The sequence below is a fragment of the Eschrichtius robustus genome, chromosome 16 (assembly GCF_028021215.1).
Source record: "Eschrichtius robustus isolate mEscRob2 chromosome 16, mEscRob2.pri, whole genome shotgun sequence".
NCBI classification, from domain to species: Eukaryota; Metazoa; Chordata; class Mammalia; order Artiodactyla; family Eschrichtiidae; genus Eschrichtius; species Eschrichtius robustus.
In genome coordinates, this window is record NC_090839.1 from 3696115 (window position 1) to 3952500 (window position 256386).

Genomic DNA, 256386 nt, shown 5'->3' on the forward strand with positions numbered 1-256386 from the left:
CCCTTACCTACCTCCCCCCTCAGTCCAGCTTCTGTCCCTACAATTTCACTGAGACAGCTTTTATCAAAATCACCAGTTATTTTACCAAATCTTGTCTGTGTACTTCTCACGCAGCTTCTCAGTGCCATTCCACAGTTAAAACCCCCTTGGCTGGCACATATTTTCCACTCTTTCTTGGCTCATTCCTGGCTTCCCTGTTACCTCTTAATAGGGGGCTCATTCCTAATCTATCACTTCAATCTACACCTTTCTCCTTAGGTAATTTCATTTGTATTGATGACTTCCAAATGTAGAAACATGCTGACCTTTACTTTGGACATTAGAATGTCATATACACTGCTTTATTGATAGTTTTAATAAACATCTCAATTCTCCAAACAACTCGATTTGTCTCTCAGCAGCAGTCTCTCTCACCACCAGAGAAAAGAAAAAATAAACCTGTCCTTCCATCTCAGTAAATGTCACTTTTATCCACCCAACTATTCAAGCCAAAACCTAGAAGTAATTCCTGATTGCTCCGTTTCTTTTGGCCGGTTAATCGATCAACAAGTCCTGCAGATTGTACTGCCAAAATATGTTCTACATATATATACTTTGTCACTTCCACTGTCACTACCTTTGACAGTGTCAACATCATTTCTCACATAGACAATTTCAACAGCCTCCTAAATTGCTTTACAGCGTGCATACTTGCCTTTTTACAACCCGTTACGCACTTAGCAGCCAATATGTTCTTGCTAAATCATAAATCATACCATGCTTCTGACTCCGTATGTAAAACTCTCCAGTGAAAATACATTCTTAACCAATGGGTCAAAGAAGAAATCACAAAGGAAATTAGAAAATACTTGGGGACAAATGAAAATGCAACATACCCAAAGCAGTGCTCAGAGAAATTTATAGCTGTACATTTATATACATTAAAAATGAAGATCTCAAATCAATAACCTAACTTTATAACTTTAAAGAACTAGAAAAAGAGCAAACTACACCCGAAGCTGTCAGAAGGAAGGAAATAATAGATATTAGAGATTTTTTTTAAAAGAACAGAGAACAAAATAAAACCAAAAGTTGATTCTTTGAAAGTCCTTCATTAAGTCTTAGTGATGCAAACACAGACAGCTGAGTGGGTCTTTTATCTCCTGCCAGGACCCTGACTGACACCCCAGATGACACAGAGCCTGCCTGCCCTGCCCACTTTTCTCTCCTCACAGCCTCCTTAGGGAGACTGAGCTATTATGTCCATCCCACACATCATGAGTCTTCCTTTGCCAGGCTCAGGCCCCCTCCTCCCTCCCAGAACCATCTTTGCCGGTCTTACGGCTAATAAAGACCTGGGTTTTACCTGCTCCTCTCCTCCCTCTGCCCTCGCTCCAAGAGATGAGACAGATCACTTCTCAGTCAGCAAGTAGGCGACAACCCGTGGGCACACACATGGTGGGAGGCACAGGCATGGCTCCGAGCTGGCTGCCTTCCCTTCACTCACCCCCAGGGCTCCAACCAGGAGTCCTGTCTGGAAGCTGGAACTGGCCAAGGGCCACTTGAGTGGGACAGGGAGAATTAAAGGAAGGCCTGGGGTGAGGAGAGGGAGGCACTTGCTCTAGGACTAGGTCCTCTCTAGACCTTTGCCGTCTTCCCGCACCATCACCTCCCTTTGGCTGAACAGCCCTGAACCATGGGGTCAATATTGTCTGCAGCCCAAGGCCAAGTTTGCACAAAACCCATGTGGTCCTTTGGGAAACGTGATGTCAGTGTTCGCTCAGCGTATAACCCCCTCCTATCTAGGTCTGAGGTCCTTGGAAATGGAACCCTAAAAGGAGAAAATCTGAAAGACACCTCCTGGGGTACTGCAAATCTGAGCCATGGGGCTTCATAAGCAAACTCATGGAAGTTATCCCAACTTTGACTTGAGGAAGTCATCTAAGCAGAGAATCTAAGGAAGTCTTCTGGTGGCTCTGCCTCCCCCTTCCACCACTGTCTCCCACCCCCAATCCACCCCTCCCCCAGATCTAACCTACCTCCCTCCCTCTCTCCAACTATAGCTTCAGTCCCCAGGGCCAAGACTAAGGTGAGGAGAACTGAGGCACTTGCCTTGGGGGCAGAATTTTAAGGGGATGCCAAAAAAATTCACCAGTCAAGATAAATAATACCTTAATGCAATATTTTAAAAAATCAAAATCAATGCAAAAAAATCCAAGATGAACAAAATAGCAAATTTTAAAATAAACTAAATTTAGAAGGGGGAAAAAAAAAGTTGATTCTTTGAAAAGACCAAGAAAATTGATAAACCATTAGTTAGATTGCCTAAGGGCAACAGAAGACTAAACTTTCTAAAATCAGAAATGAAAATTGGGAATATTACTACGGACCTTACAAAAACAGGATTACAAGAGAATTATGAACGACTGTATGCCAACAAATTAGACAGCTTGTATGAAATGGATGAATTCTTAGAAACACTAACTACCAAAACTGATTCAAGAAGAAACAGAAAATCTGAACAGACTTACAACAAGTAAAGAGATTTCATCAGTAATCAAAAACCTCCCAACAAAGAATTCTACCAAACATTTAAAGAAGAATTAATACCAGTCCTTCTCAAATGCTTCCAGAAAACAGAAGAGGGAACATTCCTAACTCATTCTATGAGGCCAGCGATACCTTGCTACCAAAGTCAGATAAAGATGTCACAAAAGAAAATTACAGACCAATATCCCTTATGAATATAAATGTAAAATCTTCAACAAAATACTAGCAAACTGAATCCAGCAGCATGTTAAAAGGAGTATATTTAATGAAGGAGTTGAAAGATCGAACACTGAAAACTACAAAACGTTGAAAGAAAGAAGACCTAAGTAAGTGGAAAAGACATCCCATGGTCATCCCATGGTCATCCCATCCGATTGCAAGACTTGACACTGTTAAATGGCAATACTCTCTGAAGCAGTCTACACATTTAATGCAATCCCTATCAAAATTCCAAGCCCTTTCTGCAGAAATGAAAAAGCCAATCCTAAAAACCACACAGAAATGGAAGGGACCCAACATAGCAAAACAATGTTGATAAAAGAATAATAAAGTTGGAGGACTCACAGTTCCCAATTTCATACTTACTACAAAGCTAAATTAAAACAATATGGTGGGCTTCCCTGGTGGCGCAGTGGTTGAGAATCTGCCTGCCAATGCAGGGGACACGGGTTCGAACCCTGGTCTGGGAAGATCCCACATGCCGCGGAGCAACTGGGCCCGTGAGCCACAACTACTGAGCCTGCGCGTCTGGAGCCTGTGCTCCACAACAAGAGAGGCCGCGATAGTGAGAGGCCCGCGCACCGCGATGAAGAGTGGCTCCCGCTTGCCACAACTAGAGAAAGCCCTCGCACAGAAACGAAGACCCAACACAGCCATAAATAAATAAATAAATAAATCTTTAAAAAAAAAAAAAACAAACAAACAATATGGTACCTACAGAAGGACAGACATAACAGAGCAATGAAATAGAATTAAGAGTCTAGCAATAAACCTATTCATCTATGGTCAGTTGAGTTTCATCAAGGGTGCCAAGACCATTTGGTGGAGAAATAATAGTCTCTTCAACCAATGGTTATGGGACAACTGGATAGCCACATGCCAAACAATAAAATTGGACTCCCTCACCTTATATCATATATAAAAATTAACGTTAAATGGATCAAAAACCTAAAAGTAAGAGCTAAAACTATAAAACCCTTAGGAAAAAAACATAGTAAATCTTCATGACCTTGGATTTGGCAATGGATTCTTAGATATGACACCAAAAACACCAGCAACAGAAAAAAAATGTAATTTGGACTTCATCAAAATATTTTTTTAAAAAAGGACTTTTGTGCATCAAAGAATACTTTCATAAAAGGAAAAAAGAACAACCTACAGAATGGGAGAAAATATTTGCAAATCATATATCTCATTAGGGTCTAGTATCCAAAATATACAAAAAATACAGCTCAACAACAAAATGACAATCTGATTAAAATATATGGGCAAAGGACTGTGGATAAACAGTTCTCCAGAGAAGACATACCAATGTCCAACAAACACATGAACATATACTGAGCATCATTAGTCATTAGGAAAATGGAAATCAAAACCATAATGAGATCCCAACTTTATACCCGCTAGGATGGTTAGAATCAAAAAACAGAAAGTAAGTGTTGGCAAGGATGTGCAGGAATTGGAACCCTTGTGCATTTCTGGGGGAATGCAGAATAATGCAGCCACTCGAAAACAATTTGGTGGTTCCTCAAAAAGTTAAGCAAGGGGGCTTCCCTGATGGTGCAGCGGTTAAGAATCCGCCTGCCAATTCAGGGGACACGGGTTCGATCCCTGGTCTGGGAAGATCCCAGATGCCATGGAGCAACTAAGCCCGTGCGCCACAACTACTGAGCCTGCGCTCTAGAGCCTGCGAGCTGCGACTACTGAGCCCAGACACCACAACTACTGAAGCCCGCGTGCCTAGAGCCCGTGCTCTGCAACAAGAGAAGCTATCGCAATGAGAAGCCCGCGTATCGCAACAAAGAGTAGCCCCTGCTCGCCGCAACTAGAGAAAGCCCGTGCACAGCAATGAAGAAGCCAATGCAGCCAAAAATAAAATAAATTAAATAAATCTTTTTAAAAAAAGAAAAATTGTACAATTAAAAAAAAAATTAGACAAGGAATTATCATATGACTCAGCAATTCCACTCTTACTTATATACCCAAAAGGATTGAAAACAGATATTTAACAAATACTTTTGTACAAGAATGTCCACAATAGCACTATTCACAATAGCTAAAAGGTGGAAACAGCCCAAATGGCCATCAAATAAACAAACATGTAGTATATCTATGCAATGGAATATTTTTCAGCCGTAAGAGGAAGGAAGTATTGATTAATGTTACAGTGTGAATGAATCTCAAAAGCATTAGGCTAAGTGAAAGAAAATAGACACAAAAGGTCACATATGATTCAATTTACATGTAATATCCAGGAATTATAAATCCATAGAATCAGAAAGCAGATTAGTGTTTGGTAAGGGGAGAACGAGAAGTAGCTACCTAAAGGGTATGGGGTCTTCTTCGGGTGTGATGAAAATGTTCTGGAACTAGACAGAAGTGGTGGCTGTATGACTTTGTGAATGTATTAAATGCCATTGAACTGTATTCTTTAACACTGTTAGTTTCATGTTATCTCCTTTTCACCTGAATTAAAAAACAACAACAAAGAACCTCTCCAGAGGTTTTCTGTGCCCGTAAAACCCAACCTTTATATCATGGCCTAAAATGCTGTACATGAGCTAGCCTCTGCCTCTTTCTTCACTCTTATTTCCTGCTCCTTTCTTCTTGTACAGTATACTTCAAAAATTCTGTGGGGACAGGAAGCTTGTCTGCCTTGTTCATCACTATTTCCAGAACCTAAAAAGAGTGCCTGGAAAAGTAGTCTTGCACAGTGTGAATAAGTGAGTGAACAGATGTAGTGTTTCTAGGGAGGAATTTGCTAAGTACAGAGAGGGCCAATGTGCCTCCTAAGACTCTTCAGATCCTCAAATCCCGTATAATGTTGGTATTTCTATTAAAATTGATAATGTATTAGTCAACCAGCCATATGAGCATCTATTATGTGACATGTACTGTGCTCAGCTCTATATACAGAGGTAAGAAATGAACCCTCTCCTTGTACTTAAAAATGGTATCTATGTGTTTTTAAAGCAGTCATGTAGAATCATATGGATTTCTATTTTATTGCCACCTTTGAAGAATTGTGTAGGCAAATCAGAGGTACACAGGCTGCATTACCAAAGAAGATGTCATATTTGTAATGGTTAGTCTCTGTTTTTTAAAAACATATTAGGTCAAAAGAGCCAATGGAAATATTCTAAAACAACATCTAGAGGGAAATAACTCAATATTTTTTTCAGGAATACAAATGTGTTGAATGAGATCTATATGTTGTACTATCTTGAACTGTAGATAATATAATTTTGGTTTATGCTGTGATAGCAATAATTTTAAATAAACGGAAGTTGGAGCAGTGTTTCATTGTCACACTAATGAGACATTCGCCTTTAATATCAATAGGGCCTTTGTTATTTTTACCTAACTTGATGTGCATTCTATGCATGTCAAATAACTACTGTCAGTGTGACCTTATGAGTTTGAAATTTGTAACAGATTTGACATTAAAATTTCAAGCTTATTTAGAAACAAAATTAACTGTTCTGTGTAATTCAACATTTTCTATTATATATTTACTTAAACTTCAAAAAAAGTTTTTAGAGCAGGAGTAGGCAAACTTTTTTAAAGGGCTATACAGTAAATGTTTTAGGACAAAAAGGTAAATTTGAGGATATCATGTAGGTACTTGTTTAAACATGTCAAATGTAACCATTCAAAAATGTAACAATTCTTAGCTTGCAGACCATTAAAAAAAAAAAAAAAAAAAAAAGGCAGATTTGGTCTGTGGGCTGTAGTCTGCAAGACCCCTAGTTTAGAAGAAACATTTTGAAGATCAGATCTCTCTGTTCTTTACTACAAAATTTATTCCTCAATTTATCTTACTATAGTGATTTAAATCAATTTTGCATTAGTAGATGTTAATGATTATGTCAATTAACTAATATAGCTAACATTTCTTGATCTTCCTATTTCAAACATACTAAAAAATAAATAAGCATTGTTGCTAATGACTTATACGTCTTACCTGGATCACAATTTAACACGATGTTGGTGCAGGTTTACGACACTTCAATTAAATGGAGCTGTACAACGGTAACTGTTCCAGAAGAACACATGGGAAAGGTCACGGGAGAGAGAAGAAATTTTGCAGCATTAGTATAGCCAGGCAGAAACTTAAATACTAAACTCTACAGACATCACTACAGAGACTTAAACGCCACCCAATCCTGATACCATAGATGCCCAGCAGATCCTTGAGTGGGCAGTAGACTGTGGTTTTTGTCTAGCATTTAATTCCTCCTTAAACTGGCAGTCTAGGGTGACGAATTCTGCTGTCTCTGACCTCAGGGCCTAGGGTGAAGCTCTCCAAGTTGCTAGAGATATTTCTTCAGCCATTCCATCAGCACCACCTAATAACAGTTAACTCAGTCACAGTTATCATACGTGAGTTCATACTTATGTCTAGGTTCATTAACATACTGAATTAAAATGTAAGCATGGAAGAATCATAAGTGCTATGAATAAACACCTAAAATAGAAGTCTGAGCAATGTAAAAAATTGGAGCAAACTGTTAGGTCCTTCCTGACAGGAAGGACCTGAAGTCAGTCTGACTTTCAGTATGTTCAGCTGTTTATGGGCATCTTCTGAGATGTTTCTTTCACGTGAAAAACTCTGAAAAAAAATTCTGGAAAAAAAAACCGGGTAAATGGGTATTGGAATAATGTGGGACTAGTAATTTTAACAGTATAATTAGAATTTTGCATTTCTGGACTTTGCTATTGAAGAACTGTGGATATGTAGCTAAAAACTGACTTTCAAACTTCCAACATACAATAGAATAAATTTAGACTTGTAATTACCATATATTTCCACAAGGTGGACCTCTTGATGTTAGGTGTTTTTTTTTAATCCATTTCAATTGTCCAAAAATTACATAATTTCAAAGCCCCTTTAAAATTTTTAAAATGTACTTTTTTTACAAAGTCATACAATGTACTGTTCTCCCTATCATATTGGCTTAAAACTTGATGCTTCGAAATGTGATTCAATTTCCTGTCACAAAATTACCTGTTACGTTTTTAAAGTCTTTTAAACTCCTTAAAAGCAATTTCTTTAATGACTTAATTTTGTTTACTTTAATAGTCAATCATTTTATTTTGTTAAAATAAAAATGATTTATAAAGTCAATACACAAAAACCTCATTAATGACTACTACTAATAGCAGTCATGAAGAATTCTTATAATTCAGATACTATATCTGATTGTTATTGAATAAGAAAGCAGAATTGTTTTTTTCTAAGTCTTCAGGCTCTTAAGAATATAAACCTTCTCTTCAAATTTATACAACATACGTAAATTCATATACATATGCATGTATATCACCAGTACCATGTGATTTATTAATTGCTTTTTAATTTTGTTCCTCCAACTAACTAGGATGAGAGAGATTTGAGATGCCATGTCATATACTTATTTAGTGCAGGATTCCATACACTTAGTAGGTGCAGAGTAAATACACGTACTTGATTCACAGTTTTAGGTTATCTCAACCTCTGTAATACCTGCTAAGAACATGAAATATGGAAATACAATTTAGGGAAATAGTTTATGATTAATAAAAATACAGTGATAGACGTTAGATACCATTGCAAATATTTTGATTACAATGAAAATGTCTTCTGGTTTTATGATATCTTAGAACTCTTGAGTCTGGACCAAACCAAAAAACCCTCCTTTGGATATCTTGTACTTTATCGTAAATTTTTAATTTTATTTATCTATTAGTTATGGATCTTTACTTGGGCAAAAAAACCTGAACATGTGTCCCATCTATCAGACTATCTCTAACTATAGCTGCAGTTTAGTTACTTTCTAAGCACGGATCCTTTTTGCTTTGGGGGCCAGAATGATTTCTAGAATAAGGGAAACTTTTTTCTTTCTTTGCTTCACAGTAAGCAGTTATATGGATATTTCTACGTGATGGAGATTGAAATCTTATTTTTACACAGTTTGGCTCCAATTAATATTTTAAATTGAATAAAATATAAAATAGGGAGCTAATAGGTACTTAAAATAGAAAATAAGTATTTTGGGGGTTGACTGGCCACAAGTAACAGCTTATGCATAAAAGAGTACACACATATATATATTAAATATACAATATATACACATACACATAAATGCTTATAAAATTAAGGGATTGGCTTCTAGTTAGAAAGGATTTAGATATCATTTCATAGACACAGAAATTGAGGCTCAGAGAAGTCAAGCGATTCACAGAAGGTTACACAGCAAGTAAGAGGTAGAGCTGGAATTTTTCTACCATACAGTGATCTCTTATAAAAGACCCCAATTCCACAAACTAACAGTATGTTTGCTAGCATCTAGGATTGATCACAAGTCCCTTAGGACAAAGTGCTACCACAAGGGTTGAGCAGTTTCCATGGGCGCCTGACCTACTGCAGCCTTAAAGCAGCAGAACAGGAAAAGTCGAGGAGAGCAATGAGGTAGCTTGTGCGGTGAGAAGTCACAGGCGAGGTTCGGCAGCTCCAGGGCTACCTGGCAACCACACCCTCGGTGGACAGAACGTGCCGGGCACTGTGCTGGCACGTCAGCCACTTTCCCTCCTTTATCTCATTTAGAGATTACAGTAGTGTTGTGTGAGAGAGAGAGAAAGAGAGAGAGTCTGGGGTGGGGTGGGGCGGGGAGGGGAGGGGGTGGGAGAGCTTCCTGCAGAGGAAATAAATACCTTGCTGAATGGCACAGAGCTGGGATTTGGGCACAGGATCAGCAAGATCCCAAAGCCCTTATTCAAGCACTGTGTTCCCTGCCTCGATTGACCAGGAGGGAGGGCTCATTTTCACGAGGATGCTTACTTGAAAGCCAAGTAAAAATGTATTTCAGGGAACATTCATTTTTATTTAACTTACTTTTTGTGCCAAGATTACCTTTCACATTTGTGCCAGGGTAAGTTTCCTCTTTATGATCTCCACTCCATCTAAACCTTTGTCTCTTACAACAGAGTTTTTAATAATGTTTGCAAATATGAAATTAAAAATACTCTTAAAGAGGGCATAATTTTCCTTTTGGTAGAATTTTTCAACAAGTTATTACTTATCTCTAGGTTCATTACTGAATGATACATAAACTTAAATTAACTTGAAAAGGATAATTTGATTTTCTAAGGCACAAACCACGTATACTAACAGAATTTACAAAACAAAACACATGAAAAGTTTGAATTCTCCTTTATGTGTTTGGCTTCTGATGGCTCAAAAGTAATAAAATTGGACTCGTTTCACAGCCTGTTCTAAAAAATCTCTCACCCCAACCCCAAGAAACTGTAACACCCAGGTTAATTTCCTGCAATGAGTAGTCATTTAATTAAAGAACAAAATTAACAGGAATCAAAATGTTGCAGCTGCATTTTTTGTTAGACATTATATAAAAAAAGAATAATACAGTAAGTCATTTTGTATAACACGAACTTAAAGAGTTCTCAAATTAATTGTGATCAGAATAAAAACGTCTTTTCCACACGGTACTGAAGACACTGCGTACACGTCCCTCGGTCGGAGCCTCGGCGCGGTGACCCTGCACACGCACGTGGCCGTCCCTGGTCACACCGCAGAACTGCAAAACAAGGCGGGAAGGCAAACAACAGTTTTCTTCTGGTCGAGTTACTTGGGGTCTTTACTGACCCCAGCAGTTCACACTCCTCAGACACCAGAGAGTGAAGAGTGTCCTCTGCTGGTCCTCTTACAGGTGAGTGTGGCCAAGATTTCACCTGTGTGTGTGGTCCTGCTCCTCGCACAAACACAGCAGGGGGTCGTGAGCTGAACTTCAGGAAAGTTCCCTGATGAATGTTCAGTGTTGGTATCAAAAAATTAAACACAATTCTTCTCAGAAGAAAATCTCTATGGCCTGTGGAATCTAGAAATTACAAAAAGACAAATAACTTAAGGTTACACATTTCTAAGTTCAAATAACTTAAGGTTACACATTTCTAAGTTAAAATTGCCAAAACCTTCCACAAATAATTCCGTTGCTATAAAAGCTTTGCACAGGTCCAACGGGTAAAACATGAGGATGGACCTGCCTGGATTAAAGTAGTGTAGAGCCGCAGACAGCGCCCACCGCTCGGGCCCCAGCCATAACCCAAGAGGAATCAGATGCTGAATTCTTAAAGCCTACCTAAAACTTAGTTTGAAAAATGCTGGGTAAGCCCTTGAAGTACACAGAAAGAGCAGAGCTTTGCTAAATCAGTAGAAGTAATGAATTGATTAATACAACAAATTATTGGATATTATAGTAGTAGAGTTATAGTTTTGTTCTTGTAGAGTTGATAATGTGTTTGTGGCAATGTTTAACGCACTTAAGAAAATCTCATGTGACTAAAAATATTGTTCTCACTTTTAAAAGTTGACATTAAATTCTAAAATGTGGTGGTATAAAAATCATATTTCAGGGACTTCCCTAGCGGTCCAGTGGTTAAGACTCCACGCTTCCCATGCAGGGGTTACGGGTTCGATCCCAGGTCAGGGAACTAAGATCCCACATGCAGCACAGTGCCGCCCATAAAAAAAAAAAAATAAATAAATAAATCGTATTTCCTGTTGTCTAAGTTTTGGGCTCACTCTTAAAATTCTGTCCTGTAAGAAAGCTATCAAGGACTTATGAGAAAAAAAAACATATCTTTAGTAAACATCTCTTTTAATAATGTATAATGAGAAACTGTATTAAATATTTTGAAATTACCATACACAGAATATGTAGTAATTTTATCTTTTTTTCTTTAACACAGAATTGAACGTTAAAAATAACTCCGAACGTTTTACGGAGAATGTTTATTTCCTAAACATTTTTTAGTGTTTTGAACACTCAAAAGTAAGGTGATTTATTCCTGCCCAAAAGTATGCCAGTCATGGGGGGGAAACAAACATTTTTAAACAAACTATTTACTTGCTTCATTTTTTTCCTGCTCTTCCAACCTCCTTTTCCTCCCTTGATATATACAAAGTAAAACTATCGCGTAGGAGGGAATTCTGTGTGCCTGGTTTCTCTTCTGCAGCCACAGTGGCTCAGAGAGTAATCTTTTAAATAACAGTTGCAGTGGCCACTTTGGGAGGAACAGAAAAGGAAAGGAATCCATTGTTTTAGTTTAAGGCAGTATCTCCATTCAGGATTTCCTTTCTCTTTGTATTTGGGGCCTGAGCATCTCCAGACCAAGGGAGAAATGACAAAGCAGCTGGCGCAGTTGAAGGCTCGTGGCATCACAGGCAGCCTCTTTCGGATTAAAGGTATGTGAGAACTTCATCATGACTTGTCACGGCCACGGACAAGAAGGGGAAACGCTGGAAGGACATGCAGCCAACGAGCACGTCGGCATCAGCAAGACACCCTGTGCCACTTTTGTTTATGGTCACGTGGACAGAGAGTATATTCCCCTTGTGTGAAAAGTCCTGATTATGGAAGAATCGGTCAATATATCCCCACTGGAATATAAGCTCCATGAAGACGGGACCCTCCTTTACCTTATTTATAGTTGCATTCTCAGCACCAAGAATGGCACATAGTGATACTCAAGTATGTGCTGAGGAAACAAATACATAAATATTTGTATAAAGAAATCAGGGAGTTCTATAAACTAGGGAGTTCTGAATATTAGAGAAGGGGAATTAAACATATAGGCAAAGTACATTCAGTGCTTTGAGACTAATTTCCTTAAATATACATTAACTACTTAAATAAAACAACGACCTGTGTAATACTGTTCTCCTGCATACCACCTTTCACCAAGCCCTGTAAGAAACCACGGGAGCGAACAGCACTTTCAACTGAGTTGCATTCTGTCTGTTCAAGACAGTTCTCTGCAGAAATACTGAATTTTTTTACCTGAACACACAGTGCTTTCTGACATTATTTTCTTTTTAAATAAATACCATGTTATAAGTATCATGAAATTCATACAAACAGAAATCTGACCTTGTCAGATGCTTGCTTGATGCATGTACCTCCATTTCATTACTTTTGTATTCATTCAGTTCTTTACGAATTGCTGCCTGGAATTTAAAAACTGCACGTTATTTTTCAGGACATTAAAAAGTTAACATAGGAAATTAGTATCATGGTTATGGATTGACAGCCATTCCTAATACTTGCTGGCTTTTGTTATTTTGTGATAGATTAAAAAAACCTTTTGTTCAGCATTTAGACTTTTACATACTCATTTTTATAGTCCTACCAAGCTAGTGCATAGCTGGTATTCTGGAAGTGTTTAGTGAATTTATTTGCTGTGCTGGAGTAGGAAGATATCACCCCTCCCCGCCATCCCACCCCACCACGGTACATAATAGATGGATCAAGCACACGCTTAGGGCACTTATAAAGTAGGAACATCGAAATAATGAGTGAAGTTCAGCTTTTGGTGAACTTACTTGGAATTCAGCAATTAGATAATCTAGAAACAAGTTACTCTAACTTCAGAATACATTTTTGTTTTGTGTCATTTGAGAAATAACCTTGCCGTTACATGTGGGTGAGATGTGCATCTCAGTCTTTTCAGGGCCTCTCATCTGGCCCTCCTCCAGCTTCCCAACACCCACTTTCATTGTGTGCTTCTCTCAGATAAACCCTCCAGGACCAGGGCAGACAAAAACATCAGACACAGCCTCCGGGGCAAGGAAAGGCTTTGCGTCAAGTATGTAGGGACGTACTACTCCCAGCTCTGCTGCCAGAGATGCCTGAATCCTCCCTTCACGGCTGGGCTCCTCTGAGCACATCCACCACGGGTAACCGAGAGGGTCAGTCCAACTACAGCCTGTCTGCATTCCTCCAAGTGGATGCAATGCTCACGTGCATTCATTTAGAACCTGACGGACTCACACTCAGCATATGAAGAACGAGGAACAATTAGCAAAGCCAGCAAACTCACTGGCTGAATGTATCATGTTCCTCTTCCGAAAGGCTTTAAGAGTTCTGAAAATCACTAGAGGCGGGAAGGGAGGAGAGACTGTGTAGACAGACGCTCCTGGGTTTAAGTTCTGCCAGTCGATAGCACCTGACCCCAGACAAGCCTTACCTGTCCCAGCCTCTCCTGGTCACCTGTTCAATGGCACCTCTACGGGGATAATTACAACACCTCTCTCTTAGGGATCTTTTGGAGGATTAAATGAAATAATACCTGGCAGGCTGGGCTCAGTACAGGGCAGCGTGAGGGCTCGGTGGGTGTTAATTCCCTCTGCTTCACCCCTTAGCCTCTGCCCCACCGCCTCCTTGCTCTCCCCGCCTCTCTGACCAGGAGGTCCCCAGAGACACCTCAAACCGGACCGGCCCAGGACAGAGCCCAGAGCTGCCTCCCTCTACACCGGGGAGGGTCTCCTGAGGGCCTCTCGCCTCTCCTCCCTTCCTCGTCCCCACTGCGGCTCGCTGGGTTTCAAACTATGCCATCCAGCTCTTTTTTGCCAGCCCTGCCCATTCTGACTTGTGCCCCAGATCAGAGCTTATCAACTTCACATTCTTGACACCTGGGGCTGGATCAGTCTCTGTGCGGGCTGTCCTGCGCACTTCCGGGTGGTGAGCCGCGTCCCCGGGCTCCACTCAACAGACGCCAGTAGCACCGCCCCACTGGGGACCACCAACAATGTCCCCAGACATGGCCAAATGTCCCTAAGGGCAAAACCATCCCCTGGTTGAAAACAAGACCCTAAATCTGGGTTGTCTTTGTGAAAGCAACATCTGGTCAAGCTCAGCCTTAACTGCAACAGCTGATGGCGCCCACTGTCTGAGAATAAACTCCCTGGCATGACATGGTTTGCCCTCCTTACATACACGCACCCCCCACCAGCGCAGACAGGTCTGTTCTGTACCTTATCTGCTGCCGACAGTCTTGTCCAGGGTTTGTCTGCCCGTCTGTCATAGTCCTGTGCTTTCGCCACCTCCACATAGTCACTGAACCGTATCAGAATTTTTCTGTCTCTCAGTTCATCAACCGTGGGTCTCTGATTAAGCTAAAATAAAAGATAACCATAGTTAGGTCTCATCATGCCAAACTAGCTTTCCTAAAGTACTCTGAACAAACAGTACCCTTCTACAAATAAATATAAAAGTCCGAAATTGTGAAATAGAACCCTAATGCAAAAAAAATCTCTCATGGGAAGGGCTTAAATTATACACTCTTAAATTACAGCCACCTCCCCTTAACATATCTCATCAGGAACACTCACACCCCCAGGAGGCCAGCGGTGCCCTGTTCACAGCACAGCTCAAGGAAAGGCTGATGAATTAACTTAGGAGAAATTTCACAGCAGCAGCTGCTTCTTTTCAACTATCATTAGGCAGGACTTTACCAAAAAAGCTTCTGATAAAGTTGAAATGCTAAATACTACTACTAGTGCTCATAACTCAAGTTCAGGAAGGATATTCTATTAACTTCAAGCAAGACAAGATTCCATTATTATTATTATTATTATTATTATTATTATTATTATTATTATTATAGAACACAGTAGAGAAAGGATAACACCAGATCACTTGAATTTAGAGATGCTCAGGGCTTTAAAAGGAGATCAAAGTTTATAGACTTGCTACCTATATTGGCCATAGTACGTTTTGACTTAACTATTTGAGTCCCAGATACAAACACTTGAGGATAATAAAGTTTTCTGCAATCAGGAGCTTCTAGACAAGTGCAAGGTAACCAAAGAGTCTGAAAGGTAACCGACACACTGATATCCAGGCACACTTTGCTTAAGCACTGTGTACAGAGCTCGAATAAATGAAGAGCATGCCCACTCAACGTCTGATTTCCTGGAAACAAATGGAAACGTCATCCGGGCTGCACGGCCACACCACGCTCTCTGGTGTTAGGTAAGGACATCGTCCACAGGCATGTCGGTCACACCGCGGGACGTGGCAAAAGGCACTGCTTTTCGAGCATCTGGTGAGTGAATTCACTGTTACCCCAGAAACCATCACTCATTACCACAGAGCGAGGCCCTGTACCACCCATCCCAGCTGCTACAGAAGCAGCTTTCCTCTAGCCCACCTTTCCCCCCTTAATATTCAGGACACAGGTGCTTAAGTGACAGTACCTTTCTTGTCAATCTCTGCTTGATTTCTCTTCTTTCCTCCTGCTCTGTCTGGTCATTCCTTTCTGTGAAAGATGGAAACAAAAAAAAAAAAGGAAAAGAAAAGAAAGAAGCAGGTTGAGACTTTCTTCTTTTTAGCAGGGAAGTGTCCTCAAGATCTGCACATTTCTGGAAGCTAAAGATGTAACACAAAGGACACCTGGCAGGTGACACTTTTCTCCACATCACAGTTTGTTTTTTCTCTGCTTTGCCAATTGCTGCTCAGGAGATTATGGTCTCACTGTCAACAGAAACACTTGTAGAAGGGAAGCTTTGCCGTCGTCACAGCCTGGTTCTCCTGGGCCCTTCTCTGTGTCAGAAATAACCGCACAGATTGACGCTGGGCATTTATTTGCGGGAGAAACAGAAAGAAGCTCTCTCTCCTAATCAAATATCATACCTCTCTCTGTGTATTTACATTTAGGAACATAGATGGCAAACAAAAATAGTTTTAGTAGGATAAGTTACATATATAACATATTCATACATATATATATATATGAATGATTGCATATTAATAGAACTGTCACTGCTTTTTTTTCCCCCTTTTCCATTTAATAGGTATACATACTTTCAGTCAACCAGCATAAGGTAAGGAACATTCTCTTCAGATTCTGGGCAGCATGTGCCTGCTTGGAATTCATATTTTCAGGATGTATTTCAAATCCAAACATATCCAGGAACCCAGCTGACTCTCCACTGCAGAAGCAAGATGCATGACCTGCCGCTTAAAGGACCCTTAGTCTTTCACCAGAATTGGCTTTGCCTGCAGAGTGGGCCTATTAACATGCGAGCCGAGCTCACACCTACACTTGGGAGCTAAAAATGGAACAGAATGCTGAGATGTAGTGTAGAACGTACGCTCTGCCCTGGGATACCAGATAATGGATGTCCTATTTCTGGCTCTCTCTGTTGCTAAATAAAGCCTCAGATCCCTGGAGACGGCCCAGAATTCCTCTCCTAGGAAAGGGATCTCATCCGTCAGCTCTCCTAGAAACACCGCCAGGTCTGAGAAAGGGAAATCCTGCGACTTGCAGTTAACATAAGCTCATATTACCTGCCTTTATCTAAAACATTTCAAACATTTGTGCATTTTGGGGATTTGGTGTATGGGCGTTTAACATACTAGCCATTGTACTTTTCAGTAGTTTTCTTTAAAAAGGATTCATCTCGCATTTGGGTGTTTTAGAAAAGGAAACCAAACCCTGTCGTGTTTCCTGGTTCTTAATCTAAGTGAAAAACCGGAAGAAACCACAGTTATAAGCGCTAATCAGAAAGCTGATGATACAGTTAGAAAAAACTGTGAAAGTACCACATAGAAGGCCAACCATGAGGGATTTAAATGATGATATGAAACGAATTCTTCAGATTTCTTAAAAATAGGCCATGAAAAAATCCCAAGTACAGCCTCCAAGTGAAAACACTGAAGCAAGATCAGATCTTTCTGTTTTTTAACTCGTGAACAACAAATCAGCTTCATTACAAGTTCATATGAGCACAGCGGGGGCTTCGGAGAGCTGATCTTTGGGTGCCCAGCGGGGTCCCTCTCAGGACCAGGCGCTCGGTGGGGCACCAACTCCAAGACGTCCTTCCTCAGAGCCTAAGCCACAGATTCTCTGAGCTCCACTCAGCGATGGGTTTGTGGATCTCTTATTCTCAGACCCAGAAAGCCCGGTGCCTTATACAAAACAAGGGAGCCATGATCGGAGTTTCCATACCCAGATTTACTGGGAATAGTGCCGGTAGCTTGGACAGTCACACATGTGTCTTCTGTAAACAGTCAGAGATGCACCGCTGCTCTAAGGCGGTGGTTAGAGCGTGGACGATGAGCCAGGCCACCTGGGCGTGAACTTCAGCTCCATCCCTTTGCCAAGACTCAAGTTAAAAAGTCATAGTACCTCCTGGGGTCTAAGCTCCCTCGCTAGGGAAAGGGGGACAGCCGTGCGAACCTCACAGCTGTGTTGTAACAATTCAACGGGGGAACGTAAGCAAGCACTGCGTACAATGCCTAGCAGAGTGGGCCCAACGCGGAATGATCACTTTTAATATCATAGCATATACAGGAGGCACCGTGTCTTACGCTGTTGTATCCACAGATGCACAGGCCCAGTTCTGAGCGTTCCTCTGACACGATCGCAGTTAGTCATGAGCTCCCCGCTTGAAGGGGAGCAAATACAACATGATGATACTCTGCCCGTTGATTAGAAGCCAAAAATGCAGTAAGTGCGAGCCGGTGTCGAGGGCCGGCGAGGGTGATGTTCCAGGCTGGACCAGCTACAGTCGGTCAATTCTCACCTCCACGGAACCAGGCCAAACAGCCACCTCAAGCCAGCAGGGAAATTCTCAAGGACTGCTGCCCAGGGCATTCGAGAAGCTTCTGGCTAGGGATGGACCTGCCTGCTGGATGGCGAGGGAGGGACCACCAGGGCCACGGGGGTGAAGCCTGTTTTCCTACCCCTGTTGTGCCCTGAAGGTGAGCGCCGTCAGCTCCCGGGGTCCACCTGCCATCTCTGCTCACCAGGCACCAGCTGATATTCAGGCTTCCACGTCTACGTGCAGAGACTGACACAATTAGAAGCACTTGCCGGTGGGAGGGCCTGGCCGCCCGCAAGACCAGAGAGGAGGTCACCACTGATGGGAGAAACGGTTTCCGGGAGAAAAGCCTCCGCCCACTCTGGGCAACAGACCAGTCTGAGGACGGCACTGCCCGGGCCTTGAACTTGCCCCATTCAACTCTTGGATTACTACTTCAGGGGCACCTGTGACTTATGAGCTTTATAAGTAAGTGATTTAATTTTTAAAAATTCAAATATTTGGTAACAGAGAGCTTGACATTTCTAGCAGCCCACTTGATCAAGCATGTTATCAACGAAAAGCTTTTCTTGAAATCCTCAGAGGTGGCCTAGTTCACGTAATATAGTAGTTTCCGTATCTTAAGTTTAAAAAATAAAACACAGAATTCTTTTTGTTTGGCTGTGCCACGCGGCTTACAGGATCTTAGCTCCCCAACCAGGGATCGAACCCGAGCCCCCTGCAGTGGAAGCGCGGAGTCCTAACCACTGGACCGCCAGGGAAGTCCCTAAAACAAAGAATTCTTAATCTTAGGGTTTAAATATTTCCAACAGTCTATAAAGGAGGGAGTCTTCCAGGCAGTTAATAAAGGTGCTGAGGCAAAGAAAGGGGGAAGGAATCAGATAGGACGCGGCACCTGGACCAGAGTTTCTGCTGTCTACTTTGTGACAGAAGGTCAGCCTCGGGACCACCTTAACTTTGTAAAAAGACGTTCATGGAATGAAAAACCAAACTCAGAGAATGTCTGCAGAGTTCATCCGTAAAGAGGGGAGAAAATGAAAATATGTTAAAAATCCAGGCCCTTAGAAGATACTTTTTGTAGAAAATGTCTTGCAGACTAAAGTCTGTTGACCAGATACATAAGGAGTATCTGAGAAACACTTTTGAAAGGGTTTTACCACCCAAATCATCAATGGCTGTAATGAGATGGAACAGTGTTCGCTACATCGTGGCGGCTATCCCTGGACACCGGTGTGCAGCACGTGTTACAACCGCACACCTAACGGGGGAAACCCAAGGGGTGTGACGCCGGGAGGGAGAGTCCTGGAATCGCGGGGTTCTAAGCCACAGGCGACGTTTCCCAAGGCTTCTCCGTTCCTTTGAGCTGCTTTATGCCCCCAGCTGTAACCACCAAGGGGCGAGTCCTTCCCTGGTAGGATTTATACATTGTCCACACCTGCCTGTGATGTCCGTGGCCATCAGGAGCCCCAGGCCCAAACTGCCAGGGGCACCTGCTTGAGACCCAGCCTGCAAAAGGATATGGATTCGTTTCCCTTCCATCTGCAGGGCTGACCAATGAGATAACCCTGGAGTAGGGACATCTTTAACGGTGCTAGGAGAGCTTTTTTCCTTTTTAATTTTAAACAGGATGTGCCTGGGTGGTTCAACTTTCCCGGGGGGTTGCTTTCAGAGTCCCTCAGCAGCTCAGACCTAACGGGAACCCAGGAGGGCTCAGGCCGCAGAGCCGGGTTCCCGCAGCAGCCTCAGCACACGTGAGGGGGGGGCCTCAGGGCATCACCCGCTACTCACGTTTCAAGATGTTTCTTCTCTCCAGTTCTTCCACGGCGGGTCTTTGGCTCAGCCGTCTGCGGAAAAACACTAGAATTACATTTTGCACCATGGTGGCTGCCGGCGGATTGCACCCAGGGTCTGCGAGGGTCCCAGGCGGGTGGCGCACCCCCTGAAGATCGCCTCCCCAAAAGCGGGAGGAGGAGAGGGGGACCTTCTCCGGCGGCTGCCTCTTGCGGGCAAATCGAGTTAGACCCCCGCGCGGGAGGGAGGCGGTCCTCTGTCACCGGGCGGCTGGGGCAGTCCGCGCTCCCCCTCCGGACGGGCAGCTCTTCATGTCCAGATCTGCTGCCAGCCCGGCGGGCTGGACGGCTCCCCAGGCGGCGCGTCCGAGCTGCGCGGAGATCCACCTGGGAGATGGTCCCCTGCCCGCTGGCGGAGGGAGGGGCGGGCAGCCGCGTCTCCAGCTTCTGTGTCCCCAGCTCCCGGCGACCCGGACACTGGCACTCGCCCTGGTCCTGCTCCTACCGCGGTCCAGCCTCACCCGCCACCAGGGTGGTGATGGAGGGAGCTCCTGCCTCTACGGGCACGGAGCCGAGGCGCGTAAAGAGGAAGCGCATCCAATCCAGGCTGGGAATCTCCTGGGCTGAGCGCGCGGAGCCGGCCACGCCCACAGCTCCCCTCCCGCCACCAGCCCTACCCGCCCGGTGTGAGACATAGGAAGACAAATGATCATTTCCTTTCAAATGGCCTCTCATTGAGGGAGCTGGAGGACACAGCCAAAAGGAAAAAAAATACATACATAAATAAAAGGCTTGTCAGGAGAGGGAGGCATAATTAGCCAAAATTAATGCCAAGCTCCAATTATTTTTGTAACTCCAATAATGCTGTCCCACTTCCGGATCCTGTAGCCACTGCACAGAGACAACAGGCTGAGCATCTGAATGCCCACAACGTGGGACCACAATACTCTGCCCCAAAGGGGATGTCACTTCCATAAACACTTGCCTCCTGTTTATAAGCCCTGTCGCAGCACACAGCCCGGGACAGCCCAGGGGCTCAGTCTGCCGATGGGTTCCTCTGGGGGCTTGTGTGTCTGCTGGCTGCTGGGTGGTTGCCTAACATCTTGTCTGGATGTCTGCTGAGACTTGAACCTGCCCCCCACAACTCCTGGCTGGCACCCAGGGGCCAGGGCCAGGGCCTCCCAATCCCTCCCAAGCACCGGGCACAAAACCAAGCTCTTTGGGTGGGGCTCCCTCAGCCTGGTCAAAATCCCCCAAACGCCATTCATTCGCTCACTCACTAAGTGACTGGCAAGCACTGGCTCTGTGCCAGGCGCTGCTCCAAGCCCCAGGACACAGTGGTCCCTGCCCTTGGAAAGCTCACAGTCTAAAGGCAGCGGCAGACAACAGTAAACAAACAAAACAAGACCATCCCAGGGAGTGGTCAATGCCATGGAGAAAACAAAATGGGGGGCGGGGAGGATGTGATGGATGAGTGATGGGGTAGGGGAACTCAGGGGAGATCCATTTCTACGGAGATCGCAGGAAGAGAAGAAGCCAGCCGTGGGAAGATCACATTTCTAGACGATGTCTCCTAACTGCTCACTTGCTGGGCTTGGGGAGGGCAGGGAGGAGTGGTCAAGGCGGACTTCCTGCAAGAGGAAACTTTTGGCAGAGTTGTGGAGAATCCACAAGGGGTGCAGAACCTGGTGCTTAGTGGCTGCCAGCTGACCAGCCAGGATGCCCACAGGGACAGCTGAGGATGAGGCCACGCATCTCCTCAAACCTGAAAAGTACCCCCAAACCTCCACTCACTTTGCCCCGACAGAGGCTTTTTCTTCCTGGAGCCCTGTTCTCTTCCAAAATGAGGACTAATAACAGACCTTCACAGAGGTGAGAGAATTGAATGAGAAAATGCATAAATGCACCTGTTACCATGCTTGTTCAGGACAATGGTTTCTCAAGAACTGTCTGGAGAAAACCCAGCCTGTGGGTTGTCAGCTGATCATGGACTGAGTTCTCAGAAAGTGTGGACATCTCAGCACCAACACCTCCGCCACTGGCCCGAGGGGGGAAGGCAGGTCTCCAGCTGGCTGCTGTGCACCTCCTGGATGCTGCCAGGGCGAGGCCACAGCGGGCCCACAGGGCACCTCCGAATGTTCCAGAAGGGGTAGTCCGCTGGGTGGACGCAGCCCTGCAGGTACACAGCTGTGAGCAAAGTGCAGCCTACTGGGTTGTCACCAACTTGCCCCTCTACCCAGAGGGAGTCCAGGAGCCCACGGCTGGACGAGAGGGCCCAGGGCCCTGGGTAGCACCGCCAGCCCGATCCCCTCCCTGTGGGACCCCAATCACGGGGGGAAGGGTGGTGCTGCAGGTGGGGAGCCCCCATCTAGACTCGCCCGTACCTGTACCCGACACCCCACTTCATGAGACTGAGAACTTCTACCTTGATTAACCTGACCTTCCGTGTCAGATGTTTAGTGAGCCTATAGGACACGCCTGGCCCTGGGACGTGGTGGTGAGAAGTTAGACCCAGCCCTGCCCTCAGGAGCACAGGCTCCGGGGGCACAGACATTCAGCCCATTATCACACAAACAACCAGGCATTTCTGCGTGGTGACCAGCGCTAGGAGGAAGAACCGACAGTACTATGAAAGCCTAGAGTAGGTGGGCCCACCTGGACAGAGGCACTGCCTGAGAAGGTGATGCTTGACTTGAGATCTGAGATCAGAAGGATAAGCGGTGATCGCTGAGCCGGGAGGGGCGGGAAGAGCACAGCAGGTGCAAAGATCCTGAGGTCAGAAGGGCTCCTGCAGTGCCACCTGGACGGAGTGGGGGGTGTGTGCATCCACAGGGCAGGATCCACCCAACCTGCAGTCCTTGGTGAGGTCTGATTTATTCCCAGAGCCCGGAAGGCACTGAAGGGTGTGAAGCAGGCAGGGCAGGATGGGGCATGGGCGTGCCAGGATTGGATGTGCCTTCAGAAGCACTTCTGGACTGCTTTCCAAGGAAGGACAGAGAAGAACCTGCCCCCAGGAGACATGGAGCTGCTCAGGGGGAGCCCCATCAGACAGGAAGCACAGGTGCCACAGGCCCGTGAGTGGCTGAGGGCCCACAAACTGTTCAAGACAAGGGGAGGTACTGGCTCTAGACTAAGAACGCTGCAAATTCCAAATTAATACACGTTGGACTAAGTACATATTAAACACAGCATTCCGCGCATTTGCTGCCTGAGGCTCGGCACCACTCTCCACGTGGGCTGGGACTTCCCAAAGCAGGAGGGGCGACAACCCTAATATCAAGGGCAGACAACACGATTATGCTCACTTTACAGATGAGACCACTGGGGCGCAGAGAAACAACCATGACCAGGTCTTATTCCCCACGTAGACCCCAGAGTCTGGCACAGGCAAACACAAGTGGCCCGAACAAGGAGCAAATGAATGGATGCTGGCTCCTCCCCCTCTCCGAGGCGTGTGCTTGGTGTGGCCCAGGAGGGATGCTGCCAGAGCATCCTTGCTTTGGCACCTCAGCAGCAAGGGGCTCTCCAGGACGTGCGGAGACAGCCCCGGGGTGGCAGGGCTTTGGGGGTGAAGTGGCGGAGCCTCAGAAGGGGCGGGGCCTCAGGAGGGGTGAGGTAGGAGAGGTCAGCACCCTGAGGGATTCCCCGGCTCCACCCACGGCCGCTCCCTCCTTGTGCAGAAGCTGCCGCTGCGGGTGATGAGCAGGTGCCGCCTGGAACTGGGGAAGCCACAGTCTATTTCTGACTCGCCCGCTGAGAACGCAGGAATGTGGCAGCCAATTACAGCGCTGCGTGGGCGTGGGAGCGACACCAGGAAAATAAACCAGGAGAGAACCTGCCCCACCCTGCGCCGTTCCCCTCCCCACGCCTGTTCACACAGGAGAGGCGGGCGTGCTGGGGGACCAGGAGCGCACCGGACAGGCCCTGGGGACTTGAGTAGGAGGTAAACGTACAGGTCACCTGGGACAGGACAGGGTGGGGGGCATGGCAGCTGCGGGTCTGCATGCAGTGTGGGTGTGAGGGCCCCCACAGGGGCTCCCCAGCCCTCCGGCATCTCCTCTGAATAGGTCTGCGGTGAAGGCCGAACTCTGCACCTGACCCTGTGGCTGTGAACATGGGAAACAACCTGAGGACAGAGAGCCGGTCAGTGAGCAAGTGATGCACGAACAGGGAGCAATGGGGAAGAACGGGTGGAGGGAGGGGAGCCACGAGGCCATTGACAGCCACGTGACCAGGGTGCCCGGAGTGGGTTTCAGGAGAATAAGTGATGTGGTTATACCATCCACATCCCTCAGGCTGCAAACTTCCATCCCCCAGACCAGCACCGGGGGCAGGACACAGGCAGTCTCAATTCAAGTCCCAGCTCTGCCCCTCTGCCGGTGGGGTGACAGGGGCTAATGCCCCCCCTACCTGAGCCTCCAATCCCCTGGCCCTCACCTGCCCCAGGGAACCCAGGGGTGCCGAGGGGGTCAAGAATACTAAGACAAGGAGGAGGCCGGCACACGAGCAAGTGCGGGTATTATTACGATGATCAGCATCTATACCGCTCCCCGAGTGTGGTGGGCCCAGGTCTTCTCCAGCTTCAGCCAACAGAGCTGCCATCTCCACCCTGCTGGCAACCTCCCTGACCCCCGGGGCGGGGGGACAGCCTGGCCGCCTGACCCTTCAGAGCACCGCGGTCCACATTCAGCAAGCAGCTGCACTTTCAGCTCACCCAATATTTTTTAAAATGCGAATATGAAGCAAGTATTAATCGACTGGGAGTTTTCACTCTAGAAAATCAGTTTTCCAGCTTCCCTTGAAGATATCTGCGAGAGCTGGCTACTCCAGATCCATACCTCCCTGGCCCTCCCCACCCCTGGCAGCACAGCTGGAGCACAGCAGCTGTCTCCTCATCGTCCCCGCGGCTCCCCTTCCAGTGGCCTCGCTCCCCTGGCGGGCTCTCCATCGGGGTCACCTGTGGGACCAGGGTCCTGAGGGGGCCGGGCCCTGGGAACCCCCTCCTCGTCCTGAGGACCCCCTTCTGCCTCCTAGACACACTGGGGGCAAGTGGCCCATGTTCCCAGGAGCACCTGACGTGGCGGGAGGGTGGCCCAAGGACAGCAGGTCCAAACCTCAGGTCTGCGGCCCGCCGTGGACAAGTGGCCCCGGCTGAGCGCCCCACGGGAGCGTCCAGCTGCTGGTTTCTTCCTTGGGGAGGATGAACGCACAGTCAGACCTCTTTCCAGGCACACCTGTCTCCCATCAGCCAGCTCAGGCCCAGGGCCGCCACGCGGCCTCCGTGCACGGGCCCGTGACGCCCTCTGGTCTCCCGCCTCCTCTCCCACAGGGGGCTGATGACGATGTCGCCCGTGGGGGTGGCTATGGGGTAAGTGAAACGGCCCAGAAGCCCCAAGCCAGGTGCCTGACACGCAGCTGGCCCGCCCGTAGCCAGTGGCCGTGTCGGAATCGTCCCTCACACACCCTCGTGGGACCTCGCACCGGGCACGGCTCCAGGGGCTGCGGGCCATGCCCCCGGCGGCCAGGACTGCCCCCCGGCACTGCACGCGCCCCGAATCGCCACTGCCTCCCCGCGGGGCGCAAGGAAACGCCTGAAGTCACCTCGGCGTCGGGCGAGAACCGAGACGCAATCCCGCCAACCAAGGCAGAAGGCCTTCCTGGGGAGAGAAGCCACGGCTGCAGGAGAGCCAGCTCTCCGCCCACGGGGACGCGGCTATTTTGGGAGCTCCTTCCTGGGAACACCGATCCTGTTCCACTGCCAGCCTTGAGTCACCAAGGAACACCGGAGTCCCCGCCTGCGACGGGGTTCCCCAGAGGCACTGTCAGGGTGGGGGGGACCACCAGGGACACGTGGGCAGGCCGGGGAGAGAGGGTCAGGGAGGGGAGCCTCTCCAGGAGGTGACACGGAGACGAGGCCACACAGGGACCAGAGCCGGAGCTGTCCACGCTGGGGAACAGCGGCGCCCCCCAAACCTTAGTCCCCTCCGTTCTCGCAGTTACCCTGCGAGCACGAATTATCAGCCTGTTGGGGGCTTGCCTGGCGAGGCGCTGGCCGCAGGTCCCCATCACAGCATCTTGTGACCCAGGCACTCCAGCTGGCCTAGCGTCCGACCCCACCTCCTCATACTTGCTTACGGTCCGGTGTCCCTACTTCAGAGGCTGGCACCTGCTGCGGCCACGCGCTCACGCCAGACCCCGAGCCACCCTCCGCTCCTCTGGCTCCCCACTCCCAGCGCCCAGGAACCTCCGAGTCCACGGGGTTCCACCACCGACACCTCATATGTCCAGCCCCCTCACTCCACGCCTCCCACAGCCGCGGGCTGGCCTTTCTGAAACATGACCCCCACCTCTCACCATGACCTCAAACCCGGGGTCCCACCGCACTCAGGACCAAGTCCAAGCCCCACGAGGCCAGCGAGTCTGCGGCGACCCTCCCCAGACCCTGCGCCCAGGGACTCCCACACCGAGCTGCTCACGTCTCCCTCGGCACAGGCACCCTTCTCCTAACTCAGGGTCCCCAACCCCATTAGACCCTACACCCCCTTTATAACAAGTATTCTGTCGCGCCCCCTTTACCCCAACCCACCGACATGCGTAATTTTTAAAAGTCAGTGTGATGTCCGGCTATAACACACAGGAGGAAGAAGGGAAGGCAAGTTTTAATCAAACAACATATATTCAATACATAAGTGCTCAACGCGAGCACGTCACGTGATGTGGTGAAGGCACCTACGCAAAACAACCACCATGACAACAGCAGCAGCTACGGACGCAGAGAGACTGGGCTCTGTACTGGTCACTCACACACCCCCAGTGACGGCGCCACGGAGGAGCCATTCCCCGAAATGAGCAATTCTCGGTAAAGTTCTGAATGAAACCAGGTGTGTCAATTTCCATCAATTTCCAAGACACTTGTGTTCAGGGAAACTGTGACAAAACTGCCAGATCTCCCTGTGTGTGTCCACTGCACACCCAGGTTGCAGGCTCAAGTCATTCTAACAGCTTTGGACCCTCCGAGCATCCGAGGGACACTGAAGGTCAAGTGGGGTGGGGGTGAGTCTTCCTTGCTCAGCAAGTGCCCTCGCCTGCGGGACGCCCGACCCCCTGGCCTGGCCCGTCACAGTGACAGCCCACGAAACCTCCCCAGGTTTGCCAGGGACCACAGAACAGCTGACCTAAACCCTGTGCTCTCAGGCAGACATCTTACCTCCTCCAGGAAGACCGCCGGCTGGAACGGGGGAGCACATCCTTCACCTCCAACCCCGGGCCTCAGAGCGTGCTACGCAGGCGAGCTCTGATGATGACATTTTGGTATCTACCAAGATTACAAATGCAGGTATTTATCCTCTGACCCAACAGTTCAGGTCTAAGCGGATGTTTTCTGGAATGTTCATAAGGACACGGTGCCTGAGAGTAGAATTCAAGGCAGAGCTCTGGCGTCCATTTAGAGCCTGGCTGGAGACACTGTGGTCCGCTAGCAACAGAGCTTCAGGCAGATGTGGGAAAGCACGGGCGCTTCTCGATGGGTCCTCCCTGGAAGCCCACCTGGCTGGACTCTGGAGCATGAAAGTAAAACTGGGCTCCAAACCCAGCCTTGGTGTGAATTCTAACTTCTCCACAAATCAGCTCTGGGATCCCCATCTGCTCGTAAACTTCTTGCTGCCTTTGGCGCTGGGACCGTCATTTGGTGGAGTCTACCTGGTAAGGCCCCGTCCCCAGTTCTGCAGTCGATCACTCACCTAGGTGCCATGGTGGAGGTGTTTTGTAGATGTGATTTAACGTCCATAATCAGTTGACTTGAACTAAGGGAGGCTGTCCTAGATGGTCTGGTGGGCCTGGTCCAATCAGTGGAAGGGCCTTAAGAGCAGGGCTGGGGCTCCCTGGCTAAGAGGAGATTCTGTCTGTAGACAGCAGCCTCGGTCCACGCCCGGGAGTTCCGGCCCTTCCCGACGGCCTGCCCCACACATGCCGTCAGCAATGTCCTGCCATAAACCGCTTAATATACACCTCCCACTGGTGCTGGGCCTCTGAGTCTCAGACACAGCCTCCTTTCTCCATAAACGAGGATGACAGTACTATGGGAGGAGCTCTCTCGAGTTACCTCCACTTATCTGAACCCGGGTTAACCGACACTCCCCGTCCTTCTGGAAAAGCAGACCCCACTGAGCACACGTGGCAGGCAGCCCCGGCCCCAGGCAGTCCGTTCCCACAGAGAGCTGGGCACCTGTCACGAACTGGTCTCCTTGTTCCCTAACCTATGCGAACCAGGTGAACTCGTTTCTGTAATTAGGTGATTTAATCAGACTTTATGCACATTGATTAAATGATTCAATATGGATGGAAAAAGAAAATGTTATTTCTATGAGAACCGACTTGGCTGCTTTGAAGTCAGTAAAGGCAGGATGTTGAAACACGGCCGTCGCGGGCAAGTATGGGAAACACGGCCGTCGCGGGCAAGTATGGGAGACGAACGAGTGAACGATGGGGTTTCCATCTCTGGGAGGGCTCTCCTTCTAGGCGTCTTTAATTCTCACTCCTCTGCAGAGAAGTCGGCGCTAGAAATTGTAGAAGATGCATCCAACGTTTGTCTCACACGAGAAAGAACACTAACTGTAGATCCTTCTGCAGTGAGAAGTCTTTGATGCCACCTCAAAAGACGGCCGAATAAATGCACCTCTGAATGACTTACGTTAAAAGTGTTTCGAGCATGAACAAGTCGCGTTTATAATTTCTTCTTCTAACCGGCTTTGGGATTAATCACCCGTGTTGAGCGTGGAGTCGGGGGCTCTGCCCTCTCCCTCCCGGGCCTGTGATCTCCTCCCGAGGATGGCTCAGCCCCGTGCAGGGAGGGCTGTCCACTCAGTACAGAGGAGGCTAGTTACCATCATGGTTATTACTGCTCGTGTAAAACCCGCCTCCAAGTGGTTCCAAACAGCCCATGGACAGCGGCAGCCTCTGGGCAGAGATGGGGTGGGAGTGAGATGTGCTATTTAAGTTTTACAATGGATATTGGTCCCTTATTCAGATTTGGAAAATTAAAGTAATACATAATGCTCCCCACTGCCTGCCCATGGCACTAGGACCGCTTTGGTCCCTGGTCCACAAATGTTTATGGGGCACCTGTCGGTACCAGGCCCTGCCCCTCCCCTCCCTCCTCCCCTCCCCTCCCTCCTCCCCTCCCTCCTCCCCTTCCTGGGGAAGCTCTCCCAGGTCTTGGAGAGCTCCCAGCTCCTCCTTCACCAAGAGGCCCATTCATTCGCTGGGCCGCATCTCCTGGTTCCTAGCTCCCCTCCCCAGCAAGTCTGGGAGCCGAAGGCAGCTTAGTACGGCGCCTGAGGCCCAGGGCAGGGGCTCAGCAAGGCTGCAGTAAACAAGCAAATACTGGGTGAGGAAATACCAAGGCCAAGAGAAGCGCAACTCCACTTGATTTTAAAAAAGGAAAGCGCACCACCCCACACACCAGGGAGCTTCCACAGGACACGGAACTTCAGCAGCGCTACTAAGAAGCACCGGCCTCACCAGCCCGGAGAGGGGAGGTTAAGAACTGCCTGGTAGGGCGGGAGGTAGGACCCCGACAGCGCCCTGTGCGCCGCGCACGCTACTTCCTGTGTCCCACAGGCATCTCACCCTCTCTCCCTTGACCTCCCTCCCCGCCCTGTGTCCTGAAGGCAGCCCCTGCATCCCTTTTGTTCTCTCCTCCATCCCCAGGGCCCTGTGCTGAGGGGGGCACATAGAGGTTGCCCAGGAAGTGTCTGCCCTTGAACTGCAATGTCACGGGGGGGGTATCACTGAGGAAGGGACAGCGGTATCTGTCCACGTCACCCCAGGGGCCCCTCGGAGTCCCCCTCCCCCTCAGCTTCCCGCCACTTGCCGAAACCCCTGGGCCCAGCTCTAGACGGTCAGGAACACGAGGCATTTACAAATTGCCCAGAGCCTATAGGGGCTTCCACACAGACTCCTTGGACCAGACTGCTTTAGAAGTCGTTGTTATACCTCACAGACACAAGGTTTTCCATTCACTTGTCCATCTGTTTGCTCCTTCCCTCTGTCCTTCAGTCTATCTCAACAAAATTAATCTGAACACCCACTGTAGCAGAGACCGCTAGCTTCCTACCCAACCTCCATTCTCCCTTCTTACATAGCACCAGAAAGCTGATTCTATTCAGGGAAGCTTCTTTTCCAGCTAAGCATGGCCACGTGAAGAGGTCCTACCAAGGAGCTGTAGGGAAAGGTGTGCCGAAAAGCCTCTAGAAAGAGTCTTTTTGAAGAGCTGACTCAGCTGGGATCTATGCACCTTTGGGACTTGAATGTGATGTCTGGTGCTCCTGCAGCCATCTTGGACCATAGAGGGTAAGTGCCAGTGTGAGGATAACTGAGCAGGAAGATATTGATAGAAGGAAGCCTGGATCCTCAGTGACTGTGGAACAACCATGCTAGGCCTGACTGTCTGCAACCATTCCACGAAGCAGGGTGCCTCCAGGCCCAGTGTCCAGAACCAGCCTGACTGGGTCAAATCTCAGCTCCATGACATACTAGCTGTGTGACTCTGAACATCTTACCTAACCTCTCTGAACCACCATTTCCTTAGCTATGAAAGACAGCTAATAATAGCATTTACATCTTAGGCTTCGGTGAATGCAGGCAAGGCACAGTCCCTGGCACACGACACACATTTAATAAATGTTAGCAAGCTACCATTGCACTATTATTACTATGACTACAGCTCACACAGGATAAGCCCTGACTCTGGGTAAAGCAGGCAGGTGTCACTCGCCCATTTCACAGGCTCGGACAGGTGGAGAGTGATTAGCCTGGGCCCCCTCAGTCCGCACCTCCCAGCCACGTAAGCTCTAAACCGCCAGTCCCCCGGCCCCCTGGGTATGGGATTCGTGTTGTTATTGAGCCTGAAGGGGGGTTAAGGTTGTTTTGCATTTTCTTATAAAACATGCTGTACTTTCCTTGACAGACTCCCAAGCAACCAAGGAAAACAAGAGCAGCTGACCCCACGGGAGGACTCAGGGGCCACGAGCTGACAGGACCAAGGGGGGCTGAGCCCCACCTGCAAGGGCCACCCAGCCCCAGATGCTGGCTCTTCTTCCTTGAACATCATGTGTTCTAACAAAGACCGAGATTCATACATGTGTCCTCCGAGGCGTAGATTTTGTCAAATGTCTCCTGACTTGGAAGTGCCGTTTTTCTATTGCTTAGCTACTTCCATCTAAAAGCACAACACGTGCGACTTTACAGCCACCGCTCGGCCTGGACTGTGCCGGCCTTGGCCTCCCAGCACCATCGCACCCCTCCCTCCAGGGCGGGGGTCTTGTCTTGCCTTCCCCCCAACATCCCACAGGGCCTGCTCCCAGGCCTGCCCCGCGACTCCCTTTTGTATTTTGCAACAAATCCTTGAAAGTGCCTCGTTAATCCCAGGCTTCCTCTTCACCTTGGAGGCTAGTACTAGTCACGGCAGGCCCCTCCCCACAGCAGCGGAGCAGGGAGGCGGTACCAGGCTAAGGGCCTGGGAGCGTTTATCTGGATAGAACAGACTTGACCTCTGCATCCCCTGAGGTTTCTAAACAGAGGGAGACTGAAAGCCCTAGGAACATGCCCGAGATTCCCTGGAGGGCTGGGGAAGTGACTCAAGAAAATCTGCTTCGGGCTTCCCTGGTGGCGCAGTGGTTAAGAATCCGCCTGCCAATGCAGGGGACACGGGTTCAAGCCCTGGTCCGGGAAGATCCCACATGCCACGGAGCAACTAAGTCCGTGCGCCACAACTACTGAGCCTGCGCTCTAGAGCCCGCGAGCCACAACTACTGAAGCCCGTGTGCCACAACTACTGAAGCCCACGCGCCTAGAGCCTGTGCTCTGCAGCAAGAGAAGCCACCACGATGAGAAGCCTGCGCCCCACAACAAAGAGTAGCCCCCGCTCACTGCAACTAGAGAAAGCCCGCGTGCAGCAGCGATGACCCAATGCAGCCAAAAATTAAATAAATGAATAAATAAATTTATTAAAAAAAAAAGAAAATCTGCTTCACTAAAAAAGGAAGAAAAGCAGAGAAATTGCTAAACACAAAGAGTCGTTGCTCCTGGGATCTCAAAATCCTCTTAAGAGGGTTGTAGAGGCCCGGGCCCTGCACATCCCAGCCGAGGAGTGGCTGCTACCTCGAGATCACCATCCCAACCAGCCACTGCACTGGGTCGGTCCTGAGCTGGACCTGCAGGAACTGAGAGGTCCCGGCCCTGCCCACCCTTGACCTTCCACCACTTTCAAGGCTCCCTTTCTCTCCAGGCAGGAGTCAGCCTGAAGCTCCCGACCCGGCTTCAGATGTGGGCTTCATTCTCCTGGAAGCGGGGTCCCTGGACCTCAAGGAGGTCGAGGGCCACTGTTTCCTAAGTGCTTCCTATGTATCAAAGACAGACAATGAAGATGTCTAGGATGATGATAAAGATGTGGATGAAAATGTTGCTAAAGATGATGGTAAAGAAGATGAAGAAGATAAAGACAAAATGATGAAGATACCTGATGTAGATGAAGAAGAAAAAGATGGATAAGACACTGATGAAAATGACGGTGGTGATGACGAAGATAAACAAGGTGATGAAGATGGTGATAAGGATGAAGACGGTGACAGTGGTGAAGATGCTGAGGAAGAGGATAAAGTTGGTAAAGACACAGATGAAGAACAGGATGGTGACACTAATTGCGGTCATGGGTCTTCATACATACCTCCCCCAACCCTTGCGACAATAACTGAAAAAGTATTAAGTGCCCACACGGCCCAGGTGCTGTTCTAGGGATTGGAGATATGGCTAAGGGGTGAGGGCTCCTTTGGGGGGTGATGAAAATGTCCTGAAGTTGACTGTGGTGATGGACACACAACTCCACGGATATACTAGAAGCATGGACTGTGCACTTTGAAAGGCTGCATTGTAGGTATGCAAATTATGTCTCACACTATTAAAATTCCTTATCCCCATATTTATTTGTTTTATTCCCTGGTGCTTCCTCCCTGCCACACAGAAGTCTAGGCTTTTTATGTGTCCCGTCTCTTTGCATCCTGTCCGCAGCCCTAGGAGATGGGCCCTGTTTTAATTATCCCCATTTCACACAAGAGGAGAGTGAGGGACGTGCCAGGGAGGTCACCTGCCTATAGTCACGCAGCTGGAAAACAGCAGAGCCGGGACGGGAACCAAGACATCCTGCCCAGAGTCCAGGCTTTCACCACCACACAGAGGTGCTTCCTCCGATCAAGATTAGAGCCATGGGGGCGGTGTGTACACAAGCTCTTCCAGAGCAGCCCCCTCCCCTGCCAGTTGGAAAGAAAAGACCTGCCGGAGCTGCACAGGACACTGGTGGTCACAGTCTCTGGTCTCAATGCTTCTACTGCTGACCTTCAATCCAGATTCTGACCCACTGTTTTCCCTACATTAATTCAACAGTCAAAATCCCCCATTCTCAGTGCAAACAAGAACGAGCTTCTCGTAAAACAAGTGACATCATATCACAGATGGCAAACGGGTGACCCCCTCAGGCCAAATACAGCCCACAAATGTGTTTTATGGGGTCTGTACTTTCTTTTTTAAAAAATGTGAGTCGGCCCCCAACATTTAAATAAAGGAAATTTTACATCGGAATAAATATTTCCAGTTTCTCTTGGAAAATTCTGCCCACACTGATCTGGCATTCCCAGGCTGACACCCACAGTTGCTGAGGGGCAGGTGCCCCCTGCAGCAAGGACACACATTTCCCAACCTGCCACAGCACTGCCCCTGGCCCGTCACTCACAGAGGGCGCCTTTGGGCTTGTGACTCCCGTTCTGTGCAATGAGCTAAGAGGACAGTCTGACCTCCCCACTCCGGAGTCATCCCCATCCCAGAACAGTGTCTCTTCTCTCCTCCTGAAAGGGCTCAGGAAGCTTTGGGATCAACTTTGTCGTCCACCAACCTTCCAGGGATGGTGAAGGGGGAGTTTGGGGGCATCCCTCCCCAGGGGCCTGAGGACCTGCAGCCTAATCACCTGCTTTGCAGATTCGGGGTTCACTGTACAGTGGGGGGCACATTAGGCCTAAACCTCGTCCTTCCCACCACAGCTGTACTTCCTCCTGCTGGAGAGGCCCAGCTATTACTTTTCTGCTCAAGAATTCTCTTGGGCTTAATGAATTGCTAGTCTCCTCATTACGCATCTACCTTCTTTCCTCTACTGCCTGCAAATCCCTTTGGAAGTCGTCCCACCAGCCATTTCAGAGACCGAGCCGACGAATGGCCTTTCGTGTACCAGGACACCAAGTTCAACCCTCGGAGGTTTCCCGCCGTGCAGTCGAGCTGGGAGAACATCCTGTGCTCTCCTCGTGGACAGCGGCTCATTAACGAGCAGCCCCCTTCACCCGGAGGCCTCTCCTGACTCCATCCCGCTGGGCCCATCCCGCTGGGCCCCCAGGCTGCAGCCCCAGGTCGGCTGTGAGATTCCCCCTCCCAGAGTTGGGAGCCCTGGCCCGGCCCCTCCCCAGCAATGTGAGGAAGGACTCAGTCGCCCCTTGCCCTGTTTCATCCAAACAGAAGCACCTTGCCCCTGACGTGCCAACCGAAATCCCCGAATTACTCAGCAACGTCCCATGGCTCAAGTCCTGCAGGCTTACAGAATGAAGAAAGGTGGGTTTCAAGTCCCCCCACTGCCCTTGGATTGCATTTAATGCCACTCTGTTTCCACAGATGGACGGGGCTTATTCAACCTGACACACAGAAAGCCCTTCTGTCCCCAGGGGAAAATGGCTGGCCACCTGCTCTCCCTGTCACCCTGATGTGAGGTCGGAGGGAACACACGGTGGTAGGAAACGCACCCATGATCAAAGGAACCACACAACCCCGGAAAACTCCTTACTGGTTCTTCAGTGACTTCGATCTTCAGCTGGTGCTGCTGGTAACTTGCAACCTGGTTAGTTCAAAACTGCCAGTGGAGGCTCCCGCACACGGTCCACGCTCCTGCTCGTGGATCGAACCCCTGCTAACAGCGCCAGAGACACGGCCAGCCCTGTGCCCAAATGTGGGCACGAGCCTTCCTCAAGCGCCGCCTTCCTTCCTCCTGTATCCCCTGCCCCGGTGCACAGCACCAGCTCCCCCCCGTCCCGGCCACCTCCTCAAGCCCTTACCGGGGTCCTGCTCCCCGCCCTCCTCCAACCCCCCACCCACCCACCCACGCCCCGCGGCCCCGTCGTCACGTGATGACGCCCATCTCCTCGGCTCTTGCAAGACGAGCGTCACACGCCCCCGTCAGGCCCCCCAACCTGACACCCCCCCACACGTGTAGGCAGAGGGGACCTCAGACGTGCCCTCGCCCTGCCACGCCCCTGCTCGTGAGCCCTCAGGGGACCCTCACTGCTTCTCAGGAAAGGCCAGACGCCTCTGTTCACCGTTTGCACAATTCATGGAGTGGCTGCTCAGTGTGTCAGGGGCACCCCAGGCGAACAGCAGAGGCAGGATTCCGGTGTTCTAGCGGGGAGACAGACCCCAAAGCGGCGAAGAAAGGAATAAAGGGGAATTTCAGACAGCAGTAAGTGCGGTGAAGAAAACGGGATGATGGGATGGAGAATGGGGGACATCAAGGGAGGTCCCTCCGGGAGGGACCAGAGACAGCCGCGTGCGGACCAGGAGCTAGGAGGGTGCCCACCACCTGGCCCTGCAGCCCTGCAGCCTCGCCCCTGCCCCCGCTCGCCCCAGCCCTTCACAGCCACACCACGTTCTCCAGAGGGCGATGCGGGTTCAGGCCGCGGGACTTCCTCGCGGCTGCTCTCTGCCTGGGACATCCTTGCGCTCCAGCTGCCATCAAGCCATCAAGCCATCAAGCCATCAAGACCGCGCACCACATCACCCCCTCTCTGATGCCTGTACCCCAACTCTTCCTCCCTCCTGCCGGATTCATCGCTGCCTCCTAGACCCTCCGCTTCCATGGCTGATTCATACGTCTATTTTGCACATATTTTATTAGACATGATGCACCTCTGAGCCTGTCTTTCCATCTCTGCTCCCCAGCACCCAGCCCCTGCGCTCTGCAGGGACCCGAGGTTTGTGACGGGGCTTCTGCGCCCCAGGAGACATGCAAGGGCGTGAGACGCGATGCTGCAAGACAAAGCAGGCCTGCTCTCCCGCGGTCTCGACCTCCCCCATAAGTCATTTACAACACCCTCTTACGTCACGGCAACCGTGCATAAACCGAGGGGTAAGAGGCAAAATCTGCAAGAACTTCAGGTTCGGCAGTAACAGCTGTTATTATACAAGTCGGGGGTGGCCGCACCAGGCCCTGATCTAGGAGTGTCACGTCCTGCATCCGAGGTGAGGCTGCAGCGTGGGCATCGGAGGGTCTACTAGGGACCGAAGCCGAGGCACGTGTACAGGACCCTACACCACACGGAGCACAGAGAGAAGGTTCTAGGGCTGGCGACGCTGAAGCAGGCAAAGGACCAGCGGAGGACGCGGAGGTTACTCACGCGTTAGTGCCGATGTACCAGGAAGTGGGTTGAGCCGCAGTGCGTCACGTGCTCTCTGTGCTTTTGCGGAAGATGAGATGCTCCCGGGGCGGGGCGCGGGTAGAGCGAGGGCTCTGGAACCCCCAGTCTGGCTGCTCCACAACAGACACTGGGACCCAGCAGGGAGGACCGCTCCTGCCCAGCACTGCAGTCCGGCTAAGGACACAAGCAGCCCGGTGCCCAGCCTGCGGTCAGGGCCAATCTGTCCCATTCGCTGCTGTTCATGTTGTCATGAAACCTGGGTCAGAAGCTGGCCCTCCCCCCCTCCACTTGCCTGAAATTTACCAAAGGACACTTCCGTGGAAGTGAGAACTATCATCCGCACAGGTTTGGGTACAAGTTCACAGCAGAACGAAGGCCCCCTGAGACCAAGCCCACCCCCGCTGGCCCCTTCGAAGCCTGAACGACAGCTTCTGCAGGAACACTGTCCCCACGTCGCAGCGTGTAACGCCCTCAGGACCTGAAACAGACCTGCCCCACCTGCAGCACATCTGGAGGATGGAGATTCTCGGCTGTCACACTGTGTCCTGACCCTCTGTCCCCAGAGACACTAAAGGGGGCCCCCGCAGACACTAAGTCCTCTGGGACTAAAACTAACCATCACAGCATGCTTCTTCTCCTTCTAAACCCCTGAATATAAACTCCCAGAAGCAGAGTGTTCGGTTAAAATGTGCAAATTGTCATCCTGGCTCTTCACCTGTCCAGTTGTTTTCAAGTCGCATGGCTGCCAGCAGTGGGATGGCATGGAAACCACCACCTCACTAGGGTGGGATATTCTTAGATCATTATCAGTATTTATATTAGTAAAATATAGCTTAAAATGTTTAAAAATAATATTTTAAAGTTTTATTGTCATTTTAATTGGGGATGAAAGGTTCTTTGTTACTATGAATTTTTTAATGTCTGTAGTTACTAGTGAAGCTGAATTATTTTCATGTATTTGTTAAGAAATTTTGCTCCCTCCCTCCTGAACCACGAATTCCAGCCTGTTACCCACTGATCTGCTGGGTTCTGCTGACAACTGGTTTTCATTCTTGAATGATGACATCATCTAATTCAATGCATTTTCCTCCTCCTCTTTTATCATTTCTGGAAATGTTGCTCATGTAAATAATCCATAAAAAGAAAAAAAAAACACTGATGTGTGAAAATAAGCATTACATGTAGCTTTATTTTAAAAGTAAAGATTTTGAAGCAAACTAAAAGTCTGTTGATTGTGGGAGGGAACAGCAAAGCTGGTAGGTCTGTCCTCTCCTTAACACACTAGACCACTATTAAAAATGAACATTTGAATCCTATGTAGAAGAATGGAAAACCCTTCTGACATGATGTTAGATGGCAAAATCTCATGCATGCTAAGAGGGCCTCCATAAAAAAATATGTATTTTTACTTACATTTTTATAGTTAAAATTGAGAAATGGGTTTGAAATCATGTATAGAAAAATATACCCCCTAGAGATAAAATGAAGAGTTGAGCAAATTAAAGCAATCCTGAGGAAAAAAGGACAAAGCAGGAGGCACAACCCTCCCAGACTTCAGACTATACTACAAAGCTATGGTAATCAAACAGAGTGGTACTGGCATGAAAAACAGACATATGGATGAATGGAACAGAATAGAGAACCCAGAAATAAACCTACACACCTACAGTCAATTAATCTATGACAAAGGAGGCAAGGATATACAATGGAGAAAAGACAGTCTTTTCAGTAAGTGGTGCTGGAAAACTGGGCAGCCACATGTACATCAATGAGATTAGAACATTCCCTCATACCACATACAAAAATAAACTCAAAATGGTTTAAAGACCTAAATGTAAGACCTGAAACCATAAAACTCCTAGGAGAGAACATAGGCAGAACACTCTTTGACATAAATTGTAGCATTATTTTCTTGGATCAATCTCCTAAGGCAAAAGAAATAAATGCAAAAATAAACAGATGGGACCTAATTAAACTTAAAAGCGTTTGCACAGCAAAGGAAACCATCAATAAAACAAAAAGACAACCTACCGAATGGGAGAAAATATTTGCAAATGATGTGACTGACAAGAGGTTAATATCCAAAATCTATAAACAGCTCGTACAATTCAATAGCAAAAAACCAAACAATCCAATCGAAAAAATGGGCAGAAGACCTAACTAGATATTTCTCCAAAGAAGGCATACAGATGGCCAACAGGCACAAATCCGAAAGAAACGAAAACACTACTTTGAAAAGATACATGCACCCCAGTGTTCATAGCAGCACTACTTACAATAGCCAAGACATGGAAACAACCTGAGTGTCCATCAACAGACAACTGGCTTAAGGTAATGTACATACACACATGGAATATTCAGCAGCTATAAGAATGAAAAACTGCCATTTGCAGCAACATGGATGGACCTAGAGAATATTATGCTTAGTGAAATAAGTCAGACAGAGAAAGACAAGTACTATATGATATCATGTATATATGAATCTAAAAAATAATACAAATGAATATGTATACAAAACAGAAACAGACTCACAGACATAGAAAACAAACTTGTGGTTACCAGAGGGGAGAGGAAAAGGGGCAGGGACAAATTCAGGGTATGAGATTAACAGACACAAATTACTATACATAAAATAGATAAGCAGCAAAGATATACTGTATAGCACAGGGAATTATACCCATTATCTTGTAATAACCTATAAGGGAGTATAATCTCAAAAATGTAGAATCACTACATTGTACACCTGAAACTAAGGCAATATTGTAAATCATCTATACTTCAATTTAAAAAAAAGGAAACTACTGAAGCACTTCTGGAGAACTACAGCAGACATAAAGAGAGGTGACAAAAGCAAACTCAAACTGAAATAGAGATGCTCACCAATAATCCTGTCTCACTCACAATCACTCCCTCCACGACCTCGGCCTCCAAGTGGGCATCAGTTTCATGTGAATGCTTTAGAAAAATTTCAAGTCCTACATGTTTGGAGTTACTGGCAAATAGGCAAAACCTCCAACGTTGAATCATCAAATGGTAAGAGTCTGTTGTAATGCCTATATCTTAGGTTTCTTGTAACCATGAAAAAATGTAACATAGGTGAAAGAGTTAAAACACAGTATGATCAATAAATGTGAGACTCCTTCCTTCCAAAAAAAAAAAAAGTTTAGGAAATTAAGACAAAGGCCGTACAACAGAAGATCAAACACAGACACACAATCCAAATGATACAACACACTTGTGACAGGTATCTGCATACTTGGCTCCGAGCTTCCTGGTGGCCAAGGCAAAAAGGGAAACACAATTAACTACAAAATGTGCATTCTCCTTAAGACACTAACAGACAGCTGTTACACAGACGTACAGCTTATTTTGATCCTGAGGCCTCCAAGAATGGTCTTCCAAGGGTGACAAGGAAGGGGACACAGTGCAGCCTAAGGCAGCAGTGACACTTAGGAGAAGGCCTCTGTTAAAATACAGATTCCTGTTCAAGTGATTTGGGGTGGGGCCTGGGAATCTGTGCTTTCACAAAGCTCCCTGGTGATTTGGATGGACGCTCTGATGCTGGAACGGGCGTGGATCGGGTGACCAATTACCCCCGTACCCCATATTTGCCGCTGTGTGAGCACAGGCAAGTGACTGCACTGTTCTGAGCCAGCTATCCTCATCTGAAACATAGGACCGTTAATAGCACCTACCCCAGAGAGCTCTCGCAAGGCTCCAAGGAGGTGATACGCATGAAACGCTTAGCAGGAAGCTGGTACACAGAAGACACTTGAATACATGTTAGCAACGACCATCATTAATAACCACACTTTTCTGTCCCTACTTAGATGGTGCCTGTGGGGCAGGATTCAAGTCACCCAGGAGGAGCTGGGCTCCCACCCGGCACTGCAGGTCGGGAAGAGGAAAAGCAGCAAATATTTACCAACATCTGTTATCATGCAATCCCCCCCCCGCCCCGCTGCAATGACGCCTCAACACTTCCCAAAGGAGCGGCTTCCTTTGCAGCAATTAAAATTAAGCCATTTTTTTCCTGCTAAGCCCAGACAAAGTAAGGTTTCTGTATTTTCTAAACCCTGTGTCCACAGAACTGAGACCCTGCACTGTGCCCCAGCTTTCCTGACACCTTCAGCAGAAAGAAAGTACCACGGCTGATGCTCGGTTCATAGTGCTGATTCTAAGATGCCAATCTCCATCTCCAGCCTTAAAAGCGTCAAGCCTCCTCCTCAAAATTCCGCAGATTTCAAGGCAAGCACGGGGCATGGGAGCAGCAGCACAGAACACTTTTTCCTGGGAATTCGTGTTTCCCGGAGGCCTGAGTGGCGGCAGCCTGTTCTGGATGTGGGAGAACAAAACGTACAAAGGGACCGGCTGGAGGGTCACTTAATGCACGTGCATTTAACGCCTGTGTTAACGTGCTAACTACCAGCTCCTGGAGGAGCTACTGAGCGTTAATCAGCTTCTCACATGCGGTCCCACAGCAGAGGACGCCCCAAGGGAGACTTAACAGAAGGTTTGTGCATCGCGGAGGTGCCTGCTGGGCAAAAAACACCACAGTCACGGAGGAGAACAATGTACTGACATTAACAACCACGCTAACACGACCTTGGCCCTCCAGGCGCTGCTTCTACAGCAGCTCAGTACCCTGGCCTGGCCTGCTGCCTGCCCAGGTGACAACTAGCCTGAGTGCGTCCAGCCAGGACCAAACAGCAGCGGCTCCACCCCCCCCAAGCGCCTCCTGCAGGGATGCACTTTCACCCGTTTGTCCAGGGACTAACCTGGAACCTTCCAAAGGGGCCCCAGGAGGAAGGTGCTGCCACGGTGTTGAATTTACAAACCAGGGGGAGATTCAGAGAAGGCAGTGCTGGCCCAAACCCACACCGCTGTGACGGAAAGCCTGGGATTTGAACCTACTTGTCTACGTTGCCCCGAAGCCCGTGGTCGGCCGAGAGTCTCTGTTCGCTCACCGCACTGTTCCGGGGGTGGGGTGGGAGAATATCTGCATCCCCTCCGGCTCCCGCCAACACAGGCATGGAGTGTTTTGCACAGAAGCCCAGGGCATTGGCTGGAGGCCTGAATGTCCCCTGATGGAAGCCACACCAGTATGAGAAACCGCAAAGCAGAGACTTAGATAAGCCAGGCCCCCAGAGCTCTGCTTCCCCTGCCGCCCAGGCCCGGGGGTTCTGAGGGACCACCCATCACCTGACTCCTAGCCCGCCTCCTCTGAGCTGTGTGACCCTGGGCAAGTTCCTTAACCTCTCTCATCAAGCCTTAGTTTTCTCATCTGTAAAATGGAGATGATGATAACACGTACTCTATCGGTTCCTGTAAAGATTAAAAGAAATGAGGGAAAAGAAGCAAAACATACTGTACGGGGTCTGCACTTAAAAGGGAAAGTTGTCACTTGATCACTTTGTAGTGTATACAGATGTCGAATTACAATGCTGGACACCTGAAGCTTATATAATAATAATAATAAAAGAGAAAGCTGTCGGGCATCCTTAAATGGCGTGCACACAACCCAACTGAAGCAAGACAGTAATTTCTAGAACATGCCCACCGTGTGAGGCACGGGAGCTGTGGGTCTGTAATACTCCGCGATTCATTTACACACGCCGTAAAGGTGAGCTGGGCTCCCACGTAGAAAGGGGATGACCATGATCACAGAGCTTTACTCCTCCTTTAGTCCCAAGCTGACTCCGACTTCATGCAAATCCCCAGAGCCAGCACACAGAGTCAGGGGAGACAGTGACCACTTCATCCAGAAAAGCCCTAGGAGTGCCCGAAAGATAAAAGAGTAAGGGTCTGGAAATTTTTAAAAAATACGCAATACGAAAACACCAACTGCACTTCAGGATACAGTGAATGGCGCGTTGCCACAGCAACCAGAGGCTGAATTATTCAGCAAGTGATGGCAGAAGAATCTCTGAAAGGAGGCAAAACAAAGACAAAGGATCCAATTAAACCATTTCTGCAGGGGAAACAAACTGGGCCGGCCAGGAAGGCTACGTCTGCCCACCTGGGATGTGACTTCTCAACCACGCTCTCTTCGTGTCTAATTCTGGGGTTGATTTTCCGTTTTTAAACATGGTGACAAACGTCCAAGGAGCTACTATGTTCTAGTCCAAGGTTTAAAAAGAGTTATAGATTCCGTGAGTAACAGTCCAGGGCCTGTGTTTGGGGTACCACTTAATTAGGGGTCCTTTGAGGTTTCCCACTACCCCACCTTTTCCCACCTCCCGTCTGCACTGGGAGACAGGAGTGGGGTCCCCACAGTTCTCTTAAGCCAAGCACCATCACGACCACTTTGTTATCCTTGAATCACATATACTACAATGTTTACTATTTTTTTTCTTTAATTCACTTAATATTCTATCTTGAAAGAGAAGTTGGTTTGTTTAGCAAATAGAAAACCATTATCGCTTGGCATAATTAGATGACAACTGCAAAAATAATACGTGTAAACATCATTTTTTTGACTTGCGGGCAGGGAAGGATGTTTTAAAACATGGCACAAATAATATGGACCATAAAGTATATCAGGGCCCAGGAAACTGCCCCGTGGGCTGCTGTTTATGTTTGTACATAAAGTTGCATTGGCATGCAGCCGCACTCACTCACCACGCATTGGCCATGCGTTAGTGTGACGACAAAGTCGTGTGGTCACAGCAGATACAGTAGGATCCACAGAGCCAGAAATACTCAGTATCTGACTCTTCACAGAAAAAGACTGCTGACACCTGAAGTACATGATCGATAATCTGACAACTTTAAAAAAAAACTGGGGCTTTCCTGGTGGCGCAGTGGTTGAGAATCTGCCTGCCAATGCAGGGGGCACGGGTTCGAGCCCTGGTCTGGGAAGATCCCACATGCCGCGGAGCAACTGGGCCCGTGAGCCACAACTACTGAGCCTGCGTGTCTGGAGCCTGTGCTCCGCAACAAGAGAGGCCGCGACAGTGAGAGGCCCGCGCACCGCAATGAAGAGTGGCCCCCGCTCGCACAACTAGAGAAAGCCCTCGCACGGAAACGAAGACCCAACACAGCCAAAAATAAATAAATAAATAAATTTATTTTAAAAAATAAAATAAAATAAAAAACTTTTGCATATCAAAGGAAAGCATGAACAAAATGACAATACGTCCTAAAGAGGGAGAAGAGGTGTCATTCACAGACCTGGAAAAGATTGGAAGCTGCAATTTCCAGAGTAAAATCCTCAAATCATTAAGATAAAGAAAACTGCAGGTAATGTACATGAAAGGAACTGAAAAAAAAACAGAGCGCTAATAAACACTGAAAAAAAAGTTCAATCTCATTAGAAACGAGAGGAAACCACGCCTCCTGCGATGGTGCATCCCAGCCATGAGATAGGCAACAAGGACACCAAGCTTGATCTGCCAGCATATCCCCTTGGCCGTGAGATGGATGCACCTGTGTTTCCACCCCTCCTTCCTTCCCACCCACATGCATTTACTGAGCACCCATCTGGTCTGTACCAAGCCCCAGAGTGGGTACCAGCCACACAGGAAGAGGTCTGACGATGTTCTCCGGGAACACGGAGCTCAGGGGAGCTCCCTCCCTCATTACCCACAACTGTGTCTCTAGCAACGGCCACGGCGCCTGCCTGCCCCTCATTTGAGTAAAGTAAGCCTTTGCTGAATGACCAGACACAGAGTGATACGTGCGTGGTGGGTTGACAATCTCACTGCAATCAGGCTAAGAACGTCCAACCTGGAGAGGCCCCCTCAACCCGTTAATATCAGGGAATTCGTGAAAATCCCCCTCTCAGCCCAGAGACTGATCAGGTCGGGGTGGGGCTCATCAATCTGTATTTTAAAAAGCTTCTCCCTGGTCTGGGTTCAGAGCCGATGCAGGAGGAGGGGCTGAGGACCGGGCTCCCAGGCCCCACCAGCCGTGGCGAGCAACGACTTACTGAGCACCTATTTTGTGCCAGGGCTCGGCCATACGCCTTCCTTACGGGATCTCCCCCCAAATTCACAATGACCTTGAGAGCATCAGCACCCCACTTTATAGACGAGGAAACCAAGACCTGGGGAGGTGAGGCCGCTGGTCCAAGGTCCCCCAGCACGTCAGCACAGAGCAGGGATTCAAACCGGGGCTATGTGATTCCAAGCCCTCAGGACCCCAGCTGGGGACCCCCGCTGCCTGCAGAAATGGGCGCCACGCTGAGCCCGCCCCTCCTCCACCGTGATCCCGCAGCTGGTATCATCCCCATTTTATAGGTAAGAAAACTGAGGCCCACAGAATCACAGCATCTGGACACCGGGCTTCAACCACTCACACTCATTGCCCTCCACTCTGAAAAAACTCAAAGGATTTTGGAGGGTGGGAACACGGGGGCCCAAGCTCCCCGGCAGAGCACAGAAACAAGGGCCCGTCCACCCGAAACGAGGAGCCCTGAGCCTCGGGCAGAGGAAAGACCACCTGGAGAAGAAGTCCAGGGCGACCTTCAGATCAGGGGTCCTCGACTGGGGGATGGCTCCATCCCCCAGGGGACACTTGGCAGTAACTGGAGACACTTTTGGTTGTCACCGTGGGGGGCAGGGCGAGGGGCCGTGAGCATCTCCAGGGTAGAGGCCAGGAATGCTGCTAAACGTCCTACCGCGCACAGGACGGCCCCATCAGAGTCACCCAGACATCAGGAGCCCCGAGCTCGGGAGCCCCTGCTTCCGGCCCTCGCTCCTCCAGAGGGCGGGGGGGGCGCCACAGACCAGCAGCACCGGCAGCCCCCCGGAGCTTGTCCACACCACAGGCCTTGCTTGGCTTCTATAACCGGTGCGTCTCCACAGGGAAGAGTGGCCCCCAGGGGGCATCGGGCAATGTCTGGGGACAGTGTCGGCTGTCACAGGGGCGTGCAGCCTGCAGAGGCTGCCAAGCACCCGGCAGGGCCCCGATGGCCCCCGCGGTGAACAGCCATCCGGCCCTGAGCGTCGACAGTGGCGAGGCTGGGAAACCCCGCGCCGGGCACTGCGTTTGGAGCCGGGACAGCGCAGTGTGGGGAAGGTGGGACACCCGAGGGGTCGGGCTGCAGGGCCGGGACCAGCCCCCACTGTGTCCACGCACAACTTACTTGGAGAGTTTCATCTCAATCTGCTGCCGGATCTCCTGCCTCTCTTCAGCCGTCCTCCTGGGGAAGATATTGCGGTCTTCCAGTTCCTGCTTGCTGGGCCGGTTCCTCAGTTTCACTGCCAGGAGCTCCTTCTTGCATTTCCTCGGCAGCGTTCCTAAGAGAAAGGGCCATGGGAAAGCAGGTGTCAGGGAGGCGCTGGCTGCCAGTGTAGCCAGAACCTCCCACCGTCCTGCAGGAAAGAACCTGGACCAGAGCCATGGGGGCACATCTGGCAGCTGTGACGCCCTCCGGCGAACGGTGGGCAACGCACCTCCCTTCACGAAGGGCCCACACACAACCATGCCTTCCATGGATGGGGGATCGTTCATGCATCCGGGGTCTCCAGAGACAGTCCCGATCGACACCCTTTGCCCCAGAGCGATTACTAATAGCACCACTTTTTCTTTCAGAAGTGCCCGAGTGCAGATCATAAATTACAGTTACTTTACCCATGGTGGTCCGTCCCCCCATCCCCCTGTCACCCACCTCTGCCCGCTGCCTGTGACCCCGTGGCCATGTGGGTCCTCTTTCATTCCTGGAAGATCCCAACTCAGGGTCTCTGCACCATGTCTTTCCCATGCCGACCCCCCTGCTCCGCCTGGACCCTCCAGGGCCGGCCACCTCCTGAACCACGCCGCTGGCCTTTAGCCCTGCCCTCAAAGAGGCCCGATGGGTCCTCCCATCACCATCACCCACCCGATGAACTCCTCCCCTATGTGGTCTCTTTCTTGTTCACTAGTTTATCCTCCATCTCCTCCACTAGCTTTTAAGTTCGACAACAGTCTGTTCTCCTGGGTCCTGGAACAGTGTTGACGCAGCAGGTTATCAAGGAACACGGTTGAGTGAGCCTGGTTCACATTGACATTGACGTTTAGTTCTACGCACGTCCAGAAGCAGCAGAGTGACATCGGTGTGCACGTAAGGTCTTAAGGAACGACGTTTAAACGTACTGAAGAGCAGAAAAGGGGGCTGGCTGCATTCACAGGCAGAAAAGGAAACGACATGGAGCTGCATGAAGAACAGAGTCCTTACCTGCCCCCCGGCAAGCGCACGTGCTGATAACGGGCAGGGAACTCCGGAGCACAACGGAGACTGCAGTTTTGCGGCATGTGGTTTTGCGCTTTTACTAGGGCATGGGTTTACATGCCGGGGGCTCAGACCATCATCCGATGAGGTCAACCCCACAGGTAAACTTTATTCCTTAAGTATAATGGCTCCCCAAAGAAAGCCCATTCCTACTGTGGGGTACAGGAATACAAAGCAAGAAATAAGTCTAGTAAGGTGATAGTTTAACAGAAGTCTGGGATATAGTAAGATATAAAAAATTGGACTTGACTGAGGCTTGAGTTTCTAATATGAACTTGTTTGCTGTGTGTCTTATTAGAGACAAAGAGAAAAATAATGACCCCCAAAGCCATTTCAGCCAGGACTCCAGCCCGATTTTGTTTTAATAGCTTTATACATGGCTAGAGTCCTGTATTTATAGAATCATGAAAGCGTAAGGCAGTCACATGCATTTTTCTGTTGATCTTTACTGCATGGTCTAGGGGAAATTGAAAGCTAAACTGGCATTTATGAACTGAGGGAGTCTCAAAGGTCTCAGGACAAATACTTCGTGAATGTCAAAGGTCTGATAGGTGGCGAGAAGGATTGCCATTTTTAGACAACTGTAATATGCTAACCATGAAACTACACTGAATGTGGGTTCATCTTTTTAGCTTTTGATAAAGAATGTCTTTAAGCCTACTGCAAATGTCTCAGCATACTTGTCATTACAAACTTTAAGCATATTTGTTCTTAAATGAGAGAAAGATCCTTTCATCAGAGATTTCTAGTTGTAATGAGAATTCACTCCACAGGAAATCTCTGTGCTAAGAGCAAGTAATTCTCCTCTGCTTATTCATCCAGGCCCTAAGAGCACAACATGGCACCCAGTAGGGCCACGATGAAAACGTCTGGGCTGACGGTCTTCCCCAAGCTATCAGGAGGTTAACAGGTTTGGCTACTTAAAAGTCAAAAAGGGAAACCTCCAGACAAATAGCTTAAAGTGAGGGCTCTTCATGAAGTTGAGTGGCACTTCTACACAACTGATGGAATTAATCTAAACGAGCAGGGGATCCAGAGCAGGATGTGACACTGAGAAACAGAGGCCAGGAGACCTTCCTGTCCTGACGATGGGAACAAGCCACCCTCTCCCCCAAAGGCCCCCAAACACACTTGTGATCCTACCTTTGGGGCCAGAAATCCCACTTCCAAGAGTCTGCTCCCAAAACAAATGGGACAAGCACACAAAACACACATAAGAGGGTGTTCACGCAGCCTCGTTTACGAAAGAAAGAAATTAAACACAGCCGAAATACGACAAGACAGCATGTGTTAAATTATGCCACATCTGTATCATCTGAATATCGTGAACCTATCATGAGCCTAAAAACAGTGGTATATACATTACTGAGGGACAAAATGACAGACATGATATGTTGCTAAGAAAAGCAACTTGTAGGAAAGTATGTACGTTTTATATATAAATATTATCTGTGTATGTGTTGGCATCTAATTTTGTAAGTATTTATAATCTTATAAATCAGCATAGAGATGCCAGGAATGGATTTTACTTATTAATTTTGGTTTTCTGTATTTCATTTTTAATCATCAACATAGCTTTCTTATATCAAAATAATTGTTTAAAAAGAAAGACCTTTGTGGAGTGACAGCAGCGAAGATGGTGGAAAATTCTCTCTATAAAAGCAACAAGAAAACTGCAAAATCATCAGAGTCAACTTTTTCAGAACTCTGTAAATTAACCAAAGGGTTGCAGCAACACAGGGAATCTTTATTCAAGGAAAACTGGAGGAATCTCAGGAAGAATGTTTTACTCTGTCCCTTTCTCCCCTGGCCCTTTCTCCAGCTTGGCAGCAGCCTTGAAGCAGTCTGTTTTCTGCTGAAAACCAGGGACCCGGCAGCCACTGGAGGGAGGGGAACAGGCTTCATTCCCAAAGAGCTGTCATCATTTGACCTGTCGCTGGTTCCCTGAAGTCCCCACTGCAAGGCTGTCTGCATTGGATCTGACTCAGAGCTGGCCCAATACAAAACTACCTTCTCCCCAGGGGCGTGCTTGTCAAAAACAATACTGTCTTTCCAAGCGCAAGGCTTTCATTTATCTTTAGACCAGTCTTCCTCAATACTCTATGGAGTTCTTGATTGGCCAAAGCCAATAAAAATCAATGCATAGGCCAAAAATAGTAAGTCAATTAAAAGTAAAACCTTAGAAGAGAAAAAGAAAGGGACTGAGAAAATATTTGAAGAGATTATAGTTGAAAACTTCCCTAATATGGGAAAGGGAATAGTTAATCAAGTCCAGGAAGCACAGAGAGTCCCATACAGGATAAATCCAAGGAGAAACACGCCAAGACACATATTAATCAAACTATCAAAAATTAAATACAAAGAACAAATATTAAAAGCAGCAAGGGAAAAACAACAAATAACACATAAGGGAATCCCCATAAGGTTAACAGCTAATCTTTCAGCAGAAACTCTGCAAGCCAGAAGGGAGTGGCACGACATATTTAAGGTGATGAAGAAGAAAAACCTACAACCAAGATTACTCTACCCAGCAAGGATCTCATTCAGATTTGACAGAGAAATTAAAACATTTACAGACAAGCAAAAGCTAAGAGAATTCAGCACCACCAAACCAGCTTTACAACAAATGCTAAAGGAACTTCTCTAGGCAGGAAACACAAAAGAAGGAAAAGACCTACAATAATAAACCCAAAACAATTAAGAAAATGGTAATAGGAACATACATATCAATAATTACCTTAAATGTAAATGGATTAAATGCTCCAAACAAAAGACATAGACTGGCTGAATAGATACAAAAACAAGACCCGTATATATGCTGTCTACAAGACACCCACTTCAGACCTAGGGACACATACAGACTGAAAGTGAGGGGATGGAAAAAGCTATTCCATGCAGATGGAAATCAAAAGAAAGCTGGAGTAGCAATTCTCATATCAGACAAAACAGACTTTAAAACAAAGACTATTACAAGAGACAAAGAAGGACACTACATAATGATGAAGGCATCAATCCAAGAAGAAGATATAACAATTGTAAATATTTATGCACCCAACATAGGAGCACCTCAATACATAAGGCAAATGTTAACAGCCATAAAAGGGGAAATCGACAGTAACACAATCATAGTAGGGGACTTTAACACCCCACTTTCACCAATGGACAGATCATCCAAAATGAAAATAAATAAGGAAACACAAACTTTAAATGATACATTAAACAAGATGGACTTAATTGATATTTATAGGACATTCCATCCAAAAACAACAGAATACACATTCTTCTCAAGTGCTCATGGAACATTCTCCAGGATAGAGCATATCTCGGGTCACAAATCAAGCCTCGGTAAATTTAAGAAAATTGAAATCATATCAAGTATCTTTTCTGACCACAACGCTATGAGACTAGACATCGATTACAAGAAAAAATCTGTAAGAAATATAAACACATGGAGGCTAAACAACACACTACTTAATAACCAAGAGACCACTGAAGAAATAAAAGAGGAAATCAAAAAATACCTAGAAACAAATGACAATGAAAACACGATGACCCAAAACCTATGGGATGCAGCAAAAGCAGTTCTAAGAGGGAAGTTTATAGCAATACAGTCCTACCTTAAGAAACAAGAAACATCTCAAATAAACAACCTAACCTTACACCTAAATCAATTAGAGAAAGAAGAATAAAAAAACCCCAAAGTTAGCAGAAGGAAAGAAATCATAAAGGTCAGATCAGAAATAAATGAAAAAGAAATGAAGGAAACGATAGCAAAGATCAATAAAACTAAAAGCTGGTTCTTTGAGAAGATAAACAAAATTGATAAACTATTAGCCAGTCTTGTCAAGAAAAAAAGGGAGAAGACTCAAATCAATAGAACTAGAAATGAAAAAGGAGATGTAACAACTGACACTGCAGAAATACAAAGGATCATGAGAGATTACTGCAAGCAACTATATGCCAATAAAATGGACAACCTGGAAGAAATGGACAAATTCTTAGAAAAGCACAACCTTCTGAGACTGAACCAGGAAGAAATAGAAAATATGAACAGATCAATCACAAGCATTGAAATTGAAACTGTGATTAAAAATCTTCCAACAAACAAAAGCCCAGGACCAGATGGCTTCACAGGCAAATTCTATCAAACATTTAGAGAAGAGCTAACACCTATCCTTCTCAAACTCTTCCAAAATATAGCAGGAGGAACATTCCCAAACTCATTCTATGAGGCCACCATCACTCTGATACCAAAACCAGACAAAGATGTCACAAAGAAAGAAAACTACAGGCCAATATCACTGATGAACACAGATGCAAAAATCCTCAACAAAATACTAGCAAACAGAATCCAACAGCACATTAAAAGGATCATACACTATGATCAAGTGGGGTTTATCCCAGGAATGCAAGGACTCGTCAATATTTGCAAATCAAACAACGTGATACACCATATTAACAAACTGAAGGAGAAAAGCCGTATGATCATCTCGATAGATGCAGAGAAAGCTCTTGACAAAATTCAACACCCATTTATGATAAAAACCCTCCAGAAAGTAGGCATAGAGGGAACTTTCCTCAACATAATAAAGGCCATATATGACAAACCCACAGCCAACATCGCCCTCAATGGTGAAAAACTGAAACCATTCCCACTAAGATCAGGAACAAGACAAGGTTGCCCACTCTCACCACTATTATTCAACAGAGTTTTGGAAGTTTTAGGCACAGCAATCAGAGAAGAAAAAGAAATAAAAGGAATCCAAATCGGAAAAGAAGAAGTAAAGCTGTCACTGTTTGCAGATGACATGATACTATACGTAGAGAATTCTAAAGATGCTACCAGAAAACTACTAGAGCTAATCAATGAATTTGGTAAAGTAGCAGGATACAAAATTAATGCACAGAAATCTCTTGCATTCCTATACACTAATGATGAAAAATCTTAAGAAAACACTCCCATTTACCATTGCAACAAAAAGAATAAAATATCTAGGAATAAACCTACCTAAGGAGACAAAAGACCTGTATGCAGAAAATTATAGGACGCTGATGAAAGAAATTAAAGATGATACAAATAGATGGAGAGATATACCATGTTCTTGGATTGGAAGAATCAACATTGTGAAAATGACTCTACTACCCAAAGCAATCTACAGATTCAATGCAATCCCTATCAAACTACCACTGGCATTTTTCACAGAACTAGAACAAAAAATTTCACAATTTGTATGGAAACACAAAAGACCCCGAATAGCCAAAGCAATCTTGAGAAAGAAAAATGGAGCTGGAAGAATCAGGTTCCCTGACTTCATACTATACTACAAAGCTACAGTAATCAAGTCAGTATGGTACTGGCACAGAAACAGAAATATAGATCAATGGAACAGGATAGAAAGCCCAGAGATAAACCCACGAACAGGGCTTCCCTGGTGGCGCAGTGGTTGAGAATCTGCCTGACAATGCAGGGGACACAGGTTCGAGCCCTGGTCTGGGAAGATCCCACATGCCGCGGAGCAACTGGGCCCGTGAGCCACAACTACTGAGCCTGTGCGTCTGGAGCCTGTGCTCCGCAACAAGAGAAGCCGTGATAGTGAGAGGCCCGCGCACCGCGATGAAGAGTGGCCCCCGCTTGCCGCAACTAGAGAAAGCCCTCGCACAGAAACGAAGACCCAACACAGCCAAAAATAAATAAATTAAATTAATAAATAAATAATTAATTAAAAAAAAAAAACCCACGAACATATGGTCACCTTATCTTTGATAAAGGAGGCAAGAATATACAGTGGAGAAAAGACAGCCTCTTCAATAAGTGGTGCTGGGAAAACTGGACAGCTACATGTAAAAGAATGAAATTAGAACACTCCCTAACACCATACACAAAAATAAACTCAAAATGGATTAAAGACCTAAATGTAAGGCCAGACACCATCAAACTCTTAGAGGAAAACACAGGCAGAACACTCTATGACATACATCACAGCAAGATCCTTTTTGACCCACCTCCTAGAGAAATGGAAATAGAAACGAAAATAAACAAATGGGACCTAATGAAACTTAAAAGCTTTTGCACAGCAAAGGAAACCATAAACAAGACCAAAAGACAACCCTCAGAATGGGAGAAAATATTTGCAAATGAAGCAACTGACAAAGGATTAATCTCCAAAACATACAAGCAACTCATGCAGCTCAATATCAAAAAAACAAACAACCCAATCCAAAAATGGGCAGAAGACCTAAATAGACATTTCTCCAAAGAAGATATACAGATTGCCAACAAACACATGAAAGAATGCTCAACATCATTAATCATTAGAGAAATGCAAATCAAAAATACAATGAGATATCATCTCACACTGGTCAGAATGGCCATCATCAAAAAATCTACAAACAGTAAATGCTGGAGAGGGTGTGGAGAAAAGGGGACCCTCTTGCACTGTTGGTGGGAATGTAAATTGATACAGCCACTATGGAGAAAAGTATGGAGGCTCCTTAACAAACTAAAAATAGAACTACCATACGACCCAGCAATCCCACTACTGGGCATATACCCTGAGAAAACCATAATTCAAAAAGAGTCGTGTACCAAAATGTTCATTGCAGCTCTATTTACAATAACCAGGACATGGAAACAACCTAAGTGTCCATCAACAGATGAATGGATAAAGAAGATGTGGCACATATATACAATGGAATACTACTCAGCCATCAAAAGGAACGAAACTGAATTATTTGTAGTGAGGTGGATGGACCTAGAGACTGTCATACAGAGTGAAGTCAGAAAGAGGAAAACAAATACCGTATGCTAACACATATATATGGAATCTAAAAAAAAAAGAAAAAGAGAGAAAAACAAATGGTCAGAACCACCTAGGGGCAAGATGGGAATAAAGATGCAGACCTACTAGAGAATGGACTTGAGGATACGGGGAGGGGGAAGGGTAAGCTGGGACAAAGTGAGAGAGTGGCATGGACATATATACACTACCAAACGTAAAATAGATAGCTAGTGGGAAGCAGCTGCATAGCACAGGGAGATCAGCTCGGTGCTTTGTGACCACCTAGAGGGCTGGGATAGGGAGGGTGGGAGGGAGGGAGATGCAAGAGGGAGGAGATATGGGGATATATGTATATGTATAACTGATTCACTTTGTTATAAAGCAGAAACTAACACACCATTGTAAAGCAATTATACTCTAATAAAGATGTTAAAAAAAAAAAAGTAAAACCTTAATGTTACCAGATCCAGCTCAACTCCAGCCAATGTTCAGAGCTTTTCCCACACACAGCTGACAGACAGGGCTCAGGAAGCAGGGTGGGCAATGCTGGCTCTTCTCCCAGGACCCAGCATGGCCCAGAGAGCTGCTGACCCCAGAGCTCTGGGCTCCACCCCACCGGGCGGGGGGCAGCCTCCCGAGCTCCACGCAGGCCGACCCGCCAGCGTGTGTGGGACTCAAGACGTACCCTCAGCCCCGTCTCATCAGCGCCCGTGAGCCACCCAGTGGAGAAAGGATGCTCGTGGGGGGTCTCAGGCCTTGGACCACTCTCTTCCTTGTGAAGCCTCCCTTCTCCCTCCCTGCGCACCACTGGCCGGCATCCTCCCACTGCCATAGCCACGCCTCTGTCTCCTTTGCTGGTTCTGCATCATCTCCCCTCTAGACGTGGGTGAGCCCAGGACTCAACCCTCAAACCCCTCCTCCACGCTTGCTTCCTACACAACCTCCTGAGTCCCACGACACTAATGACCAGCTGCCAATGCTCAGAATCTCCCTCTCCAGCTACATCCTCTCTCCTGAATCCATGCTGCATCTTTGGCTTCCTTCATGATGTCTCTACCCAGGTCCCAATCAGGCATCTCAAACTTAGCACGTCCACAACTGAGCTCCTGTTTTCTTGCTGAAGTGCTGATAGGTTAAGCGACAGAACCGAGATTCATACCCAGGCCCGAGCTCAGCATCCACACTCTTAGCCGTGACCTTCACAGATCTGTTAGGTTCAGCAAGGCACCATCTCTAGTGCACCCGTCGTACGCCTGGCCCCCAAGAGCAGAAATGAGGACCACGTGGTGCACGCCCCACTGAGCTCACTCAGGTGAGGGAGGGAGACGTGAAAACAAGCACCTGTAATGACCTGAAACACATTATGTGTGTTCCTATTTGCACATCCTCACAACGTATTCTAATTATCTGTTTGTGTGGCTTCCCCTAACCACAGTCATTATCTGAGCTTGAAACGTTTTCACTCAATGGAGAAAAACAAATCTGGTGAGCTCATCCATGGAGAGGACTCTGCCTTGTTCATTTCTTTCCCTGCACAAACTCGGGAAATGTCTGCTGAATTACACAGCACAAGGAGAAGTAAACAGGCCACATGAGGAAGGGGGCTTGAGGTCAAGATCAAGGAAGGGTTTCTGAAGGAAGGAGCATCTGGGCTGGAACCTATAAGAAGGATTCCCTCCTGAGGACCTGTCGTATCAGAACCCAGCTTGTTCCACAGAAGGGATGTGCATGAAAACTTATCTCGGGCTCCAAAGTAAGAGTGGTGACTTTAACTTCTACTTCTGACCAGGATGGAGTAACACACACTGAATTTCCCACCCACAAATAAAACAAACAAAAATCAAAATATATGAAACAATGGTTTTGATGACACTGGAAAGGACAGTGAGTGACCCCTGAGATGGGAATCAAATAAAGTGAGCCCTATGATGACCCAGCTTACTGCCTCTGGAGACTTTCTAGGCCATGGACCGGGGAGAGGCACCCGGAAGAGCTTGGAAAACTCCCTGAGTTGAAAAGATGAAGCCTAGAGACCAAGGCAGCGAGAGTCTGCAGGGTGGAAATGGGAGGGAGAGCAACACAGACAGAAGCTGGAGATCTGCAGAACCAGACAGTGGAAGTAAACTCAATAAAATCAATGATCACGTGAAGTGTAAACAGTCTCAACACCTTAACTAGAGGCAAACATTCTTAGGATGGACAAAAAAGCAAGAGCAAACTACACACTGCCTACAAAACATGCACTTCAAATAAAAAGATGCAAATATTATAGATGAAACGTACAAAGGGAAAACGAGGTACCATTCTAAGATTAATCAAGAGAAAGTTGAAGTGGTCTATTAACATCAGACAAGGGAGATTCCAGAGCAAAGGAGTTACTCAGGGATAAAGAGGATCATTCCAAACGATAGAGGGACAACTTCATTAGGAAGATGGGACAGTCCTAGATATTGATGGCCCTATTAAGAGGGTCAAATATATGAAGCAAAAACTAATAGAACTGAGAGAAGTAGATAAATCTACAGTTATAGTTGGAGATTTCAGACCTCTATCTAAGTAACTGATAGAACAAGTAGACAGAAAATGTGTAAGGAGGGACACATCCCTGGTGGTCCAGTGGGTAAGACTCCGTGCTCCCAATGCAGGGAGCCCGGGTTCAATCCCTGGTCGGGGAACTAGATCCCACATGCATGCCACAACTAAGAGTCTGCAGGCTACAACTAAGAAGTCTGCATGCTGCAACTAAAGATCCCGTGTGCTGCAACAAAGATCCCACGTGCCACAACCAAGACCCAGCGCAGCCAAAGTAAATAAATAAATAATTAATAAATTTTTAAAAAATGTGGAAGGATACGGAGGATTTGACCAACACTATCAAGAAATCTGATCTGATTAACATTTATGAAAACACTCTAACCCACAACAGAAGAATACACATTCTTTCCAAGAGCACGTGCAATACTTACCAAGACAGACAATACTCTGGGCCATAGAGCAAGTCTCAGTAAACTAAAGAGTACTCAAGTCATACAAAGTATATTCTTTGGCCAGAGTGGCATTAAACTGGAAATCAATAACCAAAAGATCTCTAGAAATATACCCAAGTCTTTGGAAACTAAATTTTAAAATTCTGAATAACCTACAGTCCCAAGAAGAAATCAAAAGGGAAATTAGGAAGTATTTTGAAGTAAAAATAAACACAGCATGTGGGAAATTTACAGCATTAAATGCCTAAATTAGAAAAGAGGAAAGGCTCAAATCAATGACCTCAGATTCCATCTTAAGAAACTAGAAAAAGAGCAAATTAAAACCAAGGAAGTAGAAGAGAAGAAATAATAAAGATCAAAGTAGAAACTGATAAAATAGAAAATAGAAAAACAATAAAGCTAACACGTTGAGAAGAGCAATAAAACTGATAAAACTCTAGGCAGACTTATCAGGGGAAGTGGAGAGACGAGAGTGAGAAGAAGGACACACACACACAGACACACATAGACACACACACACACACATTACCAGTGTCAGGAATTAGAGGTGCAATAACCATCTGCTTCAACACAAACTACCAAGACTCACTTAGGAAGAAATATACCAGAATAGACCTATATCTATTAAAGAAATACACTTTCTACTTAAAAACCTTCCCCCATTAAAAAAAAAAAAAAAGCCCTGCAGGCCCTGATAGATGCATTAATGAATACTATGAAACAAGTAAGAAGTAAATAATTCCAATTCCATACAAATTATTTCAGAACATTGAAAAGAAGGGTAGACGTTAAAACTCATGCTATGAATCCAGAATTTATTGTGACATCAAAACCAGAAAAGATACCTGCAGAAAAGGATACTAAAGATTAATAGCCCTCATGAGCATGGATATAAAAATCCTAAAGAAACTGGTAGCAAATCAAATCCAACAATTTATAAAAACGGTAACACATCATGACCAACTGGGAGGCAAGGTGGTGTATCATTTGAGAAGCAACGAATATCATTTGCCAAATTAACAAACTTTGAAAAAGAAAAAATATATTAGGTCACCCTTCCATTTACGAGGTGCTTGCTGACTCTTATCAGAGCAGGCCGGCCCAGAGGGCTCCGCCCACTCACCTCAATGGTGAGTTAAGGACAGGTAAGGTTAAGTTCACGGAGGTGGGAGCTGTCCCAGGTCACAGCTGGGAGCAGAGCTCAGGCTGTCTGCCTTCTGGCTCAGAGAAGCGTGATCTCTCACTCAGCTACAAGAACAATGCGCACTCATTGCAAACAACCGAAGCACAACAGCAGTACTAAGAGGAAAGGATCCCCTTTCCCCGCCCGCATCTCGCCTCCAGAAGAAACCACTACGGATGTTTTCTGGCACTTGCTTCCAGAACTATTACTCTACCATTAACCACTGACACACCCACTTAACTCTTCCGTTTCACAGAAGTGGGATCACACCATGCACAGTACAGCAAAGAGCTGGCTTGCTCACACAGCTGCTTCTAAAGAAGGACGGACTGATCCAGCTCTTTCTCTTTTATGGCTGCAAATGGTCCCCGAGTGTGGATGCCACGTAATCCCATCACTTGTTGATCCAGCTCCCTGTGAATGGGCATCTAGGTTAGTGCTTATTCTTGCTCTTTTCGCCGAAGCTTCAGGGACTGCCCTCATTCCTGCATTTCCCTGCACATGGATGAATATTTCCATCAGCTCGATCCCGGGGAAGGGGAGCATCCCTGAAGCAAAGCTGCCACGTATTTTAGGTTTAGACAGACGCTCCTTTCCCCCTCCACCCTGGATCGTTGCCTTGCTACTGCTTCCAGAACCACAGTCTTGAGAGGAACTGTAAATGGGGTCGGGTATAAAGAAGAACAGAAGGCTGAGGAGTTAAAAATAAACTCAGCACGAGATCTTTTTTCTCAATTAGTCACACTTTGGAATCTATCCTAAAGGACATCGTTACAGAGATGCGCAAAGTCTTAGCTACAAGGATGCGTATACTCCCGCCGTTTTCCCCCTAAACTGTGTGCCCAGACTGGCAACCGTGGAATGCAGGGGGCTCGGCCGCGTGAGGCTTTGGCATTTGAGTGGGAGGAGGCGGAAGGCATGGGTGCCCCGAGAGAGGAGCAGGGCAGGGATGCCCCCCCCACTGCCCCACTGCAGGAGCCCCGTGTAAGGAGTCCTCGCGCCCGCCTCGGCACGAGCAGGGATGCCGTGGGGCCGTCTTTAACCTGCTGTGGATTTTTCATTTCAGACTTCATACTCTTCAATTCTAGAATCTGCATTTGGTTCTCTTTTATAGTTTCTGGTTCTCTGCAAAGATTCTCCATCTGTTCATTCATCCTGTTCTTTAAGACCCTGAACGTGTTCACCACGATGGCAGGTCTATTTTGGCTTTGAACACAGTCGTCTACCCCATGGCATGCTCCTTACTCCGGAGGCTTGGCCTTCCTGGGGTTTTGAAAGATGGTCCATGGTGCTCTCCGAGGTCTGTCCGCGGTCTGGGCTGCATCCCAGCATCCCTGGCCTCCAGCACCACGCTCCTCCCTTGCTCCTACAGGTGATCTCTGCTAAGTCCTGTGGAATTCTGTCTGCCCTCGGCCAGCTGAATCTCCACGTGAACATCTTGGGCCCCCTTCACAGACCCCCCCCCTTTCCAGGACCCTGTCCTATAAACTCCAGCTGCTTCAGCAACACAGGACCGCCATCTAGGTCTCCCCATCTTGGCGTGATCACCACTCTGCTTGGAGGCCACCTCCCTGCACCAACCCCCGCCCAGGAAGATGTTCCAGGCAGAAAGCTGGACCAGCAGGTGCCGGGCTCACTCCGTGCGTAACCCTGTCTTCCAAGGACAAGAGTGAATTGCAATGTGAATTTCAGATGTGAGCTAGTCCTGCAATTTCAGTGGCTAATTCTGCGCATCACTGTAATTCCACAGTCCCAGAGTTCTCTGGAGTTTGGAGCCCGGAAAAAGCATCGCTGCCTGTCCCAAGAGGAAAGAGAGGGTGCCCTGCTGTGTCCAAAGCTGTGTGCAAGGGACAGGGGGTGGAGTCTGGGCCCTGAGTTCCAGCCCAGACCCATCTCATAACAACCACCCACGGAGCCCAAACCAGCCGATTAATCTCCTGGGCCTCAGTCTTGTCATCTGTGAAATGGAGCAATGGAACCCAGCCCAGGTCACATCTCCTGCGTTTCTTCCAAGGTTCATCACCTCAGTCGTCACTGAGGACCTACTATGTGCCGGGCACTGTGTTGAGAATGACACAGAAATGGGCCACAGTGCCTGAGCCAAGGGAACTAAGAATCTGAGACAAGGACAAAGCAAGTCCCCCTGAAACCTGCCCCCTCGCACAGAACAGGAGATCTCTGTGGTCACCCAGCTGCCGCGGTCAAAAGAAAGGATGGCTTTCCGACCAGGGCTGCTACCCTTCCTCTGTGACTTGGAGCATCTAGGGTCCCATACAATGCAGACCCTGATTCAGAGGGTCAGGGTGGAGCCCAAGACTCTGCATATCTGAGCTCCCAGGGGACCACTGGTGAGGGACCCTTCTCTCTGCTCAGCTCCTCCTGTGCAGGGGTTTCTGTGCCACTGTGGTCAGCAGGATAATGGCCCCAAAGATGTCCACGTCCTGTCCCCTGCACAGAGGGACCTCCATCAACACCTGTCCACTGCTGGGTGGTGCTAAGCACACTGCCCACCTCATCCTGTGTCATCCTCATGGCGGCTCCCTCAGGCCCTGGAAGACTTCTGCCCCGAGGGTGGCCTCCTGGGCCAGAGCAGGTCGCCCTGCTCCCCATTAGGACAGAGAGGAGTGGGCAGCCAGGGGCAGCCCTTACTGCCCTCTCCAGAAGGGCCTGCGGGACAGTCTCACAGAATTAAGACTTCAGGTTCTTAAAGTAATTCTCCAAGGGAATTGAGATGCCCTGTTTGAGGGGAAACTGAGGCTCCAGGAGAACTGAGAGCCCCAAGGCCGTGCATGCTGGGCCCGAGTGGACAAACTTTTAGGGACAGTGAGGTGCCCTGGAGAGTTTGCTGATGGGTGATCCCTCACGGCTACAGAGCTAGAGAGACCTGCGTTCAAAACGGGCACGTGTCCCCCCGCCACCTTTGCCTTGGTTTCCTCAACTGTGAAAAAGGGAGAGTGATAGATAGTACACGTCCCGTCAGGGGATTAGGTGATAGAACGGGAGAGAAGCTCTCAGGAAAGTACCCAGGTTGAAGCAATAGCACAAAGAAACAGCAGCTCTGCTGTGTCGGATTATCACTGGGCCTACGAGTCCCTCGCACAGATCTGCTGCTTGATGCTCAGGGAGGACCACCAGACCCTCACAGGGTCCCCCGCAAACGGCCCACCAGCTTGTCCCAAAGAGGCCCCTCTTCCAAGCATCCTGCATCCCAGTGGCTCTCTACAGCGCCACCTAGTGTGCATGCGGGGAATGGCCGGTGTCCAGGTAATGTCAACCCCAGAGCCCCAGGCCAAGCCCAGGCAGTGACCGCTGGTGTTCTGTTCACTCATCCTGCAGTGAGGACAGGTGATCCCTCTCCTCACTTGACTCAAGTGACTCTTCACATCACAGGATTCACCGCAAGGGGCCTTTCAATAACCTTCCACCACATTTAAAATAGGATTCAAATAACATTACACATCTTAGCTTTTACTTTTCACATGTGGGTCCAGGCGAAAGGATGCCAGAGCCTGCAAAGAGGGCCACCCTTTCTTTCAGTTCAGGAAACACCACAAAGTGCCTGGCCTCACCTCTCCCCACAGCGGTGTTCCTCTGTCATCACATCATGCAGCCCGATGTGCCAGGATTTCTCATCCAGACACGGCCCTCTTCTGCCTCCTTGCCTTGATGCTGACCGGCAGCTTTTAATGTAGCCAGGAACTCCTCAGGCGGTCTAGTTTTTCCTTAGAATCCTTGGGGACCCAGAGCTGGGACATAAAGTACTTGTTGAATAAACAACAAAGCAGATTTTTGTATAAAGCTTTGTGGAAAATTCTAGCTTTTATACTATGGTGGACCTATCAAGGATGAACTTTGGACCAGGTGCACCAGAATCACTGCCTCCCCATCTATGCACTTGCCGAAATGCCAATCTCTGGGCCTCACTTTCAGGATTCAGTAGGTCAGGCTGTGGTAGAAAATGAAAATATTAACATAATGGCTATTTCATGTCATCTTTCCTTCATAACTACTTTTGTGTGCATTTTATAATGTTTGCAATACGTTAGTATGGTACCGCTCATATATACAGTTTATAAATAAATAAATGAAAATAAATGTAATACATAATGAAATAAATAATGCACAAATATCCAGCGTATACTTTTTTTTTGCTCCTGGGATGCACCAACAGAAAGCTTTGTGACCCTCTCTTTAGACTGTTGGCTCTAAATGCTCATCTGGTCACAGCCCCACTGAGAATGATTTGCTAGGTCCCTTGTTTTCAGCGTAAAGCCCTGCCCCTGAGTGTCACTAGCTGTGGAACCCCTCTTGGGGGTTCTGTTTAGGTTCAAGATGCCACCCTGTCTGCTCAGGACACAGAACAGCCCCCGGGGTCCCACTGGGCGAGTCCTCAAAGCAGGTCACACAGCTCCCCAGGACCTCCGTCGCCAACAGGTGATGCAGCTAGGACGGAAGGATCAGGCAGGTGTGGGAGCTGCCCTGAAGCTGTGCAGAGATCACTCCCTCCTATGACCATTGCCTGGGGTGAGCTGCTGGGGTCCCTTCAAGAATCACTGCACTCTTTCAAGCCCTGGTCTGGGAAGATCCCACACCCCGCGGAGCAACTGGGCCCGTGAGCCACAACTACTGAGCCTGCGCGTCTGGAGTCCGTGCTCCGCAACAAGAGAGGCCGCGATAGTGAGAGGCCCGCGCACCGCGATGAAGAGTGGCTCCCGTTTGCCACAACTAGAGAAAGCCCTCGCACAGAAACGAAGACCCAACACAGCCAAAAATAAATAATAAATAATAAATTAAAAAAAAAAAAAAGAATCACTGCACTCAGAATCCCAGGTGTTTATCGCTTATTTGCACTCGCCCCCAAACAGATGCAATTTGCCAACAGGAGTGATATTTTTTGCCATTAGCAATATTGACACTTGACACCATGGCTGGGATTCTTAGCCTTCTCAGGGTACCTGGGAAACTGAAAAAAGTGATGGAGAATGAGATTCTCACATCAACGCTATGCTCACACCAAGACCCTCAGAATTGGCCCCCTTCCTGCACACACATGCTCGGCCCCAGGTGGTCCAAGCCAGCTTTAGTTTCCTAAGTGCGCCCACCTCTGCCATGTCTCTGAGACTTTATCCACCTGGCAAACTCTTACTCATTCTTCAAAACCCTATTGAAAACTCCTCTGGTCCTCCTCCTGACATCTGCCCACCACCTAACCTGTTCTTAGCCCAGGCGTCGGCTCCTCTGTTGCAGGCATTGTTGAGTTGCGTTACTCTTGCCTGCCTGTGTGTTTGTAAGACTGAGAATTCCCCAAAGCAGGAATGGGGTCTCTTCCAAAAATGCCTATCCTTACTGATTTGCTAATGATAAAAGTAAGACATGCCCATTAAATCCAAAGTAAGCAGAAGACATGGCAAGAACTAGAGCAGAAATCAGGGAAATTAAAAATAGAACATCAACAGAGAAAAACCGACAAAACCAAAAGCTGGTTCTTTGAAAAGATCAATAAAATCAATAAGTATCTAGCCAGACCAAGAGAAAAAGATAAAGGATACTAATTGCTAATATCAGAAATAAAAGAGGGAACATTAGTGTAGGTAATATGGATGTTTAAAGGATATTAAAGGAATACTGTGAACAACTCTGTGCCCACAAATTGGATAACCTAGATGAGATGGACGAATTCCTTGAAAAGACACAATCTGCCAAAACTCACACAGGAAATAGATGATCTGAACAAGCCTCTACTAAATAACCTGAATCAATCATTAATAATCTTCTAAAACAGAAAGCACCAGGCCCTGATGGGTTGACTGGTGAATTCTACCAAACTTTTAAGGAAGAAATTATATCAGTTCTCTACAATCTCGTTCAAAGGACAGAAGCAGAGGGAGTCTTCCTCACTCATTCTATGAGGCCAGCATTACCCTAACACCAAAACCAGACAAAGACAGTACAAGAACAAAGATCAGTATCTCTCAGGAACACAGATGCAAAAATCCTTAGAAGAGTAGCAAATCGAATCCAAAAATGTATGAAGAATCATACACTACAACCAAGTGGGATTTATACCAGGTATGCAAGGCTGGTACAGCATTTGAAAGCCAATTAACATAATCCGTCACATCAACAGGCTAAAAAGGAACAATCACATGATCATATCAACTGATGCAGAAAAAGCATTTGACAAGTCCAACAACCATTTATGACTTAAAAAACTCAGTCAAGAGTGATGTCAGCAGGGAATTCCCTGGCTGTCCAGTGGCTAGGACTCTGCACTTTCACTGCCAAGGGCCTGGGTTCAATCCCTGGCTGGGGAATGACGCCAGCAGCATGGTGGATGAGACGCCCCTTTGTCTCTCCTCTTCAATCTACAACCACAGCTAAACAAAGCTGCCTCTGCCCACCATGTCAGGACACCAGAGAATTCCGTACACCTGTGCATCTGAAGGTGTGTGGACTGGGACACACAGAGGCGGCGGAACCTGGGTACAGCAGAGGTGGTACCTGTGACCCTGGAACCCCAGCCCCAGTAGCCAAGCCCACAGCCCCAGAGAACTCAGTTGCATCAGAGGAGACAGTGCACCCAACTCCAGCCTCCTGGCCACAGTGGTGCCCACGGCCACAGGGGAACACGTGGCAGTGGAGGCAGGGCCTGTGATCCATCCCGCCAGTCACAGAGGTGCCCATAAATCTGGCCCCCCTCCCTGCCTGCAGCAGCAATACCCATAAACCCCAAAACCCAGGACACGACAGAGGCACTCACGACCCTGGCTTCCCCTACCACAGTGGAGCCTGCGACTCAGGAGACCCCAGACACAGTGGAAGTGCCCGTCATCCCAGTGTCCCAGGTGGTGACCAGCAGCAGCAAGGCACCAATGACCCCAGATACACAAGCAGGGGCAACAAGGGCACCCCGGGGAGGGTGGAAAGTGCCGATTCTCAAAGGTGATCTCAGGTAAAAGAAACCAAAAACTTGTGCTATAGCACGACCTACTGGAAAAGAAAAGAAAGGCCTCTAATTTTTAACCTGTTGAATTGTTAGAATCAAGTTAAAAAAGAAAAAAAAAAAAGCTTTACCTAAAGAAAAAAGGTGTTTACTAGTTCAAATGCAACAGCAGAGGGACAACTCATCAAGTGCCAGGAAGAACCACAGTAACATTGTACCACAAAAAGAAAATGACAATTCTCCAGAAACCAAACTTAAAGTCATGGAATATTACGATATCACTGATAGAGAATTCAAAAAAGCTGTCATGAAAAAACACAATGAGCTACAAGCAAGCTCAGAAAGGCAGTTCAGTGAGATCAGGAATAAAATGAAAGAACAGAAGGAATATTTTACCAAAGAGACTGAAACTCTAAAAAAGAACCAAACGGAAATTATGGAGCTGAAGAATTCAATAAACAAGATGGAGAACACAATGAAAAGCACTGGAAATAGAGCAGACCACATGGAAGAGAGAATTAGTGAACTTGGAGATGGAAATCTAGAAATGATTCAGGTAGAAGAAGAGAGAGAATTAATATCTTAAAAAATGAGGAAATTCTATGAAAACAAAATGACTCTTTTAGGAAGGACAACATTAGGATAGTGGGTATCCCAGAGGGAGAAAAGAAGGAGAGGGGAATAGAGATATTATTTTCAAAAAATAATAGCTGAGAACACCCCAAGCCTGGGGAAGGAACTGGATATACAAGTCCATGAATCTAAAGGAACACCTAATTACCTCAGAAAAGACCTTCTTTCTCTAAGACACATTATATTAAAACTGTCAAAAGTCAATAACAAAGAAAGAATTTTAAAGGTAGCCAAAGGAAAAAGAATGATAACCTACAAAGAAACTCCCATTAAGCTACCAGCAGATTTCCCAGCAGGAACTCTATAGGCCAACAGACAGTGGAATGACATTCTCAAAATACTGAAAGAACTGTCACCCAAGAATACTCTATCCAGCAAAGTTATCATTCAGATACGAAAGAGAAATAAAGGCTTTCCCAGACAAACAAAAGCTGAAGGAGTTAGACCTGCACTAGACCTGCCTTACAAGAAATATTGAAAGGAACTCTTCTACCTGATACAAAAAGGCAAAAGTACACAAATCTTTGAGTAAGGTGCTAACAGACAGAATCAGAAATTGCAACTATATATCAGAATAGGTTTTTAAATACTTATTATAGTATAAAGGTTAAAGAGGAAAAAAGCAGTAAAAATAACTATACTACCTTCAATTTGGTAAGAAACTCACAACATAAAGAAGGATAATTTGAGACAATAAAAACATAAAACAGGAAGAGGAAAAGGATGGAAACCATACAGGCAAATGAAGATAAGATGCTATCAGCGGAAAAAGGACCATTTTATCTATGATATGCTTTATACAAACATCATGGTAAGCACAAAACATAAATCTAGAGCAGAGGCACAAAGCATAAAAAAAGAGGAAACTGAAAAAATATCATAGAACATCACCAAGCTGAAATAACAGAAACACAGGGAAAAAGAAACAATGGCGATATAGAGCTACCAGAAAACAAAAGATAAAATGGCAGTACTAAGTCCTCATCTCTCAATAATCACCCTAAATATAAAAGGATTGAACTCACCAATCAAAAGGCACAGAGCAGCTAGCTGGATAAAAAATAAGACCCAACTATATGCTGCTTCCAGGAGACCCACATCAGCTCTAAAGACAAACATAGGCTCAAAGAGAGGGTATGGAAGATGATACTACAAGCAAATAGCAGCTGAAAAGAAAGTGGATGTAGCCATACTTATATCAGACAAAATAGACTTCAAGCCAAAAAAGGGAACAAGAGACAAAGATGGACATTATATAATGATAAAGCGGACAATTCATCAAGAAGACATAACGGTTATTAACATACATGCACCTAACACAGTAGCACCAAAATATATAAAGCAATTATTAACAGGACTAAAGGAAGAAACTGACAACAACAACACAATAATAGTTAACCCCATACTTACATCTATGGATAGATCATCCAGACAGAAAGTCAATAAGCAAACAGTGGCCTTAAATGAAACATTAGACCAGATGGATTTTATAAACTTGTACAGAACATTCCATCCAAACGCAGTAGAATACACATTCTTCTCAAGTGCAGATGAAACATTCTCAAGGATAGACCATGTACTGGGACACAAAACAAAGCTCAGTAAATTTAAGAAGACTGAAACCATATCAAACATCTCTTCCGAACACAACGGTATGAAACTAAAACTCAACTACAAGAAGAAAACAGGAAAAATCACAAATATGTGGAGACTGAACAACATGCTACTGAACAACTATTGGGTCAACAAAAAAAAAATCAAAAAAGAAATTAAAATTATCTAAAGACAAATGAAAATATGGCATACTGAAATCTATGGGATGCAGCAAAAGTGGTACTAAGAGGGAAGTTTATAGCAATACAGGCCTACCTCAAGAAACATGGAAAATCTCAACAAAACAATCTAATCTTGCACACCTAAAGGAACTAGAAAAAGAAGAACAACGCCCAAAGTCAGTAGAAGGAAGGAAATAATAAAAATCAGAACAGAAATTAAAAAAATAAAATAGAGACTAAAAAGACGATAGAAAAGATCAATGAAACTAAGAGTTGGCTCTTTGAAAAGATAACTTGACAAACCTTTGGAAAGAATCACTAAGAAAAAAGAAGACTCTGATAAATAAACTCAGAAATGAAAGAGGAGAAATAATGAAAGTCACAGAAATGCAAAGGATTACAAGGATTATAAGAGAATAGCTGTACTCCCAACAAACTGGGCAACCTAGAAGAAATGAACAAATTCTTAGAATCATACAAACTTCCAAGGCTGAATCATGAAGAAACAGAAAATCTGGAAAGGCTGATCACTAGTAAGAAGATCGAAAGAGTAATTAAAAAAAAAACTTCTCCAAAAACAGAAGTCCAGGGCCAGACAGCTTCACAGGTGAATCTTACCAAACATTCAAAGATTTAATGTCTATCCTTCTCAAACTCATCCAGAAAGTTGAAGAAAATGGAACACTTCCTAAACTCGTTTTAAGAGGTCAGCATCATCCTGATACCAAAACCAGACAAAGACAACACAAAAAAAGAAAACTACAGGCCAATATTTCTGATGAACATAAACGCAAAAATCCTCAACAAAATATTAGCAAACTGAACACGTGTGCTACCTTAAAAGGATCATAAACCATGATCAAGTGGGGTTTACTCTAGGGATGCAAGGATGGTTCAACATCCACAAATCAATCAATATGATACACCACACTAACAAAATGAAGGATAAAAATCATATGATCATCTCAGTAGATGCAGAAAAAGCATATGACAAGATTCAACAGCTATTTATGAGAAAAACTCTCAACAAAATGGGTATATGAGGAATATGCCTCAACCTAATAAAGGCCACATATGACAAACAAACCCACAGCTAACATTATACTCAATAGTGGAAAACTGAAAGTTATCCCTCTAAGATCAGGAAGAAGGCAAGGGTGTCCACTCTCACCACTCTTGTTCAATGTAGTATTGAAAGTCCTAGCCAGAGAAATTAGGCAAGAAAAAGAAATGAAAGACATCCAAATTGGAAAGGAAGAAGTAAAATTGTCACTGTCTGCAGACAACATAATTTTTATGCATAGAAAATCCCAAAGACTCCACCAAAAAACTACTCAAAATAATGATTACAGTAAAGTTGCAGGGTACAAAAACAATATATGAAAATCCACTGCATTCCTATAAACTAACAATAAGCTAGCATAAAGTAAAATTAACAATTCTATTTACAATTGGTACCAAAAAAGGAGTAATTTTAATCAAGAAGGTCAAAGACTCGTACATTGAAAAATATAAGACATTGTTGAAATAAATTGAAGATACAAAGAAACAGAAAGATACTCTGTGTCCTCATTGGATTAAAAGAATTAACATTGTTAAAAAGTCCACATTACCTAAAGCAATCTACGGAGTCAATGCAATCCCTATCAAAATCCCAATGACATTTTTCACAGAAATAGAACAAAAAATTCTAAAATTTATATGGAAGCACAAAAGACCACAAATACCCAAAGCAATCCTGAGAGAAAACAACAAATCTTGAGGTATCACATGCCCTGATTTTGAACTATATTACAAAAGCCATAGTAATCAAAACAGCATGGAATTGGCAGAAAAACAGATACATAGATCAAAAAAGAACAGAATTGAGATCTTAGAAATAAACCCACATATATATGGACAAATAATTTACAACAAAAGAGCAAAGAACATACTACAGAGAAAGGACAGTATCTTCAATAAATGGTGCTGAGAAAACTGGATAGATAGATAAGAAACTAGACCACTGTCTCACACCATACACAAAAATTAACTCAAAATGGATTAAAGACTTGAATGTAAGACCTGAAACCATAAAACTCCTAGAAGAAAACATAGGCAGGATGCTCTTTTTACATCAGTCTTAGCAATATCTTTCTATGTATGTCTCCTCAAGCAAAGGAAACAAAAGCAAAAATAAACAAATAGGATTGCATCAAACTAAAAAAGCTTCTGCACAGCAAAGGAAGCCATCAACAAAACTAAAAGACAACCTACCTGATGGGAGAAGATATTTGCAAATCATACATCCAATAAGGGGTTAATATCCAAAATATATGAAGAACTCATACAACTCAACAACTCCAAAACACAAAATCTGATTGAAAAGTGGGCAGAAGATCTGAACAGACATTTTTCAAAAAAAGACATACAGATGGCCAACAGGCACATGAAAAGATGTTCAACATCACTAATTATTAGGGAAATGCAAATCAGAACTACAGTGAGATATCACTTCATGCCTGTTAGCATGGCTATTATCAGAAAAGCAAGAAATAACAAGGGTTGGAGAGGATGTGGAGAAAAGGGAACCTTTATACACAGTTGCTGAGAATGTAAGTTGGTGCAGCCACTATGGAGAACAGTATGGAGGTTCCTTTAAAAAAATAAGAATAGAATTACCATACAATCCAGCTATTCCACATCTGGTTATTTATCTGAAGAATACAAAAACACTAATTCAAAAGGATATATGCACTCCTATGTTCATCACAGTATGATTTACAATAGCCAAGAGATATGGAAACAACTTAACTGCCCATCAAGAGATGAAGGGATAAAGAAGTTGTGTACGTACATACATGCACACACACAACAGAACACTACTCAGTCATAAAAAAGATAAAATCCTGCCATTCGCAACAGCATGAATGGACCTGTAGGATATTATGCTAAGTGAGACAAGTCTGACAGAGAAAGACAAACACCAAATGAAATCACTCATGTGTGCAATATAAAAAACAAACACATAAACCAAACCAAACCAAAATGTAGATACAGAGAACAGAGTAGTGGTTACCAGAGGGAAACAAGGGGGAAGGCAAAATGGACAAAGGGGGTCAACTGTATGATAATGGATTGAAACTCAGTTTGGGGTGGTGAGCACACTGTAGTGTATGCAGAAGTAAAAATATAGTGTTGTACACGTGAAACTCATATAATGTTATAAACCAACGTTACCTCAATTAAAAAAGCCACATCAGTAAACTTAATAAAGAGGAACTTCTTCAACTTGATAAAGAATATCTACAAAAACCGAGAGCTAACAACATCCTTAATGGTGAGAAACTCAAAGCTTTCCCACTAAGATCAGGAACAAAGCAAGATGTCTTTTCCATCATTCCTTTTCATTATCATACTGGAATAGGAGCTAACGCAAAAAAGAGAAGAAAAGGAAATAAAAGGTACACAGAGTGAGAAGACATAAAACTGTCTTTGTTTTCTGATGACACAATTATCTATGTAGAAAATCCAAAAGAATCAATGAAAAACTCCTGGAACTAATCAGTGATTGTAGCAAGGTTGCAGGATACAAGGTTAATATACAAAAGTCAATTGCTTTCCATTATACCAACAATGAACAAGTGGAGTTTGAATTAAAAACATAATGCCATTATATTAACACCCCGCAAAATGAAAGTTATGTATAAATCCAACAAAATATATACAAGATCTATACGAGGAAAACTACAAAACTCTAATGAACAAAATCAAAGAAGAACCAAATAAATGGAGAGATATTCCACGTTCGTGGACAGTAAGACTGAATATTGTCAAGACGTCAGTATTTCCTAATGTGATCTATAGGTTCAATGCAATCCCAATCCAAATCCCAACAAGGTATTTTGTGGATACTGTCAGACATTCTAAAGTTTATATGGACAGGCAAAAGACTAAGAATAGCCAGCACAATACTGGAGAACAAAGTTGGAAGACTGACACTACTCGACTTAGTTTATAGTGTGGTATTGGTGAAAGAATAGACAAATACATCAATAGAACAAAATAGTGAGTTCAGAAATAGACCCCCACATAAATACAGTTAACTGATCTCTGACGAAGGAGCAAAAGCAATGCAATGAAGCAATGATAATCTTTGCACAAATGGTGCTGGAACAATTGGACATCAACATGCAAAAGAATAAAAATTAAAAATGAATCTAGACACAGAACTTTCACCTTTCACAAAAATTAACTCAAAATGGACCACAGACCGAAATGCAAAACACAACACTCTAAAAGTTCTAGATCACCTAGGAGGAAACCTAAGTGACCTTATGTATGGTAATGACTTTTAGATACAAGACGAAAGGCACACTCCAAGGAAGAAACAATTGATAAGTTGGAGTTTATTAAGTTAAAACTTCTGTTCTGTTAAAGACAATGTTGAGAGTATAAGGAGAAGAGTCATGGACCGGGAATAAATATTTGCAAAAGACACGTCTGATAAAGGAATGTCATCCAAAATATACAAAAAACTCTTAAAACTCAACAATAAAAAACCAAATCACCCAATTAAAAAAATGGTATTTATCCAAAGGAGTTGAAAACTTATACCCACACAAAAACCTGCACATGGATGTTTATAACAGCTTTAGTCATAGTTGCCAAAACTTAGAAACAACCAAGAGTTCCTTCAGTAGGTGAAGGGATAAATAAACTGGGATACAGCCAGACAGTGGAATATTATTCTGCATTAAAAAGAAATGAGGGGGTGGGGGAGGAGAGAAACAGGTGAGGGAGATTAAGAGGCACAAACTTCCAGTTAAAAAATAAATGAGCCACGGGTAGGAAATGTACAGTGTGGGGAATACAGCCAATAATTACGTGATATCTTCATATGGTGACAGATGGTAACTAGATTTATCATGGAGATCATTTTGAAATGTATAGAAATATTGAATCACTATGTTGTATACCAGGAAGTAATGTAGTGTTGTAGGTCAACTATACTTCAAAAACAAACTCATAGAAAAAGAGATCTGATTTGTGGTTACCAGAGGTGGGAGATGGAAGCAGGGGGAATTGGATGAAGGTGGTCAAAAGGTATAAACTGCCAGTTATAAGATAAATAAGTACTAGGGATGTAATGTACAACATGATAAATATGATAAATATAATTAACACTGATGTATGTTATATATGAAAGTTACTCAAAAGAGTAAATCCTAAGAGTTCTCATCACAAGGAAAAAATATTCTATTTCTTTAATTTTGTATCTATATGAGATGATGGATGTCTATTAAACTTACTGTGGCGTTTCAGGATGTATGTAAGTGAAAACCATTACGCTGTATACACCTTCAATTTACACAGCATTACGTGTCATTTATATCTCAACAAAACTGGAAGAAAAAATAAAAATAAGAAAAAAGAATTAAATATCATCTAGCCATGAAATGGCAAGGCAGAAACATAAATGTATATTATTAAGTGAAAGAAGCCAATCTGAAAAGACTACCTACTATATTATTCCAAATACGACCTTCTGGAAAAGACAAAACTATGGAGACAGTAAAAAAGATCAGTGGTTGCCAGGGGTTGGGGGGAGGGAGGGATGAACAGGCAGAGCACAGAGGATTTTCAGGGCAGTGGAACTTCTCCATATGATACTGTAAGGCTGGACACGTCATTATACATTTGTCCAAACCCATAGAATGTACAACACCAAGAATAAACTCTAACATAAATTATCGACTTTGGGTGACCGTGTGCCAGTGCAGGTTCATCAGTTGTAACAAATGCACCATCTGGAGGGGATGTTGATAATGGAGGGCGCTGTGCAGGTACGGGGCAGGGGAAGATGGGAAAAGTCTATATTTCTTCTTAATTTGCTGTGAACCTAAAATTGTTCTAAAAAACAAAATCTTTTAAAAAAAATCACCTTTGATGGACTTGAGAATGTCCCCAATTACCTGGCGCTGACTGCACATGCCCACAAAGGTACCGTGAGTGTGGACACACACAGGCTACATGCATGCAAGCCTATGTGGGAGCATAAACACACCACACGAGGCACAAACACAACAGCCTGTAATGCATCTTTGTGTTGATCGAGACATCGTATGTGCCCTGCATGGAAATCCAACGGCCAGACCCAGACTAAAGCAAATACATCTTTCACTCCAACTGGATCCAGCAGGACGGTCTTCTAGCTGATTCAGGGGCAGGGCTGCCTCGGATGGGGCCTCCACCACCTCCAGAAATTAAACCCTAATGTAGCTACTACTAGAGAATTCAGGCTGGCAAGATGTTTGATAACAAACACTTCCTGGGGTGTTCACGCTGGATGAGATGCCACCTGCAAAGGCTCCATCGACAGTGAGTTATGAGGATAAATAAATAAATACCAGTGCAGTTTCTATGGTTAATAATTGATGAGGTCCCTGACTGGCGCTTTTCTGCTTCTGCACCACAGAGATCTACAAATGACACACCAGCCGTGATGCTGGGAGCGGGGTTTGAACTCGAGAGAAGGAAATAAAAGCTGATCTTTGCCACTGTCCTACCAGGCCAAGCAGAATACGTTTATGGGCCTTTCCCACTATGAACCACTTTCCCCCAAAAGTAAGATTTATCGACTTCTCCCAGAACTGATATTGAATTTTTTTTCCTCCAAGCATGTTGCCCCAGAGATTCGTAACTTTGAGGGAGTTGCAAACACACATGAGAATATGATAAAGGCAAAGAATCTACTTTCTGCCCTGGATCTCAGGGGTTCAGGGACCCCAGATTGTGTACTGTGGCCTCAACTGCAGATGTCAGGGGTCAGTGTGTGGGCATCGGGAATCCCCAGATCTGCCTCACTGTGTGCAATGGGCCCAGCCCTCCACAGGATGCTCTTAGGGTTGGATGTGAGCCCTTGACCTTGAGCCCCAGACAACGGTGCCCACAGAAGGCCCACAAGAGGGGTGGCTTTACCTGGGTTTGCAAACAGTCAGTGCACTCCTTCCTGAGCACAGCCTGGTGGGATCCTGGGCATGTTAACAACAGCAGAGTTTCTAGAATGAGTTCCACCCTCCCTCTTCCTGTCACCACAGTCAAATGCCAAGTTCAATTAAGGACGCCGGTTTGAGAAGACAAATAACAAGAGACTCAGGTTTGCCCCACGTCCTGGGAGAAACCTCGGAGGTGGCGAAACGGCCGATCTGCCACGTGAGGCTACAGACACCATCTCCTTTCATCCCGACACCCCATCATTCACTGACATTTACTGTGTGCGTAGGGACTGGCAGAGGAGTCACTTGTTTATGCCTGCCGGCTTCCTGGAGGAAGCGGCGTTTTAAACCCCGTGCAGCCGCACACACCTCCTGCGTGGTGAGCATGGGAGCCCTGTGGTCAGGGCGTGTAAGAAGCAGGGAGGGTGCGTGGCTGGGTCCCAGGGGGCGTGGAGAGGAGACAAGCCTGGGGGACAGGGACAGGCCACGCAGGTCCTGGTGAGATCAGGGCGTTAAACCCCTCGGAAGCCACTGGAGGGATGTGAGCAAGGGGTGACGTTCCCTGACATCTGCCTGTGTGGAGGGGCTAGAACAGAGGTGATGGCGCAGGCAGGGAGCCTCGGGGGAGGCTGAGCGCAGCAGAGGAGGACTGGCCCGATGTCTTCAAGGGGGAGCCATTTGCGTGTCAGGTGCGAAGTCCAGAGAGCGGCAAGGTGGCCCCAGGCCACGGAAGGTCAGAGGCCCTGCTCACAGGGACAGGGAACGGTCTGGGTTTGGAGGCAAAGATCAAGAGCTCAGATCCAAAGATGTCAGGTCAGCCACACCTCCGAGACCCCAGGGGGACGCGCTGAGTTAACAGGGCAACCCCTCGGAGCTCGGGCCACGTGGGCTGGAGGACCTGTCGGATTGGCAGATGGTATTTAAAGCCACTCATCCCGCAGCTACTCACTGACTCCTACTTAGAACCAGGCACATGGGGACGAGGGGGTACCAGCCCACGTGGGACAGTAGTCAAACACATACATTAGGTAATCAGTAGTAATCAAATAATTGATAGACTTGTGGGGAGACAGACAACAGTCAGATAAGGACAAAAATCGGCGTAAAATTGCAACTGTGTCAAGCTCTGAAGGAAGGTTCACAGCGTTGTCATCAGAGCAGGGGAGGAGAAGGTTTGACCTGATCAGTGAGGGGTCGGGGGGCGACGCAGGCGGGGACCCGCTCAGGCCGCAGGGACAGTACCCTGGCTCCTTCCCTCGGCAGGTCTCGTCTGAGGCACGTGGAATGGTCCCACTGCTGAGGACCCGGGCATGGGGTTGGGGGTAAAAGGTCCCAGGGGCCACCTTGGCTCAACAAGAAAAGGAACATGCTACACCATCAGGGGTGACCGTGTTGGGCAGAACCCCAAAGATTGGTGCACCTGGAACCTGGGAATGTGACCTTATTTGGAAAAAAAAAAAAAAGATGTAATCTGCTTTTGCAGATGTAATTAAGGTAGGGATCTCAAAATGAGGAGATCATCCCAGATTATCCAGATGGGCCCTAACACCAATGACGAGTGCCCTTATAAGAGAAGGAGAGGACACGGAAGAGCTGATGTGAAGACGGAGGCAGAGATCAGAGCGAAGCGGCCACAAGGCAAGGACCCCTGGAGCCCCCAGCAGCTGGAAGAGGCAGGAAAGCCCCTCGCCTAGAGCCAGAGGGAGGGCGGTCCAGCAAGCAGAAGCCAGGGAGGCTCCAGACACCCGACAAGGCCCAGGGCAGCACCACCACAGAGAACTGTCCAGCCCCCAATGTCACTGGTGCCGAGGCTGAGGGACCTGCTCCAGCCCTGATCCCTGTCTACGCCAGCCATTCTCGGATGTGTCCCGCGTCACCCCATCCGGCAGGATGCTGACGGGTGTTTAAGGGAAAGGGTCCCAGGGCCAGATAAGTTTGGGAAACATCACAAGCTTCAGCCTCTCCTTAGATGTCCAGGGCCCTATGGCTGTGAGTTTCTGCCACGAAGACCCCAGATCGACTGTCTGTCAGCCTCTTCTGACCTCATGGGTGCCGTGTCACCCCGCATCTACCACGGCACACGCTCCCGAAGTGCTTCACTAGACCAGCATGGAAAAGGCCCGGAGGTATGCAAGGTCACAGGAGGGGGTGACAGCCAAGGCCAGTGTCCAGCCCTGGGCTCCTGGTCTGTCCACCTGGTCACGGTTCCCCCTGCCTGTACCCACTTAGTACCAGCCAGCTCAGGTTCAATGCCAGCCCCTTCCCGACTCTCCACCAACACCAGACCAGGTCCCCAGTGGCTCCATCCAGAGCTCTGCCTGTGGCAGTGATGGTCACCCTGAGATGCTTTCAGGAAGAACAACAACCCCTCCCTTAGGAATAATAATCCTCCCCAAAGGCCTTACAGCCATGTCCACCCTTGACCCTCCTACAAGAGACAAAGCTCAGCACAGCCCGCACCAGGACTGAGCACCGTTTTACCTTCATCATGAGGGGTCTACAATGCGCTGTCTCTCTGAGCCCCCAGATCTTCAAGGGTAAGACAGAGCAAATACTCTGACCTTCAGAACAAGTTGTGAGGACAGACACAGACCTCCAAGGGCCTCGTGAACATGTGGTCCTGAATAAACAGATGCTGCCGGGCTTATAGTATTTCTGAGATGACCGCTGGCATCAGCCCCTCTCTCCTTCCCTCCCTCCCACTTCCACCTTATCTCGCTTTCCTATTAACATTTTCTGCTACATTTTCCAAACGCTGGCCATCCGAGTGCCACCGACACCACCTCCTGCCACGTCATCCCAAGCAGTGATGCGCTCAGTCACTTACTGAGCCACTTTTGTTTTTCCAGTACACGTGAAAATGAATATGCAATTGGCAAAATAAAACAAACTCACTCAGGTCCCTCCGAACTGTGCCCTGAGCCTGCCCGCAGGCAGCCTGCTCATGAAACAAGGAGAGGGGGGTATCTCTCTCCATCACTCCCCTGCCCCCTCTGTGCTGGCGGCAGAAGTGCCCCCTCGAAGGTGGGCTTGGGTGCGTGCCTCTGGTGGGAGGTTCCCACCCCGCGGGATCCACCCTCCGCTCACCAGAGATGATGGAGTCATTCAGGGCCTCTTCGTCTTGATACAAAAGCAGGTCATCCTTGAGTTCGGAGTTCATGATCAAGTTCTCCTTGTTCTCCTCGGACTCCTTAGCCACGGTCCACTTGCCGTCCGAGGCTCCATCAAAGCTCCAAGCCTCCTCCCGCTCCTTGCCCCGCTCCACACTGCACGTCCTCGACAGCCGGACGTCCACGCGCTTCTTCGGGGACCCCTTACTGTCCCTGCCTTGGAAACTGAACCAGAAAGGCAGTTCGTGTTATACGTTGTCCAGCTTCACCTGGAAACCCTGCAAAGTCGACTTGAAGACTTACAATGGGCGTCGCAAAGACGACCCCCAAGTATGTGCAGCCGATACACAGGACAAGAAGCACCAGAGGCACACACGGCTTTGAGCCCAAGGCAAATGGCTGCTTGGAAGGTGCTGTTCTGAATGCCACAGACATGCATGTAATAAAACCCGCCAAGACTTAGAGCAGCAAATGCTCAGATCAAGGATTTCCTCAGAACTGAGCAGGGCATTTTATATGTCCAATATTTCTGCCAAGCCGCACGCGTATTCCATTGTCTGGTTTGCCCTTTGATGACTCACTTGTCCTCAGTCTACGAGGCATATGAGACCAAGAATAACAGTCAGCTTCCGAGCAGGCTTACTTGTGCTCTTGCCTGATGAAAACGGGAAGCCGTCAGAGTCCCGGGACAATGTAACGGCTACTTCTCCCTCTCGATTCTCCCCCGGGATGCTCCCACCCAACCCTGGATCCCTGGATCCTCCGGAGGAAACGCAGGGACTTTGTGGCTGGTCCCCACGGTGCACATCACCCAACTGACCCCTCCCGGAAAGTGCCAACTGAGACCAGCTACAGACCAGCTGCACAGCCCGGTGCAAAATGAAAACACGAGCTCCTTGCTCAAAAGCTAGGAATTCCAAGACGGTGACAGCAGAGCACTGAGTCCAACCCGGAGCCTGCCCCCCGTAACTGCCCCCCATAAGGTTGGCCGCAGATGGGAATGTGGGCACACAGGTCCCCCTGCCAGGGGAGGGGCCTCACCTGTCCTGGCGGTGCTTGGTGGCCAGCGCCCTGTGCAGCTCCTCGATGACTCGGCTGGGGGGCAGCGGCCGGTGGACGGTAGTGAGATGTGGGGACCCCGTGGGCGTGGAAAGCTGGCCTCGGAGAGGAGGGTCAGTACTCTTCCCGCCAGAGCCTTGGAAGAGCGTGGTCTGGCCTGGGGCGTGAGAAGAACCGACAGGAAGATAAGTCTTTGGGGTCAGGGAAGTGGGGCTTTGCTAAAACACAGGAGCCCGTGAGCAGAGAGGACGCAGGGCTCCCGGCCAGGTGAACCCACTCGTACCAGATGCCACACCATGTCGCTTCACCCCCAAAGCCGGAGACGAGCTTTGTCCCTGACCACTCCATCCTGCATCCCTGAGCTGAGCAGACAGCAGTGCCCACAGGCCCCCTGCAAGGTCTCAGGCACCGAAAGCCTCCTTCCCGTTTCTCTACTACAAACTCCTGAAGCCACACTTCCTTTTGCGGAACGTGGAAGAACTCCCCAAGCTCTACAGCCATCACTCATCCTGGACCACCACCACGGCCCCCTCTGCTTCCCCACGTCATCCGTTCACGTCCGCCGCCAAGCCTGCACCTCACCGGGGGGGGGGGGGGGCCTTCTAATCACAGCTCTCCCATTCTCCTGGGGACGAGATGTGGCCTGATGACGGCAAGTCCCAGGGCCCCGAAGGCTGCCCGTTAAACGTATTTGATATATTTTTTCCTTTTTTGGAATAGAAGTAGAGTTGGTTTACAATGTTGTGTTAGTCTCAGCTGCACAGTAAAAGTGATTCAGATAGATATACATATATAATATGTTTAACACTTAAACATATTTTGATATGTTTAAAATGTTGGCAACACATTTTCAAAATATTAAACACCACGCAGACCCAGCAAAGCAAGTCTGTGTGTGGGATTTGGGTGCAGGTGGCTCCCTGACACCTGGGGGAGGGTGGGCTGGGGGCCGCTGTGGCTATCTCAGCCCAGCGAGCACCCGGGGTGGGTGGGGAGCGCTCGGTGTGTAGCCTCGGTCCCCCTGTGCCCCAGTTAAGCCCAGATGAAGGGCCTGTCTCCTCCTCTGCTGCCACCTAGTGGCCAAGTGCTGAAGCAACTATTTCCCCCTAAAGGAAATTAAGACCAATTCGCCAAAATGCAGTCTCAGCTGTAAGAGATCCAGGCCGCAGCTCGTAACCCTTCTGCCCCCTCCCGCTCCTAACCCAGTCCCCAGACTCCTCGGTGACTTGTCAGAAAAGGTCTCCGAAGTTCAGGAGCTCCTCGCCCCTGAGGGGCTGGGGGCAGTCAGAGGAGCTGACCCAGGACTTGGGACATGGGGAGAGAGGAGGGCTCACGGGGGATGAAACAGGCCGAGGTCTGATCCTGTCTAAGCACAACGGGGACAGAGAGTCCCTGAACTAATTATACAGGAGCCAGAAGAAAGCGGGGTGGATGGTGCCTTATCCAGTGTATTTCCAACTGTCTCACGTTTCAATGGATGGAAAGGGGATTATCACACAGACTGTAACAAGATGCACATTATTTGCCTCAAAACTTTAGTCTGTGTGGCCATGTCACCCAAGGACTGAACACTCTGATTCCCAGAGATGGAGAAAGAGGCAGAAAGCAGACAAAGGGGTCAGATCGTCTGACTGTTCCTTCGATCACAGTTACCCACACTCGCTGAGCACCAGCTGTATGCAGGCACTGGGATCTGGGGGTGATGGCAGAGTTCCCTCAACTGTAAAGTGGGGACACGTTCCCTCCCCCAGAGGGGCTGGCCTCCTTGCAGTGCCTGGGGGTGGGCAGCTCCTGACAAGTGGTGAGTGGTCGTATTACAGGTGGTGGCCAAGGATTAGAGCCAAGCTGCTGAAATCTGCTATCCACTCTCATCTTCATGACCCCGCCCTCAGAGGCAGCACGCAAGGATTTACTCTGAGAAACAATCGCCTCTTTGTGAAAAGGCCTGCTTTCCCCTGAGACCTGCAGTGTCTCCTGTTTCCAGCAGGGATGGGACAAGAAATACCCAAACTTGAAAAGACAACGCCCCTACTTCCTGGGACCCTTCAGCCAGTGTGGCCAAAGCTACAGAAGGCGATGCCTTGGCGGGCCTCTGCTCAGCCGTGCTCCCCTCTCTGACCACCACCCTACAGTCCAGTGTGCATTCCTGGCTCTGCCTTGCTGGACGGAGCTCTCATGGAGATGAGCAGAGATCATGAGACAGACAGAGAGACAGAGGAAGGGGAGATGGGGAGATGGGGAGATGGGGAGATGGGGAGCGGGAGGGAGGGAGAGAAAAGAGGGGATGAGAGGGAGGGAGGGAGAGAGGAGGTAAGGAGAAGGAGACAGACAGACAGATAGACACTGTCTAAGACACTTCTAAGTCAGTGTCTTAGAAGCAGAAAGAGAAGGACAGTCAGACACCTGAATATCCAGACAGAAAGACAAAGCCCCCATCCTGGGGGCTGTGGCTACGTCTCCTGCATTCACCTTCTGGAAGAAACCTTTGAACGCTGACCCACATGTGTCTGAGGGAGCCCAAGCTGTCTTCTCCTGACAACCAGAGCTCCTCCTTGCTAAGAACTGCCCTCCTGTCTCCAGCTCTGCTCCCCTGGACCTGCCCAGAGCCCCAGAGCATCGCAGAAGCAAAGGGTGAGAACCAGCCCACAGTGGGAGCCCAGTCAGGACGGGTCGGAGGCATGGATGGATGAACGGAAGGAAAAAGGAAGCAAGGTGGATGGGTGGATGCATGTAGGCCCACCTGTGACACTTCTCGTGGTCTTGGAGCCTGCCTTGGGCGGTGGGGTGGGCAGCAGCGGGGGGCTGGGGAGCTGGCCCACGGATCTCTCCAGGGGTCTGGGAGGACTGTCCAGGGAGTCGGACCCAGCTAAGGCTTGAGAGGGCTCGTCCGTGGTAGGTGGGAGGCTGCCAGCAGCACCTGCTTCTTCATCTCTGGATGCTGACGACATCTTGGCTGGTTCAAAAGCAAAACAGAGAATTCACAAACCACAGTTCCTCTGGCTGGGGTGGGTGTGAAGACAGCAAGGGAGCTTCGGCTGGGTGGGCTTGTTATCACGGAGCAGGGTACAGAGGGGCCACCTCTCATAGACATTTGACTCCCCGTGAGTTCTACTATCAACAGAAACATCAGAAGCAGAGAGGAGGAGGAGGAGGAGGAGGGAGTGGGGAGGGAGGGAAATAACTTCAAGAGCGTGGGTGATTCTGTCCCTTTTTCCACTCAATAGGTAGTACTAAAGCTCCCACCTCACCTGGGGCTGCTGGTCACAAACACAGGCTTTGGAATCAGATGCCAGTTGGCCCCTGCACTTACTCTGTGACCTTGGATGAGTTCCTAATCTCCTGTGTCTCCATTACCTGTGGATGACATCGGACTAACAGCAAGAGTCCCTCACAGGATTGTGAGATTTAATCAAGAAGCGACAATGAGACGTGTGCCTGGCACGCTGCAGACCCTCAGATTCCGCAGTGACTGATTTTACATGCCTGGCCAACAACAGTCCTGCCCCTGAGTGAGGGCTGCGAGCTGAGTGGCAGGGGAACAGCAGGGAGCTTCAGCTTTGAGGAAGGGTCAGCCCGTCCACGGCCCCCCTCCCCTCTCCTTCCAGCTGCTGGCTCAGGCCCCTCCCCCTCCTGAAGCACTGCTCCCCCCTCCCCTGGCCTGTCCACCCCTGGGCTTTCTCCCAACCCGTCAGCCTCTCCTTTCCCCCTTCTCTCTTTATCCAGCTCGAGTTCCACCATCCATCACTCAGGAACCATCTCACCGGTACCCCCAAGCCCTCTGCCTCCCCCTTCCTTTGCATTCAGCTAACTGGGAGCACCCCACCTCTGGATGACCGTCCATCTGCCGGCTCCCGTCCCTGTGGAAGACAGACAGCGACACAGAAGTCCCAGTCCTGGCCATCTCAGGACCACCACCCTCAGGGCCCTTGGCTCTGCCCCAGCAGGCGGTCACACTGCTTCAGACCTTCTCTGTATCTCTCCTACCTGCAGCTTCTCACTCCCTCCTCCTGTGCGGCCTCACCTCCAGCTTTACAGGGGAAAATGAGCCCATCAGACCAGGGGCTGCGGGGAGCGGGGGGAGCTCAAACCCAAACCGACCATCCCCGACACACCCTTCCTTCTTCCCTGACACAAGAAGAGAGGCGGCCTCCCATCCCCACCTCAGGACCCCAGCCCCCCTGCCCGCTCAGAGCACACACCCCAGGTGCCCCGCCCCACATCGTCTAATTTCATCTTTGCAGCCACCTAAGGGGGAAGATCCTAACACCCTCTGGGAACAGCCTGACAGAGCTGGCCCCAAAGTCACCGTGTGGGATTCATCCATCAGTCAGGGAACGCTTCTGGAGGTGGCACTGTCCGCGGTGCTGACCGAGGCAGGCTTGATCACTGCCCTCACAAAGCTTCAGTGAAACTCTAGAAAGGACCGCTGCATGTCCCAGGCATCCCGCTGGCTATCACCATTTCTGTCCTTTTGGCGTCCCTGTTGGAAGCTGAAGACCTCTCAGGCCAGGCCTTTTCCCTGTGAAGCTCATGGAAATGCAGTCTTTGCCTTAGAAGGGCTGGCCCTCCCAAATCCTGATAAGCAAGATCTGAGAAAAGAAACGTCCCCTTCCCACCCACTGCAGAAGACAGAGTCAGGTTTGTATCATGAGGTTAGTCTGAGCTGAGAACAGCCACTACAAAATGCTCCTTACCTTATGCCCTGCACGGATACCCATGTGAAAACACTATGGTTTTATTTTATTATTATTATTGACAATAATAACAAAACTGTCCTCAAAAGTATTATTTTTTCATAGGCGTTTTTTTTTAAAGACTCCTAGACTTCAAGACTATTGTTATGTCCCATGACCTGTGACCTGCAACTTCTAAGAGTCTACAATTCTGATTGTTTTAGTTAATAAGTTTTGCAAAAATAACATTAAAATAAACATTTTGTGCTTCTAGGTAAAAACAGTTGTGTGCTTTCCTCGGTAAGCCATAGGTGAGTGTGGAAAGGTCCCTTTTCTCCATGTGGGCACTGGTCCTATGAGTGTGCTGGGCCTCCTGGCTTGTGTGAATCAGAGCAGGGCAGTGGACCCTGATCCTGGGGAGGCCATGCTCCCGGGCCCTCAGTGGCCAAGCTTGCAGCCGGAAGCACCGGCTGAGGGGCCGGAGTGAGCTTGAGTAGCCACTCGGTCCAGGCTTGGGTTCTATCCTCTAGGCATCCAGCGTGTTCCCAATGTCATGGTTTCGGGGGAGACAGGTGGCACAGGAATGGCTCACCTGACCTCAGGCTCACCACACCAGTCTCCCACATCCATCCTTTGCCTCTGTTGTGATTGACTCATTTCCTGAGGAGTGACCTTGGTCTCCACCTCTCTGAGCCTCAGTTTTCCTCATCTGTACAAACATCTGTATAAAACACCCTCTCCTGCCCACTGCAAGGGAGGGAGACTTCCATGAGGTCACGGAGGGGACGTCTGAAGCTATTCAGCACTTTGGACAATCATGGGCCACACTGCCAGGGATCAAAGCATTATTTTGGAACATGGATGAGTTTTCCTCTCATTCTAGGTCAGGGGTTCTCAACTTTGGCAGTATTGACATTTGGGGCCAGATAATTCTCTGCCTGTAAAATGTTTAGCAGCAGCCCTGGGCTCTATCTGCCAGCTGCCAGAGTGACAACCAAAACTATCTTCAGACACTGCCCAATGTCCCCTGGAGGGTGGGATGCCCATGGTTGAGAGCCCCTGCTGGAGGCAGACACTACTTAGATCTCTCAGGAGATGCTCTGGTGGTGTCTCTTGGCGAGGGAGGCCTATGGCGAGACCCACAGCTGTGACGTGCTCTCCTGGGTCCTGCCATCACGGAAACCCCGACCGGCCAGTTGCTCCCTCTGGGCCTTGGTCTCCCCGCATGGACCTGGGAGTCTGGACAAGGTGGGCGTGTTTGAACTGGGCTCCATGGGTCCCCTTGGGAGGGCTGCCGAGAGAAGCGTTAACAAGGAGACGGCCCTGGGTCAGGGTCCCCACACCCGCGTTGGCCAGAGCAGGTCCCCGCGGCTCTGTCTCAGCACAGTCCTCCCATGTCTACCCCTGCACCTCCTCTGCGGCTTCTGGACACCTCGCCCCCTGGTTCCCTCCTGCCGCTCTGGCTGCACCTGCTCAGCCCCTCTCAGGCTCCCCCTGGGCTGCCCCAGGACCCAGCCCTTGGTCCTCTTCCCCATTAACCCACTCTCTCATCTAATTCTCTCCTCCAGTCCTCTGGCTTCAAATCCATCTCATCTCTGTCAACCCCCTTGACCCTTTCTCGGAGCTCCAGACTCATCCATTATCGGCCACATTGACACCTCCATCTGGAGGTCAAATAGTCAAAATGAATCATACACTAACCCATCTCTTGATTTCCCAGGAGAAATCCCTCCCCAGTGCCTCTTCTCTCTCACTCACTCATCCATCCATCCATCCATCCATCCCACAAGTGTCCTTGAACAGTTATTGGGCCCAGGTACCCTCCTGGGAGCTGTGGACATGGCACTGACCAAGACAGAGCCCCACCTTCACCAGACTCGGTACACGCTGCCCCCACCCCCCAAGCTGTCCAGCCAGACTGGACACAATGCTCAATCCGTCTCCTGTCCTCTCCACCTCATACCCACCCCTCGTATCTAATTCATGAATACATCCTGGGCACTCTACTTCCAAAATATTTCTCGGAAATATTGTCCTCCCAGTGTCAGCTGCCACAGCCTCTGCCTGGACCTCAGCAATGACTTTCAAGCTCCTTCCCTTCCACGCATGGCGCCCCAAACCCATTCTCTAAATGAGGGTCAGCAAACTTTTTCTGTAAAGGGCTTTGGCTTTGTAGGTTACAAGGTCTCTGCTGGTGCAGAAAACTCTGGAAGGGCTGGGCGACCCAAACAGCAAACTCCCCTGGCTGTGCACCCACGTGGACGTGTGGCCGCCCCTCACCCTCAGTGCCACCCGATAGACCTTTCTCAGATGACAGAAATGCCTCCTCCTTGTCTACTACAGTGAGCAGCTGACAAGCGGCCGGTGCAACGGGGGAGATGGATTTTTTTATTTTCTTTGGTTTTAATTCATTTAAATAGCCACGCAGCTAGTGGACAGGGCAGCTCTGGATTTCTGGGAGCGAGTCAGTGGTCACAGCCCTTCAACCAGAGAGGTGGCAGGGTAAGATTCTAACAGCCCCAGGGAGGTCCCCCTCCCTCCACTAGCCCAAGATGCAGTGGGTCCCCCGCCCTCCGCTCTGAGGGCCCCGGGACCCGGCACACCAGGAACTCACCCCAAACACCCTCCTCTGATGTCTCTCCGCAAAACTCATCACACACTGACCCCCTCACACCCTGCCTGTCTGAGGGATCCTCGGTCTGGGAAACTGGTGTCTCAGCGTCTCCTTTGCCAAGCTACATCTTCCTGCGCATCTCACGCGAGTGTGCAGCTACCATTGTATTTCGGAATCTTGTCAAAACTGAAACGTTAACATCTGTTAAAGTCTCAAGTGTTATACCAAAAAAAATTTTTTTTTAAATGTAGAAGCCGACATCAGCTTTGCACGTTCCCCGCATTTGGAATCCCTCCCTCGGGGTTGTCGCTGTCTGGCCCTGACCAGCAGAGGTCGCTTCTCACCAGCTGAGCTCCCAGCCAAGGCCCTTCTGCCTGGGGCGTGCTGCGGGCTGGTGGGCTTGCTTTATACCCAGTTTTCACCCACTGGAGACATTCTGAGACCGAGAGAGACCAGCCTGAGAGGAGGGACCTAGAGAGCTGGGGGGACAGCCGCCGTGGTCAGTTTCACGGAACCCCAGCGACACCCGGCATGTTCTCCGTCTCGGCTCAGACAGCTGGCCCTGGGCAAAGAGACTGACCAACTCCTGGAAAGAGGTTCCACAGCTCAGGGCCCAGCAGCTGCCAAAAGTTGAGTCCCAGGTGTCAGTGGGACCAGCACAGGCCCTGGACATCGATGAAGTGTGGCCACCAGCTGGGAGGCAGGTGCAGGGAGGGGGCCATCTCTGCCTGGTACCCGGGCTCACAGTGCCAGCACACGAGCTGGTCGTACAGACAAAGACAGGCTGGGTCCGACCTGTAGCCTGCAATTTGCCAACCCTCTTCTAGACTGCAGAAACAACCCACATTTCAGAAGCAGAGCAAAGCTTGGCCCTAGTTTGGGCTGTAGAGTGTTATAGTTAACAGCATGTCTGCGGATCAACCCCCAGCTTTACCACTTATGTGCTCTGTGGCCTGGGGCAAGTGACTTAACCTCTCTGGGCCACTGCTTTCTAATCTAAAAGCAAGAACAAAAAATGGGGCTAAGATAATACAGCACACACAGAACATGCTGAGTGCCACTTTTCCTTTTAATTAGTGCACTCTTGGGCACGCCAGAGCTCAGCCCCCGCACGACAGAAACACTGAACGGGATCCTGTCCCACTTAACACTGAAACAAGGGGTTCTCCTGGGCTATTTTTAGGGGCTGCTCTGTGGCTGACAGAGCATGATCCAAACAAAACCAGGAATCACCCCAAACACAAAAGTCCAAAGTCAACCCAAATCACTAAACCCAAACTGAGGATCAAAGAAAACCACGGTCAGAATCTCTGACAGTGTTTCCTTCCTGAGATATCTGCGATCATTGGATATAACCCCCATGCCCCCAGCCCTACCCACGGTTTGGGGCACATAGAAGCAGCAGCCCCAATCCAGGTGTCACCACCTGGCCAAGGAGAGGGAGAACCCCCAGTGCAGCACAGGGGTTGATTCCCGAGACCAGGCTCTTCACCTCCATGGAAGGGATCACAAACTCATACACCCGAGGGGCCAAGCAGGAGCTGAGAGGTGAGCACGCCCCGCAAAGGAGATGACCTCTTCTCAGCTCCCAGAGACCGCAGCTGCGTGGGAACACGGGCCCAGCGGGCGCGGACTCTGATTGTTGAAAAGCAGCTAGCTGCACATGTGGATTTTTCATGAATGCTCCTGATTTTTAAGCCTAGGCAATGTTTGAAGAAATGAGTTTAAGGTGTCTGAGTTAGATTACAATCCACTCTCTCACTCAAGGCCAGTCCTCTCAGTAGAGACCAGGAGCCGCAGCCCTGGTCAGTGTTCTTGGTGGAGGATTCCAGGCCTGCAGGGCTGCAAGAGACTCCGGCGAGGGGGAATGGGGGTGGGGGGGGGTCCCCTGGCTCAATAGCAAAGTGCAGGTGCACCCACATCCCCACCCACACGTGCTTTTAGAGTCAGGGCCTCTGTGGGGCGTTTGCAGGCAACCCGATACCAGGCTTTAATGCATCACCCTTCCTCCAAGGGCTGCTTTTCCATAATGACAATGAGAAAAGTGATGATGATGATGAAGACGAGGACAGTCCCTGGGAGCAGCAGCAAACACTCTGAGCGCTCAGTGTGAGTGACGACTCAGCTAAGTGGCTTAATTTTAGCAACCCTGAGAAGTGCAACATTATCCCCATTTATAGTTGATGACACAGGTTCAGAGAGGTTGAGTGACTTGTCCACGGTCACACAGCTTGGTGAGGCGTTCCGGTCACATCTCAAACCCAGGTCAACCTGATGTCAAAGACATTGCTCTCAATTCCCTAATTCTATACCCTTGGATGAGTTACTTAACCTGGGTACCTCCTTTTCATCACGAGTAAAAGGGGGCAACCGCAACAATCACCTGGGGGTGTTTCCAGGTGGCTCATGGAACCCCAATCAGTCACCTGGGGGTTACATGAGCCAATATACGTGACAGCACTTAGAACAGCGTCCTGCACACAAGCGGCCGAGCGTGTTGGCCCTTGTTGTCATCAGCATTATGATAAAGGTCAGTAGCTGCTAACACACTAACCACACCCCAAAGGAATGAATCGGCCCTGCCTTGGAGATTGGACATGGCCCTGTACTTTTCTATATTTTTGTCTGCTATATTTTACTTTAAGTGAAGCCATGCTTTTAATTTCAATTTATTTATTAAGAAACTATCACTATCCTGAATGAGAAACCCATACCACTTGCTCTAATTAATGAAAATGAACAGTACTACTAAAATGTTTTCAAGTTGTCTACATGTGCCACCCAGATAACATCATCTCTCCCACCCCAGGGGCTCAGGGCATCCCATCACCACAGACCACACACTGACCAGAGGCCCAGGGCTTCTCCTACAGTGCAAACCCCACTGTGGCTCCAACCAACCGTCCTCGGGGAAGGGCTGCCCTCGGGGAAGGGCCGTCCGGCCTAGCCCTCTCTCTCTCCATCCTTTGCCGGCTCTGACCACATCTACCTACAGCTCTGCCAAAGTCCCATGGTCTTTCCTACTCCCAGGCCAGCCACAGCCAACCAAAATCCAGCCCGTGGGTTGTTTGCAAATAAAGCTCGCTGGCACCCAGCCATTGCTTTTCCTTTGCACATCTTCACCTGGCAGGGGTAAAACCTTCCTAGCCACAAAGCCAATGAGATTTACAGCCGGCCCTTTACAGAGAAAGCAGCTGACCCTGTTCTCAGTCCTCGCAAGGGTCCCTCTTCCCGCCAGGACGCTCTCTCCCTCACTCTCGGCCCGGACAACTCCTACTCATCCCTCTACCCCAGCTGGGCTGCCCCAGTCTCCAGAGCACCCACTGCGGGGACTCAGCGCCAGGGGCACCAGGTTTGCTCACCTGCTCCCATCCACCCGGGAGGAGAGACCCAGACACATTATCGTCACAACCCCAGACCCAACAGCACGTCTCACCAGGAGAAAGTCCTTAAATACAAATTTGTGATCTCAGCAAACCAACTCTGGTCTCAAGAATCCATCCCCAAATCAAGAGCGTGGACAGAGAGCCCCTGAGGTTAGAGGGGGCGCTGACGGGAGCAGGAAGTCCGCCAGGGAGGGGCGCCAGGGGGAGGCGGGGTGCACGGCCCGCAGAAGGGAGGCTCCGCGCTCAAGGGCAGTGCTGGGCTGCTAGGACTCCGGGCGGAAGGCAACGCTTCAGCTGGCCATCGGAATCCCGCCAGCCACTGGCCCGACTGAAGTCAGATGGTGGGGGACACGGGGACACAGCGGTGACAAAAGGGTCTCTGCAGGAGAGGCCAGGACTGTCCCAAGGGCCACAGCCCTGCAGACCCCAAACTCCTATCGCGTCTCCAAGCTGGGGTGAAACTGGAGAGGGACAGCCATCCCCAGGGAGGGTAGGGCACGCCTCTCGGCAGGTGCCTGCGAAGGCCAGAGCGATGCCGTGGACGGGGCAGCAAGGGAAAGCGCAGGTGTCAGTGTCGTCTGGGGAAGCAGCAGCGGAGCACAGGTGCCCCCCTCAACCCCAGGCTCTGAAGCCAAAGAGTCAGCCAGAGAGGCCCCGGCCAAAGAGGCCCGTGCACACGCCCGAATTTCTCAGCCCAACACCGTGGGGACCCAGGACACGTCCCAGCCACCACGCCGGGCCTGGCATGTTTACAGTTACAGTTCTACTAGGGAGCAGGCCTCCTGCTTGACGGCCAGGTTGCCTGGAAGGTTTCTATGAAAACACTGCTAATAGGTCAGAGCGAGCAGGGGGTAGAGACGTCACAGCACAGTTTCTGTGGTGGGTTCGTGCTTTTCTTCCTCTCCATCCCTCCCTCACTCCCTCTCTCCTCCCCTTCCCCATACCTGACAACTGCCCTGGTCTATTCAATTTAAATCACAAGAACCACCACCACGGCTCCCATCAAGAATCACTCAACGTGGCAGACGCTGCCCTGAGCTCCTCCCACCCTGCAAATAACCCGATACAGGCCATTCTTTTCTCCATCCTGCCCTATTGCCTTGGGGTAGCTAAGATGCTCCCAGACGTTGGCTTCTTTGGAGAGAACGTTCTCACTCAGAAGTTCGGAGGGAACAAGCAAAGACACCCCAGGAGGAAGGTGGATGGTAAGGTACCTGGGACCATCTGGAAGCACCTTCATCCACTGCTCTGGCAGACTTGGGAAGATGCTGGAGAAACAGGCTCCAGCAAACATTTAAACTCAACCGCGTGGTGGGGCGTGGCAGAGCTCAGAGCCCGGGGCACGGCTGCGCCTCTGAGGACGGTGTTCTACCATGGTTGCTGCCCAGCTCGGGCTGGGGACCTCAGTCGCCACCCAGGCAGATGGCCTCCTGGGAGCAGCTCAACCCCGGTGTCCAATCAATACCTGCATCGTCTGAAGGGGTGTCCGAGGACAGCGTCTCATCCAGGGAAGCCTGGCCCGTCCCAGTGGCCAAAGGGCTCCCCAGCTGGGCTTCCTCCGAGGTCAGCGGCTCCTGCTTGGGCGTGGAAGGTTCACTCTGTGCAACTCGGGGATCTCCATCGGGGCTGCACGCTTTGCTCTCAGCGTCTGCAAGGAAATTCAGCTGTCAGCTGAGCCTGAATCCCTTCCTACCTGCTTTCATTCACGCGCGAAGTGACTTCCTGGGAAGTACGCTATCCCAGGCCTGGTGTGGTACCCTGCACGCTCCCACACACCCCGGGAATCCCTTTCCAGAGCCTTCCTAAGGCAGCACTGAGCGTCACAACACCCACTGGCCTCTGGCCGCACCACTTCCAGCCTGTGCGCTCTTACTTCGACACCCGTGGGAGACTGGACGATGCCCCCCACCCATGTCCTCGCCTTTGTGGTGCCCCCGACCCTTGGCCTCTGCCTTGTGGCTTGCTTTGGCCAATGGGAAGTGAGCAGGTTTGATGCAGCAGCGGCTTTAAAAGTACCTGCACATTCCCGCTCATCCCTCCTGTACCTGGACCTCACTAACCCTGAGGACAGGCCCAGCCAGCCTGCTGGGGATGAGAGATGGCGGGGGGGGGGGGGGGGAGCAGAGCCAAGGCGCCCCATCCTGCCAGCCAAGGCCACCCAGACAGGTGATGACAAGCCCTAACTGCTGTCCATCCCGGAGGTGCTGGGTTGTTACTATCGAGGCTACAAATTACCTTTCACCTCAGCACCCACCATCCTACCATTAGTCCCCCATCACACAAATGCTTCTCGTTTGTTGGGTCCAGCATTGTGCCAGCGCTGGAAAGGCGGAGATTAACGAGACAATCCTTACCCCCCAGGTGGCTTAAACTGTGGGCGGCCACACAGCTGGCCACACGTGGCATTGCCAGCCCAATAGAGGCACAGCCAAGGGCTGAGGCGGGAATCAGGGAGTCCTTGGTCTAGGCAGGTGGCCATCCCAGAACGGAGGACACCAGGCTCCTAGTAGGGCTGAAAGAAGGACCTGGCACTCCCCTTGCTGGGGCTCAGTGGCTGGAGCCTTTGAGGGTCTGGCCTTTGACTGGTTGATCACCTTGGGTCATATCTTAGTGCTGAGGGGCTGGGCACTCAGGAGCATAACCGGTCCAGATCACACAACCACAGAGTGGCGGGTCCAGGCAGGGAGGCTCAGCCAGCCGATCATATTCAGCCTTCTGAGACACAGCACACAGCCCAGGGCATGCGGCACCCACCAAGCCCCCGGCTCAACCCTAGGCCCCATGGCCAGTTCATCCAGGCCACCGCGGTGCAGCGTGTCAGCGTCAGCTGCACACGTCCGCACGGCCGGGAGGCAGCAGTGTGGGAGCACCAGCCTTGCTTGGAGGCAGCGGGGAGAGGAGGAGGAGGAGAGATTTATTTCAGACCCGGGGGTCCATTGCTTAAGTCGGTCCTGGTTCCTCCCTGCTGTCAGGTAGCAGTGTCCCTTCCTCTCCCCGAAGTGCCCAGGTGGGACAAAAGGTATAAGGTCACCGTCTCTACCCATCCCACCCCACGGCACGTGGGGTTTCTTGTGCCCAGGCAGCAAATGTCTCCAGGCCTCAGTTTCCTCTTCTATAAAATGGGGCTAATACTCCTGGCTTCGCAGAGTCAGAGTGAGAATTCAGGGAGTAAACGTCCATAACGCATCTGGCATGAAGCAAACACCATGCGTGTGCTTGTAATTACCCTCACTGCTGCTCACAAAGGGGAGGAGGAGGAGGAGGACACGGGTGATGGTCTGGCCACTCGGCCTGGGCCCCTTGGCCCACGTGGTATCAACAGGGCCCTCCCCGCACCCAGGACTCGGGCCAGGCCTGTGACGTGACCCTGCGGGGGTCGTGCACTTGTAATCACTGTTCATCATCTGCCGGCTGCTGCACCTCCCCTCGCGGGGAGGGCAGAACGGCCAGAAGTCTGGAGACTTGGGTCTCGGAAGATGCCATCTATGCAGCCATGTCACCTGGCCTGGGGGGTGGGTCTAGACCAGGGACCGGCAACCCTTCCCTAGAAAGAAGCAGATGGCCAGCATTTGTACTTTAGACCTTCTGGGCCACATGCCACAATATCCATGCTCCATATTCATCTTTGTTGTTTATTTTTTTACAAAAGTCCTTTAAGTTTAAAACCATTCTTAGCTCAAGGGGCTTTACGGAAATAGACCTTGGGCCAGATCTGACCAGCAGCCAACCAACCTCTGCCCAGGAAAAGACCAAGACACAAGCCAAGAGAAGTCACCCAGTGGACACAATTAGATGTCACCAAGCTCAGAACTACAGCTTCTTGGACCCTCTCTCATGACTGGTTTACTCATACTTGAAACACAGCTGTGACAGTCTCTGCTACCAGCTTCCTTGGCCGTTGGTGACAGAGGTGACAGCCAGCACTGACTGAGGCTGTGCACAGCTAGAGACACAGCATGGCACTCTGCTGGCAGCATCTCACCTGAATGTCACAGCTCCCCGCCCCGTTAGGTGTGGTTACCACCCACCCTGTATAGATGGTGACACCGAACCTTAGAAGGGGCGGGTCATTTGCTGCTGGTGACGATCCCTGTTGTTAATAATAACGGCATCTCCATCATCATCATCATCATCATCATCAAGGAAATGGTCAGAACACTGAAACTGCAAGGCCCAAAGGTCCCCACCCTCCACCCGGGCTCAGCGAAGGCTGCATCCGGACGCACAGTCCCGGGATTCCTGCACCTACTTTTACGGCTTCGCGGACTTGCAGGACTTTTCTGGGCTGTGCTCAGAGCTCCGGCTCATAATCATGTTCAGTGAAAAGTCACAGTTCTCAAAATAGCCTGGGCGGCAGGGTCGTTGCTAAGCAATGCTGGCAGGGCGGGGGAGCTGTGGGCAGCTGGTCCCCTGCTCCCCTCACTATACTGTGGGCGCTCCCTCCCGGCCAGGCCCTTCCGAGCGCGGCAGAGGGGACCAGGAGCCGGAGGCTGGGTTATACACAGAGCAGCCACGGTGAAAGGGGACACGCCACGAACAGGCAAACACACACCCTGCACGCACACGCCTGCCTGCAGACACACGCACACACACACACACACACACACACACACACACACACACACACACACACACACACACACACACACACACACACACACACACACACACACACACACACACACACACACACACACACACACACACACACACACCCTGGCGTTCCTGCCACACAGAAGCCAGACAGACTTGACGCGTCACTGCCAACTGCCCCGAGGAGAGGGACCTCGTGTCTTTCAGGTCACGGAACACAGCACCGGGGTAACAAGCACCTCCTTCTTATATCCAGTGATAGAGAATGAAAGTCCTTAAATTATTAAGACAGAGCCAAGCAGACACATTCAGGAGGATGGAGTAAAGTCACTCGGGGCCCACACGGCGTCTGGACAGAGTAACGGGCCAGCTCCTGTCCTCACTCATCGTATGTGGGCCAGGGACCCGGTGCCTGCCCTCGCCTGTCACAGATGTGTCACTGGTCAAAGCTGTGAAGACGGAGTGAGAGGAAAAGGTCAGCTCCCGGTCCCTCATGCAGACCTGGTCGCATCTCATACAACTCCTAACAACACTAGTAGGGTCCTTCCTCGATCCGGCAGATTCCCAGACCTTCAGGAACCAAGGAAAGGTCAGAGGCGTTCATAAAACGCATGTGTTCACAGTATCACAAAATAACACGCCCCCCGGAGAGCGGGGAGGGCAAACCCGTGCCCTGGACGCAGGCTCGTCTCCGGGACGTGCAGGCTCTCCCCTGCAGGCCCGTCCACAGCCAGCTCACGCGGCCACGCTCCTGACCGCTCTGTGGGCAGACTCCAGGGGACTGACCCAGGGGCGTGTCCATGTGCACGCGTGTGCACACCTGTGCAGGGCAGAGGACCTTCCTGGCTTTGGCCTGGCCAAGGAAGTTCAAGTGTGAGTTCCTGAGGCTGCTAAGGACTGCAGGCAGCGCTGGGCGGGTCTGTGGCCTCAGCCTGTGGGGGCCTCTCTGGGTCCCTCGGTCACTGGCGGAGGCTCGCTCACCCCCCAGGTGCCCCCTGGGTGTGAAGTCCAGGCTCAGTGCAGGGAAGGGGGCAGCCAACCACAGGGGGGCGCTCCTGGCTACAAAGCCGGCCAGCCCAGCTGGGCGCAGGTGGTGGCGATGAGGATGATTCCTGAATCCAAGCCGGGGGCCATCTCTGAACTGGGAGGGGGCGGTTCAACTCCCGGGGCCACCGACCAGCCCAGCAGGAACCCTGCTGTCCCACCTCCAGGACAAATTCGGGACTGACAGAGGCTGACCTAGAGCTCGACTTCACCCCAGTGAGAAAAGGCATTTTCTGAGCAAGTGCGGGACGGAAACAATAGTTCCAAGAGGTACGTACCCCAGGAGCCTGCTGGCAAACACTCTCGCATCTCCTCTTACCCCTGTGCGTCCATTAGAGGTAATACAGTTAAGAGTTTAAGGGAGATGAGTGGGTGGTGAGCCCACACCCCTGCCCCCTCCCCCCGACCCAGGTCCCTTCCCAGGGGCAACGCCTGCTGCCCCGCTTCTAACGCGCACCCCCCAGCGACAGCCCCGCAGGCTCACTGCAGACTCAGCCCACCTGCCCCGTGGCTGCCCGGGGCGCCACGGCCACAGAGGTGCCTGTCACCCAGACGCCTGCTGGGGAATCGAATTCTCTCCATTCCGTCCATGCTGCAGGGAGAGGCAGGGAGGACGCCAGGCCCTGTCAGACGCCCCCCACCCCCCGTTTCTCACCTCCCCTAACCCACACCCACCTTCTCTTGGCTCCTCCACGGAGCGCCTGCTCCCTTCGCCCACGGGGTCCAGCGCGGGCTGCTCCACCGGGCTGGGAGACGCTCCCCAGTCCCCCATCGCTCTCTGCTTCTCATCCTTGGTAGCACCAACGTTGGAAGCAGCTGGGGAGGCTTATAAACTCCGGACGCCTAGGTCCCACCCCCAGCGCCTCTGATTGAAGAGCTCTCCAGGTGACCCGAATTGCAGCAAGTTCGGAGAAGCAGCCTGTTGACCCCTGCTGCTATTAGACCCACTCCCCACTCCACCATTACCTCCCCCAGCCCCGGACCAGGTCAGGGGCCCAACTCACGGTCTTCAGGTGCTACTTGCCTTTCCTTCACCATACTCAGCTCAGCTGTGATTTTATGTTGATTTGTGGGATTATCTAATGTTTGTTCCCCACTGGACTGGGAGTTCTGGGAGAAAGGTATTTTGCTCACCTGTATTCTCAGCAGCTAACACAGACCCTGGCCCATAGCAAGTGCTCAGTAAAATGGTGTGGCGTCAGTTAATGAGCGCATTGTCAATTCTTGAGCAAAGAGACTGTGTTTCAGGCCCCTTCAGTTCCTGGTCCACAATCACTTAGCCAGAGAGAAAGAGTGATCTAAAGTCAGGGTTGGCAAACTACACCCTGGGGGCCACATCTAGCCCACCACCTGTTCCACAGAGCCCCGAGCTACGAAGGGATTTTACCTCTTTAAACGGCTGAAAAAAAACTCAAAAGAAAAATAATACTTGATGGCACATGGAAGTTATATGAAATTCAAATTTCAATGTCCCTAAATAAAGTGTTACCAGCACCCAGCCAAACCCACAACTTTGTGTAGTGACTGGGGCTGCTTTTGCCTGATAACAGCAGGGATAAGTATGGACCTCACAGCCTAAAATATCTACTGTCTGACTCTCTCCAGCAAAGGCTCACTGACCCCAATCTAAAGCAGTACTGCAGGTGGGCCGGCGTGAGATCTCCCCGCCAAACACAGAAGCCAGGAGAGCTGGCCCCTGAGCAGGTCAACCACATGCTTACCCCATCAGCTCGACTGCTGGCTCTCTGTACTGAGGCCACCAGACAAAATCGTTTGACAAAGATTCAGAGTTTAGGAAAGGAAAAACTGCACTTCTCCTGGAAGTTTTTCCCTTTAATGATTCACCTATCACTTTATCTTTGACGGGAATCAAATCCATGTGTTCCTTCATCAGTGATAATATTTTTAAAAATAGATGATAAACAGACCTTCATATTGTTTTCATTTTCCCTCCTCCTGCCCCAAGAGTTAAGGTAAGTTTTGTTGGCAACATATTCAAAATGCCAGAGTTTGGAGCTTTTTGGTTCCATCCAAATTAAAACAGTCCAGATTTCCATCTCAGCAATGACATTCTCCCAAATCTGAGAGTCAGACTGGAGCGTTTAACATCTGAACGTCACAGGACTTGATACCAAGTTTTTTTTACAGGCGAAGTTTGATTATTAGCACTAAGCAATTTCCCACGTATGTTTCCCCTGAAAACAGCATAATCATCAAAGTACTTTTCCCTTTGCATCCAAAGAAGAGGAATGACCACAAGGGCCCTGCCAGACGCAGAGCACGTTATAAATCTGGATTCACGGACTCCAGGGCCTCCCTTTCTACCTCCTGATACCTGGGCCAAATTACAAAGACACCAGTAATATTTTAAGGCTAAAAGGGAGAGAGGAACGCCACTTATTCACGTGAGCCTCACAGAATTGGCTCTGTGAGGCCAGGTTCTTTCAATCAGGAGGCAAGAGCTTGGTCCAGCTCCAGAGAGACCTGCAGGCAGCAGTGGGGTTTTCTGAGACCCCACCACCCCTGCCAAGCTTTAGGGTCTCAGAGAACTAGAAAGCATGAAAGTTTAGCGTCAGGACCCAAGTCCTGTGCCTCACGCCATCACCAAGGGAGGAAGATGGGGGAACTCAAGAATTCTTAAGTTAATTGTGCTAGTGATAAAACCTGGTGTTTCTCAAAGATGCAAACAAAGGCGGCTTCGCAGACACCACGGTGATTAAGGTTTCTGGACCAGAGTCTGAACAGCATCCGGGCCCTCTAGCTGCGTGACCTCCGGCAGCTACCTCCCAGACCCTCCCATTCCTCACCTGGAGACCGGGGGTAACACCACACCCAGTCCCAAGCATGCTGTGAGGACAAAAGGTTGAAGGCAAGTAGAACGCCCAGCAGAGCACCCAGCATATAATCGATCCTTAATAAACGGCAGCTGTAACACTAGGTGGTCATGGGGAACAAAGAACTCACCCGAATCCAGGATTAAACTATGAATATGAAAACACAAAAGCCACTGCTACCACTTCGGGGCAGTCAGGACTAGACACTAGCTTCACCCACACGCAGCTCGGGCGGGAAGCAACCCCTCATCCCCAGGGCAGGTGGCTGCACTCAGCTCCACGCCCCAGGAGCAGCCGACTCACCGATGGGTCCTCAGAGGCCCGGGGGCTGAGCCGTGGGTCCTCACTGGACCCACGGAGGCCTCATTCAGGTCCAGGAGCCACAGCTGGACACCGGACTGCTCCGACTTCCACTCCACCCTGATGGGCTTGCTGGACCCCCGTGCGACCCCCAGCTCAGCGTTCCTGGGCCCAGCCCTGCCCGGCCCGGGGCGGCCCACTTACCCTGCTCCATCATCTCCAGGAGCCCCTTCTTGATGAGGTCCTCCCGACCTTGCCTGCTGGCCATCTTCTTCTCCAAGGCTGCGCACAACACAGACATCCAGGTGAGTCGCGGGCAGAGCGCCGCGGGGCCCCGCCCGAGCCCGGCCGCTGCCACCTCCAGTGTAGGAAGACAGCAGAGAGGCAGCAGGTGACCGTGGGTGAGGGGCCCCCAGGTGGGGGTGTGGTTCGGGAACCCGAGCTGCCCCCTAAGCAATGTGCTGAGCAGGGCAGAAGGGAGGTACAGTGAGTACAGTTTAAGGCAGTGGCTTCCGTGGCTCATCTGAGAAGCGATGCCCCGTGTACCACCCTCTCTAGGCTCCCACTGCCCATGCCCACCCTCCGCCGACTACGCCTTCATTTTCCAGCCCAGGACCTTGTCCCCCAAATACCCTGGGGTGCTTTTCTGCGGTTCTATTTTCACCTGCTAAATACATCCCGACCGCCCTTTTGTCTGTTCACAGACCAGTCTTCTGCCCAACTGTCCCACCAGAGGCTCCTCCGATGAGCCCCAGGTTCACGCTTTCAAAGAATGTGCCAGTAGGGACTTCCCTTAAGAATCAGCCTGCCAAGGCAGGGGACACGGGTTCGATCCCTGGTCCGGGAAGATCCCACATGCCGCGGAGCAACTAAGCCCATGCGCCACAACTACCGAGCCTGCGCTCTAGAGCCCACGAGCCACAACTACTGAAGCCCGCACGCCACAACTACTGAAGCCCGACGCCTAGAGCCCGTGCTCTGCAACAAGAGAAGCCGCCGCGATGCGAAGACCGCAGACCACAACGAAGAGTAGCCCCCGCTCGCTGCAACTAAAGAAAGGCCCCGTGCAGACAACGAAGACCCAATGCAGCCAATAAATAAATAATGTTCCTTTAAAAAAAAAAGAAAGAAAGAAATAGTAGCTTTAAAAAAAAAAAAAGAATGCGCCAATCGAACAGGAAGGAGGCGGCCAGGCCCCGATCCCCCTCCACCGAGCCCAACGTGCGGAAGGAACCTCGTCAATTCCTCCTTTGGAACAGCCCTTCCGGGCCCCTCATCCCAGGGCAAACCCTCCAGCAACTGGCCCCCTGCCCCTGCCTCTCCCCTCCCAGGGGCCGGTCTCACTCTGCTCGATGAGCTCCTTCTTCTCCCTAACTGTCCAGAAAACAGTCTGCCTGCAGTAGAATCCAATTTCCAAACACAAACCCATGTCACCCCTCAGACCCTCTCTTTAAAAGATATGGACAAAGTACCGGCTATAAGCCTGGATCACAAAGGGCCCCGGGTCGCCCACACGTATGAATGCCCTGCCCCATGTGGGAACGAAACAGCCGCTCGAGTAGCAGAGCTTAAAGTCTAGTGGCCAATGACAGGCAATGACCATGAAGTTATTTATTAAAAAACATTTACTGAGCACCTACTGTGTGCCAGGCACAGGGGAGCAAGACAGGCATGGACTCTGCCTGAGAGCCAGAGCTTTGGGACAGATGACAAACATCTGGGCGAGTGGCATCAACCAGAACCAGAGGGCACGGGGGAAGGGTGTCTGGGGAAACCCGGCTGCTTCCCTGAGGGTGTGTATGCTGAGGGATGAATACGGAAAACCCAAACATACCAGGGAAAAGACATTTGGGGGCAAAGGGAACATAATTTCCTTTCTGGGTCCAATTGCCAATCCAATTTCCAGGTGCCAGCAGTGTGGATAAAACTGAGAAACGGAACTCTGGCTTTGGGAGGTGCAAGCAAAGAGGCTGCCGCTCAGTCCAAAAACAGGGGCGAGCAGGACGAGGGTGAAGGTCTCCAGAACGGAGGGACCCCGCTGTCCGACCAGCGCTGGGTGGCAGCACTGGTGGCATCCTGCTCAGATGCACTGACTTGTGAGTCCTCCCAATGACCTGAAGAGGCAGTTGCCAGGGGCTGCTGTCTGCAACTCAGGACACCTGTCCCCACGGCCCAAGCCACCCGCCCCCGCTCCCAGAGCAGGTATGGGCTCCGATGCCGCTTCCCAGACTTGAGGCTTCCAAGAGCCACCTTCACGGTGTCACCCAGTCCCCACTCTGCCCGAACCACTGTCTGCGTTATTTGTTTTTTTTTTTTTCTCCTCTCTCTAAATCATCTTTATTTTTACTTCATCTCATCCTAACCAAGGATGCCTGTGAAAACGGGGATTGGATAGGCTGAAATAAATAACATCCCACACTTTGGGGGGAAAGAATGGTTTAGCATAAATAAATGAAATGCAGTGCTATCTGCAGAATTCCAAATGCTTGATAAAGGGCCCAGCGGGGATGCCTGCCCGAAGGCGGGGATGCAGGTCTTAACCTGGAGACCCTCAGTCCCCCGGCAGGGTCCACACAGCATCCTGAAAAACTCACAGGTTGCTCCCCGCAGCCCATGCCAAGTGGGCTGGGGGCACAGGGTCCCGAGAGCACGCAGCTCACCCTCCAACCCCACGGCCCAGAGAGCATCAGGGGCTCCCCAAGGTCACAGAGGTCACCCCGCTCTGGCCCCCCAAGCCTTTCGCTGATGCCCAGGCGAGGCTTTCCCAACTCGGCGCGTTTGCGCAGCTGTTCCCACAGCTGCGATGCTCTTCCCTGCTTTCCTCCAGGGGGCCGATTACGTCTCAGCTCAGTGTCACCTCGTCACCTGGGTCTTCTCAGGCCACTCAGCCCAGGGCAACGCCCACCCCCCCACTTCCTCCTCAGCCCCGCCAGGGTCGTGACTGTCACACGTGCCTGTCTGTCGCCTGACCCCCCAGTTGGCGGAAAGCTCTAAGCGGGCAGGGTCTGGGTCTCCCTGTCTACTTTGTGCCTGGCACACAGAAGCCACACAAGGTTCATCGAATATCGACATCTGTTCTGCTTTCATCCTTGACGAGGAGAATTTGTCCATCAAATTCTTGGGTAGTTAAAAAAATAATTTTGTAAATTGCGTAAAAAGTGTGGGTGGAAGTACCCCCTGCTGCTGTTAGGAGCCCCCCCTGCCCCCCGCCACTGGCTTTGCCGCTGCCGTCCTCTGAGCCCGGGAGTCTGCGCCACTTCAAGGCTGGGACCACAGGGACCGCCAGAGGCAACAGCCCAAGACGGGCACTTACCAGGCGGGTCCCCGAGGCCCAGGACTAACTCCCCACGAGCAGCTCCCTCGCTAAGTGTTTCCAGCCGCAGCTAACGGGCCTGCGGGAGCCGAGACGCTGTCTCCCCTGGGGTCTGCTTCTCAGGGCACCGACCTCCGCTTCACCGAGGGCACCCTGTCGCCCAGGAACCAGACTCGAGCCCGGCTGCCAGGGCTCCAACCCCAAGCCCGCAACCCGCTGCTGCTTGGCCCTGGGAGCGGCTGCCCATTTGATCCCGCTTCCCGTCCCTGAGACGGGCAGGAGCGCTGGGATGCGGGGGCTTCTGAGCACTGAGTTGTTAGAAACGTGCTGTGTCGCTTTTACCCTTATGGCCAGTTGTGCTGTCGTCACCGCATGCGTCCCCTGGGTCAGTCTCATGGCCAGAGCTCCTGGCTTGGAGTTCGAGGGGGCGGGGGTAGCGGTCCAGCCCCTCGTAACCCAGCTTCCCACAGAGCGGAAGGTGAGTGAGGGGAGCTCTGGGGTCCTTTAGTGGCCGGAGAGCATCGGACGGGGCTGCCCAGGTAGGAGAAGCCGCTTCAGGAGCTTAGGAGCCGGTGAGCGTCGGTATCGAGGCCAAACTGAGGCCCCGACCCTCTGAGTGAATCCCCCAGGGGGCTCTTGGGAACGGTGGGACCCAGGCCCCGGGGCTGTCAAAGTGAGGGTCTGGGTGCTCCCCACTCCGGTGTGGTCAGGAAGGAGAGAGATGGCTACAAGCCCGGTCTCAGCTCCAGCCTGGCCTTGCACTGACCTTGAGTCTGCGTTTTTAACTAGGTCGAGGGTGACGGACGTGTGTGCCCCGTAGGGGCTGGGCGGTGAGTGGGCTACGGGTGGGACCTGGAGCTGCCTCCCCGCCCCCTCCCCCAGCCAGGGACCTGGAAGGGCCGGTGGAGAGAGGGGACCCGCAGGAGGTTGAACAGTTCCTGGCCGTCAGAGGCCACAGAGCATGGCCTGCCCCTCCCAACATCGGCAAGAGAAAGCGCGGTGACGGTGACGCCAGGCCCCCTCTCCCTGGTGCTCACCAGACGTCGTCTGCTTCAATTTTTCATTTTTCTTTTTCCTCCATTTCCAGGGTTTGAAGATTCTGCCCAGGGTGGCCAGTTTGCTGTTTCTCCTCACGGGGGGAGTTCGAATCCCTGAGACCAGATATTCGGAGCGCACTGGGGGGGTTTGGTCCATCTCATCTGGAAGGCGAAAACCCAGCGAGGGGGTCAGTGATGACCAAACCCACACGACACCCTGGGGGGCCCGAGGTGATTCCCCTCCTCCCTGGGGCCACCAGTGATCCTCCAAAGCCTGGGGCTCAAGAGGGTGGGCCAGGCGATGGAGACTCTCTGGGGCTTGTTCCATCATGTACCAGCCCACGTTCAGTTGGGTTAATTCACCTCATGCTGCCTGTGAGAAGGGGCAGAGTGCATCCAGAACCAAGAAGCCCTAGAGAGACCCAAAGACGCAGGAAGAGCAGGGCTGGAGTGAGCGAGGACCAGGCCAGGGGAGGCCACCAGCAGTCAGAGGGGCCAGGACCTGGGATGGGCCAGTCATCAAAAGACCCAGCCCAACGCCCCATGGGACGGGCGTCCCAGGGACGGGCAGCCCCAGCCGGCAGCCTCCAGAACAACCCCTGAGGTCTGACTTCCAGAGGGCTGTGCCCGTCAGCAGCCCAAGCCACTCAGCCCCTCTGAGCCTCAGTTTCCACATCTGGAAAATAAAGTTAATCATCATCCCTGATACCTAGGGTTGAGAGGAAAATTCTGTGTGACCATACGGTGGCCATGAAGTCTGGAAACATAGGTAAACACACATAATACACAGTTTATTGATAGCATGTTACAATCCATGTGAAGTAATATTATCTATGTTTTGAAACTGTCTACCCATTCTGATTAACATGCCCTGCCAGCACAGGTGACTTTCAGTAGAAATTTTCATAATAATTTATATTGTATAAGTAATACAATAATTACTATGGAGCAAAAGTTAGTCACTACTTGTTCTGGGCTGAGTGCTATCATATTTTACCCCCATAGTAAATCTATGAGGTGGAGACAGTTATTAGACCCATTTTACAAATGGGTACACTGAGGCTCGGAGCCACAAGCCATTCTGTTAGCTGTCAGAGCGAGGGGATGCTGGCCTCGGGCAGCCTGACTCCAGAGGCCCCTCTCGTATCTCTAAGCTGCTTCTAGGGCGACGATATAACTTTATCACCCAAAGCAGGACACACATGGATAGAACACAACAGGAGGCGTAAACCAAGACCGTCCCAGCCAACCACTCTCTCCAGCTGTTTTTTTTTCTGTGCAGCATGCAGGATCTTAGTTCCCCAACCAGGGATCGAACCCACGACCCCTGCAGTGGAAGCGCAGAGTCTTAACCACTGGACCGCCAGGGAAGTCCCTGTCTCCAGCTGTTATTTAATTGAGTGTTCAGTGTACACCGGAGGCTGGGTCCGCAGGGGGTCCACAAAGAAACCTCGTGTGGACAGACAGCCCAGGGGTCTCATTTGAGGACTTCTCCCTGCAGACTTAGCAAACCAGCCAGGCTCCTAAGCCAATGACATTCTCCACCCTGTGTTCAGCTATAACCCCAGTGCCCAGCGCCTAGTAGGGGCCCAGGAAGTTCCGGTGGGGTAGTAAGTGAGCCAGGGCGGTCTAAGGACCGGTCACGAGCCCCAGTGCCACACTCCAGGCGTGCAGGATGCAGATGGTCCTTCTCTCCTCAGAGGCAGTTTATTCCATGTTATTATCCTCTCCTTTCCTTCCTCCGCCCACGGATGCCAGATGGGAGTGGAACGGCCAGTGCCATGTGGCCCCAGAAAAGCTGACTGTCCTGGAGGCATTTTTGGCACAAAGGAGAAAGAAATGGTCTGGTCTCCCCAAGCTTCCAGGCTGGTTTGAAGATAAAGACGAAGATCCCCAGAGATGCGCACGTGGATGAGGAAGAACTGTCATCGCTTTATTTATATCTCATCTCACTCCACAAAGGATGGGCGGCCGTTATCAGAAACACAGGCCCAACAAGACAAATGAGTGTCCGAGGAAATCCAGAGGAAGGGGAGTCTGGACAGAGCCACCGCATCAGGGGTTAGAGACACCACGCGTGGCTCTGAGCTTCCTGGCAGCCAAAGCAAAAAGGAGCAGCACATAGAATAAACTACAAATCAGACCCCGAACCTCACTCCATCTGCCACCTGTATCACTGTGACTTTAGTCCAGGCCACCAGCATCTCTACCCCAGATGCTCACACAAGCCTTCTAATTGGTGTCCCCGTGAACCCCTATAAATGTAAGTCTGATCGTATCGCTTTCCTGCTTACTCCCTGTGGCCTCCCTTCTCATTTAGGGCAAAATTGCCAAGGCTGTAAAGGTCTCGGAAATCTGCTCCCGAGCCCCGCCCACCTCACCCCTGCCCCCTAGCGCCCTGTTCCATTTCATCAGCAGCATTATTGTGCATTAGCATCTATGGCATGTTATGGAAACCCGAATGTCGTAACTGTTTGGATGCAGGTGACAGAAGCAGGGATCCGGGCTCACAACCTGGCTCTGTCACTCACTACCTGGGGCTGAAGTGCGGACACCACTCTCCTCCTCCCTCCCTGCATTTTCACCTTTGCCCGGCCTTGCTAGGGGAATAGGGGGGACAGGGGACTTCCCAAGTCCTTGCCTGGGGGCTCACCATGTGGCTTGCTTGAACCAATGGGAGGTGGGCAGAAGGGACATTGTGGCCCCCTCCTCATCACCCCTTCCCCCCTCCCTCCACCATCACTATTTTAATACATTGCCTCCCTGCTCCCTCCCCACAGTGACTGGAGCAGGTACTGTGGTTCCCACCTCACTTCTGACACACTTGGGTCCTCACAGCACAGCCTGGGGCACAGGCAGGGCATGCTGACCCCTGAACAGTCTGCACACCACTCTCCCCTTGAGAATTCATTCACTCATCCGTTCACTCACTCATTCATTTATTCAACAAAAACTTATTGACACCAGCCATGTGCCGGAATTGCACCAGGAGAAGAATATACAGAGGCGAACAGAAAGAATCCCCGCCTTTGTGGGGCTTCTAGTGGCCAGCGGGAGACGGACAGCGGGAGGGGGGATATTAAGAAACCAAGCCTGCTCGCCCCATAGTTAGTTCCCTGCTGCCTTCCTCTCCTTATCTTTCCCCATCACATTTATCACCTGGTGTGTGTGTATACATCTGCGTGCGTACACACAGACACGCACACACACAGACCCACACGTAGATGCACAATTATTTGTTTGCTTGCTGCTCACAGGCACCTCCCTAATTGGAGAGCAGGGTCTGCCTTTGACGGTTGGTTTGCAGCTGAATCCCTGGTGCCCAGAACACATAAGGTAGGAACCCATGTGGTGAAGGAGATCCTTCCAGACATGAGGACGGACGGACAGAACACAGCACCTGCTCCGGGAGCTGCGGGAGACACGGGGGCTGCCTGGCAACGGAGGGTTAGAAAAGGCTGCTCTGAGCGGGGTTACCGGAGCAGAAGCCTGGGTGAAAGGGAGCCAGCAGTGTAGATGGGAGCGGGGGCAGGGAAGAGGGTCCCAGGCAGAGGAAGAGCGAGGTCGAGGGCGTGGAGGAAGAATGCAGGGTATGAGGGCCATGGATGCAGCTGGGGAGGCACGCAGGGGCTTGAACCTGATTCAAACTTCAGCAGGAGCGACTGGGTCTCTTCAGCTCAAACGACCTGATTTGTTCATTTACCAAATATCCAATGTGCGCGACCAGGAAGACACCTTAGTCTGAGCGACTCCCCAGGGGCCTGCTGTCACTGGGGGAGCAAAGGTGGGGACAGGCTCCAGAGGTCTGAAGCCTGCACCTCCAGCACCCTTTCCCCCCGCCTGGCCGCAGGCGGTGCAGGCCCAGGGCCAGGCGGGGTGAGGGCTCCTGAGGGCTGTCACTCATAACCCAAGGCCAGCAATTTCAGAAGAGATGCCCCGTCCAGTGAAGGAATCACTTGCAAAAGCCACCCAAGGGCATGAATGGGTCACTGACGGTGTGCATGGGGGTCCGAGTGAGCAGAGGGGGGCGGGCCCTCCTGGGTACCGTGTGGCCCACTCACACTGGAGGGTGGGAGTGCATGTGGGCAGGCGTGCGTCTAGCAGAGAGGGTGTGTGCATATGTGCACGCATGTGCCTGTATGGGTGGGCGTGCGTGCACCTGTGCGTGTGTGTCACACAGAAGGGAGGCTGGGGGGACCGCCACCACCCTCTATGCCCAGCCTGTGACTTCGCTCAGTGTCCCTGGAGTTGCCCGGGAACCTCCTTCCCACATCAGGGAGGATTCCCAGATTCAACACATTAGCAGACCCCTGCAGCCTCTGAATAGCACGCCGTGCTAAGTTCCAGGGGCACCTCTGCCACCTGTGAAGCATTAGCAGTTAATTAATGACAAATGTTTCCCCACATCTGCTGGGAAAGTACAACATGCAGCCGCGAGGCAGGCAGGAGGCTGCCCAGGCTCCCAAACGACGGATGGGCCAGGCGCCCTGCCCTGGGGCTGAAGGTGCCGGCTCCAGCCCCTCCCATCTCTGGTCCCTTCGACAACTCCAACCCTCTCCTGGTCCGCTCTGAGGTTAACGGCAGTCAGGGTCCTTGTCCCCCAGGACCCACTGCCACCACCCCATCAACGGATCCCACAAACCTACAAGTCAGGCACTTCTAGAACAAGGCAGTGAAGGGCACCAATGCCATGGCTGAGGTCACTGAGCTTATGCACTAACTTCCATGCCTGGCTCAGGGCCAACCCCTTTACTCCTAATATTCCCTTCCATCCTAGCTCTTATCGCTCTCAGATATCATCCTGGGATCTGTTATTTATTGTTACCATCTATCTTTCCCACTGGAACAAACGTAAGCTTTATGAGAATGGGAACTGTGGCCATCTTGCTCACCGTGGGTCCCTGGCATCTTTACTGGCGCCTGGCACCCAGGAAGTGCTATAATAAACACCTGCTTGACCTGTGAATCTGGGATGCAGAGCTGCCAGTGCCCGAGCCAGGATGTGGTCCCCGTCCATCTGACTCCACAGTCCTCGCCTTAGGGATGTCTGGCATTTCTGCTTCGTCATCTTCTATCCCCTGACCTGGCCCTGTCTCCTTCCACTTCATCAGGTCACCTTTCCCAAAACACAGTGGAAGGGAAGCCCCGCTCCCCGATTACCTGGTGCCCCATGCTGAGCGGCTGGCCTCCTAGGGAAGACAGGCACCATCCGTATCAGACAGTATTGGAACGGGACCTTTGGCTTGTTTGTTTCATTCATTCATTCACAAATTCATTCATCAAGCATCCGCTGAGGCCTGCTGTGTGCCAGGGCTGCTCTGAGTTTGAGACAGAGCAGTAAACACAAACTGACATGCTGTCTTGCTCTGCATGAAGCTCACCTGCTTACAGACAGTGAGACGACTTCAGAATGTGATACGAGCTATGGAAGCGGGGATGTGGGTCAACAGAGCGTGGCCTCTATTTCTTCCATGAGTCCTTCCCTGCCCCCAAAGAATCCATCCGGCAATACGGAGTGACCAGCTTCTTTAAACAAAGCACCGTGCCAGGTATGAGGTAGAATAAAGAGGTGCTGGACACCCCCCTGCCCTAGTGGGCTCACTGACCACGGAGAAGATCAAGGTGCACAGAATCACCAGGAAGAACCAGGATGGAGGATTACAGCTGCAGGGGAAGTTAACTCTTCTTGCCTGGAGCGGGCAAACTCAGAGAAGGCTACTGCGGGTGGGGGTGATATTGGAGTTGGGCCTTGGAGGTTGACTAGGAATTGAATAAAAGGTACAAACCCATAAAAGCATGATCGTACATGGTGTTTGGAAGATAACGGTAACGCAGCAAAGCAAGATCTGACACCGCCAGTCAGAGGTTCAGAGCCCCGTAAAATCTCCATGTATAAAACTGGGATCCACAGAGAGATACCAGCTTTCTGTGGTGCCAGCTAATGACCAACACACACACACACACACACACACACACACACACACACACACACATACATAGAAACAAAATTATCATCATTATCATCACCACCGACTATCAGTAATAGGAAAAGATCATCTCAAAGTAAGAAAGGAATCTTTATTATTGATATATCAGTATATATATTGATAAATGAAAAAATAGCAAGGCTGTGTTGTCCTCGGTGTTCCTAATTTGCTGGCATGGGTCTGTGTACTTGAACCTGAGAACCTTTAGGCTGGAGCTCTCTGGGTTTCTGGATGGAGGGGATGGACAGCAGTCTCGTGACCAGCCAAGAAGAGCTGTTATGCGGGCCGTGATAGGAGCCTTGAGGGCAGGGAAGCACTGAGGGATCTGGTACAAGATCAGCCCTGTGGAAAGGCTGCAGAGAATGTCAGTGTGGGCGGCAGCTTCATGGAACAAAGCAGAAGGCCAGGAGGCCCCCTGAGAAGAGACAGGCAGGGCGAGAGCAGTGGGACAGCAGAGAAGGGAGAGAGGGATCCAGAGATGTCGCTGAGGCAGAGTCCTCACCAGAGCTGGGTGAGAAACCAGTGTGGGCCAGTAACACATACAGAAGAACCAAGGAAACCAAGGTCTGTTCTGTCGTCACTGTCACCAGCAACAGCAGCATCTGTTGGACACTTACTGTGTGACAAGCTGTGTCCTGAGCACCTGACACGAATCAGCTCATTCCATTCCCATCAAGACCCAAGAAGGCAGGTCGTTATCTTCATTACTCTCATTATGATGAGGAAAATGGAAGCAGAGGTGTGAAACGGTTTTCCCAGGTCACGCGGCTAAAGTGACACAGTGGGCTTGGAAATCAGGACATCTGCTCCAAAAGCCCTTGTCCTGACCCCGATGTTAGACTACTCGGAGCAGATGATAACAGCGCTGTTATCTGGGATACGGGGTGAAGGCGGAGAGAAGATCGTTAAAGCCACGTATACTAAAGTCACGGCATTTAGGGTCAAAAGACCAATGGCTTGTGTCCAGGCTGCAAGAGACGTGGCTTGACGGCCGCTGTCCTCTAAGAAAGTGCTGGGCGTTTTAACAGACCCACCACCTGGATGGGTCCGAACCTCCAAAACCAAATTTACGAAATGGATTTGAAGTCTCCCAGACGTAAAAGTATTCTGGGTTCGACCCTCTCCACTCCTACTGGACAATTCTGGAGAAATGACTGAGGCACAGGATAGGTGGGGAGCACTGATCAATACGCAGAACTAGGGCCACACGTGAACAGCTTCCAGGAAGGGGTGTGGCAGGGGAGGCAGGGCTTAGCACGACGGGCGAATTTATTTAAAGGGGGAAAGAATTCCTAAAGGTCTGCGGCTCTATTCCCAGCAACTCTGCAGAGTTTTCCCTACAGCTCTGTGAGCGTACGCATCAGAACCTGTGAACGCCGACAGCCCCCTAGGATGGAAAAACTTCTGCCTTTCCAGTTTGGAGGAAACAGAGACCCCACAGCGGGCTCTTCCTCCTTCTCAGGTGCCCAGGACAGTGCCGGGGACAGGAGTGAATGAAGGAAGGAATGAAAGAGATTGATCCTGTGATACAAAAACTGAAAATGAATCAAAGCGCGGGTCAATGGTAATTAACAAAGAACTGAGCCACCTCTGTGCCCCCTGCCAGCGGGGGATAACTGTAATTCCTAAGCAACTTCCCGGCCCCATGCTGCCCCGTCATTTCTCCCAGCCACCCCGTAAGCAGACAGCATCTCCTTTCTCTCCCTTCCCCATTAGTGGAGGTGCTAAGGAACAAACAGAAGGAAATTCAAGAGCCTGGCTGAGCTTCAGAGTGAAGAACGGCCCCTGGAATACTGTGAATCAAACAGCAGGAGTATGTGCTCATAGGAGAACATACCTTTGAATGCTCGCAGGGAGGCCACCAAATTCTTTTGGATGTTCAATCCAAACAAAACAACCCCGGGAGGCGGGGATTACATTTTCAGCTCCATTTTACATTTAGGAAGTGGAGGCTATGGGGGGCCCACGTGGAAAGTCATACAGCTGGGAAGTGGTAGGTCTGGCATTGGAGCCCAAGTTCTCCGACCTCAAGTTCCCCATCTGGGCATGACACCAGTGTTTCCCAAAGCATGTCCCATGGAACCCTAGCATGGGCGATGCTTTGTGAATGAAGACACTTGGGAAAACACTACCTACACTAAAAGCCTTCCCTGAAGAGCACCGCCATATATTATCACAGTAAAGATTTTGATAAGTCCCGCAGTAAGCAATCCCGCTCAGCCGCTTGGCCAGCTTTTCCTAAACAGATGGGTCAGCCAATCCGCATTTACATCTTGCTGCCCAGACAGCAATAACCACACAAAAGCTGTCAAATGGAGTTTGAACAATAAACCTGAGATTAAGCACTTTGAATGTAGTCCTGCTAAGTAGTGCTAATGACAATTTATTTTTGGAATTTAACACTCTTTTCCCCAATATCTGTATTCCAAGGGTAACAGGATTCTCTAAGATCTTAGCAGAGGTTGAGTCTCAAAATTTCCCAAGTCTCTAAGCCTCTTCCAGCTGTCTAAGGTCTCCTACGCAGAAATGATGCTGAAATTAACTCTAGATAAATGGGCATCATTCATGCCTCTGACACCAGTGGAAAAATCAAGACATTATTAAAGTGGCTTCTTTTTTCCCTCATATGTATCGTGGAAAAAACAGCACATCTAACTAGAAAGCCCATCTGTTTAGTATCAACCCCATAATTCTGCCAATGGTGGCGGGTGTCTGCCAGACATATGGCCAATTCTCCAAGTGAAATCAGCTCAAATCTGTAAATCAAGTGGATCCAAAAAGGCTGCACAGAGCTTAGAACCAGGAGTTGAAACATGAAGATGACAGGGTCAGGGAAGGAAAAAGGAAGGATCTGGAAAACCGGCTTTGTTGTCATTGGGTTTAGTAGGATGCTCTGTATCTGCACACAAGCAAACGCTCATAAAAATTATTTTGCAAGAAGCCCAAAGACCTTGCAAAGACTAAAAGCTGGTTTTAGAGGCATCCTCTTAAAGATCCTATTTTACAGAGTGGAGACAAAGGAGTGTTTCAGAGAGAAGACATAAACAGTAAAATAATGCATCAGGAGAGTTTAGCATCACAGTATAAATTTAGACAAATAACATCGCCCAACATCTTCAAAGCCCAAGTTCCAACTCTGACTTTCCAAACCTCAAGTGTAAGATGAGATTCTTAAATAATGTCAGTCAACGCTTAAGGACATACAAATGTTAATTTTAAAATATGCATACTTTAGCATTTTTCACAGGAACTAAACACGTTTTAAATGCTGGGAAGATTCTGAGCCAACAGATTTGTATTTAGAAAATGTGTCCCAGACTCATTTTGCTTAGGTCAAGCAAGGATGGGCAAGTATTTTCTGTAAAGGGCCAGATAGTAAATATCTTAGACTTCAATAGTGAGTAACTTGGGCTTTGAGGGCCAGACAACTTCTGTTACAATTCCCCAACTCTGCTGCTGTACCATGAAAACAGCAGATGATATGTAAAGCAATGGGCGTGGCTATATTTAAATAAAACTTTATTTGCAAAAACCAGTGGCAGGAGGATTTGGTCCATGGTCTGTCGCTTGCCAACTCCTGCCTTAAATGGTCCCTTTGGAAATGTCTTCAGGGAAAAAGCACTACTGGACACCCCAAGAAGAAAAAGGGAGAAAAGGAACATTTTCTGATCCTGAGCCTTTACTGTCCTGCCCACTTCTAACCCCTGGGCTCCAGGCCAGCAGCACTCTGCCCACCCAATTCTGCAGCCTCCTCCAGTGGTTTCCAGGCATCCACTAATCCTGCTCCCCTAAGCAAACAGGGCCTTGCATCACTGCCCTGCTTAATGTCATAGTGGCGTCTAGAATGAAATATAAAACCTCAAGTGTGACCCCAGAGTCCTGGTCTCTGCTTATCTCACACCACACCAAGCCCCTGCCCCACTATGCGCTAGTTCTGTCTGTCTCTTCCTGCTCCTCCCACCACAGGGCTGCCTCCCAGGCCAATCCCTCTAGAGGCAACACTTTTCCCTGATGAACTCTTACTCATTCCTCACGGCCCCATCCTCTATACTCACCTGTTAGGTTTCCTGTTAGTTTTTCTGCCATAGTCTTCAATAGAATTTATAATTAGCTATTGATTTCTTGTTCATTAGTTTAATGTCCATCTTGGCTGTTTGACCATGAGAGCAAGTTACTGAGCCCAAGCTTGTACTGCTGGCCATACGACAGACCAGTAAATCGAGAGATGAGTTGTTGGGGCCAGGAAGAGCGACCTTATTTGGAAAGCTGGCAGACCAAGAAGATGGTGGACTCATGTGCCAAAGAACCCTCTTGCCTGAGTTAGAATTCAGGCTTCTTTTATACTGAAAGGGGATCGAGTAAAGTCAAACATTTCCTGGTTCCCATCAGCCTCTGGAGTGCATGTGTTACTTTCTTCCTTCCTGCAGTCATTCACAGGTGGGCCTGGTCAGGAGTATCCTGTGAGCAAAAGGTATTTTAGCCTAATGCTCATTACCTGAGAGGGAGGGTTTCCAGAGATGGGCCATTATGCATAATTTTAAGCTTATAGGCAACATCCCTTTAGTGATGAACTTGTAAGAGACCACGAAAGGTTCTTCCCTGTTACAAGCAGAGACCAAGTGTGTCCTGCATAACTGCCTCCCTAACCCCCAAACAGCCTGGGGGTGCCCAGCAAGGGCTCAGCAGGTATTTGAGGGGAGCTACAGATTCTTCTACGATGAAGTTCACAGCCCCTGCCCAGGGGGGAGCTGGTTCAGACACATCTGAAGGTTATAATCCTACCAGAACAAGGCAGGGTTCTCAGGATTTACCAAGGTGGGTTCCCTCATGAATCTGATGAGCTTTCCTGCCATACTATGTTTCGCCTGGCTCGGCCTCCTTCTGGCACCTCACCGGTTGGGCTGTGGCTGCTCACCGAGAACTCTCCCCCAAGAGCCAAGGATGTGATGCTTGAACACCTGCAAGCGTCCGCACATCTGCTGTCACCGGGGCTCTTGCTTCTCCAAAGGCCCCTGTTCTGGCCCTGGCGCCTCTGGTGACTGTCACGGAAGCGACAGAACAAGATGGAGACGGCAGACAAGCCAGCAACCGAACGGCACACTCTTCCTGGGGACAAGCAACAGCCAGTGACGGGCCAGTCCTGGGAACCTGCTCTTGCAGGTGACACCCGTCTGCTCAGACGTCCCTAAGGACCTCCCGCTGCCGCCGGACAACAGCCCCCTCTGGTGCCCCCAGCGAGGGCCAGCCCAAGCGGCGCCGGTCCCGGCCACCATCCTGGGCCGCCAGGGAGCCGCTCCGGGTGGAGGGTGCAGCCAGCTCTGTCCACTCCCTGCTGCACCCACGGTCCACACTTTCCTGAGCGCCTACTCTGTGCCTGAGACCTGGCCCCTGCCCGCCCAGTCCCAGGGTCTGGGGGTGGAGGAAGGTGACAGTCGTGTGAATGGGCAATTAGGACAGTGCGACTTTACCACTCCTCCCTCCCCTGCCACCCACCCGGGTCCTGGTCACCCTCATTGCTCCCAGGTTCCTGCAACATCCTCCCCTGGGTCATGTCACACCATGTCCCCTGACCCCCACCTTTCCCTGCCTAAACCCCGCCGGTGGCTTCCAGTTGCACCTGGAATAAAATCCCACGTGGTTCCTCACGCCCCGTGACCACTGCCCTCACCAGCAGCCCCGACCCTGGGGGTCTTCAGCTTCCCCACCCTCCTTCCACCTCCAGACCCCTGCACTTGGCGGCCCCTGGAGGCTCCCTCTCCCTCCCGCCTTTGCAAAGCAGCCTCCTTGTCGTCTCTGGGGTCTTGGTACCACGGTCTCCTCCATGGGAGGTGCATTGAGCCACAGTGAGACCCGGCACGGGCCCAGCACACCTCACGCCTTCAGGGCACGCGCCCCTCCCTGAGGTGAGCTGATCTCACGGCCTCTGCCCGCTGGAGAGATGCAGGCCCAGCCACAGCGGGTTCCTGGGAGATACTCTGGAAGGACTCAGTGAACGAACTGATGACGGACAAGGCACTGTGACGGAGACTGAGACAGGATTCTGTGCGCAGAAAAAGGACCGGTCTCCAGACTCAGGTAAGACTTCCTGGGAAAGTGAGGACACCTGTGGTGAGCCCTGAAGCGTCAGGAAGAGTTAAGTGAGCTCTAATAAACACTAAAAAAAAGAAAAGATAATATTCCATTGTTTGAACGTATCACATTTTGTTTCTCCATTCATCCCCTGATGGCCATTTGGGTGGTTTCCGCCTTTTGGTGGTTGTGAATAGTGATGCTATGAATATTCACATACAAGTTTTTGTTTGAACACCTGTTTTCAATTCTTCCAGGTATATACCTAGGAGTGGAATCGCTGGGTCCTGTGGTAGCTCTGTTTCACTTTTTTTTTTTTTAAGATTTATTTTTATTATTTATTTATTTTATTTATTTATTTTTGGCTCGTCAGGTCTTAGTTGTGGCACGCGGGATATTTTGTTGTGGCGTGCGGGCTCTTCATTGCAGTGTGCAGGCTTCTCTCTAGTTGTGGCGGGCGGGTTTTCTCTTCTTTAGTTGTGGCGCGCGGGCTCCAGGACACGTGAGCTCTGTAGTTTGCGGCACACAGGCTCTAGTTGAGGCATGCAAGTTCAGTAGTCGTGGCACGAGGGCTTAACTGCCCCGTGGCATCTTAGTTCCCTGACCATCGATCGAACCCGCGTCCCCTGCATTGTAAGGCGGATTCTTTACCACTGGACCACCAGGGAAATCCCTCACTTTTTTTTTTTTAATTGAAGTATAGTTGATTTACAGTGTTGTGTTAGTTTCAGGTATATAGCAAAGTGATTCAGGTTTATATATATATATATATATCCTTTATAGGTTATTACAATATTTTAAATATAGTTCCCTGTGCTATATAGTAGGTCCTTGTTGTTTATCTGGTTTATATATATTGTATATAGTAGTGTGTATCTGTTAATCCCAAACTCCTAATTTATCCCTCTGCCTGCCCCACTTTCCCCTTTGGTATAAGTTTCAGTTTTGGAGGAAATGCCAGTCTATCCTCCAGGCTGGCTGCGCCATTTCACATCCCCAGCAGGAATGAAGCACTGACACACGCTACAGCGTGGATGAACACAGGAAACACGAGGCCAGTCACAAAAGACCACATACCATCTGCGTCCATTGACATGAAACTCCCAGAATAGGTAAATCCACAGGGACACAACGTAAATTAGTGGTTGTCAGGGCTGGGGGGAGAGGGGAATGGGCAGTGACTGCTGAATGGGTCTAGAATTTCTGTTCAGTGCTGAAAGTTCTGGAATTAAAGAATGGGGATGGTTGCACAACAACGTGAATTGTACCTTTTAAAATGGTTAAAATGTTAAATGTTATGTTATGGGTCTTTTAGCTCAATTAAAAACCAAAAAGCCTGTCCCAACCCAGTGGAGCTCGCTGACATGTCCTGGAGCCGGAGACAGACCTGCAAAGCCCACCGAGAAGAGCAGTGGTTTCTGGGTGAAATGAGAAGCAAAGGGTCGTATGGTTTCCGGCTCGCCTGCATCTGAGTGGGGCCTGGCCGGGTGCCGAGGAAGCCCGGTGTCCGGGGAATAAACGATGCGATTATCCCAGCCCCAGCAGGTCTGCACCGGGCAGAGCAGCCTCCCCGGGTACTCAATGCCGACTCACTTCCAGGCTGCCTCTGGGCCTGGCCTCCTCGTTCACACGTGCCAACTTCACAGAATTAGGACTCTGGAGTCCAGAAGAAAGCTGGTCAGGATGCCAAATGATAACCCACACATACATCAGGCCTGTGATTCATGCCGATTTGAAAGAGCCACAGAAACAAAAAGGCTCATGCAATGTGCAAACTTTGCAATCCCCCTAAATTAAAAAGTCGTTAAGGATCACACATTTCAAAGCGCTCTGGCTGTGGGGATGGTAAACTGGGCTCAGGCCGTCGCCACGTGGAGCCGCCACCTTAGCTGACAATCCAGAACACTCTCCCTGTGTCTGAGCACACGGGAAACGGTGCACATCCTGAACTAGCCGGCAGCCCTTAGCCGCCTTAGTTCTTCCAGGCGCGGCCAGGACGTTGGCTGGGGACTGACCCAGAACAGGTACTGGCAGGGCTCTCCCTGGGTCCTGGAGTCCTTGCACCAGGGTCGTGGCCCTGCCCGGCTTCCATGTGTTTTTGCTCTAAGCTGCCCCCTCACCCCTCACCCCTCGGGCTCCTGCAGCTGAGCTGCCCTTTGCCCTCGTGCACGGAGAGAAGGCGGTAATGGGGGTCCACACGGCCTGGCCGGCCTGAGCCAGTGAGTCACCTGACACCAGTCAAACCCAGTCCCCTGGCCTCCGTGTGGGACAGACACTGAGGAGTGGGATCAGGGTGCAGCCGCCCTCGGCACGGCCCTGCCTGAGACCACCCTCCGCCTGCCCCTCCCCTTCCCAGAGCAGCTGCCCCTCTTCTGTTACCAGTTTCTCCCGGGAGCACTTTTAAGAGTTACTTGCCCTCAAACCCTCATCCCAGGGTCACCCTGCAAAATACCCAAACTAAGACAACCATCTACTCGGGGTGAGGTGCCGGGGTAAAGCTGATGAGCAAAACTAGATGTGGTGCCTGCCCTCGCTGGGCTCACAGATATCAACCATCAAACCAAATGCACAAGTGCACCATGAAAGCCGGGTAAGCATTTTGGGGTAGATGGGAGAGAGCTGTATGGGAGCATGTGATGGGGGACTGGACAAATTACCCCAAGGAGGTTCTCCAGATCAGATGAGAAGGATGAGCTGGGCTGAGTAATTTTTATCCAGAAAAAAAAAAAAAAAAAAGTGCAAAACTACCTGGAAAGAGGCAGCTTGGAATATTCACACTCACACCTTTCTACGAAAATCTTCACTGCCCATGCGTCTTGCCCACATTTCCATCAGGAACCATGTGGCCATGAGACAAGTATAGACCAAAAAGGCAGAGTGACTGGCCCAAGATCACACAGCGCTGGTAATGTGAAGAGCGGGCTTCAAATCGTACCAGGCCCCCGAGGGTGCCTTCTCTGGCTGCTTTTCACAAACCTCAGAGAGACTGTGGACCCCAATCGATCTCAGTCCTTCCCATCGAAATGCCTTTTTAAAGAGTCATTACTCTCAAGATCCCTTTATCAACGTAAAATGTTGAATGGTCCTTGGTCACAATTCCCAGCATAACAAGCAAAGCCCCACGTGGAAGTTTAAATGCACTGTCTAAACGAAGCCCTTGGGGACCCCTCAGGTCTTGGCCTCAGAAATCATTTCCTTCCTCAACCATTAAGTACATGAACGTTCATAGCAGCTTTATTCATATCAGCCAAAAAGTGGGGGGAAAAGTCAACAAAGGATGAACAGATACATAAAATGCAGTGCATCCACACAATGGAATATTATTCAGTCATAAAAAGGAATGAAGTATTGATACGTGCTACAACATGGGTAAACCCTGAGAACATTACGCTATGTGAAATAATCCACTCACAAAAGATCACTTGTTCTATGATTGCATTGAAATGAAACGTCTAGGATTGGTAAATCCATAGAGACAGGAAATAGATTAGTGGTTGCCAGGGGCTGGGGAAGGGGGACATGGGGTTAATTAATGGGTATGAGGCTTCTTTGGGAGGGTAATGAAAATGTTCTAAAACTGGATTGTGGTGATGGCTGCACAACCCTATGAATATACTAAAAGCCATTGAATTGTAAGGTGGGTGACTTGTATGGTATGTGAATTATAGCTCAAAAAAGCTGTTAAAAAAAGAGAAGAAGAACACAAGGTGGTCAGGGCCTGCCCGCATCCTCATTCAGGTCCTTCTCTGAGCTGGTTGAGAACCACAGGGGTCTTTCCCTCCCGCCCACTCTGGGTGGGAGTCTCTCTGATGTCGGGATGGAACTCAGAACCTGGACTGCCTCCCATAAGCTGTGGTCCTCACCACATCCAATCAAAGGCTCCGTATCAAAGCAAGCTCACTTTGCAACATCTCCCAAACCCATCTGGGTTCCTCTCCCCAGGGCCACTGCTCAAGTCAATTCACCACCTTCTGTAGTGTAGACAACGGCAGGAGCTCGCGTCCCTGCCCTCATCCCAACTTCCATTCTTGCTGCTCCACAATCTGTTACCCGCACAGAAGCAGAGTGATGGTCAAAAATAAAATCAGGCTCTGCCATCCCCAGCCTAAGCCTCTAGTGGCTTCCCCCGCATTTGGGATCAAACCCAAACTCCTTGAGGCCCCTCTGGCCTCTCCCGGCACCTGCCCCACCTCGCTCCCTGCATTCCAGCCACACTGACTGTGCTCTGTGGTCCTTGAGCATGCCCAGTTTGTTGCTGCCTCAGGGCCTTTGCACCCGCTGTCCCCCCTGCCCGGAATGTTTTTCCCCAACATTGCCACATTGCTGACTGTTCATCCCCAAATCCCTCCCCTCCGACCTTCTCTACCCGGCCTTCCTGTACCTTCTGCAGCTCACTTCACCTTGTTTCACTTCCTTTGGGGTACATATTGCTCTCTGACGCTGTCTTGTGTGTTTATCTGCTTTTCCACTGGAACACAAGCTCCCCAAGAGCAGGGACTCTGCCTGTCCACCATTGTTCACCCAGGGCAGTAGGGGCTCCATAACTTTCTCTTGGATGCCAGGTCACCCTCTGCTCAGATCCACTGCCCTGAGGATGGGAGCCCAAGAGGCCCAGAGTGTCCTCCCCGTGGGGTCTGGTGCTGCCTTCCCTCCACCTCGTCGCTCATCACTGCAACCAGACTGGCCGCAACTTCGTTCCGCAGGGTCTTTTTTTGTTTTTTTTTGCTTCAAGAATTTTACCCATGTTTTCCCTTAGAACACCCTTCTCCTGACCTGGCCAACTCCTACTCTGGGTCACAGCTTAAATTTCACTTCCTTCCAAAAGCCATTCCCAGCTCAGGACTGGGGGCCCTGCTCTGTGCACCCTGAGCCCTACATATCATCACCACTCCCCCCCGATCATCACATCTCACTCACAGCATCCAAATTGCTGGTTTCACTGGATCTCTTGCTGGAATGACGCCATCAAGAGAGACAGGTGTGTCTCGCCCACCACCATCAGTCAGTCAGGGCAGAATCTCACACAAAGTCCTCAGTAAGGACCCTTGAAAGAACAGCAGCCGATGTGGGTTTATCCTACAAAGCACGGTGCAGCATTGCCACGCCTGGGTTCCACGAGCCAGAACGGACTGGGTGGGGATGCAAGCTCTTATTAACTGTTGAAACTTGGACAAAGTACTTCACCTCTCTGAGCCTCGGTTTCCTGACATCCATGACACAGAGATGACATGAGTACCTACCCCAAAGGGTTGCTGGGAGGATGAAATGAATTCATGCATGTGAACAGCTTAATACGGTGCCCAGCACACAGCAATGTTTAATACGTCAGCTCCCATCACCACCTTCTTTGTCATCCATTTTTCCAGGCTTTTTGGGTGGCCTTCCTGAATCACAGTCGATACTCAATAAATATCTGTTGGATGAGTGAGGACACCATGGGGATCCTGGGCTAGATCTCACAATTTTCAAGGGAGTCATGAAAAGCATTTTTATCAAGTCTTTCATTTTCAACAGAACGGATATTCCCTTCTAAAGGCAAAACACCAAAGACGAATGAAAAAAAGATCAGTGGCTCCTTCTGGAATCTGCAAGGACCGGGTTGGATGCTTTTAGGAGAAGTGGCCATTATAGCAAGAGTCTTAAGATGCTTGGACGAAGCACAATCCTTTTGAAAGATCTGGGGGGAAAACGCACAGCAAACAAAAAGCAGGAAGAACCAGCGCTCTCAGATCAAAGGAAGGTAGAGAACTCTGTGAGGCTCATGTTCCTTGAGGTCCTGAACGAGGAAGATCAGCCCAAAGGCACAAACACAGGGACCAGCGAACATGGCAGCGTGCTGAGCGGATGCCATCAGCTGTGGGTCGCCTGGGGCTGGGGGCCACCAGAGACAGCATTATTGGACCCTCAAAAGCAAAGGGGACAGGAGTTGGGAGACCTAAGAGGCCGTGGCCTCTATCTGTTTCAGTCTCCACGTGCCTGTCCATGTGAACCCCTGGGCTCCTCGTGGGCGGTTTTAACGTTTATCGATATGTAGGGGCACTCAACGTGGCCACTCAACTCTGTGTGGGGCTTGCACAAAGGGATGGTGAGCTTGGTGGCCAGACGCGTTGGCCTCCCGAGGGCAATTTGGTGGTGCCGCCCCTTCTTCATTGGAAGACCTCCACAGCCCGCAACACAAGGTGCCTTTCCTCTGCACCCACGGCCCGCCCCGTGGGAGAGAGCTGGGGCAGCGGGGACACTGAGACGTGCGAGCACAGGGCCCTGCTTTCAAGGAGCTTACAATCCCATCGGACATCTCGGGAGGAGCCTGGGCTCCAGAGCCAGGAGAGGCGGATGGCTCCGCGTCACACTGCCCCCGTGACGGCAGGCAGGTCACAGACCTCTCCGGGTCTCCCAGGGGTCCTTGACTGCGATATGCGGATATGCGGCGATGCTAATGTCAACATAAGTCACACCCGTGATGAACCTGCAGGGGAACCCGCCGCAAAGACACGTGCTTGGGCAAGCCTGACGAATTCCCCCAAAGCCTGTTTAAAGCCCCCCAACATCGAGGCTCAGCTCAGGTCTGCAGGCCTGATTCCACCATGTCTCTGGGGGGAGGTAGGCTAAAGGGCTAGATTGCTCCATCCTGCAGGCTAAGAGCACAAAATCCAGTCAAAACCCCCAGAATCTGTCGACCTTGAAATCTACTTCAGGAAGAAAAAAAAAAAGGCAGGAATTCTCTTTAAGGAAAAACTGCAAATAAGAAAGAGAGTGAATTTCACCCCAGCGTTGCCTGTCAGCGCCACAACCCCTGAGGGAGACCCATTATTATATTCATCTGGTGTTACCAAGGACTACGAACTGACTTATTTAAAAAAAAAAAAAAAAAAACCCTCATACAACTATACACTTTGCCACATTAAGTTTTCATGAGATCTGATGGGTTCTCATTTAGATAAGGAACGTCCCTGGCGATGAGATTCCTGCCCCTCGGAGAGGCCGAAGGCTTTCAGGGACAGCGGGAGGCCACGCGTAGGGCAACCACAGTGCCTTAACCATTAACAGCTGCTCACAACACACGACGGAGACGCAGCTGAAATATCTTGACATCCTTTTCAAAACAAGAGCCACGCAAAGTGATGCTGTGCATATTCCTCAGGTTTAATTTAACTCGTCGTGGATGAGATTGAGCCATTCGAAACAGCCAAAATTCGGCAGTCACTGACCTGCAAAAATGGCAATTCGGTACAGTTCAGCCTAATAGAAGTTAAAATTAGATCTCATTTTATAACGAAATGTACGAAGATGAAATAGGATTAGAAGTGTTCAGGGGAGAGTCTTGCCTACCTCAGCAAGAGGGGTCATCCCTAAACCGGAGCCTTTCCTTACGCTGTAACTGACTGCCCTTTTCTTCTACTTTCACACACAGGGGAAGATTTCTGCCAAAGGTCCAGGCAAGTGGAAGCAGTGACCCTGGGGCTGGGGTCCCGCGGAAGCTCAGCCGCAAACACAGCACCCACATTCCCCTCCCCGATGGGACCAGGTGGAAATGTTGGGCAGTAAGAAGTCCAGGGTCATTCGCAGCCACACGGCGACCGGGAGACCCAGGTGGCCTTCAACACCACTCCATGAGCAGGAGAGAATATGCAGCCCGCTGACACAACTGCCCGGTCCTCAGGCCTTGCGGAAGCCGTCTCAAATCTTCCAAGTGACAAGGTGTTTGGAAGAAAGACGGAAAAAGGATCGTTTTGTTCTTGGCCACCTGACTTCTAGGCTGCCCCGGCCACCTAGCTTCTAAGAACACACGGGGACACTGTCCACCCAGGTTTCTTACCACCTGGGACCTTTCCCCAAGCCCTGTAGGAACGTCTGCAAACCTGGATGGGGGAGCTACCCCAGGATGTGAAGCCACTGCCAAGGAGGGTAACTCCGTCTACCGCTAAGTTGAAAGACTATGAATCAGACACAGGTAAACTCAGAGAGCTTCTTCAGAGACTCGGGTGCCTTGAATTTTTGCACTTTTCTTTAGACTTTCAGAAAATGCGATTCTGAAGGAATACTCAAAAAACACACCTGACAACAAAATTCTTTTTGTTCCTCAAGTCATCTTCTTCTCTAAAGATCTCTAACGAGGGGCAGATCGTGTTGACATCATGTTCCTGTCAACGTGGTAAATAGCACAGGCTGGGACGTCAGTCTTCTTGGTGTGCATTCAGCTTCACCACTTAGGATCTGCAAGACCAAGGGCAACTCACTTCACAGCTCTGAGAGTGGGAGCCCCAGGCCCTAGAACACAAGCTCTAATGCAGCCTCCCTTCGAGGGCTGTCTTATCAATTAAATGAGATGAAGCACTCAGCACAGCACCACGAATGTAAATTAAAAGTTAGCCAACGTGGTAAGTCCAGGGGGTTGCATCCATGTCAATAACCCAGTTGGGTTATCACTCTCTAGTTTAGCACTGGGGGGAACTGGGCAAAGGCCACACCATCTCCCTGCATGATTTCTTACACTGCATGTACATCTACAATGATCTCAATAAAAAGTTCAATTAAAAAAGTTAGCCAGCTATTTTCATCATTAAGATCGTTAATCCTGCCAAAAAGGATACACTGAATAAACACTCAAGGGTCCTGTTAACTTTTCATGAAAACAACCAAAAAAATTGTCTCTATGTACCATTAGTGATGGAACAAAATGAGTGCAGGAATAAAGTAATTTCTCAAAATCATCTTACTGTGACGACTCTATTTAATCTCCGTCTTCCTTTATGAGTATAATAAACTTCAATTACACTTCATTGATTCATTTGTTCATTCCACTAATAATGAAAGAGTGACCAGTGCTGGGAATGGGGACACATCAGGAGCAAGCTGGATTTGGTCTTAATCTGTACTTCGGTTTCTGCCTACTAATAGTCCTTAGGAACCCTTTAGAAAGGAAGGGAAGGCACATTTACTGAGCACCTACTGTGTGCCTGGCCTTGCACTGGGCACAAGGGCTTCCTTGGCAAGCAGAATGAGTACAGCTTTTGCCCTTAAGAAGCGCCACAATTTGATGAGGACAAGTGACATTAAAACCAAAATAATTACACAATTAAACTGCAAGTTTGCAAACCGCAACCCTAGTGAGCGTGGAGAGGGAAGAGCATAGGGCTCTGAGACTGTGGTCCTGGAGAACCTCATTTAGCCTGGGTGTGTGTATGACCATGTCTTTTGTCCTCTGTCTTCTGATGCTCTGACATCTAGAGCCTTGCTGACCCTAGAGGGACCACGGTGCCCCAGGGAGCCAACTCCCAGAGACAGTATACAACTTGCCCATGACCATGGTTTCAAATACAGACCCACCAACCCAGAGTCACACTCCAGCCCCTGCCCTTACTGGGGTCTCATATTCTGTGCCACTATCCACCTGCCTTAATCACCCCAGGGCCAGGTACCAGACCAAGAGGGACCTCCCCTACACCCCAGAGCCTGTTGGAATTATTCAAACTAGCCATCCCCAACTTAGGTTCTCTGCCCTGCCTGTTCCCTCCCAAGGAAACCACAATAAAGGCTCTCATCCACGTTTTCCCCTCGCCCACCCAGTACTTGCAGGGGCCACCCCCTAAGTGGGCCCCCCCATGGCACAGCATGAACTATAGCAAGCTCTCTCTTCAACAGCAGTCAGCTCTTAATTTCTTGCCCTGTTATACCTCAAGTAATCTATTAATATACTATATACCTCACACCTAAGAGATGAAAATCTAGGCTAAAGTCGTGGAGGGCAGTGAGCCAGGTGAAGCTGGAGAAGGGGGCGGGGCCAATATGCAGGGTGAGGGGCGGGCCTGTAACAGGAAAGAGCCTTTGTTCTGTCACAAGTTCATCACTAAAGGGATGTTGCCTATAAGCTTAACTTATACGCAGTGGCCCATCTCTGGGACCCCTGCCTCCCAGGTAATGAGCGTTCAGCTAAAATACCTTTGTTTAGCTCCCAGGAAACCTCCTGACCAGGCCCACCTGTGAATGACTGCAGGGAGGAAGAAATGCACACATCCCCTCCGGAGGCTGACCGGAATCAGGAAATGTCTGACTTTACTCCCTCCCATTTTAGTATAAAGAAGCCGGAATTGTAAGTCAGGCGAGATGGTTCTTTGGCACACGAGTCCACCCTCTTCTCCGTCTGCTGGCTTCTGAATAAAGTCGCTCTTCCTTGTGCCAACAATTCGTCTCTCGATTTCCTGGCTTGTCGTGCAGCGAGCAGTATGTGCTTGGACTTGGTAACAGGACGAGGGGTCCTAAGCGCAGGGACACACGCTCATCCCTGAGTTGAGAAGAGGGGTCCTAAGCGCAGGGACACACGCTCATCCCTGAGTTGAGAACATTCCTCTGTCCCAGGGGCAGCATCTCTGCGTGTGGCTCCCTCCCCACGTATCCCCGATGCCTGGCAGCGCCTGGTGTGGGCCAGACACCTGAGACGCTCTGACTGAATGAATGAATCCTTCCGCCTAAGGGGAATGTGGACAGGCCCCTCTGCCTCTACCTCTTTTCGTTCTTCTTAGTTTGCAAACGTCTGAGAATGATGTCACCTCTTCTAAACATTCAAGTATCTGTTGAAGGATGCATTGGCTCGACGGTGAATCCCTCCAAGCTCTTAAGGAAGAAATAACGTCGATCTCAGAGAGAATCAAAAAAGAGGCAACCTATTTTAGGAGGCCAGAACCACCTAAATGCCAGGACCAGAAAAGGGCATCACGAGAGGTGAGAACAAGAGGCCAACCTCTCTCCTGAACAGACACAGAAACCCTGCACAAAAGTTAATAAATCAGAAACAGAGATGTGTAGAAAGACAAACATCACAAACCAGCTCATTCCAAATGTACGGTTGGTTCAACATTAAAAAAGCAGTCAGTGATTAAACCACATTAACTGAATAAAGGGGAAAATCGTATGATCATCTCAATAGACATAAAAATAGCATTTGCTAGAACTCCACACCCTTTCATGATTAAAAACCGTTAGCAAATTGGGGACTTCCCTGGTGGCACAGCACTTAAGAATCCACCTGCCAATGCAGGGGACATGGGTTCGATCCCTGGGCCGGGAAGATCCACATGCCGCGAAGCAACTAAGCCCGTGCGCCACAACTACTGAGCCTGCGCTCTAGAACCGTGAGCCACAACTACTGAAGTCGCGCACCTAGAGCCCGTGCTCCGCAACAAGAGAAGCCACCACAATGAGAAGCCCGCAACCGCAACGAAGAGGAGCCCCTGCTCAACGCAACTAGAGAAAGCCCATGCACAGCAACGAAGACCCAATGCAGCCAAAACAAACAAACAAACAAAAAAACTGTGAGCAAACTGGGATAAGGAGAGCAGAAACTAACACAACATTGTAAAGCAATTATACTCCAATAAAGATGTTAAAAAAAAAAGAATACATGCAAAATATCCGTTGCAAACTCATACTTAATGATGAAATACTGAAAGTTTTCTTTCTAAGATTGGGAATGAGACAAAAATGTCTTTGTCTAAGATTGTACTGAAGATTTTAACCAGTACAATGTGAAACAAAAACTTTAAGGAGTGGATAGGAAGAAATGAAGCCATCTTTTTTTTCCTAGAGAAATGTTTTTAGAAAATCCAAAAGAATCTCTAAAATAAGTTATGACACTAAAACAATCTAAATAGTCCAACAGTAAGAGGAATGTTTATATATACTGCAGAAGAGAGAGAGGACAGAATTTCAGGCGTGCAATAAACATCATGTATTTGAAAAATATTTAATGATGTTGAAAAATTTTCAAGACACAATGCTATATTTAAAATCAGGATCTGTAATTATATCTACAATATGGTATCAGTATTATAAAAGAGTTTGTGTGTATGTTTGCATTAAAAAGGATGAGTGGGATATATGCAAATATTTGCAGTGATTAACTCCGGGTGACATAATGGAAGGTGATTTTCGTTTCATTTATAAATATTCTATAATAAGCATGTAATGTTCTCAGATGCAGGAAAAAAATTCCATTCCTGCCATCCAACGTCTTCTTGACAGTGTAGCATCTGACCTGGGCTTTGAAGGGTGGGTAGGATCCTGACGGGTGGGGAAGAGCTTTCAGACGAAAGGAAAGCCGTGATGCAGGAACAGCAAAACGTTGGGCTGGGGAATGAGGGGAGGCAACGGAGAGAGAGGTGAGAAGGAAAGGTGGGGGCAGACTCTGGAGGGACTTGAACTCCAAACTAACAGCTAACAAGGATGAAAAAGATGTACCTGGGAACTAGGAAGTCACTGATGGAGCTGCGTATGAAACTGGCAGAGCTGAAGGCTCTGTTGAAAGGGGTCAGGTATTTCCAGGAAACACAAAAGAACTGAAAAAGAATTAAAAGTCTAGCTGGACAGCACTATTTACAACAGACCAGACATGGAAGCAACCTATATGTCCCTTAACAGATGAATGGATAAAGAAGATGTGGTACGTATATACAATGGAATCTTACTCTGCCATAAAAAAGAATGAAATAATGCCATTTGCAGCAACATGGATGGGCTTAGAGATTGGCATACTGAGTGAAATCAGACAAAGACAAATATTATATGATATCACTTACATGTGAAATCTTAAAAATAGTACAAATGAACTTATTTACAAAATAGAAACAGACTCATGGACATAGAAAACAAACTTACGGTTTGTTTTCTAAAAGGAAGGGGGTGGGACAAATTGGGAGTAGGGGATTAACAAATGCATACTATCATATATAAAATAGATAAACAACAAGGATTTACTGTAGAGCACAGGGAACTATAGTCAGTATCTTGTAATAAACCATAACAGAAAAGAATTGAAAAAAAGAATATAGATATCTCATATGTGTGTATATATATACACACACATGTATAACCGAATCACAGTGCTGTACACCTGAAACTAACACAATATTGTAAATCTACTTCAATAAATAAATAAATACAAAGGCAAGCTGGAGACTGTGGGGAATTAGAAAGTGCGCGTCTGCCTCAAGGGGGTGGCCAGTGAACTCAGCTGTCCGTTTGGCTAGGTCAGATGATGCTCTGAGCCCCAACTTAACCCTACCCCCGTCTCTCAAAGAACAAATCAAGCTCCAAAAATTAGAGCCGAGTCAGAATCCAGGAGGACTGTTGTCATCTGGTGTCTTACAGACTCATCCCTCCTGAGGTCCACTTAGACCCCTGGATCAGCTGGCTTGGGACCAAAAGTGGGAGAAGGGGATGGATGAATGAGGTTGCTTCTACTTTTCCACTCTTGTCCATGATACCCAAATAAATAGGACTCTTAGCTTGTTAAGATAAGTCTACTGAGTCAAGGGGGTGAGCTAGGGAGGATTTAAAGAAATCTTTCCAGGAACCAACCTGAAAAAGTAGAGAGAAGGAAAACTCCGAGCCTGGCTTTGACCAAATGCATCCGTGGAAGTGACACGTGCCACTCTGGGCGGACGCTTTATGAGCCACGACATGGATCTCCGTGTTCCCGTATCTGGCCTCTATGGCCATGGAGACACATGTTGAGATGGAGCCTCTTTCAAGCTGGTTCCCGAGGACGTGGTCAGCAGAGTCCCTTTGCTGTCCCGTAATCAACGCAGAGAATCAGAGAGGAATAGACGTGGTCGTGAGCCCCTCAGACATTCAGGATGTTACAGCAGCATGAGCCCAGCTAATCCTGACTAATCCCCCTCTCGGGCGCGGCCAGCTCTCCCACCCACCCACACCCCTAACGTACAGACATGTGACCCAGGCCTGAGCAAGCAAATCGGAGTGTCACTTTTCACTGGCCGCAGTGATCGGCTCAGGCATGGACGTGTGACTGGGCTGGACCCATGAGAATCAACTCCAGGACTTTTTATGGAACTGCTGGGATTAACATTTGGGTTTCCAAGTAAGGATTGCTAAACTTTGAGGACACGAGCCTGGGGCTCTGACAGCCATTTGCTACTCCGTGGGGAGAGCCTGCTGGGGGGGTGAAGCCAAGCCAGATGGGCACAGGGCAGACACGAGAGAGAAGGTTCCTGCCGACATGGTGTGTACCACTGAACACAGCTGCCTGGACGACCTTGGACGTTTCATCCCTGTGAATCCATCAGTGCCCTTTTCATTTACACCACTTCGAGTCAGACCCTTCTTCCCCTGCGCGGGTTAGGAAACACAAACAGATCTGCATTTCTTTAGGAAGAAAATAACAAGATGCTTTGAGGGAAGCTCTGAGGTAAAGGCCCACAGACATTTGAGGGCCGGAGCAATCGTGGGTATTTTACAGCCGGGAGAGGATGCTGATGGCTCCTCCCCAGGTCAACGCAGAAGGAGCCCAGGGCCACGCCCCCAGAAGCCAGGCTGGGGACGGCTCCCCTTCTGTCACGCGAGCTTGGCTTCTCAAACAGAAGGGCTCAGTTGTCCTGGCTCTTCATGTATGTGTGTGACCGAGTGTGTTCACCACGTTCTACGCAACATCGCAAGGTTGGAACCAGCAAAGCAGAACAAACACTTCTTTCCCCAATTAACAGCTCTCGGGGAAACAGCCCAATTATCCTTCCAGGCCCAGGCGTGATGTCCATTAATGCCAGTGTGGTCCAGGCAGGAGGCTGAGGAGCCCTGGCTTCCGGGAGCCGGAAATGCCTGGTGCCTGGCTGGGGGCAGGTCAGGCCACCGGGGGGCGGGGAGGGTGGGGTCAGGGTGCCATTTGTCACTATTCCCATGTTTGCAAAAGCCACAGAAAAGACTGTCAGAAAGGCACGGAGGAGGAATTATCTGAAACTCGCTGCAGGTTTGGAACCTCGGGGTCATTTCTTCCTCTCTTAGGGGACAGTCCCAGACCGCACCTGCCCTTCAAGGGGCCTTTGTCAGCAGCACATGATTCTTCCCATTACCTGGGACACAAACCCACAGTCTGAAGCTCCCACATCGACTGTACTATCCTTTACAGATGCCCAGATGCAGCAGGCTGGCACCCTCAGCTGCCTGCCTGTTGGGCGGGGGTGGGCAGGGGCAGACCCGGATAACAAACAGACCTAGTTTGCACCCTAAATTCTCTCAGTGCCCCTCCCACCATTCCCCTGACACCTGCCAGGTAGGTGCTGCATACATAGTGTGCTCACTACATACTGGGCCCCATCAGCGGACAAGACCCAAGGGCCCCTTTCTGGGGAGCCTACAATCCCATGGGGGGGAAATGAAAGCGCCCCTCTTGGAAGCAGGGACCAGGGAGACTGGCTTAGTGGGAAGGTTCAGGAAGGCTTCCTGGAAGAGGTGGTTCTGAATGCACAGCGTAAGCAAGATGGGGAAGGGGAGAAGGATGCTTGTCCTGGCAGAGGGAGCAGCAAGAGAAGAGGTGTGAAGTAAGGAGATTTCGCTGGATTAGAACAGGAGCCAGCAAGCAGACAAGCGGCAGGGTATCCCAAAAAGGCAGGACGGGGGCAACAGGAGGGCCCGGCCCTCAGAAGGCAGGGTCTCAGCCCTACGTGGCCGCTTGCCAACTAACTGCTAATCAGAGGTGAGCTGCTTAACCTTTATTTACTTATTCTGGGGCTTAGTGCCTACAGGAGAGAAAGGGCACTTTAAGCCCTAGTCAGAGCATCCTTCTCCACAGAAGACGGAGCAGGAGCCATGGACCAGAACTGCCCTTGAACCAGGGCCATCTCAGTTAGGGTGGACATTGTGAGCCATGGCTGAACATTTTACAGAAGGAGTCACTCATTACTGGCTATGTGGGTAGCTGATCAATCAAATCTACGCTCAGAAAACTGAAGAGAACTAACTAGAAAACTATTCTAAACACTATGAAAGTTTTTAAGATCATTTGTTACAAAATGAATGGACCCAAATCAGTATTTTCTTCCTAATTAGTGAGCAGCACTCACCCAGATAATTCAAAGAAAATGAAAATCTCATTCACAGTCACAAGTGCAAAACATGAAACACAGAGACATAAAACTCATAAAAAATTGTTGAATTCCTCGGGAGGAAACAATAACATCTCAACTGAGAATTACACTGATTTTTTAAAAAGTCTCAAAAAACAAAGATATGGATCAGGTTCTTGAATGGGATGTGACTCAATCTGGTGAAGATATCAGTTCTCTAAGATGATTCTGTAAATCTCATGCAATTCTAACTGTATACTATAATCTAATGTGATATAAATCATAATAATTCTTATAGAATACATATGACCGAATGGCCAAAAAAGTTAAGAAACATATAATGAGGGAGGCCTCCTACTAAAGTATATACTCAGTATATTTTAATTAATATATAGTTATAATTAATTTTAACATATAAATATGTTTTTAGGGAAGCTAAATATTAAAATATACACTAAAACTGTAGGTATTAAAAGGGCAGACCCAGGTAAATAAAAGAAAATTAAAAGTCCAGGAGGAGAACCTAATATAAATAAAAGAAGTAGGTATATTACAAAACACGCACTTCAAATCAGTGGCAAATAGGAACTATCCGAAGGATGTGGCTGAGTCTCTGACCTAACTCAGGTCAGGACGTCACTCCTCACGTGAAAATGCATGAGCTGAAGGTCAAATGTAAAGACAAAGAACCTAGGGCTTCCCTGGTGGCGCAGTGGTTGAGAATCTGCCTGCCAATGCAGGGGACACGGGTTCGAGCCCTGGTCTGGGAAGATCCCACATGCCGTGGAGCAACTGGGCCCGTGAGCCACAACTACTGAGCCTGTGCGTCTGGAGCTTGTGCTCCGCAACAAGAGAGGCCACAATAGTGAGAGGCCCGCGCACCGCGATGAAGAGTGGCCCCCGCTCGCCGCAACTAGAGAAAGCCCTCGCGCAGAAACGAAGACCCAACACAGCCAAAAAAATAAATAAATTTTTTAAAAAAAGAAAAAGAACCTAGAAAAGAACGAGAAGAAGGTTCTTGGCGGTGGGCATGACCTTCTTAAGTATAAAAGCAATTGACAAAGCTGTAAAGAAAAGATACTAGTACATCTGCTCTAATAATCTTTAAAACTTCTGAACATGAAAATATACCATTAAAAACAACTGAGAATGCTACTGAGTCACTGCAGAAAATATTAACATACACAACAGGAATAGATCGATACGGTAAGAGGACCCCCAGCACCGCATTTCAGGGGGCATGAATAGAAGAACCAGTTTCTTCTTTGCTGCTGGAAATGAACCTCGGCACTTACTCCCTGGAGAGTTATTTAGCAAAAATGTATAAAAGCCTTCAAAATGTTCAGGCCCTTAAATCCAAGATTTCCACTCCTAGAGATTGATTGCAAGGAAATGAATGAAGATGGTCCCAAACTTTGCAGTACGAAGAGGATTCCCAACACAGCTTTTCATTCAATGAGATAACATTCTGGACTCCCTCCTGAGAGAGCACCAGAATCACAACTAACTGCTGAACAATCATCACCAGGAAGACACTGGAACTCACCAAAAAAGATACCCAACATCCAAAGACAAAGGAGAAGCCACAATGAGACAGTAGGAGGGGCGCAATCACAATAAAATCAAATCCCATAAACGCTGGATCGGTGACTCACAAACTGGAGAAAACTTATACCACAGAAGTCCACCTACTGGAGTGAAGGTTCTGAGCCCCATGTCAGGCTTCCCAACCTGGGTGCCCAGCAAAAGCAGTTCTAAGAGGGAAGTTTATAGCAATACAATCCTACCTCAAGAAACAATAAAAATCTCAAATAAACAATTTACACCTTTAGGTATAAAGGAACCTAGAGAAAGGAACTAGAGAAAGAAGAACAAGCAAAACCCAAAGTTAGTAGAAGGAAAGAAAGCATAAAGATCAGAGCAGAAATAAATGAAATAGAAACAAAGAAAACAATAGCAAAGATCAATAAAACTAAAAACTGGTTCTTTGACAAGATAAACAAAACTGATAAACCTTTAGCTGGACTCATCAAGAAAAAGAGGGAGAGGACTCAAATCAATAAAATTAGAGATGAAAAAGGAGAAGTTACAACGGACACCACAGAAATACAAAGCATCAAAAGAGACTACTACAAGCAACCCTATGCCAATAAAATGGACAGCCTGGAAGAAATGGACAAATTCTTAGAAAGGTATAACCTTCCAAGACTGAACCAGGAAGAAATAGAAAATATGAACAGACCAGTCGTAAGTAATGAAATTGAAACTGTGATTAAAAATCTTCCAACAAACAGAAGTCCAGGACCAGACGGCTTCACAGGTGAATTCTGTCAAACATTTAGAGAAGAGCTAACACCCATCCTTCTCAAACTCTCCCAAAAAACTGCAGAGGAAGGAACACTCCCAAACTCATTCTATGAGGCCACCATCACCCTGATACCAAAACCAGAGAGAGATACTACAAAAAAAAGAAAATTACAGACCAATATCACTGATGAATATAGATGCAAAAATCCTCAACAAAATACTAGCAAACAGAATCCAGCAACACATTAAAAGGATCATACACCACGATCAAGTAGGATTTATCCCAGGAATGCAAGAATTCTTCGATATACGCAAATCAATCAATGTCATACACCATATTAATAAACTGAAGAATAAAAACCATATGATCATCTCAACAGATGCAGAAAAAGCTTTTGACAAAATTCAACACCCATTTATGATAAAAACTCTCCAGAAAGTGGGCATAGAGGGAAACTACCTCAACATAATAAAGGCCATATATGGAAAACCCACAGCAAACATCATTCTCAATGGGGAAAAACTGAAAGCATTTCCTCTAAGATCAGGAACAAGACAAGGATGTCCACTCTCGCCACTATTATTCAACATAGTTTTGGAAGTCCTAGCCACGGCAATCAGAGAAGAAAAAGAAATAAAAGGAATACAAATTGGAAAAGAAGAAGTAAAACTGTCACTGTTTGCAGATGACATGAGACTATAAATAGAAAATCCTAGAGATGCCACCAGAAAACTACTAGAGCTAATCAATGAATTTGGTGAAGGTGCAGGATACAAAATTAATGCACAGAAATCTCTGGCATTCCTATACACTAACAATGAAAGATCAGAAAGAGATATTAAGGAAACAATCACATTCACCACTGCAACAAAAAGAATAAAATACCTAGGAATAAACCTACCTAAGGAGGTAAAAGACTATGAGACACTGATGAAAGCAATCAAAGATGACACAAACAGATGGAGAGATATACCATGTTCTTGGATTGGAAGAATCAATATTGTGAAAATGACTATACTACCCAAAGCAATCTACAGCCTCAATGCAATCCCTATCAAATTACCAATGACATTTTTTACAGAACTAGAACAAAAAGTCTTAAAATTTTTATGGAGACACAAAAGACCCTGAATAGCCAAAGCAATCTTGAGGGAAAAAAAAACAGAGCTAAAGGAATCAGACTCCCTGACTTCAGGCTATACTACAAAGCTACAGTAATCAAGACAATATGCTACTGGCCCAAAAACAGAAACATAGATCAGTGGAACAGGATAGAAAGCCCAGAGATAAACCCACGCACCTATGGTCAACTAATCTATGACAAAGGAGGCAAGGATATACAATGGAGAAAAGACAGTCTCTTCAATAAGTGGTGCTGGGAAAACTGGACAGCTCCCTGTAAAAGAATGAAATTAGAACACTTCCTAACACCATACACAAAAATAAACTGCGAATGGATTAAAGACCTAAATGTAAGACCGGACACTATAAAACTCTTAGAGGAAAACATAGGAAGAACACTCTTTGACATAAATCACAGCAAGATCATTTTTGACCCACCTCCTAGAGTAATGGAAATAAAAACAAAAATAAATAAATGGGACCTAATGAAACTTAAAAGCTTTTGCACAGCAAAGGAAACTATAAACAAGACGAAAAGACAACCCTCAGAATGAGAGAAAATATTTGCAAATGAATCAACAGACAAATGATTAATCTCCAAAATATATAAAGAGCTCATGCAGCTCAATATTAAAAAACAAACAACCCAATGCGAAAATGGGCAGAAGACCTAAACAGACAGTTCTCCAAAGAAGACATAAAAATGGCCAAGAGGCACATGAAAAGCTGCTCAACATCACTAACTATTAGAGAAATGCATATCAAAACTATAGTGAGGTATCACCTCACACCAGTTAGAATGGGCATCATCAGAAAGTCTACAAACAACAAATGCTGGAGAGGGTGTGGAGAAAAGGGAACCCTCTTGCACTGTTGGTGGGAATGTAAATTGATACAGCCACTATGGAGAACAGTATGGAGGTTCCTTAAAAATCTAAACATAGAATTACCATATGACCCAGCAATCCCACTACTGGGCATATACCCAGAGAAAACCATAATTCCAAAAGACACACGCACCCCAGTGTTCATTGCAGCACTATTTACAATAGCCAGGTCATGGAAGCAACCTAAATGCCCACCGACAGATGAACAGATAAAGAAGATGTGGTACATATATACAATGGAATATTACTCAGCCATAAAAAGGAATGAAATTGGGTCATTTGTAGAGACTTGGATGGACCTAGAGACTGTCATACAGAGTGAAGTAAGTCAGAAAGAGAAAAACAAATATCGTATATTAATGCATATATGTGGAACCTAGAAAAATGGTACAGATGAACCGGTTTGCAAGGCAGAAATAGAGACACAGATGTAGAGAACAAACATATGGATACCAAAGGGGGAAAGCGGGGAGGGGGGTGGTGGGATGAATTGGGAGATTGGGATTGACATATATACACTAATATGTATAAAATAGATAACTAATAAAAACCTGGAAAAAAAATGAGATAACATTCTGCCATTAAAAACCCTGTTTTCAAAAAACCTTTTGAAAATGAGGAATGGCTGGTATTGAATGGGAAAAAAAAAGCAGAATACAAAACTAAATACAGAAAACTATCCAAATTTTGCTTTGAAAGATGTGACACATATGTATGTTCATTCATTCAGTAAATTGTCATTGAGCATCTTCTCAGGGGCCGAGTTTACAGACTAATGAGATCACACGCACACACACAGGAAATACACCAGAATGTTATTGATATTTAGAGGTCCTTGCATAATAATTATTTTCTTTCTTACACTTATCTGAAAATGTTTCCATCGTACACATGTGCAAATTTCATAATTAGAAAAGAGACCGGTTAAAGTTCTCACCACCTCCTACCTTGGACACAATCCTTCCCCCAAGAAAAGATGCAAACGCCTCACCAATGTGTGTATAAAGCTATATTTCTCTTGGGCTGGTTGTACATCATCTAAATCTTCTTTTCCTGAAAATAATTTCCTTTGTTAAAAGCAAGAATGGGCAAGGAGAAAGAATATGAGACAGGGATCCGCCTACTATGTTTGAAAAATCTAAATGACCTTTCAAAAGATTTAGACTTAAAATAAATGCATGAGTCAGGAACAAGTGATCCCCAATGACTAAATGTCCTCATAAAAATGCCTTCGAACTGGCCCCAACTGCGGATCATTCAACACATCAAGAAAAGGCCATTCGTGCTTGTGAGAACTGACAAGACAATGGAAATTATGTCAGTAAATTTCAAGACCTGTTCAATACTAACATATTTATGGTGCTTATCTGCACCTCAGGAATGGAGAATGGCAGAATCAACATAAACACCTTTCAGGGTCCAAATAGATGGGGAGGTAAAGGAGAGAAGAGGCATTTCTAAAGGATCTCTTTGAAATTGATTCTTGTAACACGTTGGTTTAGAATGATAAAACGCTGACGGCTCCATCCCTTCTGTTACAGAGGGACTGGGTGTGTAGACTAACCTCCAGCAGAAGCTGCGTGAAAACATGTTACGGGTCTCCCCATAAGCTGCCCGAGACACAACACATGTCACTGAAGATGTAATTTCCCCATCTTATATTTAATGGGCGAATGTGATCAGTGTAGAGGTAAGGCTATCAACCTGAGGGCATCAGAGCAGTCATATCGATCAATGAATCATTCGTTCATCCCACACATGTTCTTTGAGCCTCTTCACTGTGCCCCAGGCACTGTTCTAGGGCTGGGGGATACAGCCAGGGATGAGCCAGATGTGGTCCCGCCCTCTGTCTGTGGGGAGACAGGTAACAAACAAAGCAAACAGCTAGGACCATTTCAGGGAGCGAAAAATGCACTAAAGGAAATCAAAACAGGAGTCTGAGAAGGAGGGTTACTGGGCAGTGTGGATTTCTTTCAGTAAGGGAGGGCTTCTCAGAGGAGGTGTCATTTGAGCTGGGATCTAGACAGTGCAACAACTTGGGGTAAGAGCTTTCTGCACAGAGGGAAAAGTAAGCAGGAAGGTGCTGAGGCGGGATCCAGCAAGGCATGTGGAAGAACAGGAAGAAGGCTGGAGCGGCTGCACATTGGGAGGGAAGGGACACAAGCAGGAGAGCAAGCCAGGCCGGGAGGGGAGGGCGATGGAGTCCAGGCCATCTGGGCCTCAGGTCATGGGGAGCATCTGATGGTGCTCTAAGTGCAACAAGATTCACAAGTGAAATCTAACCATTTTGAAAATGAAAATTTCAATTTTTTGTGTGTGCCAAGAATTGGAAGCCATCAAGATGACCTTCAATAGGTAAATGAGCAAACTGTGGTGCCTCCATGCAAAGGAATGTTACTCAGTGATAAAAATAAAACAAGACACAAAAAGACATGGAGGAAACTTTAAGGTGTGTTGCTAAGAATCCGGTCTGAAAAGGCTGCATGCTGTATGTTTCCAACGACAGGACACCCTGGGGAAGGCACAGTGACAGTAAAATGATTAGCAGTTGCCAAGGCTTCGGGGCGGGGGAAGGGGGGGGGTGAATAGGTGGCACAGAGGGGACTTTCAGGCCAGTGAAACTATTCTGTATGATACCATAATGGCGGCTACACAACATGACACATTTGTCAAAACCCACAGAATGTGCACCACCAAGACTGAACCCTAATATAAAGTATGAACTTGAGTTAATAACAATGTATCAGTGTTGAGTTTCAGTTGTAACAAATGTACCACACTAATGCAAGACACTAGTAACAGGAGAAACTGGGCGGGGGGAGTGGGGAAGGTCTGTGGGAACTCTGTGTTTTCTGTACAATTTTTCTGCACACCTAAAACTGCTCTTGAAAATTAAATCTATTAAAAAAGGAGAGTTGCTGGTGGGATGTTCGAATAATCCATTCACATCTGTTCCAGTCTCTCCTGTTCTGCTGGGACAGGACCTGAGTGACCAGTGTCCCCAGAGCCTGGCAGGCAGGTGGCATTCAGGGGGCAACCACCAGGCAAAGGGACAGCCAGTCATACATGGTGTGACACTCTGTCAGATGTCTTGCTTTCCTGGTTCTAATCTCTCAAAACCTCTGTTTCCTCATCTGTAAAACAGAAATAAAATTATCACCTCCTGACCTTGCAGAGATTCCAGGAGTGAGTAAGATGATCCCACCAGGCATTTCGTCTGCTGCCTGGCACACGATGAGCTTTTACTAAATGCAGGCAGAAAAATAAAAATCCATGATAGTTTATTGTCCAAATTTTTACTGTGTGGATTAGATGGTAAAACTGTTTCACATGTGACTTGAAAATTCCTGTTATAAAAAGTATAAAGAAATGCAAGTGCCTACAAAAGTACATAGCATGAAAAAAACGGACGGCCGTGTACCCACCACTCAGCTTCAAGGACTCCTAATACGTGGGTGATTGCCTCTCATGTACACCCCCGCCAACTCCCATTCAATCACCCCTGCCCCGCTGCATTATCTTGAAGCAAAGACATTATATCATTTCGATGGTAAATACAGCTTGAATTTAAGTCAAAAAATGACTTCTGTTTTTTGAGAGCACTGCTCTTGTTGACACATCTCTTAGAATTTTCAGTGACCTGGCTCAGTGAGGGGGTCAGAAAACAGAGTCCCTACTAATTCTGGTGTGATTATAAATTGGCATAATATATTTGCAGGACAATTTTTCATATCTATCCAAACTTAAAATGCACGTATGATTTGACTCAGCAGTTACAAACTTCAGAACAGATGTTACAAATAAACCTGAACCTGAGATTAAAGATGCATACACAGGTATAAGATTATTCACGGTAGAGCTGATTTTATTGACAAATATTTAGAAACAGCCTCAGTGTCCAACAATGGGGCGCCAGAGAAGAGCAGTTTGCTACTTGCTCTCCTTAGAATATCAGGAACATGTAAAAAGAATGAGGAAGATTGACGTAAATGGATATGGGATGATCTACCGGAAATACTGGCAAGTAAGAAAAGGCACCAAACAGCCTTGATGTAATGATGTATAGTATACCATCATTACGGTGAAAAAGCAGGGTCACACATGCACACATATGCACATATATGACTTAAGTATATCTGCCAGGAGTCACAAAGAAGGAACTCATAACAGTGGTTGCCCCAGGTGAAGAGGACTGAACCACCAGAGAATCAGAGAAGGGAACCTTTGTACTGTCTAATAAAAGTGATGGTGATGGTAGTAATAGTACTTACAATAGCATTATCCATCTTTCATGATGCTTAACTTTTTTACCTTACAAAAGTAAGTCAAATATTATCTATTCAAATATTTTTAGAATAAATGTAAGGAAGAAGGGGGAAAAAAGAAAAACATTTGCCAGACCAAGCATAATTGCCAAGCCCATACAGAGATTTGAAAGGAATCATAACATACCGGAGACCAGAGTCAACAAAACTTGTAGCCTTCTTTTTAATAGCATAAAAAGGAATGTCAGGTCTTTACGGGTCACTAGGGGTGAATGAGGGATCAGTGGATTCCTCAAGAACCACTGACTTCTGGATTGGAAGTGGTTTGTTCGGGCCATGTTTCTTGTAGCTCTTGGCTCTGAATCTAGAGGGCGCCATATTGGTTCCAGCCCAAGACTTAGAACAAGATAAGGCAGCACTGCCATCTCCTTGCAAACCACAGCCTGAACCCCACACTGTGGAAGCAGATAAAGATGACAGCCAATGGGCTGGCCTGGCATGTCTGTCCTCTTCGGGTTTGGTCTGAGACGCTTCCCTATTCCACAGACAAAGATGACAGCCAATGGGTGGGCCTGGCATGTCTGTCCTCTTCGGGTTTGGTCTGAGACGTTTCCCTATTCCACAGACAAAGATGACAGCCAATGGGTGGGCCTGGCATGTCTGTCCTCTTCGGGTTTGGTCTGAGACGCTTCCCTATTCCACAGATAAAGATGACAGCCAATGGGCCTGGCATGTCTGTCCTCTTCGGGTTTGGTCTGAGACGCTTCCCTATTCCACAGATAAAGATGACAGCCAGTGGGCCTGGCATGTCTGTCCTCTTCGGGTTTGGTCTGAGATGTTTCCCTATTCCACAGATAAAGATGACAGCCAATGGGCCTGGCATGTCTGTCCTCTTCGGGTTTGGTCTGAGACGTTTCCCTATTCCACAGACAAAGATGACAGCCAATGGGTGGGCCTGGCATGTCTGTCCTCTTCGGGTTTGGTCTGAGACGTTTCCCTATTCCACAGATAAAGATGACAGCCAATGGGCCTGGCATGTCTGTCCTCTTCGGGTTTGGTCTGAGACGTTTCCCTGTTCCACAGATAAAGATGACAGCCAACGGGCGGGCCTGGCATGTCTGTCCTGTTTGGGTTTGGTCTGAGATGTCTCCCTATTCTTGGAGTCCTCTGGGCCCATAAAAAATAAGAAATGACATCCCTTCCACTTAATACGCCAACAATTTTCTGATGTCTTTGTAGCTCAGATGTGACCTTTGTACTTACTTTGGCCTTGGGAATTTGGGGTCAGCAGAAACACCAGAGCATCTGGGAAAGTCATGCTTCTGAATGAATGTACTTCCCAGGTGTTGTTCATTCACTTTCAGTACTCTGTAGTTTATACGGGCCAAAGCTTATGTGACAATGTGAACCCTTATCAGAGAGAAAAAGATCATCAAAGATGAACTCAATTAGGGGATTTATTTGCGAGCCTAGTAGTTGAAGAACCAGCACCATGGACAGTCCTGTAGACTGTGTACACAACAGGTGATTAATAAGTGTCTGCTGAAAAACACTCTCTAGGAGAAAAGAAAGTACCTTAAAGAGTCAGTTAAATTTGACCTTGAACTTAAAATATGAATCTTCAGCTGTCCAGCCTTTTTCCCTCCCCAAACAAATCTCTTTCTTTTATAATTGTTTCTCTAATTTCTCTGAATGATTTTTTAAAAATTTAAAGCACACAGAACAATATATCAGACATACAAAACTGGCGGTTATTAAAGCTTTCGTTTGGTGTGTGTGTGTGTGATATACGACATGGATCTAGGGAGCATCTGAATTCAGTCTTCCAGCAGCAACCCATGAAACATCATGAGCGCACACACTGAGAAAGGTGGCGGCGAGGAAGATCCCCATTGGGACCACATGTGCCTACAACCTTTGTCGAAGGCTCTAGAGAAGCCCCGTCCACACCTGGGTTGACTGACCTCCACCCGCTGAGCCTTCGTTTCATAACCTGGTAAGTGGGGCGACACTAACCTCATGCCTCCCTAGTGAGAAGCAAAGGGGACAACACATATGAGTGACACTGTCACACCATCCTCCGACTCCACCCCCAGCCCCGCTCCTCCTCTCTGCCCAAACATCTGGGATAAACCCCAGCATCCTCTGTTCAACTCTGAGGGGTTTTTTTATTATTATTATTGCTGACAGTCTCAGTGTCCATCCACCTGGTGAGCCAGAGACCCTGCAACAGGAAAGCATGACACACAGCAATGTCCCCATATTGATTCAGGTAAAGCCAGAATGAGGCAGGGAGGAAATTCAGAGGCCTTCAAGGTCTCCCTGAAGCAGATCTGGGTATCCTAAGGGGCCACTCTGGGAACTGTCAACCCCAAGGGGTCAGAAGCTGACCAGCCTCTCTTCAAAGCCCACTGGCATGCGTCTCCCACCTCCCCCCCCCCACCACCGGGCAGCTGCCCAGGGAGCTGGGCACAGGCTGGGCCAGGGCAGGAGCCGTTCCTTAGTATTCACCGAGTCGCCCTGGGCCTTCTCAGCAAAGTGGCTGGAATACAAACGCCCCAGCCTGAATGTACAAACTCCACTTAGGTACAATGAGAGTCACTAAAGCAGCAAGGGAGCAAAAAATACAGCCCAAGGTGGACGCCCCCCACGCTCGGCCACTCAGGGAGAATGGGCAGGTCCCTCCCTCTAGACAGGTCAACACACACTTAAAGGCAGCGTCTCAGGTCATCGTTCCAATCTCTCCCTCCATTGTTGACACCCTCTAGAGGCTCTCAGTAAGCCCTGAAAGAGGCTGGCTGTCCATTGTTTGGTGCTAATTGATGCTGTGTTGAGAATCTCAGAGGCAGCACCATTGGGTTACTTCTGTAATTTACAGCCAGCCACTGTCGTCCTGGACACTTTGGGAATCCCTAAGTGCTCTATGATTTGACCTCCATTTAATTTTATTTTGTGCTAGTACCAAAGCCTTCAAAGCATTTCTCTCTACATATGACCTTCCAAATAGCCTAGCACACTGTTTGCTCTCATCCCAAAGAAATGCACAGGTACTAAAGTTTAGAGCGGATGGTTACAGGACGGGGCTAAGTGCATGAGTTCATTTAACCCTCCCCAAATCAAAGCGAAATAGACACCCTCTATGAGGCTGATCTCGTGATCATCCCCATTTTTTAGATAGAAATTGAGTTCAAGAGGTAAGATGAAAATGCCTGAGCCAAAAATACTCAGTCAATAAGATACTCATGTGAAAACGTTCACAAAGTAACATGAGGTTAAAACACAGGATACAGCATAAACAGCATGATTCCAATTTTGTTTATGGAATCTATACTTACACACATACAAAGAGGGAAGAACACTGTAATGGGCTCGACCAGGATGTCAACAGTTTTCATCTCTGGGTTGTGGGGTTATATCTGAGGCTGTTTTTATTTTCATATACCTACATCCTAGCGGGGAGCTGTGGGCAGTGGGTGGCTCTGCCCTCACCTCTCTGGGGCTCAGTTTCCTCATCTGTAATATGGGGATAAAAATAGCACCTGCCTCGAAGAGTTGTTTGAAGACTAAAGGGTTAATTCACAAAGCATGTGGAGGACGGCACCGGGCATGGGGTCCAAAAATGTTCCTTGCTGACAGCAGCAGCGTCTGTCATTGCCTACCCTCTCCCTCCGAGTGAGGTCACAGAGACCCATGACAGTCTCACAACCGAGCTACCAGTACAGGCCTTCGGCAAGGGACAGTCAAAATCATCATCGGGCAGTTGGCCAGATGCTATTTATAAGCCAACGCTCACTCCGAGCAAGCGCAAACAAGGACACCTCCGAAGCCGAACCACGTGCGACCTTCTGGATTCTCACCCAATTCTATTTATTACAATTCCAGTCCAGCGGCCCCGCTGGGTCGATGCTTGCAAGGCCTTTGTTCCTCAGACTCGGTCTCACACCGCTCACTTCCTTGCTGAATGCCTTGCCCTGGGTACTTTTAAGATTTTGCCCACAAGTTCAATGGAGCCGACCCTTCCAATAAAACTTCCTTCCCGACACTGAAACAAAGAAGTCGTGCTGACTACACTGTAGCTTTGCTCAGAATGTGAATAGCAAAATGAAAATCAAGGTTGAATCCCTCAGCTCCATCCTTTCCTGTAAAATCAACGTAGCAGAAGGAGGTGCTTTGACTGAGATCAAATTGACATCATAGGGGTGCACTAAGCCTCACTGATGAAGTGTTTCCTTGGCAGTGGGCAAGACCAGCCTTCGAGCTAGAGGCTCTGGCTGGGGAGTGGGGAATCGGGGTGAGGGAGGAACGGGAATGGGGGGATCTCCTGGTTCATCACCACTACTAACTCACAGCATCACTTTCATAGAATCACTGTTCTCTCTAGAAAATGAGAGAGTTAGACAAGGGCTCTCCAAGCCTTCTTCCAGGTTTAAATCCAGTAATTCCTGTGGGACTAAATTCCTGGTGAGAAATTTATCAGAGATTTAAAAGACAGATAGTAGACAAGCTAAAATTTAAATGAAAAAAGTAAACAAGAAGAACCAGGAAAAGACTGAAAGAGGAATAAAGATGAAAGGAACAAACTTCCCTCGTATCAAAACATATCATACCATGATCATAATTACAACAATGTGGTTTTGTCGCGAGACTAGACAGATTTCAATGGGACAAAATGAAAAATCCAAATATAGACCTCAAATCACATGGATTTAGAGAGAAGGCAATGAAAATCAGGGGAAAGTGGGATGACTCAATACATGGAGTTACAACAATTGGTGGCAAACTGGAATAAAAGCAGGATGGTGTCCCTCACATTTACATCAAGATAAATCCCAGATTTACGAAAGCTTTAAACATAAAAAGAAAATGACAGCATAGAAAAAGTAAAAGGAAACATTTATTTTAAAAAAATTTTTTTACTGAGGTCATATTGGTTTATAGCATCATATCAGTTTCACCTGTATAACATTGTATTTCTACTAAAAGAAAACATGTAAAAAATAAGCTTGGACTACAGAAGCCCTTTCTAACAATGACATGACACCCAGAAGCCGCAAAAGAAAGAAAATTTTGATGCATTCACCCTACATAAAAAGGAAAATTTCTGTATGACAAAAATCACTGTAAGTCAGCAGACTGTCATCAAACCAAGAAAAAATATTTGCAAATCGTATCTCAGACACACAGCTAAACTCCCTAATATATGAAATAGAAGAAAGAAAAAAACGGTAGAGAAGTGAGCAAAGTGAAAATCATCCCTGTTGACAATCAGAGGACGATTCCAGCAGGAGAGAGACAAGGTTTCCACCAGGACACACATGAGGCCACATGGAAAGTACAAAGGATCCCTCATATGAATGAATCCTGCTTTCCTACCAAGACAGCCCCACCCAATTTGTTCTCCCAGCTCCTCAGCAAAGACCACTGAGATACCCCACAGTGGAAGGCTATTCTTGACAATTCCAATCCTGGGCCCCGCTTCCTCACTCCTTCTATTATCATCTATCTCATGCCCCAAACCCTGTACGAAGCCCCTCCCAGCCCTCCTGGCCAGGATGCTACCAAGGCCCCTGGGTAGACACCCTCCCGCATACCCCCTCCCGCATACCCCCTCCCGCATACCCCCTCCCGCATACACCCTCCCGCATACACCCTCCTGCAACAAAACTAGCTTATCTGACTGCAGGACCATCACCGGTGACCTCTGATGGCTAGGCTTTGGCGATATGACAGATGGCAAATAATCAGTTAAATATTGATAGTCCTGGCAGCACTGGAGACCTTTCTGGGTACAAAAGGCAGGGGCTCTGGAGATGGTGAACTGAAGATGGTCCCCTTGCCTGGGGTCCCTGAATCTGAAACTCCACAACATGATGCTTCAGTGACCCAATGAAGAAGGATTTACTAGCAGGACGATGAGGAGAAGGAAGACACTTCCTGCTTGGACCTCAGACTTCTATGTACATCACACGGTCTCCACATAACACCTAAGGTCTCTGTCTCCTCGGCACATACTGACTGCACCCTGGGAGGCACCGGGACTCGGGGGGCATGAGGTAGGTGCACTTGGCTTTCATGGAGCTGACAGTCCAGTGGGTAAGAGAGAGAAAGCCAGAGAGGACCCCAACTCAGACACCAACAGTTGGTTCTGGGTGTCCCGAAGGACCAGGAACATGCTGGGGCCGTATGAAGATGGGGTGCTTGGTCTAGGATGGGAAGGAAGAGCAGAAGTCCGCCAGGAAAGACCTGTGTGTACACAAGTTGCAGGGGGTGGAACCCGTCAGAGTTCCAGTGCAGGTTACAGCATGTGTCAAGGTCCTGAGGTTGGAAGGACCGCCACACCATCATGAGGCCAGAGGGGCAGAGAGGGGCTGGAGCAGGCAGGCAGGGCAGGTACAGTGAGGAGTTTGGGTGTTTTTAGTCTTACAAGTCATGGGCAGCCCCTGAGAAATTTTAAGCAAGATCAGAACATGGTTGGGGGGGGTGGGAATTGGGATACTGCCATAATGAGATTTGAGGTTTAAAAAGATCACTCCAATTACCCACCAGAAACCCAATTAGGTGGGCCTACCGGAGGAAGCAGGGGTGGGTCAGGATGCAGCTGCATCCTCCCAGAGGAGACAGGAGGAGGCCTGGACCTCGGTGGTCGTGGCTAGGGGTGACTGCAAGCGGATGGATCTGAGGGGTACTCAGCGGCGGAGGCTGCAGGATGCAGGGATATTGCAGGGATGCAGGGCGAGAAGGGAAAAGGCTGAGTCAGGCTGATTCCCAGGTATCTGGCTTTAGTGGCCGGTGGGGGGGGACTCAGCGTCACCCCCTGGGAACACTGCAGGAGGATGAGGAATTGCAGCCTTGGGTCCCTTTCCGAGCCTCGGTTTCCCCTAGTGTCAAGTCAGGGGGCTGGGCTACTGTGGGACTTTCCCCCTTGACTCACCAGCCAAGTCTGGACTCCAAACCAATTCACACAGCATCCTAGTGTCCAAACAAATCACATGAGAGGGGAGAGGGGACAGAGCCCACACAGCTTGGCATGCCCCTCAATTCCAAGCAGGCCCCTGGGGAATCCCCACGATATTCTGAACGGTCCTCAGACAAGTGTGAAAAAACACGGGACTCAATCTCGCCAGGCGCTGCTGTCTCTGTCACGCTCCACTATTTGACAAACCATCTTTCTCCTGGGTCATCCACCCTACCTGGCCTCAGACATGACCTTCAGGCCATTTGGCCTCCTGGCCATTCCAGCAACTGTAAGGACAGACGCCAGGGACTGAGTCCCACCCTGCTAGGGAGCGACCCCCCCAGGGCAGCCCTGCCACAGGCTGCAAGGGGAAGGGCTCTCCCCCCAGGGAGTTAATGTCTCTGCCCTCAGCCCTGGCAAACCCACATGGCAATTCCCCTGGCACAATGATAAGCCCACTCCCTGTAGAAAAGTTGGCTCTTAAGACGTGCATTTAAAAATACCCATGGGGTGGTGTGAATATATATAGAGAGAATGAAGCCAGGCACCTCAGCCCACACAGAATGCAAATATGTGCCTTGAAATCTATGTTGTATCTTAAATAGAGGCCTGAGATATGAACACCACCAAATAATAGAAATTAGTGTTCAGAACAACCGTGACGTCACCCAGCCCGAGCCTCTCAGAACAAAGGCTCGCATCCTACGATGCTCTGCTTGCCTCCTGGTCCTGATCACCTCCAGACAGCTCCAGTAACGAAGCTGCCCCCAGTCTCACAGTCAGAGAAGAGAGTTTCATCATTATTTATTTATCCAGCATTTAATCATCACCCGTTCCAAAAAGGAGGTAAGCTGGCTTACAAAAATGCCTACAGCAATCTAAAAAAAAAAGAGAGATAAAACCAGAGGAGGAAAGAAAATACATGATCTTGGCTTAAATACACAAAACACATACTATATTCTGTGCAAAGATTGGAGGTTTGAAACGGAGTTGGATGCCGGGCTTCCTAGCAACCCTGGTGAAGACAGAAACAAAATCAGACACAACATTCTCAGAATCTGAAAAATGAAGCAAACCAGGCTTCTCTGGTACTAAGAATAACGTCTTCCTGTGGCTTCTCCCAAAGTGGATGTTCAAGGCGGAGCAGGCATGTTCTTTATGCTATCCCACCAGGGAGTGGGGGAGGGGCTCACATGGCCCCAAATGACCCGCAAACTTCCACTCCATCAACTCCCACTTCCCTGACCCTGCCTTCCACTCGTCTTCTGCAAATTTGTCGAGAAACCTTCCTGTACCATTTTCGTTATTTTTGTCATATATGTACAATCAGCTACAGGATAATTTACATTTTAAGTCAACTCACTTTCTGTACCTACATAAATGTATCTATTAAAGAAACTTTACACCTCTGCTTTAATAAGAAAGTCAGAATCAATTTCCAGAAATGTTAAGTGGCCACAAAATAAATACAATGGAAACAAGTCAATATAATTCCATTCTGGCAGGCACTGTACCCTTGCAGGGCTCCATGTCTGAGGCTGCTTGCTAGAAAAGAGAAATCAACCAGCATCCAGTGTCAGAGACACCAGCCACGAACTGAAATTTTCTCCTTGATCTACAACCAGAAAACTGAAAGAGAATTCAAAGAGAACAGCCATCCGACCATGGGATCCCGTGACAGTCAAAGCCCCATCTGAGTTACATCAGAAACAGTGGCAGGGCATCTGGGACCACTGCCCACCAGGCAAGTGTGTGTAGCCAGTGGCAACAAGGTAAGGCTCTGTCCCAGGTACCATTCACTCCACCCTCTTCCCTTTAGGGTAAAGTGCCACAATGTTCCTCTCCGCGCTAAAGAAAATAGTTTGTAGCATATCGGAAATTTTAACACAGGTCCTATTGCACAGAGAATGTGAAACGCACTGCTGGAAAATCATCTCTGACACCTGCTGGGGGCTGTGTCCATGCTCTGGGAAATGGATCCTGCCATCAGCTTCAGTACATTTCAGTTTCAGTAAAGTTCATGAGTCTGAATCCATCTGACACTGCAAACAGGGCTCATGCGTTCCCCGGCAAACATTTCCTGGATCCTGGCTTTCCTCTCTTTAGTTCGCTAGCCTTTTCTTTAATTCTCTGCTACTCCACATTTTTTTTTTAAAGATTGATTGATTGATTGATTGATTGCTATATTGGGTCTCCGTTTCTGTGCTAGGGCTTTCTCTAGTTGCGGCAAGCGGGGGCCACTCTTCATCGCGGTGTACGGGCCTCTCACTATCGTGGCCTCTCTTGTGGCGGAGCACAGGCTCCAGACGCGCAGACTCAGTAGTTGTGGCTCACGGGCCTAGCTGCTCCGCGGCATGTGGGATCTTCCCAGACCAGGGCTCGAACCCGTGTTCCCTGCATTGGCAGGCGGATTCTCAACCACCGCGCCACCAGGGAAGCCCTACTCCACATTTTAAATCTATTACAAAATATTATCATCATCATCATTATCATCAAATCAGCCCCATTCACATAGCAGTTACCATGTGCCAGACACTGACACTGTTCCAGACCTTTAAATATAACTAACTCATTTAATCTTCCCAACAACCCTTAAGACAGGTACTACTATTACTCTCATTTTACAGATAAGGAGACTGGGGCGCCGAGGGATGAAATGAAGTTGGCCGAGGTCACTGGGCTAATGAGTAGTAGGAGTCAGCATCACATGACCTCCAGACCACGATCCTGACCCCCCTACTCATCCCCTTTCAGTCTCACTCACAGCACGACGCTGCACCTACGAACCTGACACCTTGCACGGCACAAGCTGGCATTCCTGCCCTTGAGGCCGGCACCTTATGAATTCAGACGGAAAACACACAGGAAAAGTTAGGCATAGGGTGCAGCCCACACCTCATGCCGTGTGAATGATACAGCCCCTCGCACCATGGTTCAACAGTCTGTGTGTTCCTTCCTTCATTCATTCATTCAGCCAACACATAACCCCGAGGGACCCTATGGGGCCTTCTCGGGACAGATCCCTCCCCCCTGTCCTCTGCTTTAGCTCCTCTCTGAAGCACCCAGATAACAGTATCTGATGCACATTTCCTGGGTTGTTTGTCAGGTGCTAAAACCACCACCAAATGGAAGAAGTTAACTACTTGATGATCTGGAGTACATAGCCCCCAGACCTCCTGGCACCCGAGGATAATGTTAACCCCTGCGACACCACCCTGTAACCTCACCATCAACCAATCAGAGAATTGTGCACGAGCTGATCACACACCCTGGGACCCCCTCCTTCACCTGGCCTTTAAACATGCTTTGCTGAAACCCACTGGGGAGTTCGGGCTTTTTGAGCACTAGCTGCCCTGAACTCCTTGCTTGATGCCTGCAATAAATGCTGCGCTTTCCTTCACCCCAACCCAGTGTCAGTGGATTGGCTTTACTGCGCGTGGGCAAGAGGACCTGAGTTTGGTTTGGTAACAGACAGTCACTGGTGGCCTCCCTCCAAACAACGGGGGAAACTACAGGCAAGGTCCCCACCCTTGTGACGGGCACATCCTGGTTGGCGCAAACAGAACTCATCAGCAGACAAAAGCATCCCATGGAATGTGGGTGGGGGAACCTACCTTACATGGGATGGTTAGAGGGGAGGTGACATTTAACCCGAGACCCCCAAAATAACAGGGACAAGACAGGGGACAGTGTCCTTAGTGAAGGGACAGGAGGAGCAACCATGGGAAATAATCTGACAAATTCAAGGAACGTGAAAAAAGGCGAACGGGTGGTGTGTATAATCCATGCCACTCTCTCACTTCGTCCCAGCTTACTTCCCCCTCCCCGCGTCCTCGAGTCCATTCTCTACATCTGCATCTTTATTCCTGTCCGGTCCCTAGGTTCATCAGAACCATTTTTTTTTTAGATTCCATATATATGTGTTAGCATACAGTATCTGTTTTTCTCTTTCTGACTTACTTCACTCTGTATGACAGACTCTAGGTCCATCCACCTCACTACAAATGACTCCATTTCGTTTCTTTTTATGGCTGAATAAAATTCCATTGTATACATGTGTCACATCTTCAGCTCGGTGCTTTGTGACCACCTGGAGGGGTGGGATAGGGACGGGGTGGGGGGGTAGGGAGATGCAAGAGGGAGGGGATATGGGGATATACGTATGCATAGAGCTGATTCACTTTGTTGTACAGCAGAAACTAACACAACACTGTAAAGCAATTATACTCCAAGAAAGATGTTTAAGAAAAAAAAGAAAGGCGAAAGCGGCTGGAAGGCTGTGCAGAGCAGGGAGAGAAACAACAAAAGAAACCACTTAGGTGGCGTCAACCGTGAGCCTGGAGGTGTGCTCAGCCTTTCACCCTTGACTTGTCCATCCTCAGAACAACCTATGAGGTGGGTGCTTTCAGCATCACCTGGTTACAGAGGAGGAAAATAAGAAAGGAAGCCACAAAGCAAGCAGGCAGGGAGCCAGGTCCAAACCCAGGTGGTCCGAGGCTCCCGACCATGACCACACAGCCGCCGCTCCCCGGGATGCAGGATGCGGTGACCGAGGGAGGCGTGTCTCAGAGGCCATGGCTGGGGGGTTGGGTTTTATCCAAGGGCAATGGGAAGCGGAGCCGGGACAAGATCTTTCTGCACTTTGAGAGCCTCCCGGGCTCTCCCAGAGGTGAGGGTGGAGCAGGGAGACCACCAGAAGCCAAGTGAGAGTGGGTGGGCGCAGGACGGTGGCAGAGGGGCCACCAAGGGGACTGAGGTGGAGGTGGCGGGTCAAGATTTCATACAACAGGGGTCCTGGCTGCACAGACAGGATTTGGAGAGCTGGGGGGAGCGATGAGGACGTACCAGCCGAGGCGTGGCGGCTGGACATGGGGGCCAAGCTGGGTTCGGTGGCCTTGCGTCGGGCAGCTGGCTTCAGCGGCAGATACTTTCACCCACCCACCCATCCACCCACTCAACGTTTCAGAGCCCGACTGGGGCTGGGCGTGATGTGACAGCAGGTCAGCAGGTGCTACGCTCCAGACGTTCCCCACCCAGGGAAGGAGTCCTGCGGGAGAGGTCGCAGAAGCAAAACTATACACACGCACAACAGGAAGGACCTCAGAGGTCCAAAAGCCCTTCCATCGCCTGATTCTGCTTACGTACTTCCCATGACAGTGAACTCCTTTCTCACCATCAGCCAAAGGGAGGACCACGGATAACACAGACAGCCCCCATCTCCAGACACAGAATACTGGGCCCCCTGTGCCTGCCCCCAGACCACGCGTAACGAGAAGCTTCTGCAAGTGCCCTCAGCACAAAGGCCAGCTCCAGACCAGGACAGCCTGAGGCACACTCTGTGACGCAGGCACCCGGCCCATGTGTGCTCTGCTGCTCTCTGCTGCTTCATTTTGAAGCAGAAAAGGTCAACCACGGCACTGGAGGAAAGGCAGCAACGTGAAAAAGAGACCACAAGAAACAGGAAAAAGCAACACCCCAGAGGAAAGAGATGAGTCAGGAAGCGGATGATTTAATTTAAAAACACAAGCTCCAATGAGAATTCTCACAGCGGAAACGTGTGCTCAGAGGGAATTGAAAGCTGTCTGCTGTAGCCTCCCTGTAGGTCCCAGTGCCACCCTCTGGAACCAGGAGGGACAAATCCCCCCCCTTTCTTTCCAGGGTTGCTACCCCTTCAGTCTGTTCTAGAATAAACAGCCACAGTCCCTCTCAGTGTTCTTGCAAATTCCAGTTTGCCAAAGTCCTCCAGAAAACACAACATCTCAAAGTGAACTCAACCTCGAGCAGAGGGTCAAGTTGGACCCTGAGCTCCATTACTGTATACATTCTCCATCTATCAGCTGTTCTCTCAGAAAGATCCAGGCACAGATACGAGGGTGATAAGGTGATTTTGGGGGGCCCATGGACCCAGCGCAAAGTAACAGAAGTTAGTCCCTTTTCAATTCCCCTCTACTCTTCCAGAGAACAGTAGAGGAGAGTCTTAGTTTGGTACTAAGATGATTCTGATGCCCCCTCTACCCTTGCAGATCTTGGTGTTTTAACAAGTACAGAGGGTCTTCTGGGTCAGAGACCTTGGTGTGAGATCATGTCTAGTTTGAACTAAATGTTATTTTATAGTCATTGTTTTACTTTTATGGTTACCTTTTATTAAAAGCAAGTGGTTTTCCACTTGAAGTCCCAGCAAAAGATTTCCTTTTAAAACGAGTTTTAGGTAAAAATAAATAGACTTTCTTTTAATAGAAATTAAAAGAAAATATTCAGCCAAGTACCCTAAAGGTGGCAGACAAGTGAGTTGGGAGACGGCTCATCAGAGAACGTGCTGTATGTCTATCTGCCACATCCACGATGCAGAGCCTTCAAGACGCACAGCTGCTGCCCAGCCCTTTACCGGACGCCAGGCTCAGGCCACCAGGTGCCATCTGCTGTGTCCACGTGGATGTCCCACTGACACCTCAAGATCAACGTGGCCCAAATGAACTTCTCTCCCCCATAACCTGCTCTACCCAGGGCCGTCCCCTCCAAGGCCAGGAAGGGAATTCCATCCTCCTGATTCTCAGGACAAAAGCTGAGGGTCACCCTCAGCCCTCACTGTCCCTCCCTCGGCCGATCCCATCGGCTCCACCTTCTACCTGCGCCCGCCGCCCCTGCTGTGGTCAGTCACCGCCATCTCTGCCTGGATCACAGCAGTGACCTCAGAACTGGCCTGACTCCCTGACCCTTGCCTGCCCTCACACAGTGGCCTGGGGGTCCCCGAAATCCTATGTCCGATCTCAAGTCTCTGGGTTTCAAACCCTCCGATGTCTCCTGGCACACTGGGCACAAAACCCGAAGTCCTGGCAGCCCCCTCCTACGACCTTGCCGGCTCTCTCCTACTGCTTCTGGACCCCCGGGGGCTCCCACAGGGGGCCTTTGCCCTGACAGTTCCCACCCCCCCCGCCCCCGATATCCGATGGTTCATTTCCTCACTGCCCTACGGTTCTGCCTCCAATGTCACCTCCTCAGTGATGCCCACCCTGATTCAAACACTCAGCTGTCTCCCGCCCACCGCACGTAGGCTCCCGTCCCCCTGCCCTCCCTCCCCTGCCCATTTCCCACAACACTTATTACCAGCGTGCGGGGCGATTCCCTACCGGTGATGGGTACTGGATGTTGCCGCCCCTCCCTCATCAGATGCAGGCTCCCAGGGACCAGCTAACATGCCTGCTCTGCTCACCGATGTCCCAACAGCCGGAACAGTGCCCACACTCTGGGGCAGTAGACATCGGTTTAGTTCAATGAAGAGGCTAGATTCCCACACACGGCTACTCCCGGTGGGGCCTGGGAAGTGAGCTCTGTGAATCTAAGCTGGGGGCTTGAAGTTGAGCAACATGAAAATTCTTGTCGTCTCAGCCCCCCAAGCTGTCTGCTGAGATATATGTCTGACTCTTGGACTCTTGAGTACGTCGGTCACGTACTCGTTAATGCTTTTAACCAGTTAACCAGTACTTGGTTAATGCTTTTATCAATTCCATCGTCTACCCAGTTGTTAACCTGCCAAGTTGTTAAGGCAAATACTGATGTTGCAGGACTCAGGATAGAGCCCTGTGGCATTCCTCTAGAGACCCGGGGGGTCATCACTATTACAGTTATCAAAATGTCTTACCATTTTTTTGAACATACAGAAAAGTAGAAAAAAGAGTAAAATGAACAATTATATACACACCACCGAGACTCCACAATTGTTAACATCTTGCTGCATTTCCTTCGTGTTGTGTGTGTGTCTGATCTCCACCCAGACAGCTACCTCATGGGAAAAATCACAAGTCAGCAAACTTTTTCTGCAACAGGCCAGACAGTAAATATTCTCAGCTGTGTGGGCCTACGGTCCCCGTATCAAGTACCCCTGTTTGGAAGCTCACACGAATTACTCGCTGGGAGACGCAGACCCGGCCAGACTATCTCCAAGCCCCAAGGCTGAGCACCTTGTTACCCTCCCTGGAGGGAGGGAGTAGCCAGGCCTGAGGGTGGGCAGCAGAGCCCAGAAGGGACCAGAAGACTCCCCACCCTGCCCTGCTCCCCCACCACACTAGTGGGGAAGAATGTGGGCTTGGGGGTCCATGGGCCCAAGATTGGGATGAGGGTCAACTTCCTTACACTTCAAAGCCTCAGTTTGCCCATCTGTCAAATGGCAGCAACGGTAGGACCTGCCTTCCAGGCCCTAGTGAGGATGAGGGAGATGTGCAAAGAGCCAGCACGTGCTGTGTGCTCACCCGTGGGGGCTGCTGGGAAGACACAGGTGAGGTGTTTTATTTCCCAGGGTGAAATTTAACAATTCTGGATTCCTACTGTGCTACTTACCCGGATCAGAAGCCATGCGGGAAAAAGAAGGAAGGAAAACGGAGAGATGGGGAGCGGAGGAAGGAAGGAAAGGAGACAGTCCCAGGGCCTGGTGGCAGCGACTCCCGGGGCTCACGGTGGGCGCCTGATCCCACAAACACCTGTGCCGTGTTTCCCCCCTCGACGTGAGAGCCCTGAGCCTCGACTCCGGGCCACCCTTTCATTCCGGGAGAAGAGCTCTCCAGCTGGTTGGTACTAATTCCACCCAGCTCTTTGTCCCCAGTCAGGTTCTAGGAGCTTCTCCCCACAGTGTCACAGGCCCTGAGCTTATGGAATTCTTCTGTTAACAACACAGGGGCGCAACTTCAGTAGGGAGCTTATACGTCAGGGAAGAACTGACACATCTTTAAGCCAAGCTCCAGGAAGGAACTTTATACCAGTGCCAGTAAGACAGCCCGAAAGAGACATGAACCAGGGGCATGATCGTGTCCCAGGGACTAACTGTAACAGCGAAGGAGCTGCGTGTGTGTCCACGCACGTGCCCGACACACCCAGAGCAACTTAGCTCTAAACACCCATCATGAGGCACACACGAAAAAGACAAGATGAGCCCTCAGCCCTATTACTGTTCCTAACATGTTAATATGATTTTTGAACTTGCAGAAAAGTGTTAAGACTATATAATGAACACCCCCAGGTTCAGCAGTTGTTAATATTTTGCTCTATGTGTTCCATATATTTACTGACACATACTTCTCTTACAGCCCGTGGGCACTGTTGAACCATCTCAAAGTAAGTGGTCTAAAATTGTGACACTTCACCTCTAAACAGTTCAGCCTTATCCCCCTGAAGTAACGTCACATCTAACCAACTAATTCCCTGGATCATCTAATACTCAGCCCTTTTGTGAAATAAAGATTTTCTGTAAACTTTCATTTCTTTTCCGATCAAGTTCACCTTCAACCACGTGGACAGGATACAAACCAATAGAAATCTCCTACTCTGCTATCTGAACATTTTCTAAATTGGCTCTAGAATTAGGCATTTTCTCCCTACTCTAATTATTTACTGACCTTCACTGTGATTCTACATCAGTGATTCTAAGAGTGGCCCGGACCAGCAGCATCACCTGGGAATACACTAGAAATGCAAATTCTCACACCCGCCCCAGACCTGCAGAATCAGAAACTCTGCAGGTGGGGCTGCAATGGCTGGCGTGACAAGCCCTGCCCCCCCCCTCCCCGGGGGATTCTGATGCAGGTTCTGAAACCCTGGACCACTGCTCTCTGCCCTCCGAGCCAACAGCTGGAAGAATACTCCCTCCCTCCCCTCCAGGTGTTCATGCCAGCCAGCCAGCCGGGAAATTAGCACAGAAATAAAATAAACGGTTAGATTTTATTTTGCATGTATCTTTTGAAGTTAATGGGTAATATCTTAACCTCCCACCTAAGTAACGACAATGCAATATGCTCAGGCAAAGATTATTTCTGCCCCACAAAAAACAGACTGCAGAACACAGTAAGCTCTGCAAGTAGATGGGATTCTGCTGTGACACGTCAAATTATGTCAAGAAGCAATGAAGAAAGGGAGCTAAAAATAGCACCACAAGGCTGAGCAGAAAGGGCTCTGGTTCATCAACTCCAGGACCAGAAAGAAAAACAGCCTCTGGCCACTGCTTAGGTCCCAGGAGGCCCTGGACAGGAAAAGCTGGCTGCTCTGTCCACATACCGTGTGCCCTCATGCCCAGAGCTCCATGGGCACAAAGCGAAGGGCCCCAGGGGAGGCAGGAGCGAGCAGGTTGCTCTGAGGATGATACTGTGTAGTCTAAAAATAGAATGTTCTGCACTTGCAAGGTATGAGCAGTCCCCCCACAAGGAAAGCTATTGCCTTATGTAACAACAATGTAATTAACAATCGCGTTAAGTCACAGGCTGCGAGGCAATCATACTGACTCAGGGCTCAATTGCCTGGTAACCAAAGAGTTAATGCCAAAATAATAATAATAATAATAAAATACAGGCATGTGGACAGAGAACTACAAACTGCCAAGCTACCCATGGGTGTGGCTCTGGAGGGAAGGTCATCTATGGTAAAGAAACTGCATTTCCATAAGGGCTTCTTCTTTTAGCTCGCTTGGTAAAAGTTGTGAAATTAAACAGCAGCAAATTTGCAGCGTGTCTTACTGGGAATGTTTGCTTCTCAGAGAGTCACACCTAGGTGACAGCTGACATGATGGCTCTAGGACAACTGTTCCCTTCTCTCCTTAATCAAACAATATACCCTTGATGATTTCTGAATGAACTTCAAGCATAGTGTTTTTTAATGATTTGTTATGCTTAGGTTTTTGTAAGTGGTTACCATCATTATTAATCTGCATAAATCCGTAATTCATCCTCACAGTATAACATGCCAAGGACATCCCACAAAGGGACTGCTAACTTACCATCTTTGCTCCCCGCCTAAGAAAAAAAGCAAGCATTTCAGGGGAGGGGATTTGGCGTTCAGACAACTGCCATCTCCTGAAGAACTTAGGATACAGATCACCATTTCCCTCTGAGGCCAAAAACTTGCAGCTTAGAAAGACAGCAGGGCACAATCGGGAACCAATTTTGCTTTCAAGAACTTCCCACGACCCATATTACCACTCAGAATTAGTTTCCCCATTTCCCTCTTTGGCCCCAACTTCGGATACCCAACCTCACTGGCAAACCATTTTTGAGAACCCCAAATCCAAAAACTTATGCTAAATGCAGACTCACAGAAAAGCAAAATGTACGTTCCTCCCCACACCCCGCCTCCCAAGCAGGGATTCTGCGGTGGAGATTCCCGAAGTGTAATGCCTCCTGCTTGTGCAATCTTTTTCCCTGATGCTAAATGAAGGTTTAAACCTCCACTGTTGGAATCCTCCCCGACTTTGAATTTTGACAAAACCTGGCTTCAGAATAGGACCCCATGCAGTCAAAATGCACATCGACGACAATCTATTATTTCCTGGAAGTCAGCTTACAAGCTGGAGATGAAAAGGCATCCAGGTGGAATTTTTATTTTTAGCCCAGAAGTAATAGGTTAAAATAGCATTCCTGGGGAAACAAAAGACTCTTTTTCTGGTCTCTGTGGCTGAAGGGCAGGGCTGCTGGCTAATCCTGGCCCGACCCACCAGACACATAAAAACGACCCATCTGTGGGGAGAAGGGCACACCCATCTCTCACCCCAGACTCCCAGCCTGGCCATCTGACTCATGGCGGGGCGGGGCAGTCTTTCCCCCTCCGCTGGCCCTGGTGCTGTTCACTTTTGCAAAGTCTCTGCCTTCTTAAGAGGCCTCCCCTACAAAAGACGCCTACACCCCTCCCTCCTTCGGAGGTGTCTGGGGGAATCCCACTTACCTTCTGGTCAAAGAATCGTTCTGAATTAAGGTCCTCATCCTCCCAGGGAACTCTGTCTCCCTGCAGGCGCCTGGATCCTGTCTCTCCAAACCTCCCTCGGAGGTAGTGACTGGCAAACAGCCCTGCGGCGCTCCGGACTAGCTCAGCTCCCTGAAAAAAGCTCCAGCCCGGAGCGGCTCTGCAATTGTCAGGACGCTCCTGTCTGCCTTTTGGGGCTGAACACCATTATTATCTGTAAACATTTTAAAATATAGACATTACAGGAGTGCAGGTGGGGATGGGGTGAGGAGAGCGGCCCAGGGCCTGCGGAATCAGCTCGTGGACCAAGCCCCCCCCTGCTCTGCTCAGTGCCCACGATTTGTTCCCCAGCGCTGTCAGGACACTGCCCAGGCCAGCAGCTGGCCAGAGTCTGGCAGACGTCACCAGAAGCAAAGCCCTAAGTCCCACATTCAAAACCCACTGCGCCAGCAACTTCTCCTGGCCTCAGGCGGGGTCCATCCATTAAAAAAAAGGGTGCTCTCCGCTACCCCCACTGCTGCCACGCTGACCCTGGGGAGAGGGCACCTTGGCCCCGCACAGTCATGAGACGGCTGCTGCAGGCTTCGGTCAGGGAGGCTGCCCAGAGCCAAGCCTGGAGGGCCCACGGCAGGAGAATGGGACTCTGACCTCCAACCTCGGTCAAAAGGTGCTGAAGGCAGGGACCCTCACTGCACCTTCTATTCCAGGCCCGGATGGGCTCAGCTGAAGGCCCAACACCTGTCCCACCTCTACCTGTATGGCCGGCTTGGGGGTGACCGCCCAGCGAGGAGGGGCCCAGAGCAGGGTTTCTCAGCCTCAGCACTGTTGACATCGGGGGCCCATACCGTGCATCGTAGGATGTTCGGCAGCGACCCGATCTCTCCCCATGAGATGCCAGAAGCCCCCAGCCCCAATTCTGACGACCAAAGTGTCTCCAGACATTGCGATGTCCCCTGGAGGGGGAAGAACTGTCCCTGGTTGGGATTTCTAATCTAGAGAAAGGCAGCTTGGGTCTGAATCCTGCTGTCACCACCTTGTGACGGTGTCAACTTGGGAAAGCGACGACTCCTCTAAGCCGCAGCGTTCTCACGGGCAAAGGGGGTAACAAGGCTGTCAAGCGCTTGGGCAGGGCCAGGAGCTGATTAGTGAAGGTCTTGCTATTGAGTCAGTTTCACCGCACACCCAGAGGGGCCCAGATCCTTCCTGCTGATGGAGATAAACCCAGGTGTTGGGGGCTGGACGCTGGAGCAAGGCTGACCCGGGCCTGAGTTGTGTGTCCAGCACATTGCAGCCAGGGCTTCACGCCCCACTGTGTACCTCCGTTTCCCCAAGTGTACAGTGTGGATCCCCCTCCCCGGGGCTGGTGTGAGATGAGGTAAGCAAAGTGCTTATCACACAGTAAAGGCTCCAACCAAGAGCTGGGGGGCGGGGGCGGGGAGGAGGGGGGCAATCCCAAGAGCAGGGCTCAGAGGAGAGTCAGGCCCCCTCACACAGCCCTGGAGTACGCATACAAATGCAGAATATTTTTCGGGAATTATCCACATTTGGGGTCTCTCTGGAAACCTCTAATTCCAGCAGCCACGGATAGGCTGCTTCTGCCTTTCAGAAAAGAGGCCTTGCCCTGCTAATGGCACCTCTCTGCTATCCCGCCGGGGAGGGGCCGGCCCGATGTGCTTACAGCTGAAGTGGGCAGCCAATTTCTGCCCCTTTTCAGGGTCAGGAAAACTGAGGACTGGAATCTCGGCTGAAGGCAGAGGACGGAAACGGAAACGGTTTACGCTCCCTCGACTCGCACGCAAAGTAGCTCTGCAGGCAGCGCCGGGCTGCCAGGCGGGGGGAATCGCCGGGCCCCCTTTGCCAGGCCTGGTCTCACCCTCACTCATGACGGTCCTGAGGGCGGGCACTTCTGTGATCCCTCTGTCTGGTGGGGAGACTGAGGCTCCAAGAGGTAGAATGAGCTCCCAAGGCCACGTGTTAGGAGGTGGCACAGAAGCCACTTCTGTCTGACCCGGGCCTGGGTGTGGCCCTCCGCAGCTCTGAGGTGCCAGCATCCAGGGTCCATGAGTCACTGTTCAGCTCAGGGACAGTCCCAAGGGAGCACCAGGCAAGGTCAGGTACAAGGCCTGTTCCCGGGAGCTCCCAACCCAGCTGAGCACCTGCCACACGCTGAGCCCCAGAACCCGGCTGTGAGCAGTGACCCAGGCCAAGTCACCGAGCCAGACGGGGTTAACAGCAGGAACGCCGCTTAGCATGGTGCCAGGCTCCCAGGAGGCATTCAGCGCCCCTGGGACCAGCTCTCACGAGAACAATCCATCATCACATTCCTCCCGTCTGTGCTCCAGGAGCCCATCACCGCCGGGTCTTCCAGTACCAGGTCTCACTGAATCCTCACAAGAGGCCGTGGAGGGAAGGATTCCATCCCCATTGTACAGATGGGGAAACTGAGACCCAAAGAGGCTCAGGTGGGAGGGAGACCCCAACCCGGTCTCAGGACACTCGTGCCACAATGGCACATAAACCATGAGAAGATGACAGATGAGTTAGGAGTATCCCAGAAGGATACCCCGAAAGCTCCAAGCTTATTTAAATCCACAAACCATATTGATTCAGACGCTAGGGACAAACCGGTGAAACGAGGTGCGCTCCTGTCCCCGGACACCTCACAATTCTCTGGGACAGACCACGCGATCCACCGGCAACTCCCCTGGGCTCTGCCTTCAGGATCTCTCTCAATTCCGTCCCCTCCTCGCCACCCCCATCAACACCAGCCTAGACTAAGCCACGCCCATCTCTCCCCTGGAAGCCCATCCACCGTCTCCCCGCTTCCCTGTGAGCCGCCCTGGGGTCCATCCGCCAAAGGTCAGACGCAGCGGACTTCCCGAATCCTCCTGGAGAGTGTGGGTCGGGGTGGGTTTACCCGCCTCGTGGATGAGGAGTGGGGATGTGAGGGCAGAGGGAGAGGCCGGGAGCTGCACCGAGGGCACAGCTGGTCATCCTCACGTCCCGTGTGCCGAGCACGGGCGGAGTCCTGTTTAATCTCACATCCCAGAAGGGTGCAATATCACTCTCCCTGATGTCCAGGTGGGGAAACTGAGGCTCAGAGCGGGCACGTGACGAGCCTGAGGTCACGGTTAGCTCGCAGCAGGGCGCTATACGACTACTGCCTTCCCGGGACGACCGGGACCTGCACACAGGTTACCTCCTTTACAGCCCCACGTGTCCACAAGGGACGGGCGTTCCTATCATCTCCGAACGAGAGACGGGAAACCGAGGCTCAGGGAGGCAATGGGCCGAGGCCCGCAGTGATGAAGCAGGGCTGGGGGAGCAGGTGCTGTGGCTCTAGCACAGGGCTTCTCCGCCCCGGCACTGCAGACGCTGCGGCCCAGCCATTCTCTGCCATGGGGCATGCCCCGTGCACCGCGGAATGTCTGGCGGCATCGCTGGTCTCTACCCTCTAGAGGCCAATAGAACTTCCTCCCGGTTGTGTCAACCAAAATGTCTGCAGACATTGCCAGAACCACCCCCAGTGGAGAACCGCTGCTCTGGATGGAAGAACACAGGGACATCAGGATGTGGGTTGTACGGCTTTTGCCTCTAACTGGGGGTCCGAGACTTATTTTCCCTGGAAAATGCATAACAACAGGAGCATTGCTGGCCCCTTAAACAACATCCCTTCTCTTTGTCCACGCGGCACAGACACTACACCGTGGGCACTGCCCTGGCAGCGGCAGCCAATGACGTCTGCCTGACCCCGCCCCAGAATGCGGTCACTCGTGAGAGCTGTGGTCACAGCTGCAGGCATCTAGGCTTCCCCGCGGCAGAATTTCCGGAAGCATTTCTAGCTGGGGTCTGATGGACCACATTTCAGAATGAAGGACACACACTTTATGCCCACGGCTGTTACCGAGAGGCCAGGCTGGGGACACAGGTATGTGACGGTGGACCAGGTGTAAGCTCTGCATGCAGCGGGCGGGGGCTTTGACACACTGGACAGGGTGCGTCTTGCCCAAAGTGCGCGGTCACCACTTGGCCATCTGCTCTTCCCTTTTTGCAAGCTGAGAACACCTCCAAGCATGGCTTTAGGCCATGGAAACAGAGCAGTGCACAAAATGGAGGGACAACCTTGTCCCCATGAGAGGCTCATCGTGGCAGCTCAGCATTGCCTGAAGCTCTGAGGTTTTCAAGCCATGCCAGAAGTCCAGATGTTGGTGTGAAATCCCCCAACTGTTAAATGCTAGTTCAATTATACACACACACACACACACACACACACACACACACACACACCGTTCAAGCCAAACCAACCACATCTACAGGCTAAACTTGGCTCCTGGGCTGCCTGTTTGGACCTTGGGTTTCTATCCTTCCTTTCCGTCAGATTCAGAGAAAAGCAGGGCTGGGCCACCTCCCTGGGCTGCCTCTAGACTCTGTGCCTTCCAACCAGGCTTAAGAGAGAAAGGAGAAGGCATCACAGCTTAGGGGGAACTGTGACTTACTTTTGACCTTCCCTGGCGAGGCGGGGGAGAGCACACCGAGTGCTCTGCCTGCAGCCCTAGGGGGCAGAGACAGCCTTTGTCCTCATTTTACAGATGTGGGAAGTGAGGCTCAGAGAGTTCCAGCCACGAGGCTGAGCTCACACAGCGAGCCAATGAGAGAGGCAGAACTTGAAGACACGTGTCTTCTAACAAAGCTTAAGCTTCAGTTGCTCAGCTGAACTGTCCATCTCTCTTGGTACGTCGTTTCCTGAGTTGCCCACCAGGAAGGAGCTTACTTTGGGAGAACCTGGTCTGATATGGAAGAAGGAGCCTCCATGGAGAGGGAGGATGTATGTCTCTGATAGAGGACAGCTTTGTATTCCCTGAGAACAAATCAAAACGGCCACTGAGCAAGGGGCTGTACCACCTCCACAAAACGAACAAGCCCCACCAGGACTTAGGAAAGAGCCTGACATTCCCAGCACACACTTGTGGCCAGCTCAGCAGAACCCACTGGTTATTTCCAGCCAGTAATTAAGCAGATGATCCCAACTCTGAAGCAAGAGCAGGGTCTAAATGATTCATGCAAAGCTCACTTTCCCAAGACGCGCTCTTGGTCAGACTTACAGGGAATCCGCTGCTGAGAGGGTGAAGTCTGCACAGCTGCTTGGCAGGGAGGCCAACTCTGTGCCCACATCTCCTTTGGTCTATGAGACTAAACCCCAGAGACAGGTGACCTGCTGAGTCAACATGAGATTGGGATTCTACCTGGACCTTCAGGACAGATGGGAAGGTGAGAGATTCACTGTATTTGACTGGGCACTAAGCACTTCCAGGCTCTCTCCTCATCCCCAGCTGATCTTCTATCTCATTTTCCACCCCTCAGGGGGACGTGGTGAAATCAAACACCTTTGTGTATTGCTAGGGGCACTGTAAATCAGCACAACCCTCCAGAGTGGCAATTCTGCATCATTTTTCAAGAGGCACAGAACATTGAACTTCTTCATGTCTCAGAATCTATCCTGAAGAAAGAACCCTAAATACAGAGAACACCACATGCATGAAGGCTCTGCTGCTTTATTAGCAATCAGGCTGAAAATTTTGAAGCAAATTATCCAACAGAAGGAGGACCATTTAAGTAAATTTCACTAAAGTGGGTGTTCCATTGAAACACTGCTTATGCCTGCAATTTTGGAAACTAAACTTCAATTTGGACTACTTGAAATAAATCCTTATATTTGATGACAAAAGAAAAGAAAACAAAGTGAACCAGGTGCAAAGTAAGCGTGTTATACTCTCAGGGTAGGAGGTAAGAGCAAGCACATTAGGCACGTGTGAGGGTTGAGAACATCTGAAGTGACCAGGAGAAGCCTCGGTCCAGGCTATAATGGTTAACAGAAGAACATTCACTGTCCTCTGATGAATCAGGGCAGAAGGTTTCACAGGGGAGGTCAGATTCTGGGAGCTGACTTGTGAAAGATGGCATCCTGGCATCCAGATGGTTGGCAGAAGATGTTTGGTGCTTCCAGTAAGTGATGCACATGAGACCTGGATTAAGGTCTTAACAAGTTTGTGAGACTGGGATATACAAGAAGATGGGCAAGCAGCCCTTTGGCCTTGGCCAAGGCTGGGGAAACGGCTAAGGCATGGTCGTGATTTCTGCCATCAATGAGGAGCCAGAATCCTGGGACCAGGAGAGAGATGTCTGAAGGCTGGGGATGGGGGCTATAGGTCAAGGCTGAGATCCAATGGAGAGTGAGACCATGCCTGGTTCTGGGATCCAGGCTGGGTCAGCGAGGAAACTGTGCCAGGAAAGGGCTATGGGACAAGAAGGAGGGGGGCTGGGGTACAGCGTCACGTGGAGGTTGAGGGCAGGCACGCTGTATAGAGTGCTGGCTGCTTGATTTAGTTCTGGAAGAAGAGCCATTCTAAGGGTACGGCAATGAAGCTGGGCAACCGAAGGAAAACTGAAGAAAGGAACTGACAAGTGATCTCTCTCTCTCTCAAAATGCAAAGTTCTTTAGCATCACTCCTTCTGTGGATTTTTCACTTCTTGCCTTCTTTTTATGAGGGAAGCTTACTGTTTTCCTTACCCATCTGCTTATTATTTATCCATCAACCGCCATTTTCCCAGGTTCCTTAATAAAAAAGAATCTACAATGAAGTGGGATTTTTCTCACCTGAGTGTTTAGGAAAGGAAGAATCACAAGCATTTGTCAATAATTCACGCTCAAGAGGAACGTGGATGTCTCACCAAGCATCGCGTAATCGCGGACACGCTCCAGCTGATGGATTTGGTGAATATAAAATAGAATCCTTATGCGGAATTCCTCCATTAAAAGTAAAAACGAAACAAAACCCAGACTGGTTCCGTGTCGAGCACTTTCAAGCATTACATGATTCTTTCCATGACCCTGTTCGTAAGTGTTTTCAACTCTGTTGTACAAAGGAAGCAACCTGAGAAGCTCAGAGGCCTCCCCAAGGCCACACAGCTGGGAAGTGGCCAAGCTGCTGAGTGCCGAGAGCCCGGGACAGCTGGGCCCTCCCACCCCCGACGCTGAACCTGGCACCGTGTGAGGCCTCAGGGGTCCCCACGCTACGAAGGCCCTCACAACCTTTACTAAGTTGAGCCGGCAATCTATGCATCAGCTTTACAGAACAGCTTTCGCTGAGTAAGGATGAACTGAAAGGTTTTCAGTCTCACTCACGTGAAAAAGAAGAAAAGGTTAAGGTGAGGCGCTTGAGGCTGCCACCAGGTCGGGTCTCACCACCCGCGCACCCATGATCTCGTGTCCCCGAATCAGTGGTCCTGATGTCTTTATGCTGCTGTCTGTCTGTCCCACCCAGCTACTCAAGCAGGAAGTCTGGAGCCGTCCTTGACTCCTCCTCCCTCCCTGTAGTGGGTTCAGGGGTGTCCCCCCCAAATTCATGTCTACCCAGAACCTCAGAATGAGACCTTATTTAGACGTAGGGTCTTTGCAGATGTAATTAGTTAATTAAAATGAGATCCCCCTGGTGGGTCCTAAATCCAATGACCGGTGTCCTTATAAAAGGAGGCGAGGACGCAGGGAGAAGCCATGTGAAGACGGAGGCAGAGATTCGTGATGGAGCCACAAGCCAGGGACGCCAGGAGCCCCAGGAGCCGGAAGAGGCAGGAAGGACCCTCCCCCAGAGCCTGCAGAGGGAGCACGGCCCTGCCCACACCTTGATTTCAGACTTCTGGCCTCCTGGAGTGTGAGACAAATACATTTCCGTTGTTTTAAGCTCCCCAGTTTGTGCTTGTTGAGGAAACTCGTAGGCTCTCCTTCACCCACCCTGTTAATTCCACCATCAAGTCACATGAAGTTTACTCTTAAAGAGTTACTCCAGGTCCCTCCACCCCACTCCCTACCTCCAGCCCAGGACCAGGGCCCCAGAGCCTCCTGCCTGGGTGTCTGCAAAGAAGCCCCCCTTCCCTCCACCAGCTGCACCCTCCAGCCCCTTCTGCACCAGGGGGATCTCTTGAAAATGCAAATCTAATCAGCTCACTCCTCTACTTCACATCCTTCTACTTCTTCCCCCTCGTTTTTAGGAAAAAGTCCAGATTCCTTCACGTAGCTACGAAGCCCCATGACGTGGTCTCACCTACTTCTCCACGTCATCTCACCTTCCTGCCCTCAGACACACTGGCCTTTGCCTTCGTGGAAACACACCGCCGGCTCCCGCTGGGGACCCTTGCACACCGGGTCCTCTCTACCTGAATACTCTCCGCCTGCCCCTTCTCTCCCTCCTCATCTGGGAATGTTACTCCTCCTGGGGTCTCAGGGTATAGGCGGCTTCCTTGGGGGAAACCACCTCCGCCCCTGCCCCCACCCCCGGCTCGGTCAAGGCTCCCTGCCAAGTGCCCACCAGATCCCAGGCTCGGTCAAGGCTCCCTGCCAAGTGCCCACCAGATCCCAGGCTCGGTCAAGGCTCCCTGCCAAGTGCCCACCAGATCCTGGCTTCTGCACGCACTCCCATCTGTCATTTCTTGTTCTGTGTCCATCTCTCCCTCTAGACTATGATCCCCCTGTGGGCAGAACTATTTCCTGGTTACCCCCATAACCCCAGGGTCTTGCACGGAGCCTGGCACATAGTAGGTCCCCGACAGATGGAGGTAAGTGCATGAATGAATGAATGGTCCACAGATGCACCTGGAAAGTCCCTGGAGTGCCAGGTTTACGTCTCCACATGATCTCCTAGCAGCGCTGATTTCCTTTTGTGGGTTCACGAGAAATGGATCCAACCCAAAGACATCCAACTGGAAGGCAATGGGTCCACAGCAAGCAAGACTGTTGCCAGCAGTCACCTTGTGAACTAGTAAAGCCAGGGCAGATTTGGTTTTCTGCACCATCTAACTGCCAAGGCCAGTCGTACATACAGGTCAGATTTCCATCTGATTAGACATCCTGAGAACTCCCACTGAGAGGCAGGTCTGTCACTGCATGGCCAGCCTAACGTCCGAGGGAGCTGAGGCCACAAGCATGTAGGAAATTACATGTATTGGCATCTTTGGCCACAGAAAGAGTGCCCTATGGGAGGCCAAGCTTGGCCAGTTTCCAACACGGTTAAGAAGACTGGACCAAATGTATTCACGGACACATGTTGCAGTCATGGCAGTCAAAGAACCAAGTCCTAAAATGAGGATCCTGGCAATTACCCAGGGAGCATTATGATAGAAACGACCCCTTGGATTTGTCCCTACTACAGGGAATAACTTTGGAATCACACACCTCACAACATAGCAATATAAGAACAGCCCAGTTGGAAATGACCACTTTCTCTGGCTGAAACTTCCTTAAATCAGAGTAAAGTCATGGTACTTGGGTGAGCTCGTCTGCCAATTATGCCTTTAGCCCAATTTTCCTCTCACTATCAGGTAATAAGAAGCTTTGTAAATTTGGACAAGCCATTGTCTGCTTTAAAATTCTGAAATTTGACATTAGAAAAATGAGAAACCACAGCATGAAGAGATCCGGTCAAACAGACATTCAGGCAGCCCCATTCTCTTCCTCATCCATCAGAATTTTGAAAAAGTAAAGGACATAAGTAAGGGCAAACAGAAAGTATTTTCCAGAAGTGAAGTGATTTCCTTCGCTGGTCTCCTGATTTCCCTTTTCTATAATTTTCACAGACAAAGGCAATGACTACCGTAGAATTTCCCTGTTTTTAAAAAAAATTGACTAAATTAGAGATGTTTCATAAAACAACTCACTTTCTGGCTCTCCAAGAAAACGCTGTCCTTACTGTGAATATGCAGTGCTTCCATATGACTAACATTTGTATGAAATCCAGAGTAAGGAAATGGAGTGATAGAAAATATTATTTAAGGAGTTTGCCAGCTGACTGCTCTCACCCCTGAGAGAGTGGTGAGGGGAGAACAGGAGGAGAAGGAACATGCTGACAGTTGAATGAATCTCTGATGGGCAGATGACAGATTAGAGGGTGGAGTAGCTCCAGCCACAGAGTGAGTTTGTATCCATGGGCTCCTCTTTCCCACAGGTGAATTGAGAAGACTGAAAGACCCCAAGATAGGGAGTGCCTTCCCCAAGTGAAAGACAGCAGCCCTTTGAAAGTGGGGGGCCAAGGGGGAAACTCAAGAGAAATCCATCCTGGAAACTCCAGGCTTTCAGCTACTGAGGTCTAGCGTGCAGGGGAGAGTTGGAGGAAACCCCTTCAAGGCATCACAGACCTTCACTGAGTGTTAGACAACTGCCCTCCCAAGTTTGGGAGCAGGGCAACAGATCAGAGAGAGCTCTCCAGTGGGGCCAGAGAGCAACAGTAGGTCTCTGTGGCCCCTACGTCTGCCAGCCGGGCTATAACACAGAGAAAGAACTCTCAAGGTTCAGAAAGCTGGGACCTCAGATGTAAAACAGAAAGAAACCTCTCAGTGCTCAGAGCCCAAGCCATGTGGAGGGAAAGTCCTGACACTTGAAGCCTGTAGTGAACTGTATCAAACCAAACCTACAAAAAAAGTCCAGACTCAGCTCAACCATGGACAAGATTGACTCAGTGCTCCACCTCTGATAGCCTGAAAGAAGAGGAATATACTGTTATTTGATACAAAATGTCTTACATGTGGTAAAAAGTAAGATGTGTGAAGAGGCAATAAAATTTGATCCATGATCAAGGGAGGAGACAGACAAGAGGAGAAGACCTAGCCAGTCTCCAAATATAAATTCCTCTTAATTTCAGTAGTCTAGCTATTGAAACTAACAGATAGGGACTTTAAAGTAACAATGATAAAAATTCTAAAGAATGGCGTGTAAAAGGTAGATAACATGTCTGAAGAGATGGAGAATTGAAACACATAGAAACTAAAAGAATGATCCTAATAGAAATGCTACAGTGGAGAATACAATATCAGAAATGAAGAATTCATGATATGGGCTTAATGACAGACTCGGCAGAGCAATGGAAATGATCAGTGAACTTGAAGACAGGTATAAGAGGCCAGTAGCTCCACAATAGCAACAAGCTAAATTGTAGATCAGCTATTTTATCAGAGAAAGAGAGAGCTAAGAATAGCCCTCTTGGCCAAAGATTGGCTCTTTGGCAAAAGGGTACAAATATAATTGGATCAGACTGTAGAGGAACTTAAGCCCTTGAGTATTGTTGGAAATAACAGAGCAATCAGTTGGCAGTTAGTAGAGACTAACAGCTTCGTGTGATACCAACAGAGGTCAACAGCTTAAAAGAAAAATTAGGAAAAGAAACCCTCAGAGAGAGACCTACTAAAAGTACCGTCATCTCAGAGTGACTGCGCACACCTCCAAGGACGCATCCTCTGAGAAGCAACACCAAGGACTCCACATTGGCGGGGGGGGGGGGGGGTTAAACAAAAAAATAGCCTATCTAAGTCACGAAACATATAAATAAGCAAACAAGCCTGAGAGAAGGGAAAATCAGTATCCAGTGTTGCTAAAATATATTATCTAAAACACCCATTGGGGGAAAAAAAGTTATAAAGTGTGTAAACAAACAGGAAAATGTGACCAGTACATAAGGAAAAAAGCAAACAACTGAAACAGCCTATGAAAGGACCCAGATGTCAGACTTAACAGACAAAGACTTCAAAGCAGCTATTATAAATATGTTCAAAGACTAAAGAAAACTATTCTTAGACAGGAAATGGGAGGTCTAACAGCAATGTCTTATCAAAGAGAGATTAGCAATAGAGAGAAGTTATTTAAAAGAATCAAGTGGAAATTTGGAATAGAAAATTACAATAACTAAAACGAAAAATTTACTAGAGGAGATCAATAGTAGCTTGAACTTGCAGAAAAAAAAGAAACATCAAACTTGAAAGTGGAGAATATTCAATCTGAAAAACAAAGATAAAAAAGTAAAGAAAAAGAACAAAGGAAAATAAACAAAGTCTCAGAAAATTTGGGGTCACCATTAAGTGCACCAACATATGCATGACAGGAGTACCAGAATGAGAGGAGAGTGAGAGAGGAGCAGGAAAAAATGCTGGAAGAAATAATGGCTGAAACTTCTCAAATGTGATTTTTAAAAAATTAATCCAAGAAGCTAAAAAAAGTCTAAAGAAGATAAATTCAAAGAGATCCACATCCAGATACAATGTTGAAAGATAAAAACAAAGAGAAAATCTTGAAAGTAGCAAGAGAAAACCAACTAGTGATGAACAAGGGGAACCAAGATTAACAGCTGACTTCTCATCAGCAACAATGGAAGCCAGAAGGCGGTGGGATGACATATTCAAACTGAGGAAAGAGGAAAAAGCTGTCAACCAAGAATCTCATATCCAGTAAAACTATCTTTTAAAAACGAAGGTGAATTTGGGCTTCCCTGGTGGCGCAGTGGTTGAGAATCTGCCTGCCAATGCAGGGTACACGGGTTCGAGCTCTGGTCTGGGAAGATCCCACATGCCGCGGAGCACCTGGGCCCGTGAGCCACGATTGCTGAGCCTGCGCGTCTGGAGCCTGTGCTCCACAACAAGAGAGGCCGCGACGGTGAGAGGCCTGCGCACCGCGATGAAGAGTGGCCCCCGCTTACCACAACTAGAGAAAGCCCTCGCACAGAAACGAAGACCCAACACAGCCAAAAATAAATAAATAAATAAATTTTAAAATGTTTAAATGTAAGTAATTTACTTAAAAAAAAAAAAAAAACAAAAAACGAAGGTGAATTAAAGATATTCCTATATAAATAAAACATAGGATTCATTGCTAGCATACCTGCCTTATAAGAAATGCCAGGAAAATTTTTCAGGCTGAAAGCAAGTGACACCAGACAGTAATTCAAATCAACATACATACAAAAACAAAGAACACCAGCACAAGTGATTACATAATTATAAATGTATGTTTGCAATTATATATGACAGTATGAATGCACATCCTCCTGCTTTCTTTTGTTAACTGATTTAAAAACCAATTACATAACAATAACAATACACAGGAAGTGTGTGGGACAAAACTGTATTGGAGTAAGGAAATCACACCAGATGGTAACTTGAATCCTCAGTAACAAAGAAAGAGAACCATAAATGGTAAATAAGAAGGTTCATGTAACAAACATTATAAATATATACTTGCTATGCTTTATTCTCTTTGCTTTTTTAAAGACATAAATTCATATAAAGTAATAATTATAAAAATGTATCAGGGTTTGTAACATATATAGATGTAATATATGTAATAATTATAGCACAAAAAGAGAGGAGAAGAGAACTTTATAGGAGTAATGTTTCTATACCTGACTGAAATTAAATTAGCATAAATCTGAAGTATTCTGATAAGTTAAAACGTATTTGGTAAGCTCTAGAGAAACCACTAAGAAAATAAGTCAAAATGCATTAAGGAAATTAAAATGTTACACTAAAAATTCACCAATTCAAAGAAAATAGTGAAGGAGGAACAGAGGAACAAAGAAGACATATGAGTCATAGGAAACAAAAAGTAAAATACCCAGATGCAAAACCAGCTATGTCAATAATATTAAAGGTGAATAGATTAGACAACCCAACAAAAGGTAGAAACTGACAGACTGAATAAAAAATCAGATCAGATCCAACTTTACCCTGTCTACAAGAGAAACACTTTAGAATCAAAGATGCAAACAGGGGCTTCCCTGGTGGTGCAGTGGTTGAGAATCCACCTGCCAATGCAGGGGACACGGGTTCGAGCCCTGGTCTGGGAAGATCCCACATGCCGCAGAGCAACTGGGCCCGTGAGCCACAACTACTGAGCCTGCGCGTCTGGAGTCTGTGCTCCACAACAAGAGAGACCGCGATAGTGAGAGGTCCATGCACCGCGATGAAGAGTGGCCCCCGCTCGCCGCAACTAGAGAAAGCCCTCGCACAGAAACGAAGACCCAACACAGTCAAAAATAAATAAATAAATAATAAATAAATAAATAAATAAATAAATAAATAAATAAATAAATAAAAAGATGCAAACAGGTTGTGTGTAAAAGGATGAAAAAGATGTAACACTCACTGATGATAATTACTTAGACCTGTTATTTCATTAAGGTGGTCAAAGGGTAATTTTCTAATTTTATCTTTCTTTCTACATGTATTAATTGGAACTTTTCTATAAAGGAAAACTTTGCATCATCAACTATTTGGATACCCTGAAATATGGTAGGCAGAATAAACGCTTGATTTTTATTTGGTGACTTTCAGAATAGTGAGCTGGTGCCCTAGCAACATATAATGGTGACCAATTATCTATTGAAGTATCATTCTGAAAGCATGGATTTTTAAAAATAATTTTGATGTATTTCAATCAATTGTAGTCATTATTCTGTTTGACATGCAAGCACCTCCTCTTAGCCAGCAGAAAATCATCCAATTTAGTTCCTATATTCTTTTGACATAACCCCATTAATCTTTGATAGCTTCCTTGCTTTCTGGCATGATAAAGCATCTCAGACCAGGAATCAGTCATTTCTCCAAGAAACTGCTTCCTTTTAATGGGAAATGGTATTTAGCTAGCAAAATCTGGGCAGTAGGGGGTGTTCATTGCCACAGGGCTGTCACTGCTTCCAAGTCTCTTCAGTGAACAGGTTATAAAGTAGATATTGTAAGAGCAAAGAATATTATGAATTCATGTTGGTATTTCCAATTCAAATTTAATATTATAGGACTCTAGGTAGCTTTAAAAATTATATCTTTTCTATCATGCTAAGAATCTTGATTCCTAACATTACCGTATTTCTTATTTGCTTTTTGCAAAATCATTCCTATAATAATTTCAAAGTAACAATATCAACATTACAACTAACAATATGACTAACAAATGCAGTCCATGACTTCTTTGTTTTTATATATGCATGTGTGTCCTTAAACTATACCCCACCAGGGATAGACAGTTCAAATACTTGCTTTTAAAGTCACTTGAAGAAATTACTTCCTCCGAGGTTAAGCCACCAACTTGATATACAGTTAGGTTCAATTATTATTAATACATCTGATTCAATTTTTCCTTTTAAGTTTTTGAATATGTAAAATATCTACATGTTTCAGAGCTCAAAATTATGTAACAAAGTACTCTCATAGAGGTCTCCCTTCCATATCTGTCCCCTCCACCCTGTGGCTCTCTTCCCTACAGGCAACCATTTTTCTTAGTTTTTGCTTTATGCTTCCAGCGTTTCCTTTAGATAATCTCAGTACACACATGCACACACACACACACACACACACACAAACGCACACATACATCTCTTCCCCCCTTATTACATATACATCTCTTCCCCCCTTATTACACAAAAGCTAGTATACTATAAACACTGTTCTATCTTGATTTTCTCCCACTCAGTGATACATCCTAGGGATCACTCCATGGTGGTACAGAGAGCAGCCTCATTTTTCTTTATAACCATCCAATATTCCACTGCGTGGATATACCATTTTTTATCCAACCAATCCACTAATCATGAACATGTGGGTTGTTTCCAACATTTTGCCATAATGAATAATGACAAAATAAAGAGGTTTGCATTTGTGCTATTTTATATTTTGCCAAGATATTTTGGGATAGATTCCTAGAAGTGGGATTACTGGTTCAAAGGGTAACTGCATATGTAATTTTGCTAAATATAGCCCAATTTCCTTCCATAAGGCTTATACAGCCAGTTTGTAATGACAATATAAGTGTTTTTATTTTTTTTTATTAGTTATTACACACTGGCAGGACATTCTGGCAACTAACGATGAAGGCAACAGTTCATGACTTACAACATACTTCAGTGGTTCTTATTCTAGTTTCTAATATTAAAAATTCCACTGCTTTAGAGAATGCAGTCTGAATGGGTTGATCTCTTTTAAACCATACACATGCACAGAAAATAAACATGCGTATATCCAACGGCCACAACTTGCAAAGATGAACGCTTAACATAGTTGCTTAAGATGGGTTTTCTTTTTATTAGAAGAAACAAACATTACAGATAGAGTTTAAGCCCCTGCAGTAACCTCAGGAGCCCAATCACGTCCCCCAACCCTGCCACCACTACAGAGGCAATGACTATTGACTGAAGTGTGCATTTTCCTGCTCGTAATTTCCTGGTCCCCTATTACGCACCGCCCATTTTTTTTTTTTTTTTTTTTTTTTGCTATTGAATCAATGCTGTGATAAACATCCCTGATGACCCTCCTCCTGCTCATGGATATGATCTTCTCCAGGGCAAAGGCCTGGGCAGGCATTGCTGGGTCACAGTGTTTTGAACTCAAGGACGTATGCCATATTGCTTTCCAAACTGGCCGTAGCCATTTATGCTAACATCAACAGCACGTAACAGTTCCTGTTTCCCCAAAGTTCACAAAAACTTGCCATCCTCATATGGCTTGATTTTTGCCAGTCTGATGGGTGGAAATAGGATCTCACTGTTTTAATTTTCATGGAATGGGAAAATTTACTTTCAATTGGCTTTTTAAAATTAATTTTTCCCCCTACAGGAACAATCGACATAATGCAAAAGACAGAGAACAGCTTATACTATCTATTCTCATCCCTGAGAACTTAGCATCTGTAACCCCTCATATAAATCTTGGATGTGTGCAGATATATAAAGCATATACTTTATTAATTTTAGAGAAAAATGCAAGCATAGTCATGCAGATCCGTTCGGAATTTCCCGATTTGTTTTTGAATTGGTGGTTCTGCTGATGTTTAACTATTTCTTTGTTTTCTGTGTTTCACAGCTGAAATACAGACTTCTAAGAACCCTGTTTTTGAAAACACGACCAAAAAACTCTCCACATTTTGTATTATGAATATTATCCTGTACCCAGAGTCTGGTATTTCATTCTTTATAGTTTGAGTTTTTATGCTCATTTGTCTCACAAGTCCCTTTATATCTATTTCTATATCCATAAAAATAAAATACATGCACCTCTATAAATTACTCATTTGTGTTTTAACAGATGTGCCAAATTCACCTTTTGACCTGAAGGAAAAAAAGTATACAGGAAAACACCACTTGAGTTTCAACACTGAAGAATTTAGAAACCTACCAATTAGCAATTGTGCAATAATATCTCTAAAATAACTCAGGTAAGTCAAATAAAAGCTAATTTGTAAAAGTGTATTCTCATTGCCAACAAAGATAATGTGGAAAACCACATTATGAGGTTTTTGTTTCTTATTTTTCACATGTGAAGGTAAACACTGATCACGTGCATGTGGAACAATCTGTATCTTATACGGAAGACACACTCCAATTTATCAGTGATATTTTTACACTACAGGAAAGACGCCACTGAATATTACTGAGTCATGAACTGGTAAAAAGTCTTCAAGTAATCAATTTGTACTGGCATCTGAGTTCTTAATAGGAATAAGCATTTCTAACTGTGATTCTAAAAGGATGCTTCTTTTTAATAGGTCGAGGTACAGAGAGGGCCTTCAAAAGCAAATAAAAATAAATAGAAACTCAATGAAACCCCAAATCCCCAATATATTACCACAAAATGTACCTTGTATAATTTAGCCCCTAATTTACAACATGAAATATTCACTGTATTTAAAGAAAGAAAACATCAGGCTGCTGCATGTGGTTTACCCTTTGATGAGTTTACTGCATTAATGCATGTGACTGTGTATGACAGAGATCATATGAAAATGCGTGCTTTGAAAAATCCTTTAAGAAAAATACAATTCTATATCTTGGTTGTAATCTCTATAGCCATCAGGCATTAAATAGAGTTGTTTTACTCTAACCATTACCATAATAACTTTTCTTATAACAATTTCATAGGTGGAATAATTTCATTATTTCATATAATAATTTCATTATTTGCTATTTGCTTTTCAATGTGCTTACCATAAAATTTCACTCTCATTAGCCTTTTTTAAAAAAAAAAAAGTGAGGTCAAGTCATAGAAAGAAAACTCAGAAATTAACTGAACTCAGTAAACAACTACCCAGCACATAAACTCTGGAGGGGAAAATCATTTGATTCCTGATTGTACTTCTAAGTCGACAGCACTGAGATGGATGGAGCAAGGGAAACTGAAGACTCAATGGCCACACTTCCTGTCTTATCATTTCATCACAGGTGTTTCCAGCAAAGGAAAATGAGGTCCCCTAATATGAGCACACCTTTTGGAGGAGGTAGTTCCCAAGTCATCCCCAGCCCTTCCATGGGTGAGGCATGCTCTCTACTGTTATTTGTATGTCATTTCTCTAAGAGCAAGCCTCTCACACCCTCACACACCCCACACTGAATCACATCGACCCAATCCATCAGCCTAATAATCCAAAAGTGTCCCCTTTAATTAGCGCCGAAAGGATGTGACAGGGATGGATGCTGGTGAGCTAAGGAAAGGACAGGCCCACGTTAAGCACCAAGGTCAGCGCAAGTCTGTTTCAGGGAAGGAAGGCAAATGGTATCATCAACCCCAGAAGGTCTTCCAACTCCTTCCCCCCACCCCCAGATTCAGCACATTTTCTTGCTGGTTAAGGAATCGCTAGGAAATTTTCAAGGAGAGCTTTTTTGAGGACGGTAAGATGGACTTTTTTTTTTACCCAACGGCCATTATGCCCTTTTTCTGGTTGCAGCCCTGGGTCTCCTTTGGGGGACCCACCCCTTGCCAATTCTTTCCATATGATTTCACAGAGGCTGACCACCTCCAGGCCAATAAGACACAATTTCCTAGAGTTTTGTTTTCTTTTTGAACTAGTAGGAAAGGGGGAGTCTCCTCTTTCCCCGAGTTGGCTGGAGCCTGGAGCCTACAAGGGCCCCAAAAGAAGGAAGAGCTGGCCTAGGAGCGGGCCAGCACAGAGTCCCAGGTCAGGAGATGGAGAGGAAGTGAACACTGATGATAAAATGAGATCCTCTGGATCCAACGGGCGCACATCAGTCTCCCCCTGGACTCATCAGATTTTTCAGCCAATAAATACCCTTTACGTGAAGCCAGTGTACTCGGGTTTCTCGATGGCAACTAAAGCCACACGCAACCAAAAGAATCTTGACCGATGAGATAGAAAGCCTTCTGAAGGGAAGGCACCTAGTCTACATCATCTGCAATTAACCACAAGGATGTGTTCCACAATCAACAGGCTACGTGAAACAGTCACGTGGAAAGTTTCAAAACTGGAAGGAAAGGCAGAAATGACACAATCCAAGTCCTAGACTTCACAGATGAGGAACCACAGCCGAGGAAGGCCATGAGGGTCACAAGCACGTCAGTGGTGGGTCTGGGACCTGGATCTGGGGATCCTAATCCTTATTACATTCAGGAAACCAAGTTAGGAATCTGGATGCTGCGGGAGGTGACTTTCTACGGGGCATGTGTGCCCACATGTGGACACACATGATGATAACATGTTTCTTTCCTTCTGAAACTGTGGAGCTCGTCTGTCAAAGGGATTCAGGAAATCAGTGGGAAAGGAGAAAGAAAGGGATCAAAGATCAAAGGGGACTTGGGCCTGACACTGTCTCTGTCAGGGTTTCTGTTGGAGACACGCCATGGGGTCTCCTCAAGATATCAGGGGTGTTAAGATCCTGGAATAGCCAGTGGGCAGGGGTTCTGGGCTCAACAGCCTCATGAAAAATACAGCAAAGTGGAAGGAAAAGGGAAACTCATTCATTCATTCAAGTCATATTTCAGCCTTCACTGTGGGCCAGGCACTGTGCTGGGTGCTGGGAAAGACTGCTTTCATTTAAACAATATTCAGGGGGCGAAAACAGGTGCACACACACACGAATGTATATTTTGCATTTCCTATATAACTGATAAAAGCAATATTCAATTGTGTATAAATAGTCTATTTCTGGGTGGTGCTAAGTGTGTCCAGGGAAATGCAGGGGGACTAGGAGGGGAGTGCAGGGGTGGCTGGTGAGGGTTGACATTTGAGCTACGGCGGCCGGGGAGGGCGCTCTGGAGCTGAAACGGGAATGATGAGAAGGAACCAGTGGTGCTAAGATCTGAGGGAAGGTTGTTCCAGGCAAAGGTCTTCCTTCTTGTCTTCCCTTTCTCCCTCCCTCCCTTCCCCTCTCCCTCCCCCACCCTTCCCTCCTGAGTCTAAACAGGACTTCTGTTTGTTCTAAAAAGACTGAGCACCTGTTATCTGGGTTCAGGGAGATCAGCTCAGCCCTGGTTAAAAAAAAAAAAAAAAAAAAGACCCGCCAACAAAGCAGTACCGGCCAGGCAGGGTAGCTGATATGAAGGGAAGGGGCAGGTGCAAAGGCAGTAAAAGGGATCGACCTGGCTGGGAACGCACCTGTTCCCTACAGCGCCATCTCCAGGTGCTCGGGCCACACTGCAGCACAGGAGGGGTGCGTCTTGTAGACTCAGCACATCCATGCATCCATCCCACACACAAGATCTGCTACTAAGTCCCAGACCCGGGCTAGACCCTGGGGTCCCACTTTTTCAGAGTTCACAATGTAGTGGGGGGCAGGCAGAGACAAGGAAGAGAAGATTAACTTGAAACTGAACAACTGATGTGACAGTCATTCTTCTCCTTCATTTCATTTCACATCACAACAGACAAAAGTTCATCCAAGGCTGTTTTCACCACAAAATGCAACACATACATGTTTCTCCAGGTACACGGCACACTTAGCTCCCTTTTTCACTATAAACTTGCTGGCGATTCATGGATTAGTGGCCACCTTCTCCAGCAGAGGGCCAGCTCTGTTGAGGAGGATGTCATGTCCCTTTTGCTCATGGGGGGGGGGCCACGGCCCCAGGTCTGTGCCGGCAAGGCATCCTCTGGACCTTAACTTATTGAAGGAGCCTTTCCCACCCCACTAGACTTTAAGCTGCCCATTGCATCCATGACCTTTAGTAGTCATGAAATAAACATTTGCAGGCTGGACGGGTAGATGGAGGGCTTGCTCTGGAACATTCCGGGTCAGCTATATCAAGGCAGGAAACGCCACTTCAGCCCTGAGTTGTCTGACCTACCTCCTTCCTCGAGGACAGCCAGGAATGCTCTCCAACGGGCTCACAGAACAAAAGGAAATGGGACTGACACCTCCCCGGGGCTGCCCTCGCAGGATCTGCACTCTGGGACGACGCAAGACATTCCGGAAGGTCTCCAACCCCGCCTCCTTTTCATTTGGAACCAAGTATTTTTAGACAAAAGAAAGGGGTTGCGTCAGCAGCATGGAGGCAGGTGCCCTGAGCGCTCCAGGCGGATCAGCCCCCATCGCTCCCTTTCAGCTTCTCACTGCTCCATCAGGCGTACACCCAAGTTCGCCTGCACTGCCAAGTAGGATGAATTCCCCCCTGGGGTTTTATTTAGATGCATTTGAACAGGCACCATTTGCCTTCTAATTTTAGAGTCTAATTATCTCGTGAAGATCGAGGCCAATGTCTGTTCTCCTCTTGGAGTAAAGACACAGTTTTGTGTAGAATTACTCAAAAAATAGGCATAACTTAACAAAATTGGTTGGATCATATTACATCAAGCTGCTTGAAATAATAATAAAAACAGATCGCTCCGCGTGTGTGTTGAATTCCCCCAGTGCTTCCCAGTTAAGGCCAATTTAGAGAGACGAAGGAAGCAGGTGTAAACTTAATTCTCACAGATGGGAAAAATTAGGAGACATGAAGGGGAAACGCATTCCTTGACTGTCTGCTGTGTGCTGGGGTGCGGTGCTAGGTATTCCCCACCTCACTCTGATTCCCAGCTTTGAGGCGCAGAATTACATCACTTAAGGTGGGGACTTCCCTGAGGGTCCAGTGGTTAGGACTCTAGGCGCTTCCACTGCAGGGGGGCATGGGTTCGATCCCTGGTCGGGGAACTAAGATCCTACATGCCATGCTGTGCGGCCAAAGGAAAAAAAAAAAAGTTAAATCACTTAAGGCTATTTGGTTCAACGAGATTGCTCTTTCTCTCCATGAATACCCCACCTTCAGCCAGAGATCATGCTGGTACAACGTATCTGAATGCTTGCTTCACTCCCTTTCACTCAGGAATCCTGCTACTAGAAATTTAGCCTGAAGAAATAATCAAAGATACACACAAAAAGGTATGTAGCCTGAAGTCTACCACAGAGTTCTTTATTATAGCGAAAACCCAAAAAATAAACAGAAGCCTCAAGCCAGACTAAGTTTCCAATGAAAGAGGAATGGGCAATCAATAAATAAATTTTGGCAAATTCATATTTGGGACCATTATGAAACCATTATAGATCATGGTTTCAGGTATACAGACAGACATGGTGCAATGCTTATGATACATTAATTTAATAAAGGAGAGACTGAAAGATGCCAATACAGTAAAAATATTTCACATAGAAAAATGTCTGGAAGGAAACGAAAAAGTAGCCATAAGAGTTATCTCTGGATGGAGGTGGGGAGCTTGTGAATCCTTTTTATTTCCTTCTCACTATTTTTGTTTTCTAAATTTTCAATAATGAGTATTTTTCCTTAAAAGTCTAAAAAGAAAAACAAAATAAAGGGGCATTAGACAAACAAGCAAACAACGAAATAGCTCAACACTATCCCAAATCAAGGAAGCCAGAGAAAGTAGAATCGGGGTTGGCATGCTTACCGATGTCTGAGTCCCTTTTTCTTTTTAATTCAGACCTCTTCTTCCCAGAGTCTAGTTCTCTGCAGAGAGGCAGTCTGCTCTATGTCCAGACCTCAACAGGACAAAATCACCCAGAGAACCAGGGAGTGTGTCACAAGGGAAGTTTTCCACATTCTCCCTGAGACTAGAATAGCCATCGGTCATCCATTCAGGTTTCCTAAGCGACAGGGACCTGATTTTCATAAGAAGACTGGGGTTCTGAGAAGTTTGACTTTAAACAGACAAACAGAAGAGTAATTAATAAAATAGGACTAGGGCATCATTGCTGTATACTTTATTTGTACATAAAGAAACACCGAGAACCATTAGGTCAGAGTTAACTGCTCCCTGAAGGCTGTGAGTTGTCCTTGACATGATAATTATATTTTATGTACACAGGTACACACATATCTGTAGATTTACTTATCCATCTACGTACCTATCGAGGGAGAGAAAGACAGAGGGACACAGAGAAACTGAGACAGAGGGAGGAGGAAAGGGGTCGGGGGGGGGGGAAGAGAGAGAGAGAGAGATACATACATAACAATAATACCATACATTCAGTTATGTGCCTCTACCCTGCTGGTCCATTTTTTGGTCCATTTTTATAACTTAGAAGCTGAGGGCTTGATCTCCAAAGACACGTTTACAATCCTTTTGCAGGACAGGTGTATCTGTCAGTATCCTCCTTATAGTTTGTTACATTTGCAACACCCCTATTCTAAAGTTACACCACATTCCTCCAAGATGCAAAGTAAAAGTTCACAACTGCAAAACAGTCATCGTCGTCCATGTGATCTCCCTAGAAACCAAGCTTGTGTCCTCTCCTGCTGCCTTCTCTCCTGTTGGTTTGAGGCACTCATTAGTTTGGCCATTCATATTTTCCATTTCCTCCCATCATTTGACTTGTCATTTCTACCCTCATCTCTGCCTTCTGCAATGCTGGGGTAAGAAATACGCTGCTGGATGTGCATCACATTTTTTAAAGATATGAATCAAAAGAAAACATTTTTAGAGTCAAGAAATTTCACATGAAAATCTAGACTTTCAAGTTCTCTTAAAAACCAAAGAGCTAGCGCCCTTGACCCCATGTTCTTGCGTCATCACAACCAGCTGGGCAAAGTAGCAGCATTCCCTTCGGGCAGGGCAGGGGCTCCCCGTGGCTCCCCACCTTGAGGCTGGGACCCATCACTATGCCTCGCCCTGGCCGGTGGATGCCTGCCTGGCCCCAGGACCATCTGCACCCCCCACCTTGCTCTGACCCAGCCCACATCCAACCAGGCTCTCGGGGGAAAGTCTTTCGTGTAGAGTCCATCTGACATGTTTTTCCATACTGGCTGCACTTGGTCCTACCTACCCTCCAAGGCTGGTGCTACAGGAGGTCAAAACCTTTCCCAGGACTTCTCAGCTCGTGAGGGGCTGACCCAGGTAGGTCTGAATCCACACCTACACCACCGACCATCTGCTCTGCTCTCCTGCTGTACCCCCATCCCCTGGCACACCCCCCCACGGGCTCACACAGGACCAAGGACTCCTCTTCCACTGGTCCACAGAAGTTCCTCTCACAGAGCCACGACTGGAACCAAGACAAGGTCTGCCAGCCTAGTGGGCAACACAGCTGGCTTGTCAAGTCCTTTTTTTTTTTTTTTTTTTTTGCATTCTCAGGGAGAATATGGAGGAAGGAAGAGAGCAGACTTACAGAAATCTAATTCCAACACAGTACATCTCTTCCAAGAGTCTAAGAAAAAGGAAACAAAGAGGGTGAAATGGAAAGGGAAATTAACACCTGCTAGACACTGACCTAGTGCTGGCTTTGCTCCATGCATACATATCCCCTCCCTCCTTAGCAGAACCACAGGCATTACGATGCGGACACGGAGGTTCAGAGAGGCAAAGGGACTCGCCCAAAACCACACAGCGAGCAGGTGGTAGAGCTGCCACTCAAACCTAAGTCTCTCTGATGCTCATCCTCTCTGTGGCTGCCTCCCAAGATCCTTCAAAGTCAGGTTTGTGAATATTCTCATTCCAGTCAGTCATCCCAGAAGTGGCCCAGGACGGGAAGGTGGGGGGGAGGGTGCGGTTCAAGTCAGCTGGAGGCTGGCCAGGGACAATGCCTGCCCCCCTCCTGGGTTTCTACGTGGCCAGGAGAACCTTCTCCTGCCTGTAACCAACGCACTGCTATGAGGGCATCTTGGCCGAAAGGAAAGAAGAGACAGACATGCAAGGCTCTGTGTCTAGGTGCAGCTTTCTCCAGGAGCTGATGACAACGAAATTGGGGGACCATGAGAGAAATTCCCCTACTCCAGAGTATGTCCCTCTTTCTGCTTTAAGCATCTGTCCTTCCAGCTACCCATTCTTCCACCACTGTCCATCCATCCACCGTCCACCCACACCTCATCCTTCTACCTACTCATCCAGCCATTCGCCCATCATCCACAGTGGATCTGTCCATCCACTAATCGTCCATCCATCCACCTATCCATCATCTCTCCACCCACCCACCTATCCATCCATTCATCCATCCACCCATCCAGCACTTAAGACCCACTGTGTGTGAGGCATTGTGTAAGGACTGGGAGAACATGCTAGACATTGACCCTGTGTTCACAAGTCTACAGCTTCGCCTATATAACCGACTTCCAACTACTAAGCACCCAAATAACAATTAAATGACAGTTTTGATGAGTGCTACAGAGGTACTTCATTATTTTTTAATTTATTTTTTATTGAAGTATAGTTGAATTACAATGTTGTGTTAATTTCTGCTGTACAGCAAAGTGACTCAGTTATACATGTATATACATTCGTTTTCATATTCTTTTCCATCATGGTTTATCCCAGGATATTGAATATAGTTCCCTGTGCTATACAGTAGGACCTTGCTGTATATCCATTCTATATATACCAATTTGCATCTGCTAATCCCAAACTCCCACTCCTACCCTCCCCCTTGGCAACCACCAGTGTGTTCTCTATATCCCTGATTCTGTTTCTGTTTCATAGATAGGTTCATGTGCGTCTCCTTTTAGGTTCCAGATATAAGTGATCTCATATGGTATTTGTCTACAAAGGTACTTTTAAAATGCTAGAAGAACTGATACAAGAAGACCCTGCTTGGTTTGGGTTGGTGGGGTGGCATCAAAGAACCCAGGCAGCAACTACTACGGCACTGGGCTACGAGCCGTGGGTGAGGCAAGACAGCGTGGGTTTGAATCCTGACCCTGCAACTGTCCTGAGCTGTGGGTGCACAGACTCACTTCCCTGGGCCTCGGTTTCCTCAAGTTCAAAATGGGGATAATAATAGTGGGAATCCCCTAGAGCTGCCCCGAGATTGAGGGAGGTGAGGTGAGAGCTAAGCGTGGTACCTGGCAGATAGGAGCAGTCGTCAATAAAGACATTAGCTGCCATCACAGGACCATCCCTGACCTTCCCTTCTAGCAACTTCTCCACAAGGACGATGCAGTAAGGAGGATGGTTGTGCCAGAAGAATGAAAGTTACCATCATCCAGGCCCCAGAAGAGACAGATCTGCCAAAAGAATGACTTTTTCCTTGCTGTTTGTTGGGATTTTTTTTTTTTTTTCATTGTGGTCTGTTTGTTGGTTGCAAGGCTCATTTCCAAACTGTTCAAGTTGGACATGATGCTTGGGATGAAAACAGGGCCAGTCGGGAATCAAGGATGCTTGGGATGAAAACAGGGCCAGTCGGGAATCAAGGATGTGGTCACTGTCTTTAAGAAGAGACTTCACTTCTGAGAAGAGATACATCCACTGTGGACGTACATTTCCATGGAGAATTTAATCCACAGAACTTTTACCAGCAGTCAACTTAGCACCGTGGGAGCTAAGATGTCAGGGGCTGGCTAATTCCATAACCCCAGGAGAGGGTGGAAGGCACATCTGGACTGGAAATGAAGGTTGCTCTAGGATGTGCCCGTAGCCCCGGCCACCCGTTCACGCTGTGTGTCTCTAGCCTGCAACAGCAGGACCAGCACCGTCCCTGGACACAGCTGGTCAGGCGCTGCAGGAGAATATCGGGAACCCAGAGGCTCCAGTTCTGGTGGCAAGTCCCCCCTCTGACACAGAACAGATTAACCATGATTAGACCTCACAGACGAAACATACCACCAGCCTGTGAAGGTGTGATAAGCCAGGGAGGATGTGACAGCCCCTGGGGAGCCTGAGGGAGCGGGCTGCCTTAGAAACACAGCAATCTTCTGGCCTAGATCAGTCTAAAATGCTCCTGGCCACCGTGGATCAGAGGTCTGTGTTTGCAAGATGACAGTCTGGGGCCCATCAGGGGCTTTCAACACTGTCCTCGGGAGAGCAAAGTTTGGATTGCTTGTTACATTAGAGGGTGGCAACACACACGCTGTAACATGTTCACAAAATAAATACCAGCTGCCGCTCCCGGTAGCTACTACGTAGCAGACACTTTCTATCTATCATCTTTACGCTACATTTTCCATCATTGTGTTAATAATAGTTGCTGATACAGATAACAGCCACCGTTTATCACTGATGGGTGCCAGGGCCCTTCCACACTCTCTGTGTGTCTGTAAAACAGCCCTGCAAGGTTATCTGCTTGGGAGCTGGGGAAACTGAGGCTCTGAGAAGGCCACATGTCTCTGTCCAGAGCCACGGAGCCTCTGAGTCCTACGCCGGCTAGTCTCCTGTCCCATCTCCCACACTTTTCTCCTCCACCGCACCTCCAACTGTGTGCATGCATCATCCGATCAGGTCCAGACTGTGTCACCCACTCACCTGAACTTGAGGGAGTTCTCAGTTTCCTCATCCGTAAAATGGGGATGGAAAGCATCTGCATCTGCAGGTGGTTATGGGGAATGAATGAGCTAAAACCTGCAGAGCACAGCCTAGGCCTCACTAAATACAAGCGGCTGTTAAAATCTGTCCTCTGCAGGCCCGACCCATGCCCCACCAAACAGCCCAAAGATCCAGGAACCAGATCCTAACAGCTGGCCCAACCCAGAAATTAAAAGGAGTGAGAAACATGACCAGAGGTACGTCCAAGCAGCGACTTCCGGGGATATATCTTATTCAAAATCAAAGTGATGCAAATGCAGACCAGTAATTTTGGGGCATGAACCCCCAACAAACGTGCGAGGGAGCAGAGACCCCAATGCCTTTGGCAGGAACATAAACTGATAAAAGCCTCTTAGGAGGACGCATGGCCACTCAGTATAAACAGGAAAAACACAAAGACACCTTACAGTAAGGGCACTGGTCACTGCACTGCTTGTAAAGTCCCTACTGTAAGGAGCCCAGAGAGACTTGCAGAGAGGCGGCTGCACCACTGAGAGGCCCACAGCCCTCGACCGGGACTCTAGGAGGCCCGCGTGTGTAGGGCCGCGGACAACGTGGGGTGGCACCGTGTGGACGTTACCATCCCCCTTCTGCAGTACACAAATGTGTGAAAGTGACGCCGAACACGAAGACCAGACTGCTGATGGGGCTTTGTCTCTAAATCATGGGATTAGATATCTTAATGTTTTCCTTCGTGCTTTTCTACGTTTAGCAAATATTTCACCCCCCCCCCAAAAACAAAGATTTATTTTTGCCACTAAAAATGTTTTTAATAAGCAAAAACATAAGAGCAAACAAAGCAGGCAGCCTGTCCCGCCCTCCTCGCTCACAGGTCATAGCGTGCCGATGCTTGCCAAAGACAGAAGCACCTCCGCCTCAGCATTCTCCAGAAAGGACTTTAGCACAGGGACCACATGAGGTGCCACCTGTCCGACACGCCAGGACAGGAGAAAAAGCACATCGCTGCACTGCCCCCAAGGGCTAGCCACTAGCCACGGATAGCTATTTAAATCTAAATTAATTTAAGCTAAATAAACTGTAAGATTCAGTTCTGCAAGCACTGGCCTCATTTCAGGTATCCAGTAGCCACTGGTGGCCAGTGGCTGCCACGCCGGACAGCACAGCCCAGATGCAAACTCTCCCCTCCTTGCAGAAAGCTGTTAGACGGCTCATCTGTAAAGAAACCTCTCAAGTGTTACCAGAGAAGATAAAAGCATGAAAGGATGTGCAGGGGGCAGCACGTGTGTTCTGCTGTAAAGGGCCAGAAAGTCAATATTTCAGACTTTGTGGGCCAGACGTCTCCGGGCAACTACTCAGCTCCGCTGTTGAAGTGTGTAAGCAGCCACAGACACTATGTGGATGAATGAGCGTGCTTGTGTTCCAATAAAACTTTATTTACAAACACGGGAGGCGGGCCGTAGGTCACAGTTTGCCAATGCTAGCTCTAGTGAACACTAGTATTTCATCATCACTAACAGCCAACACTCAGCCTATTACCCTGCTGTTGGGTACCACCATAGATGCTATGGCTGCATTTTTTAATTTGTTCTTCACCGCGACCCAAGCAGGTTAAGACTACCAGTATCCCCACTGCCTGAAGGAGGAAACTGAGCCAGAAAGCTCAAGTGACCAACCCAAGTGGAGGGGCTGGGGTCCACACCTAGGTCACCCTGACCCTAACGGCTGCACTTGTAACCATCCACAGTCCAGTGAAAATGAAAGGAAACTTTACTACCGAATTTCTGGCCTCTGGAGCATTAAAAGATCACCTCGTGTTGCGAACCCTTCCACAGGCTTCAAAAAGTCTGAATCCACTGGATGTATTTCACAGGCAATAAAATGAAGAGCAAAAGCCCTGAACTGAATGGCTTTGGGAAAATAAGAATATTAATATTTAAACCTAGCATAAGAAATGATGTAAAAATCAGATGTTTTCCAATAACTTTCCACAGCTGAGTGGTTTGGGAGAAAAAGTGGTTTTGGAAAATTCAAAATGATAGTTAAGTTAGGAACCTATTAATTAACCTATTACAAAGTCTTGGTTTTGTAAGAGCCTCCTGTCCCCACGTTCTAAACAATCAATCGTGTGATCCATTAACCTCGAACTCTTAAACCACTCAAGGAACCAGTGGGTAATAAATAGTGAGCATGGGTGTCTCATTATTAAAATCAAATATGACATTAGCAACTCCTGAGAATACCCTCGTCAGCGGCTTACAGAGCCCTCTGTGACACGCAAGCCCAGGCAACGTGAAAGTGTCCAAGCAAAGCCCCACTTTCGTGAAAAAGGCCCGAACCCCCAGCACCGCCTAAGTCACTGGGGGTCATACAGGTCCTCCCAGCAGCAGAGGCCACCGATAGATGCCTCTTCTCACACCCCCATCAACTCCCACAGCTGGCCAAGGACACTCCTCTTTGAAACCTCAGGAATCTTCAGTGAGGCAGACACCCCAAAGACTGATGGGGAAGCCAGGTCATCTTTTGGCATCTCCACAGGGCTGGGTAGGTGCCTGGGAGAAGGATGGAGAGTGAGATGTGGGGAAAGCAGGTGGGTCTTTGGATGCTGGTCCCAGCATTTCCATCAGTCCTCTGATCTGCGCAAAGCCACTTCCTCTCTCTAGGTGCCTGTGATAATCAGAGCTCTTGGTTGCAAGTGACAGAACCCCAATTCCAACCAGCAGAAGCATTAAAGGGAATATAAGCGTTTAACTGAGACATACGGGGGTGCGCCAGCTTCACTCGCAACCGGATCCCGGGCTGAAACAACGCCAGCAGAAGTCAACGCTCACCTCTTCGCTCAGCCTCCCTTTGGGCTGGATCCATTCTCAGGCAGGCCCCACCTGAGCAGGTTGGGGAAACGGCCACTCCAGGCTCGAGTCCCACCAGCTCTCTTAGTGGAGAGAAAACACCCCTTTCCAAAAGCTCCAACTGAAGTCCTGGAACAGACTCTCAGTGGTCAAACCTGTCAGGTAGTCATCCAAGGACCACTCACCCTGGGCAGAGGGACAGTGGAGGGTGATGTCTGGTTCCACTTGGGTGGAGACGGCGTGTGCTCCCTCACGACCAGACAGCCAGGGGACCGCTGGAGGGAGACGAGTGGGCTCCCAGGACCTTCCTCGGCTTTGGGGCTCAAGCCCAGCATGTGGGGCAGGAGCAAGTGAAACTGAGGCAGTGACGCCCGTGACTCACGTGGCCCATGAGGGACACACAGCAGCTTCAGATGAGAGCCACCGGCCCAAATCCCAGAGCTAATGCAGCATCCCAGGATGAAGCCCTCTGGGGAGGGCGGTGCAGAGGGAAGGGAGGGTGCTCTGCTCACTCAGCCACCGCTTGGCCCCTTCCTCCTGGGGAAGGACAGAGCATCCACCAGAGGAACCGCAGGGGGCTCTTTAGGAACACGACGACATCGGTGAGGCCACAGTCCCAACCCTCAGCCTGTGGATCCGTGCCAGCCTGTGGGGGACACTTCCCGAGTCCCCCCGAAACAAGGACAAGCAGGGAGGCGTTCCTGAGACTGGCTGAACATACTTTAAAAGGTGGTCCTCCGCTGGCGCGTGTAGCGTTCCTGAGTCTTTGGACTTAAAATTCTACCTCTTTTAGGAAATAATGGTGACAACAGTTGGATGTTCTGAGCTTTCTTCATTGTTGTCCTTTTGTTTTAAAACATCTCTATTTGGTTAAAATTTAAAAGTTGGCAACCTCTGCCCACCCTTGCTGTCTTGGTTGAGCCACATTTACCAACAGGACCAAGACAATGTCCCACCCCTCTCCGCCCTCGTCAGCTCTCCCAGGCCGCTGGCCTCTGCTGAGCAGCCTTCTCCTGTCGCTGGAGGGGGATGGCTGCGAGTATCCATGGGGGTCGGGAGACAAGAGGAGGGCACCGGAGCTGCAGCATCGCTCGGAAGCTTGCTGGAAATGCAGAGTCTCAGGCCCTACCCCAGACCGATGAGTCAGAATCCACATTCTACCAAGTTCCCCGGAAGATTCGGGTGCACGTGGAGGTCTAAGAAGAGCTAGACCAGACTTTATCCAAGGACCTCTTCTCACTAATTATGCCACTAGAGGGCCCCCGAGCCTGGGCATCGGCCCTGGGTTTTTAGCTCAAGACCATAAATCCCTCAGAACCACTTCTCTCCCAGCACGGAAGGTCTACACTGCTCTTCTCAGCTTGACTTCCATTCAACAATGACGGTCAACAGTCACCAAGCCTGCATCACGTGCCAGCTGCTGTGCCAGGGGTCGCCTTACCCCCAGAATCCCCACAGAGCCTCTCCTGTCCTTCATGAACCGTCTCCAAATCCCTCCGCCCACCTCCACCTCCACCACATACGTAACCTTCCTCTTCGAATTTCCTAGAGCATTAAGGAGCTTCCTGGACATGCTTACCAACTCCCTGTTTCCATGACAACACCTCGTGTCCGGCTCTTTCCCTCTTCTAGACTACAAGCTCCTCGAGGGTGTGCGGGACTGCGTCCCCTCCTCGACGCCCCCCGGACCTCCAACGGCACTTCTGCCACGCGGCGGCTTCCTAACTCCGCACAACGCGGCGGCTTCCAAATTGCACTCACTCGGCCACCACCCTCCCTGCAATTAATATATTTTTTTTAATGTTTCCTTAAATAAGTGTAAAAGGAAAACTTCGGCATCTGCTTGAATGGAAATGCACTATTTTCCTAATAAAAAAAATTAAGCAAACATATACCTAATTTAAACATTCTTTATATAACAGTTCACTTACCTCCTAAAATTACCCCATAGACTGCCAGGAGATCAGCATTCTAATCGGCTGGTTGGGAAGCGGGCATCCAAACATCCCCACGGTGGGCTGGCATTTAAACCACTGCCCAGTGTTCTTAATTCTGCCCGAGTGTTTCTTCCTTCAGCTGCAGGGGGGCCTTAGTCTATAGCCACCCCCACGGGTGTCACTTATCATCACTGTCATCAGGAGCTGGGGTGCTTCCGCCCAATGACGCTCTGTCAGTCATGAGCTGAGAACCCAAGTCCACAGTGGCCACCTTGATGAGCAGGGTGCTTGCTCAGTGTCACCCGCTGGGATTGTTCTGAGGACAACTATGGAACGGGGAGGACATTTCTTTTCTTTTTATGTTTTGAAGAACTTACACAGAATCACAAGAGCTAATCTCCGATTCCAGAGAGATGACTGTATTTATTCTGCTCCATTTTCTGACATGAAACAGAAGCTGCCCTTGGACAGTGCCCTGTGTGGCATCCGGCAGCAGCCTGGAGCCTCGGGATCTGTTGGGGGCAGGTGTGCAGCTCACACACCCACGGGACCTCTCTCGGCGAAGACCACAGAGGCGGGACATGTGCTCAGGAGGTAAACACGGGGAACACACTACATAAGGCACGGTAACGTGAACTGGGGAAATGGATGACAGGGAGGGTGACGGTAGATTCTTTAGGGATTCATACTAAAGCAGAGGAACATGACCTGGAAACAGAACCCAGATCCCAAGCACTTTGTTCATTTCTTGCAAGATGTTATAAACTTGCTTCTAACAGCTAGCTCCAGAGAAGCAACGTGTGAGTTGTGGCATGAAAGTTAAGAAACACCAATGACAAGGACAGCACCTAATGCTTCTGTAGACTCACCCGAGCCAGGCAAGGTCATAAGTGCTTTGCTAATAAATAACTCCTATAGGTTGGTGTTACTGCCACTCTCACTTTACAGATGAGGAAACTGAGGCACAGAGAGGTTGATGAACTTGCACAAGGTCACCCAGCTAGTAAGTGGTAAAAGCTGGACGAGAACCCGGGCAGTTGCCCCCAGAGTCTAACCACCACGTCCCACCACCTCTCATGGTCAAGAGCCACAGCACGCATCATAACAGGACCCATTTGTTCAGCTCTTCCTAAGTACCAAGCCCCATGTGCTTTTCCACAGGCGGTCTCATGACATTATCACGACAAACCTGTGAAGTGAGAACCACGATCAACAGGTAATAACTGAAGAAACCCAAGACCAGAGAGGTTAAGTAACTTGTCCCAGGCAACACAGCTATTCGAGAATAAACTCGTCGCTGTCCCAGGTGCTGGCCAATCACATGGGAACAACATAGATGGGCTCCCTTCCTCCCTGGAGCTCATAACTGCGGTGGAGCTTAGTGAGAGAGGGAAATGGTAAACAAATAATCCCTAGAAGCATGGACGAATTATAAATGCAAAAAGGTATTTAATGGAAGAAGAACAGGATGTTAGGACAGAATGCTCACAAGCTCTGAGAGAGAGAGAGCAAGAGAGAGAGAATGGAAGAGAGGTGGGCCAGAGGTGGGGGGCCCAGTCGGACTCCAAGGTGAGGACACTCTGAAAAGTGTCTTCAAGGTGGCTGATGGCATGGAAAGTACAACAAACACAGCCGAGAACCACCCAGGAACAAAGGCTGGGCGCCTGCCCTGGAAAGCTCATCCTCCACACCACTGAGTGGCCATGACAGACAGTTCTCTGTTTGCCAGCCCTGTCCTCACTCCCCCTGCATCTGGCCACGTCCCAGCTTTCCTCTGGGGACCACCCTCCCCATCTCAGTTCATGGGCTTCAATGAAGCTGACCCACCCGTAGGTGCTCAGGGCAGGCGTGTTACCCAGCTGGCCAATCAGGTTCCTCCATCCTCACTCTCTGACCAATGATTGGTCAAGGCTGGACACATGACTCAGGCAAGCTGAATCAGCATCGGTCCCATGCACTTTATTTGTCTTCCTGGGGAACATTCTTTTTGCAGAGATTGCTAAGCTGGAAGGAAGTTATGAAGTGCCGAGAGCCACCCTATGGAGACGTCTGCCTGCCTGCCTGCCTGCCTGAGGAGTCCAACACGGGGAGGGGCAAGAGAGGAGGAGGGAGAGAAAGAGACTCCGGTGACATGGCTGAAACCCAGGGGGCAGGAGGCCAGGCTTGCTTCCCACCTGCACCAGTAAGTACTCCCACCTCCCCAGGGTAAGCCAATTTGAATTGGGATGTTTGTCACTTGCAACCGAAAGCTTTCTGGTCCAGCTTTGGGGGGACGTGCTGGGAAGCAGACCCTGGGAAGTAGACCCCAGGTGGCACAGGTAATAGAAAGGGCCACAGGTCACTGTTGCCAGGGTGAGGAATACCTTGTCTGCATCCAAGGGAGAAGCGGAGAGAAAGGAGGCCTGAGAGGCATCTGGGGTGGGTTAAGGGGGGCCTAACAGGAGGAGGTGACGGTGCAAGAAGAAGATGGGCCGCCTCTGCCCTCAGGGGGATGGGAGGGAGGGCCACTGTGATGTTGGACTGTGTCCCCCGAAACTCCCTGAAAGCCACGTGCTGGAGTCCTAGCCCCTAGTTCCTGAGAATGTGACCTCATTTGGAGAGAGGGTCTTCACAGGAGTGATGAGTTAAAATGTATGTGTGGGCCTGATGCACAACCACTGACACTGATGTGCGCTGAGGTAAGGTGATGTGAAAAGACACAGAGAGAAGACGGCCGTCTGCCCGCCGGGGGAGAGGCCTGGAAAGAATCACAGCCTCAGAAGGGACCCGCCCTGCTGACACCTGGATCTGGGACTTCCAGCCTCCAGAACCAGGAGAGAATCCCTTTCTATTCCTCAAGCCACCCAGCCTGCGGTACTTTGTTCAGCCACCCCAGGAAACCCCTGTAGCCCCAGGAAGGGGACGGGGGCCCCTGCAGCCCGGCCTGTCCTGTGCAGAAGGGGACAGGGGTGCCGAGCCTCTCTGGGAACCAAGGAAGCAGGGCCTGGGGGGGTCCAGAGGACGTTGCCCCTGGGACATGGAGGGGGCACCACGTGGAGTCAAGGGGCCAGGGGCAGGGCCTGCCTCCGCTTTGTGGGCACCAACATCCCTGCAGTGTGGTGGTGATTCTATAGATGTAACAAAGTGTTACAAAGTGCTATAGATGTAAGTGGTGATTCTATAGATGTGACAAAGTGTCATGCAACTTATACCAAAAACAAAAGGTGCACGTACAGTGTGGTGACACTTGCTGTGGCCCCCGGTTTAGTGACAGCACTGCACCAGGGCAGTCACCCCGTGTCCACCAGCGTCCTGTTCCAAGTAAGGTGTCACCATTGAGAGAAGCTGGGGGAAACCTCGGTCCTACTTTTTGCAAGTTCCATGTGAGTTTAAAAGTATTTCAAAATAAAAAAGTTTAGGAAACATACAAAACTATAAAAAGCAAAGTCTGGTGTCCTCTGTGTTCCCACCCTCCTTTGTCTCATTAACTGCCAGTCTTCCTCAAGGCCTGCTTCCTTCGGCCCCTCTGAAGATGAGTTGTGGGGAACTTTCCAGAACACTCGTGCACCCCCCACCCCCAGACAGGGCTGGAGGCCCACTAGGAGCCAGGAGGAAAGGAACCAATCCTCTCGCACTTTGGATTCTTTGCGTTTGGGCTCATGTGGGGAGAGGACAGAGTGGGCTTTCTCCCCGAGCGACAACAGCCTGTTCGAACCGCAGCCCCACGGCCCAGGGCCCCTCCGGGCACGCGGAAGCCGCTGGGGGACGGGGGCGGGTCTCGCTCCCTGTGAAATGCCTGATTCTAGCTTCTAGCCGTCCTTCGCTTGTGCGCAGTGTCCCCAGGCCCATCTCAATGGCGAGCCTTGTCCGCGAGAAGCACAAAGACGCCGTTGCGCGGGAGCCAAGAGCAGGGAAGCTGCAGCTGAGATGGGAGCACCTCCCCCGCTGTGACTGGCCCCATTCTTTCCCCTGCACTGGGGGCTGGCCCTGCCAGGGAGCACCCATGGCTCTGAACTCCTAAGTGCCTCTCTCCTGGCGAGTGGAGAGTGTAAATAAGCCTGGGGGAGGGGGGCGGGAAACAGGGGTGAGCACCGTCCCTGGAAGACAGTGTTCTGAAGTGGTCCCATGAGTCGGAAACTTGTAAGCAGAATCCTTAAGAGGTAGGGACTTCCCTGTCACTTGGGGCGTTCAAGCAGGGGCAAGACTCTAGCTGAGCAGGAATGCCAAAGAAGGGATGGAGGGAAGCAAGTGATGGATGCACAAATGGGTGCATGATAGATAGATAGATGATAAATATCTAATTGACAGATATAGACAAATGATAGATGACAGATAATAAAGAGACAGACAGTAGGTACATGACCGAGACAGATGATAGATAAATGACAGATAAAGAGATAGATAGATAGAAGGTAGATATATGATAGATAGATGATAGACATAGATAAACAGATGCTAGATTAGATAGAGAGAGGAGAGAGAGTGGGGAGGGAGGGGAGGAGGGAGGGAAGGAGGGAAGGGAAGAAAGAACAGTACTTCTCAAACAGGAAGGCACAGCTGCATCACGGATGCCAGCTGGCGACCCTGACTAATCCACACCGTCTCAGCCCAGGTATCCACACACACCTCTCCCCAACTCCTCACACCACTTCCACTCGGTGTGGGCAGGACCAGAGTCTGCCCAAAACTGAAGGGCGCATCCAACGGCTCAGACTCCCAACCTGGTTCTCTCCACATCTCCCCGTCTCTGTCTGGGACACCTTCCTTCTTCTAGGTGCTCAGACCGAAACCCTCAGGGTCATCCTTGACCTTTCTCTATCTCTCACCCCAAATGTCTGATCCCTCAGCAAATCCCTGCCTCGAAATACACCCAGATTGTGGCCACTTCCCACCACTTCCGGCTCTACCACTGTCTCGGTTGGATTTTCCCCGAGAGCAGAGCTGGACGTGGACTTAGGGCAGTTTATCTGGAAGATTGTCACAGAAAGCAGGAGTCAGTGAGTGGGAGGGAGGGAGGAAAACCCAACTCGGTACATCCTCAGGGTCATGGCTGTAGGCAGTGGGGTTTTGATTCTGTAAGAACCGCCCACCTGAAGGATGGGACACTGGGACACTGACCCCATCCTGTCAGTAGAGGATCATCCCTCAGGCATTAACTCTGCTGATGTCCTGACCCCAGTTCTGCTGCTTGGGATTAGGTTGTGGAGCCCCCAGCGCATGCCTGAGGTGAGGCCCTGGCAGTGGTGTGCTGGTTTAACAACCCCCTGGGTGACAGAGGGGAGCAGGTTACATGGCATCGCCAATTTCCACAGTGTAAATGCTCCCACCCTGGAGGATTTCAAGTACCAACATAGTATCCACCAGCTCCCAACATTCCTCAAACTGTAACCACTGCCTCCTCTGTGCCAACATTATAGCTTGTCTCCCATCACGTGGGTTGAGTTGGAAGCACAACTGAGGAAAGAGGCGGTGAGGGGGGGGGTCCAGGAGCAGGTGACACAGGCACCAGAGATGCCTGCCGCAAGCAGCGTGCTCCCAGACACCACAGTCTCTCACTAAATGCCCTTCTCCTCCTGCCTTGCCCAGCACGGTTGAATCTCTACGCTGCAGGCAGACCAACCCCCTTCCAAGTGTTAGCTCTGGAAACAAAGGCCAAGCCTCCACCTGGGCCTCCCCACATCCTAACCCCCAGCGCCTCTGGGCTCACTGGCCTCAGCACGCCTACCTCCATCAGTCACTGCACGTCAGTCTCCTGTTCACCAGCATCCAAGTGCACAGCTACCTCAGGACTTTTGCACCTGCTGTTCCCTCTGCCTGGAAGGCTATCCTCCAAGGTATTTACATGACTAATTCCCTCACTTCTGCCTCGTCTCTCTGCAGATGCCCTTGCTCAGAGGCTCTCTGACCCCTCCCTACCACTCCCCTTCCGCCAGCCTGGCTGTAGGCATTGAAAACTACCTGGCATCACATCACGCATCTATTTCTTTCTCTGCTTCCCTTGCCCCAGGAGACTATTCACTCTTTGAAGGCAGGGACATCACAGTCTTTCCTGCTACATCCCCAGCCCCCAAAACAAGGACAGGCATAAAGTAGGTGGCCAAGAAATATGTTAACACCCAGCAATCGCGAATTCCAGGGAGAAAGTTCAGACTGATTTCATTTTTTCAACTCCCCACAGGGGTTGTGAAGACCACTCCTGGCTCAGAACTCCTGGGTTGAATAGACCAGGTCCAGCCCTGGTGCCCTCGATGGGCTGGCCTGCCCCAGCACAACACAAGCACCAAGATCTCCCACTTACTGGCTCTCAGGAAAGAAACCTCCACATCTGCCACCACAAGGCAGGTGCACACGGTCACAGGTGTAAGGGGCACCCCCTCCAAATTCAACGCAGAGCCAGAGTCCGCCAGAAACAAACAGAGAAACCTCATTTAAAAGTCAGCACCTGCCCAGCAGCTCAGCACAAAGGACCACAGTGTAACTCAGGGCAAGAAGTAGCCCCGGGCTCCTCCAATGCACTAGTTGGAGTGGGTTATCAGTTATCTGTGAGACGTAATAAACTACCCACAACTCAGTGGCCCCAAATAATAACGATTTCATGGTCCACTTGCTGTGGGCTGGGGCTTGGGCAGGGCCCCTCTGCTGGACGTGGTGAGGGCCAGGCTCACTCCTCAGCTGGGGGCCTGGCCAGGCTGGAAACACCCTGGACGGCTCTGCTCTCAAGAGCTGTCGGCCGGGGCGCCCAGTTCCCCCCAGCAGGATGGTCCAAACTGCTTTACACGGCAGGGGAGAGGGCTGAACAGAGGCTGCCAGGCGCCCAAGCTCTGGGCCAGGAGTCACGCTGCGTCACTTCCGCTGTGCTCTGTTCAGAGCAAGTACGAGGATGCAAGGGGGCAGCCTCCCTGCCTGATGGGAGGAGTGACAAAGTCACACACAAGGCGGTGGCGTCTGAGGGGATGAGTGAAGCCGTCTGTGGAAACAACTTGAATAGCACAATCCCCTTTTTACAGGAGGTGGAGGGCACAGAGTGGGCAAGCGACTCGCCTGAGGTCACACAGAGTCAGGAATGGAAGCCACACAATCTAACCTAGCAGCGCCCACCCCCCACCCATCCCCCAGAGTTCAAGCTCTGACTTAGACATAAACCATCTGTGTGCCCAGCACAGGTCACTGAGCCTCGTTCCACGGGGACGGGGAACTCACTTGCCTGCACCGCGGGCGGGTGGACAGACGGCTGGCTGGCTGGGGGGGGCGGGGGAGGTTTCCCCCAGGGTAAGGCCGGACAGGGAAGAGTCTGGGGGACATTTCAAGTCACCCCCAGGGTCCCAGGAGCCTGGCCGTGCAGGGAAGCACAAGCCTCTATTCGTATGTCAACGTGGTTTATTTCTCTCCAGTCCAAGTACAGCCTTTTCTATCCAGTTTCTCCTCAGCATCTGCCTTTGACTGTCTCTTCTGACTGAATTCTTCCCCTCCCCTCAAACTGGGTCCTCCTCCAATCTCCCCCATCAAGGTGCACAAGCCACACACCTGGTGCCGTCCTCGCTCCCTCCCTCCCCCGCCCCTGCCTGCACCCTCAACGTGTGTCCTGTGAACCCCACCTCCATCTACTTCTCTCCGTTACCTCTTCCAGCCTCTGGTCCATCTTCTCTCTCAGGGAGCTGCACCACACACACACACACACACACGCGCGCGTGTGACCCATGTGCCCCCAAAGCAGCAGCCAAGTGACCTTTCCCAGTCCCAAATCCATTGGTCACCCTCTCTCATACAACCTTCAAAGGCTCCACATCGCCCCTAGGATAAAGACCCAAACCCTCAGTGGGGTCATCAGCGCCCCGCATGGGCTGGGCCCTGCCATCTCCCCCCGCCCCAGCCATGGGGCCCATGCTCAAACACAACGCCCCCTCCCGCCCGGGGCCACCACACAGCTGCTCCCTCTGCCTGGAACGGTCATTACCTTCATCCTCCGCCCTCATCACGCTTCAGCCGGTTCGTCCCTACTTTTTCAAGTTTCGTATCTATATCTCCAAGATATAGTCTTAAGAGGAAAAAAGCGAAGTAGAGAACAGGGCTGGGGGGAGGGGGTGGGGAGAGCACACTCCCTTCTGTGATTAAAAACAAGAGGAAGAATATAATGCACAGACATGTTCTGAGAGCATCTCAGAAACAAGAAACATCGGCGGTGTCTCTAGGAAGAGGAGGCCGGTCTGCAGGAACGATAAAGACGGTCAGTGCTCACCGAACGTGCACTTGCCAGACTGTGTCAGTTCATCCTGCCTGTAACCGCATGGTGCGGAGATGATCATAGTGCTCCCATTTGACAGAGGAGGAAACTGAGGCCCAAAGAAGGGGAACCGACAGCTGGCAAGTAACAGACCCCAGCCCGGGCCTGACTACGCCAAGCCAACCTCCCGACGCTGCTCTGCCCGTCTCCGGCCATCACGGACGCTTCTCCACAAGACATGCGCACATACCACTCCTCCCGTTTCCAAACACCTGTTTGTAAAAAGAATGATGTCCCCCACCTCCCACGAAAAGCGTTTCTTTTCCTTTCCCTGGCAATATTTCCAAGGGGGCGGTCACTTTTGAAGGCTACACCTCATGTGGCTACACGGTTCTGAGTGTTTGCTGAAGATTTCTTTTGGTCAAAGCTGCTGTCGTGTTAGAAGCCCTCCTCAAAATAAATTTAACAACGGGGCGACATGTTAGCCCAAGTGTTCGCCTCCAACAGGATAAGCTCGGACTTCTTCAGGTGGCAGTTCAAGGCTTTCAGGACAGACGTGCATCTCCGGGGTGCCAGGAATAACCAGAGCCTGGCCGGAGATGGCTCTGGCTGCATGGCCACCCTCCTCCCCGTGGGACCGGCGCCCAACTCAGCTCATGGGATATCTCTGACCCCTGCTCGTCCTGGAGCTGGAGGGGCTAGAAACACGAGAGGCCCTCCTGTGTGCGGCCAGATGGTTAACTGCACAGGGATGAGGTCTCCCAGCAACCATGGGGCACCACCCTCTACAGGCAGGACAAGGTGGCCTCAGCAGACTCACTGCCCAGCGTGAACCAGGAAAAGGGTGTTGTTCCCCGGGGCCGAGCTTTCTGCTCTACTGGTGACGTTCACGGGACAGGCGCCTGAAGGCGGGTGACAGTTAACTTACACTCAGCGCAGGCGCTGGGCTGGGGTCACCTACTTCACCCAGCCTCACAACCACCGCAGGAGTTAGGAACCATCACTGCCCCCATTCTACAGACGAGGAAACTGAGGCGCCGCCTGATAGAGGGACTTGCCGAGGTCAGCCAGGTGCAGTCGGCAGGGCCGGGGTTCTAGCCTGACCACAAGGCCAGCTCCGAGGTACCCAGGCACAACGGCTCCAGCTGCCTGCAGGAGCGACGAGGGCCGTGTCATGGCCCTAACCATGACCATGACTGCCTGTGGCTTTTATAAATGAGGATGAGTTACAGCAGGGCACACGCACACGTGCACACATGCGTGCCATGACTCATCCAGCCACCCTCACCCTCCTCCAGCCACTGGCTGACTTCAGCCCACGAACCCCCCAAGCTCCCTCCTGCCTCTCGGCCTTTGCACGGCTGTTCTCCCTGCCCAGCACACCTTTCCTTCCCACTCGGCCTGGTTCACTCCAACCACCTTTTGGGTCTCAACTCACTGCCCCTGGACACCTTCCCTCAGCTCCCCCAGCCTGCCAGCTCCAGAGCAGCTCTTACCCCTTCCCCCCGAGACTGGCATCTGAGCCCATCCCCACTAGACCCCTCGGGGTGGGCCACATCTCTGCTCTCCGCGGCAGCCCCTCGCCTGGCATCATGCCTGGCCTAATAGAAGGCACCCAATTTGCTGGGTGGGAAGCAGAAAGGAGGGGTGGAGGGAGGGAGGACTTCACACGCAGTGAGCTGCAGGCATCGGCCTCCATCTTTTGTGCGACTCTCCCAGGCTCTCCCATGCCCCCTCCAGCCAGCACTGGCTCCTGGGATGTCGCCCCTGGGCAATGCTAATGGGCTCCCACAGCCTCCCAGTCAAAGAGCTCACCAAGCAAGGTGGAAACAGAGAAAACCCCAGTGACTGGAATTTCCATTTCCTATGAGCAAACAGCTGCTCTGTGCTAATATCCTCCTGGAATAAAGTGTTATTAGTTCATTTAAAAAACCACACAGAGACCAATTATTAACAAATTTGTAGGCTTATTTTTAGCCACGAGTATTACTGATAAGTTGTCCTCTGAGCTACCACCCTCTCTGCCTGTTGACCTGCTCCAGGAATTTCCAACAGGGCAAGACCATTTAACCTCATGCTTTGCTGTTGTTGCTTGTTTGGGGGATTTTTTTTTTTTTTCCCCCTTGCTTTTACTTTTCCTTATGGAATAGGAATAGGAACGAGAAAGGGCTGCTGGGTGTCATTACCATGTACTTACGATAAAACGAATGTTTCCTGTGCACCTACTATAAGCAAGACTCTGTTTTGGAGCTGAAGACAGAACAGTGGACAAGACATATCTTTAAAGTAAAAAGAAACAAACACATTTCCCAGAAGGTGCAAAGAGTTGGAAAAATATTAGAGGAAAATAATTACATTAAAATGTCAATGCTGTTTGCAATAAGGATCTTAAGGAAAAGACAACTTCCATGAGATTCCGGGGGGGAGACAAACGGGATGCGGACCCCGTGCCCCCGACCCAGAGCACCTGCCCAGGAAAACGCAAGCAGGAAGCAGGGCTTGGTTTGTTGCATGTTGTGTGTTATTAAATGCCCCCTGTTACTCACCCTTCCCACTGAAAAGACGAGATAAAATAATAAATTATCCCTAAATCTTGCATTATTTCCTATTAAGGCAGAGCTAGCTGCAAGAATTAGGGGAAGAAAGAACAGAAGTTGAGGAACAGGCGGCGGTTGGCTCCACCGTCCACGTGTCCTCCTTTCTGAGCCCCAAGCCAACCTCAAGGAGCCCCGGGACTACGGTCAGCTCAGCGCATCACAGCCTCATGTCCCAGCTGGAGTGTGACTCAGCCTTTGACCTTGACCTTTAAGTTGGGCCAGTTATACAACCTCTGCATCCTGGCTCCCCCGGACCAGCTCCCCGACTAGGAAGCCAGGCACAGTGCCCCCGGAGGAGCCCCCAGTGCACACCGGCGACCCCGGGAACCAGCTCCAGGGCCGTGCAGCGGGGAGGATGGGAGAGTCCTACAGGGCTGCCTGATTTCTCCCAGCAGTGGTGACCTCAGGCCAGGAGGGACCCTTCTTTCAAGATCTCGAGGCACCAGTAGGAGCCATGGATGTCTCAAAACTGCATAGAATCAGGGCTTCCCACTGTCATCAGCCAAAATGTTCAGAGGCCTCCAAGAGGGCTTTGGTGGAAGCGTGTCCATAACGATAGGTGGGGGTGAACCCCAGCTCATGGCGACAGGGTCTCCCTGCGTTCCAGGCGCCGTGCTAAATGCTTCACAGAAACCAACCCGTCAAATCCTCACCACCACCCTTCCAGGCAGGGACATTTAACGTAGGGGGAAACCACGGTTCAGAGATGTCAGGTGGAGCCGTCAAAGTTCCGCAATCCAGGGGACACCAAAGAATCCACGCCCCTGCCAGCTCCCCTCAAGACCTCGTCTGTTGCCCTCCCCCCCCAAGGTCAAGGCCCCACCATGGCAGAGGCAGCAGGAGATTCCAACGTGAATGTGACCAAGCCCCTCCCACCAAGGGGTAGGCTGTATTCCCTCCCCTTGAACTTAAACTGACCATGTGTCCACTCTAACAGAACTAGACTGAAGTGAGAGCCCCAGACGCTAAGAGGCTCTGCGCATGTCCCCCACTGCCATGAGACAACTTCGCTGGGTCTAAGGAGGGAGAAGAGCTGCCCGGCCTAGACTGTCGACCCTGCCCGCCTGCAGACAGCAGAGGGGAGAGCGCCCAGAGCTGCGGCATGGAGGTCTGGAGGCTCCAGCAGAGGACGAAGTGGATGCGGCAAATGTGGGAGGTCTGGTACTTATTACATACGTGTCCTGTCATTTTACAAGTCAAAACGGTATGCCCCTAGCCAAAGGGTGAGCTTCCAAGAGGGGCAATACTTCTTCACATCACCCGCACACCACGACCCCTGCACACAGCAGCGCTTCCTGTGTCAGCAGATAAACACGTAGGAATGAATGATAAGAATGTACAAAACCATGCCCCATTTCACCTAAACCCATCCCACCTTAGTGACTTTTGCCACACCTGTGTCTCCTCAATGGATGACCACAACTACTTTAGTAATATTTTAAGCCCATCTTCTTTTGTTTGCAAACAAATGTGACTTGAAGGAGGACCATATTCTACCACTCTCTGTGGAGACTGTATCCCTGGTCACCTGGAGGATAACAGGAAAATAGAGAAGGTGGGGCAAGGCCAAGGGGACCCCACAGAGCAACGCTCAGGCTGGGACAGCCCCGACGCTGGCGAGCTCTGGGGAGCTCTGCACAAAAGACCCTGCTGACAAATGAGCCAAGGTCAGCAATGACTTGACTCATGTGACTGCGGAAACACAGTCACCCCACAATTCACGTTGCCCGAGACAATGTTTTCCTGCCAAAGGGAAGCGCAGAAAGATCATTTTTGGCAGATCTTCCTGACTATTTAAATCCCCTGAGCTACTGATTACAACAAGGCAAAAATTTTGTCTGCACATGGATACAAACTTCCAAGAAGTAATGGGACCAAAAAATTAAGTAATGACAATACCACTCATGAGTAACAGTATTAAGACCAACCCAGCAACTTTAACAAAGTGTTACATTTAAAACAGCTGCATAACAGTGTGTAATAAACATATCTATTAAGTCTATAGCCACAGCTCCCACCCCTCCGCTCAGGTCTTGGCAAATTCATTTTCTGACTGCTGACTAATGGATGTCAAAGTCTACTTATGTCATGGCCACGAGATAAGGTGTGTTGCCAAGAGACCCACCCAAATGACTCGCCCCAGCCCATTAAAGACAGGACCTTCCACAACTCTGCCCACGGCTGGTTCTCTGCCATCACCTTGCCTGACCTTCAATAAATAAATCTTGTCCTAGTGCCCATGCTAGTTAAATGAACTGGGAAAATGAAGAGTACATCTTGTGTCTGTGTGTTTATGTGACTACAGACATGCATGCATTTGTGGGATAGGTGGCTTGAACCAGGAAGGGGATAAACACAGGGATCTGTTTCATCTAAAGCACAGGCGGCCTTCCTGTGAGATGCATAATGAAGCCAGTAAAGGGCAGGCAGGGCAGAGAGTGAGCGGGGGGCATGCAGCGTGGGTGGAGCTTGCAGGGTGGGCGGGGCAGGGTAGGTGGGGCATGCAGGGTGGGCGGGGCATACCGAGTGGGCCAGGCATTAAACTCACCTAGATTCAAACTGCTCTTCATACACATGTGCCCATGGCCCTCTCACCCTCTGACCCTACCTCAAGGGTTTGGAGGAAGAGTAAATAAAATTAAGATGCCCCATGTGTAACACAGAGCTGACAATAAGCACATTTTCACTCCAGCCACTGATGATTTCAGACTGTCAGCTCTGTGAGGGTCAGTCTTGTTCCCGGGATAAATATTATTAAATACAATTTGGATGGACATAATGTTCAGGCTTGAGTCACACATCTTAGTCCAACATTCAATTTCTTGGTAAAGAAATATCGTAAGTATAAAAAGTGCTTCAGCTTCCCCTGAGATTCTGCGTGAGCTTTCCAAGGGTGGCCTACCGGCCACATGCAGCCCCAGATGTGCTGGGCTCGGGTCACGTGCTTTGTTTTTAAGTGAGGAGGACAGTAGATGACCACCCGGCAGTCACTCTCATTCTTCACGTCTTCTGAACCTGCTCGTATTAGGGGTAGCCGTGAACATACCCAAAACAAACAACCAAAGAAAACCAAACAAACAAATTGGGTCATTTGTAGAGACATGGATGGACCTAGAGACTGTCATACAGAGTGAAGTAAATCAGAAAGAGAAAAAAAAGTATTGTATATTAACGCATATATGTGGAATCTGAAAAAATTGGTATAGACGATCTTATTTACAAAGCAAAAATAGAGACACAGACGTAGAGAACAAACGTATGGATACCAAGGGGGGGGGGGTGGGATGCATTGGGAGATTGGGATCGACATATATTCACGATTGATACTATGTATAAGATAGATAACTAAAGAGAACCTACTGTATAGCACAGGAAACTCTACTCAATGCTCTGTGGTGACCTAAATCAGAAGGAAATCCAAAACAGAGGGGATATGTGTAACATATAGCTGATTCACTTTGCCGTACAGCAGAAACTAACACAACATCGTAAAACAACTATACTGCAATAAATATAGTCAATTTAAAAAACAAACAAACAAACGCCCCATTTCCCAGGCCCTGCAGGTGGGAGTGGCTGTTTGACACCCTTCTGGCCAAGGAGGTGTAAGCGGATGTCACTGGGCGGGGCTCCCAGGAAAGCCAGGTCAGGACCAAGCAGCTGGACACGCCTCCACCCGTCACCATCCCCTCCTTCCTGCCTAGAAAGCGTACGTGTTGTTGGAGCTACAGCAACCCTCTTGTTCCCAGGAGCCGGCAAGGAAATCGCAGAGCCTTGACCCTGAGACAGGGAGGCCGGTGTGCTGCCCGCACTTCCGGTGACAGTAAAATGCCCCCTCTCTTGTTGTAACCAGTACTGCTTAGGTTTTCTATTACATGAAGCCAAACCAATCCCTAACCGACAAACTTGCTAATATTTAAAAATCACATTTCGCGTAAAAATCTGGATTTCCAGCATGTCTCTTAAAATAGGATGCTCGGGTCCCCCTGGGACCACATTCCTGCCTGGTGATAACAGTTCTGTGCAAAATCCCACTCCCTGACTCGGCCGTTTTCGGGGGTACCAGCCCCTGTGGACACTGCAGTTGGGGGCCTGGGTTAAACCATTTTATAGGACACGGAATAGATCCCAGCTCTCAAATTCAATAACGGTAGGTCTCAAAACCTCTGATATACATTGTTGATATTCAAACGTTTTCCTTTTGCCTCTATTCCTGTGACATTTGACATCCACCCCATACATGATGCTCTGGTAGAAGCATGGGTGAGGGGCCTGGAACATTCCCATCCTCCACACCCGCAGCCTCCTGCAGGTGGTCTAGCCACTCCCAGGCCTAGTGTTAAAATGAGTCACCTGTGTCCTTCAAGACAGGCACCTTTCCCTAAGAGGTCACCAAATTCATAAAACAATCAAAAAATATATATATATATATACACATTCAAATCTGATTTCAAGACCACCAATGTGCTATCCCATAATTAGAGGACCAAAGTCAATAACTTAAAGAAGGTGGGGAGACTCCAGTAGGACTGCAGCTGGGGGTTGGGGGGAGGAAGGAAGGGGGCCGGGGGGCAGCATATGAGGATGGCTGGATGGACCTGGGGCCGGGCAGGGAGGGAGGCTGTGAGGAGTAGAAAAGGGTCAGTGTGGGAAAGGGCAGGTGAGGTCAGGAGCCCCGGGCTGGTGGGAAGACTGTTAGAACCAACATGTCCACACGGCACGCCGCTGCTGCCCTCTGGGTAGACCAGAATCAGGATCGGAACCGGAACCCTCCCCCTCCTTCTCATCACCGCTTCCTGAGAACGGACCCTGTGGCCTCACTGTTCTGAGACACGGAGGGGCGTGGGTCCCTGAGTCCTCGCAGGGACCGCGGCCAGGTCCACACAGCACTAACTCACATTTCACAGGTGGAGGAAGCCCAGAGAGGTTGACCAGCTTGGCCCTGACACAGAGCCAGTTAGAGGAGGGGCTGCAGATCAACCCACAGGCTGTCTCTACGTCTTCATCACAGGGTCTGCACCCTTCCGACTTCATTCACAGAAGATGGAATTATCTCAAGGCGATTAGGGGATGTCCTAGGAGAGCCTTGCCTCTTCACAGCTGTGAAACCAACGACTAGTGTCTGTTACAGACAAGAGCTCAGTAACCCTCCCCCACCTGGAGTTATGGACATTACCCACCACCATGTTACAGCCAGGAAATGGAGGTTCACGGAGGTGAAATGACTTGCCCAAGGTCACACAGCGTGTATGTGGCAGAGCCAGGTCTGGGACCCCTTCATCCAATTCCAGGCAAAGAATCTCTTCGGTTGTCATTGTTCTCTTTGTCAAAGAGACCCATCCAGCCAGGGCCAACCATGGCACATTTTAGGTTCTCTGGAGGAGCTCAATGAATTGAAATAAATTAATCCTGTGTGGATAAGAAATGACTTCTGCTTGGGTGTCCTCCCCTTAAGGGCATGAGATGATCAGCCACGGGGCTCCAGCAGAAGAGCTCTATGACCATGTCAATTACACTATGACTTATCCATTCAATCAACAAACATCCACAGGGGAACAGCCAAGGGCAGCACAGCCAAGAGGACAAGGGACAAGGCCCTGCCCTCAAGGTCTTCCACCGACTAGTGCCATCTGACAGAGCCGCCAAGGATGGAATGTTTTAGATCCACACTATCCAACATGGCAGCCGCCAGCCACACGTGGCAACTGAGCACTTGAAATGTGACCAGTGCAACTGAGGAAAGAAAATTTTAAGGTTAATTTATTTCATTTAGATTTAAATTGCCATTAAGTAGCTAGTGGCTACTGTATTGAATGCTATGTGGCAGGAGAGACAGAGAATAAGTTAGTTGGTCAAATAAGTGAGATCATTTCAAAGAGTGACCAGTGAGGAGAAGGAAAGTGGCTGAAGTGACCAAGAGGGATGGGGTGGGGCGGGAGGTAGACCCTGGGCTCTGACTGTGGCTGGCTTTCTGCTGAACAGCCACACCTGGCACCTGGGAAGGTCCCAGGGATGAAGCTGTCTCTTGTCACTGCCTTCTGTGTCGCATTAGGGTCAGGAGGGGTTGAGGAACAAAGTTTCAAAAGCCTCCGATCATTTTCTATGAGGGACGCGCAGTACTTTCGTAACTAGAAAAAATTCTAAGTTTTCTAAACTCCATATTTCTTTAAGCATGCAGCTTTTATTTTTAATAACCCCCAAGAAGAAGCTGACAAGGTAATTACTGCATAGTTCTACTGCTAATTAAGCCATGGAGACACTGTGAAAGAGTGAGATCCCCAAAACTCAGGACTCCGGAGCAAGGGAACGTGCAAGGAACGAAGCCAGGGAGAGCCACGCCGTGGAGAAAGCAGGCCGCGACCCCCTCGTCCCCACCCCGCGCTGGGGCGCCAATAGAAGGTTCAGGCAAAGGGATGCCTGAGCCTGGAGTCTGGGGTGGGGATGTGTCTGTGAGTCTGTCTGCAGCTCAGGAGGGGAGTGGATGCCGAGAGGCTTCTCCCTCTCCAGGCCACGAGCAGAGGTGGATCTGTCCCTGCAGAAAGACGCGGTCCCAGCCTCCTCCACACCAACCTGCCAGCCACTCTCGGGCTGCCACCGAGATGCTTATCCACGGAGGCCCTGGCCAGCCATCTGGCCAGCCCCAGGCCTCGTCCACTAAGACACTGTGCCTGGTTCCACAGGTGCTCACCGAGGCCTCCTGCGGGCGAAGTCTGTGCTGTGCTCCTGGCCTAGGGAGCACGGCCCACCGAGAGTGAGCCCAGAGTCCCAGGTGCTGATGAGAATCACGAGCAAATCGGGACGGAGGAAGGGGATCTGGGCGGTGGGGGCAGGGTAGCTACTCTGTCTCATCAGGTGAACAAAGAGGGCCCCCTGAGGAGGTAAGATCAGCCCGAGACCTGAGCAAGCAGAGGTCAGCAGGACCCAGAGGTCCGGAGCTCAGGAGCCAGACAGGTCAGGGCAGGTCCCACATGGGACACACACGGAACTTGTCAGCAGAGACTGAGACCGTGGCTAAGGACCAGGTTCAACGGGGCCCCAGGTGTGGTCACCTGCCCCGAACCATCAGCATCACCTGGTCACGTGTTAGAAATGCACATCACCGGCACCCACCACAGACAGGCTGAACTGGAAACACTGGGGGGGGAGGGGGGGGCGGTTAATGACCCTTGCAGGTGATCCTGATACATGCTAGGGTTTGACAATGAAAGAGCTACATCAGCAGTCCTCCAGGGAGATTTTGCCCCCAGGGGACATTTGGCAACGTCTGAGGACACTTTTCGATGGTCACAACCAGGCACTGGGGTGCTACTGTTGTCAGTGGACAGATGCCAGCCAGGGAGGCTGCTGAACACCCTACGAGGCACAGGACGACCCCCAGAGCAGAGAAGGATCCCATTACCAACGTCGACTGTGCTGAGGCTGAGAAACCCGCTCTAGATCAAAGGGTCCCCCACCTGGTTGCACAGCAGAATCTTTAAAAAGACAAATTGCCAGTCCCCACGGAAACATTCTAAACAGCCGTCCAGGATGACTCGTGGCTCAGTCTCTGGTCCTGGCATCTGGGAACCAGGAAGAGAGCTGAGAGTGGAGGAGGAAGGCCCTGTGGGGACCCCCATGCGATGGGCTGGGAAGAGGTGCCGCGGGATGCACGGAAAACCCAGGGAGGAGAGGGTGTCAGGAAGCGGGGGGGGCGGGGGATGAGCGGGCAAGAGCAGTGAAGGGACAAGATGAGGAGGTGATGTGGGTTTGGACCAGAAGGAGGTCCACATGGGACCAACGCCAGGGCAGAGCCCATCCCATGGCCTGAGGGCTAATGGAACGAGAAAAAGCAAAACTTCTCCTCGCGAGTATGAACCCCTCGGAGGGAAGCAAGGTGATGGGATGCCGAGTTGCCTTTTTTAAATTTTAAGTTTTGGGGAAAATCTTAACCATGCTTGTGGGTACAGAGTAAGGATTTGCAGTGAAGAACCCTGTAAATCTGCCAAAAGAATCGTGAATGGAGTAACGATGTGGAAAGAGCACTAGGGTGACCCTCTGGGGAGATCTTTCCTCCCTGCCACGCAGTCCCTGGCCGCCGAGAGATTTAACGCACTAATAAGGCCACGAAAAGATGCTCACGCTCACCAGCAATCAAAGAGCCACAAATAAACACGAGACACCCCCTGTCACCCTTCGCGTGAGAGAAAACCAGATGGATGACCTCAGGTGCTGGCAAGGCTTTGGGGAAAGGGTGCGCTCAAGATTCTGAAGAAGCATCAATGGTCCATTTTCCAGGAGGATGCAATATCAGAAAAATTTTAAATGTGAGTCTCCTGTGACCCAGACATACCCTAGAGGAAATTCACAAAGGGGCCCAAGGAGGCTTTGCCTGGATGACCACTGCTGTGTTGCTTGTAATAGTTAAAAATTGGAAACACAAATATCTAATAGCTCAACTGAGAAAAATATATTCCCTGGGACACTATGTGGTTATTAAGAAAGGGAGATCTCCGAGACCCAGTGTTGAGTAGAAACCCACATCGAAGAACCTTCCATACAGTGTGTTACCACTTGAGTTCTTTTAAATGCCTTTCCCCAAAAACCTGTAGATACAAACATGTTGGAAAAGGTCCAGATGCTCCACCGAACTCATCACAGAGATAACCTCTGGGGAGTGACAGAAAGGGGTGTCATTGCTTACCTTTCCCATAATGTTCTGAGTTTTTGTGGTGAGGATATTGATGCATTAAGGATGCATTTTGGAGGGGGAAAGGGTACATGCAACCTTGGGCTGTATTTATAAAACCATAGAATCTAGATGGAAGGAGGTGACGCTTCTATCTGACTTTGCACCGGGTTATTCCACAGCTGGCTCGTGAGCTTCACATTTCAGGAGTAGCTCTTTAGAGCGGCAGGCGGACAAATGGGAGAGGTCCTACAGGGCAAGGGAGATGAAGGGCTGGGACTCTTCAACCTAGTGAAGAAATGACTCAGGTGGGTGCGATAACTAACTCACAACACCAGACTCTCTGAAAACCCAGGTAACATGCATCATGAGAAGATCACATCAGAACTGACTGATAGCAGACCTTCCCAAACCATTTGAAAAAGACTTTTTAAATGGGTCTGCCCAAAGAGGAGCATGCACTGCATCAAAAAGAAGTGAGTCTCCCATCAAAAGAGGCATGCGAACACATGCCAAGCCAACCAAGCAAAGCAGTTGTAGAAAATGTTCCCCTAATCCACCCTTCCCGCTTCAAGCTCCCAGGTCGCTTCCAACTTGAAGATTCTGAATCTCTTTCTACCAGAACTCCTGTGCTTAACACAATCCTTAAATACTTCATTGATTTTTGCTTTTTAGTGAGGTTCTACCACTCACAGAATTACATCTACTAGAGACTTTTTTACCTCAGGCATCTGCTCGCTGGGTCCCATTTTGAGCATCTGAACCAGAGACTAACTCGGGCTTTTCAGCCTCCCGTGGTATCACTTAATCACGGACATCCAAGCCCTTCCACCTCTCTCCCAGGTGGACCGGCACGAGACACCTGTCCAGCACTCCGTTTCCACCCACGGAGGCATCAACTCACAGACAGCCAAAAAGCTAAATCCTCCATAATTCCTGTTTCAAGTTTGCTTCCTTTTACTGTCAGGGAGACAAAAGGAGCTGAAAAGGATTTTCTCATGACGAGCCACTCAACTTCCATAATTGGAACAATCACGGATGTGCATCTTCAAGACAGAGAAAACCAATCCATCATGGAGAGCTGAGGGCTTAATCCCCGATTTCTAATAAATGGATTAATTAAAGCCTTAGGGGTCTGCATATAGCTGCCTCTGCCTGAAACTCCAAGGAAATTAACTTGCCCTCCCAGATAGAAAAAAAGCCAGGGATCTCCTCCGGTGGGTACCTTAGTTTGACCAAATGACAGTGTCAATAGTCCTAACAAAGAAATCTTACAAGCCTTGCATGGGTTTATTGTTTAAAATTTCAGATTGGGCCCTGGCGCCCACAGAGCTGCCTTTAACCGGTCTTTCTTTGCCGTTAAATAGTGAAGCTCCTCTGTGTTCCAGCGAAGTGAAGGAATCCCTCCCCACAAAGCCGCTTCACCCCAGCCCCAGGGAGTATCTGGAGTTTGATGCCCACCATTTAGCGTGATCAAGTCTCCATCTGGGGTCAGTGAATTTAGAGAGGGACAATCCTCAAAGGAAGGTAAGAGCAACTTATTGTCAAAACAGAACCTGTGACAGGATGGTGCTTCTCTAAGATTCGAATGGAGTCCTGTGGCGTGATACCAAAACACCAGCTTTGATTCTTTTTTTGAACCCTACATTTCAGAAGCAAAGACTTCTCCCTGTGAAGTGAAAATTGCCTTCTGGTGGAGAAAGGTTTTAATGATCACTTTGCTTCCTGCGTCTCCATGGTGACGGGGCGCACAGCCCACCTCCCACCCCCCCCCCCTCCTGCTTTATTAGGCCTTTCTTCCTCTTTGGAAAGTAATCAATCAAGACGTATAGACTCCTTTGTGACCGGATTTATCACCTAAACAATCGACGCTGCCGCGGGGGGTGGGGAAATGAACGAAGTCCATATAATTTAATGAAATCAGGCTCCGTCCTGGCGCACGCTATGCCCTTCATCTCCCAGTGGCAGCTCTGCCAGCACACCTGTCCCGGGAGGCGGGCGGGCGCGCCCAGGTGCGCCAGGCCCCGCCGACTTGGGCGCCCCGCGGAACCCCTCTGCGCGGCGGCCGCATAAGCGCTGCCCTGCCCGGGCGGGGGATGCCCCAGCCGGGCCGCCGGGGCCACCGGAGCTGGGGCCGCGGGGGAGGGAAGCAGAGCTCGGAGCCGGCGCTGGTAGAGGCGGCCACAGGTCTGACCCCCGGCCCCCAGCTGGTCAGCAGCCAAAGAAAGGAAGCCCCTCGGAGGGGCCAGCAGAGCCCACCAACCCGCAAGGAGGGCAGATGCGGAGTCCTCCCCGGACAAAGGGCTCCGCCGCCTTACGGGGAGCCTGAGCGACCGGGTCCTGCCGAGGCTCCGCAAAGGCAGCCCCGGCGCGCAGCAGCGCCGGGGACTTAAGCCCAGCGCCCCCTGCCCCGGCCCTCCCCGCCCTCCCCCGCCCACCCCGTTACCTGGGTTCTCCCCGGCGTCCGCGGAGGAGGTGGCCGAGGAGTCGGTGAGGACGCTGGGGTCACTCTGCGAGCGGCCCCGCGACACGAGGCAGCCGCTCCCGTCCTCGGACGCGGCCATGGGCCCGGCCGGCGCGGGGGCAAGTTGGAGGGAGCCGCGTGTAATCAGAGCATCCGAGGAGGCCAAGGTCACTGGCCAGGGGACTGGAGGGGGCGTCTTTTTAAAAAAGGAAAATCAAAAAGGACAGGGAAAGGAAAGAAGCCGGAGGATGAGGCCGGGGCTGGCTTCAGGGCGGTGAGACAATAGCCTCGCGGCTGCAGCCAGGCGCATCCCGGCGTGCGCGGCCTCGCTCTGTTATTTATTCGTGTTTATTCCCATTCTTCAGTCTATATTCCAGGAAAAAAAAAAAAAAGTTGAACCAGGAAATAAAAACTTTTTCTTGTCAGTGTTTATTGCGTGCTTGGGGCAGGGGGTGATGCCCGAGAATTTCTAGGGGCGCTCCCTCCCCCCACCCCACCTCCCACCCCCCGGGGGGAAAAAAAGGAAAAAAGAAGAGTCTTTGCTCTGGCGATTGCTTTAATCTGAAAGCTGTTCTTGGAGCATCTGTTGGAAAACATTAGGATTCTCCCATCATGCCGCGCGAGAGGAGCCTGACGTCACGAGAGAGGGGAGCGAGAGCCAGCGTGGGGATGGGGCGGGGTCTCAGATACCTGAACTGCACGCTGCCCGCCCCGAGGTGGGGGGGGCTGAATCCTGAGTTCTGAACCGCCCACTCCCACCGCAGCCGCGCTCTGGAAACAAGGATTCCACATCCCACTTCCTCCGGCTCCCAGCTGGCGGGGAGGAGACCCTGAGGGTGCCTCCCTCGGAGGTCAGGGCGTAATCTCCCCAAGCAGCTTCAGGCAGAGGTTTCCCGGGCCCTTCCTCTCTCGGGGATCTGGAGGCCACCGTGGGATGGGGGGTGGGGCACTCCGGAGCTTTGTCCCCGCCCACCACAGCCACCTCCCCACTGCCCAGCCCTCCTTCCCCCAGGCCCTCAGCCCCTCGCGGTGGAGGAGAGAGGCAGAGGGGCACCTGGCACCTTCCAGGGAGGCCTCCCCCAGATTCCTTGATGGAGTTGATGAGACCAGGCAAGGGAGGTGACACCGCCTAGGGCTGCCACTTACAGAAGCGTCCCCCAAGGGGCTAATGAGCAATTCTAACCCTTCTAGATGGTGGTGTGGGAGAAACAGAGGCAACTCCCACATCTCCAGCTAAGGCTCGGGGCGGGAGGACGATGAAGAAGAGGGAGGCCCAGTAAAGGACACAGAAAGGGGAGCTGTGTCACACAGCCTGGGCTCAGAAGGGGGCCAGACCCCCAGGTGGCAGGGCCACAGGGACGCCGGGGGAGGGTGCACCCAGCCCCGGCCTTGCTGTGCGGAGAAGCTCCGACGGGCAGGATCCTGTCTCAGCCCCTCAAGCCACCCCAGGTAGAGGGTGTGCTCTCAGCCCCACTGTGGGTGATGAAAACAACCGGGGCTCAGAGGAGCCTGCCAGGGGTCCTGACGCTGGGCAGGGGCTGGGGACCGTCCTGGGGCGGCTTCTTCGTATCCGGGCTGGGGTGCAGGGGGAGCACCTGGCCGTGTTGGGTGAACCCCAGTGAAGGGCCAGGGACAGCACTGAGATGTGGGGAAATGCGGGTCCTCACTGCACGTGGAGCTTTGGGCTCTTAGCAGCGGTCCCCTCACAGAAAGAAAGCCCGCCCGCCTGCCTGCCCGCCTGCCTGCCTGCCTGCCTCCCTCCCTCCCTGCCTCCCTCCCTCCCAATAATCCACAGAGTCCAGCGTGCGCTGAGCACCACGCCAGGCACTGGGGATCCAGATGCAGAAACAGCCGCAATGGGTTTTCCAGTGGCTGGGGAGGACAGAGCCGAGAATGGCCACCAATAAGTCAATACATGTCCCCCCCAAAATACTTCACTGCAGTTATCAACACATACCATGAAACAAAGAGCAAACCGGTAGGAAGTTTTACTAAATACTTTTTATCCACGTAAAACTGTGCTGCACGGTGACACACCTGGCTCTGGGGCGGTGGGGGGGGGGGGGGGGCGGGCATCATCTCTTCCTCACGCACCTCTGAGGTGTGAGCTACTGTAGCCTCCACCTGAGGGGTGAGGGCAACTCAGAGAGGCAAGCGCACCTGCCTGGGTCACAAGCCAGGACAGGCAGGGCCAAGGCTCCCGGCCCGCGGTCTCTCCAAGCGTGTCCTCCGGCAGCCCCCGAGAGCCGTGCCGAGTCCCGGCCCAAACACAGGCAGGTCTCAGGAAGCCCCCAGCCACGCCATCAGCACGTCCCACGCCTGCGTGAGGAGGCCTGAGGTAGGCCGGCCAGCAGCGGATCCAGAGATGGACCAGCGGGTGGGGGGTGCGGATGGCAGCCCAGGGGCACGTGCGAGAGGAGGGCAGAAGAGGGGTGGCCGCAGTGGCTTCCAGCTGTCTGTCCCCCACCCCTACGCTTCAGGGCCTCCCCTACTCAGAACCTGTACTGCTACGGACTTAAGATTTTTCTTTAAATCAATCTGCCCTTAAATGCATTTTAAAGGAAACCATCACTCCAGCGATAGGAATGCAGCCTCCCTGTCGCGTGTGGGGAGGACGAAGAACACAAGAATTGTCTACAGACGCCAACATCTCTTAATGCCTCGCCTGTGTACGTACCACCTAAAACCATTTCGAGTCCCTTCGGACAGTCTCCATGGTTGTGCCCATTCGCCCACTCCCCCTAACTGTATGGCGGGGCTTAAAGGCATAGAAAAGCATAAGGCTTAGCATTTGCTCCAGGAGTTCACGTGGAGGTGAGGGACAGAAGACAAGGGTGACCACCAAATATGTTAGTTCTTCAGCATATATGTTGGCACAATATTGATTTGAGTCGGGTAGAAATGGAGCTGGTCATTATATTTTTCTCTGGCTTTGAAATGATCCATAATAAAAATAGTTTGAGGTTTAAAAACATTAGTGACCCCACCTCTACTGATCAGTAGAAATAAAAATCTGGTGAACTGCCTGCAGGAGAGACTCGGGCCGTCCAAGTTATCCACGCCCAGACCAGGGCCTGGGCTGGAGGCCTGGGAAGATCTGGCCCACAAGGGGTGCAGGAGGCTGCTGTCCGCAGGTCCCAGCCTGGAGGATCCCAAGGGGGTCTTTATTTATCCATGATAAATGGATAAATAAAATGTGGTGTATCCGTCCAATGTAACATTATTCAGTCATAAAAGGGAATAAAATACTGATACCTGCTACAATATGGGTGAACCTTGAAAGTGTTCCAAGTGAAAGAAGCCAGTCACACACACACAAAAGAAAATATACATGTATATACTATATGATTCCATTATGTGAAATGTCCACAGAGACGGAAGGCAGATTAGTGGTTACCTAGGGCAGGGAGGGGGCATGGGGGCAAAGGGAGTGACTGCTCATGAGTAAGGGGTTTCTTTTTGGGGTGATAGAAAGGTTCTAAGTGTTTTAAAATAAGATTATGGTGATGGGGCTCCCCTGGTGGCGCAGTGGTTGAGAATCTGCCTGCTAACGCAGGGGACACGGGTTCGAGTCCTGGTCTGGGAGGATCCCACATGCCGCAGAGCAACTAAGCCCGTGAGCCACAATCACTGAGTCTGTGCGTCTGGAGCCTGTGCTCCGCAACAAGAGAGGCCACGATAGTGAGAGGCCCGCGCACCGCGATGAAGAGTGGCCCCCGCTCGCCGCAACTAGAGAAAGCCCTCGCACAGAAACGAAGACCCAACACAGCCAAAAATTAAAAAAAAGATTATGGTGATGGTTTCACCACTCTGTAAATATACCAAAAGCTATGGAATTTTTACACTTTAAACAGGTGACCTTTATGGTTCATAAAGTATTTCAATAAGGCCGTTTTAAAAAACAAAACCAGGTACACAGAGGCACCTGGGCTGAGCTTTTGATTTGAAGAATGAGTGGGTTCCGCCCCTCACCTCTGCTAGGCACAATGACACTTAAACCTCCCCTGTCGGGGCTTCCCTGGTGGCGCAGTGGTTAAGACTCTGCGCTCCCAGGCTTCCCTGGTGGCGCAGTGGTTGAGAGTCTGCCTGCTAATGCAGGGGACACGGGTTCGAGCCCTGGTCTGGGAGGATCCCACATGCCACGGAGCAGCTGGGCCCGTGAGCCACAATTACTGAGCCTGCGCGTCTGGAGCCTGTGCCCCGCAACGGGAGGGGCCGCGATAGTGAAAGGCCCGCGCACCGCGATGAAGAGCGGTCCCCGCACCGCGATGAAGAGTGGCCCCCGCTTGCCGCAACTAGAGAAAGCCCTCGCACGAACCGAAGACCCAACACAGCCAAAAAAGTAAAAATAAATAAATAAATAAAGTAGCTAAATGCAAAAAAAAAAAAAAACCTCCCCTGTCCCTGCCCTGGGCTCCGAATCAGACTGAAGCCCTCCCAGGGGTCACCCTTCTGGTCCCTGATCAGAAACCCAAAGCCATTTGCTGACTCTGGGCAGCCCTGACAGCCTCAACACAGCTGCCTCAAAGAACTACAAAGATGGCGAAGCCTGTAAAATTCGTTCGTCCCTTCTGAAAACACGAAGTGGTGAAGGAAAGGGAGGACCTTCCTCTGCCCAGGGCAGTCGTGGTGGGGACACCTCAGCGGAGGTGACTCTGAGGCTGGCAGAGCCACCCGTACACGCAGACGTGCCCCTTGTTAGCAGGTGTGTGGAAAAAGGACCACACAGAGGTCCAATCCCACCCACAGGCGTCTCCAGAGTTGGTTTCCTTCTTACACAAAGTGCAGATGAAAAATACAAAAGCTGTCAATCACTAGGCTGTACACCTGAAACTTATAGAATATTGTACATCAACTATACCTCAATTTTAAAAAGATGCAGATTATTACCATCCATCAAATATTTCCTGAGTATCTATTTTGTGACAAAACTTACGATTTTTCTGGGAATACCACAATAAACAAGATGTTATTGGACCCTGAATTCTCAGAGCTCGTGATCTTGCAGAGAAGAGAGGATTCAGAACTAAGCAATCGATCAATCCATTGGTTTCAGTGAACACAGAGTGAGGGATGCCCAACCTGGGTGGGCAGAGCCTGGTCTGAGCAAGTGATGCTCTTTCTGAAACTGAAGTCTCAGTGGGATTAATCAGACAAGTCAAGGAGGCAGAGGGAACTGTCGGGGCACAGGCCATGAGGTGGGAGCAGCACAGAGCTCTGAAGTCCCCAGAAAGAGGCAGAGTGAGGGGCCAGGGTGTGAGCCAGGCTGGAGGAGGGGGTGTGGACCCAGTCCACGCCGTGTCTTGTGGTCCTTGTCATGAGCACGGTGAAAGCCAAGTGCTGAAGGCAGAAGTGGGTCTCCAGAGGATTCCTGCAGCTGGTGACACAGAAGGGACCCCAGCTGAGGGAGGGACAAAAGGGCACGTGCTGTGGGTCCCACAGGCCCTCTGGTACCAGCCGCAGGCTGGGGACCCCTCTCTGGAACTGTGATTCCTCATCTTAGAAAGAGCATGGTCACTCCTGCCCGGCCGTTCCCAGGGGTCACGTGGCAAGAGCTGGACCAGTGCTAGTGGTGCTCTCGGAGACCCCTCGCGTGTCGACGACCCCTGCAGAGCTGATGGCCCAAGGACCTGGGACCCCTCCAGGTCGCCACCGTGAGTTCAGGGATCTTTGTCAGGCAGAAGCCTGGGGCGTTGCAGGTGCCCAGGAAGCGGGTATCCGTTGACCGAATCAATGATTGCGCACAGGGGCATCGACGCATCGCTGCTCCAAAAGTGGGGGGCTCAGCATCCTTAGGACCCACGTCAGCTCCTGCCCTCCAGACCTGAGGTTTCTCCTGAGGCTCCAGGGACCCTTCCTTACCCATCACAGAACAGAATTAAACCAGCAAACTCAAACACTTAAAAAGAACTGCTCCAGCCGCATTCTCTGTCCAAGCTCTTAGGGAACCAATGGAAGATGGTCCAGAGGGCATCCCCCAGGGTGGGGACTGGAGGCCAAAGGAGAGGGAAGGGTGAAGACAAAGCAGGTCCCACGGAGCCCACGGTGAGGAGGGGAGCCCCGCTCTCTGCTGGTCACAGAAGGAACTGCGTCCAACAATGGCCTGTGGGACCTTCCCCTGACCTGAGGGCGACCTAGCCTTGAACTTGGCTTCTTTTGCCCTTTGACCTTGGTGGGGTTTCCATCAGCAGCCTTGCCCATAAGGCTACCCAGGGTGGTGCTCAATGTAATACCAGACGTGGCTCTTTTCTAAACACGCCCAACTCTTCTAAAACAAAAGCCTCCACGTCACGGACCATGGTCCCCGGCCCTGAAAGGCATCGGCAGCCAGAGCTGGCCTGAGAAACGGCCGTGGGTGTCCCCAGGCTTAGCCCTCCTCAGCGTGTCTTCCGCGCTCAGGCCGTCTAGAGCCGGAGTCTAAGACCCGGGCACGAGAGGGGGTTCCATCACTTCCTAACTGTGTGTCCCCTCTAAGCCCGCGTGTGAGTGGGGGAAGGGCCTCCCTCGTAGGGTGCTGGCATTCGGTCCCAGCATTCGGGACACAAAAAGTCCTCTGGTGCAAGACGCTGGCCTTCTGATGTGTTACGTGCCCCGAGCACATCCAGGCCGCCGGGAGGGCCCCATAGGATGGCAGTGATGGAGGCAGAAGAATATGGAGCAAGAAGCCAAACTAGGGGAGGGATGGGGGCGCCCTCTGCAGGAACGACAGAAAACAGCCCCAGGCAGCTCCTGCTTCTGCGTGTCAGGGGTGCGTTGGAGCACAAAGCCGAAAGTCTCAGGGGACCTCCCGTCCTGGGTACATCCTATACACCTCCCTTGTTGGAGGATGCATGTGCCCTGTTTCTAGCTAATGAAGGGAGTGGGCTGGCTTCCTCTGTGGGAAACACCGCTGACGGACGGACGGAGAGACACACAGAAAAGGCAGCTGTCACCATCACCCTGGCAGGTGCTGATGGCAGCGTGCCTGCCTCCTGTCCGAGTGTCCTGCAGGGTCTGGAGCTCCAGCAGCCACCCTGTGACCCTGGAATGACACACGTTGAGGATGGGATGCCAACAACTGTGGAGAAAGGGATTCTGAAAGACGTGGATGATTAGAATTTAATAATAAATAAAAGGGCAAACTGGCAATGCTCTTCAGCAGTTATGCTCACCGCTCCGACGGTCCAGCCACTTGACTCTGACTTTTAAAAGAAGATAATTCATGTTTAAATAACGGTCATTGTCACCCAGACACTTTCTCTTTCCTCCAATTCAACGTGTACACTGTAGTATGTTTACTGGATTTCTATTCTCAAGGGACTTGTTTCCCCTCCCTTGGGAGACCCCAGAGCTGGGCTTACTGCCTCACCACACACGGATTTATGTCTCTAACACCCCATCGCAGGAACGGGAGACAAAGTCTTTTACCGTGTCACAGTTCAAACACGGCATCCAGCCCGATCCATAAATTACAGAAAATCCATAGCACCAGGTTTATAGTACTTTAAACTTTTAAAAATACTTCCTAAGTTCCTTGGCTGGAGCGATAATTCCAAGAATCCACTTGTGCAAACCTATAAATAATGATGGCTGTGTCCATATTTTCATAGAAGCTGTGATCGCTTTCAGAGCCTACATTTCCCTAACCTGCTGCGCAGTTTAAAGCTGGTGGCTCCACTGGGATTTCATGGGGGGAGGGGCAGTTATTTAGGCGGTTATATCCTGGTGCGCTCACCAGTTCCCATTCTGGAATACTAACAATAGTGCCAGTGACTTCCACGGCAGACGGGGGAACAGCATTCATTTCTGTGTTTAGTGGAGGCTACCTCAGCCCATCAACTTGGGGTGCAGCAGAGATCACTCCTGGCACTTCACGCAGTTTTGGGGGGCTTCTGACCCTACTGGTTCATTCTTTTCAAGGGCTACCTGGGGGACCATGGTATAAAAGGGAACCCCAGGATTTTAGGGGAATGGGCCCTGGGGGTCTGTTGGCAGGAGGGAGTGGAGGGGCAGAAATCTAGAGTGGGGTTGGTTCTAGCTCCGACCAGAGCCTGGAACACACAGCAAAGACGGGGGGCTGGCCCTGCATTCGGAAACGCATGGGTCTGAAGATCACACGGAGCCACCAGCCTTGATCCAAGAGATGTGTCCTAAAGAACATGAGGCCCCTGTTTGGGGTTTCATTGATTGATTCACTTATTCATAGTATGTGCCAGGCACTGCAGGGGGTGGGGAAGGGGAGAGGAGGGCTCCCTCCCGACAACAGCACGTGCAAAGGCCCTGGGGTGGGAGCACTGGGCAGTCTGAAGGGCTGAGAAGGGGCTGGGTAGCTGGAGTGCTGGGGGCAGGGTGGCATGCGGTGAGAGTGGGGGACCGGCCCCAGGACTCAAAGGGCCTCATGACCCATGGGGCAGAGAACAGATTTTATCCTGGGAGGAATGAAAAACCCAGGAGGGTCTCCAGCCAGGAAAGAAAGAGAATGGATTTCCCTTCTCTTGGAAGGTTATGGGGCCACTGGAGGGAGGCAAAAGGGGCCGGAGAGATGAGGGGGGTGGACGGGGGCTGCCACATTCAGACAGGGAGAGACACAGGCAGCCTAGAATGCAGGGTAGTGGGCAGAGCCCAGATACATTGTAACTAGGTATGTTCCCCCCACTACTGAGGCAAAGGTACCCTGCCGCTGAACTGCAATAAAAAAAAATTCCTACGCAGGATTACTGTTACAATTCAGACAGTTACCAACTGATTTACGTGCTCTATAATTTGGGGAAGGGGGCTGTTTTAATAGCAGGATTCCTCAAAGCTGGACCCCGCTGCTCTCCCTCAACACAAACTCACGCAGCTGATTTAACTGGATCTCATCACAGTGGTGTCACCCTGTCCGCACCTAGTAGCTCACTATGGGCCAGTCCCCGGGCTACTCCACTTACCCACAGTGTGGACGGCAGAATTCTAATCTCCCCGGATTCCCAGCCCCAGGTTACTCAATCAAACATGACCCTAGGCACTGCCATGAAGGCGTTTGCGGAGGGAACCAGGGTTATAATCAGCTGACCTGAAGACAGGGGGATTATCCGAGATGATGCAGACGGGGCTGTGTAATCACAGAAGCCCTCAAAGCAGAGGGAAGACAGAAGAGCAAGAGGGGGACAGAAGGAGGACCAGGCCTTCGAGAAGCATGCGGCCCACCACGGCGCGCCTTGAGGGGGCCAGGAGCCAGGGAACACAGCGGCCTCTGGAAGCAGAGAAGGACCCCCCAACAGCCCGCAGGGAAACGGGGACCTGGGTCCTGCAACCCGTGGGCAGGACTCGGCTTCCCTCTCAGAACGCCAGGACCTGCCCGCACCTCGACTCTGGCCCGCGGGCCCCAGAGCAGGGCACCACTGAGCCCACCACACCTCTAACCCACAGGGGCGTGTGACAATAGACACGTGTCACTTAGCCCGCCAAGTCCGTGGTCCTCCGTTTCAGCAGCCACAGAAAAGGCATACACGCATCCCCCCCGTTCATCCCCCCGGGTGACCAAGGATGCCAGTCCTGGTGTTACCCTCCACCCACAGGAGGGCTAGGCTCGGGGGCTGGTCATGCAGGTCTGCCGGACTCCAAGGGTCCTTTTCCCACCCCTGCACGACCCTGGGTGACCCCGCGTAGACCACCTGGGAAGAGGGATGTGCGCACATCCAAGGTCAACCCAAGAGTCAAACGAAGGGCGCAAACCACACAGGAGGACAGGTGGAGACGACCGCCCAGGTGTCCCACCTGCGGGGCACAGAAAGCCACCTGCAGGGCAGGGCTCTCTCCTACCACCAGACCCCTTGTTTCCAAGTCAGGCACCTCCGAGGTGCAGCCTGAGTTGGGGCGTTCATTAAGGACCCCTGTATTAGATACCAAGCACTAGCACTGTCTTCCAGAACAAAAGGTAGAGAACATAAATTCTGAGGCAGGAACAAGCAAAGGGCTAAGAATCCAGAGTCTGCCAACGTCGATTGCCCAGGTTCAGGTGCAGCTCCGGCAGCTGTGTGACCTTGGGCAAGTTACTCCATCTCTTTGAGCCTCGGTTTTCCTCATCTGTCAAATGGGGTCACACCTCCTATACAGACATGCAGGCGAAGGGGCAGAGCTGAGGACAGGGCTCGGCCCGGCGTCCGGCCCCGGCTCGTGTGATTATTACTGTCCCCCCAGAGGAGATTTCAACGTGGCTTCTCCCACCGTGGTGACTCCCATACAAAGCCGGTGCAAATGATCATTACAAAACATCCGTCACTTTCATCACAATTCTCCAAGTTAGAAATCACCCTGCTCTATGAGTGAAAGGCATCCCTCCTCTTACTTTTTATCCTCCCAATATTTACGAAGAGGTAAAAACTTGGAGCTAATTTAACCATGATTTCTGGGTGTGGCTTATAGGAAAAAGCACAGACAGCAAAGCCGTTAAAATAAAAATAGAAACAGAAATTTGCAGCAGCCTCTGGGTGCTGGCATCCTCATTATCTGAGTGCGTGTGAATTACAGGACTTAAAAGAGATTTAGTCACAGAGGAAAGATAACATTCCTTTCCACACAGCTGTTCTGGACACTATTAAGTGGAGAGAGACAGTCCTTCACTTGTATCAGAAACCTCATCTAGGGCAGGGTCTATTTCTGGTCCTTACCCTGTGGGTCAGTGGCAGCGACCCCACCATCCAAACATACGATGCACACAATGCAGGCAGCAGGATGCCTGCCTGACTTCCGGGAGACCTGCTGGTGGCAGAATCGGACCCGGACAGACTGGGAAACGGGTAAGGCGGACGCTTTGATTAAGATTCGGATGGAGGTGCCTGCCAAGGGCGCCTGTCAGTACCTGTACAAAGTGCATGGGGACAGTAGTGGAGAATGGGGCCCAGGCAGGCCTCCATACACCTGTTTCAAGTTTGCTGTGTAAATAATTCGAAACAGTCTAAAAATATGACATGCTTTCAGAAGAACAGGGAAGACTCTCAAACAGAGATGCTTCGGAGAGGCTGTGAGCTGCTTCCTGCAATTCTGGAGGGAAAGTGCTGCTGAATTGGGGGATTTTTCTGCTAAACGGGTCTCCTCTGCAGAGAAGCCAGAGGCTCAGCGTTAGAACAGATGCTGTCCGAAGGAAGAAACTTCTGGAGCCCAAGGATGGCTCTCTCCGTGGGCTGAGAAAAGGCGGGATTTCCCAGCCCCACCTGTGGTGCGTGCTCTCGGTAAGGCCACCTGCCACGTGCCAGGCACTGGTGTGCACACAACAGTAAGCAGGTCGCCGCAGGCCTGGGTCGATACTGGCCGGGAAAGATGCAGCGCTAAGAAGAGCGTGAACAGACGGCCACGGTGCTGGCGTCTCCAGGACCACCCTCAGGTCTGGGGACTCACTAGAGGGGCTCCCTGAACTCAGGTACGCTCGTACTCACGGCCGTGATTCACTACAGAGAGGACACGAAGCACAGAGTCAGCAAAGGGACAAGGCGAGAGGGTGACACACGGGTAAACCAGGCACAAGCTTCCAGAACCTTCTCCCCGTGGAGTCACGGGACACACTTAATTCCTCCACCGAGAAGTTGGGACCACACGTGTGACAGGTCGTCGCCCCGGGAAGCTCACTGGAGACTCAGCGCCCAGCGTTTTTCTTGGGGGGCTGGTCCCGTGGGCACCCTCTGCCCGCACGGAGCGGGAAGGCACACCCCAGAAGGAAAGCAGGGCCCCAGTGTGCACCCGACTCTCTGTGCAAACAGTTCAGCACAGGGAGCCACTCTCCCAGCCTGAGAGGGAGGGGACCCTCCCCAAGTCCACGTTCTTGGACGCCAGCGGAAGGCCGACCCCTCGAGCAGGCCTTTCTAAGGAGAGCAGACAGGCTGCTGGGTCGACTCTTTCGTGCACGCTCAGCGGCGAGGGCCACACGGGAACTGGGAAGGGGGCGGTGCCGGGGTCATTCAGATGGTGTGGCCGGTGGTATCTTCCAAATATGGCCAGGATACGACCCCACCTCACATCTCACCACATGGGTCTGCATGGCCCCCATTAAGAGACGGGTGTCTAGTGTCACCTCACACCAGTCAGGATGGCCATCATTTAAAAATCTACAAACAATAAATGCTGGAGAGGGTGTGGAGAAAAGGGAACCCCCCTACACTGTTGGTGGGAATGTAAATTGATACAGTCACTATGGAGAACAGTATGGAAGCTCCCCAAAAAACTAAAAATAGAGTTAGCATATGATCCAGCAATCCCACTCCTGGGTATATATCCGGAGAAAACCATAATTCGAAAAGATACGTGCACCCCAATGTTCACTGCAGCACTACTGACAATAGCCAGGACATGGAAGCAACCTAAGTGTCCATCAACAGAGGAATGGATAAAGAAGATGTGGTACATATATACAATGGAATATTACTCAGCCATAAAAAGAATGAAATAATGCCATTTGCAGCAACATGGATGGACCTAGAGATTTTCATACTGAGTGAAGAAAGTCAGACAAATAGAGAAAGACAAATATCATCTGATATTGCTTATATGTGGAATCTTAAAAAATGGTACAAATGAACTTATTTACAAAACAGAAATAGAGTTACAGATGTAGAAAACAAGTTCATGGTTACCAAGGGGGAAGATGGGGGAGGGATAATTTGGGAGATTGGGATTGACATATACACACTACTATATATAAAAAAGATAATCAACAAGGACTTCCTGTATAGCCTAAGGAACTCTACTCAACACTCTAATGACCTATATGGGAAAAGAATCTAAAAAAGAGTGGATATATGTATATGTATAACTGATTCACTTCGCTGTACAGCAGAAACTAACACAACATTGTAAATCAACTATACTCCAATAAAAGTTAATTTAAAAGAAAAGTTTTTAAATAAAAAAATTTTTGAAAGAGATGGGTGTCTGCTTCCCTACCCCCGATCTGGGTGGGCTGATTCTACGGCAGAAGCGATGAGGTGTGACTTCCAAGGCCAGATCACAAGTGTCAGAACCGGAGGCTGTGTCTCTTGGAAGCTCCCTCCTAGGACCCAAGTTCCCATGCAAAGGCCTCGTGGAGTGGACCTGAGGCTCAGCCCACAGCCCACCTGAGCTCCCCACCGACAGACAGTGGCACTAACCTCACAGGGGCTCTGGACTGAACTGAGTCCTCTCAAAATTCATGAACTTAAGCCCCTCACCCCCAGTACCCCCAAATGTGATTGTGTTTGGAGACAGGGCCTTTAAAGAGGTGATTAAGGTTAAATGAGGTTGCTGGGGAGGCCCCAAGCCAGTCTGACTGGCGTCCCTGGAAGAAGAGGAAACTTGGACACAGGGAGAGACAGCGGGGCGCACACAGAGGACACGGGCCACGTGAGGGCACAGCCGTCAGCAAGCCAAGGAGAGAGGCCTCGGACGAAACCTTGATTCTGGACTTCCAGCCTCCGGAACTGTGAGAAATTTAATTTCTGTGGTAGTTTGTTACGGTAACCTTACCAGACTAATACACCAGCTGTAGTAGTCAGGGTTCCCCAGAGAAACAGAACCAGTAGGAGATCTATAGACATACAGACAGACACTTACTATGAGGGATTGGCACATAGTTATGGATGCAGAGAAGCCCCATGGTTTGCCAGGAACAAGCTGCAGACCCAGGAAAACCAGTGGTACAGGCCCAGCCCAAACCTGAAGGCCTGGGAACCAGGATGCTGGTGCCCAAGGGCAGGAAAGAGAAGAGGGACGGCTCAGCTCTGAGCACCCAGGACTCCTGGATTCCATCCCCGGAAAGACCTCATGAAGATTCACATACTCGCACCCAGTGACCAGTGGAACAAGTCACCTTTCCAGAAAATATTACAATTATGCAAAATCAGCATCTTCCCAGGTAACCAAGGTCACCAGTCTCCAAAGGGCAACAGGCACCCCACCTTGTCCTCCCTCCCCCCCAACTGCAGAGGACACCGTGCAGACCCCAAGTCACCGGGACACGGCCCCTCTCGGCACCACCGTCCCAGCCAGCTCCCCAGTCCGGCTGGGAGAAGCCTGATGCAAGGGGTGTGAGCTGCCGTAGTGGTGTTTTTCCTTAAAATAAACTGCAACTGAGTTCTGGAAGAAATCCCAAAGGCAGCAGGTTGCCTTAATGAAGCTCAAACAGAGGAGGGGTCGGGGGACTCAGTGCCCTGGTTTTATTAAGTCACGAGGACGCAGGTCTCCACGGGCACAGGGGGAAGGCTCCTTCTGGGGGGATGGGGGAGGGAGGAGAGGCTGGGCCTTCAGAAGCAGCAGGGCCATGAGGAGGAACCCCTGGAATTCTCCAAACAGCTGACTCCTGTGGGCCGGTGCTTCTCGGTAAAGGGGGTTTCTTAAATGCAAAATGAAACGTTGATCGTTATCAATAAAACCATATATTTTATCAAATCAGAAACGAAACTCTTGCCCAAAACCTGCTTCAATGTTAGGTTCGGGAGACATGGTCCCCCCCGTTGTCACGTGCCTGTCCCCCAGGCCACCTTTCCTCCTCTGCCCATATGCACGGCTGGACGTTTCCACCAGAACCAATGGTTCCCTGAGTGAAACATTTGACTCCTGGATCCCTGATTAAAGATCTGTATTCAGGAGAGATAAATTAGGAGCTTGGGATTAACATATACACACTATTATATATAAAACAGATAAACAACAAGGACCTACTGCAGAGCACAGGGAACTATATTCAATATCTTGTAATAACCTATAATGGAAAAGAATCTGAAATGTATATATACATGTATAATTGAATCACTCTGCTGTACACCTGAAACCAATACAACATTGTAAATCAACTATACTTCAATTTTTAAAAAAATCCGTATTTTACCTCATACTATTCACAGAAGTAAATTACAGTGGATTAGAAACATAAATGTAAAGAAAAAAGCTGTACACTCATTAAAAGGAAACATGGGTGAAGATGTTTATGACCAACTGTCCTGGTTTGCCCAGGACTCAGGGGTTCTCAGGACACAGGACTTTCAGTGCTAAAACTAGGACCATCCTGGGCAAACTGGGGCAAGGTGTTTGCTCTAAATGTGAGGCAGAAAGGGATTTCTTAAAGACGACACAAAAGGCAAAGACATAAAGAAAAAGCTTGATGGGGGCTTCCCTGGTGGTGCAGTGGTTAAGAATCCGCCTGCCAACGCAGGGGACACGGTTTCCAGCCCTGGTCCGGGAAGATCCCATATGCCGTGGAGCAACGAAGCCCATGTGCCACAACTACTGAGCCTGCGCTCTAGAGCCCCTAAGCCACAACTACTGAGCCCACGCGCCATAACTACTGAAGCCCGCACGCCACAACTACTGAAGCCCACGCACCTAGAGCCCATGCTCCACAGCAAGAGAAGCCACCACAATGAGAAGCCCGCGCACCGCAACGAAGAGTAGCCCCCGCTCGCCACAACTAGAGAAAGCCTGCGTGCAGCAACGAAGACCCAACACAGCCAAAAGCAAATAAATAAATAAATAAATAAATTTATTTATTTTTTAAAAAAAAAAGGCTTGATGAACTTCACTCTTCAAAACTGAAAATGTGGGGATGGAATGTACAGCTTGGTGACAATAGTCAGTGGAACTGTATCGTACATTTTAAAGTTGCTAAGAGAGTAGACCACAAAAGTTCTCATCACACTCACACACACACACACACACGTAACTATCTGTGGCAATGAACGTTAACTAGACTTATTGTGGTGATCATTTCGCAATACATACAAACAGCGAATCATTACATAATATACCTAAACTCATATCATGTTATATGTCAACCATATCTTAAAAAAGACAAACTTAAAAACTTCTACTCAACCAAAGACACGATAAACAAAATTAAAAGCCAAGCCGCAGGGAGAGCAAAAATCTCTGTAGCAAACAGAGGATTAGAACCCAGAACACACAAATAGCTCTTACACACCAATTACAAAAAGAAACTAACAACCCCACAGCAAAGAAGCAACTCACAGGAAGTGAAATCCAAAGGGCCAATTAGCATGAGAAAAACCTTCTCCAGCAATCTCGGGAATACGAATTAAACCAAGAAGTCCCACTCTTCTTCTGTGGGACTGACAACCTTCAAGAAACTGACCTAGAGAAGCTAGCTCCTCAGACACTGCCCTTGGGGGTGACAGAGCCACTGTGGGCAACAATTTCGCTAAACCAAGTAAAATGTACAACAGGCTCTTTCTATGTCCCAGCACTTCCACGTCTTAGAATGAGCCCTGTAGAGAAACACTTGCACAAATGCACCGAGAGGATGTTCACCGAGGCACCGCCGGGAACAGAGGGTCTGAGGACGCCCTCCACCACCAGCAGCCACAGAAAGTCTCAAACGTTGGGATATTCTAAAGCAATTAGGAAGAATCCACGAACCCAGATAAATCTCCCAGACACGCTGTTGAATAAAAACAGTAAGTTTCCAAACAAGACGGCTGTATTCAAACGCCACCTCTTTAAAAACACTTAGAGGAAACCATCCTGTACATATTCTACCGAGACCCACACGCACATGTCAAGACAGTCTGGTGGGAAAAACACTCATGGTAACAGGGGTTCCCTCCAGGGAGGGGCAGGGAAGGAGTGGTTTTCCAAGGAGATCCTGTAATGTTTTCACTTCTCACTTGGAGAAGGTGTTCATGAAATACTAATGTAATTATATATATACATATATATATATATATTTTTTTTTTTTTTCTCCAAAGAAACCTATTGCCTGCATGGGAGAACATCTCATGCATTCATCTGACACATATTTACCGAGTGCCAACTACAGGCCAGACCCGTTCTAAAGCCCGAGGACCACTCATTTCCCTTCAAGCAAAAATGGAGTGATCAGCCAAGTCATCTTGGCCAAGTTCATCAGCCAGCTTTAAGATGATGGGGCGCAGATTTGGGTGGATGAGGGGTAAGTGGCGGGAAAATGTCCTGGGCAGGTGACAGGAGGGAAGGGAAGGTCTCGGCTGGATGGCAAACCCTCGCAGGATCTTCTACTGCTGCCTGGAGGTCGCAATCCCTGCCTTTGCCTTCAAACACAAACCTGTCACAGGAAAGAAGGCTGAGGCCAGAGGAGGATTCCAGATCCATGGTGGGTTCTGCAGGTCAGGTGCGCACAGGCATGGGGTTCCCGTGCTGGTGGGGCAGCTGGAAATGTGCTGGGGTTTGCAATGCCCAGCACCCACTCTCCTTCTGCTGCCATCACACTGATTTTCTCTGGGGGGGCGGCGGGGGGCGGTCCTCAGGCCTGGCTACGGAGGTGATGCAGGCTCCATCTCTGGCTGGGCAGCCTGTGGACTGGCCCGTGAGCTTGGACTCAGCCATGCAGCTCCCCCCATTCCCAAGGGCGGGTGGTGGGACCCAGCCCGAGGCCTGGACAGCCAAAAGGATGCTAGCGGGACCTACTGAGACTGCCCAGCTGTGGATTTACAGTTTCCTAAATTGTTGGTCACTTGCTACCAGAAAAGTCTGCTAAATACACCTGGTTGTCATTATGATTTCCAAAGAATTGGGCAGCTCAGCCCCAAGCTGGGTCTTCAGAGCTGCTGCCTTCGGGAGCCTGGCGCAGCCCTAACTCTGAGCCCTGGGCTGGGCCAGGGAGACTGGCATTCCATTTCCAGTGGCCTCGAGCAGCTGCTAAAGCCACAACTTGTAACGAGCATCGGCTCGAACATGTCATGCTCTCATCAATCATTCCTTTCCCTTCAAAAAAATTAAAAACAAACAAACAAAAAAAAACCACAACGCATTTGGTGCAGAAATATCCCAGTACAAGTCAGCGTTTCCAAATCCAACTTCGAAGTCTGGAAGAATAAGCAGCTCATTTGTTCCTAAATTAAAGCAGCACTGGCCACAGAAACAGCCCGTTAGCCCTTTAAGGCTGGGAGTTAGGATGTGCCCAAAGCAAGCTCCGGGAAGCAGCCACACAAATCAAGGGAGCAGAGCTTCAGGTGGCAGCCAGACGGATCCCCTTCCGGTTCCAGACGTTGGGAGGTCAGGGGACCCCTCCACAGCCCGACCATCAGAACACCTAGAGTGGCAGGCACATAGCCTGGCTCTACCCTGGGTCCCCGGACCCTTGCTCCAAACCAAAATTTGGTATTTGGACGGGGTCTTATCTGACCCAACACTGAAATGCAACACTGAAACCCAAAGACTCAGCCCCGCGCCGGGGAATCTCGGATGGGAGGCTCCAGGACGCCCGCCCACCCGCCCCAAGCTTCAGACTCAGACAGAACAACGGCCTATCTGGCACATCCTCGAAGATGTCAGCAGGCCTCTCCAAGTGAACATGGCCTCCTCTCCCCAACCTTCCCCCCCGACCAGTCTCCCTCCTCCTCCACCGAGCCTTCCGCAAGTCCACAGAAGGAACTCCCACCCCAGGCTTAGACACAAAACCTAAGCAGCCAGCATCCCGGATTTCAGGCCCCCAAGGCTTCAGCAGGGCCTGTGAGCTCCACCACCTAAGGGTCCCGGGCTGCCCACTGTCCCCACCCCGGCCCTCCCAGCAGCAGGTGGCCCTCTCCCCACCAGGAGCCTGCTGCCACAGGACGGCCAGTCATGCGATTCCTGAGCCTAAAGCTGGCCAATGGCCTCATACTACGCACGTGAAACCCCCATAGCTCAATGGCCTCGTGCTGCACATGTGAAAGTCCCATAGCTCATCACAGGGTCCAGGGTCTCCTGGCCCACCTGGCCAGGCATGGCTCCTCATCTCCCCTCGCCCAGGGTCTCCAGCCGCATGACCCTCTTCTGTTCGCCAGTGCCACCAAGTCCCATGCAGGGCCTCTGCCACTGCTTTTCCTCATGCTGGGAATGCTCTCGCCCCCTATCCTCACATGTCTCCCTGCTTCTCCCCATTCAAGTCTGCAGCCAAACATCCCTCTTGGAAGACTCTCCCCTGGCCACCCCCAGCTAAAGCAGCTCCCATCCTCAATCACCGCCTCTCTGTCCTTATCTTCTTCCAACATTGCTCTGCACAGAGGTTATCTTTTCGTTTCACTTTATTTGCCTCTACACCCATTGTCTTTCTCCCCCCACCAGAATCAAAGCTCCCTGAGGGCAGGAAGCTGACCCCCCCCCACGCCTTGCTCTGCAGCACTCCCAGCATGTAGGTCAGTGCCTGAGCCATTTTCAGTGATTAATACAAACACTTGCTGACCCGCTAAACAGTCGGCTTTCTCCTTGGCGAAAGTGGGTTAGCAGTGGCTGTGCCCTGCATCCTTCAAGGCCCATACAGAAGCCACAGAACTATTTTAAAAATGCCCAACAATTGAAATGAGCATGTGGGGCAGGAATTGCATCATGTCCACAGGCAGATCATGCACTTGTGACAGCTCCGAACGCACTGCCAAGAGGCTGAAGGTCACCATTTGAAATGTCCTTTCTCAAAATCTAACCCCAAATACGCCTTGCTATAAACACAGTACCCAAGTAAAGGTTGGGGGGATGCTTTCAGGGGAGGAAGCTGGTGCTCGTGTGCACCCACTGTGTACAGGCACGGGGTGAGGGCACCTCTGCCCCCACTAGACGGTGAGTGCCGGGGTGGGGGCCACCTCCCTCTCGTCTGCTGCACCCCCAGGGCTCTGCACACGGTCTCACGCTTAGGAGTGCTTGATATTCACGATGAGTGGATTCAGCAACAGAAGGGCCGCCCATCCTCTAGGCTGGGGCTCCCCTCACCACACGGAGGTGCCCCAAAGCTTCTCCGCAGGCTTCTCATCCTCAGGGCCCCGCAGAGGGCCTGGCACACAACAGACTCTCAAATGACGCCTGCTGGTCCCAACAACCCCAGAGTCCCATGCTTCTCGACCCAGTGACTTGGTGGATCTCAGTTTCCCAACCTCCGAACTGCTGGCCTGGACCTGCGCATTCTTTTTCTTTCTTTTTCTGGGGGGTGGGGTTGGGGGCGGGGGGGGGGAAGCTTTCTGGGCATCATAGGATGTTCAGCAGCCTCCCTGGCTTCGCCCCACCGGATGCCAGTAGAACTGGGGGGAGGAGCTGTAACAACCAAAACCGGAGTGGGGGACACACCTGGTGAGAAGCACTTAAGTCTCTAAACCAGTTTCCATACAAGCTGGATCCCAGAATCACCTGGGGCACTGGTTAAAAAGACAGACTGCAGGAGATTCTAAGGGGCAGGCCTGGGGTGGGATCCCCCAGGGATTCCAACCAAGGGGCCACTGGGGTAAACACTGGCCTAACCCTCCTAGGCCCGCACCCGTGTTCAGCCTGGTTGCCAACTGTACCAACGGCCAGCAAATCCAGGCAAAGCTCTCTGGCCTCCACAAGGGGAGACCTAAGCCCCCGCCCACTCCCAGGCCCTCTCCCCTGGACCAGGTGGAGCCCTGCCATTTTCCAGCTTCCTCAGCCCCTCTCCTGAGATCCTGTCCCTTTAACTGTAGCTGGACCCGCTCCAGGAGCAGGTGTCTGTCTGCAGGGACCCTGGCAGCTCCCGCCCTGCACAGGTGGAGGGAGGCCCCCCGTCCTTCCTAGGGGGACAATGGACCAGGGACACGTGTGGAACTCTCACTGTGTAGCAAGCGCTGCTCACGTGATCCCAGCTACTGCCCCAAGACTTAAGTACCGGATCGCACCCCATCTTACAGATGCGGAAACCGAGGCACAGCGAAGTCAAGTGCCATGCGCACAGGCTCACGCAGCTAGTGCAGGAGGGTTCCAATCCCGGGACGGCCGACGCCAAGGCCAGCGCTCCGGACCACTGCGCGCACTGACTGCCCTTGTTTGGGGACAGAGTGGCCCGCCTGGGCTGCGGGGACAGCCCGAGCCAGCAGGCGCCCACCTCTGTGCTGGGGGCGCCGCGGATATCCCAGCCACACCGCGGCGGCCCAGGGCAGGGCGCGTGCTCCCGGCCAGCCGCCCCCCAGCCCCGCGCCCGCCCTCCGCGCCGCGCGCTTACCTTGCGCCGGGCCTCGCGCGGTGGCGGCGGCGTCCCGGATCCCGAAGGCGCGGAGCAGCGAGAGCACGGGCGCCGGCCAGCGGGTGCGCCCCCCGCCCCGGCCGCGCATCCCGCCGGAGGGCCTCTCGGGGCTGCGTCCGCGGGGCCGCCCGGCGCCGCGCAGAGCCCAGAGCTGCGGGAAGCGCCGGCGGGGAGGGGAGGGGAGGGGCGGGGAGGGGGCGGGGGCGGGGGCGGGGCCGCCACGCGAGGCCGGCCTCTCCGCCGGGAGGGGGCGCCGAGGGGCGCCGCCGTGACCTTGATCTCCGGGACCCGGCGGGCTCCGCAGCCAGGGATGAGGGACCTCAGAGCCAGGACGCCTTGGAAACGTTAAAGGGAGAGTAGGGCGGGAGGTGCAGCCGCCCGCGTAATTACGTTGTAAAGAAGCTGCCCAGTTGAGCCGCTGTGGGACGCTGGGCGAGTCGCTTGACCTCTCTGAGCCCCAGTGTTCTGGTGTATAAAATGGGCGTGGAGAGGGTGAAAGGAGGTGAGAGTGAGCCTAGAACTGTGCCAGGGCCTGACCCTCCCGATGTGGGAGGCGCCTTGGCCGCCTTTGCTATAAGTGCTGTGAAATGCAGGAGGCATTGATGCGCTTCTCATACACTCGCTATATATATATGTACATATGTAGTATTTATCTCTTTAATAAAATAAAACATTACTATTTCGCTTGATGACAGCCGTATGTGGGACGCTTGCTGCCACCAACCAGCTCAGGAACTGGGTGCCCAGGCCCCTCTCCCAAGGCCCTCTGAGCTCTAGTACAATCACAAGTCCTCCTCCACCCACAAGCACCCGGGAGCCTTCAGTCTTGAGAGAATGAAAAGGCTCTGCTGACTCTGGGGGGTTTGCGTTTGAGGCAGGGTCTCTGGCCTGAGATGGCCTCAGGGCCCTCGTCAGCACCAAGGCCATCAGACTGACCGGCTCAGTGTAACAGGCACGGTTCCTGAGCGCCCGAAAGCGACAACACTCGTCACCACCACCCCAACCCCATCACTGAGAACTTTCCAAATGCAGCTCTGCTCAGGGCCTCAGTGGTCCTCCTGTTCAGGCCCAGCAACTCCATGAGCAGGTGCAATCAGATGGTCCATTTTACAGATGCAGGAGGGCAGGCAGCAAAAAGGAAGGACTTGTCTACGGCCACATGGATGCTGAGTGCCGTGCTGTCACTTGGGTGTAGCTGGGCATCCCCCCCACCTGCATCCTCCCTGGGGCACACACACCAGCTTCCAGCATCTCCCCCGCAGACCTCTCACTCCTCATCTTCAGAACTTTGGGATAATAATAACAACAGTTACCAGCTAACAGTAGGTGGCACTGTGCCGTATATTCATATATTCATTTACCCCTCATGACAACTCCTTGAGGAGGGTACAATTATTATCCCCACTTTACAGATGAGAAAATACAAGTTCCAGAAGAGCAGGGACTTTGAATGAATTGTTGAGCAATTCATTCATAGGATGAATTGCTTCATCCTATTGCCTCTTCCACCAGCTCTCAGAGGGAGGCACAATGATCATCCCCCATTTTTCAGAGGGGGAAGCCGAGGCTCAGAGAAATGATGTAACTTGCCCTAGGACATTAGGAAGAGGAAGCATCAGGATTCAAACCCCAGTCAATGTCTCGGTGCCTTTGCTCTCTGCCAGGCCCATTGGGCACACCCTGACGAACTCCTACTCATCCTTCAAGACCCAGCTTAAGCACTGCCTCTGCTCCGAAGTCTTTCCTTCAGCCTCCCTGCTTCCCCACCCTAGGCACTTGGTTCTCCCATGTCCCCAGCCTCGGGTGCACCTTCTGTTGGGCACAAACGGCATCACCGTGCAGTCAGGTACCCACACACCTGCCCCATCCCCACTGGGCTGGGCTGCTAAGGGACAGGCATTGGCCCTAGTCGCTACCTTCCCAGGCCCACTCAGGTCAATGAACATCTGTTTTGCAGCCTCTGTCTTCCTCTGCTGGTAAAAAAATTTCCATTTGCCTCTGGGCATCTTCCTTCCCGAGGCCAGTGGAGCCAATTCCCCTCTCTAATGCCAGGGGTGACCCAGTCTGACCATTCAGCATAGTCCAGCCATCTGGCCTCAATAACCGATTCAGGAAAGTTTGTTTATGGAGGCACACACTTAGGACGTTCACCGGACCGGGAGAGGAGTCCTTTTAATCCACTGGCCCTGATGTGAGTGGTCAGCACGGCTGGGAGCCATCACATGCTTCAGAATTGAAACAACATGGAAGGGGGAGGATCCCAGAGATGCTGGGGCTGAGCCCCTGGTTCCAGCTATGCCTGAAGGTAGCTGAACGGAGGGTTAGAATTTTCAATCACACTCTCCCTGCTATCTCCTTTCCCCCCTCAGCCTTGGTGCGAAAAGAGATCATTAGAATAGGAGAAAATATTTCCAAGTTATGTATCTAAAAAGGGATTAATATCCAGAACACAGAGAACTCCTAAAATCCAACAACAAAAACAATCAACTCAGTTCAAAAATGGGCAAAGGATTTGAATAATTCAGCATTTCTCCAAAGATATACAAATGGCCAGTAAGCACACGGAAAGGTGTTCAACATCACTAATCACTAGGGAAATGTAAACCAAAACTATAATGAGATATCACTTCACACCCATTAGGATGGCTATCATCAAATAATAATAAAAATAATAATAATAAATAACAAAGGTTGGTGAGAATGTGGAGAAATGGAAAGCTCTGTATATTGTTGATGGGAATGTGAAGTGTAAAATGGTACAGCTGCTGTGGAAAACAGCATGGAGGGTCCTCAAAAACTTAAAAATAGAATTACCATATGACCCAGCAATTACACTTCTGGATATATTTCCCAAAAAATTGAAAGCGGGGTCTCGAAGAGATATTTGTACACCCATGTTCATAGCAGCAATATTCACAATAGCTAAAACATGGAAGAACCCAAGTGTCCATTGATGGATGAATGGATAAGCAAAGTGTGGTCCATCCATACAATGGAATATTATCCAGCCTTAAAAAGGGAGGAAATTCTGACACCTGCTGCAACATGGATGAACCTTGAGGACCTTACGCTAAGTGAAATAAGCATCCCCAGAACACTGTATGATTGCACTTACCTGAGGTCCTTAGCGGAGTCAAATTCATAGAGACAGAAAGTAGAATGGTGGTTGCTGGGGCCTGAGGGAGTGGGGAACGAGGTGGGGTGGGGGGGTAGTGTTTAACGGGGACAGAGTTTCAGTTGGGGAAGATGAAAAGAGTCCTGGAGATGGACGGGGGTGACGGTCGCACAACAATGCGAATGTACTTCATACCACTGAACTGTACACTTAGAAATGGATATGATGGCAAATTTTATGTCGTCTGTTTTACCACATAAAAATAAACTGGAAAAAAAAGAGAGGGGATGTCGTACCTGAGATCAGGTTACAGAAGGACTACGGCATCTGTCCTGGGTGCTGTCTCCCTTGTTCTCCCCGATGGCGGGCAGCTGCCATGCCCTGAGCCACCCTTTGCAGAGCCCAGGCGTCAGGGACGTGACGGTGGCCTGCCACCCACAGCCGTGAGCCACTGCATCCGTGAGACGGTGTGTGGCTGAGCGCCAGGGCGAAGGCCCCTCAGGCGAGCCTCCAGATGAGACTGTACCCCAGGAGCAACCGGAACTCAGGAAGGACCTTCAATCAGGGGCATCCAAAGTCCTGACCCACAAAGACGGCAAAATAATAAGGCTGTCATAAAAAAACAATAATAAAAGGCAAAGTACGATGGCAGGTCTCTCTCTCTCTCTCTCTTACTATCCTTCTCTCTCCCTCCCTCCCCATCCTTTCATCCCTCCTCTGTCCCCTCGTCTCCCTCTCTCTTCCTCTCTCTCGGCTCCTGGGCTCCCCTGCCCATCCACAGGCCACTGCCTTCGATGCCACTCATCTGTCTGCAGGCGACACAACACCCCACATGACGGGACTGAACGGCCCTCCCGAGTCCCCACGACCAGGAGCGAAGCTGGCGAGCCCTGCCCGAGGCTCAGCAGACACCCCCGTCCCAGCTGCTGGGGTCTGGGGTCCCTGGTCTCTTTGGGGGCTGAGCAAGTTCTTTCAGGAGAGAATGTGAGGGGGGAAGAAATGTGATGATAATTCACATTTATGGAACACTTCCTACTGCCCGGCCCCGTGCTAAACACTTTATCCCACTTAATCTTTACAACAATCCAACGAAGAAGGGATTATGACTTATCCCCCTCTTACAAATGAGGAAACGGAAGCTCACAGAGGTTACCCAAGGCCCCACGGCTAATGCCTGGATGACCAAGTTCAAGCCTGGGAGCTGGGCTCCAGGACCCACGCTCTTGGCCACGGGCCATGTTACTTGCAGGCAGCTCTGAGGCCGAATGCAGGCTGGCTAGGCCAGCCCCTGCGAGAAATCCAGAGCGCTGAAGAGCCCACAGCTGCTGCCGGGATCCCTGAAGGCCCTTTAAGGCCAGTCCTGGATGCAGCATCTCCTGCCCACGAGGGCCTGTCAGTGTACTGATTTAGACCAGAGCCCCAGGCAGGCTGGCAGCAAGTCCCCCAGAAGAGACCCTGGCTGGTAAAGTGGACAGACGCCCTAGGACCTCCCGCAGTCTGCAGCAGCAGGAGTATCCTGAATGTCCGTGGATGTGTCTGGGCCACGGAACAGAGGAGGGGCGGCAGGAGCCCCCGCTGACGGGGTCTGGGACAAGCCAGGGCTGAGAGACGCAGGGCAGCTAGCAGCTCCCCTTCCAGCCACGGGCGGAGGGCATCCACTTTGCCCAGCCGTCCAGCCCCCACCGGAGCCTGCGCACTCCACCTCCAATGGGCTGAAATCCCAGTGCCTCCGCCTGGAGCAGAGAGGGTTTGCACAAGCTCACAAGAGGAGGAGGGCGTGAGGGGCGCACCCGGGCCCACGCGCTCATCAGGAGACCTTCCTTCTCCTTCCCGATGCAGCCCCGAGACTGGCCTTACAACCCCGGCTACGTGACCAGCTCTGAACCAACTGTTATCCCCAAGGGATGGAAGACGCTGACTGCCCAGGGCTGGTGGCCTGCACAAGGGATGGAGGTGGGGTAGGATCTGCTCACCTGAACCTCACGGCCTGAGACCGGGGGAGGGGAGGCGCTCCAAACCCACTGCGGCCCGGCCACCTGGAGGGGGGTAGGAGAGGATCCGGGTGCTGGCCCAGAATGCTGCGCTCCAGGCCGGCTCTTCTCGCTTTTAAAGGTCTGTGCTAGACCATGCCATTCCAAGCCGCGTGTCAGAGGTAGAAGTGGGGCAGCGGGGCTGTGACCAGAGCCGCTCCCGGGTGTGTGACCTGGAGGGTCGCAAGAGGCCCCATGCTCAGAAGGGCCCACCCTTGGTTTACTGCTCTGCTGTCACCACCTGGAAGTTCCTGACAATGTGTTAATAAGGGCACTGCATTTGCATTTGCAAATTGGGTAGCAGGTCGTGGCTATGAGCAGCTTCCCCTCAACACACACACAACCCCAAAGCAGTGATGGTCCAAGTTCACTGTCTCTGTGTGTGCCAGGAATTCTGCCACATCCTCATGTCCCAAAGGAGTCAGACACGATGACGTCACAAGGTTTTCCCGGAGACCTGGGAAGGGGCTGCGAGATCATCTACAAGCCTATGGCATCCAACTGCCCTGCAACTTATGGACAAGTCAGGCTTGGGGTCACGGGATCCAGTGTGTGTGTGTGCACGCGCGCGTGTGTGTTTCTCTCCTGGCCACCGAGAATCTGTTTTCCCTCCAGACAGAGATTCTTCATGTCTAAACCCAAGTCGGAAGAAAATCAAGGTGTGCTCTGCGACCAAAATGATTCACTTCTAATAAATCTTTTGTTTCGTTAGAAAAATCCATGAGACTTGGGCAGCATCTCCACACAGACAATTTCCCTCCGAATCTTCCAGTGACACTGACGCTCAGGGGACAGACAGGCTGTCAGCCTCCTGCAGTCCCTGGGCTGCAGCCAGGGCCCCAGGAGGGTGAGGGGCCTGGCGCCGTGACCAAGCCAGAGGCTCTTGTCCGGGAGCCGGCTCCCTCATGCCAGCCCCAGTTCCTGGCCCTGCTCTCCTTCCGCTGCTGGTGTTGGCAGAGGTTTCTACAGGGATGGTCAGCTCTGGGCCCGGACACCCCAGTTCACACGGGACCATCCCCTCCTATGCTTGCCGTCCTGGTCTCATCGTTAATATCACTGCCTTTCACGCCCCAAAAGTACCCTCTTCTGGGTGATACAGTCTCCCTGGTGTGATGGTTAATTCTATGTGTCAACTCGCCTGGACCAAGGGAGGCCCAGCTCAGAAGCTGGTAGAACATTCCTTTTGGTGTGTCTGAGAGGGGGGGTCTCCGGAGAGGTTAGCATTTGCATCAGAGGCTGAGCAAGGAGATGCCCCCCTAGCATGGGTGGGGATCACACAATGTCTTGATGCCTGAACAGAACACATAAGTGGAGGAAGGGATGCCCTCTCCCTGCCTGACCTGGACGCCCGTCTCCTGCCCACGGGCATCGGCCCTCCTGGTTCTCAGGCTTTCGGACTCAGACGGGGACTTGTGCCGTCCACCCTCACTTTCAGGCCCTTGCACTGAATTAAGCCCCAGCGTTCCCCGGGCTCCAGCCGGGAGCTAGCAGACCGTGGGACCCCTTGGTCTCATAACCACGTGAACAAATTTCTACAGTAAGTCTCCTCTTCCGTGTCTCTCTCTGGCCTCTTGGTTCTGTTTACCTGAAGGAGCCGGACTCACACAGATGTTGGTGCTGAGCATGGCTCTAGAGGAACAGAATTTTCAGCATGAGTTGTCTGAACCGGTTCTGGGGTTTCTGGAATCCACTCTCTCACCTGATTAGATTGAAAGATGCTAAGAGTCTATTTCCCGTAGTCAAGTGAGCGCTGACCGTCCGTGGCGTGCTGTGTTGGTAGAGACGCACAAATATCCGCATCGGCTTCTCCTTGTCACCCCATCCTTGCAAGAACCAAGGAGCTCAGGGACCGTATGTGATGCTTTGGGAGATTTTGGGAAAACCAAGGAAGAGAATGGTGTTGGTTGGTGGCTGTGACTGTCCCTGGACAAAGAGATGAGAGAAAAGGATGGTCTCGGGGCTTCAGATTCGCAGCTCCAGCCCACAGACGCCCCAAGAGCTTCGGGGTGGGCCCTGATGGAGCCCTCGTGTCCTGTGGCCCCAGAGCTGATACTGCTGAAAATCAGAAACACAACCTCGTCCTGACTGGATGGGTCACACAAGTGAACCCCCAGCCTTGCTGGCGGTGAAAGGGAGGGTATTGATTGGGGAAGAGGGGACCCTGTACGTTGGCATGGGGGCTACAGGAAGGCCCGCGTGAGGCGGGCGGGGCAGGGCCTGAGGCTCCAGCAGGCAGGAAAGCTGGCCTGTCACGCGGTGTGCGGTGTGCGTCAGGCTGTGGGACCCGCAGCCCTTGTGTGAGAGACTGTCTCTCTGCTCATCTCTGTGTGTCTCTGGATTTTGTTCCGGATCTCTCTCTCTCACTGTCTCTTTCTCTCACTGTCTCTTTCTCTCACTGTCTCTCTCTGTCACTCTCTCTCTCTCACTGTCTCTCTCTGTCTCTGTCTGTCTCTCTGCACGTCTGATTTTGCCCTGCAGTTCTCTGAGTCTGGCTGCCCCTCCTTCCCTGGCCCTCTTCGTCTCTGCTGATGTGATGAGAAATCCCTTTATCACACCACCCCTCTGCCCTGCCACGTGCCCAGGTTGGGGCCAGGCAGGTAAGGCCAGCTCTGCCCTTATCCTCTGGGTGGACACCACTGTCCGGAGGTGTTTGGACCCATCATCTGAGTGGGGGTTGAAGCTTAGAGCTCCGGGCTTGGGCAGGAGGGGAGAAGGAGGCCTCAGTGTCACCTCTTGGGACCGTCGGCCCTGGGTCCCCCCAGCTGATGGCCATCTCCGCAGGGCTCAACCCAGCACTCCGGCTTCCTGAGACGTGAGCAAAATGCTCGTGGGAACCCAAGCCTGCCCCGACTCCAGACATTTCATCAACACCCAGATCTGGTCCCCTCTAGGGATAACAGGCAATTTGTAGTACGAGTCTGCAATTTTTCATCAAATTATTTTTGAAGACAGAGGTTGAAACCCCAGAGGCAGCTCCCAGGGAGGAGGGCCGAGTGGGGTGAAGTTCCCGCTACATCGTTCTCAACTGTCTAAAAGTTCCCGCGAATCTTCTGGTCTCCTCTATGCTCTCTCCTTATTGATGTTGTTAAAGTATAATTTTTTTTAAAGGGAAGATCACTATTTTCATATATAAATATAAATAAACCTGTGTCAAAGATTTTATGGTAGTCAGTAAGTAATGGGAAAACCAGTAAGGACCTAAAAACCAGTTCAAAGGAGAATCCAAAGGCCAGCCGATCAGGACACTGACGTGAATGTCCTTAGTGAAGACACAGGCTGGCTTCTGGGGGGCAGGGGAGTGTCATGGCCACCACCACCAGGCCAAGGCATCTGCATTTCTGAGGACCAATCTACCCTACATCAATTTTCTATATTTTACGGGGCTGTAAAATAGCTCAAAGGCAATGAAAGTCCCAGACACCCCATAGAATCTGATAATTCAGGTTGGTGGCTAGAAATCTAGTTTTCCACAGAAAAGATACCCGGTAAGTCTTCTATGATTTTTTTCCCTTAACAGTTTTTGCATTAAAATATTTTGTTTCTTTTGCCCCCGATCCCTGCAAAACTTTCCTGAAATGTTCCCTTTTATTCCTGGGGCCTCCTGGACAGGCTCTCGTCAGCCTCTGCTCCTACAATTTAGAAGCCAGGGCTGGCCACCTTGGGCGGGATGGAGGCGTCCTGAGGTGTCCAGCCCCATCCCCCAGTCATCTCCTGTCCTGTCTCCCCTCCCCCTCATCTCATTTCCCCCCTCCTCCTCCTTTAGTTTATGCTTTTAAAAAAAAACTGTGTTAAAATACACACTTCATAAAAGTTACCATTTTGACTATTTTCAAGTTCAGTGGCATTAAGCACATTCACACGGCTGTGCAACCATCACCCCCCTTGGTCTCCAGAACTTTTTCATCCTGTAAAACTGATACTCCGTCTCCATTAAAGAGTAGCCCCCCCTCCCCAGCCCCCAGCCCCTGGCACCCAGCATCCCACTCCTTGTCTCTACGGATTTGACTTAGGTAAGTACCTCACACGAGTGGAGTCTGCACTGTTTGTCCTTCTGCATGTGGCTTATTTCACGCAGAGTAATGATCTTTTCTTCTCATTTCTGCTCGGCTGAGACGTTCTGCGTTCACACTGGGAGCCTTCGAGGGAACATGGCAAGTGTGAAGATACGTCTAAAAAGAGGCGGCGGGGCCAGGCCACTCGCATTAGCGCACGTGCAGCGGGAGTCTAGGGGACCACAGTCCTCTGCTTTAAATACTCATCTCCCTCTGAGCCAAAGACCTGGGAGGGGCTGGGGGTCACCCCACCCAGAGTAAATCCCATGGGTGCAAGAGGAACGTGCCCTCTTTTAGCAAAGTGAGGTGCTTTCCCAAAGAAGGGAGGGGGCTGCGGGGTGGCCACAGCTCCAGCAAGTGCCCCCCGAGGACGGGGGGTGCTGGGTAATGCTGGAGGAGCTGGGGGCGGAGGCAGGGACCCAATGGGACAGTCCCCACGTGGGGAAGACTCCAGGATTGGGGGAAAGGGGTTTCCACGTAACTTCTTCCAGAGGTGTTACTAAACATTAGGAATATTTATTTTTAAGTACTTTTATGACTTTTTTCAAACAACATGGCTCTAAGCAGACAGCAGGCTTTAGGGGACCCTAATGCTTACCTGGATTCTGTTAATTTGAGTGGAACCCGTGCGTGAGGGCCCGTGCCCTCTGGTTCACGGTGTGTGGCATCTCAGTGCACATTTGTTGACTTACTGTGGAATGCTGAGCCAGTCGTTCCAGTGCGATGTGATTCAAGGAGTCTGGGAAAGTGAGAAGGTCTGGCTCTGAGTCAGAGCCTGTGAGCTGAGCCCAGAGTGGAGTCCTGAGTGCCTGTGGCCTTGCCCACAGGAGGGCCACGCTGGTGGCCACTGTCCAGACCGACGGACCTGGCTGAGCCTCCATAACGGGTCCCTGATGCCCAGGACAGCTCAACGTCCCGGATGTCGTGAAGATCCAGCCAGCCCAGGATGGTTCCCTCTGTCCCAGCCAGAGTCCCAGGCAGGAGAGGCCCAGAGGTTCCACCTCTGAGTGCTGGTGGCCTCGGAGGCGGCTGCGGTTCCTGGGGTCCAGGGCCCATGTGACCCCATGAGCAGAGAAAGGGGCCCCCGCTGTCTCCTCCCTGCACTGGGCCACTTCCCTGGGACTCCGGTGGCCTCTGTAGGTTGTTCCTCAGAAAACCTGCAAAGATGCAGACAGAAAACCACGGGTTAGTGACTTAGATAAAAATGTATTTGTTTCCGCCCTCCGAGAAAAGGCCAGCCAGGGCAGCAGGGCGTCCACAGGTCATGTGGCTTGCTTGCCGTGCACATTCCTTCCACGGGTTTTGGTGAAAGAGCGGATTTGATGGAGGTGTAGCGTGAGGCTGCTGGACCTGCCACAGTGAAGTAAAGGAAGCCCCCCCCCCCACCCCAGACCCAGCAGCGTCCTCGTCAGAGCCTGTGTCTCCGCCCGGCTCCTACACCTGCCTCTGCTCCACTCCACGCAGCGACCTGGCCCCTGCCGCCCCCAGCAGCCGGTCTCCTGCCTGAAATGCCCTCGAGGTAAATACTTGATGTGGCTCCTGGATCCTGAGTGGTACCCAAGCAGTGCCCCTCACGTGCCTGGCATGTGGGGAAGGCACCCGGGGAAAGTGGTGGCTCTTGTTATCCGTGTGCCAACAGCCCACTGCTGGGTCAGGAGGCCACGGAGAGGATGACACACAGAGGGACAGCGGGGACATGTGGACACAGGACACAGAACTCAGCGTGGCAGGAGGGAGGGAGGAGGGAGGAGCAACACAGGGAGAAGAAGAAAGACAATAACATTTGTAGAAACGGGAGAAACAACAACAAAATAGCAGGTGTTTTTCTTTTTATGGTGGGGACGCTGTGAATCACCGCCCTGTCAGGTTGCCTTCTAGTGGCCATTGGCAGGATTGCATCCAAAAGTCTCACGTTTTCCCCAAAGAAATTCACCTGTGACCAGCGGATCCTGGAACATAAATTTCAGGGGCGCAATAAATATATTTTTTAAATCACTTTATCTTACAAGTTTTATTTTAATTTTTTTATATTAATTCAAAATATAACCACGTTTGTTTTAATATAAGGCCCTGTTTATTTGGTTCTGTTTGAATAAAACTCTCCGTGTGGTCCCTGAGGGCCCCTTTGGGTGTACACCCTGTCATCCGACCAGGAGGGTCTTAGAGGTAAATTCCTGGCACTTCTGCCGTCGGTGGAGAGGCTTCATCGTGTATGGTTGCCAGATGAAATACTCGGTACAATTTGAACTTCATATAAAAAAGGAATGATTTTTCAGTATAAGTATGTCCCCAACGTTGCCTAGGAGAAGCCTGGAGATAAAGTATGTCAGGTCCTGTAGGACCACCATCTGCCTCTGACTCGGAGGTGAGCTGGTCCAGTGGGCCTTGAACCCCTGTATGAATGCGCTTTGCTCACAGGGTCTGTCATTTTGAGCCAGAACCTTGTCAAGGTTATTAGGAGAACTGGACTTAACGAGAAAGATCAGGCCTCCCTGGGGGATGGACCTCAACCTGGAGCCCCAAATTCAGCAGGTGCGCAGGTGATAAGCACCTGCCCAGGTGAGGATCTTCTGTCAGTTTCTACCTCCCCTGAAGAATCGATGTGTACGCAGCAAGGGGTATTCGCAATGACACAGACGCCTCCTGGTTCTGCCAGCAGATCATCAAGGTCCATTTCGTTGTCCATCATCACCTGGCCATCTGGTCCACTGAGTCTTGTTGGCTTTGGGGAGAGTCTGAGTCGTTGTGTACTGGCCAGGCCGATACAGCACGAGTGAGGACAAGAGACTTCATTCTCAGCCAACAAATCTGCATGAAGTCCACAGCTGTGCTGATTTTTATCAGGGGGCTCTTTTACCAGGCGCAGCCCAGGATTCTGTAGGGGGAGGCGAGTGCCGGCAGCCTGTCCAGCTCCACAGAGCTCTCCAGGCTGAGGCACTGTTTGCCACTTCCCTGAGGACCCATTGACCCTGTGGTTTCACATAAACCTTTTGGCCCAATTGTCCAATTCCACGAGGGAAGTCGCATCCTGAATGCAACTGACAATCCCTTAATATCACCCAGAGTGTTGAGCTTGGTGATGTCATTTTGTCAGTGACTCAGGGCAGTGCTGCACCACCTGTTTCTCTAGAGGCCAGAAAAACAATCAGCCAAGTCAGTAATGACTTACCCATCTGGGGAATGGGCTGTCACTGACCATTTTAGTGAGGACACCTGGCCCTGAGGGTGGATCCAGCCTGGGATGGCCCCTTGTCAGTTTCCATGTCCTGGAGGCCTTATTGATCAGCCAAACGGGGCTGTTAAATGGGGACAGATGGTCTGTAACATTCCTGTCTGCAGCAAGCCCTGAGTTAACAATCCCCCATCCACCTGGAGGGCAGCCCAGCTTGCGATGAACAGCCCACTGGGCTTGGGTAACTTAGGAGATTAGGTGGGAGTGGACACACCCCATTGATACGACTTGAATTCTTTGCTGAGGGTCAGACCCCCTCAGATGACAGTGACATTTTTGAGCCACAAGCAGCCAAAACGTCAGGGCCCACAATGCACTCTGCTGTGGGACCACCATTGCCAGCACCCCCAATGGCCCAAAGACCCCACCCACAGACGTATCAGCACCCGTGTGTCATAGATCATCACACTCACCCCAAAATCCCCAATGTCATCCGTTTAATCCCACCCTAATGGGGACCTGGAAATATGGTCATGTGGGAACCAGCACCCAAGAGCCCCAGAAGAATCTGAATTCCCCCCATTCTGCCCTTTATCCTGATAGGAGTAGAGGGTCCCTGGTCCCAGTGGGTCCTGGAGACCTCGGTCCATCCCTGACTGTGTCAAATGCCTGAATCATTTGGGTCTGCAATGTCCCTTCCCCAAACAGACCCACCAACCTGGCTGCCTGGGGCTCCTCCGCTTCTGCCCACGTCTGCCCTTCACTCTGTACTTCATCCCTAGAGAAGGATCTCATTTCGGCAGCCCCATCAGCGGTTCTGTGCAAAGTGAGGCCAGCAAGTGACCGAGCTGGTGGAGCCCCTCCCAGGCCCCTACTTCCCTATGACATCGTCCGCGACCCCTGGGACACCACGGGAACACCCCCGTGGCGGAGGGCACCTGAGCAGCCCGTCACCCTCCACCCCCAGTGCCGGCTTTGCCCTGGGGCAGCGGGCTGAGGGGCCTCGCGTCCCCACCAAGCCATGGGGTGCCTGTTGGCGACCTTGCTCACTGCACCAGTGTCCAGAAAGTGGCCTCTGTCGTCTGTCACCGGGAGCGGAAGTCTGAATGACTCTGCCCTCGGCCTCGTGGTACCCAGGACACCGAGAAAAACACCACAGGAAAGCACCGGACGGAGCCACGCAGAGAAGAGACACGGCAAGATCAGCCTCAGCAGGGGGCGAGGCCCCACGTGGAAGCCGCCCCCGGGGCCACTGGCTGACGCACCCCTCCCGTGCTCATCAGAAGGGCCCTGTCCCCTCCCCTCAGGGGACAGAGAGAGCAGTGGGGTTGGCCGGGTGCCGTGTGACACAGAGCAGAGGCGACACACAGAGTCTGACCTGGGGAGAGAGATGCCCGCACGAGGGGCTGGGCCCACACAGGCTGCGGGCGAGGTGGGGATGTGCTCCAGGCCCGAGGCCCCTCCACTGGTGGCCGAGTGGGGTCGCAAGACGGCACACGTGAGACTGCCCCTCCCAACAATCCCCTTACGATCCGGCAATCCCGCTTCTGGGTATAAACCCTAAAGAATTGTAATCAGGATCTCGAAGAGCTATTTGCGCACCTGTGTTCACTGCAGCGCTGTTCACGATACAGAAAACATGGAAACAAACATCCGTCGGTGGATGGCTGGTACGCACCGTGCGGTGTAGACATCGGTGGAACGGTATTCAGTCTAAAGCAGAAGGAAACACTCGCTGTGCTACGTACGACATGGATGAGCCGTGAGGACACCGTGCTGAGTGAAACGAGCCCGACACGAAACACAGATACGGTGAGAGCCCGCTCTGTGAGGATGTGCGGTCGCCAAAGTCTTAGCAAGTTCGACGGTGGGCCGGGGAAGGAGGACTTGCTCCATGGGTAGAGTTTCAGTCTTTCAAGGTGAGAAAGTTCCAGAGATCAGATGCACAGCGATATACATAGAGACAACACCACTGCACTGCACCCTTAAACATGGTCTGGATGGTTTTGTGTTATGTGTTTTTATCACAGTTAAAAAAAGAAATAAGAACCTCCCCTTATTTGTCCTAAAACTGCTGCTTTCAGACCCCCGGGTAGCACTCGTTACTTCTGTGTACCATGGCCTCCTAGGCCGCGCACGTCCCAATTCACAGAACCTTCGACTATGTTAGGCTACGTGGCAAAGGGCAATCAAGTTCGCAATGAGTTAGGTTGGCTGATGAGCGGACTGCAAATGGGGAGACGGTCATGGATTATGGGGTGAGGCCAGTCAGCACGAGGAGCCTTCAAAGTGGAAGAAGGAGGTCAGAGGAGGTCAGAGGAGGTCAGAGGGGGTCAGAGGGGGTCAGAGGAGGTCAGAGGGGGTCAGAGGAGGTCAGAGGGAACCGTCCTGTGCCGTGAGCTGCATTTTCTCCACCGCCCCGGCCCCCCACCCCGAATATTCACTGACGCCCTAACTCCCGTGACTGTGTCAGGATATAGGGACTTCAGGGGGTAATTAGGTTAAATGAGGTCAGAGGGGCGGGGGCCCCAATCTGTGGCTTTGTGAGAAGAGGCAGAGAGGAAGATCTCAGTCTCTGCCCCACGTGAGGACCGTGGGAAGGGAAACACAGCTGGCCAGGAAGAGAGGCCTCCCCAGAAACCAACCCTGGCGGCACCTTGATCTTGGATTCCAGCCTCCAGAACTGCGAGAAAAGAAATGTCCGTGGTTTAAGCTGCCAGCCTATGGCTTTGTGTTGTTTCAGTCCGAGCTGACCGAGACAGCCCGCTTGCTGGCTTTGACAATGGAGGAAGAGGTCAGGAACCAAGGAATGTAGGTGGATGTTAGCAGCTGGAAAAGATTCTCCCCCCAGAACCCCAGGAAGGAGCAGAGCCCTGCCCACACCTGGACTCCAGCCCCGCGAGACCCACATCAGGCCCGTACGCAATACAGCTGCAAGACAAGAGATCTGTGGTGTTGTAAGTCACTAACTTTGAGGCAGCAATAGGAAACTCAGACATATATCAGGATTGAATACATATATCACGAGTCTGGACTTTTCCTAACCCTAACTTCCATGGTTTTATAGAGTCTATCACATTCTCTTAACCTTTCCAGAACTTTGCAGACTAACGAGTCCAGTTGTTTTTAAGGTCTTTTATAATGGCCCCTCGTTGTTTGAGATCTCTTTCCCCAGGTCATCTTTCTCTTCCTTTGCCCCTGGACGTACATGACGAACGCTGGTGCAGAACTGAGGGTTCAGCTGTATCAGGCTTTGGGATGAGGTCATCACGGTTTTGGCTTTGTTTCCCAAATTGACTCCGTTAGGGTGCTTACCCAGATGTTGTTAGCTGTGTTGGCTGTGGCGGATGAAGCCCATGTCTGTGGGAACACTATACAATGGCTCTTTACTGTCTTTGTAACTGATTTCTCACAGTTATCTTTGTAGAGTCTGGGTTGTGTATTCCCTAAATGTAATAGGTTCATCTGCCATCTTTTAATTGGTTCACAGTGCCTGGAGGAATTTGCATGCATTTTGCCACCCGGAGGAACTTCACATCATCTGTGAGGCTGGCTATTTACCAGCACGTTCTCTGTTTAAACACACCGCTATACGATTTTTTAGTAGACACCAGCCCTTCCACTCAATACTTAATCATGTTTCATCCAAGACAAAGTCAGTTCACGTCCATGGAGTTGTCTGGCCCTAATCTAGTCCCAGATATGACTTCTCCTTTCTCTAGCTCCTCATAGATACCCTGCCCCACGGCCACCACTGGTAACTTACTAATATTCTCCCCATGTGTTTTACATATGTTGAATCTATGTTATTAGGTGCATATACATTTACATCGTCGCACCTTCCTGGTGCACTGACCCTTTCATTATAGTGACATGACTCTATCTCTAGTAATGTGTCCTAAGTTAAAGTTTACTCTGCCTGATAACTAGTACCAGTATAGATAAGCCAACTTTCTTTTGGTTAGTATTTACATTCATCTTTTTCCAAGAGTTCACTTCACACTTTCTCTGCCCTTAGGTTTAAGTAGTTTATCTTGAAAGCAGCAACAAGTTTGTTTTTTTCTTCCAGTCTGGCAATCTTTGTCTTTTAATTGGATTATTTAATACATTGCTGTCAAATAAAATTGATAACATCTTTGGACTTACTTTTTATCCTCTTACTATTGCTTCTCTTTTGGTCCTACATTGATTATCTTCACTTATCCTCTTCATTCTCACCTTTAAAAATCAATCAAGTGTGTGATATATTCCATTTTGTCCCGCTAAGAGCTTGGTGGCTCTAAATTATTTCACTATTATTTCAAGCTAAAACAAATGGTCCCTGTGGAACAAATTATAAATCCAGCTTTGAAGTCTAGAAGGCATTCAATCAAGAAGGTGTTGGTTCTGAAGCACCTTTTGGGGGCCGAGTGAGGACAGGCAGTGGCAAATTGGGTGAATTTTCTGGTTTGTGGTTTGAATGAGTCTGGTGGTAGCCCTGGTTGTTCTCGTGAACTCTTGAGTGGCCCGCACGGCAGCAGGTATGAGAATTGTCCACACGTCTGATCTGTTGTGGTGACTTCTCTGAAGTTTATACTAAGTCGTTTGGCTTGTAGGGCTTTGGGGAAAAGGCAGTTTTAGATTTTAGTGATGCCATGTCAGCAGGATGAGAGAAAAACTGATAACCTTATAAGGTATCCAAAGAGTAAACATCACTCAAGGACTTTACCTCCTCTTCCGGGGAGGGGCTTAGTGCATTGCCGGTGGAGGACGCCTAACTTAGATGGTTGTCTTGGGTGGGTACAGAGTTTTGTGACTGTCATAAAAAAGAATTCCAGAAGTCCATCACTGGGGTGGGGTCAAAGGGCATGGTAATTGTTATTCTTCATGCTTCTTAGCAGAAGTGCCATCACCTGCGATCCAAGGAAATGATCTTGTCCTTGATATTTACCAGCGATTCTGATAGGAAGGAAACAGGAGGGGTAAGAGGAGCGGAGAGAGCCCGGAGCCCCATCAAGAGGCCAACGGTAAACTCCGCTTGGGCTACTGACACTCATGACCTTGGGAATAAACTTGCTGAACCTCAGTGCCCATCTCTGTAAAACGGTGGCAGCAAAGCCCATCAGTATGCTAACACATATATACGGAATCGAAGGAACAAAGAAAAAAAGGTCATGAAGAACCTAGTGGCAGGACGGGAATAAAGACGCAGACCTACTAGAGAATGGACTTGAGGATACGGGGAGGGGGAAGGGTAAGACGGGACAAAGAGAGAGAGTGGCATGGACGTATATACACTCCCAAACGTAAACTAGATAGCTAGTGGGAAGCAACCGCATAGCACAGGGAGATCAGCTCGGTGCTTTGTGACCACCTAGAGGGCTGGGATGGGGAGGGCGGGAGGGAGGGAGATGCAAGAGGGAAGAGATATGGGAATATATGTCTATGTATAACTGATTCACTTTGTTATCAAGCAGAAACTAACACACCATTGTAAAGCAATTATACTCCAATAAAGATGTTAAAAAAAAAAAGTTAGAAAGATACACAGTCTATAGTAAATATTCACAAATGAAAAAAAAAAAAGTTTTGGATCCAAGTTGAAGTCCTGCGCAATTCTTCTGTCAGTCACTAGAGGGACACACAGCAGCAATGAGCCGCGAAACTTGAGTTTCTGGGAGCTGCGGGCCCCCAGGTGGAACCGGCATCCATCCCACCTGTGTCTCCCGTCTCCCGGGAGAGCAGTAAACATGCATCTAGGGGTCTGGTTGCGAGATAACAAAGTGTCTTCTCAGATGCCACCTCCAATCGATTGCAGGAGACACTGAAGATCATGTGGTTTCCTGACCCTCGGGGGAAGATGTTTGAGGATGATGGTGACGTGTCAGATGAGGCTGAGGGAGGGCCGGGGCCCGTGTGCACAGTGTCAGAGCTACTGGATATTGCCTGGGGGGTGCACACTACACCAAAGACAGAACTCCCAGGAGCGCAGCCAAGGAGCAGCCCTGAGCACACACCGCTTGTGGCGGGATCTGGGGTCGGATGAGGGTGTCAGGGTCAAGGCAGAGGCGTTCTGTAGGTGCTGGAACACAGCAGGGACGCTGCAGGGACAATGCCACTCATGTCCCTGAACGGAGGACCCCAGAGGTGGGAGACATGAGCCCACGGGGAGGGGGCAGTCTGTCCACTTATCCTGGTTCTCTTGCTTTACCTCTTAAAAGAGGGTTTCACAGTTTATTCCCTAAAATAGGGATGTTTGTTTTGATGCAACAGTAATGCTCCTTTTAGTTTTCTGTTTCAAGTTAAGAGATGCCCCGAGATTTGTCCTGTGGCTTCACACGTGCCCAGGACAGGGCCAAAGCCCCTGAGGGTGAGCGGCCCCAGGACAGGGGCTGGGCAGGCTGTGGGTACACCAGCCTCCCCGCCAGGCCCCCTCCCTGACTGACACTTGTATTCAGCCTCTGTGCCTCCCCTTTCTCACCTGTCCTTGAATTTGTGGGCACGGTGAGCCCTGGAGGCCTCTCTGCTCAGAGAAGGAATTTGAGTGCATATGTACCAGTGATGATTGACTGACACGTGAGCTTCCCTTTAGAGAACCTGCCTTGTGCAAGAACTTTGGATGCAGGCACCTCACACACTCCATCCTCCCTAAATTGATGGGAACCAGGGCTCCTCAGAGAAAGGGCTGAGTCCACTTCTGGGGCAGGAGATGCATAGCTGAGCCTCGAACATCTGGTCACCCCAGGAGGCAAGGACGCTCTTAAAGTCTCTGAGTCCTGGGGATATGGGCTGACCCGAAGAGGCTCCCACTGGCCTCAGTGAGACAGATGACCACCCGGAAGAATAATGGGGGCAGTGGCTGAATACATCAAGTCTATAAAATGCCATGAGTTTACAAGGGGAAAAAAAACCTTTCAAATTGCTAGGACATCAACTCTGTATTATGAAAATAGATTAAGGGAAAAAAATGAAGCATTTATCCTCCTGTTCCTATAAAAACCATATTCCAGAATAACCAAGTAGTTGATGAGGAAGAGTTCTCCGTGTTCTTATAAATAGAATTCCAGCTTAAAAATGCCAAGGGAATGATGTGATTAGAATATCATCGTTTTGCAATTTCTAGTGAAGCGATGGAGCTAGGCATAGTCAGAAGCCCCTGCTCACACCATCCGGTGAAACGTGGATGGGCAAATTTCATGATGAAAGGACCCGATTCCACCGACCAAGTGGGACAGCCCAAAGGAGACCCCCTGATATTCTCTGCCTCTGGATGGGACGTAGTGGGATTCACACCTGCCTCGCCCAGAGGTCTTTCCCGAAGACTCAGACCGGAGACTGATGGAGCCTCTCAGTCTAACGACCAGTTCCCAGGAATGCAGGGCGCTAGGGCAGTTAAACCAGACGTGGGGCTCCTATTGCAGGACAAATATTCAATTTCTTCAAAAGATAAATGCCATACCCACCCCCCAAATAACAACGAAACTTGCAAACAAAAATGAGAAAAGCAAGGAACTCCATAAGTGGAAAGACACTTTAGAGACATTTTATCCAACACAAATGTGCTGATCTTGTTTGGATGTGAGTTTGAAGAAAGCAACTGCAAAAAGGTATTTTGAGATAATCAAGAAGTAATAAAAGCGGAACTGGCTTATATAGTACCAAGGGATTTGTGGTATTTTGTTAGGTGTGACCATGCGATGGTGACTATGTCGAAGGATTTACTGAGTCCTTTTCTGGAAGAGACACGTATTGGATTATTTTCAGGTGAATCCAAAAGTGTTTGGGATTTGCTTTAAGATACTTTAAGAAAACAGGGTTGTAGGTAGGATGGATGTAACAAAATTGGCCAAATGTTAGACACTATTGCGACTTAGGGCACCTGGAGGTTCATTCTCCTATTGTCCTCACTCCCGTGGGGCTTCAGCTTTTCCAGAACAAACAGGAATATTTATGCTCCCGTGCTTTTCTCAGGGAAGCCTCAGGAATCCTGAATATGATCACGCTTCCCTCTAGTGGTGGCTGGGAAGAATGAAGCCGAGATTCTGCAAACTTGCGTCAGAATCTCGCATAAGGGATACGCCAGGTGCACGGCAGAGGGCGCCAGGTGGGCCAGGGGAGAGGGGATGGTTTTGCTGAATCTTTCAGTCACTGAACTTTCCATATTAATTGTTACGTAGTGATTCCAAATTAATTGCCTGTATAGGGCCGTTTGGTTAAAAAAATTAAAATGCGTATGTCTTCTTTGGAGAAATGTCTATTTCGGTCTTCTGCCCATTTTTGGATTGGGTTGTTTGTTTTTTTGTTATTGAGCTGCATGAGCTGCTTGTAAATTTTGGAGATTAATCCTTTGTCAGTTGCTTCATTTGCAAATATTTTCTCCCATTCTGAGGGTTGTCTTTTGGTCTTGTTTATGGTTTCCTGTGCTGTGCAAAAGCTTTTAAGTTTCACTAGGTCCCATTTGTTTATTTTTGTTTTTATTTCCATTTCTCTAGGAGCTGGGTCAAATACAGCCACTATGGAGAACAGTATGGAGGTTCCTTAAAAAACTAAAACTAGAACTACCGTACGACCCAGCAATCCCACTACTGGGCATATACCCTGAGAAAACCATAATTCAAAAAGAGTCATGTACCACAATGTTCATTGCAGCTCTATTTACAATAGCCAGGACATGGAAGCAACCTAAGTGTCCATCATCGGATGAATGGATAAAGAAGATGTGGCACATATATACAATGGAATACTACTCAGCCATAAAAGGAAAAGAAATTGAGTTATTTGTAGTGAGGTGGATGGAGTTAGAGTCTGTCATACAGAGTGAAGTAAGTCAGAAAGCGAAAAACAAATACAGTATGCTAACACATATATATGGAATCTAAGGAAAAAAAAAAAAAAGGTCATGAAGAACCTAGGGGCAAGATGGGAATAAAGACACAGACCTACTAGAGAATGGACTTGAGGATATGGGGAGGGGGAAGGGTAAGTTGTGACAAAGAGAGAGAGTGGCATGGACATATATACACTACCAAACGTAAAATAGATAGCTAGTGGGAAGCAGCCGCATAGCACAGGGAGGTCAGCTCCGTGGTTTGTGACCACCTAGAGGGGTGGGCTAGGGAGGATGGGAGGGAGGGAGACACACGAGGGAAGAGATATGGGAACATACGTATATGTATAACTGATTCACTTTGTTATAAAGCAGAAACTAACACACCATTGTAAAGCAATTATACTCCAATAAAGATGTTAAAAAAAATTACAATGCAATTTAAAATTTTCAAACACTCAAGGTAAACGATGCACAGGGTTTGGACCCTGACTTCACATAACCCCCAAACCCGGCCGCGGACCCCGTGGTTGGTGAGCGACCCCTGCACTGAGAGCCACGAGCTCAGAGCCCACGTGCGCCACCCTGTGTGTCCCGGGACCTGGTGGGTGACCCGAGCCTTGCCCAGGACCTTTTCACGGCCAGACCCTTGTTTGTATTCACTGTTCCCCACCCCTGTCTCTCTGCTCTCATTTAGGTGACACTCTGAGCCCCTGTAGCCGTCTGTGGGAAGGAAGGAGCGTGAACCAACACCTAGCAATGCGAGTGTGATTATAAATTAGCTTCCACTTGCTTAAGACCCTGTGTGATGTCACAGCCGCACGAAAGGTGGAGGCCCCTTGTCCACTTGCGAGGGGACACGGGTGCTTGGAGAGGCCACAGGGAAACAGAGCTCCTGAGCCGCACTAAGATCCAGGCAAAGTCTTTCCCGGGGTCCGCCCTCCTGGGTGTCAAGGGACCAGCACATCCTCAGAGCAGGGAGCTACCTGGGCTCGTGCTGGGGCTCCGTCCCAGCCCCAGGGAGCGGCTGCCTGCGGCCCGAGGGGTGAGCTGCCCCCAGGCCCCTGGGGAGGACACTTATGATGCTCTAGTGTCGCAAGGGCCAAGAAGGCCGAGAGGAGAATGACAGGAGCATTGTCATGACACATGGAGAAGCGGGATTTCTCTAGAGCACTTAGGTCGCTTTTACCCGATGGTAAAATTGGGTCACTCAGTCGTTCTCAAATTCACATTTGCAGACCCGACCAAGACACAGGGGAGTGTTTGAGGTGAAAAAAATGTGAGCTGCTTACAAGGGAAATTTTTCATATTGCTAGGGGGTTATTTTTGCGATGAAAAGCGTGAATAAAAGAGCAGCAAAGCCAGTTCTAGCAGCCTAGTGACAAAACCCCACTGTTGCAGTGCGAATGCGCTATTGAACGAGATCTGCATATTTCAGAATTTTATATTCTTAAATGGATGTTTTTCAACCTCATGTCCTCAAGCATGGTCTCAGGGACTTTGAGAATTTGTTTCCTTTAAAATGAACTTGGCTCAGGTTAGAAAAACACAGCAGGGCTCCCTGCTAGAAACACATTCTATTTCTCAATTTCTCTCTAAAACTGCCGTTTTCAAACATTTTGGTCTTGTGACCCCTTTGCACTCTCAAAAAATGTTGAGAATCCCAAAGAGCTTTTGTTCATGCAGAATAGATAAATAGAGAAATGGGTAGATAGATTTACTGTATTTAATATAAAAACTTATGATTTAAAAATGTTTATGTATTAATAAAAATAATACTAATAGACCAAATACATTGCTGGTGAGAAGGTAAATGGTGCAGCCACTTTGGAAAACAGCCTGGTAGCACCTTATATAGTTAAACATACACTGATCACAGACCCGGCAATTCCACTTCTAGGTGTTTATCCAAGAGAAACGAAAACATACATACACACAAAACATGTAGGTGTATTATTCACACTCTGCATTATTCATAATAGCCCCAGATGGAAAGAAATCCAAATCTCCAGCAACTGGCGAATAGATAACCAAATTGTGGCACATCCCAGCCAACTCAGCAGTAAAAATGAACAAAAGATTAATTCATACACCAACATGAATGAATCTCAAAAACCTCATACATCAAATACATACAGAAGCCCTAAAATCTGAGAATTCAAGCAAACCCTGAAGTTTAAGAAACAAGCTAAGGATATAGACAGAAAATTCACAGAACAAGAAATGCAAATGGTCCTTGATCCTATGAACAGGTACTCAGCCTGATTTATAATATGAGAAATACAAATTAAAATTGCACCAAGACACAGTCACTTAACAAACTGAAAAAGCAGCTTGCAGCATGCTCTGTGGTTGATACTGTGGAGAAACTGACACTCTCTAATGTCGTTGGTGGGAAGCCAATTCCTGGGAAAGGGGAGTGAGGTGACTTGTAGCACAGTCCTGTGTGCGTTTACCCCCCGACTTATTGATTTCACTTCTAGGACTGTCCCCAAAGACACACAGGAAAAAATATCAAAAGAGGAATGCAAAAGGGACAGGTAAATACATCCACGTAAACACTTATATTATCACAATGAAACAATGTAAATATAGCCAAAATCTAATAAACTGGGTGACTAGTGGTGGAGGGGACAATTAGGATGGAGAAGACAAAGATGACACTCAAGTTCCCTAGCTGTCATTTTTATATTTTGATTTGGGCACCATGTAAATGTTTTTGTATAATTAAAAAAGGATTACATTTAAAAAGGAAAACAATCTTTAAAATTTGAAAAGGATAAAATAGATAATCGACAAGGACCTACTGAGTAGCACAGGGAACTCTACTCAATATTCTGTAAAAACCCAAATGGAAAAAGAATTTGAAAAAGAATAGATATATGTATATGTATAACCGAATCGCTTTGCTGTACACCTGAAACTAACACAACATTATAAATCAACTGTAGTCCAATATAAAATTTTAAAATAAATAAATGACTAAATAAATAAACAAAAATACTTAACAACAAAAAAATTTTTTTGGAAAGGAAACAAGCCTAAAATTCTATCAGACTGGTAGCATCACCACACGGAGAAAATCATTGGTTCAACTGACTTTAAAACACACTTTTAGCTATATAGTCCTAATAGGATGTATTCTGAGGACAAACACTCAAAGAAATGTCAGTCTGGGCTCATTATCGGTATGGCTATTTTGAAACTATTACAGAGGGATTGTAAGATAAAGTACACAATTATGTTAATGTTATTGTTGTTGGCAGCCATGATTTTC

At 49.6% G+C, this 256386-nt stretch overlaps 1 protein-coding gene across 1 annotated transcript; it reads right to left on the minus strand.

The window, feature by feature from the left end:
* Window positions 1-10209: 10209 nt before the first annotated feature.
* Window positions 10210-211114, minus strand: PHACTR3 (phosphatase and actin regulator 3). The gene is made up of 13 exons (XM_068523776.1): window positions 210997-211114; window positions 101873-102034; window positions 97727-97804; window positions 90217-90399; window positions 80819-81031; window positions 78061-78235; window positions 76997-77244; window positions 45508-45661; window positions 19919-19974; window positions 15782-15843; window positions 14558-14698; window positions 12675-12751; window positions 10210-10622 (listed from the first exon to the last, which is right to left on the minus strand). The coding sequence occupies exons 1-13, from the start codon at window positions 211112-211114 to the stop codon at window positions 10607-10609; spliced, it is 1683 nt and encodes a 560-aa protein (XP_068379877.1). The 3' UTR covers window positions 10210-10606.
* Between the last annotated feature and the right edge of the window lie 45272 nt (window positions 211115-256386).

Coding starts and splice junctions, on each gene's coding strand:
- PHACTR3 (XM_068523776.1), bottom strand. CDS start 211,114: ATGGCCGCGTCCGAGGACGGGAGCGGCTGCCTCGTGTCGCGGGGCCGC. Junction 97,805..101,872: donor ATTGAAGCAGACGACGTCTG/GTGAGCACCAGG, acceptor TGTTGTGCGCAG/CCTTGGAGAAGAAGATGGCC. Junction 19,975..45,507: donor ATTGAGATGAAACTCTCCAA/GTAAGTTGTGCG, acceptor GTTTTTCCGCAG/ACGGCTGAGCCAAAGACCCG.